The sequence below is a fragment of the Podarcis vaucheri genome, assembly GCF_965113315.1.
Source record: "Podarcis vaucheri genome assembly, chromosome: 7".
NCBI lineage: Eukaryota > Metazoa > Chordata > Lepidosauria > Squamata > Lacertidae > Podarcis > Podarcis vaucheri.
The window spans coordinates 39,367,501-39,652,812 of NC_138765.1; the positions used below are offsets into that span (position 1 = coordinate 39,367,501).

The following is a 285,312-nucleotide window of genomic DNA, read 5'->3' on the forward strand; positions in this document are numbered from 1 at the left end:
CTTGGTTGGAGAATGTGCACGGTAAACGTATTTCTTCTTTGTTTACTGATCGGGGCGGGGAGTTCACTTCTCAGCAGTTTGAAGCTTTCCTGACTGAGAAGGGAATCCAGCATGACATGTCAATGCCCAGATCACCATGGATGAATGGACTTGCGGAGAGAGCGAATCAGACATTGCTGCAAGGAATCAAAACCTTGTTGCATGATGCCAATCTCCCTGATAAGTTTTGGGGGGAGGCTCTGGGGAATTTGGTTTACTCCTTTAATCGCAGATTGTCATCACCCATTGGTTGTACCCCCTATGAGAAGATGTTTGGCAAGAAACCCAACACCAAACACCTGAAAATCTTTGGTTCTGACATGTGGGTACGCACACAACAAACCAACAAGCTTGGGAAGCGTGGGGCACATGGTTTGTTCATGGGGTACGAAAAAGGTGCATACAGGGTATGGATGACTAACTCTAAGTCCATTAAATTCACAAGGAGTGTTGAGTACAATCCCAAGTGGGGGGGGAAATGTGGGAATTTTCCAGAGTTACCCAGAGGAGGATGAAGGTGATGTCAAGCAAGCAGCTAAAGATGAGAAAGCTGCTGCTGATGAGGATGAGGATGATGATGATGATGATGATCAGAGTTCGGATTCCAGTTCAGTAGGCGGCGCTGCTGCTGGTGTCAGTGACAGTGATGACACAGCAGACTACCAGAGCGCAAAGGCCTCAGTCAGACCATCTGATGTGTCTGACAATGAACTGGAAGAACCACTGTTCACCATTGGTCATTTTTCTCCTAAGAAAGAGGAGATGAGTCCAGAAGACTTGCGTCTAGTACGTAGGTCTGAAAGGGCGACCAAAGGCAGACCTCCAAAGAGATTTGCTGATGAGTTTGCTAAGACAGCAACTGCTGTTCTTAGTAGCTCAGAGAAGGTGTGGGAACCTTCAAGCTTCAAAGAGGTTCAGGAGTTAACCTCTAAAGATGCTGAGCCTTGGCTTAATGCCATGAAGGCTGAAGTTGATTCCTTGAACAGGAACCAAACTTGGGAACTGGTACCGGTAGTCCCAGGAATGAGACTGGTTGGCAGCAAATGGGTCTTCAAGGCCAAGACAGACCAGAATGGCAAGGTAGTCAGACACAAAGCCAGATTGGTTGCCAGAGGTTTTTCACAGGTACCAGGACAGGATTACCACGAGACCTACTCACCCACAGTCAAATATGAGAGCATTCGGCTGATGCTCAAGATCGCTGCGGAGGAGAAACTGCATGTTTCCCATCATGACATTAATACAGCTTTTTTGTACGGGATTTTGAGTGAGGAGCTGTTCATGCTTCCACCTGATGGGATGGAGATACAGAAGGGAATGGTCTGTAAACTGCGGAAATCCTTATATGGTCTCAAGCAGAGTGCCAGGTGTTGGAACACAAAACTCACTGAGACATTGCTTTCTCTAGGTTTTCACCAGGGCAAAGCTGATCCATGTGTGTTTGTCAAGGAGGAGGGGCAAAACAAACTGTATTGTTTATGTTTTGTTGATGATCTTCTGATGTTTTGGAAGAATCAGGCTTTTTACCAAAGCACCCTAGCTCAGCTGAAGGAGCACTTTGACATGAAGGATCTTGGTGAGGTATCCAACTATCTTTCTCTGCAGGTGGAGAAGGACCAAGCAGGTAATTTTCTGATACACCAAACACAGAAAATTGCTGATGTATTAACCAGGTTGAATTTGGTTGATGCAAACCCAGCAGACACACCGATGGTGACAGGTTACCAGATAGACAGTACTGCTGAAGCGTTTTCTGACACAACGCTGTACAGATGCATTCTAGGCAAACTGAATTTCATTGCCAGGTGTTCAAGACCTGACATAGCTGTAAGCTGTAATCTGCTTAGCAGACATGCCAACAATCCTACGGTTCAGGATTGGAAAGCTCTGAAGCGCATAGCCCGCTATTTGAAAGGGACTATGCACTACAGGCTGAGTTTCACCAGTCAGAAGACTGGAGGTCTTGAGATCTTTGCAGATGCAAGTTTTGGAAGTGACACCACGGATGGTACAAGTACTTCTGGAGTATGCTACATGTACAACCACTGCCTGTTTGACTGGTTGTGCAAGAAGCAGACAACAGTGAGCCTGTGAAGCAGAACTCAATGCTCTGTCATTTTCACTCATGGATTGTGAATGGTTGATGCAACTGTTTAAGGACATCAGAGTGTCCATGAAATGTCCTATACAAGTGTATCAAGACAATAGATCTTGTTTGGCTTTGCTGAACTCCAAGAGTTGCAAGCAGAGAACCAAGTACTTGCAGATTAAGCTACATCGTGCAAGAGAGTGTATTCAGAAAGGACTCATTCAGGTGTCCTACATGGCAGGAAATGAAATTCCTGCTGATCTGTTGTCTAAGGTTGTTAACAAAGAGCAACTTAAGGTTTACACACAGAAGTTGCAATTGGGTTGAACCACAGGTACTACAGATTACATGGAAAGGGGGAGGATGTTAGGATATTTCCGTTCCACCTTAAAAGGGAGCAGGCTTTGGGAGTCACAGAGTCTGCGCATGTCCTGTTCACAGGATGTTTATGTTTTTGCTGTTTCCTTTCGTTTTCCCAGTTAGTCGGGTCGAAGACACTGACTCAGAACGGTCATGGTTTTCCTTTGTTCTGTTCTACGCTAAATAAAGTCTGTAAATATGCTAAATATGCTCTTCTGCGGTGCAAGCTTTTGGCTGTGTTTCTGCTGATAAACATTGTGCACAAGCCTGGAATGTGGCTAGGAATTTCCAGAGGCTTCATGTCGCTAACTGCTGGATCTGCCTGTCTACGGGAGATCGATGGACGTCCGGCAGACGGCTTGGGGGCCATGATGGACTATATCTCCCTGGCAGTTTCCCCGCTGCTGTCCCTGGTCTCTGAGCTGCCTGTCACCCTCCCACCCCAAAGAGAGGTGCCTCCCAGAGGCACTATCCGCTTGCAGAGCTTATAGCCAGGGCAGCTGCAATAAACAGCTGTGTAAGCCTTTAGGAGGCAGAGACGCAAGAGGGCACCAGAGAAGGGAGGGAAGGAAAGAGGGATGGAGGCCAGTGTAGCCCACAGCACCCCTGACCATCATTCAAGGCACTCCATGGTGCCACGGCACACTGGTTGAAAACCACTGCTATAGGACATCCGTCACCCCCATCTAGTTCATCACTAGGCTTGCAGCTGGGGAAGGAAGGCTGTCTCCAAATTTCCTCTCCCCCTTAAGTTTTGTTAAAACAAATAATTAAATGTGCAGCAAAGCCTTTGTTTAAAGGTCTTCTTGTAATGTTTCTCTCTCACAGAGGCCAAGCAAACTTCTAGGCACCCTACCGAAGCCAATCAGAAGCATGCATTCTTAATGTGCTACTTGAAGTGTGCAGACATCATGCATACCTGTCTCCCTCCCTAGGCTGCAGTGTGTGTGTGTGTGTGTGTGTGTGAGAGAGAGAGAGAGAGAGAGAGAGAGAGAGAGAGAGAGAGAAGATTCATTTTTGTTTCATTTTTTGACCACAACGACAGGAGGCACAGGGTTTTCGACGGAGAAAGAATTCTGCTGCTAGGATGGCTAGCAATCCTATGGCTTGCATCCAAAGAAAACCCACTGAAATTAATGAGCCTTACTTCATCATGTCTATTGGACTTAATGGGTCCACTAGGACTAGATGGATTTTTATTTTTATTTTTGGCAGGAGGAGATAATTCTGGGTTGTGTTGAAAGGCAAGAGGTACTTGGAGAGAGAGAGATTCATTAAGCCCTTTTTTGTTATTGGTTTTTCCAGCTCCAACAAATTCAGAGGTAGACTGGTTCTGAACCTGGAGGTTCTATACAGCAATCAATTGACAGGTGTCTTTCCTTCTCCAGGTTCAGGGGCAGTCTATCTCTGCATATGCTGAAGGAGACAAACAACAGAAAAGCACGTTTGGCATCAGACCCTGCTTGAAGGCTTCATCTGGTTGCCATTTGTATTCAGAGGGGTACCGATCCCTTAACGAAGAGAAATTGCTCATGTCTGTTCGGTTTCCTGAGCCCACTTTATTTTTATTTTTGCCAACCTGTGAACACAACTGAGTGCTTCGAGGACCTTAGCATGTTGTGAAACACGGTGATTTTGATTCTGTGAATTATACTACAGACAGAAAAAGGAAACTTTTGACTGCTCTCTTCCACCTAAAAAAAGCTTCCAGAGTTGCTTACAGTTATCAGTAATGAGACTAGAAATCACAACGGGGGTCTCCATTTGAGGAAGAAATTTAAAATCATGTATTTATTTTTTACATTTATATACCACCTTTATCTTCTAAGGATCTCTCCCCCCCTCTTTTATGAACTTATTTATTGATACTTATTTATTCATAGATATACAAAAATACATATCCATTACATCTTTTTAGGGTTGCCATATGTCTGGGAAGCCCTGGGCATGTCCTCTATTGGGGGGCCTACATGCCCATCCAGGGGGATTTTTACAATTTAAAGCAAGTGTTTGGGTTTTGGGGGGTTTAAAAAATTGTGTGTCTGTGTGCGGCTCAGGTTCAGGCTCGTGCTCAGGTGTGGGCGAGGCCACGGTGGATGGCAAGTGGGCGATGACTCAAGAAAAGCTCAACAACTTTTTTTGCCCAGATTTTTACCTCTGGAAATATGGCAATCCTAATTATATACTAAGATATAATTAAGACAGCCACTTAGTCTAAAAAAGAACCAAGTCAGACAGAAGAAAATACAAGAAAATAAGAGCCATAAATAGAGAGAGAGAAATGGAGAGAAAAAGGACTTCCGGGGTGGCGCCATCGGTAATGGCAGACTCCCTCTGATCCAGAGGGACCAGCTCTGCGGGAATCGGGTTTGTTCCGCTGTGGCGAAGCGGGGACCCTTGAAAAAATCACAGGCGGGTGAAGCCTGTGACCGTGGGACTCGGCGGGCACCTTTTGCGCCCCCCCCCCAACTTGCAAAGGAGCCCGAATATGGGTTCCGGAGTGGAGCAGGGAAGCGGCACGGTGCTGTGAGTCAACTGCTTTTTCTGTGGAGCGAAGCCGCACAGCCGTTACCGGAGAGCGCTGCCTTTTTCCTGGGACAATTTGGCTACAAAACAACTATCTGTGAGTAGGCTAATTTGGGAAACAAAGGAACAGAGAAGCAATTTGACACCAAAGCGGAGAGGCATAAACAGGAAGTCTGCTTTCCGCTCTTTGTAAATACAGCAAAGCAATGAACTTGTAAGTGAAAACCTTGAAAGACGTTTGAAAAGGACTATAATTATAACATCAAACAAGCGATTCCCCCCCTTGATTGCAGGAGAGGAGGGGGGAAAGGACTTCAGGTTCTGCTCTGCCTTAATGGAGGCAACACCCACAACAGTAGGAGATTGTTGGCTAAGGAAAAACAAGGATGATTGAGGGTAATTATCCTTGCAAATTCCCCCCAGGGATGGGGACGGACGGACTTTACTTGCAGTTTATCTCAGTACCTGGATCTCACTCCAGCATGGGTTGCACGAGGCAGGGAGGCGCTGAGTGCTAAAGCACTTTGCCTGCCAGTAACCCTTCTACGCTGCCATTAAGAAGCAGATGTTCTCCTGTTAATTAGAATTTAATTGGACGTGTGCTAGAAGAGATGAGATCACAAACTGCGGAACAAACTAACTGCAAGGACTTTACAAGCAAGGAATTGGATTATAAAGATGGAATATAACATCAAATGCAACTGTGTATGAAAAAAAGGAAAAAGGCAGAGAAGCTCTATTTTGCAAAAGATTTACGATGGAAACTTAGAGCTGATTCTTTCACATTCTTTATTATTTATGAATTGAACTGAATGACACTAAGAGGACTTGGAATTTAATTTAATTGGCAGTATAATTGCTCATATATCTTCAGTTGGAAGGGAGGATGAAAGGAGTCTGTGAACTGCCAAGGAACTGATGAGGATATTTATGTTAGAATTCATGCTCCATAATTGCAGTCATGGGATTTTTGTCTATCACATGATGGTGTATGTTTTGACTCCACAGAGTGGGACGTGACAGAGGCAGGATGTTTGTGTCACTTTGTTCCGTGAAGTAGGACTATTGTCCTTTGTTCTCTCTCTTTGCTGTCTGATGCTAGAGAGAGAGGGAGCCATGTTGCAGTGCTCCATGTGTGTTTATATGTAAATAAAGTAAATAAAGTAGATTAGCCAAAATAAAGTAGATTAGCCAAATTAATAAAGTAAGTAGAGTAGCCAAAATGCTGAGTTGCTGAGGTCTGTCACGTGAACTGCACAGACTCTGCGGATCCCTAAGTCTGCCAGTGTCTGTTGGCATCAGTTTCTGTGATGTTCGGGCAGAAGAAAGCTTTTGAAGCTCCCAGACGAATGACCAGGAGGGAGAGAAAGTGCCAGTCGGGCATGTGTCTCTGCCAGGGTCCTACTCAAGTGTAGGATGAGCTCCTGACAATTTATTGAGTTATCGGCAGTTCGACAGACTGCTCTTCTTCCTAGGTTGAGAGGAAAAATGGTGACAACAGGTAATATTTATTGGGACAGAGTGACTTTTGCAGCTGTTAAAGTTACAAAACAATGAAGGATGGGACAGAGCAATGGAGAAATTTCTCGAACAACAATGGGCTATCAGCTCTGCCCAAGGCATGACGGATAACTGTAACAACCAAGGAAAAGAAAGACATAACATTTTACAAGGACAGGAAGAAACACCATGGACAGAATAACTGCCATACAGAGTAAGAACAAGGATATAGTTTGAGTTCCTCACTTGTAGTTTTATAAATCATTTAATGTATCAACATGAATAGAAGTTATTATGATTGGAATGTAATTGAAATTAATAAGATTTTGGAACACAGATACAAAGAAAATCATCAAACCATCAAACCTAGCATGTGGGGGGCTACTTTATCGAAGTTATATAATTCGGTATTTGAACAATTTGTATTAATAGTTGTATTATAAATTGGTATTGTTATAATGATGCTATTATTGGACTGTAATTGAAAACTAATAAAGCTATTATTTAAAAAATATTTTAAAAAGGACTTCCTGCTCTCTGTCCTCCAGCTACATATGATATTCATTCCTTAAAATCCAAGCATGCTATCTTCCATAAACCAGTATTTTTGCAGTCTTCACATCATGATAGTACAAGTTCATTTTCTCTTTCATAAGAAATTTCCAATCCTTAACGAATGTCAGTAATGATGTTTTTCTAATTAAACATGTTAACTTTGCCCTCTCAGCCAGATCCAATAACTTTACCAGCCATTCTTCTATAGTGGGTAGGGCTTTATCTTTCCATCTCTGTGCATATAGCAATCTCACCACTGTACTGATATATTGTAGTAAAAATAAAAATAAAAATCTTCCAAGGATCTCAAGGTGGTGTACATGGTTCTGCTCCTGCCCATTTCATCTTCACAACAACCTTGTGAGGCAGGGTAGGCTTAAGCAATGGTGACTGGCTGAAGGTCAGTCGGAGTGGGGATTTGAACCCTGGTCTCCCAGGTCATAGTCTAGCACACTCACCATTACGCCACACTTATCATTGCTCCTCCTTCTCAGGGAGGTGGGAGAGGAGAGGAAGCACCCTTGTAGTAGGGTTGGTTGGAGGAGATGGGAAAGTGTGAACCCAGAGGAGAGGGAAGTGAACTAGAAAGAAGTGGGAAAAGTGAAAGAAAGAAGAGAAAGGGGGGAGTAGGGAGGATGGAGAGGAATAAAAGTGCAGTGAAAAGAGCCAATCATGACCAGGAGAGAAGTACTTGACGCTTAGCTTACCCTGCCCACAATGAAAATCACTGCCACTCTCCAACATTTGGGGCTGGGGAAAGAGGGACTGCCATAGGCGCCGACTCCATGGGGCCTGAGGGGGCCTGAGCCCCCTCAAAAATTCGTTTGGGGGGGGCTCTGCCCCCCCAATAATCTCGGACGCCCCTCCAGCAGAGCGCCACTGCCGCCCCTCCCCCAGCCCAAAATGCACAGGGTCGGGCTGCATGCCTCCTGCCCTCCCTCCCGAGCAAAAGCTCCACCCAATTTCCTTCGGAGCTGATTGATAGGCGCAGCACGCTCTCCCCTATTGGCTCACGAGGAGGCGGCGCCACTTTATCTGCATATTCATGAGCTTATTTATTATTCATGAGCTTTCGCGGGCTCCCCCAATATTTTTTATAAGTCGGCACCCCTGGGGACTGCCCACTTGGAAGTCTACAAACAGCTGCTTCTCCACTTCCAGCTCAAAAGTGGAACAGCAGCAACCCAGAGTTGAATGATGGATCTACAAGGAAAAGACAGTGAAGAAGGGACAACCACAATTTTTAGCACCGGAGGCTGCTACAGAGACTGAGTTACAAATTTCTGTGAGGGAAAAGACACCGAAATTGGGAGGATCACCAGAAGCAGAGCAGATAAACATACAACAAGTGCTGGCAAGAATTCAAGATATGCCTTCTCAGATCCTGTTGCTCTTTTTTGATAAAGTTACAAGCTTGGTGGATCAGAGAAATGCGTTTAATTACTGGATCAATAGTGTAAGTCCACACTTGACCTTTGAAGGTACATCTAGTCCACATCATTTACTTTTTCTTGATGTAGAATTTTTTGTGGATGAGTCCAGAATTAAAGTGCGTCCTTATAAGAAAAGCACAGATAGAAATTCCTTGTTGCATTATAGATCTAATCATCCCAAACATCTCCGTGATAACCTTCCTTTAGGTCAGTTTCTAAGATTAAAACGCAATTCATCTGACCCACAAGACTTTAAAGCACATTCAAATCTGCTTTCTGCCTCCTTATTACAACGAGGTTATCCAAACTGTGTAATAACAACTGCCATTCAAAACACACAATTGAGAGAGAGGTCGACCCTTCTGACATCTGGTTCTCATGTTAACACTAGATCTTCGTGTATTTACACTTCCCTAGAATATAACCATATGACTTTCCAAATTGAGAAAATTATCAGATGTCATTGGCATATTCTTAAGGACATCCCTGGGTGTGATAATACCCCCCTTTTTGCCAAATGACGCACCAAGTCACTAAAAGATATATTGGTGCATACAGATTTAAGATTAACACTCATACAACGTACGTTGTCTGGTCCTCCACAAGGTTTCTTTAAATGTGGGCATTGTACCTCCTGCAAATATGCTCTGCCGGTAAAAGAGCTTAACAACAAAGAAGGTTTTAAGTTCATTTTACAGGCATTTGCCACATGTGCTACTCCATATGTAATTTACGTGATTAGATGTCCCTGTGGATTGTTGTATGTAGGTCATACTCTCAGACCTATCAAAGTAAGAATATCAGAACACCGATCTAGGATCAGGAACAATGTAATAGATGCTCCTTTAGTACAACATTTTATTGAAGCATCTCATTCCGATGAGGACTTGAATTTTTTTTTTGTAATTTGGACATATTCAGGTCCTGTAGAATGAGCTAAAAAAATCCTTATGCAGAAAGAAACTAGGTTTATTTTCTTATTCAATTCCTTACATCCCTCAGGTCTGAATACTGAAATTGATTATAGTTGTTTTTTGTGAATTTGTACTAATGTTTACATGTAGAACACCTGAGCATGGACTAAGTTTGTTTCACCTCTGTGGGCCAAGTGGATTATTTTGAGTACTTAATTGTGCATCTATGGATTGCTATTACAGAGGTACCTCGGGTTAAGTACTTAATTCATTCCGGAGGTCCGTACTTAACCTGAAACTGTTCTTTACCTGAAGCACCACTTTAGCTAATGGGGCCTCCCGCTGCTGCTGCACCACCGTCATGCGATTTCTGTTCTGATCCTGAAGCAAGGTTCTTAACCTGAAGCACTATTTCTGGGTTAGCGGTGGCTGTAACCTGAAGCGTATGTAACCTGAAGCGTATGTAACCCGAGGTACCACTGTACTTTAGATCCAAAAAGTGTTTACATTAATGTATGAGTTTCTATTAATGTGTTCATGTATATTATCTGAACATGGATTAAGTTTGTTTTATTTATTTTTGCTGTGCCATATGGGTCACTTTAAGAAAGATATTCTGTATCTGTGGACTGCCAACACCTGTATCCCAATCAATATTGTGCTTGTCCATATAGCCCTACTTTGTAACAGTTGCTGCTTACCACAGCTACTACTATGCCATAAGATCTACTGTCTTGTAATATCACATATGGTATGTACAGTTATTTATTGTTTGATATTATTTTTGCTGTAAAATGTGTGAGATCATGATATTGTATTATTTGCATTTGTTGTTGTTTAGTCGTTTAGTCGTGTCCGACTCTTCATGACCCCATGGACCAGAGCACGCCAGGCACTCCTGTCTTCCACTGCCTCCCACAGTTTGGTCAGACTCATGTTTGTAGCTTCGAGAACACTGCCTAACCATCTCGTCCTCTGTCGTCCCCTTCTTCTTGTGCCCTCCATCTTTCCCAACATCAGGGTCTTTTCCAGGGAGTCTTCTCTTCTCATGAGGTGGCCAAAGTATTGGAGCCTCAGCTTCACTATCTGTCCTTCCAGTGAGCACTCAGGGCTGATTTCCTGGATACGTTTGATCTTCTTGCAGTCCATGGGACTCTCAAGAGTCTCCTCCAGCACCATAATTCAAAAGCATCAATTCTTTGGCGATCAGCCTTCTTTATGGTCCAGCTCTCACTTCCATACATCACTACCATGGCTTTAACTATACGGATCTTTGTTGGCAAGGTGATGTCTCTGCTTTTTAAAGATGCTGTCTAGATTATTTGCATTACTTAGTGCTTTAACTACTGATGAAGCCCAGGACGGCGAAACAAGGCTAATATTCTGGAAATCCTTGTCTAGACTTTGTGAAAGGATTTTGTGGAACTGTAACAACCTTTCATGTGGATTGTTTGGCGTTTATGAACAGACAGGTGGAATAGACACCATAACACGAATGGACCTTATGCATGAACTGACTAGAGAATGATCTGATCCACTGGGTCTTCTGCTTTGTTCGTTTGTTGAACTTTATGAGTTACTTCTGTTGAAATTTACAATTTGATACAATGAATAGTATACCTTATTTATCTAATAACAGAGCCGGTTACATCTCGTGTGCTTATTGAGGATGCTTTATGTGACCATAGGTTCTACACTTATGCAGGAAGAACCAGCTGCACAAATATAAGATGGGAACACGTGGCTTGCCAGTAGTACATGTGAAAAGGATCAAGAGGTCTTAGTAGACCACAAGATTAACATGATGCAGCAGTAAGGAAAAGGCTATTGCTATTGCATGCTCCCTCAGCATCCTGTAGTCTACAATTAAGGTCAACGATTGACAGGGATTGCAATATAAAATTGATTTGCAACGCTGCATAGCTGTGGCTTTAAAATATATAGCAATAATGTTGGCAGGGGGGTGCTCATGATAATCCTAATTTTTACCAGGGGAACATCATGAATCTTTCTTATGGATGAGCTGTACTGTCAGGACAATGCACATTCATAGACTCTCTCAGCACATGGGCAGTTCACTGCAAAAGGGAAAAGGAATAAAAGCTTTCCAGAATATGGGAAATGTGTGGGTTGGGCTCTGTGCAATGGCTATTGCAGGCTTTTATTGTAGAGGCAGCTGATGGGGGAGTGGCTCCATTTATGGGGCTTCAGCCTGAGAACCACAGATAAATGAAGGTGAGGAACGCCATTGCTCAATCCACCACCAGAAAGAGCCCTGTTGGGTCAGACCAAAGGCCCTGCCACCTTCTCCCTCTCTAGTCCACAGGGAACAAGTATTCAGAGATGTGATGCCTCTGAGAGTGGAGGTAATACAGCCATTGGTGGTTTTGTCCATATAAGGCCTTCAACCTTTGCAGGACCGTCTGTCTCCAGGAACTGCATTCCAAGGAAACCAGAACCTGAATATGCATTGCACCACTGGGTTTCTCACTGCTTGGAGGAGCGTGCAGAACAATGCAGCACGTTTTAATGGCATGTTTTGAGGCTGTCTGATACATTCCATGCACAATCATGGTGCTAATCCTTACAGCAGCTGGCAGAGTCTGAGATGGTGGCTTGCTTCCTGTAAGCCGCCTAGTGATCTCAGAACTGAGGGGAAGGCTTAAACCTAGGACTTCCTAGTTCCCCCATTTAGCCGCAATGTCCCACCAGCAGTCTTTAAGGGAGGAGTCTGACCAAGGGGTAGTCAAGGAGTTGTGGACTGTGGGGTGGTGGGCAACCAATGGTCTTTCAGGCAAGGTTCCTCAGGAAGTTGTCAGACTTGATTAGTCCTGCATTTCCTTGATCATCATTCTCCAGTTAATGAGTGGACAATGCATTCAGAAATTATCAAAAGGAAGAGAAAATTCTAGAGAAATTCTCATAGGTGGCATGAGTGCAGGCAGGAATGTATGAATGTGCTTCAACCTGTTCCAACATTCATTTGAACTTTGACCCGGTATTTTTCATTCTGCTGCATTGGATTTATTTTGCACTAGTCTTCCTTCAATTTCGCCGAGGAGCTATATATGTTTTTTGAGGTACAGCATATCCCAGTGTACAATATGCCTGCAGATCTCAGCCATCAGCAGACATTTACAAATCAGTTACCTGCCTGCGTGTTCCCTTTCAAAGCTAATGGACTTCCAGAGGGGTAGCCCAATTAGTCTTTTGCAGCAAAATCAACAAAAAAGCCTTGTGCTAATGAAGGAGCTAATGGTCCCTCATAAAGCCATCTATGTAGCCTTGCTATCTTGACTTTACCATTTGGTATACCATATTTTTCGCCCTATAGGACACACTTTTTCCCCTCCAAAAATGAAGGGGAAATGTGTGTGCGTCCTATGGGGCGAATGCAGGCTTCACACACCTCTCCACAAGCAGTGGGAGCCCAGCGCTGGGCTCCCGCTGCTTACGGAGAGTTGCCTGCATGTTGAAGCCTGCGCGCGCTGAGCTCAGCGCGTTCAGTCTTCGCGGACCTCTCCGCAAGCAGCGGGAGCCAGCGCTGGGCTCCCACGGCTTGCAGAGAGCTGCCTGTTTGGGGGCTGGGGTCGGGGGAAGCTTGGGCTTCCCCCGCCCCAGCCCCGCGCCTGGGGAAAAAATAATTTCCCCCCTTTATTTCCCTCCCCAAAAAACTAGGTGCGCCTTATGGGACGGTGCGTCCTATAGGGCGAAAAATATGGTAAACCTATCCTTCTCAGACATCAAAGAAAAGACAGTTTCACATCCTGTTGATAGATTGTTCTTAGTGTCTCAACCGAATGAACTCCAGCATGCCCACAGGAATTCATTAAAACATTTCTCGTTTGTTCACTCTCCTATGATGTACATGTATCATTTTTGTATTACAACACTTCATTTCATAAGTGTGTTTCATACAGAAAATGGACATGTGGGTGCTTCAACAGAAACGTAACACAGAAGCTTTTATCTGCAGAACTGGTCCTGTTACAGGTGCCAAATAATACCTGCTCCTCTTCTGTAATAAATCAATCTTTTAGTGTGCCAGCACTCACACTGGAACTCCTTGCCTCTTGATATCAGGCAGGCACCTTCACTGTACTATTTTCACTCTACTATTTTGCTTAGACAAGCCTACCTGGATATTTAAAACATTGATGTGTGTTTTTATCTGCTTTGTTTATTGCTGATTTTAATATTTTGAATGGTTTAAATTGTTGTTATTCATTGTTTCATTTTTTGGGGGTAAACCTGGACTGGGAAAGGCTTGCCACAGTAGTTCATGCATTGCTTGCTTCAAGACTAAAATGTGCTCTGTGTGGGGCTTCACTTGCACTTGATCTGGAAGCTGCAGTTAGTGCAGAATGCTGCAGCATGGTTGCTTACAGGAGTGAGGTCTTGTCAGCATAGAACACCTGAGAGATCTGCACTGGCTGTCAATCTGATACTGGTCCAGGTTCAAGGTGTTACTATTTGCATGTAAATCCTGTCTGTAAGACCTCTTTTAGTGTGACAGCGCCTAGACTTTGGAAATCTCTGCTGATTAAGACCAATCAGGTGTCTTCAGGCGTGCCTTTTTCAGCACCTGCTAAAAACTTGGCACCTACCCAGATGCTTAGAAAGTTGAGGCAATTTTAATCTGCTTTTGTATGTTTTATAGTGTGGTTGTTAATCTTTCTCAATCCCCCCCCTTTTGTAAACTGCTTTGAGGTGGTGGTGGTTTTTACAACCCAGCAGTGCATTTATGAAATAAATGAATAAACTAAGTAAATAAATTGGTGAACGGAGGAACTGATTGGGCTGCTTAGATGTGACACAGACCCACCAGGGTGAGATTCTCAAGGAATAAAACGGGGGCATCTGACATAGACTCACAGTGGAAAATCGATATGTCTGCCCAAAGTACAATAATGCCAAAAAGTTCGTTTTAATGGTGACCGACATTTTGTGTAAGCATGCATGGGCTGTCAGCCTGAAGGATAAGATAGGGAAAATGTGGGGCATTATTCATACCCTCCAACATACTTCTGCATGTTAAGATTTTTTATAAAAGTTTTTCATGATACAGGCAACCCTCCCCGGCTAACTCCAGTACCCACACTCAACCCCCATAATCTGCCCACCAGGCCTGCCTGCACCCTTCCCTACTACTCAACCATCCTAAGGGCCTGCCCAGGACCTCCTCCAGCTGCTGCCTTCTCTTCAGGCCTGACTCATTCTCCTTGTTTTTATTTGGCATGGCTGGCAGGATGGCTGGCGGGGGAAAAGTGCCAGCCTCCCACTGCAGGGATGGTTGCTGTGGCATTCCTATTGCCTCACTCCCCCCTCCTCCTCTTCTTCCCACTACTTCTGCTGCCACTCCACTGGCCAGCCGACCGGCCTTCCTATCTCCTTCCCTCAGATCCAGTGCAAGACTCTTCCCCCCACACCCTGCCTGCCTTCTCGAACTCCCAGGAGTGGTGACAAAGGAGGTGGTGGTGGAGGAGGAGGAGTCCTCAGTCAGCAGCACTCTCTTCCTCCCTGCTTCCCCCAATGTGGAGCCATTTCTGGTTAGCGTATCCTCAACAATGATGGGTATTTTTGACTCTGCATGAAAAAGTGAGAAGCCATGGCAGCTTAAGGTCGGCAAACTTTTTCAGCAGGGGGCTGGTTCATCTTCCCTCAGACCTTGTGGGGGGTCTGGACTATATGTGGGGGGGGTGTTAATGAATTCCTATGCCCCACAAATAACCCAGAGATGCATTTTAAATAAAAGCACACATTCTACTCATGTAAAAATACCAGGCAGGCCCCACAAATAACCCAGAGATGCATTTTAAATAAAAGGACACATTCTACTCATGTAAAAACATGCTGATTCCTGGACCGTCCGCTGGCCGGATTTAGAAGTCGATTGGGCCGCATCCGGTCCCCAGGCCTTAGTTTGCCTACACATGGCTTAAGGGTTTCCATGACGATCCCAGCATTTCCAGGGCACTTGGAGACTATGCTAATAGAATCAGCTAGCCATAGGACTGTGAGGAGGGCAGGCAGGAAGCTTCATGAGCTCAGGGGCACTGTCTTCTCTTCTGCTCACTCAGGGACCCTGTACAGTAAGGAAGCAGGCCTCTCAGGGCACACAAGTGGGATGGGTGCCACTATCAGGGCAGATGAGGCAGCAAGGTGGAGGCTGCCATATTTTCAGAGGTAAAAAACTGGACAAAAAAAATTGGGATGTCGGCGAGCCCACACCAGAGACACCTGAAACAGAGCCCGAAACAAAGCCCAAGATCTCCATGTCAGAGCCCAATACAGAGACAGAGCCCAGGTCGCCTGAGAACAATCCTGAACCTGAGCTGTCTGCATGCATACAATTGTTTAATGCCCCCCTACCCAGACATTTACTTAAAATTGTAAAATAAAACCCAGGTGGGCATGCAGGCCCCCCCCCAAAGAGGACATGTCCCGGATTTCCTGGACATATGGCAACCCTACAGTAAGGGGGAGGAGGATAAGGAGGAGGATGGGGAATGAGTCCTCCTGGGATGCCACTGGACAGGACCAGCCTATCAGACAAAACAGCAGTGGATAGTGGATTGGTCATACAGATTGTTAGGTGGATGCAAAGTGTTGTGTTAGTCCAGCCTTCCGCAACCAGGCACCTCCAGATGTTTTGGACTATAACTTCCAGCAGCATGCTCAATGGTTAAGGGTAATGGAGTTGCAGTCCATAACATACAAAGTGTACCGGGTTGCAGAAGGAAGGCTGGGTTAGCCCATGCACGGGCCAGTCTATTGCTCCATGTGGCATTCATCTTTATTTTATTTGTGCGTGGATGTCTCCTTACCTTATTAAAGGATTAGATTTGAACTTTGGACCTTGTGCATGTAAAATGCAACCTCATCCAACAAGCTATGTCTCCTCTTTCAGGCCCTCCGGTTCCGCTCTGCCTTAATGGAGGCAGCCCCCACAACAGTAGAAATTGTTGGGGAAGGAAAAACAAGGATGATTGAGGGTAATTATCCTTACAAATTCCCCCCAGGGATGGGGGGGGGAATGGGCTTCACTCACAGTTTGTCTCTGTACCTGGCTCTTGCTCTGGCATGGATTGTGAGAGGCAGGGAGGCACTGAGTGCAAAAGCACTTTGCCTGCCAATAACCCTCCTTAAGAAGCAGATGTTCTCCTGCTAATTAGAGTTTAATTTGGACTAATGTACAGGCACGTGCTAGAAGAGATAATAAATTGTGGAACTGAATCAGCTGCAAGGTCATTAAGGTTTGAACTTGAAAGTGCAAAAGACAGATAGGGGTGAGGGGAGCTATGGTTTCTTTATTTAAAGTTTTCTTCTCTACATTTATTATTTGGCAGCCCTCCTCTGAAACTTAGTTCAAATTATATGATAATAGTTTTTACCGGCAATAAGTTATATGTAATTGAATTAAGGAGTAAACAGGAGGTCAGGTCTGCATTCAAAAGACCTATTTTCTTTTTGTTACAATGCTTTGTGTTTGTTGTTGTTGTTGTTTTTTACTTCACTTATTATTATTTCTACTTGTTTTTTTTGTTTAGTTTTGATGTATGATTTTTCCCATTGTGCATTAATCATAAATAAATAAATTTTAAAAGTAAAGAAAAAAAGAAAGAAGACTCCATTCGGTGTAAAAGACGGTGTTGGGGGAGGGGAGCCTACGGCTTCTTTATATAAAGTTTTCTTCTCTACAGTTATGATTCAGCAACTCTCCCTTGAAATGCTAGTTCAAGTTATGTATGTACAGGTTAAGAGAGATGTAACTGGATTGCAGTTATGGAATATAATGTTAAATGGAACTCTGTGTGTGTAAAAAAAAAAAAAGGAAAAAGGGAGGGAAGCTCTATTTTGCAAAAGGTTTACAAAGGAAACTTAGAGCTGATTCTTCCCCATCCTCTATTATCTACGGACTGAACTGAATAATGCTGAAAGGACTTGGAATTTAATTTAATTGGAAGTATATTTGCTGATCTTTGGCTGAATGGAGGGATGAAAGGAATCTGCGAGCTTGATTGTGGATGGAGGACTTGACCAGGCATGCGTAACAGAGACTTGGCTGGATGAAGCAGATGGACCTGTCTTAGCTGCTGCTTGTCCACCAGGTTTCTCTTACGCACAGCAATCCAGATCATGTGGGTCGGGAGGGAGGGTTGCAGTGATTTTAGAAAGTCACTAGCTTGCATCAGGCATCCTACTGGGAAGACCCAGTTCTCTGAGTGCATGTTCTGGAAGTTGGGCAATAGGGGCAGTACAGGATTCCTTTTGGTGTACCGACCTCCCCTCTGCACCAAGGATTCCCTGCCTGAGCTGCTTCAGGTCGTGGTAGATGTTCTCCTGGAGACACCTAGTTTGGTTGTCCTAGGGGATTTTAACATCCATGCCAACACGACATTACAAGGGGCCGCTCGGGACTTCGTGGAAAGCATGGCCTCCATGAGGCTGTCCCTGAATAAGTTTGGCCCAACTCATAGTTACAGACATGCCTTAGACCTGATGTTCACCTCTAGTGACATGAGTGATCTGACACCAAGTAAAAGTGAAAAGCGGGATATCAAATCCAAACTCCCCTTCTTCTTCTTCTTCTTCTTCTTCTTCTTCTTCTTCTTCTTCTATCAACTGTCTGCCTCCAAAGCGCCCTCTCCGATTGCATGGAGCCCGGACAGCCCTGTGGTTTTCTTTGGAGCTGAGAGTGAGGAAACAATCGCTGAGACAGCTAGAGCGTCAGTGGCAAGAAAGCTCATTCTGAATCTGACTAGACACAGGTTAGAGCTCAACATCATCTTTAGACCCGTCCAATTTGGCCAACTATCGCCCAGTCTCAAATCTCCCATTCTTTGGCAAGGTGATTTAGCGAGTGGTTGCTGAACAACTCCAAGTGCACCTGGAGGATGCAGACCATTTGAATCCCCTCCAATCAGGATTCAGGCCTCATCATGGGACTGAAACTGCCTTGGTCGTTCTGGTTGATGATCTCTGGCGGGCTAGGGACAAAGGTGAGAGCTATTTCCTAGTTCTGCTCGATCTCTCAGCGGCCTTTGATACAATCAACCATAACATCTCTCCCAGCTCTAGAGGAGCTGGGGGCACTGTCATACAGTGGTTTCGCTCCTTCCTTCTGGGCTGTGTTCAGAAAGTGGTGTGGGGGATGAGTGTTCAGACCCTTGGGCCCTCACTTGTGGGGTGCCTCAGGGTTCCGTACTCTCCCCCTTGCTTTTTAACATCTATATGAAGCCACTGGGAGAGATCATCAACGGGTTTGGACTGGGTGTCCATCAATATGCAGATGATACCCAGCTCTACCTCTCTTTCAAATCAGAACCAGTGAATGCAGTGAAGGTCCTGTGCGAGTGCCTGGAGGTGGTTGGAGGATGGATGGCGGCTAATGGATTGAGGTTGAATCCTGACAAGACAGAAGTACTGTTTCTGGGGGACAGGGGGTGGGCTGGTGTGGAGGACTCCCTGGTCCTGAATGGAGTAACTGTGCCCCTGAAGGACCAGGTGCGCAGCCAGGGAGTCGTTTTGGACTCACAGACGTCCATGGAGGCGCAGGTCAATTCTGTATCCGGGGCAACTGTCTACCAGCTCCATCTGGTACACAGGCTGAGACCCTACCTGCCTGCAGACTGTCTCGCCAGAGTAGTGCATGCTCTAGTTATCTCTTGCTTGGACTATTGCAATGTGCTCTACTCAGGGCTACCGTTGAAGGTGACCTGGAAACTACAACTAATCCAGAATGTGGCAACTAGATTGTTCACTGGGGGCGGCCACCAAGACCTACATTGCCTCCCAGTATGTTTCCGAGCACAATTCAAAGTGTTGGTGTTGACCTTTAAAGCCCTAAATGGCCTCGGCCCAGTATACCTGAAGGAACGTCTCCGCACCCATTGTTCTGCCCGGAGGCTGAGGTCCAGCGCCGAGGGCCTTCTGGCGGTTCCCCCACTGCAACAAGCAAAGCTACAGGGAAGCAAAGCTACAGGCAGAGGACCTTCTCAGTAGTGGCGCCCACCCTGTGAAATGCCCTCCCATCAGATGTTAAAGAAATAAACAACTACCTGACATTTAGAAGACATCTGAAGGCAGTCCTGATCAGGGAAGTTTTTAATATGTGACATTTTAATGTATTTTTAATCTTTGTTGGAAGCTGCCCAGAGTGGCTGGGAAAACCCAGCCAGAAGGGCGTGGTACAAATAATATATCATCATCATCATCATCATCATTATCATCATCATCATCATCATCATCATCATCATTATTTTGGCTGTGAGTCCTGGAAGACCTGCAGGCATTTTTCCACCTGTGCTGGGGGGGGGGGCGCAACCAGATGCCTTTGGGAAAAGCCCAAATAGGACCCAAGAGCACTTTCCCCACCGATGGTTCCAGCAGCTGGCATTCAAAAGCTTCTCTGCCTCCAACCATTTAGGAAGAGCACAATCATCTTGGTTAGTAGCCACTGGGAGTCCTCTCCTCCAGGAATTTGTCTCCTCCTCTTTTAAAGCCCTCCAGCTTGGTGTCTCTCACCGCCTCCCACAGGTGTGAATGCCATAGTTTATGTTCCGAAAAAAACCCTTTTCTCCCCACCCCCCGACTTCCCCCAGCTTCGTTGGCTGGTGTTGTGGGGGAGAAAAACTTCTCCGCTCCCGCACAAATTGTTTCAACTTCTTTTAGAACGTCGCCAAGTTCCACCGCCCACCCCGCTGCCCATCATGGGTGCTCCGTCTCGCCCCGAAACGAAAAGGTCCCCAATGTTGTAACCTTGTGGCTTATGGTCGCCATCCTCGGTTAGTGGGAAGGTGGATGGGCGTGGGGAGGGAGCGAGGCGGCAAGCGCGGCGCTGCGTGGCGCCCGGAGACCAACGGGACGGGGCGTGTCCGCGCCTCTGGCTTAAGTACTCTTTGGGAAGCCTGGGCAGCAGCAGCAGCAGCAGCAGCAGGTGCCTGGCTCAGTGCTGTGGAAGCCGTCGGAAGAACTGCTGCGCCGCCGCCCTCGAGGATTTCGCTGCCCAGCCATGGCTCCTTCCCCGCAGCAGCCCCGCGGGCACACACGCGCCGAGATCCAGCAGCGCTGCGCGGCGGGCGAGTGCCTAGTGCTGGTGGGCCCCCGCCGCGTCTACGACCTGTCAGCCTTCGTGCGGCTCCACCCGGGCGGACCCGAGCTGCTCCTCCAGCGGGCCGGCACCGACGTGAGCGCCCAGCTGGACGGACCGCCGCACCGGCACTCGGAGAACGCGCGCCGCTGGCTCGAGCAGTATTACGTGGGCGACCTTGAAGACGACGACGCGCGGCAGCCGCAGCAGCAGCAAGAGGTAACGCGGGCGCCTCCTCGAAAGCTTTCTCCACTCTTGGCTATGGGGCAGGCAGGAATCCAACCGGGAAAGCCGCCGCCGCCGGGCAGCTGGTTCTTTCGGAGGGATTAATCAGTGGGGCGGGGACGGGCGCGCGGATTACAAACCCCAGACATAATTAAATATACTCTTTCTTTGTGGATGTTGAGTGGGGGAGTGCCTGAAGAAAAACAAGGGGTGTGTGTGTGTCTGTCTGTGGGTAGCCTGGAAAGCCAAGTGGTGGCTGCCAGGCACGTCTACAGGTGTTCAGCGAGCTGGGGGCATCATCATCATACCCACCATCACTGCAGTGGGGTGTCTGTGTAGCAGCACCTGTTGCCCCAGGTACACCAAGGTGGAACTATCAGCTGAGGGAACATGAGCAGTTCAGTTTTGCTCTTAGCTGTAGCCAGGATTTGTAGGGGGAGGGTATCATCCCTCATCATCCTCTGTCCGGCTCTGTCTACTAGCAGATTCGATACGAAATGTCTCAGCAACAGTTGTTACATTCTTTTGACCCCAAGTGTTCAGAAAAATATCTCAAAATCTTCTTACGATTTCTACTTTTAGTTAAGTATTTTTATTTATTTACTTGATTTAGTGGGGGGGGTAGCTGCTATCCCCACCCACTGACTACACCCACAGTTGTGCTGTCATTGAATGGTGGAGGGGGAGGCTGAGGGGGCAAAATGAACCCTCCCCCCTTCCCCATCCTTTGATATTTCCCCTCCAATCTAGCCATTATTTTCCCTCCAGTTCAGCCAAATTGTGGTCCCCCACTCCTAGAAGCAAGAGCTAAGGGGGCGGCTATCCCAAAAGGCAACTGGGGGCTCGACTGGCTTGGTCTGGTCTGGCCTGGCCTGACCCACATCTGGCCTTCCTGTAATTTGAGTGGGGCTGGAAGTGCATCTTTCACAACCCTGGAAGAGCCTGTGTTGAAGCAGGCAGGTTTACTGGCAATGGGCAGTGCCTGTGCTGGGGCTGTCTTGCCCCCTTCCCCAATGGGGTGTGTGTGTGTGTGTGCTGGTTGAGCAATGCTGCAGGTGAGGAGCAGGAATGTGCTTTTACAAGGCTGTTCGTTCCACTTTTGAAACATTTCACTAACTGTTTATTTCCACATTTTATTTGAGCTTTCTCATGTGCCTCTTCCGGAACTATAGTGGAACGTAGTGCAAGTTTGGTGCTTATTTCCATATTGCTTGCAAATGGATTGTTTCTGGAAGCAATACCAAACTTGCACTATGTTGCAGTTCCAGAAGAGGCGTTTGTGTCATATGAAAGCTCGGATATAATGTAACGCAGGTGGGTGCTGTGTGAGGTGAGGTGCCATGGAAAACCCCCAAACTGCTACATGAATTGTAGAGTTGGAAGGGATCCCAGGGGTCATCCAGCCCACCCCTCCCTCCAGAATGCAGCCCTAGAGCTCCAGTTGGGGCTTGAAAACCCAGTTGGGCTTGGCTGTGTCTCAATAGCACACGGTGACAGTAGCTCTAAGCAGGGCATTCCTTGATCAGGAGAGGCGTTGGCAAGTGCAGAGATTGTGATGCCATCAGCAAGGGTGGGTGGAGGGCACCTCCTGTGCCCTTGGGAAACTTTATGGTAGGTGCTAAACTAACTTGAGGAATTCACCTGGGCGGCTTGTGATGCGCCGAAGGGTTAGGAAACTCAAAAGGCCTTCCCTGCTCCCGCCGCTGTCACCCACCCCACCCCAGATCCCTCAGCATGGCTGATGGTTGGGGATAGTGGTCAAGCAATATTCGGAGGTCCTCCCCCATGCACCAGAGAGACTTTTTGCCTGATTCTGTTGGGCCACGTGCTTGCGCTCGCACAGTGAGTGAGGTCCCCCCCCGTTCTGCACCTCTGATTTGCCAACGTCTATGGGGTGTGTGCAAGGAAGGCACTCTTGAAGACAATGACTGTCTGCTGTCATGAAGGAGTGGCGCTTATGAAACGATATGTAATGCATGATGCTGCTTATCTCCTCGTCTCTCCTCCCTATTGCAGATCATGCCCCTAGTCCCTTAGTAAGTATTCAGCCTCTTAGGGCCATGATTGAAATGATGAGATAAACTTTGCCACAGTGTATGTGTTTCACAGTAAAGAGAGGTGGCTCCCCAGCGAGGCTGCCCTTTTGAGTAGAAGACCAGCATTCTTCTGCTTGGTGCTTTCCGCTCTTGTCATTTTCCTGCTGAAGATCACCCTCCCTAGACTGCTTTGCTCAGTGAGAGAGTCCCCTTGCCACGATAAAAGCAACTTTGGGAGGGTACATGAAAACATCCACACAAAGAAAACATACCACCACAAGTTTTTATTTTACACAAAAGCAGCAAAACGAAGGAGTTGATCATTTTGGTGTGTGATTTTGATCTGAGAAAATGGCTCTTTCTCCACCCACCCACCCACTGATTTTTCTGCTCAAGTCTGCAGCCTCCTGGGGCAGATTTATCTTTGTATACATTTGCGAAAAAATGGGGACAGAGTAACCTGCTGCTATGCAGCTCGTCCTCTTGGTTAATTTAGTGTTGGTTGCCTTTAGGGCACAGGTGAAAGGTGGGGCTCAGTGGAGGGATCCACCTGCAAGCTGGATGCCAGAGCAAATAGGAAGCACCTTTGTATGAGCCAGCATGGCCAGGCCTGGGCTGCTAATGATTATCTGGGATATTTTGCCTCCCATGCTTGAGCTGAGCTCCCCTGCAAAGCTACACACTCTCCTCCACCTGCTCCCCCCCCCCACGACTTAATCAGGTTTCTGAGAAAGGACAGCATGGTGGGGCTGTCTGTGGAAGACCCAGCCGGGTGATTTTAAAACTGAGCTTGCTGACTTGAAACGACAGGTGTGCACAGATGCAAAACCAACTATTGGGAATCTTAGGTGCTTTTGTTTTAAATGCATTTGTTCAGTTTCCCAGGATGCTACATTGCAACATCAAAATGCATGACAAATGGACATTGATTGCAATCTTGCAGCAGGGAGCAGTCATGTTCTTGAGAGTTACTTTCCATATTAATTCATTAGCAGAAGGCGTGAGCCTCTGAAAAACTTTGATTAAAACATCGTAAAAGCCCTGTTGGATCAGAACTCTGGCCTACTTAGTCCTGCACCCTGTTCCTCATAAAGGCAATCAGATGCCCATTAGAGGAAAACTGCTAGGATCACCATGTGTCTGGAATTTCCCAGACGTAGCTGGGATATGTCCATCGAAAACGGTGTCTGGGTGGAATTTTCAAAAAGCGGCTGAAACGTCCAGGAAAACCCAGGCACATGGCAGTCCATATTGGAAGTGTTAATTATTTGGTGATTTCCCTAAAAAAATAGGTAAAAAACTCAACAACCTTTGTGTCCGGATTTTCACTTTTTCAAATATGGCAACCCTAAAACCTGCAAGCCTCACCTGAGCATAAGAGGGCTCTCCCTCCCTACCCCTGTTGTTCCTAGAAAATGAAAAGAAATGAGCCTGAAAGGGCAAGGCGTGGGACAACCTTGTTGGTGTTGTCCCCTGCCCAAGACAATATGGCCAAGTGGGTGGGTGAGGCTTGGAGGGCAGTTTCTTTGAGTCTGCTCCTCCTGTATGACCAGTCTTTTAAGGGGTTGCCCATCGGTGGGTATTATGTCCTCTCTCCTACTCTTGACAAAATGTTGAGGTTTAGGAAAAGGCAGCAGAAGTGTTGTGTTCCTCCTGCAGGGAATTTTCAAGGTTCGTTAATATGCCCTTGCATTGAATGGATAGCGCTGCATTTGGGGCCTCGGTGTGAAGACCTGACTTCTGAAAAGACCTGTGGCCGAGCACCAAGGGGCCTTGCGGTCTGGAAAGCTCAGTTGCAAATAAAAATAGTAATGATGATGATAACAACAACAATTGTACCCCGCTCATCTGATTGGGTTGCCCCAGCCACTCTATGCGGCTTCCAGCGTATATAAAAACAGAATAAAACATTAAACATTAAAAACGTCCCCATACAGGGCTGCCTTCAGATGTCTTCTAAAGGTTGTATAGTTACTTATCTCCTTGACATCTGATGGGAGGGTGTTCCACAGGGTGGGTGCCACCACCAAGAAGCACCTGGGTTTGGGGTTAGTCCCTTGCTGGTGTGGGAATGCTTACCTTTGGCTTGTGCGACTGGAATAAAAGCAGCCAGGGAGGGACTGGCATGCCTGATGGCGTGGGGTGCCAGATCCACAGGTGGGCTAAAGCTGAGGTGGTGGTGAGCCAGATCATGGAACTGTGGGACCAGGGGTTGTGGTGGAACTCTGGACTTAATAGACTTTTTTGCTGGGGGACAGTGGTCTTTAGATTGTCGTGTGTCTTCATTTGCTTTCTCAAAATGTGCAAGCCAGGCCTGCTGCATTTGGGGGCCCTCATTCTGCTGAGCGGTGCCCTTGATCTCCACCTCTAAAGTCCTGCCCTCAAAGTTCCAGAGAGGACAGGAGTTGAGGTCAAGGGTAGCTGAGAAGAGTACTGAGTTGGGGGAGATAAGTGGTCTGTCCCAAGGAGCAAGGAGTACAGCTGGGACGGGACTTTCGCTCCAGGCAAAGCAAAGTTCTGGTCAAGCAAAAATCCAAGCCTGACCTGGAAGTACTTGCAGCCATGCTAGGAAGAGCTGCTGGCTGCTCTGGGGCTTAGGGTCATGCTCAAAATTAGGAGGTCACCTCAGGCTCCTCTTCCCCTGAATCCTTGAGTGGCTAGAGTACACCAGTTGTTGGAAGGCAGAGTGCTGCCCTTGTGCTTGGGCCCTGCTTGCTAACTCCCCACAGGTATCTGGTTGGCCACTGTGAGAACAGGTTGCTTGGGGCTGATCCAGAAAGCTCTTCTAATGTTCTTATGGCTAACGCTCAAAGAAGATTTCCTGTGCTCCTTCTAGGAGACTTGGGCATATACACCCTTGATTTGACTCAAGCTCAAGAAGCATGCCAATATAATGTGGAGACGGTAGCAGTTGTTGATACCCAATTCTGGGAGAAATGTGTGTTTTAGTCTTCTGAACTGTTTGTGTGTGGACAGAATAGGTGCTTTATTCCTCCTGTGTAATGATTTATCTATCATACAGGTGTGGCCTTCCCTGTTTCGCCATCTGAGGCCTTGCTTACCAGCTGCTGCGGCTGCTGCTGGGGATGGGGCGCTTATAGATGTTTCTGTTCGCCTCATGGGTGGGCCGGCCCTACTGCCATGTTTAGGAGCAAGTTTCAGAAGCAACTTGACCCATGGCCAAGGTCTTTATGAAGGCTTGTACTCCGTGAGGCAAGAGCACATGGCAAAGCGCCTTTCTCTAAAATCCATGTGTGGTAATACAGGGCCTTTGTTCCCCTCCAGGGCCTTTTGGGAGCCTCAGTCAGTCACTCTGGGACAGAATTAGCTCCCTGCTTGTCTCTGCGCACCAAGGGAGCTTTGCAGTGGGGCCCGAGGCACAAGGATGAGGCAACCACACTTCTGTGAGACAGTGAAAAGGAAGCCCTCCTTCATGCAAGCACGTAGCTAAACTATGGAACTCGCTCTCACAGGATGCAGTGAGGGCCACCAACTTGGATGGCTTTCAAAGAGGGCCAGGCAATTTCCTGGAGGAGAGGGGCTGCTGATGGCTGCCTCTTGTTCTGAGCCTGCAAAGTGTGTAACTCTGCCATACAGATTAAATAAGAAACTTAGCAGCGGAGAGGGAGCAAATCTAGATGATGTCAGCCCCATTGGGAAAACCGAGGGATTTAATCCAGAAGTGGAAGGAGGGCAGCAAGAATTGGGCCAGTACCATTTTCTGATTCTGATTAAAATTGTTATTAGGATTGGAATAGCACTTGCAGTTTACTGCTGGATTTTGGATATAATGGAGATGTAAAAGATTTGAATTATTATAAAAGAGGCAGGGGGAAATGATTAACAATAGGACCCATAAATTTAAAAAAGTGTGTGTGTGTGTAAAAAAGTTTGGGCCAGTACCTCTTGGCTAATGATGGACAAAATGCAATCTTTCTCAATGTTTGTAGAAGCAAAGCTTGCTTCATTTTATGAGGCTCAGTGTAGCCATATAAAGCCTCCCCCCACTTTTAAACACACCCACACATTTCTTTGCTTGTAGGGCAAATAAAGAGCCCAGCATCTTAATTTCCTAGAGGTGTTGCCCAAGCATCCTCCTCCAAGGTCTCAGCCACCTCCCGGGGAGTGCGCAGGTGCTGGGCTCCGACCCCCTTCCTCCTGGCTGCCTGCTCGTGTCTTCTGCGCCTCTCTCTTCGCCATCTCCTTCCGTGCCCCTCGGCTCTCCTTGCCCCTCCACAGGCAGAACGAGTCCAGCGAGGTTTCGGGAATGCGCCAAGCCAGACAAACGAGTTCTTATTCTCTCCCCTTTGAAATGCCATTGATGATGTGTAAAGGCAGGCGATATGGGGAAGCAGCCACGGAGGCAGACCGAGCACAGCCTGGCACCAAGGGAGCGGCTCGCCAGCGGCGCTGGGGGCCACTGGCCTCGGTGACAATCGCCTTATCTTGCCCTTGTCAGAACCCGACCCAAGAGAAACACTCCGCGGTGACATGGGGAGGAAAGAAAGCAAACAGGGACCTCCTGCTGCTGCACAGTTAGCCTCAGGCGGTGCCTTGCAACGGAGCTTCTCGGTTATTCTCTGGGGAAAGAGCCAAGACGAATCAGAAATCAGGATGCTTGCGTGTGCCTGCGAGTGCGTGCTCTCACGCTGCTGTCGGCACAGGGGGGCGCTTTCAGTGAAAAACGACTGAATGAAACAAAGACACATTTTTAAAACACACATCAGAAGTCAGGTGCGGAAGGAAGCAGGTGTGCTGACGGGCGAGGGGAGGGTTGGTTTGGATTGCATTTGAGCCAAGCCAAGCTGCTCTTTCCGAAATGATACAGGCGTCCTTTGAAATTTGCAATGCAGAAAGATGCATTTGTGCTACAGTGCAACATGGCAATAATGTGCTAACGTCAGGGAAACATTGCAGAAGAAGTAATACAGCACAATGATGTGTGGATGGTCCAGTATAATTCCACCATTGATGTACTATAATTGCATCAGTGACATACTGCAGAATATACCCCTTCCCCTCGAAAAAGCCTATAATATGAAAAGTAACAGGATTTCTGCATAAAATTGTAGGATATTGCAGTGACGGAGTGAAGCTGTATTTGTGCCCAGAAACAGGTGCAAAGAGTATTGAAAGGGGAATTGTGTCTAACCACCTTGACTACCATCATAAATACCAGTAATCACGAATGCACGATGAAAAGAACCTCTGGAGGGATTGCTTACTGCAACATTTCCAGAAAACTCACATTGTTGGCTAAATGAATTGACCCCCACATTGTTTGCATTAAGGGGCAATTCAGGTGTGAAGGGGCTGTGGCCGTCCCACTGCTGTCCTTGATGCAATAGCCTGGATGTTTGAGGTAGGGGAGCTTATGCAGGTAGCAGTCTCTATGTGAGTCAGGTGCCTATACACAAAAGCTTCCTGTCCATTTGATATGATGCAGCCTTTCACCCGAATAATGTGTTTGGAGAGAGAGAGAGGTGGTGTTGGCAAAGGAGGATCCCTGCTGATCAACTGCAAATCATTTGCAGGTCTCCCCAGTGCCGGATTTATGTATAACCTATAACTTAGGGCCCCAGTCTCTTGGGGCCCAAAAAAAATTTAAAGGAAAAAACCCCTGGATGTACATTTCCAAAATATAAGATAAAAAACAAACAAAACTTACATACAGGTAGAGCTTAATAATTATTTCACTATTAATATACTTCTTACTTGTATTTCAGTTCAACAATTACTTTGATAAAATACATATTATGTTATGTGCAAATGGCTTTAGATGCCTATTAGGTCCATAAATTACCATACAGCATATATCCAACACAAAAAACAGTGACAATTTGTGGTTGACAAAGGACAGCTGGACATATAAAGGGCTCCATTACCTTCAGTAGCTTAGGGCCTCATCAAACCTAAATCCGGCCCTGATTCTCCCAGTCAATCCTTCACACAAAACACCTAAACCTAAATACAATAACAATACATAACAGGACACATAATATACTTGCATCGTAACACTGAAAAGTTAATTATCAACAACAGCTCATTTGATTTATATTAACATTTAAGTAAGTGTGCAGTTTATTAAAAGGACACGTCAAAGAATCCCTTAAGCAGCTGGAAGGTTGGGTAAAGCAGGTGAAAAAACGCCAACACTGAGCCTCTCCTTCCTTTGGAAACAGCTCCCTTCCATCTTCCATGGTCAGCTTGCGAGATGCCAGTTGGCACCTCCTAGCCCAGGGCTTTCTAGACGACATGTGCAACCTCACCTAACTCCAGGTTAGTTACAGTACTTCCTGGGAACATAGAGCAGGGGTTTTGCAACCCATAGCCTCCTAAGTTCTCCATCACCGGCTGGCTCATCCGGTTGCCCATTGTGGGACTTTGTCAACCCTAGCTAGATTTGCTTGGCTGCATTCTGACCATGCATTTAATTTTGATAATAATAATAATAATTTATTATTTATACCCCGCCCATCTGGCTGGGTTTCCCCAGCCACTCTGGGCGGCTTCCAACAGAATATTAAAAAAAGTACAGCTTCAAACATTAAAATAAGAATATAAGAAACCGTGCAGTAAAGAGGCAGCAGCCACACACCCTCTCACACCCTTTGAGAGAAGTGAGCGCTGCTGAGTAATCCACTTTTGCAACAGGGTTGATGAATTGTTGGTCATGCTTGCAACCTGCTCTTTCAGCTCAAACACTCACAGATTTGTGTGTTAGTGTGGGCTGAGGTTGTACCTTACACCCTCTCAGTCAACTCAACAGGACCCAGGATCAATATTTACGGTGTTTGACTCCACTCCTTGGTCGCGTTTTGTCATTCTGGATAGTTTTCAGTAGCAAGCATGTGAACGGTGCCTGGTTCTCTTCCTTGAAAAGAGAAGTGTACATGTGTCTGTAGGGGTCCCTTATATTGCTTTTTATATTGCTTTAGTTTTATTAGTGCTCAATTACTACTTAATGATGGTATTTCCTCCCCCCCCCCTTTGCTTGTGATTTGTATTCTTTTTGTAAACCAGCTTGAGTCCCAGTCTGGGTGAAAGGTATGAAACAAAGAAAGAGAGAATGAATGAATGAATGAAGAGCCTGTTGGATCAGGCTAATGGACCATCTAGTCCAGCCTCCTGTTCTCACAGTGGCCAGCCAGATCCCCCTGGGAAACCAGGATCTCAGCACAAGAGGACTCATCCCTCCTGTGGTTTCCAGAAAGTGCTATTCAGAAGCATTGCAGCCTCCAAGCATGGAGGCAGAGCACAGCCATCATGGCTAATAGCAGTGCTTTTTTCTGGCGGCATGCAACATTATGCAGTACCGCCACCTTTTGCCCAGCTTAGGGAAGGAGGCATGATGCTTTGACAGGATCTTGGACCCTGCTGCCTCCTTCCCAGAACTGGGCGGGGGAGGCCTCTTCACCTGGGTGGCAGCACCCCAAGTAGGTAGGTGGGTGAGGGAACATCAAGCAGCTAACCTGCCCTCACTGCCCAGCCTTGCCATCAGGCCATGTCCCTCCGCAATGTGCTTTCCCCTCCTGCTGCTTGCTGGTGGCTGCTGGCACTAGCTGGTAGCCATTGGTAGCCTTCTCCCCCATGAATTTTTCCATGCCTTTTTAAAAACCCATCCAAGATGGCGGCCATCACTGCCTCCTGTGGGAGGGAGTTTCATATCTTAACTCTGTGCTGTGTGAAGAAGGACTTTATCTTGTCTTTCCTGAATCTTCTAACGTTCCACTACTAGTATTATGGGGGGGGGGTATTTTTCTAGCCACTTTACATATGCTATACATAATTTTATAATATTTTTGAGCTGTGTCTGAGACCTGCGGTGGGATTCTTGTTAGAATAAAGTTATAAACTCAAACAGAAAACAGTCAATCCCTGGTGCCCCCTCCCTCGGCCAGCTTACGCTCCGTGGCCCAGAGCACGTGTACCTGGCTGCACCCCCCCACACACTTGCTTGTTCCCCCCTGTGGCTGACTTAGCTCTTTTCTAGGTCACCTCTAGATGACAAGTTCATTGAGTACTCATCATGATTTGTTTTTGGGAGGGGTTAGATGAGGCAGCATTAAGCAAAAATGTCCAAGTTTTTGGGGAAGTGGGTTTGCTGCACAGGGAGCACAAAATCCACTCCAATGGCACCACCTGAATTTGCTCTGGTGCGCAATTGAATCCCACCCACTAAATAGGGATGGTCAGGAATCACCCTAAATTGAGTAGCAAGTGCCCACTCCATCGATGTTACCTCCTGGTTTTAAGTGGTAGCTATGAAAGTTACGAAATTGAGAAAATAAAAGTTACGAACATAATAAGCAATACATAAACAAAAGGACAAATGAAAATGGCACAGAACAACATACCACCTTTTGAGTTCTCAGGACCTGGCTCTTTAGGATGTTAAGCAAAACCAAGGAGTGGGTGAGAAAGTGAAGGCCCAGAATTATGCTGGAGCAGAAAAGTCTGCAGTTGCATCAATATGATGATGAAATGCAGGAGCAGTTCGACCAACTTAATTGGATTAGTCTCTGGTAGGTGCACAACGATTTCAGAATCCCCTGAAAGTTGCTGTGGTGAAACGAAACAAACCTTTATTGTTACAATGGCCAAGACGGAGAAAACAAAATGAGAAGCACAATGCTATCCTAATGTGTCTAATAGCATAAAGGAGAATCAATTAAAATGAGTTAGATTAAAAAATAATAACACCAAGGAAAATAAAATGGACATTGATGTCTTGGCTCACCCCAGCTAAGGAAGACACCTGTCTGATAGTTAAGTCTTTATTGACAAAAGAAGCACTTTCAGCAGCTTCCACAGTACTCTGGCTGCACATGCACACACACACGTGCTTCTAGTCACTAGGCAGCTGTGCCTTAGACCGTGCCTCTCTTCCGGCTTATATACCCTCCCCGAAGGATTACACACCTGTAACCTGAGACTTCTCCTGCACAGAAGTCTCCATTGCTCTTCCCACTTCAAGCCCCTCCTGGTTCTAGGAGACAGTGGGGTGAGGGAAGTTGAGGCGTCTACTGACCTGCCTGCTGTCAGAACAGCATCTTCTTGAGCCATATCTGGCTCATCTTCCCTCTCCTCGGACTGCCCTGACTCTTCCTCTTCCCCCTGCCCTCACTTCTGCTTTGCAGGCTGTGCCACACCCCCTACATCACTAGTCCCCTCTCCTGGGTCACTCCCCTGGTCCCCGGCCTCCGCCACCCACTCTTCAGAGCCCTTACAGTCCCCGACAGTTGAGATGAAATCCTCTCACCAACTCCAAGCAGGGAAGCTGCAGAAAATCTGCAATCAGTTCTGGCGGGTTTTGCTCACTGAAGAGCCCAGTCCTTGGCCACACTGAACGTGACAGATGCATCCTGAGCCAAAAGGCATAAATTAGGAGGTTATAAAATGCACCTGGTCATCCTGGCAGATTTGATCAGAAGGGTTTGATAAAGTCACAATAAAAGGAGAAATATAGGATGACCAAATGCTCACCAACTGGTCCTCTCCAGAGTCTCAGGGACACTTGTATCCATGGTGGTGGTGGAATTATTTGTGTAGCTGAGGTAGAGAAAGAACAAAGCTCCCCCCCCCCCATATCTTGAGGATATAAAATTGTCCCTTGCTCAAATGGGAAAACTGACTCCTTTGTGAGGCAGAGAGCAACACCCAAGGGAAACATGGTGGTTTTTGTATATATTTGCAAATTGGAGGTTTTAGGTAGAGCCACCAGGTAAAAGGGCAATGAAAGCTGACGTGGGTAGCACGGTCTGTTGGTTGGGACCTTGTAACTCCCACCCCCACAAAGTAAAGATCTGTGTTCAAGTGGTAGAAGGCATATTCTGTCAGCGTTACAATCCCATCTGTAGCCAGCTGAACTCAGCAATTTCATAAGCTGTAAAAATAGGGAAGATGCTATGTTTATTCATTAGAACATAATTTTCAAAATCACTATAGCGCAGTAAGTGTTGTGATGCCCCACCCCACCCCCTGGACCAGCACATCTGCCTGGGTTTATGGTATAGAAAACAGCAAGTTTTGCCTAGGATAATCTTGAAATCTCTCTTCAACCTCCTGCATCTCTTGACCAAGACAGGGCAACTTGCCACCCTTCATATCTTACTGGACTCACAATTCTCAGCAGCCAATGATGGGAGTTGGGAGGGATGATGAGAGTTGTAGTCCAACAACACTGCAAGGGTCATGAGTTTCCCACCTTGAGGTATACATTAGATTCCCCACTCTTCCCTTATATGTGAATAGGGCAGATCAGTGTGAACCAATAGGTGTGGCTGCTGATTGTCCCAGTTGGTGTGACCCTTAGATAAGGTATGCAAACCTCTTTTTTGAAGGAGCAGAATCTGGGCAGAGGGGAGAGGGTTGGGCACATGGCTGGGGAGAGCTTTGAATGGGAGGACAAGGAAGCAGAAGCGGTGGAGCCTGAGTCATTTTGTGGCCTGATACAATTTAGCAAATGGCTCCCCTTGCCCCCAAGGCAAGGTGCAGCGTTCCCAAAGCTCTGTGAGAATCTCACGAGTGCCTCTCTTTGGGAGTTAAAATTCAGTACTAATTAGATTACTGTTGGAGAAAATATACAGAAAAGGTTTTCTCCCTTTCTCTGAACACTAGAAGTTGTGGACATCCATTGAATTCTGGATGGTCCAGGACAGATAAATAGGAGGGACTTCTTCATACAGAGCATAGTTAAACTATGGCACTCCCTCCCACAGGAGGCAGTGATGGTCATAAACCTAGATGGCTTTAAATGAGGATTAGACAAATTCATGGCTACTAGCCATGGCGCCTATGTTCTCCCTCCACTGGAGGTCCATGAGTTCTAGTGCTATGAGGCAGGTAGAAAAACCATTCTTTAGCCATTTTATCCATGCAGTGCTTAACTTTATAAACTTCTATCATGTTACTTTTTACTCACCTTTTCTCTAAACTAAAAAGTTATAGATACGGCAACCATTCCTCACACAGGGGTTGCTCCATCACCCTCATCATTTTTTGTTTCCTTTTCCAATTCTGACGTGAACTTTTTGAGAACAGAACAGGACTGTATAAAGTGTTCCAAGTCCGGTCACATCATATAGGTTTGTCTAACAGTGTTGTAATATTGGCAGTTTTATTTTCAAGTGCTCTTATTTTCAACAGCCAAGTCCAAAACAGGCTGGATTATTAGAAACCTCAGAGAAAAGGGAGGTATCAATGGCCATTGTTGGTTGCATCCCAAAAAACAAAAATAAACTATTTGGCTGTTCCTGGTGATTAGCTAAACCAAGATTGCAAAGCTTTAAGGCTTGGGAAACGCTGCTTGTTGGATGAAGCACCTGCTGGCTAAGGGTATGAGAAACCCTGCTTCCTCCTTGGCTGCCTAGCATTTGCCAGCTTCAGCCCTAAGGGCAGGACAAATGTTGTAACAGTTGGAACATGTACATAATTTTAATTGCTTGGACTACTGCAATGCGCTCTATGTGAGGCTACCTTAGAAGGTGACCCGGAAACTACAGTTAATCCGGAATGTGGCAGCTAGACTGGTGACTGGGAGTGGCTGCTGAGATCATATAACTGAAAGACCAATATTGGCTCCCAGTACGTTTCTGAGCACAATTCAAAGTGTTGGTGCTGACCTTTAAAGCCCTAAACAGCTTTGGCCCATCTCCACTCCCATCATTCAGCCTGGACACAGAGGTCCAGCTCTGAGGGCCTTCTGGTGGCTCCCTCCCTGTGAGAAGCAAAGTATGGGGTAATAATAATAATAATAATGATAATAATAATAATAATAATGATAATGATGATGATAATAATAATAATAATAATAATAATAATAATAATAATAATAATTTCTTTTCCACTTTTTCTCTGAGGGAACTCAAGGTAGCAGATACACTTCTCCCTCTCTGCACATTTTATCCTAGCAGCAACTCACAGCAACTGTAGGTTAAACTGAAAGGCAGGGACTGGCCCAAAATCACGCAGTGGGCTTCATGGCTGAGTGTGGAATGGAACCCTGGTCTCTCAGCTCCTAGTCAAGAATTCTAGCCACCACTCCACACTGGCTCTGGTAAGTGTTGTTTGGTCAGCTTCGGAGGTTTCTGCTGTTGTCTTCAGTTGTGCCACTTCTGTACACATTAGCAAATTTTTCATGTAAAAGAAAAAAACCACCCAAAACGTTCTGAAAGAGTTGCCGAGTCAAGATTTCTGAGCAGGTGATCTGGTACGTGAAGGAAGGGACTCATTTCCCCCAAAAAAGATGTGAAGGGGGCAGAAAGGTCAGGATGGAAGCTGTTTTTTGAATTATGTTATTGTTCAGTACCATGAAAGGATGAGAGAGAAACATCACTTGGGATGAGAGGCGTGGGGGAAATTCTATTCAGTTGGCATTTAGAGGCAAACCCACTTAATTCGCACTTTCGGAACAATGAGTGAATCGAAACACAGCCATCCTTTTAAATTTGCCCTTTCCCAAAATTTGCAATGCGGAATTTCCAGCCAAGAAATGAGTGTATATACTAGGGCAAGGCATGCAGAGATCAGGGAACATCATACAGGAATAGATTATATTATGGAAAATTGCTTTGCAGAAATGTGTATATACCAGGCAAAAGTATGTACAGTACACAAAATGTGTCAATTTTTCCAACAACTTTCTTGGTTGTTTTTTTTTAAATTGTGATCACAAACTGATGTGGAAATGTGAAGAACTGGACTTAAGATGGAGGGAATGAGAAACGGACAGAAACTGAAATTGTCAGGTTCTGCCATCTCTGCTGGGGAGTGAAAGGGAGGGTAGCAGTTTATGGCTAATCAGCCTGAGGGCTTTCCCTCCCTGCTTCCTTTTGGAGAACTGGGCTTTGCTGCTAATGAAAGGAGTGCTGTTCCAATCCACACCCCTTCTCTGCCTGTCCTACAACTTCAAGGGGATCAGTTGCCTAATTCTATGGTCTCTTGGAAATGATGCTGTGACTCTTATGAAGGCAATTGTGGAACTGCCTTTCTATGAGTCATGTTGGTACCACCCCAGAAGTCAGAAAGTTGCCATGGGATAAATTTATCTGGTTTCCATTTTGAAATCTTTGCCTGTGGGGATAGGAAAAGTTCTTGTGCCAGTAGTTTGAGCTCGCTTGTGTAATACAAATGATGAACCAAATCCTGTGTCTTGAAATGCTGCGCTCTCAGAATAGGGATGGGTTAAGAACTGGGGTAAAAGCACATGATGCTTCCTCCAACCTGTATCACCTCCTGATTGCCAGTATTTTGCGGGAGAGATTCAGCCACATACCAGAAATTTACATTTGTGCAATTAAAGTAGCCTTGTGCAGCAAATCCAATTTTCTTTTTCTTTTTTAAAAAATGGACTTTTCCCACTTAGGAAAGTGTCAGGGATAATAAACAACTTACGAATGGGAAGACATGTGTGAAAATCACCTGTGTGATAATCAGGAGGAAAACTCCTACCCACAAACCAACTGGAACAAATGCTCACTAAAGACCAGACATTGTCTTGCCTCCACCTAAGCTTTGCGCAGGTGAATCAGGGTGAATGCTCAATAAACAGGCTGTCTGGAGGAACCCTGGAAGTGCCCCATGGATGGTTTGAACTCCAGCTATGATCCTCCACAGCCAGCATGGCCAGTTATGGGGTGGGGTATAGTTCCACAACATCTGGAGGGCCATAGTGTCCCCATTCTGGCTCTAGTGACTCACTGGACACATCTGCACTACAAACATAATGTTATGAGTTGGGGGGGGGTTGGGGGGGGAATAGGCTGTATGAGAGCTCCTTCTAACCCCTGGATCCAGAAAGTGTTAAAATATAATCCAGGCTTGCTTCCTCTGTTGAGGTGATTGCTTGGGTGATGGGCCATTAAGGGAAACAAAGGAAAGAGGCTCTGTGTGAGATGGCAAATGGGTGCTCTCCCCATCAACTGGCTAGCAGTTAGAAAAAGACAAAGGTGAGAGTTGGGAGAGGGCAGTGAGGTGAGCTAGGTGTAAAGCAGCAAGCTGGGAGAAAACGGAGACAGAACAATTTTTGAATCTGAGGCTGCGGCTATGGGAGAAACAAGACCCCTTTGAGCTGTTGATTCTATGAGCCCCTGCATTGTAGGATCAGGTTGTATATATGCGCTGATTTTCCGCCCCCAGAAAAAGAGGTATCAGAGCTCACCATGAACACCTCCCTCGTTCTCTTAGAATGGCAATGGTGCCCACTGGAGAGGTGCTGGAGCTGAGTTCCAGCTTAAAAAGCCCTGTATATATGTGTAAATAAACCATATATTATAAAGACACCACAGTCGCCGCTGTGCCTCATTTCCAAAAGGAAGCATGAACCCTGGGTAAGTTCCAGGAGCTCCTGGCATCTCGTACCACTCAGAGATTGGGGTGGCAACAATACTATCTATCAGTTTTGGAACAGGTGCACTGTTGTGGATTTCCCTTACAGTTCCTTAGGTCTCCATTTCACAACCTCTGCTTCTAGAGCTTCCTAGCAAGAAGGTAAATGATGATTGATCCAATTTGTGCAGATAACCTCTCTGCATTAGGGCAACGATGTTGCCTCCCCCCTCTAGGCATACAGGTGACTAAACGGCTACTGCAGGGGTGCTCTCCAGATGTTACTGGACTACAACTCTCAACAGCCGCAGTAGCCAGCCAGCATGATCAAAGGGTCAGAGATAATGGGAGTTGTAGTCTCAACATCTGGACAGTATGTTGGCTATCCCTGAGCTACTGGAACCATTGCAGATTGTTTCTGCAGGGCTGTTGTAATTCCAGTTCAGAGAGAAGCATTTTGAGAGTCCAAGAATGCCTGGAAAGTACCTAGAACTTGCCCAGGCAAGAGCAGTTTTATCATATAAAAATAATAAATTTTATTTATATCCCGCCCTCCCCAGCTGAAGCCGGGCTCAGAGTGGCTAACAACAGTAAAACGATAAAACATTCTAAAATCATTTCATTACCAAATTAATTGCAATCAAATTAATGGGAACCATTGGGCTAGAAGTTCTGTGAGGATTGCCAAAGGAGGGAGTCAGGCTGTGCCCTGGCCAAAGGCCTGTTGGAACAGCTCTGTCTTGCAAGGCCCTGCGGAAAGATGTCAAGTCCCGCAGGGCCCTAGTCTCTTGTGACAGAGCGTTCCACCAGATTGGAGCTACAGCCGAAAAAGCCCTGGCTCTGGTTTGAGGCCAGCCTAACCTCTCTGTGGCCTGGGACCTTCAAGGTGTTTTTGTTTGAAGACCGTATATTTGAAGTGGATGAAGGCAGCGATGGATGTACTTTAAAAGAGTAAAGTGTGAGAACAAATGATACCAGGGAAACCAATAATCCCTAATAACTTCGGTGATTGCATATATTCAACACACAGATGAGAGGTGCAATTAATTTATATGAGTTTTCCTGAAGGAACCACTCACATGCTTTCCTTAGAGGTTTAAAGGAAGCTCAATTAATTACTAGCTTCATTTAATTTATTCAGTGTTGGCTAGGGTTTCAATATTTCCAGAGGTAAAAATCTGGACAAAAAATGTTCTTAAGCTTTTTTTGGGTGATCACCCTGCTCAGCTCCTGGCTGTCCACTCCTGCCAAACCCAAAACAGAGCCCAAGACAGAGAAAGAACCCAGGTCACCCAACCACAAGCCTACGCGCACACAAACACTTTTAAAAAACCCCTACATACCTGGGTATTTGCTTAAAATTGTAAAAATCCCCCCGGATGGGAATGTAGGCCCCCCAAAAGAGGACATGTCCAGGATTTCCCAGACATATGGCAACCCTAATATTGGCTCCCCAGCTGTTGTAGCACTACAACTCACTATTCCCAGGCAGCTTAGCCAATGGGCAGAGATGATGAGAGCTGTAGTCCAACAACATCTGGGGCCCAGGTCTGAGGAACACTCCCCCAACCTTCTGCCCTCCAGGTGTTTGGGGAACCAATTGCCATCAGCGCCAGCCAGCATGGTCAATGGTCAGGGATGAGGCAAGCTGCAGCAGAGGCATAGGAAGGGGGGTGCGGTGGGTGCAGACCACCCCGGGTGTCCTCAATGGGGGGGGGGGGTTTGACATTCAGCACGCCACCTGCCCGCAACTCCTGAATACAAACATGAAACAATATCTTCAAGGGCAGCCCCCTAAAGAGTGCATTAGAAGAGCAGGTTGTGACGGGTGGTTTCTGAAAGCGCATCCTTTTCTGAGAAGGAATGTGGCTGGAATACTGGATGCAATTGGTCAGTGCTGTTCAGGGCTACTCTTGGGCTCTCTTTCTAGTCTATAGAAATCTAGAAACATGGAATGGTAGAGTTGAAAGGTACCCCAAGGGTCATCTAGTCCAACCCCCCTGAAATGCAGGAATCTCAGCTAAAGCATCCATGGCAGATGGCCACCCAACCTCTGCTTCTCTCCTGGAGAGACTTGAAGTGGACCAATTCTTTGTTCTTCACCTTCTCCTGATGCATTGTGAAAATAAGGGTCATGACACCAAAGGAACTATTGTGCACCAGACAAACCAGACCTAATATGACTTCTGTGTACTGCAATGACATGTTGTTATACGTGAAAAATGGAAGAAAAGCACTCACATGCAGCTGTTCCTCAGCATTCTCTCCAGTGGTGCAGCTTCATTAGTTTCTGTAGAATAGAACAGAAATCACCACCCAAACCTTCAGCTGTGGTGGTCTCATCAGGACATCCCAGCCATGTGTTTTGCCAGCTTTGCCTTTCCTGGGACTTGCGAGGCAATGCAGAAGGGAGCAAGGCCAGCTCTTGCCTTGCTCTGCCTTGTTGTTAGTAGCTGGGAGAGATCAAACACTGCTGGTTTCCATTCCCATAGGCAAGTCTGAAAGAGGAATCTGATCTGTCCTCTTGTGGCTTCTGCGTTGCCCTGGAGGATGCCACTGAGGGGCATTCAATGGGATTTCTGGCCTGGCAGGCAAGGCCTTCTAACTCCTGAACAAAAGTCCGCTTGACAGCTGCTGCCACAACCTCCATTTTTATCACTCCTGCCCAGCGAAGGCGTGGGTTTCTGCAAAAGCGAGATAATTAGCCTTGGCCAAGTTAAAACTGGGACTGCCTTTGTGCTCTTATGGACCGAGGGTGTGTGTGTCTGCCTACAAGCAAGCCCTAATAAAAGGCATGCAAGTTTGATCTAGGGTTGCGTAGGTGAAGAATCTGAGTAATGCAGGAAGACCAAGGCGCAGAAGAGAATTTCATTTGCTGCTACCAGCTGGACCCGAATGCCTGGTGTTCTTCCTGGTTCTGTCCCCGTATCATATCAGCAGCTGTGGCACAGCTCACGTCTACAATCTTTCATGATAGACACCCACACCCACAGTGCTCCTTCATATCCTGTCCCTCTGAGTATTGCTAGCTGCGCCCTGAGGCTTATTGTCAGGGTTGGAGTGAGGCGTAGGTCACCGACAAAACAACAAATAATCTGAGACCAGTGAAGTTAATTCTTTATTCAAGGAAACAAACCAGAGCCAGAAACTCTCTTTAGGAGGCCTAGTTCTGACCCTTCTTTCCCTGGGGGTTCCCTGTCTGGTGTCTCCCATCAACTCCTCTGAACCAACCAGTCCATGACACAAAGGGCTGTACAACTGGGACATTTACAATTTGCATCCCAACATTTTTAATTTTTAAGACAACAACTCTGGCACCTTAAGGTGAGTTCATGCTGAGTGTAGAATCATATGTGTTCCACCCTCCTTAAGGGGGATGAAAAGCTTTGTTCTCTCTCTCTCTCTCCCCCCCCCTCGCCCGCCAAGAAGGACCAAACACCAAAGTCTGGCTTTCTAAATGTGAGGCATCTCAGCCCCCTTTGCAATCAGGAGCCAGTAATGTGTGCAGGGAATGGCTCTGAGTATGGACAGAGTGTTTCTTTCTCTATGTTTTATGTATTGTTACAAGGGGGTGGGTAGTCCACTGAGCCACTTGGTCAGTGGTTCAAATCCCCACAATGGGGTGAGCTCCCTTTGCTCTGTCCCAGTTCCTGCCAACCTAGCAGTTCGAAAGCACACCAGTGCAAATAGATAAATAGGTACCACTCTAGCAGGAAGGTAAACGGCGTTTCCGTGCACTCTGGCTTCCGTCACAGTGTTCCATTGTGTCAGAAGCGGTTTAGTCATGCTGACCACATGACCTGGAAAGCTGTCTGTGGACAAACGCCAGCTCCCTTGGCCTGAAAAGAGAGATGAGCACCACAACCCCATAGTCACCTTTGACTGGACTTAACCATTCAGGGGCCCTTTACCTTTTTACATAGAATAGAATCATAGAATCATAGAGTTGGAATAAACCACAAGGGCCATCGAGTCCAACCCCCTGCCAAGCAGGAAACACCATCAGAGCACTCCTGACATATGGTTGTCAAGCCTCTGCTTAAAGACCTCCAAAGTAGGAGACTCCTTGGCAGCAAATTCCACTGTCGAACAGCTCTTACTGTCAGGAAGTTCTTCCTAATGTTTAGGTGGAATCTTCTTTCTTGTAGTTTGGATCCATTGCTCCGTGTCCGCTTCTCTGGAGCAGCAGAAAACAACCTTTCTCCCTCCTCTATATGACATCCTTTTATATATTTGAACATGGCTATCATATCACCCCTTAACCTCCTCTTCTCCAGGCTAAACATGCCCAGCTCCCTTAGCCGTTCCTCATAAGGCATCGTTTCCAGGCCTTTGACCATTTTGGTTGCCCTCCTCTGGACACGTTCCAGTTTGTCAGTGTCCTTCTTGAACTGTGGTGCCCAGAACTGGACACAGTACTCCAGGTGTGGTCTGACCAAAGCAGAATACAGTGGCACTATTACTTCCCTTGATCTAGATGCTATACTCCTATTGATGAGGCCCAGAATTGCATTGGCTTTTTTAGCTGCCGCGTCACACTGTTGGCTCATGTCAAGTTTGTGGTCAACCAAGACTCCTAGATCCTTTTCACATGTACTGCTCTCAAGCCAGGTGTCACCCATCTTGTATTTGTGCCTCTCATTTTTTTTGCCCAAGTGCAATGCTTTACATTTCTCCCTGTTAAAGTTCATCTTGTTTGTTTTGGCCCAGTTCTCTAATCTGTCAAGGTCGTTTTGAAGTGTAATCCTGTCCTCTGGGGTGTTAGCCACCCCTCCCAGTTTGGTGTCATCTGCAAATTTGATCAGGACGCCCTTGAGTCCGTCATCCAAGTCGTTGATAAAGATGTTGAATAAGACCGGGCCCAAGACAGAACCCTGTGGCACCCCACTAGTCACTCTTCTCCAGGATGAAGAGAAACCATTGATGAGCACCCTTTAGGTTCGGTCAGTCAGCCAGTTACAAATCCACTGAGTGGTAGCAGAGTGAAGACCACATTTTACCAGCTTCTTTACAAGAATATCATGGGGCACCTTGTCGAATGCCTTGCTGAAATCTAGGTAGGCTACATTCACTGCGTTTCCTTCATCTACCAGGCTTGTAATTCTGTCAAAAAACGAGATCAGGTTAGTCTGACATGACTTATTTTTCAGAAATCCATGCTGACTATTGGTGATCACAGCATTCCTTTCTAGGTGCTCACAGACTGTTTGCTTAATGATCTGCTCCAGAATCTTCCCTGCTATTGATGTCAGACTGACTGGGCGATAATTATTTGGGTCCTCTCTTTTCCCCTTTTTGAAAATAGGGACAACATTTGCCCTCCTCCAGTCTGCCGGGACTTCGCCTGTTCTCCAGGAATTCTCAAAGATGACTGCCAGTGGTTCTGAGATCACATCTGCCAGTTCTTTTAATACTCTTGGATGCAGTTCATCTGGCCCTGGAGACTTGAATACATCTAAACTAGCCAAATATTCTTGTACTATCTCCTTAGTTATTCTGGGCTGTGTTTCCTCTGCTGAATCATTTGCTCCAAATTCTTCAGGTCGGGCATTGTTTTCTTTATCGGAGAAGACTGAGGCAAAGAAGGCATTGAGGAGTTCAGCCCTTTCTGTGTCCCCTGTTTGCATTTCACCATCTTCTCCTCTGAGTGACCCCACTGTTTCTTTGTTCTTCCTTTTGCTACGAACATACCCATAAAAGCCTTTTTTGTTGCTTTTAACCTCTCTAGCAAGCCTGAGTTCATTCTGTGCTTTAGCTTTTCTGACTTTGTGTCTACACGTGCTGGCTATTTGTTTGAATTCCTCTTTGGTGGTTTCCCCCCTTTTCCATTTTTTGTACACATCCTTTTTAAATCTTAACTCAGTTAAAGGTTCTTTAGATAGCCACCCTGGCTTCTTCAGGCACCTTCCATGTTTCCGTCTCATTGGTATTGCCTGAAGTTGTGCTTTTACTATCTCCCTCTTAACAAACTCCCAGCCATCATGAACTCCCTTTCCTTTTAGTATTACTGTCCATGGGATCTCACCCAGCACTTCCCTAAGTTTTATGAAGTCGGCTTTCTTAAAGTCAAGAAATTGAGTCCTAGTATGCTTGGCTGCTCCTTTCCGCTGTATAGTAAACTTCAGAAGAGCATGATCACTCGCGCCTAATGATCCTTCCACTTCTATCCCATTAACCAGGTCATCAACATTGGTTAGGACCAGATCTAAAATGGCTGTTCCTCTTGTTGCTTCTCCCACTTTCTGGACAATGAAGTTGTCTGCAAGGCCAGTGAGGAATCTGTTTGACCTTATGCTCTTGGCTGAGTTTGACATCCAACAAATATCCGGGTAATTGAAGTCCCCCATTACTACTATCTCCCTTCCTTTTGCATGCTTGGCCTTCTGTTCCAGGAAGGCATCATCTATGTCCTCCGTTTGGCTTGGGGATCTATAGTAAACTCCCACAATGAGGTCACTGTTATTCTTCTCTCCCTTAATTTTGACCCAGAAAATTATGATTGATAGCAAGTGAGATGGGAAAATAAACTGTGTGGAAACAAAATTATTAACCAAAGGCTTTGTTTTGCGGAAGATCTGGAAAGGAAACGAAAGGCTTTTGGTGTGACGCAGTTCTAATTGGGAGCCGCCATTATGAGACAGACTTGGTTGCAAGATTTACAGTCAAAGGGGGAGAGGTGCTACGGTTTTATTATTATATCTGAATTCCACGGCTGAATTGGCAACAACTCCCCTGGAAAGGCTGGAGCAACTGGTCTGGGAAAGTTAATGAGCAGACGCTTAGACTGTATTTTATGGGAACTGTCAAAATGACGCCTGCCGTTTGAACAGGACTTTTGGATCAGCGTGAAAACCCACACAGGACTATAATAATGTTTGCTTCAATTTGCTTGTGGAGATAATTCAGAGGTTATTAAGAAGAAAAATGATAACAACAAGAAGATTGGAAGATGGGATTTGTAAAGGATAACAACAAAGAGATGGAAAGATGGGACTTGTGAACATCAAAGCAGCAGAAATATGAGATGATTGGACCCTTTCTGAACTCGAAGCATGGGTACCCCCAACAAAAAATTAAAATTCAGCTAAATATTTGGAGTTTATTATGTATTGGTATAATTTGGAATTAATGTGATATGATTGATTTGTTAATTGGAAATTTAATAAAAAATATTTATAAAAAAGGACTGTGTGAACACATCTAGAGCTCCCATCCTCCCCAAAAAGCTTTCCAAAAAGGAGCAAGCTTTGCCTATATGTGAAGCAACTGAGTGAGCCTCCCTAGCAGGGAGGGTGTTCCATACCCAGCATCTGAAAGGCCCTGCTTCTGGTGATCAGCTTCTGATAATAGTCTCTGAACACGGAGCATGATGCACGGTCTCTGGTGGAGGACCTGAGTGTGCCATCAGACAGAGGGCCTTCTCAGTACTGGCACCCTCCCTGTGGAATGCCCTCCCATCAGATGTCAAGGAAATAAATAACTATCTGACTTTTAGAAGACATCTGAAGGCAGCCCTGTTTAGGGAAGTTTTTAATGTTTGATGTTTTATCGTGTTTTTAATATTCTGTTGGGAGCCGCCCAGAGTGGTTGGGGAAACCCAGCCAGATGGGCAGGGCATAAATAATAAATTGCTATTATATTATACAGTGGTACCTCAGGTTAAGTACTTAATTCGTTCCAGAGGTCCGTACTTAACCTGAAACTGTTCTTAACCTGAAGCACCACTTTAGCTAATGGGGCCTCCTGCTGCTGCTGTGCCGCCCGAGCACAATTTCTGTTCTCATCCTAAAGCAAAGCACTATTTCTGGGTTAGTGGAGTCTGTAACCTGAAGTGTATATAACCTGAGGTACCACTGTATTATTATATTATATTATATTATATTATATTATATTATATTATATTATATTATAATCAGGCTCATCCACTCCCCTTATCTTCTCCAGTCCCAGTGGTCACCTGGATTACCATGAGGGAGTTCAGGCCGACAAAACAAAGGGTGGAGCAGTTCTAAATCATTACACAGGATATAAAATAAATGCATGCTCTCATTTTTATTAGTAATAAATATGATAATATTTCTTGAGACTATTCATATCCTTATGACTAATTTCAATAGTATCATCGTCCGCACAGCCGTTGCTGAACTAACTGAATAATTCTAACGTTAAACTTGTGTGCGTAGCAAAACACAACGTGTATCGCCCAGCAACAGTGTTGCATTCACACGATGTTTGCATGCGAAAACCATACAAACACACTGCACATAATATGGTGAGGCTGCGCTGCTGTACCGTCAAAGTGCACCAGCGAAGTTCATAGAGAGTCGGAGATGCTTGGTTAACGGCAGAACTTTGCAAGTCTTTGTTCAGAATTGTGTGGCGTTGAACAGCAAATGCATATATTGTTAAGAATTACATTAAAATTATGCAAGGTAGCCGAGCCCCCTTTCAGACCCCCATGCCCCGGCAATTTGTATCAGCTCCCTGAGGCTCACCCTGCTGTCAGGTTAATGAAGCAAAGCCCGCTTGACGAAGCTATTGAGGTGGTTGGTTAACAGGTGACTCTCAATGGGTCAGGGCACTTGGCTGTTGACCAAAAGGTTGGTGATTTGAGCCCACCCAGGGACGGCTGTGGGCAGGATTCCTGCATTACAAGGGAGTTGGACAAGATGACGCTTGGGGTCTCTTCCAGCTCTACAATTTTTTGATTCAATGACTTTGGTATGCGGTAGTTGCAGACAGAGCTTGTCCATAGATTGCTGCCCTCCATGAGAACTTTTGGCAGTAGCTTCCTTGGACTTTGCCTGGGGTCCGGATGATGTCTCAATGGCATGAGTTGAGCATGCTCACTCCCCAAGGCCTGGGGGAGAGGCTCTTGTTGGTGCAGACTCCAGCAGCATGGGCCTTATGCACAACAGCATCACAATGAGGGATGGAAGAGGAATCCAGCTGGCTTCACATTTTAATATCTGCATGCCCCAAATACTGGAGAGAGCGCCTCATTCCCTACAAACTCTCTTGTGTTAAGACTGGCAAAGGGGGTCCTCTTGGTTGCCATCAGAAGTTTGGGGTGGCTGGCCCAGGAGAGGGCCTTTTTGGTGGCAGCCCCTAGATTATGGAATTCCCTCCCCAAAGAGTTGTGTCTGGCAGCTTCACTGTATAGCACTTTGCAATTGCTGGAGACACACCTCTTTGACATAAGAACACAAGAAGAGCCCTGCTTGACTTGGTCCAGTGGCCCGTCTAGTCCAGCATCCTGTTCTCACAGTGGCCACCCAGATCCTGAGTGCAAGAACAGTCACCTCTGCCCTTGTGGTTTCCAGCAGCTGGCATTCAGAACCATACAGCAGAGCAGAGCCATTGCAGTTGGTAACCATTGATAGTCTTCTCCTCCATGAATTATCTAATTCTTTTTTTAAAATAATAATAATATTTTTTGAGTTTCCAAAAATTTAAATTTAAACACTACAAAAAAGCAAAAACAACAACAACACATAAACGAAAAACAACACAACACAATACAAAAACACTACAAAACTAACACATAAGACAAATAAAACAAAACAAAGACCATTTAAAACATATTAAACAATTTCAATGTCATATCTTTCGTTCGCTTATTTCCACGACTTCCTCACACCTCCTTTTTTTGTATTCCACATCAATTAATTATTTCAGCAATTCCTTTCCATCTTCCCCTGTTTTCTATCCTATAATTATCTTAACACATTCTAACCTTATTTTGTTCCCTTTAATACTCTATTGATCTATTTATACTTAATTCCTTATAACATTTCTGCTAAAGCCATATAACTTCATTCCAACTGTGTTCTAACATTCATTAATTTTGCAATATTTCTATAAATAGTCTTTAAACTTCCAGTCATCTTCCACTAGCTCTTCTCCCTGGTCTCGGATTCTGCCGATTCTCTCAGCCAGCAAAAAGCAGATGATTCACAACAAAACTTAGGGGTCTGGCAGGGCAAGTCCACCTCCTTCTTTAGCATCCGTTAATATCTTAAGTTTTACGCGGGGCTTCCTGCCCTGCCAAGCAAATTTAAAGATGTCCCTCTGCCACCTCCTGAAACAATCCCTCCCATCCAAAGCTTGCAATGTTTGAAACAAAAGCAGCATCCCCAACATCACAGCAACCCTCATCCCCACCACAACAACTCGGCCCAACAATAACCACTTCCAATTTAACCCTGTTTCCAAATCCCCCTTCTCTTCAAGCCAACGTCCTTCACAATTGCCCTTGAATAAATTCACATTTTCCTCGGGTAGGGCTCTGATCCTCAATTTCATCTGATTCGCTTTAAGTTCAGTCATAACCAGTGTCAGCTTGAATTCATAAAGTTGTCCTTGAATCCAGTTGAATTACTTTAACTTCAGCAGCAAGGGTTTTCTCCTTAACTTCATCCGCAGTTTGCCATATCAGGATAGATTCCTGTATCAATTTCTGGGTGGTTTCTATATTAGTATTCACCTTTTGTCCCAGGTTATTTAAACTTTCTACCATTAAGTCAGTTTTAATATTTGCAGCATCCACTTTCATATTTATCACGTCCATTTTCTTGTGAAGTTGTTCCAGCGAGTCATTTATTTTCACTAATACAACCGCTAAGGCCTCTTCTGGCGACATTCCGTCTTTTCCATCTGCCATAACACTCAATAGATTCAAGGTCAATCTCACAGTCTCATGGGTGTTATCTTACTGCTGGAAATTTCCCAGCCCAGATCTTATGTAGCCGCCAGTTTCAAGAACTTCCACTAGAGGGAAACAGTTTCTATTTGTATTAATACATAGTATCCTCTTATAGGCACAGTTGAAACGACCCAAAACTAATTTCAAAGTTACTTTCATTGCTGGAGACAGTAGAAACAATGTATCTTCTCTTATGCTAGCTGTCAACGAACAATCCAAACGCTGTCAATAAACATCCCACCAAACGTCGGACCTACTAGCAGCCCGTTCCCAGGGTCCGAGCGGCGGTATTTTGCCTCTCTTGGTCTCTTCCGCAGGCAAACTCAATCCACAACTCCCCCCCCTTCTCCTGCCTCCAAGGGGGGGGGGTTATATTCTTTACTTATGGAAAATTAGTCTTTACAAAAGGCTTTCCAAGACTTCAGCTTGCAGCCTCAATTGCTTCAGTCTATTTACAAAAGGGGAAGGCGGACTTCCTGTATTGAACCTTCCCCGTTTCGATGCCTGTCAGGGGTACAGGGACAGAGGCACAGGGAAGGCAGGAAATGGAGAGCGATGGAGAGGAATCCCAGGAGAGCGAGGAAGAGGATAGCAATGACGCAGGGGATTCCATGAGTCTCTCCAGCGAATCAGAGGATTCCCAGAAAGGGGCGCCTGTGGTAAGGGCAAGGGGAGCCCCAGGGGGAAAGTGTCAGGAGCGGGGGGCCAGCAGGGGACCCCAAAGCGGCAGCTGGGAATCAGGGCCAGCCTCCCCACCAGAGCGCAGCGAGGGAGGGGGAGGTTCCAGTGTGTCAGAGGGAGCAGCTCCGGTTACAGAGAAAGGGGAGGGATCAGAGCAAGCCGTTCTCCCGGAAGGGGAGGAAGGCAGTGAGGGGAGTAGCATAACTGTCAAAAGGAAGGTCAGAAGTAGGGCGCGTGCACCAAGTTCAAATGAGGAGGCGCGCAGGAGAACAGGGAGCCCGGAGGAGGAGGGGCCAGGACCCAAAGCCCGCAGGAGGGGGCAGGAGCAGTCTGGAGACTCCGCTTCAGGAGAAAGCAGGAGGGGAGGAACCCCGACGGGCAGAAAGACCCTGCGGAAAAGGAGAGAGAGAAAGAGGTGGAGCAGCGTTAGCTTATTAAACTGGTGTAGGGGAGGTACCGATTCAGAGGGGACTTCTAATGTCTAGGAGAAAGAGACGCGGGGCTGCACGCCTCGGTTGTGGAACCAATAATGAACTGCAATAAACATCCTTGTATATAAGAAGAGCTTGGCGTTGGTCTTTTGTGAGCTGAGACCTGAGGCAGCCCTGACGCCAAATTAGACGTTTTTAAAAATCCAATTTTCCCGATTAAGCTCTACTCATGGGTAGTTACTTTAGAGTCAAATTGTCTCAAATTGTCTCAAATTGAAAAAGTCAGCGCTCTCCGACAACAGCTATGCGGCTTCGCTCCATGGAAGAAGCAGATAATTCGGATCCCCGAAATTGGGTTTCCCCGCGAGTGGAGGAGGCGCAAAAGGTGCCCGTCAAATCCCAGGCTCACAGGCTTCTCCCGCCTGTGAATTTTAATGGGTCTCCGCCTTCGCCGTGGCGGCCAGACACAGATTTCCACGGGGCTGATTCCTCCCGATCAGAGGAATCCAGCCATTGCCGGAGGCGCCTCCCCGGAAGTCTATCTAATTCTTTTTTAAAGCCATCCAAGTTGATGGCCATCACTGCCTCCTGTGGAGCCAGTTCCACAGTTTAACCCTGCACTATAGTTTATAGTTTAACTATGTGTGTAGCAAAACTACAGTTTAAACTGTAGTTTAACTATGACACATGAGATGTGTGTTTTCGGAACCCGCCAAATTCCTAGAACTGTAATTTGTTTTAACCGCTTTTAATTAGGGTAGGGCATTTAATCGTTATCTTCATCTATCTGGTTTTCCATTTCCAAAACAGTACAGGAACCCAAACTGTGCTCTCCTCCCAAGTTCACACGCCTCTGAAATTTGCAATGCAGCTCTTTGAGTAATGTGTAGAAAAATGTGCATATTAAAGGAAAAATTGTAAGAAAAATATATATTAACTAAATAGCATTCAAAAATGCAATGGCAGAGCACACATACGCCTGCTCCTTCTTGCTGTGCCCCCTTTTTTGGCCACTTCTGGTTCACTGTATAAAATGTGTAAAAAAGATCAGGAGTGATACCGACTGCTAGTGCGTGGGCAGAGTGAAAATGTGGTAAGTTTAAGGGATTATGTTAGATTTAACGAGAAATTGGCAGGCATTATTGACTCTAGCAAAGATGAAGGGTTAATTAAAACCTATTGAGTTTTTGCACTGTTTCGTAGTCAGGTTTGTTGAGGACAACTCAGTCTATTATGTGGTGTTATGGCTAAGAGTGTCAGACTAGGAACTGAGAGACCAGGATTAAAATACCCACTCGGGCCATGGCTCTTACTGGGTGACCTTAGAAGCCAGTCACTGCTTCCCAGTCTAATCTACCTCACAGGGCTGTTGTCGGGATTAAACAAGGTCCTTCTGATAGCCAGGCAGGGTGGAAACCGGCAACTAAAGTGAAGGAGTTTGGCCTTGGGCAGTTGCACATTTGCATTAAAACGTCTCTGCTTCTTTTGATCTCCTAGGATCACTCCAAGGAACAGAACTCCTCCAGTTTTCCAGCAGTAACAAAGGACAGCAAGATGGACCCCAGGTGTAAAGCAGTGGATGAAGACCAGGTAAGAGGCAGAGCAGAAGGTGTGCTTCAAATGGTTGGTGGTGAAGAGCCAATTGCAGAAGGATTTGGAGACACCCCAAAAAGCATCTCAAGAAGGGCATGTTCAATCAGTCGCATGTTGCAGGAGTCGGTGGTAGCTGCTCAGACTTCCTTTTCAGGTGCCTTTGCAAGGGTATTGTAAATTTCATTCAGGATTATTTGTACTCTTGACGCTATCTGTGGCGGCTTAGGCATTCCAGCGTAGAAGACTGTACATGCAGCTTGCAGGCATCAGCCTGGTATGCAAATTATTGCATAGAGACACCCTGGGCAGTGTGCAGAAGGCCTGCCTGGAGGCACAGTCTTTTCCCATGAGTCAAAACCACAATGGTTTTCTCTTGTCTTCCACACATTTAATTATGACTTGGGCATTTTTGCCTTTCATGGTGAGCTGCTTCAAGATGGCTTCCAAATGTGGACCGTTTAACCCGATGGTTGCTGTTCTGTTCTGAACCTAGAAGCAGAAGAGCAACTCTGCACTCAGACTTACATCACCCTGTGGCAGAGGGGGCAGTCTGCACATTTTGGAGGGGGGCAGTGATTATGTAGGTGAGGAAAGGGTTAAATATTCCCATCCATCCTCACTGGAGTTGCAGTCACGATTCCACCCCACACACTGCAATTTAGGAGGAGAAAGAGGTGTTATCAACCTGGCACCCACAAGTGCCATGGGGCCTGTAAAAGCCTTCCTTGAAACCCCCAGGCAAGAGGCTTCCACTTAAAAACAGGGTTAGTCTCTATCCCTCCTAGAAAGAAAGTTAGGAATCAAAATGTGCAGGTACCCATCTAAACAATTTCTGTGAAAGGATCAAGCCTGGTTGCTTCCGCATGTGTGGGGTTTTTTTTGCCAGTGAGTGAAGTAAGAGCTGTGATTAATGAGTGAGTTTTTTGGACACCATGCAATAAGAACCCACAGTGTCTGAAAGAGCTGCTGTTTTCCCCTGCCCTTTCATTCACTTTTCCTGTTCCTGTCTTATTTTCAACAGAAATTCAACAAGTTAAGCCTTTTCTCCATTATGAGAAAAGCCTCATTATGGTTGAATGCTAATTTTGTGTTATGCCATGCTCCCCATTGCAGCCATTTTCTGATTGGCACTCTCTCAAAAATCAAAATGTGTCACTGGCTCAAAAAACATTGACAATCCCTCATGTAAAATGTTTTGAAGGACAGGAGAGAAGGGACACTCTTTTTCCATCCTGATTATATTCTAGGGATGAGGAAAAATCCAATTCAATTTGCATGTAAAGATGAATCTATTTACCATATTTTTTGCTCTATAAGGCTCACTTTTTCCCTCCTAAAAAGTAAGGGGAAATGTGTGTACGTCTTATGGAGCGAATGTAGGCTGCGCAGCTATCCCAGAAGCCACAACAGCAAGAGGGATCATTGCTTTCGCTGCACAGCAATCCCTCTTGCTGTTCTGGCTTCTGGGATTCAGAATATTTTTTTCCTTGTTTTCCTCCTCCAAAAACTAGGTGCGTCTTATGGTCTGGTGCTTCTTATAGAGCGAAAAATACGGTAATTCACATTTGCTGAAGCAAGTTGTGAACCAAAACACAGCCATCCATTGATATTTGCACTCCCCCATAATTTTGCAATGCAGTCCTTGAGCCAAATAACGTGTACAGGCAACTCTCAACTCTCAACTGACTCAAGAGTTATGTTCTGGGGATCGTGTGTTAAAGTCAAATTTGTGTATTAGTCAAAGCAAATTGTGTTCAATGGTGGATGGGATTCCCAAAGTCATTTTCCCTGCAACCCCGCCCCTTTTACATTCCCTTTAATTTTTTCCCTTTATTCTCCCCCCCCCCCAATGCGTAAAGCCAAATATGCACAATTTAAATGCACGTAAGTTGTGCGTTACCTGTACAAATATCCATACATTCTATGATTCTTTGATTAGGGTGTAAAATGCTCATAAAATGTATAGAAAATAAGATACAAAAATGTGTTTCATTAGGGGAAATTCCACACAAAAGGTGTATATTAGGAGAAATTCACATTAAAACACTGAAGTGCATGAGGACACGCTTTCTCTCTCTCTCCCTCTCTCTCTCTCTCTCAGCAATGTGGAAATGTCAAGAACTTAACTTGCCACATGCCCACTATGGGGAGAGAGAGAGAGAGAGAGAGAGAGAGAGAGAGAGAGAGAAGGGATTGTGGAGACTGCCACAGCTGGTGCCATCACCTCATAAGGATGAAGATGCCTATTTCCATTTCTCTGTTTATCATTTTCTCCATAAAAATGGAAATAGCAACAAAGCATTATAGAATTTTAGAGTTGGAAGGAACCCAGAGGGTCATCCAGCCCCTTGCAATGCTAAGATCTTACTTTCCTACTGGATGGAGTTTTGTTCTGCTGCCAAGCACCCACTCTTTTTAATAGTTGGGGAGAGGGTAAGAGGGCAGGCGTTGTGGTGAATGCTGCCACCGAATTGCAGTTGTTTTTGTGGGCTGAGGTCAGTACTATAATGCAGTGTGTTGTTTTGTTTTGTTTTCTTCAAAAAAGAAGCAGCTTTAAACAGGCAAGAGTAGGATTTAATAAATTCTAGGCTGTTGGGTTTTTTGTTGTTTTGTTTTACATTCATTATTGTGTGAAACACTCCTCAATCCATTGCTTACTTACTTCCTCCCTTGCTAATATTCTTCTGTACTCCAAGTCCCTTTCATGGTTTTGTGACAGAGCACCTGCCGTGCCTGCAGAAGGTCCCACATTCAGTCCTCGACAACATCTCCCTCCCTGCCTGAAACCCCAGAGAGCCACTATTGCATTTGTATCTCCCCCTTCCTCCAAGGATCTCAAAATGGTGTGCTTAGTCCCCCCCCCATTTTATCTTCACAACAACCTTGTGAGGTAGCTTAGGCTGAGACCCAACTAGGGATTTGAATCTGGGTCTCCCAAGTCCTAGTCTGACACTCTAATTCACGCCGCTATAAAAATGTATGGTGCAACTTAATTTGGAATATGGTGTATAGTTTTGGTTGCCTCACTTCAAAAAGGCTGTCAGTGTTTTGCTACTTCTGCAAAGTCAAGGCAGTGCCAACCCAGAGGCTAGATTATTTTCCCCCAGTGTCTGTCTTGAAATCCAGCCAGCTCCACAAAATGAAAACCAGAAAAACCCGCCTGATAGATTTTGAGTAGCAACTCCAAGCAAGACCTCCAGTCTTTGGAGGATCCCTGGAAACAACCCAGGGCTTGTTTTTGGGTGTCTAGCAATTCAAAACAACTTTCAAACACAGAAACAAGGTGGCTCCAGAAAGATATATAGCTATGAGTTATAAATATGACTCATAAATAGATACGACGTCTCGGGTATCAAAAGACCGGATAAAGAGGAATTGGAAAAAGGGAAAGCAAAATGAGCAATTCCCCTATAAGGAAAGCATAAAACATTTGGGGCTTTTTAGTTTTAGAGAAAAGGTAAGAGGTGACATGACAGAAGTTTATAAAATCAGGCATGGCATGGAGAAAGAAAGCAGATATTTATTTATTTATTGAGCTAGATGGACCAATGGTGAGACTCTATGTATGTAGGCAGCTTCCTAAATACAGTTTAAAGACGAGGAACCCTAATAAGAGAGATCTGAAGGGGTCATGGAGTTGCCCGTCAATTTGGAGTACCTGGACACCAGGTAGATTGAGTAGACACAGATGTCTGTCACCTGGTCACAGTCCTCTTCACTATGGTGGCATGTGCTCTATTTCAGTGGATATTACAGACCTTATTCCTAAATGTTCATCTACGTGTATGCCCATTTTATGCAAACCTGTGTCATCTTTCGCCCCTCTCATTTGGCAATGCGTAAGTGGCCATCCTAACTTGGAAAGAGGGAGAAAAGGGGAATGTGATGATTTGACAGCATCTGGATTTGTGAGAACAAGCCAGTGAGTGGGTGGTATGAGGCCTGGGAAGACTGTCTCCCTGTGAAAGCAACTCAGGTGAGTGACATAAATGCAGTCCATAATCATCGTGGGAGAAAACCATCGGTCTCAGCATATGATATAGAATATAATAGGCCTGCTTGCTTTTCTATTCCCCCGGGTGGCATTAGATTAAATTGTCACTCATTTGGCAACCATCCAGAAGAAACTGAGGTGCTTATTAGTACCTCTAACTTGAATTTGTTTAACACATATCAAGCCAACCTATCGTCTTCTTTAGAGAACGTAACCATTTTAGGGTTGCCATATGTCCGGGGGAAATCCAGACATGTCCTCTTTTGAGGGCCAACATGCCCATCTGGGCATATTTTTACATTTTAAAGGAAATGTCCAGGGGTGGGGGTGGGGGGCTCAGGCTGTCCTCTTTTTTGCTCTTCAAGATCTGGCAACCCTACCATTGCTGACAAGTAAGAGGGAATCCTTTGAACACAACTTGCCTTTTGCAAGGTTTTGATGTGGTTCTGTACAATATTCTCGGGCAGTGCCAGATTTACATATAAGCTAAACAAGCTCCCTCTTAACAAACTCCCAGCCATCATGAACTCCCTTTCCTTTTAGTATTACTGTCCATGGGATCTCACCCAGCACTTCCCTAAGTTTTATGAAGTCAAGAATTTGAGTCCTAGTATGCTTGGCTGCTCCTTTCCGCTGTATAGTAAACTTCAGAAGAGCATGATCACTCGCGCCTAATGATCCTTCCACTTATGTTAATGTTCTTTGACGTCAACTATATTCCTAAATATTTTACCTTTCTGTGGGTTTCTGTGTCTATAGATTCTGATAACTCCTTTTCTCTTTCGTTAAGGTTTTTAACTAACAGTTTAGTTTTGCTTTTGTTGTTTGAATCCTGCCACCTGTCCAAACTTTTGAATTTTTTCTAGTACTCTAGGGAGAGAGTTCTTTGGGTCTTCTACTATAATAACCAAGTCATCAGTGAAAGCTTTCAATTTATGCTCATTTTTCTTTATTCTTATTCCTGCCACCTCTTTGTCAAATCTAATGTTTCTTGCTAATACCTCCAGGACCAGAATGAACAAAAGTGGTGATAACGGACATCCTTGTCTAGTTCCTTTTTGTATTTTACATTGGTTTGTTATCACCTGATCAATGATTAATTTTGCATTCTGTTCTGAGTATATAGCTTGGATTCCCTTATTGAATTTTTCTCCAAATTCCATTTCTTCAAGAACTCTTTTCATAAAGTCCCAAGAAACATAATCAAATGCTTTTTCTGCATCTATAAACACCAATGCCACTTACTTTTCATTTTGGACTTCCAGGTATTCAATTATATTTAAAACATTCCTAATATTATCTTTCATTTGTCTACCTGGAAGAAATCCTGCTTGATCTTGATGTATATATTCTTCCAAAACTATTTTTATTCTATTGGCTAAGATATATGCAAACAGTTTGTAATCATTATTTAATAATGAAATGGGCCTATAATTTTTAACTAAAGTTATATCTGAATCTTGTTTTGGAATTAATGTTATAAACGGCTCTTTCCATGTTTCTGGTAATTTCCCTGTTTTTAAAATCTCATTCATCATATCCTTTAAGGGATGCCTTCATTATACACCTTTAGGCGCCGGGCGAAAATGTTCCTTTGGCTGATTGACATCTGATGCCCTTTTAAATGTGTTGTGGGAAAGGGGATTATTGTGTTGATTTTGTTCATATTTTTATTATGTATTTTATACTGTAATTTTATGTTGTGAACCACCCTGAGATCTGTGAATAAAGTGTATTATGCAAATGTTAATAATAATAATAATAATAATAATAATAATAATAATAATAATAATAATAAATAGGTAGACCAATTCTTCCTCTGCCCTTTCCTCCTGGGGATCTTTGTCAGCCTCCTGCTGATCCTGATACCAGTTGCCACCTAACAGCTATCAGGACCCTTAACAAACTACAGCTCCCAGAATTCTTTGGGGGAAGGCGTGACTGTTTCAAGTAGCACCATAATGCTTTTAAATGCATGGAGTGAATGTGGCTTTGAAATGTGTGACTTATCTGAGTCCCAGGAGGAGGTGGATAATTAGCAAGACAGACTGATGCTTTTTGTAGCAACCTCTCAGCTTTTGTAAGCATCTAGTTCTTCCTCCAAAATGCCAGACTTCTCAAGGTGCGACTGTCAAGATAACCAACCCAGGTTCATAGCATTATTCTCCTCCACAGGTTTTCTGCTTGATTCTTGTCTGCACCAGTTGTCATAGTATCTGTCCCTGCAGCCTGGGTGGAACCTGGCTGAAACTGATCCTTATCTCCCCAGATTGAGAAAGGCACTTTGAGGGAAACACTGTTATGAAGCAGGTGGAGGGGGTGTTAGCAAGTGTTAGGTGATGTGGCTGCTTTCTAGGCAGAAATGTTACCACCCCGAATTCCATTGCAGCTTCAGAAGGCAGCCTTCTTCAAACTAGAATGACAGCTACGTTTAAAATGACTTATTCCAGGGTGGTACAGTAGTTGGTGTGTTGAGGTACCAACACAGCAACAAAGCTCACTGAGTGTCAAGGCTTGAGTCAGGCGTAGGTAGGGCAGCAAGAAAAAACAACAAATCACCTAAGGCCGGTGAAGATAAATCTTTATTCAAGGAAACAAACCACAGTTCAGGCCTAGTGGTCTCGGCAACTCTTCCTAGGAGGTCCTGCCCCAATGAAGCAGTTGTGAGGACTGAAGGTCCCTGCTTTCCAATCCCTCTCTAAGTCTCCTCTTTTCCCAGGTTTTCCCCATGCAGACTCAAACTGCACCCAGCTAATCTCTGTTCCGCTCTTTCATTTCTCTGTGTGTTCCTTGATAAGAGGGGGAAGGGGAGCTGGTTTCAACAGGAGGGGGAGACCCCTGGATTCTTCAGCAACCTCTTGGCCGCCCTCCTCTCCAGCCTCTGTTCCAGCCTCAGAGTCTGAACTGCACTCTGCCACAGACCCTTTCTGCTCACAGAAACCTGTTGCCCCTCTAGCTTCTAACACCTCCTTCCCCAGCCTTCTCCCCCTGGCCACTCATCATTGTCCCACCACCAATCCCCTCACTCATAGCCTTCTTCCCCGGGGCTTCCCTAGGGGGGTGTCCCCGGCTGGTGCCTCCCACCACTTCTCACTGAGTGACCTTGGGCCAATCACTCACTCAGCCTAACGTACCTCACGTTATTAAATGAGAGGGAATTAAATTAAATGAGGATGGGGGAACCATGTACACCACTTTGAGCTGTGTATCTGGCTGTGTTGCACGTATGGGCGGGGGTAGGGGGGCAGTTGCCTCTCGATTATGCGGCAGATCAATTACAAACTAATTGAGGTTCTACATCCTGGCTACACCCATGGTTACACATCTGCAGCATCTCTCCAAGGCCTGAGGTATGGCTTGGTCCCTGCTGCAAGAGCATTATCGCAGGACTACAAGAACATTTCTCAGTAGGTGTTGTTTTAGGTCATGCTGCTTGGCATGGAAGTCTCCACCTCACCTCAGGCACCTTACTCCCTCTTTATCAACCAAATGAAGTGTGCTAATCCTTGCTAGATTTCCATGTGAAATTTCCATGTTCATTCTTCTTGGGAAGTTCCTGCTGACTAAACATTGGACGCCCTAATATCAATAGGATAGCACTCAAAACTCTTGTTCTGTCATTGCATCATGGGTAGCATAGCATTGGGCATTTTGGGTGTGCAAGTTCATAGTCCTGGCTTTACTTGTTGCTTTTTCTTTAAACCGCATCGAGTGCCTAGTACTCAATGACTGGCCTGAAAATGTGTAGGCCAGCGGTGGCCAAACTTGGTCCTCCAGCTGTTCTGGGACTACAATTCCCATCATCCCCGGCCACTGGTCCTGTTAGCTAGGGATGATGGGAGTCCAAAAAGAGCTGGAGGACAGAGTTTGGCCACCACTGGTGTAGGCAATGCCTGCAGTCCAGTCTGTGCTGCTACAGCAGAGACAGCTGGTAGGTTGAGGTTGGTCAGGGCAATACGGAGAGTTGGGGGGGGGAGGAGTGTGAAACGTGGTTGGGGGACGCTAGTTGTGGGGGAGCTAAAAGTAGGCGGTGAGGGAACAACTAGGGACTAAGTGGGAGTTGAGCGAGAGGGGATGGAAAGTTCCCCCGAAGAAGGGGCAGTAGGTTAAAGTGGTGGGGAAGGGGGCTTTGGTGTCTGGGAAGGATACTGGAGGGTAGGTGTGGGGCTCTAGGTGGCCTTTCTCTCTCCCCCCCCCCTCGCATTGGGTGATCTTAGTACATTTAAATTTCTTGTTGTGTTTTTTGAAATACAGTCACAACTCGGGATAAATACGCTTTGGGTTGAGCACTTTCGGGTTGCCCTCCGCAGCGACCCAGAAGTAATGGAGTGCGTTACTTCCGGGTTCCGTCACTCGCACATGCACAGACGGTCAAAATGACATCACGCGCATGCACAGAAGCAGTGAAATGCGACCCTCGACACGCGCAGATGCGCTGTTGCATCTTACGTTCCGTTCGGGATGTGAACGGGACTCTGGAACAGATCCCGTTTGCATCCTGCGGTACCACTGTATGTAACTCAGTTGTCAGCTGTCTTGGAAGGTTTGGTATGGCAAGGAGGGTGTCAGAGCAACTTATAGAGTGTGGTAAGTGGGCATTAGTGGGGTTGAGGTGGTAAGGGAGCAATCTCTGTGCATTGAAAGGAGAGTTTGAAAATACAAGAGAAGCATTGCTGGGTTTCAAATATTTCTGTTCTCAAGCCTCTAGTACAGAGATTGGCAAAGAGAACTGAAGGTGAACAGATTGCTAGGCACTATGAGGGGAAAGATAGGAGGCGTGATAAAGGATTGGGAGATGGTAAGCCAGCTATGCAGGGCAGCTGGAGTTGAAACATGAGGGCCAGCTTGGCCCCATGACAGTGCCCAGCCCCTTCATGGGGAATTTTGTGGGTGCTCAGGCACCCAGGGCCCCAGTGAGCCGGCACCTATGAGTTGAAGCAAGGGGGATTGGCTTGGAAATGAGCAGGGAGAAGCTTGCATTACAGGAAGGAGCGCATTAGAAGGAATCCTATGGTGCACTTCTCTTTTTATGTGCGGGATTAATCTATCTGTACTAATAAAAATGAGTTATGCAAGTTATGCAAAACTCAAATAGCTTCTTATGTGGCAATGTTATTAAATGTACTAATGATGTTGATTGCACTTTGATGTTTAATTAAGTTTGATTTGCTTAAATACACATTACTCCATTAAAGTAGTAATGGATTGGCCTGGAAGCGGACACTGGCCTTTGCCATCAAGGCAGACAAGGTGGCTCCTGCAGGGCTGGTGGCAGACAGGGGTCAAACCAATTAGCATTATTAATAATAATAATAATATTAAGCCCAGCTGTACACATGATATCCAGTATTTCCCTTAAACTTATCAATCGTAGTGATTTTGTTATTTCCTTTATTGAACAAGGCACTGCCAACCATGTGTGCCATTGTAATGGATTGCTGTGAAGTAATTTCTGAACCAGGTAAATTAATTTTTAGCCCACCAAGCCCCTCCCAGCCTGTCCTGTATTTTGCCCGACCAAAGGTGGCAACCCTATATGCAGAGGTTCTGTAGGTGGTTCTCCACCCCGCTCCTGCCAGCCTGGTAGAAAGTTGATCCTCTACAATGTACAGAATAGGCCTGTGATCTGCTTAGTTGGTGCAATAGAGCAGCTGAAGAATGGGGCTGTGTTTGTGCAACCACTCAGCAATCCACTCAGGACGGAAGGCCCCATCTACACAATAAATTTACAGCAGTATCGTGCCACTTTACAGCTGTGGAAAACAAACCTGCTGGGTGTGGAGAGTGCAGCTGAATGGGACCCCACTGTGGGAAGCCTGAGGAAGGAAAATCCCTTGCCCCAAATAGCAAGTCTAGACTGAGAGATGAGGATGATGCTCCACCTGCTCTGCTGTCGCCTTTGCTCTTCAGATCCAAGGTGCAAAGGGGAATCATTGGTGGATCAAGGCAGGGCTGAGGGTGTGCTAGGAGGGGATTATCTATTCATTTAATACATTTATATCTCACCTTTCCTTCAAGGAGCTCAAGGTGGCAAACATGGTTCTCCCTTTCCCCATTTTAACCCCACAACTACTCTGTCAGGCTGAAAGGGGGAGTGACTGGCCCAAGGTCACCCAGTGAGCTTCATGGTCAAGCAGCGATTTGAACCCTGGTCTCCCAGATCCTAGTCCGACACTCTTAACCTGTATACCACCACTGGCTCTCTGGTTACGGGGAGGGAGAGGGAGACATCCATGGACTTGGTGCCTGTCAGGCTGCCTTGGGACTACAGTGCGTTTCTGCTGGTCCTCAGCTGTATTGAGGTTCTCCCCACAGAATTGTAGAGTTGGAAGGGACTATGAGGGTCATCTAGTCCAACGGCCTGCAATTCAGGAATGGAGCTCATGTTCTGTCCTGGCTTGGTATTTTTTTGCAGGGCATCAGTTGAAGAAGGAGCAAAAAGGGTTTTCTTGTGTGTGTGTGTTTCTTTCTGGCTGATTAGCTGTTTTCCCTGTGTAAAGGCAGAGGGGGCAGGGTTTCTGTTGAGGCAGGGGATTAGCTGTGGGAGGAGCTTATCAGAGTTTGCAGGGCATCAGTTGAAGAAGGAGCAAAAAGGGTTTTCTTGTGTGTGTGTGTTTCTTTCTGGCTGATTAGCTGTTTTCCCTGTGTAAAGGTCAGAGGGGGCAGGGTTTCTGTTGAGGCAGGGGATTAGCTGTGGGAGGAGCTTATCAGAGTTTGCAGGGCATCAGTTGAAGGAGCAAAAAGGGTTTTCTTGTGTGTGTGTGTGTTTCTTTCTGGCTGATTAGCTGTTTTCCCTGTGTAAAGGTCAGAGGGGGCAGGGTTTCTGTTGAGGCAGGGGATTAGCTGTGGGAGGAGCTTATCAGAGTTTGCAGGGCATCAGTTGAAGAAGGAGCAAAAAGGGTTTTCTTGTGTGTGTGTGTTTCTTTCTGGCTGATTAGCTGTTTTCCCTGTGTAAAGGCAGAGGGGGCAGGGTTTCTGTTGAGGCAGGGGATTAGCTGTGGGAGGAGCTTATCAGAGTTTGCAGGGCATCAGTTGAAGAAGGAGCAAAAAGGGTTTTCTTGTGTGTGTGTGTTTCTTTCTGGCTGATTAGCTGTTTTCCCTGTGTAAAGGTCAGAGGGGGCAGGGTTTCTGTTGAGGCAGGGGATTAGCTGTGGGAGGAGCTTATCAGAGTTTGCAGGGCAGCGGCGTGCGCCTAGCGGCGCGCGCAGTTAGATCCATCTTTTAGATTTAGGGGAGCTAGTCTCAAACGTTTGTTGGGGGGAGATCTAGGTTTTTTTTTGTGTGGGGGAAGTTATTTGTCCTGTCTTCAAGCTTTTTATGATGCAGGACCTCTGTAGCCAACCCCAACGACACGATCTCAAGATGGAAGGGGAGGGAACAGCTGCAGTCGCCTGCGATTCCTGCGCAATGTTTGCCATCTTGCCAAAGGTTGCAGGCAGCTTTACCTGCAGCAATTGCATGTTGATTGCCCTCTTAAAAGACAAAGTCCTGCAACTGGAGGAACGTGTAGCTACGCTCCAAAGAATTAGAGAGCTGGAGCTCTTCTTGGAAGCAGCAGAGCACACCGTCTCCACCAAGGAGGAGACAGGGGACTCCCCTGAGAAGGAGTCTAGTTCACCAACACAGCAGCCAGATATATGGAGAAACGTCACTCAAAGAAGTAGGAGGCCCAGGGTTCACTCTGATTGCTTAGAAATACACAATCGCTTTGAGGTCCTCTCCCCTAGCATGGAAGACGAAGAGCAGACTCCATTTGAGGATCTCTCCCTCATTACAGTCGATCAGGTATATGAAGACGAGCAGCAAAGTCAGTCCTCAGGGAATGTGCAGGCGACCTTGGAACGGACAGCTCACGGAAGAACCCCGACCAAACCCAAGAGGAGGCGTGTAGTGGTGATAGGGGATTCCCTACTGAGGGGAACAGAAGCAGTGATCTGTGGGCCTGACAAGATGTCTCGGGAAGTGTGCTGTCTCCCCGGGGCTAAGATCCAAGATGTAACTGAACGACTGCAAGGAATCATAAAACCCACTGACAAATACCCCTTCCTCTTGGTTCATGTGGGAACCAATGACACTGCAAGCAATAGCCTCCAGAAGATCAAAAGAGACTACGAGGCTCTCGGCAGGAAATTGAAGCAACTAAATGCACAAATTGTCATCTCATCTGTCCTCCCAGTTGAACGACGTGGCCCAGGGAGAGAGGGGAAAATAGTGGAAGTGAACAGCTGGCTTCGCAAATGGTGTAAACAGGAACGGTTTGGATTCTTAGATCACGGACTGCAGTTTCTTGAAGATGGACTTCTGGCAAGTGATGGGCTGCACCTCACAATGGTTGGGAGAAATGTTTTTGCCAAAAATCTCAGAAACCTCATCAGGAGGGCTTTAAACTGACTAATGTGGGGGAGGGAGACAGTGCTCCTGAAGGTAGGAGTCTATCAATTAATGAAGATGATCATCCAAATGTCATAGACCAAATGGAGCAAACAGCACGCGGACCTAGTGGTGGGAGGAAAAAATCCTTAAATAAGAGACACGGGGGAATGATTAATGGACTTCAATGTCTGTACACTAATGCGCAAAGCATGGGAAATAAACAAGATGAGCTTGAGCTCTTGGTACAGCAAACTAAATATGACATAATAGGCATCACTGAAACCTGGTGGGATAAGTCCCACGATTGGAATGTAATAATGGGGGGATACAATCTATTTCAGAGAAACAGACCAGACAAGAAAGGAGGAGGAGTGGCGTTATATGTCAGGGATGTGTATACCTGTGAAGAGATCCAAGATTTAGATCCTCAAAGCCAAAGTGAGAGCATTTGGGTCAAAATTAAGAGAGAGAAGAATAACAGAGACCTCATTGTGGGAGTTTACTATAGATCCCCAAGCCAAACGGAGGACATAGATGATGCCTTCCTGGAACAGATGGCCAAGCATGCAAAAGGAAGGGAGATAGTAGTAATGGGGGACTTCAATTACCCGGATATTTGTTGGACGTCAAACTCAGCCAAGAGCATAAGGTCAAACAGATTCCTCACTGGCCTTGCAGACAACTTCATTGTCCAGAAAGTGGGAGAAGCAACAAGAGGAACAGCCATTTTAGATCTGGTCCTAACCAATGTTGATGACCTGGTTAGTGGGGTAGAAGTGGAAGGATCATTAGGCGCGAGTGATCATGCTCTTCTGAAGTTTACTATACAGCGGAAAGGAGCAGCCAAGCATACTAGGACTCAATTTCTTGACTTTAAGAAAGCCGACTTCATAAAACTTAGGGAAGTGCTGGGTGAGATCCCATGGACAACAATACTAAAAGGAAAGGGAGTTCATGATGGCTGGGAGTTTGTTAAGAGGGAGATACTAAAAGCACAACGTCAGGCAATACCAATGAGACGGAAACATGGAAGGTGCCTAAAGAAGCCAGGGTGGCTATCTAAAGAACTTTTAACTGAATTAAGATTAAAAAAGGATGTGTACAAAAAATGGAAAAGGGGGGAAACCACCAAAGAGGAATTCAAACAAATAGCCAGCACGTGTAGACACAAAGTCAGAAAAGCTAAAGCACAGAATGAACTCAGGCTTGCTAGAGAGGTTAAAAGCAACAAAAAAGGCTTTTATGGGTATGTTCGTAGCAAAAGGAAGAACAAAGAAACAATGGGGTCACTCAGAGGAGAAGATGGTGAAATGCAAACAGGGGACACAGAAAGGGCTGAACTCCTCAATGCCTTCTTTGCCTCAGTCTTCTCCGATAAAGAAAACAATGCCCGACCTGAAGAATTTGGAGCAAATGATTCAGCAAAGGAAACACAGCCCAGAATAACTAAGGAGATAGTACAAGAATATTTGGCTAGTTTAGATGTATTCAAGTCTCCAGGGCCAGATGAACTGCATCCAAGAGTATTAAAAGAACTGGCAGATGTGATCTCAGAACCACTGGCAGTCATCTTTGAGAATTCCCGGAGAACAGGCGAAGTCCCGGCAGACTGGAGGAGGGCAAATGTTGTCCCTATTTTCAAAAAGGGGGAAAGAGAGGACCCAAATAATTACCGCCCAGTCAGTCTGACATCAATAGCAGGGAAGATTCTGGAGCAGATCATTAAGCAAACAGTCTGTGAGCACCTAGAAAGGAATGCTGTGATCACCAATAGTCAGCATGGATTTCTGAAAAATAAGTCATGTCAGACTAACCTGATCTCGTTTTTTGACAGAATTACAAGCCTGGTAGATGAAGGGAACGCAGTGGATGTAGCCTACCTTGATTTCAGCAAGGCATTTGACAAGGTGCCCCATGATATTCTTGTAAAGAAGCTGGTAAAATGCGGTCTTGACTATGCTACCACTCAGTGGATTTGTAACTGGCTGACTGACCGAACCCAAAGGGTGCTCATCAATGGTTCCTCTTCATCCTGGAGAAGAGTGACTAGTGGGGTGCCACAGGGTTCTGTCTTGGGCCCGGTCTTATTCAACATCTTTATCAACGACTTGGATGATGGACTCAAGGGCATCCTGATCAAATTTGCAGATGACACCAAACTGGGAGGGGTGGCTAACACCCCAGAGGACAGGATCACACTTCAAAACGACCTTGACAGATTAGAGAACTGGGCAAAAATAAACAAGATGAATTTTAACAGGGAGAAATGTAAAGTATTGCACTTGGGCAAAAAAAATGAGAGGCACAAATACAAGATGGGTGACACCTGGCTTGAGAGCAGTACATGTGAAAAGGATCTAGGAGTCTTGGTTGACCACAAACTTGACATGAGCCAACAGTGTGACGCGGCAGCTAAAAAAGCCAATGCAATTCTGGCCTGCATCAATAGGAGTATAGCATCTAGATCAAGGGAAGTAATAGTGCCACTGTATTCTGCTCTGGTCAGACCACACCTGGAGTACTGTGTCCAGTTCTGGGCACCACAATTCAAGAAGGACACTGACAAACTGGAACGTGTCCAGAGGAGGGCAACCAAAATGGTCAAAGGCCTGGAAACGATGCCTTATGAGGAACGGCTAAGGGAGCTGGGCATGTTTAGCCTGGAGAAGAGGAGGTTAAGGGGTGATATGATAGCCATGTTCAAATATATAAAAGGATGTCACATAGAGGAGGGAGAAAGGTTGTTTTCTGCTGCTCCGGAGAAGCGAACACGGAGCAATGGATCCAAACTACAAGAAAGAAGATTCCACCTAAACATTAGGAAGAACTTCCTGACAGTAAGAGCTGTTCGACAGTGGAATTTGCTGCCAAGGAGTGTGGTGGAGTCTCCTACTTTGGAGGTCTTTAAGCAGAGGCTTGACAACCATATGTCAGGAGTGCTCTGATGATGTTTCCTGCTTGGCAGGGGGTTGGACTCGATGGCCCTTGTGGTCTCTTCCAACTCTATGATTCTATGATTCTATGATTCTATTCAGACTCATGGCTCAGCTGTTGTGATAATAATCTGTATTCCAAAATTCACTACAGCTCCCAAATATAAGTAGGGTTACAGCTCTCAAAGTCAGAAAGCACGGCAGAACTTGAGAGGACTTGGGTGGACAGAAGCAAAGACCCAAGTACGCTCTCTCTCACACACACACACTCTCTCTCACACACACACATACCAGGCTCCTCATTTGAAGAGCAGGACAGTCACCTTCGTCAAAGGTGTGGTCAAAGTCCTGAGGGTCAGAGCAAACACTGTGCCAAGTACTGGCACAGTCCCTCCAGGCCTTGCCAACAGAGGTGGAGACCATGAGGCAGGATCATTGTCAGGTTTCTCCTTCCGTCCCACTCACAGAATCCCAGAAGTGTAAGTTGGAAGGGACCCCAAGGGTCATCTAGCCCAAACCCGCCTCAATGCAGGAATCCTGCCCACAGCTGTCCCTGGGTGGGCTTGAACCACCAACCTTCTGGTTAACAGCCAAATACGCAACCCATTGCACCACCTGAGGGGTTGGCCCCCATGCTGGCAGAGGTTGGCTCTGGAGCAGCCTGGAGCAGCTTGGGATGTTGTGCCTGGGGTATCAGATGACACTGAGTTGGGCTGTCCCTCTGACAACCCTTCCCCCACTCAGCCCTTCCCCCAGGTCAGAGGCTCCCCACAGGTGCTTTGTCCTGCCTCCCGATCCCATAGGCCCCTCCCTGGGCCAGATGCCTCTCTTTCCACCATTCCTCCTCCTCATCGAAAACTCCTGCCCAGACATCCCCACAGGGTTAAGTCCCAAGCATCTTTCTCATCAGAGGTATCCCTGTGATCTGGGACACCTTCCCATCTGCACCCGCCCCAGAACTCTGTGCATGCCTCAGCAAAATGAAGAAATGAGTGAGAATTAAATCCTGCTGCACTGATTGCAAGCCCCTGGCCCTCCTGGTGACAGGCGTTAGCAGCCAATGCAGAACAGAGCCCCACCTTCTTGGCGATCAGTTGATGAAACTTACAACATCAGTACATTAGCAGGCGGACATGGTTTGATAAATGGCATCATGAGCCAAGATTGGCTCCAAGGCTGAAGGATGCTGAAAGGACATAAAAGGGTACTGAATTCTCTTAAGTCAGCTTATTTCCTTTTACATAAATACAGCATACTCTGCAACTGAGGCCGGTTGTGCATTCCAGATGCTCATGTAGTGAAATTTTCTGCCTTAATTAAACCCGACACACCTTGTTACTTGTTACTTGTGTTTAAAGAATGGAATTAATTTTTAAAAATTAAGAGGTTATGTCACTGAAATCAGTTTCAGAATGAGCTTATGACAGTCAGGTTCAAGGTATGGTTGATTCTTCAGGAACGCATCATGCCCTGCATTTTGAGCCTGAGATCCTGCAGCTGGGACGTTAGTTAGAACTTATTAAGCAACAGATTCATTTGTGATTGGGATCATAATTTCTTATATCACACTGCCAGTGTGAGAGTATGCAATACCATTATGCAATACCATTGTTAGTATTATGTTTTATTGATTTTTTTAAAAAGTTTGATACTTTTGCATCTTAAGATTTTGTAAGGTGCTTTATGAGGTTTTGTAAAAAGTGTTGAACAAATAATCCTTAAGGGTGGAAGTATTTAATGTTGGTTCTTTCATTTTCTTTTTTCTTAACTTAAATTTTGTTCATTACATTTTGCAGCAATTTGTTGGGGTTTTTTTTGTTTAAGTCCTCATGAAAATTCCCTGGCATTTCAGTCTGAATTTCTCCCAATAAACACTTTTTCGATGCATTTTCGATGCACAGTACACATTTTTGCAAGCGATTTCCCCAAATATAATACATTTTGCTAAACTCTTTTCAGTAATATGTGCATGTTTATGAGTACCCTCCACTGATATGTGCATCTTTAAAAAACATTGATTGGGGAAAATTTGGATAAGCGTGAATTTCAAGGAATAGCTGTGTTATGATTTGCATATTGTTCTAGAAAGAGTGAATTTTACAGATTTTCTTTTGAATGTGTACTGAATTGAATGTTTTCTCTATCTCTAATAATGATAATATTATGACCACTACCCCCCAAGGAAGAGCCAGATATTAGCTGGTTCTTCTGAGTCATTTCATAGACTCATAGAATTGTAGAATTGGAAGAGATCCCAAGGATCATCTAGTAACCCAACCATTGACAACACAGAGTTGCAGTTGTTGCAAGGTATGCGTCTGAACCCACATGTGTATCCACCACTCACGTGTATTTATACACATGCTACCAAGAGGTTTCGCTAGAGTTATGAATATGTGCATACCCTGGAGCTTAATTACAATTTAAGCAGGCAACACCTACACACCTTGATCTAAAGAGTGAAAGGATTCCTAACCATTCCCCAGTAGCCTACAGAAAGTGAGTGTGACCATTTTGCCATAGAACCCACACCAATAGCAAGTTAATAAATGGAGGGGGAAGGGGGTAGCTGCCCTTGAAGCAATGCATGTGTTGGTTCCATGAGAGTGTTGATTTAGGATCATTAACTATGAACTAATGGGATGGAGATGTTCCTTGTTGCAGCTTGGAGAGCAAATTAACCACTGAATTGTTATTATTTTTTTTGGGGGGGGGCGTGTTGTACTAATTTAGCCAATGCATTCTAATGGACAAGGGAGAGGGGCTTTGAGACAAGCACTTCCTATAATCCCAATATTTCCATTGTTCTATTGTCTCTTTCGTGCCCTTTTCTGATTTTGCTTATTCTGCTTAATTAATTCTGGAATTACAGAATGTGTCCACAGCCCTGACTGTTGCTTAATCCCCAGAAATAGCTAAAACCTGAGAGTGCTTCATGAGAAATCCCATGGCTCTGACCAGCCAGCTGGGGAGGTGCAAAAGCTGCTTGATCTTACTGAAACCTCTGACTCTTTGCACTCTTTCTGTTCTCTAGGAGCCCGTGGACTGGCGTAAACCTTTGCTGTGGCAAGTGGGCCACTTGGGGGAGAAGTACGATGAATGGGTGCATCAACCAGTGGATCGTCCCATTCGCTTATTCCACTCGGATTTCATTGAATCTCTCTCCAAAACAGCATGGTGAGGCTCTGGGGTGCATCAGATAGCTGGGAGAATATTGGGTGAAGTTGTGTGGGTCATGTTGTGTTTTGGCTGTCGCTGGGCAATCCTCAATAGGTGGGGCGCCAAATTCACTGGTTTGGAAGGGGGCAGAACTGCTACCAGTCAAGAATTAGCCAAAATGGTGCCCTCCAAACATTGCTGGACGATGGCACCCATCATACTTGGTTGTTTGCCACAGTGGCTGGGTCCCCAGTAACATGTTTAGGGGACCACATTGGCTTCCCTCTGCTCTAATCCAACCTAAATAATCCACCCCAGCTAAGGAAGCACCATTCATTCATCACTACAATTGGTTATATGGAATTAGGAGTGGTACTAGAGAAGACATTATTCATCCAACTAGAAATGGTGTGCAGAGTTTTCGCCAGGTGGGAGGGGGGCTGCAGCCATTTGTGGGTGAGTAAGTGATCTGGATTGAGACCATGTTATGGAGAAGATTTAGTCCTTTGCCCTCACCATAGTCCTGATATGGATCAGGAGGGCATCATCATCATTTAAACCATGGGTAGGCAAACTAAGGCCTGGGGGTTGGATCTGGCCCAGTCACCTTCTAAATCCGGCCCAAGGATGGTCCAGGAATCAGCATGTTTTTACATGAGTAGAATGTGTCCTTTTATTTAAAATGCATCTCTGGGTTATTTGTGGGGCATAGGAATTCATTCATCCTCCCTGAAAAAAATATAGTCTGGCCCCCCACAAGGTCTGAGGGACAGTGGACTGGCCCCCTGCTGAAAAAGTTTGCTGACCCCTGACTTATTACTTGCTTTTTTTGTTTGTTTACAAAAGCAACTCAAAGCAACTTACAATAAATAAAAATAATGCATGCATTAAAACCAGAATAAAACAACAAAAACCTAATAACAGGGGGTGGGCAGGTGTGGGGGACTCCCTGGTCCTGAATGGGGTAACTGTGCCCCTGAAGGACCAGGTGCACAGCCTGGGAATCATTTTGGACTCACAGCTGTCCATGGAGGTGCAGGTTAATTCTGTGTCCAGGGCGGCTGTCTACCAGCTCCACCTGGTACGCAGGCTGAGACCCTACCTGCCTGCAGACTGTCTTGCCAGAGTGGTGCATGCTCTAGTTATCTCCCGCTTGGACTACTGCAATGCACTCTATGTGGGGCTACCTTTGAAGGTGACCCAGAAACTGCAATTAATCCAGAATGTGGCAGCTAGACTGGTGACTGGGAGTGGCCGCCAGGACCACATAACACCAGTCCTGAGAGATCTGCATTGGCTCCCAGTACGTTTCCAAGCACAATTCAAAGTGTTGGTGCTGATGTTTAAAGCCCTAAACGGCCTTGGCCCAGTATACCTGAAGGAGCAACTCCACCCCCATCATTCAGCCCGGACACTGAGATCCAGCGCCGAGGGCCTTCTGGCGGCTCCCTCATTACGAGAAGTGAGGTTACAGGGAACCAGACAGAGGGCCTTCTCGGTAGTGGCGCCTGCCCTGTGGAACACCCTCCCTTCAGATATGAAGGAAAGAAGCAGCTATCTTCTCTTTAAAAGACATCTGAAGGCAGCCCTGTTTAGGGAAGTTTTTAATATTTAATGCTGTATTGTTTTTAACACTCAGTTGGAAGCCGCCCAGAGTGGCTGGGGAAACTCAGCCAGATGGGCGGGATATAAATAAATTATTATTATTATTATTATTATTATTATTATTATTATTATTATTACCCACCGATGGCTACTGCTTTCTCTCTCTCTTTTTTTTTTTGGGGGGGGGCAATTGGTTGTGGGGCCTGCAGCTGGGAGAGAGACACCTGCCTCCTCCCTCTCCCCAGCTTAGATTTTCCCAGAATTTGCAGGGCTTCCCAAAGGCTCTTCTTCGCCCGCCAGGAGACAGCTAATGTTATGTACCTAAACCAGTTTTCCCCCTCTTCCTTCCAGGTACACAGTCTGTGCCGTCTGGCTTCCGCTGGTGCTTTATCTCAGCTGGCATAGCTACACGTCGCTTGCGAAGGGAGAAACCTGGCTGTTTTCTACCTTCACAACAGGTGCCTATGCTCAATCCATCAGCCTCTTTAAACAAGCTTCTCAGGACACTACAAAGCTCTGAGTGGGGAGAGGCAGGTCTGCACCTGGGCAATGGGGCATTAGGAAAAGGGGCATCTTTCAACTGGTGGGGCCAGTTTGCGTCTGTGTCAGCTGAGGAGCAATCCTGCCTGGGAGCCCTGTGCCCTGAGCCCGACCCCTCTGTTTTCCATGGAGAGAAAAGGCAGGATGAAGCCTTATTCTTGGCGGGCCAGCAAGACAGTGCATCTGGGCAACTGTGTAACGGGAAATGGAGGAAAGGGCTTTTGGTCATTGGGAATGGAGAGAAGATAAGCGTATACCCCTTTCATGGGCTGCACACATGCTTCAGCCTTTGAAGCACTTTGTTTCGGGGTTTTTTGAAAGCCCTTTTGTGGGTATCACTGCAGGGGCCCATATTTGCACTCAGTGCAGGCACCATGAGCAGCTGCTAAATCTTTGCCATATGTACGCATGGAGGGGGTGCCCTCCGTGCCTGGTGCACATTAGTTTCTATCTGTTGGATCAATCCAGGATTGATCCAACACTTTCCCCTTTCTGTGCTCCCAGCACACACGTCCTGAAAGTTTATTGCCGTACCAATAGCACAGGCTGCACAGGCTGAGCTAGTTAAAGTGTACTCAGGCTTTGCTCCAAGGAGGCAACTTTGACTACATTCCTCCTTGTGGCTGGGTGGTGAGTCGCAAGGAGCCACTCTGGGTTCTGTCTAAACTAGTGCCTACTTAACGGTCCTGAGTCAACCATGTCTATTAATTTCAGCTGATCTGCTCCTGAGTATGAGTTACATTGCGTGCAACCCAATGTATGTGTCCCGAGGCTTCCTTTCCTTGCACCGTGCAGGGAACTTCGGGACTACATGTACCTTTTCTTTTCCTAAGGCACTCTTGAGTATGCTCAGGCACTGGCACGTGGCTAATTACTGACTATTTAAGACACCCAGAACATAGTGTGCTCGGAGTCTCCCTGCTATGACACCAGGCAAGCGGGGAACATCACACAAAATGATTTATTCCATGAGGATTGCAACACAGTGGTACCTCTGGTTACGTACTTAATTCGTTCCGGAGGTCCGTTCTTAACCTGAAGCTGTTCTTAAGCTGAAGCACCACTTTAGCTAATGGGGCCTGCTGCTGCTGCCGCCGCCGCATGATTTCTGTTCACATCCTGAAGCAAAATTCTTAACCTGAGGTACTATTCCTGGGTTAGCAGAGTCTGTAACCTGAGGCGTATGTAACCTGAAGCGTCCGTAACCCGAGGTACCACTGTACAGTGATTGTATCAGAAGCCATACCTCATGCCACCACCTCAAAATATCGGTGGTTTAAGGAGCGCAGCCTCCAGGCAGGTTTCAGCAACAATAATCAGGAGTCAGGAATGGAGAAAGCAGCTATTGTCCCGAGTAGCTCCCTCCGCCTCCACGCCCCCCACAGTGGGCCCTGCACAGAGAAGGGCTTGTGCTGAGCCAGAAGCCTGAATCTCACTCAGTCAGACTCTGGCTTGCGGCACCTGCAGTCTGAGGCGCATGGCCTGCCCCCTTGTTCTCCACTGGCTGGCTGTCTTTTCCCCTCAGGGGTGCCATTCTGTGCCAGCCTAGGCTACTCCTTGGGGAGCGGGGGAGCTTTCTGTTTTCTGCTCCTATCACACCCAGCCAATAATAATGCCAGCAGGCTGGCACAGTGTTAAAACAACATCCGGGACAGATAAAAGAAAGTACCTCTCCGCGCGGCGCATAGGTAAATTATCGAACTCGCTCCCACATGAGGACAGTGGTGGCCACAAAAGAAGACTGGACAAATTCACAGGGGAGGAGAGGGCTGTCAATGGCTACTAGTCATGATGACTCTGCTCTGCCCCCACGGTCGGTCGGAGGCAGTGATGCTTCTGAATACCAATCACAGGAGGGGAGAGGGCTCTTGGGCTTGAATCCTGCTTGCTGGTTTCCCACTGGGGCATCTGCTTAGCCCCTGGGAGAACAGGATGCTGGACTAAATGGGCCATTGGTCTGATCCAGCAGGCTCTTCTTAAATTCTTACATTCTTATTCCCGCCTGGATCCTCTGGGGTCTGGTGAGTGGGGTGTTCCCACCCTCAGATTTTTCTCAGAGAGAAAGGTTGGGTGAAAGGATGAGGTCTGTATCTCCCAAAGCTCTTGGAACATGCTGAGGATGTTACCAATTTGTATAACTGGGTTTCTTTTTTGGGGGGGGGCGATCTTTGCCCTCTTTCTGATTTGACTTGGATCACCATGCAATGTGGCCAATGAGATTCAGCTACCTGATGACATTCGAAGCCAGCTCAGAATGAGGGGTTGCTCTCTATCTTCACTCTAGCAACTTTGGATGGGTAGGGGGAACAGTGCACCCACTAGAGAGGGTGGCATCCCCAGCACACAGAAAAATCGAAATGACAACCCCTGGGCTGGCCAGTGTTGGAAACTAGCTGCTGGGTTGAATGGGGCTGTGTTGGGTGCTGTGTTGATGTCCTTAGATCAAGTCCTCCTCAAGGAATGAGGAGGTCCAGACTGTAGGGCTTGCTGACCTCTCGTCTTCCTGCTGTGTAGCATATTCCATCCATGTTCAGAAGACCTGGTTCCCGTTGCTCTTCATTGTGGGGATGTGCATGTGGTCCTTAGTCGAATATATCATCCATCGCTTCATCTTCCACATGAGTCCGCCGACCAACAACTACTACCTGATCACACTGCATTTCCTACTCCATGGTCAGCATCATAAGGTAAATGGGCCACCACACGATCTAGTAGCCTCTTGGGGAGAACTTTCCCAAAACTGATTTGGACTGCAACTCCCATCAGCCTTGGCCAGGATAACCGTGTTCCCTTGGCCAGCATGACCATTGTGGAGCCTTTCAGACAGGGGCTGATGGGAGCTGTAGTCTGAAACAGCCAGAGGGCACCAGGTTGGGTGAAAGCTACCCTAGATGGTTGAGGGTCCCTTTACAAGGTCATATTTTTGGAATGCAAATGCCATGAGGCAGCAGCTGGAAAAAAAGAAGGCTGTCACTCGGAGCAACAGCCTTCCTGAGCACTGAAACTACCTTGTGTGGGAAGGAACTCCAGACTGAATTCAGCTACCCCATGCAAATGGATGTGGTCTATTTCACAAGGCGAGCCCTTGTCTCTTTCCACGGTATGCGTGGGGAAACCTCTGGGCCAAGGGCTGGAGGAGGCCTGCTAGCATTGTGAATTTGGCACACAAGAGATTTAGCTTTTTTTGAGAACAATCAGAAGTCTATTTTAGGTCTCTTTTTGTTTTAATTTTCTTGTATTTTTACTTTTCTTTTGTATGGGATGGGGTATAAATTGTAATATAGTACACTGATGTATAAATTTGTGAAATGTTTAATGAAGACTTTAAAATAATAATTATTTTTTTAAAAAAAAAAAGAAAGAAATTTGGCACACAAAGGGGTTTCTCTGCTCCCCCTGGCATGCCCACCTGAAGTGACATCGCATGTGGGGGCAGGTAACTCTTGTGTCTGTAAAGGAACTATTAGAGCAGAACTTGCCTCTGGTGCCCTGGTGCCAATTGGGAAGTTCCAACAGGTGGAGCAGATCCCCAACGGAAGCGGGACTAACCTTCTGCATCAGATTCAGAGCCAAATGCAAGATCCGCTTTGGGCAAGAATCTTCTGTTGCGACCCTGGCTTAAATTAAAGCCATGGCTGCAAAGAAGAAATCGGGAGCACACTCAGAGCAATCTCCTGGTCCTTCTTTTGAAGTCAATCCACTTCTAGAACTGGCCCGCTGGCCAGATGCAGTTCCTAAGCGGGCCATAGCTTAGTGGCAGAGGATGTGCTTTACATGCAAAAGGTCCCATCCTCAATTCTCAGCATCACCAGGTAGGGCTGGGGGGAAAGCTCTGTCTGAACCCCTGGAGAGCTTCTGCCAGTCAGTGTAGAGACAAAACCAATGGTCCAACTCTGTATAAGGAAGTTTCTTAGTTGAGGCTAAGGTAAAACTGAGTGGTGTGCGCAAAAGCTCCCAGGTTCAATTCTTGGGATCTTCAGGTCAGGCAAAGAAAGATTACCACTGTACAGAAGGTTGGTGATTTTAGCCCACCCCGGGATGGCTGTGGACAGGATTCCTGCATTGCAGGGGGTTGGACTAGATGGCCCTTGGTGTCCTTGGTGTCCCTTCCAATGCTACGATTCTGTGGTCCTGTGATCTTTTTTAATGTATTTATGTCCCCCGTTCCTCCCCAGCTGGGATTTTAGGAGGCTTACAACATTTATAAACAAGGTTATAAAATAAAAAGCGAGGAAAACAAACTTAAGCAAAAAAGAATAATTGAAGTACATTTAGAACAAACAGTTAAAATCCAGTTTGCCCTGACAACTGCATCACCTGCACCTTAGTTTCCAAAGGTGTGTCTGAACAGGAAGGTTGCTTGCTGGGAGAGTAACAAAGAGGGAGCCGCTCCAACTTCTCTTGGAAGGGAATTCTGTAACAGGGGAGCAGCAACAGAAAAGTCTCTCTCTCCCTCTTTACACCACCAATTGTGCCTCCAGTGTGGATGGGACTGAGAGAAGGGGCTCACATGGGGATCTTAGCACCCAGGCAGGATCATAGCAGCAGATACGATATTACAGGTGGCCTGGGCCCAAGCCAGAATGATCCCCATTTGAAACCTTGGGGAGCCGCTCCCAGCCTCTTATGCAGAGTCAACTCATAAGGCAGCTTTCTTATGTTTCTCTCTGGGAGTCAGCAGAAGAAAAATGATGGGAGCAGCATTTGAGGAATGTGCACAGGCTAGCACTTGAGCATGCATCGTGTGGGTTGGCGCACTTTAAGCCCCCAGGAAATAAGTATGTTTTCCTGCATTAAAGCAGGGAGTGTTTTCAGTAAGACCTCCCCCCTCCACCCACAAATACCCAGAGTGGCTGCATTTGGATGTCATGATAAACTTTAGTTTATCATGGGAACCATCTGCACCACCTGTTCTCTCCTTGACTGGCATACCTGTGCAGAGGTGTCCAGAAGCTTCTGTTCTGATTAAGCACCGCTTGCCATTTTGCCTGAACCCGACAAACTTAAGGTTTGTCTGAAACTGTTGTTCGTTTGAAACAAGCTAACTCCAACACATTAGCTATGAAGCTGGCTTCTTTGAACAAACCATAGTTAAGATTCACCACAGTTTAGGGTTCAGGTGTAATGCTAAACTGCCATGGACTGGCTGGATGCAGACGACTGCTGGGAGGCACCAGCGGGGGAATCCCCAAAGGAACTCCCAAGGGAAGAAGGTTCAGAGCCAGGGGACTGGTGGTGGGATGACAATGAGTGGTCAGAGGGAGAAGAGGAAGCAGACTAAGAACAGGAGGTGTCGGAAGCTGAAGAGGCAACAGGGTTTTGTGAGCAGGTTGAGGCTGGGGTAGAAAGCAGTCCAGAATCCAAGGCAGGAGAGGAGGGGGCCCAGCAGATAGAGTTGAGGCAAGCTGCTGAAGAATCCAGAGAGTCTCCCATCCTGTTGAGACCATCTCCCCTCCTCCTGAGCAGACAGAAAAATGTAGAGGACAGAGCAAGGAGAAGCAAGACAACAGAGCCTTAGGCTGCTGGGGAAGGAAGCAGGGGAGAAGCCTTAGAGAGCGGTGGGAAGGCAGGGACCTTCAGTCCTCACAACTTCTTCACTGGGCCAAGTCCTACTGGGAAGACTTTCTGTGAATGCTAGGCCTGCACTGTTTTGGGTTTTTTGAATAAAGAGTAAATTTCATGGACACTGGTGTCTTTTATTGCTGACCTACTCCTGACTCCAGCTTCTGACATAAACTTCAGGTAATCAAAGACATAAGCAAAAGCTTCAGAAGGTGTGGCTTGTTTCCATTAAACCTAGGAATGAGGGACATGAGGCCCTCCAGATGTTGCTGGACTGCAGCTCCCATCAGCCGCAAACTGACATGGCCAGTGGTTGTGATAAATTGCGGTTTACAGTGTCAGCCAAGTCCAGCCATTGGAACTCATTTCTGCTCTTCTGCATCATGAGTATTTTGACTCCAAACCATGGGATGTCCCTCAGCATCAACGGTGTCAGTTAAACTACTAGTAACTAATTCTGCTCCTTGCGATTCTCTTTCAGTCTCCATTTGATGGATCTCGCCTGGTCTTTCCACCTGCACCATCATCCCTGGTCATTGCCTTTTTCTACGTTCTTGCCAGAGTTGTATTTCCTGAAGCATTTGGGACCTCCCTCTTTGCCGGGGGGCTCTTTGGCTACGTTGTCTATGACATGATGCACTATTACTTGCATTATGGGTCACCAAAGAAAGGCAGCTACTTGTATGAGATGAAAGCGTACCATGTGAAGCACCATTTTGAACACCAGAACACAGGTAATGGAGGGGGGATTTTGCCTCCTGAACAGCTGCTATCACAGGAATAGGAGCCTATGCCCCCTCCCCCAGTGTTGTTGGACTACAGCTCCCATCATCCCTAACCACTGGCCTTGCCTGCTACTAGCCACAATAGTTCTACCTCCACTGTTGGAGACAGTAAATACTTCCGAATACCAACTGCTGGAAACTGCAAGAGGGGAGAGGGCTCTTGGGCTCAGGTACCACTTGCTGGTTTCCCTTTGGGGAATCTGGTTGGCCACTGTGAAAACAAGATGGTGGACTAGATGGGGCACTGGCCTGATCTGGCAGATCACTTCTTGTGAATCCAACAATATCTGGGGGGCCACAAGTTCCCCATCCTGGTCTGAATAGTTTTGGGGTAGTGTTAAGAAAAAGCAGGTACTGTTTTTTTAAAAAATGAATCCATAAAATAAAAACAAAATGGAGGGGACTTTTGCTCCCTTCCTGCTGATCTTTCAGGGTTGCTAAATGCCAAAACTAGCTGATGGAGCCTCCAGGTGGCCACTATTTTGTGGGAAGGATTCAAGTGCATTCTGGAACTTTAGGTTTCCACAATTAAAGTGGTCTGTCACCTGAGCACAACAAATTCACTTTAGAAAAGAAGCAGACATGGTGTGGTTTGGAATGTGTTGGGGTGAACATTGAAAAAATCTAGGATGCACAGATGATCGATAGGAAGGCTTATAAGCACCACAAAATTAAATCTGGACAAATGCTCGTTTTGTCTAACAGCCCTACAATGAAACCTGAATGAATGGTTAATAAAGACCAGCATTAGTCTAACCCAGTGTTTCCCAACCGGTGTTCCGCGGCACACTAGTGTGCCGTGAGACACCGGCTGGTGTGCCGTGGGAGGGAGGCGGGCGAGTCGGGCGGCGAGAGGCGGCGGCGGCGAGGATCCGCGTTGAGCCGGGGGCGGCTCCGCGGTGGTGGTGCCGAGCGGCGGGGCAGCGCGCGCAAAAGGGAGGAGCGCGAGACAGCGGAGGAGGAGGAGGCCGGCATGTCCGGGCAGCAGCAGCAACAGCAGCAGCAGCAACTCCCGACGACGGCTCCTCCTCCGCCCGCTATCGCCGCCACCACCACAACAGCCGCCGCCGCCTCAGCTGCCGCCGTCCCTCAGTCCCTCGCTCTGCTGCCTCCTCCCACCCCGGCAAGGGGAAGGGAAAAAACGTTCACTTTTGTGCGTCCCTCCCGGCGTGACGCTGCGCGCTGACGTCACGGGGCGGGGCTTTAATGGTGGTGTGCCGCGAGATTTTTTCCCGGTAAACAGGTGTGCCGTTGCCCAAAAACGTTTGGGAAACACTGGTCTAACCACTGCATAAGCTTTGTGCAAGCAAATCAGGAAGACTGCTGCATAAACAGGGCAACTGGAAACTGGAAGAGCCCTGAGGGAAGCCTCCAATGCCTTGACTTAACTCTACACCTCTCTGTCTTCCCTGTTTCAGGCTTTGGCATCACCAGCAAATTCTGGGACCATCCGTTTCAGACGCTGATCCCAGAGGAAACCCCTGAGAAGGAAGACTAGCACCTGTTACTCTCCTGCATGGTCTTTGGCTCCTGTTTTGCTTTCCTCTTGCAAGCCTCGGATGCCGCCCCCTGGGACTCTGCAGAGCTTGGAAGCCTGGGACCTGAGGAGAGAGGGGACTGTCCTTCTGCTGTGCTGCTTCTTTGTAACATGGTTCTGCTGTGCAGGTGACCTTCTGGGAGGAGCCCTGCAAAGACTAATGGAGAGGGAAGACCAAGGTGGTGTTGCTGAGTGTCTTAGGCAGGATGCAATGGCAAGGGGCAAACTCTGCCCAGCTCAGCACCTTGAGATCAAAGTAGAACTCTGGTTTTAGACACGTGTAAGAATTTCATTGTTGAGCACATGCCACAGCTGACTTGGAGGACTGGTATCCTGTGATGTGTTGAGCGGTAGGCAAACTGCTCTGGCTCTTAGTATTCCTGATATCTAGCATGGTGTTTGGGTGGTGGGTGCAGGATTGCGTAATGGTGCAAACCTGTTGGCATCCTTTCTGTGTAGACAATGGGCAGTGGTCTAAGTCCAGCTTGTTGCATGCCACCTACTTGGCTGACCTCTCCAGGGGAATCACTAGGGGAAAAGACTGCTGATTTCTCACAAGCTGGCACCAGGTGTGGGGAATGGCCACCCCTTTTATGCTCAGTGTGATTCTGATCTCTTTAGAGTAGAGCCCTGTGGGTTCTGGATTTGCTATGCAAGTGGCTGGATACAAGCCACCGGAGCTAGAAGTTATTTAAGAGGTCATCAAGTGTATCTCCCTGTCCAAAGACGAAGGATCTGGCACCAAAGAGTTCCTGACTGGTCCCTATTCCATTACTAATGCAACTTCTCAACCCAGAATTTGGGGGTGAAGTGAGATTGTAGTACATAGCCTGATTTGGAACTACTTGAGTTTGGGGACTGACTTGGATGCAGACTGAAGTTGGTAGGCAGAGGTGGGATTTTAAAGCAAAACCAGGCAAGCAAGAAAACAGAAAGAAGGGCGAGCCCCTTTCAGATAAATGACAGATAAATTGCCACAGATTGCACATTGCAGAAAATCATTTATGCAAAAAACAGTCCTGCTTGAGTCAAATCCAAAAAGCCAACATCTGTCCAAAAAGACGCTGCCTAGGAATCCTCAGAAAATCATACTGGGTCAACTGACTTCAGCTTTGCTTTGTATACACTACAGTATTCACAATCTGATTAATCTGCAAAGCCACATTGGGCTGTCAATGAACTGTATTCTGAACCCACTGATGTGCCTTACTTCTCCTCCTTTGATGGGATGGCAGCCTTCACTTGATGTGCCATGTACCTTAACCGTGACATTTGAGAAACTGTCAGTGATCCATAACTGTTATACACGAAGTGCAATAAAATAAAATACTTAGTCCAGTGTAGGGATAATTGCAGGCAATAATTACAGAAACGAACAGCAATATTGTTTTTTGTATAACTCTACAGTATGTCATTTTTGCAACATTAACTGGCCTGCTGTTTAATGTAAAAGGGGAGGTGGTTTTTCCCAGAGGCAGTGATGAAGCATTTGTTCATTGGCCACCCTTTGAGAAGAAGACTTGCCGTAGTTGGACTCTCTCCGCATCAGGCACACAATTTGTATTCCCAGATCCACTTGTCCTTGCCAACAGCATTCTTATCCCACCTTCTCAGACCTGTAAGGGCACTTTAGGAAGATGCTGGTTTGTGGTTGGGATCGAACCACAATTGAAGTGGATTTCACACTTTTGCACAACAAACCTCCAAATTTTGTGCAACAAACCTCCCCCAAAATGGGTGATTTTTTGTGGGGATTTTTTGCAATAAGGAAATTAACAGAATACAACACTGAATGTCGATAAACATTCCTTGATGAAAAGTTGTACAACCTCCCTGCAAACAAATCAGGATGAATGCATAGTAAGCAGGTGGTCTGGAAGGTGGCCTAAGATTTGATGACCCTCCAGGAGTGTTTCCCGAAGGTCCAACTTGCCATGCAGCAGGCTAGCCCTGGTCTAATCCTGCTCCTTATGTTTTTCTATGCAAGGGGAACTGCTGTAAGCATCTTGGACTATGCTTTGGTGTTGTGGCCTCCTGTTCCCTTGTCGTTTTTGCCAGTGACTCCAGGAGCCAGAAGGTGGTGACCTCCAGTCACAGGATTGGGGTGGGATGGTTATGTCAAGAGAGCAGAGTTGGCAGGGTTCTTCTGGGAGACACCCTCCAGGACTAGGATGCTCTCCTGCACCTGATTCCAAGACCCTTCTTCTGCTGGAAGGTGAGCGGGCAGAGTGCTGTCCCTCTACAAATAGTCTAACTGCACAGTAGTTCAGGGAGGTCACTGTTGGTATCTTCTGGCTCCTCTGGAAGAGGCAATGTCTGCTGGTCTCTCCCCCTTTGGCCTTTGAGGGCTTATCCACACTTCCTGTTCCTGCATGCTTTCCAGGCATAGTCTGCACTTTATGGCTCTGTGTGCGATTGCTCTTTTTGTTGGTTTGTTGCTCTGGAGCTTTCTCCATGAAAACCTGCTCTTTAGCACTGAATCGGAGCAAACAACAGTCTGTGGAAAAAACAAATTCTTGTTTGTTGCACTTCAGCTTTGAAGAGCAGTTTTTGCTGGGGAAGCTCGGGGGTGGGGGGAGAGAGAAAGGAGTGCTCAGACATGGAGCTTTAAAGTGCGGACCTCTGCCTGAAAAAAGTGGGGCAAAAGGTAAGCATGGATGAACCTTGAGTCATCGTTTTGCTCTCCCTCTCTTCCCTGCCAGAGCACAACAAAATTGTGTCAAATGTGGTCCTTCATGCTGATAAAGAGGGAGGGCGATGGCAGCCACTTGCTAGATGATGTGCCAAATTGTGGTCCCTTCTTCTCTTCCTCTTTTTACCTCTGGTGCTGCTTTCATGTGTTCAATGGCCTTGTGAGGTTCTGTAGTGTCTACACACACACGAGGCAGGAGAGGCTCCTTCCCCTTGTTCCACTGGGAAGCTTATGGGACTATAATCAGAGGGAGAACATTGCACAGATGGGGCTACTGCAGGACAAAGTTTTGCTCTCTCTCTGACTGCCACTGTCCGGAGCGTCCTTGGAAAGGAGGACACAGAGAAGGACTTTAGACTTATGATGTCAAGTTCTGGACAAGTTCATATGGGGGAAGGTGGTCCTTTAGGTATCCTGAGCCATATTAGGCCTCTAGATCCCCAACTCTCCGGTGAGATTCCACCATCCCCATAAGAGGGCAAACTCCAAACCCAGCAGCATCTGTTAGGCCATGATGGTTTTTCCAAGGCAACGCGCAGCTGTCCTTACAAGGCCTCTGCAGATTACACCCCTTCCTCCTTCCAGGCAATGTTCACATTCCAAGTGCTTACTGTGCACTTGTTGGGTTTCAAGGGCGAGGTGTTTTTAAACTGTGTTTGCCCTAAATTATCCAAAGCACATTACGCATCCAGATATAAGATACTTCTGTTCAATGTGTTGTTTGTCAAACCGGCTTCATACCAGTTGGAGTCCACAAACAGTTGTTAATTTGCCTCTAGCCAAGGTGCAAACACTTTTGTATAGGGTAAAGACATCAAAGGAATCAAAGCTGTGCTGATGTGAACATCTGGAGGGTGGTAAAGCTGCCTAATGCACTGGGAATGGGGGAAAGAACCTCACTACATTACAAGCCGGTAATATGAACACACCCTGGGTCTGTGGTGATCTCTCTCTCTCTTTCTCTCTCTCTTACTGGGTCCCAGTCTTGAGTAATTAGATTGTGGAAGACGGAAGACTTCAGGTTCTGGCGTCACCACCTGCTTCCCCTCTCCAGCCCACAATCACAAATACAAGTGAGCTTCTCCACCACTGTTTCATCTCCTCCGAAACCTGTGTTTGGTCAGGTCAATTTTAACGGTGCGTCAGCTTTTCTATGCTACCCTGCCCTTTTGCCTGAAAGAATTTATGCAAACCTCGACTAACCTGGAGTTTTGGCCTTCCAGTAAAGGCAATTGCAAAGAGATGCCCATTGGGTTGTGGATTTTGTCGCTGTTTTTGGTTATACCCAACCTTCTGATTTCTCTTTGCCCTCCCTCCATGTTTGCCGCAGGGTTTTTTTTTTTTTGAAAAAAGGATGAAGTTATATAAAATTGTAGACGTTAAGATAATTGTACATAGATATGATGTATATGTTGAAAAAATTAAACCATTTGAAGTGTTGATGTGTGTGGCGGCAACATGCTTCTGGAAGAGGGGAGGTGGGGGAAGGCGCAGCAGAGCAACTGTGGCTGCCGTGTTGTGGGTCTGTTGTAGCTTTTGGAAGCAGAATCACCTAGAAGAGAGCCTTGCAGCAGCTTGCCATGAGGCTGTCGCAGTGGCCAGCTGCTGTAGTCGCCCCAAGCAAAGAGGTAGGAGGGAGACTGTTGGCTACCTCTCATCTCCCTTTTCTCAGAGACCCCAGTGCAGAGGTGGTAGCTGTGACTTCTGACATTGCACCCCTGCTCGGGGTTGCAGGCTGGGTTCAGGTGGTTATGGGCAGGCCATAGCCCAGAGGTCAGCAAACTTTTTCAGCAGGGGGCCGGTCCCCTGTCCCTCAGACCTCGTGGGGGGTTGGACTATTTTTTTTGGGGGGGGGTGAATAAATTCCTATGCTCCACAAATAACCCAGAGATGCATTTTAAATAAAAAGACACATTCTACTCATGTAAAAACATGCTGATTCCAGACTGTCCGCGGGCTGGATTTAGAAGACGATTGGGCCAGATCCGGCCCCGGGGCCTTAGTTTGCCTACCCATGCCATGGCCCACGGTAGGACACCTGCTCTGCATGCAGAAGATCCCAGGTTCAGCCCCCAACACCTCTTCCATGAACGTCCCTGGCCTGAAACCCTTTTCATACATTCTCAAGTTGCCTCCCTCTGGCATTGGCCTGTCACTGGGCAACCTGCTGCCAGAAGCATGTTTGGCCTTTCTCTCTCCATCCTGAAATGCCTCTTGCTTGCCTAGAAGGAGAGAGTGTGTGTGTGTAAACCTCTTGTTCCTGGACGCCTGGAATGTAATCACCTGAACAAAGGTAAGAGTTGCATCCATTGCTTTGCCCATCTTGTCTATGGCACCTAGAATGTTGGCCAAGAGTGAATGCTGCCTTCAGGCTCAAGAATGTTTCCGACTCCAAGTTCAGACGATACTGAACTAGCCGTTCTATAGGGCAGCTTCCTATGTTCCTATTGAGTGTGCATCACTTAGAGGCCTTTTGCTCCAACAAGTGGAGTACACAAGTGGTGCCAGGCGTGCAGAGACAAATGCACCCCCCCTCCCGCCAACAAGTGGTAGTTGGTTCTGGGAAGCAACATGCGCTTTTAATAACAGGTAGGCCAGTGATACAGTCCTAGAACTGTAGTGTTGGAAGACAGCCAAGGGGTCATCCTGTCCAACCCACTACATGACTGAAGCAGCCTTCGCCAACCTGGTGCCCTCCAGATGTTTTGGGCAGCAGCTGCCATCAGCCACAGCCTACACTTCTATTTTGTAGCCCAAAATGTTTGGAAGACCCTAGGTTGACAAAGCTTGGGTTAAAGCAGCCTTTCTCAACCTGTGGGTCCCCAGATGTTGTTGAACTACAACTCCCATCACCCCTAGCTAGCAAGGCCAGAGCTCAGGGATGATGGGAGTTATAGTCCAACAACATCTGGGGACCCACAGGTTGAGAACTGCTGGGTTAAAGCATCAAGAAAATTGCGTCCTGGGATTTCCCTGTCCTCAGAGGCAGCCCACCTCTTTGCTTGCTCTGGATAGAACCTCAGGTGCCTCCAAGCACTCCACACACCCTTCCCAGCTGAAATGGGCCAAACATCTGTATTACCTGTAGAACAACTTTGCTTTAGCCGTGACAGAAAGACCCGACTTCCACACCCCTGAGTCTTTATGGAAGGCAAAGCATCAGCTGCTGTTTGAGAAGTGGCTCCCCTGCTCAGTTTCCCATCCCATCAGAGTTCCTGTATGTTTTCTCATTTAACCCAGCCCCCCCCCCCCGCCGCCGCCACTATGGACGTAGTGGAAGAAGTTTCTTCAGACAAAAAACCAGTTTCTTTTCTTTCTTTTTTTAAAAAAGCACCTAGTTGTATGATTTGAGGGGAGAGGAGTCCTTCCCCCCCGACTCCCAAGCAACCGGAGAACAAATTGGTAAGCTTTTGCCATGTTGGTGCAGAGTGAAGGACTAGGACCTGCAAGATCAGGCTTCAAATCCCTCCTCAGCTCACTGGGACAGTCCCTGTCTCTTTGCCTAGCCCACCTCACAGGGCTGTTTGGAGGATTCAAAGGGGGAGAGGAAAACCAATGGGTGCTGCCTCCTCGAGTTCCTTGGAGGAAAGAAGGTGGGATAGAAATCGTATCTATAAAGAAACAGCACATACACAAAAACCCCACTTGCTTTCTACAATGGTAGCTAGTTTAAAAACCTTGAGAGTAATACCATCCGACACAGTGGAGTTGCATAGGACTGGGAATTCCAATCTGTGGTAGCCATGGTGAAAATTGAAGCGGGATGGGCTTTATTCCAGGTCCATGAATCCAGAGCACTTTGGTCTTTGGTGCTGTCCGTGGCTGGCATGCAGGATATGATTCCTGATAAATCGGCTTGCCCCAAGAGAATGGAGCCCTCAAGGAGGTGGGCAGCCCATCCCCCTTCTGCCCCATATGAAATATCTCCTCCTGGACATCTTTGGTCTGTGTTATTTTAAGCACCTTTCTGGAAATAAGCCTGTCCTTATACATGCAGAGGGCAGGTTGTTTCCCAACACCAGTGGCTGTCTTTTGACACAGTCCATAACAATTTATATACGTACATGCATAAAATTTTGTATACATGCAAAACCAGTTTGTTGGCTCTTTAATTTTGCTCAGGCAGCTTATTTTACACAGAATTTCCTGAGATTCAGCATCTCGGCCTACACCGAGGCGCAAGATTGAGCAGTGACTGGGCAAAGTTGTAGAATGAGGCATAGAAGGAAAAAGGTCCTCAAATTAAAACAAGAACCCAAAAATTAATAGTAGGGAAGAAGTGGGGGGACTTTTGCAGCCCAAGGGCCACATTCCATTACATGCAACCTTCTGGGGGCCACATGCCAGTGATGGGAGGGGCCAAAAGCAAAAGTGGGTGGGGCAAATGGTACCTTTGTGCAGTAGGATGCTTTCTACACACACACACACACACACACACACACACACACACTGCAATGTGTGGGAGGAGGAAGATGTAGGAGATTACCATGGGGTGATTTCTGCGCAAGGGGGGGATACTACAAGAGAAGAGGAGAGGAGGCATGGACATGGGGGTGAGATGGGGTGCAAAGTGGGGCTGTGGAATAGAATGAGATTGGGAAATTGAGGAGGTAGACTGGAATAATCTATGGGCAAAAAACACTTAAGATAGATGTCTGTTATTACCAAAACTCTTAAGATGGAGTGGAAGAGTGAATGAAAAGAAGAGGAAATACAGAGCATGCGTAGAATGATTTAGTGCTTTCTATGCCAACCTGATACCCTTCTGCTGGGATGCCTGGGACTGATGGGAACTGTAGAGCGAAGGATCCACAGGAACACAGGTTGCTGATTTAGTGTTTTCAAGTGTTTGTGTAGAGCAGGCGTCAGTTCTTCCTGGAAGTGTCACATGGCAAGAAGGGAGTTTTTCATCTCAAGGCTGTGCCTAATCAATAGCTCTGAAATATTTTCTTCCGTTCCTTTGCACAACTTCACCTTTGACCCTAGGACTCGATGTGGGATCTAGGGCTGAGCTCCAGCTCAAATTAAGCCTGGGGTGACCCAACCTGTGTGTGTCCCCGAAGCATGTCCAAAGCCTGTCATTTGGAGGATGCAGTTTGCCCAGCCACCCACCTCTCACACAAGGAGGGGTGCTAGGGAAGGACAAACCAATCCTAAGCAGGCAGCTGCACTAGGGGAAGATACTCCAAAGTGAATTCCCCTGTGTCAAAGTTCACCCTAACTGCTTCTGGACAAGGCATTTGTTTGGGGAGTAGTGTAAACATTTGTTTTCTGCCTTTCCACTGACTCCTGTTGAGTGAACTTTATTTATACCTGTGTTTTTAGTGGTGTCTGCCACTATGTTTCACCAGCTAGGAGAGGTTAGGATGTGATGGTATCTCTAGGTGTCCCGGTTGCATTGTAAAGCCATGTACATAGAATACCACCACCATCTTGTGGTGACTCCTTGTAAGTACTGTTATTAGGTCAATTGGTTGTGGCAAAGGGGGTTGAAATTACAGTACAACACCCTGACTACAGAATCAAGAACTGAAACCAGTCCATGGGGGGCTCCTGCTAAAACACGGAGGCCAAAGGCAGCTTCCCTAAAAACATTTGTCAGTTTGAGAGAGTTCGACAAAGGACTGTTAGGAGCACAGACAGCTAACCCTATATGAAGTGTCACACCCCGTTATTACTGTTGGTGGATTGTAGCATCTGACAGGTCCCCACACCATGGGGACAGGCACCCCCATGAAACACAGAGCCATCCTTCAAAATTCACACATCTCTGAATTTTGCAATGCAGCTGTTCCACTGAGTAAGGTGTACGGAAGTGCACCTCCTAAGGTAAAGTGTACATAAAATGTCAGAAGTCTGAGCATCTCTGACTTAAAGGACCTCCTGTGCCCATATATAGTCTTGTGGGTTTCCGTAAGATGTAGCTCAGAGGGGTTGCCTGCTTCAGAGCCTGCAGGTAAAGGTGAATAGACTGGTGAGTAGGCATAATGGGGCCTTCTCTCTGGTGGCCCCACTAGTATGCCATGCCATTCTTGTGGGCATTGGGCAGGCTTCATTTCCCATGGTAGTTAATGGTCGTTGGGTAGGGCAGAAGGCAGGGAAACCAATGACAGGCAGAGCCAACTAATTCTTTCTTTTGTTTCTACTTGTAGGCTTCCAGGCTTTTGCTAATTTGGGATGGGAATTAACCACAGCCTGGAAAATCCCAGTTGCACAATTAAAGTTGCTTTGGAGCGCTTGCATAACAAACCACCTTCTGCAAATATCACACCTGAATATCACACCAGGGCAGAAGCTTAATAAACGAGCTGTCTGGGAAGGACACATTTTTGCTTCAGAAGATTTTAGGAAACAAGTTTGCATTTGAAAACATTGTAGCCACTTTGTGACAGATTTCCTGAAAAAGCACGAGTACTGTACAGTGGTACCTCAGGTTACATACACTTCAGGTTACATACACTTCAGGTTACAGACTCCGCTAACCCAGAAATAGTGCTTCAGGTTAAGAACTTTGCTTCAGGATGAGAACAGAAATCGTGCTCTGGCGGCGCGGCGGCAGCAGGAGGCCCCATTAGCTAAAGTGGTGCTTCAGGTTAAGAACAGTTTCAGGTTAAGAACAGACCTCCAGAATGAATTAAGTACTTAACCCGAGGTACCACTGTATACACACCTCTCCAATAAAATAAAGTCAGTTGAATTTCTGTGTCCAAAGCACGTGGCCTTCCCCTTTTGAGAACTGAAAGTAAAACAGCAGCTCAACCAACGGGAAGGTGTCCCACCCGCCTTCCTAAAGTGCTCGATCCTCCTTCGACAGGAAGTGAGGCCAACTTCTGGGAAACGGGAAGCTGAGAGTTCAGCAGTTGGAGCAAACTCTGGATCGCACGGCAAGAAAGAAGGGGGGATCCGGAGACCACCGATAAACAGGTAAGCAGGAGCTGGGCCGAGGAGGGCAAGGAATCCTGCTCCCCTGCAAGGGCTGAAATGGGCACTCGGGGCTATATTTAGGGGAGTGGGAAACCTCACACAATACACAAAGTGAAAGAAAGTTTTAGCACCAGCCCTCTCCCCCCGCCCCTCTTCTTCCCCAACTTTATGCTGTATATAACATTAATGTCTCACACTGTGTGTAACTGATCAGTAGAAAAGACTCTACGAACTGAAAATAGAGACAATGCACGTACCTTTGTAAGCCAAGAAAATCTTTAATAAAAATTACTTAAATAAAATGGGGGGTGGGAAGGAGCGATTAGTGGACCAGGTGCTGGTCTTTCTGAATTCATACGAAGTGCATTTGTTTTATTTTATTTGTTCCTTGCATTTATATACCACCTTTTCTTCCAGTGTGGTGCACATGGTTCTCCTCCTCCCCATTTTATCCTTACAACAACCCTGTGAGCTAGCTTAGGCTGGGGGGCAGTGATAGGCCCAAAGTCAACTAGTGAGCTTCGTGGCTGAGTGTGTGTCTGTGTGCAATTAAAGGGGAGAACAGCTGAGTGTGTGCAAATCTTTAACTGCTTTCTGCTTTTCGCTTCTCCCCAATGCTCTAGCCGCAGCTGAATTTCACTCTGACCATGGATGGCATCTGGCCTCAGGCTGCAAAAGGGAATTTAAAGTAAAGCCAGTCCACGGATGAGGCCAGCTGAAGCCAGCTGAAGCGTCTGCCTCGTAAGAGGCAGCGTCCTGCCCACCACATTGCTTCACTTCTCTCTCTCACAGAGTTTGGCAAGAGAGGGAGGGAATGCTCCAGCTTGTGGTATAAATGGGGAGGGGCAGGGGGTGACACATTCCCATTGTCAGGTGGTGAAAGGGGATGGGCCTCCCCATCCCCTCTGGGCATGCTGGATCTCTGCTTTGTACAAATGCAGGGGCACATGTTGGGGACTGCAGTTAATCCCCATGAGATTCCATCAGGTGGAAATCAAAGAGGGATACAGTAGTATCTTGGGTTAAGAACTTAATTCATTCTGGAGGTCTGTTCTTAACCTGAAACTGTTCCTAACCTGAGGTACCACTTTAGCTAATGGGGCCTCCTCCTGCTGCTGCCACCACCGCGCGATTTCTGTTCTCATCCTGAAGCAAAGTTCTTAACCCGAGGTACTATTTCTGGGTTAGTGGAGTCTATAACCTGAAGCGTATGTAAGCTGAAGTGTCTGTAACCCGAGGTACCACTGTAGTCTGTTGTGAGCTTCCAGGCATGTGAGGGCCAACTTAGGAGGGTAATGGCGATGCTCAGTGCAGCTCTGTGCCACTTTTCCATGCCGCTGACTGAAAGATTTTGCAAACGAGGCCTTGGCACCAAGCTTACGTTTAACTTTAAAAAACAAAACAAAAAAAAACCTTACTGAATTTCTTCCTGGAAAGGGTAGGTCTGGATCAAATTGCGGGGAAGATGCCATTGTGGTTGCATCTATTCCCATAAACCACCAAGTGTACATTTTTTGTCTCTTTTTATTAATTGTTATGGTAATGTACATGGGTACCCTAGAACAGTGCTCAGCTTCAAAATGTATGCAGAAGAGAATTCCCCAGAGCATGTCCCCCACCTTTTAAAAAATATTTGGATGACGATGATGATAATAATAACAATATATTTATTTATACCCTGCCTTTTCCCCTGATGGGAGTCAAGGTGGCTTACAGATAAAAACATAGTAATATCAATCATTTAAAAACAATTAAATATTGATAGAGTTAAAACTATATACACATATAAAATCTGTTTAAAATATCACCAAAGAAACAGCAAGGCACCAGCCCTCTATCTAAAATCAGTCAATTCCTAAAGGAATTGGAACAAGAAAATCTTCCCTTGCTGGTGGATGGACAGCAAGGAGGGAGCCAATCCAGCTTTTCTGGAGTCTGGGAATAGCCACTGATAAGGCCCTATCCCATGTCCCCACTAAGCATCCCTGTGAGGGTGGCAGGACTGAGAGAATAGCCCTCCCTGAAGATCTCAGGGCCCGGGCAGGTTTGTATGAGGAAATGCCCGTGCAGATAGCATGTACAGAGCCTGTGTTGAGTACAATTGTCTAACAACGAAGTAAACTGGAAATAGGGCAGGAGCAGAGAAAGCTCCACAAGGCACATCTACATTTAAATTTGGAACCAGTTCAACTTCTTGCTAAAGAATTCTGGTAACTTGCTGTTTTGTGAAGATGCAAGGGATTTTCTGACAAGGCTTGGACAGCAACTGTTTTCACAGTTTGCTGTTTGGAAGCCATCATGTGGCTGGCCCTAACCATCAGGCAGGGTAAGATGCCTGCTTCAGGCAGCAGAACTTGGGTGTCATGAATGGGCAGCAAGTTGTCGAGCCATGTAATTTAATTTATCAGAGTTGTATTTTTAGGTCCAGGAAAAGAGAGAGGTGTGGTTGCCACTTCAGCCAGCAAAATACCTTGGGCTGGCCCCAGGTCTCAAGCTGGTTTAAGGCCACATTCACTCTGTACATTTAAAGTTCTATTTTGTTGGCATCCATCCATCTCAGGAGACAATGGAGTTCACTTCCGGGAGTGAAGTCAAACCACTGTGTTAGCAGCTCTGAAGTGACCTCCTCAGCTTTCAAGCCTGGGCAATGTGTATGGGAGTCCTGGGCTGCCCAGACAACAAGACCCCCCCCCAGCCTCACTGATGAGGTCTAAAGGAAAGGAAAGGAACACATCTGGCATCTGCTTGGCTACAGGAATTGCCAGGAGGTGTACAAGGCAACATCCAACTGTCTTAGGCACTCCACTCCGAATTTGTGTAGGGTTTACACTTAAACTAATCTGGGAAGTACATGATTGATTGAACAGTCAATCCCTCTTCCCAGGGAACTCTGGGAACTGTAGCTCTGGGGCAGGGAATAGAGGCCTCCTAACAACACTCAGGAGCACCCTTAACAAACTACAGTACCCAGAATTCTTTGGGGGAAGCCAAGTCTGTTTAAAGTGGTATCATTGCACTTTATATAATACAGACACTTTCAACAGGCAAGTCTCCACTGGATGGTGGTGATCACGAGCTGTCTTGTGTTGCCCAGCAAATCCCGAGGGAAGCATGCACGGCATTTTCTACTTGTGTTCTGCTTTGCTCACCATGTCCTTCCTTTCCCACAGTTATGGATACCATCCAGGCCATTCTGAGAGTTTCAGTCACCATTTTTAACCAATGTGAGAAAATAACGGAGTGCAATAAGCACAGAGAGCGCCTTGTTGAGCGCATTAAGACCCTCCAGCGGCAGGTTGAGCGCTTGCACCAGGTCTGCACCAGCTTCTCCAATGACCTGGTAAAGATGCTGGAACAGACGCTGAAAGTCCTGAAAGAGGCCCAGACAAAGCTTTGCAAGTACTGTGACATGTCCCAGTTAAAGCGGTTCAGGAAGGCTGGCAGAATGCTGAAGGACTTTGAAAGAATGAACATGGACATAAGCAATGTCGGTTTTGCCTTGATGATGGAACTAGTGACCGAGAAGCTATTAGACGACCGTCAAGACCTCTTGAAATTTGAGAAGCATCTTGTGCGTCAGGAAGCCAGCCAGGATCTTGCCGAGGACTGTGTATCTTTGAAGGAGATGAACAAAGGTGCTCCCGATCCTCTGCCTTTGAGAACAGTGGAGTGGGGAAGGGAACAAACAGACCAGCATTGGCGGGGGGGGAGGGGACAGCGATGGTGGCAGCCACCAGCCAGGGGCTTGTCCTTAGGGAGGGATATTTGAGAGGCGGCATGATTTAAGTCACTAGTCTTCAACCTTTTTAGACTCAGGACCTGCTTCTCCCCTAAGAATTATGGGAAGTGTTGTTTGTTAAAGATGCAGAGAGTTCTTGGGAGCCCCCCTCCCCCCAGTTCCCTCACAGTTACAGTTCAGAGTGGTTTAACAATCAATCCTTCTTCCCACTGAACTTGGGAAATTGTAGTTTGTAGTTTTGTGAGGGGAACAAAGGCCTCCTAACATCTCTTAGCACCCTTAACAAACCACAGCTCCTGGGATTCTTTGGGGGAAGCCGCAACTAAAATGCATGGTGTTAATGTGGACTAATTCAGGCATCAAAAGTCGCCTAGGTGCCCCACTGGCTTCTGGGTGTTTCAGTGTATACAGTAGCTCCCCCCCCCCTTGGGATAACCACAACCTTACGCTGTGCTCTGTGGCCACCCTGTACCCCAAGAACAAGGAAATTTGGCTCGTTATCACTTCATTGCTGTGCTCTGAAGGAGTGTTGCCTTGTTGGGGCCTTGCTAGGAACTCAAAAGACTCAGAGCACAAATTAAGATGGCAGGTAGCTGGATTCTCACCAACACTGGACCTTGTTAACACACTCAACCACCTTGTAACCGTTTTTTTTTTTTTTAATGATTAAAAAGGCCGGAAAGTAGCAGAAGATCTAAGGCTCACTGCAAAAGATTCTGGGTTTGAGCCCCTTCTAGTGCTGCAGTTTCTGAGCTTTTCCATTGAAACCTTTTGGACCCAGAAGTACCTGACAAGATATAGAGATAACTCACATACCTTGTTTTCCCTGACACCTTCCAAGCTCCCAAGAAGCAGCTTTTGAAGTGAGTGTCTTAAAATCATTCCCAGGCTAATCTCTCAGTTATGGGGGCCAAATGTACTTGCCTTCATTAGAGAGCAGGAGGCCCAGACACATGTCCGAGCCAATTTCAGAGCAAAGCGTGCAACCAGATCAGGCAAGCTTCTCAAAGCCACAACTGTCCTTTATTCCTACACCACTTCAGCTCCAAAGCTTATTATTCTGGCTCGTTAACCAACATTAGAAATGAACAAGCATTCGAAGGCCCACCGCATGATCCTTTATAGATGGGAGGGCATGCCACAGGGTGGGTGCGACTGCTGAGAAGGCCCTCTGCCTGTTTCCCTGTGCCCTCACTTCTTGCAATGGGGGAACCACCAGAAGGCCCCTCAGAACTGGATCTCAGTGTCCGGGTTGAACGATGGGGGTGGAGGTACACAATGAAGGTTCTGGTACTGGTCTTGCTGCACTCCAAGGAGCCTGGCTTAAATACAGTTCAAAGGGTAGATGACACACAGCTGGCTCAAACATCTCTCCTCCAGAGGAGGCTGACAGCAGCAAAAGGCGAATGTTGGGGAAAACAATGACGGCAAGTCTTTCCTCCCCAGCCCTCCTGGAAGTACCAGCTGTCGGTGCAGTTTCTTTTCTTCTGAAATACTGCACTGAAACTTGAATATTGCCAGCTCACCATTTGGGAATCTCCAAGTGACTGCGGGCCTCCCTCCCTATTCTGATTTGTTTCCATGGGCTTCTTTCTAACCCCCTTCCTTTCTCTCCAGGCCAGGATGCTGCTGCTTCCATGGAAATCACTGAAATACCCAAAAGCCAGATCACCAATGTGACCACCCTGGCGGAGTCTGAGAGCTACACCCTGTGCAGTGGAAAGTACAATTATTGCTCTGTGGCCATCAAAGTCTTCAAGAACCCTTTGAATGAGAACAAACCACAGTGAGTGCCTCTCTTTGGTCCTCTTCTTGAGTGATGGGTATAAGTGGCCATTACAAAGCTAACCTACATTGCAAAGCGAACCTAACCACCCTCACAGAGGGAACTGACGGAGAGACTTTTGGCTCCATCACAGAGACTGATCTCTCTGTTGCTTCCCCCAGGGATGTGAGGAGCATCTTTCAGACTGAAATCAAGACTATGAAGAAGTTTGAGTCTCCCCACATTGTCCGTCTGTATGGGATTTGCATAGATGAGAGTGGTAAGACCTTTGCTCTTGTGTGTGTATATGTGTGTTTGAGGGGGGAGAGAGATAAGAATTCATCCTTCCACTGTGGTTAATGCATGTCTGTCTTTAACTTTCTTTATGTGGTTTTTACTGTATGGTTTTATGTATTTTTGTTGTAAACTGCTTTGATATTTTTCACGAAATAGCAGTTTCTAAAATATATTTTATAAATAAATGAAACAGAAGAAATACACAGCCATATATTGAACCAAGAAACGTTATAGTTCTGTCCATTATATTCATACATGCTTTTGGTACAGTGCTGTGCCTTACCCTCAACTTCACAGGAGCGAAGTTTTATTTCAAATAGCACCAGGTCTTCCACTTATCCTCTCCTGACCAGGAATATGTGCTCTCCACTCTGTTTTCATGAATGTGTCAAGGAGCTGAAAACTGTTTGGTAGCAGAGCACAAAAGACAAGGACAGCCACCGACTGAAATGGAGCAGCAATTCATCAGTTGTCTTCTTTGCCATAGGCTTCCCTCCTGAATACTCCATCATCACGGAATATTGTGAAAAGGGTACCCTGAGGCAAGTGCTGAAAAAGGAGCCTCACTTAGACTGGAAGATCCGCTTGGAAATGGCAACGGATGCTGCCATCGGCCTGTACAGGTACACTGAGCCTGGCTAGAAGGGAGAAAGGGCTCTGCCGTTGTGTTTGCACAGCACCCTCCCACTCTCCCTCCAATAAGTGGCAGTGACTCTGCTGCCTGGAGGTCAGGTACACAGAGTGTTGGCTTTCTCCTCCCCTTCTTGGCTCTTTTTGACTGCAGGTTGCATCAGACGGGGGACAAGCCTCAGGTGCATTACTGCATCAACAGCACCAGGTTCCTGGTTGACAAAAGCTACTGTGTAAAGGTGAGAGCTGTGTAAAGGTGTCGTGGCTTCAAAGAAGGCTTAGAAAGGCATATCTGCCTTGCACACTTTCAGTTGGCTTAAGGATCATTTTCACCCTCTAAGGAAGTCTGGAAACTGGAGACCTGCAGGGAGGGGCTGATTATTGGACAGGTCTGCACAATATATTCCATACCCACCTTCAAATTTCTGTATCTCTAGGTGTGTGTGTGTTGCATTCCTGACCCTTGGCTACAGAGCTAGAGTCATAGAATTTGGAGGGTCCCCCAAAGGTCATCTATTCCAACCCACTACTTCTGTGGGTACCAGCCTCCCTGGTAAGCAGCTATCCAGCCACCCCCTTCTGAGGCACACTCTTCCACCCACAAAACAGCTCGTCCTGTCAGGATGCTCTCTTCAACGTTTAGCCTTAACCCCATTTTCCTGATCACACAACATTCTCTCTGCTCTTCTCAGCTCTCTGGGTTTGAACTGAGTCAGACGGTCTCTTCCATCAGACGGAAGCCCAAGGAGAAACCCAAAAAAGAGGTCAGTGCTTCAGCCTACATCTGCCCCGAGGGCCTGCGGTCAGTGGAGCATCAATACAACCTGGCCAGCGAAATATACAGGTATTTTATCACAAAGTACTGCCACACCCTATTTTTATTTATCAGGGGCATCTTCATTCCATTATTTAGCCAAAGAAGCTGCTTTACAAAATCCCATAGTAAGGCAACCCCTGCCTGCAGGCTTATACTCTAAAATACATAACACAAAAGGAAAAAGGGGTGGGGTGGGATGAGGAAAGAAAGCAAGCTCAGGCACCTGTTAGGGTGGAAACAGTTTGAAGGATGGACTGACTGCTGCTAAGTGAGGGAAGGTCAAAGGCAGCTGGCCAGTCTGTGGAGGTACTTAGCATCCTCAGAGGACCACAACTTATGGACAACTCATGGGCTGGGTGGGCAGAACCAGCCCATGTCTCCTGCATGTGTTAATTAAATGAGATGCATGTCATGGCATCATAAAGTTTTTAATTCTGCACAAGGCTGGCATCAAGGGCTGGTGTTGTTGGGCACCTGCCAAGGTCTGAGTTCCTGCAGGGGCACCACTGCTACCTCCTGGAGCTTCCTGGCCCTGCTTCTCTTCCCCTTGCTGTCGCTGCCAGTTCACCTGCCCTCTCTGAGCAGCTGGAAAGAGGGTGGAGGTGGGACAGAATCCTAGAGAGCCCAAAATATTATTTCATTTAGGTGGGGACAAGTAATTAAAAGAGAGAAGAAGAATGGGGGAAGTGTATGGAGTGGAGTGTAAGAAAGGATATCGAAGTTCTGATTTTCCCTATGAAGCTTCTTCTCAAATGTGAAATTCCTTTTAAAAAACCCAACTCATATTTTTGGCACCCCCTAAGCATGTGCTTAGTTTGCCTGTTGGGTAATCCAGCACTGGAAGTGGGGCTACCTCTAATGGCTTCTTGCCTGCTCTCCGCCCCCAGCAAAACAGCAACCACCACCCTGCAGCTGGCCTGCCTCCTACTCTTATTTGCTGGCTGCCTCTTGCGGAGGGGAGGGGACGTGCCATGCACAGCGATGCCATGTGATGCATGTGCTGTTTCACAGAACCATCACTGGGGAGCTGGGAAAGTCAAGCTGGGGAGCTACCAACCAGTCTGGCAGATGCTGCTTTCTACCAAATTCCAGAACAGCCAGCGGGGTTGACATTTTGTCCACTGTTTCCTCTGGAAAGAGGCCTTCACCATGTCCCTTGCTTGTGCCTATCCTCATCATCATCATCATTTTTAATTTGTATACCGTCTTTCTATTTTACAATACTCAAGGCGGTTTACAAGCTGAAGAAACAAAAAATGTACATCTTATAACAATCTAATGCAGGCTTCCTCAACCTCGGCCCTCCAGATGTTTTCGGACTACAACTCCCATGATCCCTAGCTAGCAGGACCAGTGGTCAGGGATGATGGGAACTGTAGTCTCAAAACATCTGGAGGGCCGAGGTTGAGGAAGCCTGATCTAATGTAATACAAAAATATGATAATAAAACAAAACTTTAAAATAAGCAACCTTCATCACAAAAGTAATATTCAACAATCATTAGAATAGTATAAAATAAGAATATCAACATATAAAAGTTAAACAGAAATCTACTCAACAGTTACAATAAATAACTTTAATCAATAAAACATCAGCAAGCCACAGTACATAAAATAATACAACACAAATTGAGAACAGAGACTAGAGGGTGGAGCAAGGCAGGTGGAAGGAGGCCTTGCCTGACGAAGTCTCTCCCCTCACAGTTCTTCCTCCAGGACTGGCTCCCTTATGAGGACTCCTAGGGCCGGAGGGGGGGGGGTCAAGGCAGGTGGAAGGATCTTCCTGTCCACCTGGAAATGGATAAGCCTCCATGCAGGACTGGCCTCCTCATGAGGCGAGGTAAGGCGGTGGCCTCAAGGCAGCCGGCTCTGGACAGCTGGGAGGGGCAGCAGAATCTTCTCCACTGCCCACCCATAGGGGTGAGCAGTGCTGGGTGTGCATTGGAGGAGGAGCAGATGGCGTGGTGCACGTTGCATTTTCTGTTTCCCCTTTCGCAGCAAAGCGTCCTGGGCCAGCCCTGCCTCCATGAAGAGCGGCTGACCTGGTGAACTTTGCTACCTTCCAGCTGTGGAGGTTCTGTGACATAGCATTCCCTAGGCTTGGCTGAAAGCAGGCAGAGAGCCCAGCTGCCATCTGCCGGCCATAGCCTTGGGGGTACAGGTCAAGCATATCATTCCATTCACACCACAGACGTGTTTGCTTCGTTTCAGCTTTGGGATTGTCTTGTGGGAGATCGCAACTTGCAAGATCCCATTTGAAGGTGAGGCATAGATGGGGGCAGGGTAGGGCTCGGTTCTTTTGGGAAGGGATCAGCAGGCAGGCTCTGCAGATTTAGGAGTGCAACTGAGACTACAATCCGCTGCTGCTAGGGGAGGGGGGCTGTTTTTCAGAAGCCGTCCTGAGATTCCTTGCACTTCCCTTTATATGCAAATATTACAGACTGGCAAAGTGTCATTCCCGGTGAAATAGATGTAACTGCTCAGCTTCAATCTGGTAAAGCCCCAGGCTCCTCCTCTATCCTACCTGGTCAGTTAAAATCTATCCTAAAGTGCTGAGCACCTATTACCGTACTTTCAGTTCTTGGATTATACTTGGATTAAAGCTATAATAACCCTTGTTTAAAAAGCTCAAAGAAAAAGTAGATAGACTTAGCAGGATTAATTTTAGCAGCCTCCTTTCAGTTATAGAGAAGTAATGTGCCGGGTTTTTAATCCAAGCTTCTGACTTGGGTTGAAGACAACCATCTCCCAGGGGAGAAACAGATTCGTCTCAGAGCAGGTCAGTGTATTATTTGTTGCAGTGTATTAGCCCACATTGCAGAGAGAGATACATACCTCATTTCCTGGCAGTAGGTTTTTCTCTTACTTCCATTGATTTTAAGTCAGCTTTGGACTTGGTTCCAAAGGAACTGTTATGATCCAAATTAAGTGAAACCCTCTGTGGTGAGCTGAGCCTAGAGATAGATGAATATGTGAGTTCCTGCTTCTCTCACTATCTATTTCCACCCCCAGAGTTCAGTTCACATTTCTGCATCACTGTGCTTTTGTCTTTCTTTTAAAAGTCGTCATGAAAACCCATCAGCATTTCAGTTCGCAGTATACACATTTTGTATGCATTTTTGCCCAGTATACACATTTTTGCAAGCATTCCCCCCCAATACATTTTCACTAATAAATGAATTTTATACACTTTCCTCACACATTTCCTTCACTTTCCTCTCCTTCCTTGGAGGTTTTAAAGCAGAGGTTAGATGGTCATTTGTACCATGGATGCTTTAGCTGAGATTCCTGCATTGCTAGGGTTTGGACTAGATGACCCTTGAGGTACCGTCCAACTCTACAATTCCGTGATTTTTTTGTACACAGCATTCGGTTGTAGAACTGCATCAAAAAATTCAGAAAGCTGTTAATTTCAAAGGATGACTATGTCAGTTTTAGTCTGCGTAGACTCTTTGAGATGAATGGACGTAACTAACAGGTTTATTAATGTCAATAGGTCTACTTTGAGTAGAACTCAGTTGGCTCCAGCCCTAAAATCCTAAGCAAACTTACTCCCACATCCCTTACTGAGCCATGTGTCCATCCTGCTACTATCTTGAGGAAGCAGGACTCCAAACCTTTGCATGTACATTAGTCAGAATGCCCCTTTTATGTTGGTGGAGGAGACAGGAGGCAGGCGGTGGCGCTGTGCTTGTTGGGATGGGTGGGACGATGTGGCTCCAAGAGAGCTGGGAAGCCACTGGCGCCAACCTGGAGTCACCTTGCTTTGCCCCATCCTCATGAAGATTAACACAGTGCTGTTGCTGCTGGGAGGACACGGCTGCTTCCAGCCACACATTCAAAGAGTCACCACTAGAGCACAGGTCTCTGTGTGGTTCTGTATCATTTCCTGACCTGCTTTTCCACTGCAACTCTCTTGCTCAGCTGCTTGTCTTCTTATGAAATCCCAGACAAGGGAAGATACACATCTAGATCCCAGTGGATGTGTGGAAAGGATTGGAGCAGAACGGGGGCTGGCAGGGGACTGCTTATGTACTTACCCCATCACTTCTTTGAAACTTGAATGCCCTCCCACAGCAGCCTTTCTTAACAGTTTTGGTCCCTGCCTTTGCAGTCAGTGTTCATTGGGGCCTAGGAGCAAGGAGTAGGGTTGTATATATCTCTGTGTGTCCACATGGAGCCACCCAGGCCCAGATTCCTGTCCCTGGCTGGATCTACACAGATATAAAAAATGCTATGGGAGAAAAACACACTCTCTCTATATAGAGAGAGCTCCCAATGCAATTTGCCATTGACTTCGGATTGCAGCTCTACAGCCCCATCTGGTGTCACATTTTTATAGCGCACTTGTAACATTATAATTGTAGCTGTGTAGCTTGAGTCTCCTGTGATTATTAACTCAGGTTGCACTGCAAAGGAGATCCGTGATAAGGTTTGCAATCAGGAGCAAGAACCTCTGGGAGACGACTGCCCCTCACATCTGCGGGATGTCATCAACAAATGCCGGGATTTCGACCCTTCCCAGCGGCCAACTGCTGAAGGTACCAGTGAGCTGGCCTGTAGCAGGCCTTGGGGACCAGAGCTGTGGGCATGGTGGCTAAAGGGATCCAAATCATCATACCCTCTCCTTCCACAAGCAAAATTGGCATAGGTAGCCTCTCCCTGCCCTCCCCCTGCTTGGCTTCACTATTTGGAATGTTCCATTTTTTTCTTTTCTTAAAAAAAAAGGTAACTCACAACTTATGCACATTTAACTTGCCTGTATTTAGCTTTAAGCACATGGCAAACAAACAAACAGGGAGGGGGGGGGAGTTCAGGAAAAAAGACTTTGGCGATCCCACTTGCCATTGAATGCAGTGTGTTTTGACTATACACAATTTTTGCTTTATGTGCTATCCCCGAAATGTAACCCCCATGCAAGATGAGAGTTGTCTATACTATCAAATAAGCACCAGACAACAATAGCATACCGAAAAGGGAAACAAAAAGCAAGCAACATGTCCCCACTCAGTAAAAAAGCAAACAAGCAGGCAAAACAACAGGACATACCTGTGTGCCCTGCAATGGTCTAAGACAAATGCAATATACATCTGAAAACTAACTGTGTTAACAAAAAAATACTAGAGGCAATACACCTAGAATTAAGGCACCAGTCCCCTCCAAAACAACACAACAATAAGCAACAAGAATTAGTAAAGGAAATAAAAGGGTGACCAATCCTCAAGTTTCACCCCTCACGACTTTACAGTGCTGCTTTAACTTGCAGTTCTGCAAAAGTAATTGATAAGTAAATCATCCACAAAAATGCAATCTCCATTTGAGCAGCCACCCAAAGGTGAAGTGTTAACGATTAAAATATTACACTTTTATTAACTCCATTCTGAAAACCAGCTTCCCTTTTTTTTGCAGCGATTGTGAACCAACTCATTGCTTGTGACCTTTTGGAGGAGTCAGAGCCTGACCACATGAAGGGGGACCGGAATACAAGAACTTGTTCTCAGCACAATCTTGCAGGGTCACCCTGAGCATCAGCATAAAGCCAAGCACCTCCCCCCCCCCCAACCTGGAGTGCCTGTGCACATGGCCAATGGGCATGTGCCTACAGCCCTTGGTCAAATTGACGCACTGTTATAACTTGTTAACTTGGGCCCGGTTCACACGCAATGCTGTTTAACTGTGGTTTGTTTACCGCCAACAAACCACAGTCTCGATCCATGGTCTGCTATTATCTTATAAACCTTGGTTTGTCTTCACTATGGCTTAGTGTTACAGGTGAACCCAGAATCCTTCCTTAGCTATGATTTTTTTAACCACCCCACCCCAGATGCTCATCAGATTCAGCAGCAGTAAGTTTTATTATATGGTCACAGACCTGGAAAACTAATCCTTACAAACGCATGAGGCAAGAGCTGCTGGAAAACAAAACAAACTATGGGAAAAGGACAGCTGGTGGTTCACTCAGGGCTTCTTGTGTACATGACTTTGCATTATACTATTTGCACATTATACAAATTGTGGCTTAGTGTTATATGTGAGCATAGCCTTAGTAAGCTTCAATGCACTGTTGCTTCTTACAAGCCAGTTCAAATATTTCTTCTGGCGGAAATGGTTGCCCCATCCCAATGGAAATCAATGCATGTTTTTAGATCTATTAATTAGCACAATAAGAATTCCAGACCCAATGCTTCATTCTTCAAACTTAACTAGGAGTATTGTGAGGTGTTCTGTAATTCAATAAAATTATACTGAACCCATAGTAGGAATTATTGTGTGTTCTTCTGACCACAATTTAAAGAAGGATGATATGGAGTGTTGTAAATAAAAATATGCCCCTTTCCCTTATGGGATATCCAAGAGCCCATATAGAGTCCTTACATAGGTTCCCTATTGGTAGGGGAGAATAACAGAGGCCAACCAGAGAACCTTGAGAAGCAAAGCTAGTAAGCTTGATCTTTATTGATCTGTTGCAACAGGGTGCTCCCCTCACACGCAGGAAAAGAGGACCCACAAAAATGCTGTGCAAGGGCTTATAAAGAGTTTTGAAATTCCCATCCTCTAGATCAAGACCACCCCCAGAAACATTATGCATTCATCACAGAAGGGGTGTAACCTAAGACCACCCCTCAGATACATCCCAGAAAAGGCGGTCTGAAACAGAACATTTGCATGTTGTTTTTCTCCTGTCCCAGTTTATCTCCTGTCTGGCAAGTTACTTGACTGGATTGCCTGGGGAGCCTGGCCATTCTTTTGTAGTGGTAAAATACTTATTTCCTGGGCCAGGGCACAGGCTCACACCTTAATCATATCTTAAATGTGTCCGTAAGACAGGATTTGTGAGGAAAGAGACAATGGGGAGACTTTTCCAGTTTGACCTTGCAGAGAAAACATTTGGTCAGTTTAGGAATCAAAATGGTTCCAGGTTGGCCTTCCTGTGTTGATCTATGTATGTGCGGTTATGAACATTGCCATATATCTAAGACCATAAAATTCCTATCTCAGGAGCCAGAAAGAGCATGTAAGAGGGCAATCAAAATACTGTCCTGTGAGAAAAGACTAAAATGAGTTGGGGGTGGTTGACCTTGAGCTGGCCTACCGTGCAAATTTTTCTGCCACTCCCCCCCTCCCAACCTATTTTTGGCATCAGCGACAACAATAAACATAAAATAGATTCAGTAGCACTGGAGTGGATAGAGCCCAGTGCTCTGATGGAGATGCTGCAATGATGGGTGCCAATCTGAACTTTTTCTTTGGTTTATTTATGGCATCAGTGCAGTGGGCATAACTTGATATAAAACCCCCCATTATGAACTGTAGTGATTCTGTTACTATTCCTTACCTTAAACATGTCCTGGAATGTATGAGTAAGTACCCTGAAATCTTAACACTTAATCTAAAGATCAGCACACTAATCTATGCTGCCAGCAAAGTTTGATTATCATCTTCTGTAGGTAAAAACTGAGTTCTGCAGACATTGGAATCTTCTTCCAGAGAGAAAGTCATGATTCAAGAAGCATGCAAGATAATTGGTTAGCTATTTATCACTAAAGTCATGTCCTGTCAGCTTCAAACTTAGCAAGGTAAACAGAATAGCAAACAGAAATAAACAAAGGTACAAAATGGAATAAAGATGTTATAGCACACGCTCATCTGGGAAGACCCCTCCCTTCTCCATATGGTAATATTGACCCAATATTTTGCAGGTTTTCAATCGTTGGGTTGCTCACATGCTTCAGCTGGACCCTGTTTTTGCTTTAAAATCTCAAGGACCGGTTTCAAGTCTCGCTGGACCATGGACAAAGTAATTGGGGCGGCGGGGGGAGACCGTAGCCTTGCTGGTACAGGCTATAATTGATCGGGAACTTGACAAGTTCCACTTGGTTCTGAACAGATAATAATACCCTTCCGCTCCCTTTTCTCATGTTACTTCTAGTGTGGGTTTGTGGCATTAATATCTGAGCCAGAAGAAGGGCCGACATTTATCTTTGCTTGTACAGTACAATGCACTGCGGTGAACTATGGTAAAATTCTGCATTTTTCCCATTGTATGCTGTGAAGAGCTGTCACTTGACGCTTCGGGTCAAAAACCGGAAGTCCCGCCCCGCCTATGGCTATTGCAGTTGTCAGTCTTTGAACCCTTTCTGCGCATGCACCTTGCCAATTACGACCTCAATTTTCCCTTCTGCTCGCAGAGGGCGGTGCCCTTCAGAAGCGTTTCCCTCCCTCTCCAAAATTGACAGACGTATAGCCCAATGGAAATGCGACGTACGCTCCGCTCTGTCCCAATAGGAGCCGAAGCCTGCTTTCGCGCTCGGCCTTTCGCGGCTGAACGAGCGACCAATAGGGGCCGCGGGAGCTGGAGGCGGAGCAGCAGCAGCGGCGGGGCGCTCGAGCGACTGCAGTTGAGGGAGAGTCAGGCCCGGACGCTTGGGTCCCTTCCCTCCCCTCTGAGGGGAGGACATGTCCCACCAGGAAGCGATGGACGTGGACTTCGCGCCGGCGGCCGAGGAGCCCGAGTCGCCAGCCGCCGCCGCCAGCCGCCTTCAGGAACCGGCCGCGGCAGACGGGGACGCCTCGACGTCCGGGGCGCCTCGGCCGGCGGCTTCTCGCTCTTCATGGGGCGCCTTCGTTGGGGAGCGCGAGTCGCGGAGGCCGCCGCCGCCTCGAGCCAGGAGGAACCCGCCTCGGCAGCAGCAGCAGGGACCGCGCGCCGCCTCAGCCGCCGCCTCCTCCTCCTCCTCCTCCCAACGGGCCTCCCGAGCCAGGTGAGGAAGGGCGGGGGAAGGGCTCGGATCCTGTGGGGAGCTTCTCAGAGTGACCGTGGGGCCTGAGAGAGTACGAAGGGCTGGGGGAGGGGAGCCCCTCGGAAACGGGGCTGGGCGTGGTGGGCCCCGCGGAGGTCGGAGCGAGGCAGCGAGGGAAAGTGCTGGAGGCAGCTGCGGTTTGTAAACAAGAGGCCTTTCGCGTTCCCTACCCTGGGGAAGGAAGGCTGTTAGGCTTCTCGGGCGCAGGTGGCTGTCAGAACAGAGCAGGAGGCGGGTCCTCGGGAGCCAGGGAGTGGATTCTGGGTTTGGGAAAGGGGGGCCTTTCGTAGGGGTTGTGGATTTTGTGAATCTTGCGGGGTGGGGTGGTGGAGGTACCTGTGGGTCATGGGTGTGGGTATGTGAGTGAGTGGAGGGGGTATCTGTCAGAGCAAGGAGGGATGCTAAGCGAGGGAAGGAAGTGTGTGAGTGTGTGATGGTCATGGAAGGAGCTTCTCGGAGCCAGGGGATGGATCATAGGGTGTGTACGTGAAGGAGTGTCTGTCACAGTGGGGGAGGAGAGATCCTGGGGGAACACATGTCAGAATGGGGGTGGCGACATGGAGCCTGCAGGGTTGGTTCTTGGAGCAGCAGACAGGTTCTGCGAGGATATGTGAAGGTGGTGTCTGTTGGAGCACATGCTGAAGGCAGCTGTCATTTGTAAACAAGAGGCTCCTCACATTTTTCTCCCTGTGTTCCTGAAAGGGAATGGGCTACACCACTGTCATAGTGTAGTGGTAGAGCACATAGGCATAGGCAGGATTTTTTTGAGCGGGGGTGTCTTTTTGTTGGGCAGAACAGAGTTATCTGCAATGCAAATGGTCAGTTAAGTATTTCTATTTATTTACTTGATGTAGTGGGGGACAGCTGCCCCCTGCACTCTCCCTGGCTATGCCCATGGTAGAGCATGTGCTTTGTTGTGATAGAAATTGTGATAGCCAGGTGCATTTTTCTACTGGGGTGGGTTCAATTGCAACCATGTGGATGCCAGGTTGGCAACTAATATCTTCATCTGGCTGGCTTCAACAGCTTTCTTAAGTAGTAGGTCAGCAGAAGAGCTTGCTTATTACATTTATATCCCATCCTTTTCTCCAAGGAGTACATGGTTCACCCCTCTCCTACAGTGACCCTGTGAGGTAGGTGAAGAGGCTGTGACTGGCCCAAGGTCACCCAGTGAGCTTCATGACTGAGTGGGGATTTGAACCTTCATCTCCCAGGTCTTAGTCCAACACTCTAACCACACTGGCTTCCTTGAGTCCTCCTGCTATGGGGCAGCTATATAAAATAAGTAGACTTCTGAAAGGTTTAGAAAGGAGGTACCAGGTGGGGTTGAATCCTTGGTACGCACTGTTGGCTCCTATTGGAGGTCAATGTTGCAGTGGGGGAAGGGGGCTTCTCAGACCCAGAGAAGGGGATACTGAGTGTTTGTGAAGGGAAGCTGCTGTCTGTGAGGAATGGATATTGCAGATGGGGGCCTGTTGGAGTGGGGGTCAGATCCTGCAAAGTTGGTCCCTGACAGAGTGTATGTGAGGGGTGGATCCTGGGTGTGTAAGGTGAGCATCTGTCAGTGTGAGGGTTGATCTTCCAGGGAGGTTCCTGTTGGGGGGATCATGTGGGTAGCAGATCCTGGAGGCAGCTGATATTTGTAAGCTGGCTTCTAGATAAACTCATGTGATAAGCGTGGGGCTTTAGCTTGGTGGTGGAGCTTGTGCTTTGCCTGCAGAGTAGTTTTCTTGTTTCATGTGTTCTCTACCCAGCTCTCAGAGTAGCTTTCAGTTAAAAAAACAAAACTCTCAGAATTTACCATCTAAAGATTTAGCACCAAAAAGAAAGGGATGGGGAAGCAAACCCAAATACCCATTTTGTACAAGGACCTGCTGGGATGGGAGATAGTTGAGGGAGAGAAGATGCACTTCACAGGATTGGGTGGAAGGATGAGCAGTGTTTGTTGAGCCACACTTGGCTACAGAGTTGCTAGCTCAACTTACAGAGCAATGTTCATGTTGATGGAAGGTAGCGCATTATGAAAAGTTGGTTTAGAATCTAATGAAAAGTTGTGGCTTCTGAGGCGGAGGGGGAGAGACAGATGTGTAAATTATTGAAGTTTGTGGCTTGGAAATGGATGGGTCATGTTCTTCTTTCCATCTTACATTTTCTAATGAAAATTTATGCTTTGGATGTTCAGGTCCACAGCACCATTAGACAGTTATTTCCAGATCAACAGGACACAAGCGACGGCAGCATCACACATCCTAGCAGGTCACAGTGGGAACAGCTCAGATGAAACTGTGGTTCTAAGTGATTCTGAGAGTAACAGCAGCAGCAGCTCCACTGAGGAGGAAGAGGAGACAGTGGGTGCCCTTGAGGAGGCACCTGGGCCAGCCAACTTGGGAGGTTTGTATTGGTTCTTTAAAGGGGCCTAAAACTTCAGAAATGGCTCATGATGCATTGCCTACCTTTGACCACAACCATCTATTTGTTTACAGTCATACCTCCGATTGTGAACGCTACGGGTTGTGCGTTTTCGGCTTGCAGACCGCACCAAACCCGGAAGTACCAGAACGGGTTACTTCCGGGTTTCGGCACTTGCGCATGCACAGAAGCACAAAATGATGTCATGCGCAGAAGTGCCGAATCACGTCATGCGTGTGTGCACATACGGCGCTGCAGGTTGCGAATGTACCTCCCGCATGGATCACGTTTGCAACCCAAGCTATGACTGTATTCATTACCTTCTGCTTAGGGCAGCTTACTTAAAGTGTATGACCTTTGTATTTTCATAACAACTCTGAGAGGTAGGCTAGGTTGGGAGAGGATGACTTGGGCCTGACCATACCGTTTATTTCATGACTGCAGAGACTTGAACCAAGGCCAGATTTCGCCAGTGTATCCTGCTGTCTTTGAATAATTGAAAGCTGTTTTCTGATCTTTGTGCAAACCTTGTTAAATGTCAAACTGAGGTTGTGTTATGCAAATAGGCATGCTTATTATTATTTAATTTATTTCACACATACACAAAATGGGTTTCACAGAGGAATTTTGAGAAGGGGTTTATAGGGGAGATTCAGGTACCATATACATTTTATTTGTGCATGGTACTCCCTTTTCTGAACAGCAAGAGAAGGTTGGACGTTTTTTTAAAAAGAGCAGATGAGGATAGTAAAATTGCAGGAACAAAGGTGGGGCACCTTGGGAAATGAGGGAAGAAAGGAAGGTTGGAGCAAGCCAGTTGTGAACATAGGTGGAAGGGGTTTGTGCTGGGAAGCCACCATTGGAATTTGCAGAGGGTGTCTTGCTGGATGAGTTATTTTACTATTTTCTGCCAAGTTGTTTTTTAAAAAAATGCCTCCTGTTAACATAGTTTGAAGGATTATCTTGGTGAAAAAGCTGCTCTATTTTATCTTTTTTTCTTAGGCAGCAGTGGCTTTGTGTTCAGTCACTTTGAACTTCCCTTTTAAATGCTAACAATTTGTTACTGAGTTTTTGTTTATGTGGCACTAATTACAACCTGTCCCCATCTCTTCCTATATTAATTATTCCTTTGTTTCTCCCCTGCAGTTTCTGATGCAACCCAAATGGAGCCTCCTGCAGGGGATTCTGTTGGGCCAGAGCATCCTGATGCTAGAGGTGCCACTGCCCTCCAGAAGAAGGTATGAATAATTGGGTGTGTGCTGTGGAGGATGTGCAGCCAATTAAGATAAACCAAGATTGCATTTGCTTGACCTTTTCCATGTTCTCTTGTTTCAGACAACTCCATTAAAGAGAACTCACCTAGCTGCTCCTCTGGCTCCTCTGGGTGAGGAAGAGGAGAGTGGTGATACCTGTGCCATCTGCTTTGAAGAGTGGACAAATGCTGGGGAGCACCGTCTTTCTGCACTGCGGTGTGGGCATCTCTTTGGCTATAGCTGCATTGAGAGGTGGCTGAAGGGACAAGTGGGCAAATGCCCACAGGTAAAAGCTTGGAAGGGTATTTTGTTTCTTCTGTCTGATGCATAACCTAAATCTTCCTCTCTGAAACCCATTTATTCTTTTCCTGTCTTTGGTAAAATTTGTGGGCAACAGTTCTCTCCACATTATTTTCCTTTTTTCAATTCTCCCTTTCTGCATTACTTTCCATGTCATCTTCCTGTAAGCTCTTCCTCTTTTGGCTTGCCTTCTGTAGACCTTCTTGTGTTTTTCTTTGCACTCCCTGAGTTGTGTTCCATTTTTTGGATGCCCTCTTCCTTGTTTTGGCACTCAAACTGATTGCAGGATTTCAAACAGCACTTTAGCCAGCGTTGAACACAGCAGGACTCCTCAAATCTGGGCTCTAGGAGTTGCAGCAAGTTGTCCTTCCCTTTGGTCAAACTCTTCCTGTGAGGAGAGTATTTTTATCAGCATTTGCCAACTTGGTGCCCTCCAAATCCCCTATCAAATCCCCTATCAGTGCCAGCTAGCACAGATGTGCTGGTTAAGTCTGAATGAAGTCATGTAATCCAAAATTTCTGGAGGACACCAAGTTGGCAGCAGCTGCTGTACATCATATTTGGTGACAGAGCAGTGGTAGAACTTCCACCTGAGACAATGGGATTTTTGAGGGGTGGTAGTAAGGTGCTGTTTACCTTTTTAAGTTGTTGTCTTTGCTTTGTTGGCTACGTTCAGGGATTTTGCCTGGGATCAGTCAGGTCAACAAGACTACCTGTTGGCACAAGGAAACTTTGAGAGGAGATGCTTGGGCATGATGTTGAGCAGGTCACTTTTGCATGTTTGGGGGAGTCCCACTGATTGTTCTGGAGAATTATTTCAGATAAGGGGAGTCTCTCAGCAATCCAACACTGTGTACATTCACCTCTGCTTTTGCAAAGAGATCTATTTGAAAAGCAGTATCACCACTTGGTTTGTGTAGCAGTCATGAGAAATTAATAGCAGCACAGTAAATGTCCTTCATAACCAATAAATTGGCTTATGTTCACATTTATTCATTTTTTAGTGTAATAAGAAAGCCAAGCGCTCGGATATAGTAGTCCTTTATGCTCGTACCCTGAAAGCGCTCGACACCAGTGAACAGGAACACATGAAAAGGTATATACTCACAACTTTCCTCCTATAAGTTTGAGGGTAGCAGTACCTGGCATAAACACCTGTCTTGGCAAACTATCACTATGCCTCAGCTGAGTCAGATGAGCTTCTGTGTGATTGCAGAAGATACTTGTGTCCTAACACCAGGCTTAAGTTAAAGGGCTTGCTTTGTTAGACTTTTATTAGGTAGGTATGATAGGTAGTGTTTGGATGTCCCTGTGAAGATATATGCCTGCTTCTGTAACTTTTTTTTTTACTAGTATATATATTTAAGATAAAATGAGATGCATTTTCTATTGAATCTCTCATGGTTATTCTGAAATTGAAGTATTACTATTTAAATGTCTCTGTCTAAATTCAAGAGATTGTTATTATGTCTCTAAAAGTTTTTGGGCAGGCAGGAAAATGGAAAAGAAAATTAATTCTACTCATCGGTGAGAGAGAGATGGGTTGGCTCATGAGCTTCCTTAATTGCATTTGTTGTACTTTTCTCCTGCAGCTCTTTAGAGAAGGAGCAAATGCTACGAAGGAAGGCAGAGCTGGAATCCGCACAGAGCCGCCTCCAGCTGCAGGTCTTGACAGATGAATGCAGTAAACTTCGGCAGCAAGTTCAGGTAGGTTTAGCTGTATCCTGTTCATGCAGAACCTTCTAAATCCCCTTCCCATGTACAAGAAAATGAAATGCGCTATCTTCATGGCCTTTTCTCTCACTCTCTGCTAATGATGGACAGGATAATAGGACACCCCAATTCACTGACGCCAACTCTAGGGGGCCCTGGGTGGCATGGCACCCACACTGTGGGGCTCCAATGCAACCTCTGAGGCGACGTCTGAGGCCCTGCCAGGCTTCCAAACGTGATTTCTGGTAGAAACGTTCCGCTGATGTAACATGACGTCATGGTGTAACGTTATGTCGTTGGTGCCATTGGGCACCCAAAATCTGGGGCCTAGGTCGTCACCCTAGCCCAGTTTCATTCCTTGATTTGAGTTGGTATGTCAAAGCTTGTGATTTGGGGAAAGGAGTCACAAAAACATTCCAAATCAAAACTCTAATTTGGTAAATTTTATATACCCTCAGTGAATTTGTATAACTCAGAAAACTTCCAGAGCAGTATTCCAGAGCACAAAAAAATCTGAATGGGGACCCACACAAGACATCCCCTGACATACCCCCAGAGACAACCTCTCAGAACAGTTCTGAGACAGCGCTCTTCTTTGTCCCAGCCTGCATCCTCCAGACAGAAATAGACACAGGAAGGAATAGAAATTGGATCTTGCAGGAAATAGTGAAAAAACTAAGGCAAGCTCAGCTAAGGAACCACCTTGCAGAATGAAAAGTGGCAAGTTGAAGGGTAGGATGTCCCAGCTATATTTTAGCTGGAGGATGAGATGGTTGGGCATTAGAAGGGCTCTACAAGCAAAAAATAGCCAAGTTGTATAGAAAAGCAGTAAAGAAACAACAACCCAGAACAAGTTGTTCCTGACTTTTACTACTGTTCTGCCTGTGGAAACATCCAGTGCTCTCAGCTCCACACATGCTTTCTTTGCCTCATTTTTCCTGCTTTCCATTCTACAGGAATTAAAGGCCCTGATGGCTCGCCACAACACCCTTTCCTCTCAGCAGCCCAGCAACTCTCGCTCGTGCTTTCCAGGCTGCCTCTCCTCCAGCCAGGGCCAGCACAAGTACCACTTTGAGAGGGCCACCCTAGTGTCTCAGGTGGGCAACTGCCGGGTTATGGCATACTGCGACCCACTGAGCTGCCTTGTAGTGTCACAGCCATCTCCACAAAGCACCCTCATTCCTGGTGAGTTGCCTGCTGAAGCAAGTCCCTAAGTTTTATGATGGAAATGGTTTTTTCACTGCCTTGGCCAATCAAGAGGACAGACATTGCAGCATTTGGACTCTAGCAGGGTGGGCTTTCTGCTGATCAGTTTGCTTTGTGTCTCAGGCTGTGGAATTAAGATGATGAGTGCTGTCAACTCAAAGAGCAGCCAATATGTCCCCATCCACAGCAAGCAGATCCGGGGCTTGGCTTTCAGCAACCGTGCAGATGGCTTGCTCTTATCTGCTGCTTTAGACCATACCCTCAAGCTTACCAGGTGAGTAGTGATGATTATGATGCCTGCTTCCTTTCTCTGTGGTCCAGGAGATTGTGTAAGGATCTTATTCTGGAAGTATTTCCAGGCACCTGCAGAGCAGCTTTGTCTGAACTGTGCTGTTCTGCCCACAACTGGGTATCTGCTGGATAACGTGGGCCATGTGCAGAAGTGCTAAGGTTCTCAATGGGAGACCGCTTTGATATGTAAAGCTCTGCTAACTTTCCCTCAGCTTGACTACAAACACCGTTGTGCAGACATACAATACTGGTCGACCTGTCTGGAGTTGCAGCTGGTGCCTGGATGACACCAACTATGTCTATGCTGGCTTGGTCAATGGCTCTGTCTTGGTGTATGACCTGCGGGACACAAGCTCTCATGTCCAGGAGCTTGCTCCACAGAAGTCCAGGTATTGCTTTCCTGCTTTATACAGTTAGGTTGTCCTTTGAGCATATGAATTAAGACTGTAGAGGACTTTGAAGCAGATGAAGGATGATCAGCGCATGTAGAACTTTAAAATTTGCACGCCATGTGTTATTGGTATATCTTTCCTGGCACAGAATTTGCAGAACACTAACTTTTACTCTGGTTACTGGTTACCTCCCAACTGTAACCCAGAATGAAGACCTTTGAGCTTGGGAGAGTGGCCTAATGGCAGAGGTTTAGCCTGATAAAACTTGTCTGGGATCAATTTCTAGTCCTTAATGCATTGCACTACGACTTCTCAGAATGTGTATTTTTCAATCAGTTCTGTGGATGAGGAATAGGAATGAACATTGGGCGAGGTAAGCCCTGGAGAGATTGTCATACTTGCAATGTTGCCTGCAGTGATTGACTTCTACCTTGTTCTTTGCTGGGGTTGTGAACAGTCATGGTGATATGGAGCTCAATTTGTTTCTTACTCAGAAGTCAATTGTGCAGTGTTCAGTGGTGCTTGCTCAGAGGTAAATATTAATAGGATTTCAATCATAGCACCAATTCTTTTGGCCAATGGTATGTAGAAGTGAGAGTGATTCTCCAGTTCTCTTTGAAATCCTTCCTTACTCATGCTCGTTCAGACTCACAACAGCAAATGAGTAGGGAAAGTGGAATGGTTTGACATTGTTGGTTATTGCTCTTTCCTCTGTCCCTCACAGGTGCCCTGTGGTGTCCTTATCGTATCTTCCTCGAATGGCCTCTGCCTCACTGCCCTATGGTGGACTGGTATCTGGGACACTGGAGGGAGCCTGCTTTTGGGAACAGAAGGCCAGTGGCTCTTATCGGCCTCACCACCTCCTCCTGGAGCCTGGAGGTTGCATTGACCTTCAGACAGAGGCCAGCACACGGCACTGCCTTGCAACATTCAGACCCAGTAAGTTGTGATGTGTAGACATCAGGGCAGGGCTATTTTTATGCAGTGTTGGGATTCCTTTCACCCTAAATGTGGACACAGTTACAACTGTGTGGACAGAAACCACTTACCATGTTTGTTGTTGGCGTCTCTTGCACACACATTAAAAGAGAAGAGGATACCTCTGGCCTGCATCTAAAATGCTGCACCAGTTATTCTGTACCCCAGTCTCCCCAAATCATTTCAAGATGATGGGGCACAGAGGGTGCAGTCTCCCATCCCCAAATACAATATGGATCTTTTACCGGGGCATTGTTTCCACCCCGGTGAAGGGTAAGTGCCAACTACTTCAGGAGTCTATCCCTCCCTAGAACTTTGCAGCTCCCAAGAGGGCTGCTGTGCAGTATGAGCACTCCTGCTTCCATAAGATGACATGCAAGGAAGGGATTGCAAGTGAGTAGTATCCTAAGGAAATGGGGTAGTTGCCATGAGCGGTGAGTGAAGCGCTCAGGCAATGGCCTCTGGGCTGCACTTAAACCAGAGTACAGTGTTTTGTCTTGATACCTTCCTATGATACCTTGATACCTACCTGTCCCCTGGAAAGCTCTTCACTTTCATCCCACAGATAGAAACAACAACTGTTTACGCTGTGTGGTGATGGAGCTGACCTCTACTCAGCTGACCGATGGGACTGAGGATGTGATCTGTTCATGCCGTCCAGTTCAAACTCTTACTGCGGGTCCATCATGCAAACTCCTGACCAAAAATGCCATCTTCCAGAGTCCTGAAGATGATGGCAGTATTCTTGTGTGTGCTGGGGATGAAGCATCAAACTCTGCCATGGTACCATTTTTAGTTCTTTGTTGTAGGAGCAGGACGTTGTGTCCGGCTCTGTGTTAATAGTCTAAAATGCTGGAAGCTTAGGTGGTGGTTAGGGTACTTGAGTAATTGTTTTCCTATGTTTTTAAGGCTATGTGGCTCCAAAGAGCTTAATGCCGGGTTGGTCATTGAGAAAAGACTTGAGCCCTTGTTCTAGTGAAAATTCTGTTTTGAGACACTGGTATAGCCTGTATCTGCCTCTTTGGAGCATTTCCTCATGGCAATCACGGTGCCATTTCCATCATATGGACATGGGGCTCTCTTGTCCTCCGTCTTCTCACTTTCCTTGAGGCTTGACTCCCGGTATGGACATGCATGTTTTCTGTGCCAGGGCTGCAACCACTCCTCCTTGTACACAGGGAGCGCCAAAGAGGGATGTCCTCAGCATTACACCACTAATCACTTGCTCACTCTGAATCCACCCAAAATGTGTGGTGATGTTAGGCTGCTTGCCAATGTACTGGAAAGTAATGGCTCAATACTTTTGTAACTTGTCTCCTTGCTACATCCCAACTAGTAACAGCTATTTTTATGCAACAGGATTCCTGATAAGCTGTGACTCTGTTTGTTTATCCTGCAGCTCTGGGATGCAGGGACTGGCTCCCTGCTGCAGAAACTCCCTGCTGACCTTCCTGTGTTAGATGTCTGCCCTTATGAGGTGAACCGCAACAGCTTCTTGGCTACTTTGACAGAAAAGATGGTGAAGATCTACAAGTGGCAATGACTGTCTGCTGCATGCTGCCCCAATGAGCTACTCTCTGAACTGAGCCAATTTCCCACAAGCCAGCTCTGCTGCTAACTGGATTCTAGCTGCCTTGAGTGCACCCTGCCAACATTGCTGCACAAGCAAAATCTTGCTCCTTAGAACAGCTCTCTCCCATGCCCAGCCCACACATTTGTTCCTTTTTAAATTTATGGATTTTTGTTTCCACCTCATCTTAAAGGAAACCACTTTTACCTTATTGTGGACCCTGTGCTTTTCTGGCTTTACTGCCTAGGCAGATTATGGGGCCCTTCTGAGAAAAAAATTGGCTGCCAGTTTATATTTCCTGGAAATTTACCATTGACCTTGGATGAAGATCATGATCTCTGCTCTTCTAGTGATTTTGGAGGCTTGTGGCATGGGCAATACTCCTTTGGCAGAAGACTGCTTAAATTTCTGTTTCAGCCCATCTCATAAAGAAGATGGGACCTTGACTGAAGTGAGCTGTTCAAGTTATATCTCTGGACCATGACTGGGCTTGGTAAAAGGTGGTGGTGAAGCCTGGTGGGAATTGGCTGCTAAAAGACATTGTGAATAAGAAAATATAATTGTGGCCTGATGATGAATGGGCAACTTCAGGTATATATATGTTCCTGTAGGACTTCCTATAGACCTCCATTGAGAACTGGGCAGAGTGCTGTGCCTGACAGATCATTGGGAGTTGAAACATGAAGCAATTTCAGAACTCTACCAACTCTATTGACAGGAAAAAACCATTTGCTGGGACTGTTGGCGATTCATCTTCTGCTATAAATTAAAATAGGATCAAATATTTCATGTATGTGTTCTTGCCCAAGGCTAGCAATCAGGAGAGTGATGCAAATTGCAAGACCAATATTAGGGTTGTTGTTTTTTACTTTACCTGAAGCCAGTAGAAATCACACCATTGTGTGCTGCCTGAACTGATGGGTTACTATACAGAATTACAGAACAACATTTCTAAAGTTTAACTGTATGACCCATCTGTCTAAAAATGTACATGTTTCCATTGAACTGTGCTTTGTGTGTGTGAGATACTACTTTTATATGCAACAGGAAGAATAAAGAATGTTTAATATATACAAGAGGAAGAATATAGAATGTTTAATATCTCTGGCTTTCTCCAAATGGCAAAACCCTCCATTGCAATGCTAAGTTGCTGCTTGCACTGCCTGACAAGCAACCTGCAATGTTTGAGATATAAATATAGGATCCTCTAAAGGCCAAATAAGTCCTGAAGTTTGGGTTAGTGGATCCAATATCTTGTGATAATTATGATATATGATTGGGATATTTCCATGTAGCAAGGTAGTCCTGTAGTAAGCTAATCTACCAGAGTTTGGAACAACTGTGAAACTTACCTAGTTTGCTGAAAGGTGACTGCATAGTCTCCACTCTAAATGACAGAGTGAATTCAATGTTTATCTTGGGTGAAAGGCAGGCGTGGTGGTGTTTCAGGGTCTCCCTCCCAACAGTTCTGTTATTGTATATCTGGGTGAGGAAGGGCAGCAGTGAAGTTGGAACTATGCTGGTGCAATGGTAAAGCCAACTGAGTGTCTGAAACCACTCGCCATTTGGAATTCGAGGTACACTGAACATATCTTTTAATTACAGTGGTACCTTGGGCTACAAACGCTTTGGGTTACAGACTCCGCTAACCCGGAAGTAGTACCTTGGGTTGAGAACTTTGCCCCAGGATGAGAACGGAAATTGTATGGTGGCAGCGGGAAGCCCCATTAGTGAAAGCACGCCTCAGGTTAAGAATGGTTTTGGGTTAAGAATGGACCTCTGGAACGAATTAAGTTCGTAACCCAAGGTACCACTGTACTATGTAGTAGTCATACTCTTGACTATTAAAGTGTTGATACAGGAATTCAGCTCCGTATTTGTGTTGCTGAGTTTCTAAAGCATAACTGCTGGCCTAAGCCTCAAAGAGGCTTACTTACAAATAAAGATAGTTTAATCTCTAATAATATAATTTACCAACAACAAGGGTAGGACCTGCAGTAACACCATGTTCTTTCCGTTCTCTGGAATGTGTGGGTGGCTTCAGTATCATTACCTATGTAGAGAAGTCATAACATTTATTATTACTATGACTACTATTGTGTTCCTGTTATTTAATATTATTATGTGTGTTTATATCCCACATTTTTCTACAAGCTCATGGTGGTCTACATAGTTCTTCCCCTCTACATTTTATCCTCACAACATCTCCCTGAAGTAGGTTAGGCTGAGAGTGAGTGTTCAAGATTGCCATCTGAGCTTCCTCGGTGGCTAGGGATTTCAACCCTGGTCTCTGAGACTAAATACACTAGCTCTATATAGCAAGGTAGCATACAAAATAGAGTAAAAACAACTAAAAACTGTTAAAACCAACACAAAAACTAATAGAATATGAATTTTTAGAAACTGTACAGAATGGCCAACCTTTGCAGAATCATATTCATCCTGGCTGGGAAGGTGTTTGCTGCATTAGCCACAGGTTATGGCATTTGCATGACTTGTGAGCAAAGAATGTGTGCAAAAACTACTCCCACGGCACTTAAAGTACAGATAAGAAGGAAGTTCCATTGAGCCTTAGGCAATTTGCTGGGCACACAGTTCTGCTTGCACAGAAAATAAGATTACTGTGTACGTATACGTATACACACACACACACACACACACTCACTCTCTGTATATACAGTAATCTTAACTTGATAAAAATAAGTGGTCTTGCTGTTATGGGCAAGAAAGAATTTCCGAAAAATTAGAATAACTTTAGGGGAAAGTTAGAGGGTCGGAGTGTATGACGAGAGAGAGGCGACAGGAAAGAGCGCCATTCCGGTTCCTTTCCCTGAAAGACCTGCCAGTAGGTGTCGCGCCGCGCCGCTCTCCGACAAACAACCCTTTTCCCTGGCTAGGTGGTGACGTCACCTGCCTCGCTCTGCTCGCCGCGGCGACGTCGCCGCCGTCCTTACGCACTCCGAGAGGCGGTGGGCGTGACCGCCAGTGCCGTTGGCGTTGCGCGCGCAGGCTGCGGCGGGCGGGGCCTAAGGCAGCGAGGCCGGGCCGGGCCGAGCGGAGCTGAGGAGAGGAGTCGCATCCAAGATGGCGCCGTGCGGACGTGTCCCGGCCCGGAGACGCGGGCCGGGCCCTCTCCTCGCCGCCCCTTTCCTCTGGCTGCTCGTGGCTCTCGGGTCAGCCCGGGCACAGCAGCAAGGCGGGGCAGCGGCGGTCGGGGCCGCCCAGGGGTTCCCGGGCCAGCAGCCGGCGGCCGTAGGGGGATTGGGGGGCCAGCCGCTGCCTCAGTTGGGGCTGGGAGCACTCCCGGGAGGCGGCGGAGGCGGAGCTGGGGGCGGCCGTCTGCCCCGCGGGGGCTCCTCGGCGGGAGGCGGCTGGAAGCTGGCGGACGAGCCCGTGTGCCGCGAAGACGTGACCCGCGTCTGCCCCAAGCACAGCTGGGCCAACAACCTGGCCGTCCTCGAGTGCCTGCAGGACGTGCGGGAGGTGAGCGGGTCGGGGAGCCACTCCTAGCTGGTGGGGAAACTGAGGTCGGGGGAGGGGGGAGGGCTTCGGGGCAGTGGACCCCCATGGAGCAACTTTTTTTGCGGCGGGCGGCTGCAGGGAGAGGCCAGCCCAGTGCGGAGCAATGCACATATCCTCTCCTGGCAATTTTAGGAAACCTGCATCTGACCCAGGTTTACCTCTGTCCTCCGTCACTCTCCGGTGTAACCAAGAAGTGGCGTCCAGGATGGAGGTCTGCGGCCAGGACCATGCGCGCATGCATAGCTCCTCCTGGCCTCGGTTGCCAAGAGTTAGGGAGCAAGTGCAGCCCCTTCGCCGGTAGCTCCCTTTCCCTTCTGGCGCAGGAGCAAATCCTTGTTTTCAAGGGAAAAGGCCGAAGGGCTGTACGGGAAAGCGAGGACACTTCTGTGGGCAGAGCCCGTTTTCTGGCTCAAGCAGGCCTGCCGACAGCGGTGTTGCCAATTCCTGGCATTCATAGTTTAAAAGAAAACGGGGAAAGGAGCAGAGAGAGAGAAAACGTTGCTTTTTCAGGGAATTGGCCCAGGTGAATATACTTATCATGATAGGCCCCCCCCATTGTGATGTTCTTGAAGATAAAGCTTATGCTGGGTACTTTTTGAGTAGGGATTGTCTTTCGGTCACACCCTCGTGGCTGGTTGAGTTGTGTTAAACGGAATCAATCCTGCTATTTCTATTCCAACAGAGGTAGACAGCTTGATCCTATAATTCAGGATTGGCAAAACTCCTTACCTGGCTGCTTGCGACAAGAATCTCCTCTGTTTGTCCATGTAGGGAGGCTTTTGCGAATACAAGAGCTTTCTTTTTCTTTCATGCACTATGCCACAAATGACTAATATAGGTAGGTGTGTGTGCGGTCAGGCTAGTAACACTTGTGGCTTTTAATCATAAGTCAACTACAGGTTCACTTTAGCAGCTGTAGAGCAAATAATAGTTTGCAATTTGAGACGCGTATGGGAAAAGTAATTGATCTCTTGCCATAGTGAGTATGGCATTTTGTGTTGGGTCAATACATGTTTTCAATATCAACATGTAATATGCCTATTCTTGAAGCAACCTTAGGTTGACAATCTGTTTCCAGCTTCAGACTAGCTAGCTTGGCAGGAATGTATGAATTCAGAGTTACTGCTGATAGAAATTGTTGTAAGTTTAGCTGGAGTTACTAGATTGTTACACAAGTTATTACTTGTAAACAGAAAAATTGGAACTGAGGAAGCTGCCTTATACTGAGTCAGATCATTGCTCTGTCTAGCTCAGTAGTGTCTACATTGACTGGCAGTGGGGTCTTGCAGGTTTTCATATAGAGGACATTTCCAGACCTACCTGGAGTTGCTGAGGACTGGCCTTGCAAACTGTAGCACACAAAACAGATGCTTTACCATTGCCTTATGGCCTGTCCTGAAGGCTGTTCAACTTGAAATTCTTATCTGTGTTTCTATGGTTCAATATAGGATGTACAAGTCTCAGAAATGACTTAATAACTGCTCATTGTCATTCTTTGAGATACATTCTCTGAATAGAAATTAACCAAATTTATTTTGGGTCTCTGTCTGGCTATTTCTGTGTGTTTTCATAAGAAGTGGGGAAATTTTTAGGAAGCTCTAAGTTGGACATCCTGAGAACCCTAGATCCCAGTGCAACCTAAGTCAGTACAGGAGTGTTTCCCACAATCTTGTAAAGACTGTACAGTGGTACCTCAGGTTACAAACACTTCGGGTTACAGACTCCGCTAACCCGGAAGTAGTACCTCTGGTTAAGAACTTTACCTCAGGATGAGAACAGAAATCACGTGGCGGTGGTGCAGCTACAGCGAGAGGCCCCGTTAGATAAGTGGTACCTCAGGTTAAGAACGGACCTCCAGAACGAATTAAGTTCTTAACCAGAGGTACCAGTGGACTCAGATACACTGTCCCATCACATTAGAGCTACATTGGGCACTTCTGGCAATGCAACTGATTCTGGGAGAAGTCCAAGAAAGAGCATATCAGTTGAACCTTCCAACCCTGGTGAGAAAATGTGCATAGAAATTTGCTGCAAGCAGAAAAGGTTGCTGGTTGTGAGGTTTTGGGGGGGATATATTTTAAAAGTGAACCCTCCGCCAATATTTTAATGAAAGTATGTAAAACACTTATTTTGTGATTAAACTGTTTATAAACTTTTCTAAATAAATGACTGAAACATAGTTTGTTCTTTAAAGTGAGATTGTTTACTTATTTAAATTAAAAGATAAAGAGCCCTAGCAGTCATCTGATGCTGTGACATTAACATTGGATTTGAATTTTTGAATTCATTGTTTAGTATTGCTTTTATAGATGGGTAAGTTCCTGGATTCAGAAAGTGTTTCACTTTCTGGCTGAGCCAAACTAAGTGAAGGCCATGTGAACGAATCACCATTTCCACTCATTCCCTCTTTGCTAGGTTTGTGATATGCAGTATTGCAGGGGTCAGGAGTTCTGTGTCACATTTGTATATCCCTCCAACATCGTTCCTGGCTTGAACTTAAGCAACTAGACTGCATTGCAGGGTTGGATTGAGACACAGGAAGCATGCACAACCACTGATCTAATGGCCCAGCATACTGTTTTGATGCTGAGGAGTGGAAACAGGGTCCCATATACGTCCCTCTGTGTGCAGGTGCTGTGCCTGAACAAGTATGAATTATGTCTGGATGGTTTCCTATCTCTTGGTGTCATTGCTTGGAGTGCAGTTCAGAAACTGAACTTTGTGAGTTGACATTCATTGTCAATATATCTTCAGCATGAACAAGCATAATGCAGAATGTGGTATGTATGCCTCTCTGGATTGTGGCCTGTTTCTTACAATGTTTGTAGAGCTTTCAGGTATTTAAAGCACTTCACATTTATTAACTTGTAATCCTTACAACAACCTTGTAATATTACAGTATTATTATCCTCTTTAAAGCAGATAGAGTGTGGTGGTGGGGGTGAAGTAGGTGACTAAGGCTGAGAGACTGGCTTGTTTAAGGCCACCTAGTGAGGTTATTCCAGAGGAGAGAATTGAACTAGAGATATTTAATTACTGATAGCTCAGTCTCTTAGTCATTATGCCTAACTAATTGTAGCTGACACTTGCCGAGTATTTATTGTACAAGTGTGCCCTTTAGTTCTCTGTATGAATGTGCATTAAGATGTAGCAGTATCAGAGAAGTAAAGTTTCGTAAGCCACAGACATAACACTAGTTCTCCACAGTCAAAACTCCTAGAGGGTGCTGCAGCCTTCATTGGAGGGGTGTGCAGAGTCAAAGTGCTTGCTCGTGTATGTCACAATATGTTATGTACTGATAATGGGTACATAATTTAGCTAAATAGACAATTTTGTTGCTAAATTAATACTGTGATTTGTTGATTATATTATAGGGATGTCCACACACTCACCAGCAGCCACCTGCAATATAGAGATATACTCACCTTCCTTAAAGAATGATTGCATGGGTTACTAAAATGTACTTGAAAAGTTTTGTTAGACACATGGAGTTACTACATCCACATGATCACACTGGGGATTTCAGATTCCTACATCTGAGTAATTGCCTTCCTTTTAAATTTACAATTTTCTGATTTACCTGTATATTCTACTGAATTCAGTAATGCTTACTCCAGATTGGTGTGCATAGTTTGTAAAACATTGTAGCTTCAATTCAGTAACATATTTTTGCAATTTATATTGTTCCCACTCTGTGCTACATTGTACAAATTTGTTTTATCATTTGTACACTAATCCTATACTGTATACACATGACTATGTCTAAGGCCCATTGAAATAACTGGGACTTCCAAGTGGGTTGTGCTGTAATCATTTTAATTTCATACCCTTAATTTAAGGGGTGGGAACTAGGAACCCTTTTTCTATGGCATAAAAACATTTAAAATGTTACATTCCTTTCTCACTTTCTTGTCTTGTATCATCAGTTAAAAATCCAATAGGTAGTGTAGCAGTGAGAAATTAATGTAAGCAAACTTGAGTTGGCGATGTAGTGGTATGGCAGAACAGAATGTCTAGGCATACTTTTTTAATAACAGTACAAAGCTGAAAATGAATGAACTGCAGCTAAAATCTTATATTCATTTTTCACATGGTCTCCTCCTCATTTGAAGACTGCAAAAAACAAAGCCATGTTTCCCTTGCCTGCCCCCCTAATATTCTTAAGAGGGTCTCTTCTCCAGTCTTTAGAGAGTGGCTGGAAGTGGGGAGGCAGAAAAAAGGTCCTCTTTTCCTTCCACTCTGCAGTTTTAATCTGAAATTTTAGGAGCAGTACTGCACCCAGAGCTCAAAAACTGCTCATGCTAATGAAATTCCATTTTGCAAAACATGCCTAGAACAATGGGAGGTTCGAACGCTGTTCACATCATCAAATTCTGTTGAATTGGAATGTCACCCAGAGGGTTCAGTTTTTTAGCCTAAGTGTTTCTTGTGCTGCTATCTGATTTGTGTGTGTTAAGAGCTGTCAAGTTGCTTTAAATTCAGTAGATAACCTAATATGTGTAATATTTGTGATGGGTGTAGACTGTTTTTGACATCTGTTATCTTCATAGAGCTGCCGCCGTTCTGTGGTGTGCAGGATCCTGCTTTGTCTGGAATTTGAAGTATTTGTCACATACTGACCTAGTTTATTTAGAAAATGGATAAGCCACTTAATCAAAGAGTGTTCTCTGGGTTTGGGTGTAATGTTCCTGGTCCAACAAAGTATAGCTTGCTGGAGTGGAAAAGAGCAACAAACTTAAATAAGTGCTTCCTTATCACAACCTCCAGTGGAGACTGTTCTGTTAAATCACAGTTTCTCCATTACATTGCAACAGGAAGACTGGTTTTAACAAACCAGAAAAACTCTGTTTTGCAGCTGGGAATGAGAGAGGAGGATATGGGGGAAGGAATGCTCTTGCTCATTGCTTGTTCCAAGAACATGGACCAAAAAGTGTTAAGTGTGAGCTGGGTCAGTGTGCCTTTTGCTTGGATGCTGTCTTGTACCTTCTTGTGGAACAGAGTGCTTTTTTTGCCCACTTCTGCCAATAAGTAACAGAACCTTTCAGAAAGGTGCCCAGAAAATTTATTAGTCCATTAGAAACATTACCCGTGCTATTGGCATGTACCTCTGGACTGCAAAGCATCTTGAACAGTGAGTCTGATATGTTTTGTCTTAAAGGAGTTGTATATATTTATTTATACTGATAAACAATTGTCCAAAGAGAAAGATAAAACAACAAGCTCAAATCATTTTTTTATTTTTTATTGATTACACTTTATAGCCCACCTTTCCCCCCAAGAAGTTCGTGGTGCACATAGTTTTCCCTCCCCAACTTATCCACACAATAAATTTGTGAGGTAGGTTAGACTGAGATACAATGACTGGCCCAAGGTCACCCAATGAAATTCATGGCTGAGTAGGGATTTGAACTCTGGTCTCCCACGTAGTTCAACACTCTAACCATTACAATACACTTGCCCTTCTTTTAGGTCCCACTGCATTCAGGTAAGTGTGAGGACTGCTGCCTCAGAGTAAGTCCTCAATGAGACTTTCTTCTGAATAGACATATTATATATGTGTAAGTCTTGTTACCAGATGGACAATGAACTGATGAAAGGTGAATGTGAAAATAGAACGTTAGTAAAATTTGCAAGTGTCACGTAACTTCAAGAAAAAAGGTGAATATTTTGCAGCGATTCTCAGATAGTTTAGCTTAAAGTAATTTGCAGTAACAAAGTTGTTGATGACAACAATTTGTAGGTCACTATTTGATCTTAGTTTAATAAACCTGCTGAGCCTGAAACCCTTGACTTCATTTGTGTCCATGAAGTTATGGGTAGAGTGGATGACTTGTAAATACCACCTTTATCCCAGAAGGGGATGCAGTAACAAAACATCAGTGCTCAACAGGATTGCTGTCCTTGGGTAGATTAGGAGCAGAGCATTGCATTAATGATAAATTAGCAGAGTTTTGTCTTCTGTCCCCTGCAACTCTTCTCTGTGCTAAAATGTGCTATTATGCCTCTTGCATATTGCAATAACTTTTCTGGGTTTAAAAGTAAACCTACATGTGTTATTACAAATTGGAATGTGGCTGCTTCAGTGAACTAACCAATTAAGTGTTGATCAAGACTTTTAAAGCATTAACATTGTAAGAATAACAAAGAAAATCACCAATGAGTTGGATACTTATGCTAATTACAAAAAAAGACTGTTGTTACTGCCTTCCTACATAACACTAAGCAACAGTTTGTTTAAGAGTTGTCTCATAGATGAGCAAACAAGTCATGACTTACTTTTCCAGAGCTTGGTTTATTTTCCTGCCACTGTTGCTTTTGTAGCTTGGTGAGTGTTTGGGGTTGGATGGCTAAACCAACCACTCAAAGTAGTTGACAGTTTTAAAAAATGGCTTATGAACCAATATGATACAAAAAGAAAAATAATGAGGAAGAAAGAAGAAAATAAGCAAATTCAAGCACCAGAGCTTTCATAATGGTACATAATGAAGTTTCCTGCAGAGAGGTGTTATGTAGGAGACAGTTCAGGAGTGTGGGAGGTAGAGCCAAATGGCTGCTGATCCCAGCCTGGCTGTTGTGCCAAGATGGTATGTCTAAAAAAAGCTACATGGAAAACTTTATGTATGTATATGTTTAATAGGGAATTCCAGCAAGTGTTTGCACGTGTGCCTGGTGTTCTTGAATTGATATCGTGTTTAACTGTTCTTGAATTGATATCATGTTTAACTGTTGTGTCATTGTAAAATGTTTTGAATGCCTATATTCTTTTGCCTGTGCCTTTTGCAATAAGACAGGCATGATAACTTCCTGTCAGTATGAAAATTTAAGTGAGCAGATGGTGCCTGGAGATTTGCAGCAGTGTCACTAGAAGAGTTTCAGTCATTAAGCAGTTAGTATAGCTGTTTAACTCATTAGTTAAGGCTCATTAATGGGTAGTTGCCAATAAAAATGTAGTAAGCAGGTAGTTTACCTATTTCCAGCAGAGTCTGGACAAGATTCTCATGTTCACACTTGTATAGCTTGAGTAAGAAGCATGAACTGAAGCAAATAGGGATTGATGTACTCTGAGGATGTGTCTTAAGCCTTTGGAGGAAGGGAAGCTGATTAGAGTGGTCTTCTTCCCTAGGCCCCTGCACTGCAGTTTGATTAGTTAAGGTAGATAATCCCCACTCCTGCATCTCTCTAACCACAGGGTAATAGATTGCTGTGGTGATGAGTCATGCTTGTGTTTTAACTGCTGTTACTTGAATGCTCTGGCAGTTCTATTCCTTTTCACTTATCTAGTTTGAACTGTGTTAAAACTGTGTTTGCTTTCATGCTCTGAATGAATCTTCTAGAAAACTCATTGTACTTGTTTTTCCCCTCAGTATGTTGCAGGTTCCACGGAATCTGAGCTGAACAGATACTTCAGGGAAACGCAGTAAAAGTAACGGATTTGGATTCCACCTTTGTGCAGGAATTGTACAGAGAAATAGTGTTCTTCCTTAACCAAACTTTTACTAGGTGCACATGATTTCTTAGAACAGTTGTGCCTGTTAGAAATTATTCATATGCAGGCTGAGAACAAGTGGGATAAGAAAGGTTGTTTCTCAACATTCTGTGTCCTTGGTCTTCATGGCCTTCAGTGTGTTGGTGGTGAAGCTGATTCACTTTCTTGGGATAGGTGGTTGGAAGTGATCTCTATGTTCTTCCCAATCGTAACTCTGGCAAAGTGGGATTTGTCATGGCAGGGGTCCCCAGAGTGTCTTTATTAATTTCTTTAGAAATTTTTATAGATTTCCTTAGAAGAATTTACATGGCTTAATAAGAAAACTCTTAAGCTGCCAACATTGCCACTATTTTTGTATGTGCAAATGCTATGGGATATCTGTTTAAAAAATGGTAGCTGTCACCTGCCTGACATTGTGGCTTGGAGTTGGTGAGTAGGATATTTGCGGTTTTAGCAACAGCACAGGAGAACTAGAATGAGAATGTTGAAGGTATAAGCAGCGTTCAAAATTAGCTAGGTGCTAGTTGCATTTTAAGACAGGCTGCTGGCCTTTTGCGAGGCAATGAAGATGTCCGGGTGCCTAACATCTCCATCTGGCTGGCTGGCATGAGCAATCAGTTGGTCTGCAGAGCAGCAGGCCTGCTGCACAAATCAGCTAATCTGTGGGGTAGCAGTGTCCCATAGATCACCTGGCTTACACAGCACAAAAGAGGCATACCTTTTGGTGCTGTGAGCCAGGTGAATCTCCTCACCTGGCCAGCTGCTCCAGCTCCTCAGCCTCCAGTGGCTCCACTTCATCCAGGAGGCTTGTATTCTCCTTGACTCCCTCTACTGCTGAATTGTCTGCTGGCACTAGGCTGCTTCCTGTTGTGCTGTTTTCGCTCAACAGAGGCTGCTTGGGCCTGGCCTTGTTTGGGCAAGCCCTGCGGCAGACAGTTGCTCCTGGTGGTGGCAGGGGATGGCAGCAAAGTCAGCCAAGAAACCTTTAAGGGCTGCCGCCTGGAGCTCCACTGGCACTGTGGATGTGGAGCTGCTTGTTCTGCTTCTCCAGCTGCCTCTCCAGCTCCTGCACTTGGGCATCGGGTTCACATTGGAGTTTATTTCCTCCATGGTGCCCCATGACTCTACCCAACCCCGTGACCCTCTCTGCTGCTTCCTTCTCACCCCCCTATTCTTCCTCCCTCCCTTTCTCACCATTGCCTTCTGTACTCTTCTACTCCAACAGTTTCAGAGTTAAGGCTAGGGGGGGACTTAGTTTCAAATTGTTTGTTTTGCCTATTAGTTCTGTTTTGTGACATTGCAGGTGGAACAAGGCCTTCCTTGAGGGATTTCTTGTAGATCTCTGTTTTCTCTTTGGCCCAATGCTTTATTCTCTTTCTTAGGTTAGATCTGGTACGAAAACATTTACAGTGGTACCTCGGGTTAAGAACTTAATTTGTTCTGGAGGTCTGTTCTTAACCTGAGATACCACTTTATCTAATGGGGCCTCCTGCTGCTGCTACGCCGCCGCCGCACGATTTCTGTTCTTATCCTGAAGCAAAGTTCTTAACCTGAGGTGCTATTTCTGGGTTCTGTAACCTGAAGTGTCTGTAACCCAAGGTGCCACTGTATTTGAACCAGAACAAAGAAGCAAGCAATTTTGGGCACATGGTGATCTTAAGTGCGTAGGCTTTTGCTGGCAGATGCTTAGCCTGTCTTGTGTCAAGTAAATATATATCTCCTATTTCAGATCTGGTGTTGAGCATACTTTGCAAGTTTCCATTTTAGTTTAAAGAAAAATCTCCCTGTTATTTGATGTCCCTAAAGTCTATGGATCAACTTTTGTGAAACCCAAAGTTTCTGATCTTTTCAGAATTAAATACATACTGTTTTATAGAAAACATTTTAATGGAAACAAGCAATGCTGAAAAGTGCCCAGATGATACGGAAATAACTCATTTTGTAGTGATTATGTAAAGAGGGAGGAAAAGGCTATCTGAGATGAATAGGGAGGAGATTCTCACCTAATTTACATGTAGGATAACTGCTGGGTGTTCTGATTCTGCCCTGTGCTGTGTTAATGTCCTTTGTGAAGAAATCCTCATATGTGTGAGAGCAAAGGTCCTGCTGCTTTTGTTCTGTGAGTCAGTTCATAGTTCTATGTTAGCACTGAAGCAGGAGGCAGAAAATTGTATCAGCTATTTCTGGAAGGTAGGATGAGGGGAGCAAGGAGTCCAGCTTAAAGATGGCATGAAATGTTGCATTTGTGTACTGTATGTGTGTTAAGCTTTAGTTCCACCAAAGAGAGTAAGAGAGATTCTCTCATAAAGTTAAGAGACATAATACATTTATTTGGGTATGTGTGTGACTCTGCAGGGTGGCATTGCATATTGGCGCCCTTATGCCTTAAGGAGAATAAATGGAACCAGGCTGTAAACTGTTCTACCCTTTTGCATTAGCTTCTCATGATCAGAGCTATAATTTATTGTTCACTGATCTGTGTCTTCAATTAACCAATATTGACTCAGCTGAACCTTCCATTAAGGAATGAATATTCACTGAGAAGCTTGAATGTGGCAACTACTGGGCTAGTTTGGATTATCTCCATATCTGTAAGCCTGCACTGGCCCTGTTTAGCAGCTGTGTAACCAAACCAGTGATCTGAACCATACTGTGATGCTCAGTCAAATGACAGATTTCTAATAGTACAGGTATAAGCCCATGCATTTACAGACAAATGTGTGTTTTGGGGGCTCATCTGCTGTAAACATTGGTTGGAAGAAAAATATCAAAATATAGGCCTTATTATAGGGAAGGTGTCTGAGAGTGAGCTGTCATATTGGATGGTGCTGCTCATGTTCTTGTGGAAGGACACAATCTTCTTCTGAAGCTCAGGTGGGCATCCTATCTTGTTGAGCAGTGTGAAGAGCCCTTTTTGGCTGATGAGGTCAAAGACCTTTGTCAGGCCTATGAAGACTATATACAAGGGCATCTCTACTTTCAGCATTTTTCCTGCAGCTGGCGCAGTAAGAAAATCATGTCAAAGCCCCATTGTGACTTTGGATAGACCCTAGTATGATGATGTGTGGAATAAAGCTGTTTGCCCATATACGTGAAGCACGAATTCAAAGTGTAGGTGCAAAGAGCAGCTAGAATTAGGGTGTGGAATGCAGGACCTGGAAAACGGGTACAAACTAGGTGGGCTTTTTTTGGGGGGGGGCGATTCCTTGTGTGCCTGTGCACAGTCAAAAACGTTTGAGTGTTGGCTTGCAATTCTTGAACTGTTTGATCTATTAATATGTCTAACCCAATATGCTGTCGTGTGTTGTGCTGTTGCCTCCAGATGCAAAATGGACATTGTGGCCTTTTCACTATTATTTTGCTCTTAAAGTCTTTCAAAAGATATCTTTTTTTAAAAAAGGCAAATGAGAATAAATTAAATGCCAGCATCTGTATTGTATTTGTAGAAGCACTTTGGTGTCCATCTAAGTAAGTTTCCAAATGAGAGTACCTTTGGGAAATGTGCAGGTTAAGTCACATAGGAAGCTCCTTGATCTCAGTCTTGTCCATACTGACTGGCAGCAGCAATATTTCAGACCAGGAGTTTTCCCAGACCTACCATATAATAATGGGGAAAAAATGTTTTCACCTTTGATGCACAGTGGAGAGCATACTTGACTGTAGACAGATTGCTCTCATGTATAAACATGCAGCCACCAACAGTAAGGAGGAGAGCACAATTGTTTGATGGCTAAGATGTGAGGTATACAAGATGATCCTCAAACTTTGATTATATAAATGACAACCGGGGGGGGGGGAGTGCATCATGGATTACTGCAAACTGATGCAAAAGTAATACATGTTGCAAACTGAACAAGTGCATAGATGCTTTCAACATTACTGCCATAACTTTCAACATTACTGCCATTGTGGTCAGAACAACAAACCTGTCAAATGCTTATGTTACCGTTGCCTTTGGCTTACTAATGACATTGATATTCTGACCACAGTAATTTCACATGCTCTTGAAGAAGGAATGCAAAATGCAGTCAATTAGGAAACCTGCAAAGGTTGAGCAGGCAGAACAGTGCAATACTGAGTTGGTCTATGTACAGGGATTTTATAACTCACAGCAAATCTTAATGATATATGTGGTTGTTTGGATTTGAGAGTTTTTGTTTGAGGAATATAAGTGATATGATCATGTATCCTCACAATTCCAGCTAATGAATGAGTTGAGAATCCAAGTATCTTCCAAAGTGAAAGTATTGACTACTAATGTCTCTCCTTTTTTGCTGAAGGATGCACTTGGACAGACCTTTTGTTGAGTGTGCGGTGCAGGTTGTCATGACTATTTTGGCACTTTTCAGTGATTAATGGATCCACTGACTTCTGTACAAAGTGTGCTGTGCAGAGGTGTTGAACAGGACAAGATCGGTCATTTCTGAGTTAGTTAGATATATTGACAGTTTCTCCAGTAAGATGGCAGCTGACAGGCATGATATGCAAGCACTTGTTAAGACATAGCTGCTACTTACTTGACAAATTTGTGGTTACTGTGCTCAGCAGAACTCAGCAAGAGGCTTCCCCCTTGTGTTGGCTTAAATTTATTAAACATTTATACACAGTTATATAATATTTGTATTTTGAAAAGCAGTTCACAAACTAGGATAACAGTGAAACTCATAACATGCAATCTATGAGCAAGATGAAGGCAGCACAGGAGCAAAGTCATATAATGATCAAAGGCCAGTAGAAGCAAAAGTGTTAGTTAGCAGGGAAGATATTGTGTGGTGTTTTCTTGGCAGAGGATCCACAAAATTGGGTCTGCAACAGGGGAGGTCCTACTTCTAGTGGATGTTAGCCTCGTGCAGTGGAATTCATTAGAATATCTTAGGTACTGGTGGATTTGTATGGGAGAAGATGTTCTCTGACAAAATCAGATTAAATCCAATTGACAGCTAGTGCTAATATTTCAAAACAGGTTATATATGTGCACCTGGATGTAGATATGTAGACATGTAGACATGTAGATGTGAATATCTGTCTATACCTGCTAACATGCAGGCTGCCACTAGCTAATATTTCTAAATAATTTTGAAAAAGCAGCTCTGGTACTGGCCAGCTCTTCTATCTTTTTAGCAGAATTACGGTAGATGCTAATGGCTTTGGGTTTTCTCTCTTTCCCTGTAACACTGTGGCTGGTTTAGCTTGATGGACCATCTAGAGCAGTTTGCTTTGTATGTCTCTTTCTGCACAATTCATGCTCTCCAATTATGCTGTGGGTTGCCAATAGAGTTTAATAGACTTCAGCTGCCTGTTGGTTCCTGCATGATTATTTTTTGTAGTTCAGCGTGCTGGGGTTGTCTTGGATCTGCACTATGATGTTGATCAGGACTGCTGCTCATTGGCCAAAGTCTCTGGGTTGATTGAAGGAAGGAGTCCAGATAGTATACTTGCATGCTTTCAGTTCCACTGACTGACAACTGCTGTGTGCTGAACCCATGGGGTTCACATTTAAACCACAGTAAGAGTAAATGTATGTAACTAATGTCAAGCCAAGAAGTATATCTTACTGGTGAGGGGGTAGTATTAGGGGACAGGAGGGAGGGAGCTGCTTGGCATCCATGTTGTTGTATCTCCTGATATTCTAACCAGAATAGAATATAGAATTGTAGATTTGGAAGGGCTCATGGGGCTCATGTAATTCAGCTGCTTGCAATGCAGGAATCTTTTGCCCAACATGGTGCTTTAACCCTGTCTCATGCTCTACCAACTGAACTATCATAGCATAGTCCGTTGGGATTCCTGCTAACTGAGCTCTTTTTAAAAGTTCTGTTCACTTTTTTAAAAAATGAAGCAAATGGCTTCACTCAAAGCAGTTACAGATGTTGCAGTTCTTAGTAGGAGGGAGCCAATCCAGGTGGGCTTGTACAATGAAAATGCTGACCGAGGGAAAAAAATTCCTCCCTCTAGCTCAAATGTATGAAAAATCTTGTTTCATAGCAAGACTTTGCAAAGGAAAGCCAGAACAAGACATTACTAAAAGCAAAAGCATAATTAGTTATGCTCAGTGTAACAGCCGTGAAAACTGTGCTGGGGACACTTTTCAACTTCAGTCTTCTTGCTTGCATGAGTCTACTCTGTTCCTCCTACTAAAGGAGTGTCAGTGCTAATGCTTGGGCTGATGGGAGTTGTAGTCCAAACATCTGAGGGTACCAAGCAGGCAAAGACCGGTCTATGCTTAAATGAAATGATCTGGTAGGGCTTTGAGACCAGTAAAAGGTGAACAGGAACTTCAGTTGGAATTTCCAGTATTTGCGGATATTTGAAGAGTAGCTAGTTCTAAGGTCTCTAAAACAGTAGTTATTGCTGTAAATCAGTGTTTCCCAACCGGTGTTCCGCGGCACACTAGTGTGCCGTGAGACACCGGCTGGTGTGCCGTGGGAGGGAGGCGGGCGAGTCGGGCGGCGAGAGGCGGCGGCAGCGAGGATCCGCGTCGAGCCGGGGGCGGCTCCGCGGTGGTGGTGCCGAGCGGCGGGGCAGCGCGCGCAAAAGGGAGGAGCGCGAGACAGCGGAGGAGGAGGAGGCCGGCATGTCCGGGCAGCAGCAGCAACAGCAGCAGCAGCAACTCCCGGCGACGGCTCCTCCTCCGCCCGCTATCGCCGCCACCACCACAACAGCCGCTGCCGCCTCAGCTGCCGCCGTCCCTCAGTCCCTCGCTCTGCTGCCTCCTCCCACCCCGGCAAGGGGAAGGGAAAAAACGTTCACTTTTGTGCGTCCCTCCCGGCGTAACGCTGCGCGCTGACGTCACGGGGCGGGGCTTAAATGGTGGTGTGCCGCGAGATTTTTTTCCGGTAAACAGGTGTGCCGTTGCCCAAAAACGTTTGGGAAACACTGCTGTAAATAGATGGTAGGGAGCAATCAGTGGAATATAAGTATATGTTATAGTCTGTCTTTCCTTGTGAAGTCTAAGGCAGTTAACACAGTAATAAAATGCCACAAACAAAAAACACCATTAATAACGAACCACTTAGAATAGCTCAATTGGGAGTGTGGCGCTAATTATGCTGCGGTTGCAGGTTTGATCCCTGAAAGGGCAGCTGCATATTCCTGCATTGCAGGGAGTTGGGCTAGATGATCTTCGGGGTCCCCTCCAACTCTATGATTCTAAAAAACGGCAGCAATAACAATGGAATAGATTTGTATGAGTATAATAAGGCTGAGCTGTACGACCCATCCTTGGGAAAAGGTATTGACACAGCAGCGGAAGGCTGATGAGAGCTCCCTAGGCAGGGAATTCTGAGTCTAGGCACAACAACAAAGAAATGTGGACTTGGAGCAGACAAGAGGGTCCCTCTGTCAATGATCTTAATGAGCCAGGCAGGCTCACATATGGAGAGGAGGTCCTTCAGATATCTTGCTCATAAATCAGAAGACTTTAAAGGTCACACATAACCAGCCTTTTCAGTTAGCCTGGAAACAAATAAGAGAGCTGGTGCAGCAGTTTCAACGGTGAGGTTAATCAGCTACCTGGCTGCCACGTTTTGAACAAGCTACAGCTGCTGGACTCTTTCAAAAGCAGTCCCACATACAATGCATTTTCTCTGCATGCAGACCACCAATACAACGGTCCATTAATTTCAACGTGTTTACCTTGAATATTATTTTCTAAGGTTTAAAAACCAAATTCTAGTTATTTTTTAAATAGCCCATTCAAGTCTGAAATCGGCCTTATTTGTAGTTAATGGGTGTTGAGAAGGTACTGAGATGAGAGTAAGCATCAAAATTTTAAAAGTATGGGCAATCTACTCCCACCATCTGCTTTTACAAGGGATGATTATTGTTGTGCCATCTTAAGGGACTACCATGCCTTTACCCACTACTTCATTAGTGTCCCAGTAGTGTAAGGTGCTCACAAACAAATTAGTTGGGTTGTTCTTGGCACTTAAATGAAATGTGAACCCTTTTAGACATAGGCAAGGCAAGTGTTGCTTCATCATTGTGAGATTTTCTAGAATCCTGTGGCTTCTGGCCACATGAAGTCTCAGCTGAGGGTCCCTCTGGGACTTCCACCAGAAGGTTGCCAAGCTGTTATTGCATTACCTTGTGCTCTGCTCCCTTTGTGGCCTTGGCTGAATTTTTTTGGGCAATTTGGACAATGACTTTTTGTTGGAAGTGCCTTGCCAGTCACTTGGACGTGGGTAGCTTGCGTCAAAGTCTCTTTTCTAATTAAACTTTCCTTTTTAAAATATTTGATTTAGGCTGGCTTTTAAACTAATTAATTTTAAAAATAAAGTCTGGAAGCATCTTAAAGGCTAATGGAATAATAAAAGCTTTCATGAACAATCTACCAACTGAGGATAACATTTCACACATCTGCTGGAGTGGGCCATGGCCCGCAAAAGCTTCTGCCACATAGATTCTGTTGGTCTTTGCAATGCTACAATAGACAAACACACCTGTCTTTTGATAATTTGTCACTATGATTAATTTAACATAGGCTTAATGAACTGCAACAGCTCAATGACTGCATCTTTTGGGTGATCTTGAAGGAAGCGGACCACAGCCTTCCGCTGTGGAGAACTTAGTAGCAAGCAAGCATGCTGCTACTTGTTGCTGGAAGGGATAAGTATTCTTCCTTTTCAACAAATTTACCAAAATGTTATCTATTTGTAATAGAGCATAAAGGTTGCCAGCCTGTCCCCAGAAGTGCCCTAACTCATAAAAGTATGCCAAAATACAGTCATACCTCCGTTTACGTAACCCCCTGGTTATGTAAACTTCGGGATGCATGCGCGGCAAACCCGGAAGTATTTTACCGGCTTTCGCCACATGCGCAGAAGCAGTCCTCAGGTTGCGGAAACATCAGGATTCGACTGGACCTCCGGAATGGATTCTGTCCGCAATTGGAGGTACCACTGTATCTTGTGTAAATTAATATGCCTGTTTATTCTAGTTGGGGGTTTATTTGCACAGGGACGCGGGTGGCGCTGTGGGTTAAACCACAGAGCCTAGGACTTGCCGATCAGAAGGTTGGCGGTTCGAATCCCCACGACGGGGTGAGCTCCCATTGCTCGGTCTGCTCCTGCCAACCTAGCAGTTCGAAAGCACGTCCAACTGCAAGTAGATAAATAAGTACTGCTCCGGCGGGAAGGTAAACAGTGTTTCCGTGCGCTGCTCTGGTTCGCCAGAAGCGGCTTAGTCATGCTGGCCACATGACCCAGAAGCTGTATGCCGGCTCCCTTGGCCAGTAAAGCGAGATGAGCGCCACAACCCCAGAGTTGGCCACGACTGGACCTAATGGTCAGGGGTCCCTTTACCTTTACCTAATGCATGAGACATTCTAAATTTCAAAGAAAATGATTCAGCCATCTGTATTGCGGAAGATGAACTATGATTCGAGTTGAACGCTGCCAACTTCTGTTATTTTTATTTATCAGAAGGAAAGAAGACAGTTTCTAATTTTGAATGTGTAGGTCATAGAATCATAGGGTTGGAAGGGACCACAAGGGTTTTCTAATCCAACCACCTGCAATGCAGGAATCTTTTGCCCAATGTGGAGCTTGAACCCATTATCCTGAGATATCCATGCTCTACCAACTGAGCTATCCTGGGTTATGTGAAATATTTTTATCCTGCTCTTCACCCAAAAAGGTTTCTAGAGCTGCTTATAGATCTGTAAAAAAGACCCTGCGTTCACATTTACAGTCTAAAAGGTCTGGTGCTAGAAAAAATATATCCGTGGAGGAATGTTAGGAAGAGTGAAGCTTTAGTTGAGGGGTGAGGAACCTTTTTCATCCAGAGAGACACATTCCCTAGGGGATGTATGCCAGTGGTGGGTAGAATTAGAGGCAAAAGTGGGCATATCAATGGGTTTTTGTATCATAGGGAACAGCACAAAAGCCACCCACTCTCGCATTTCTCTGCAAAACTCATTGGTGAGCCACAATGCTTTAGAACAGGCATGTCCCAACTAGTAGATCCTCAGGAGGTTTTGGTCAATCGTGAATCCCGGCCCCTCGCCCTGCCCTCCATTGTTGCACAGTCTGCAGAACGGAAGACGTCCTCCCTAAGTTCAGCTTTGACCTGAACCCCCCAAAAAGGGGTTTGATCACTGCCAGTTTTTAATTCTGTGAGTAGATCGCAGTCTCTGGGGACTTGGCCACCCTGCTTTAGAGGAACAATGTGAGTTCATGATTCCTTCTTGAGACCATTGCTATGTGACTTCAGTAAAGCTACTAGGATCAGTAAGCATGCATTGCTTAGGGGCTTGAAGAGTCGTAAAATCAGTAGAGGACATTTGGCTTCATTCTTCCTTGCTCTTGATTTTCTTGAGGGAAATCCCACCATTTTTTAACAAAATTGGGGAGGGGGCACTAAAATTTGTTTATGGCCTCTCTGCTTTGTCTTCTTGTCCCACTTTTCCTTGAGTGTTACAGTTCGAATAACCTAAATCCCCAGCTGTGCATACCATGATGGTGATGGACATTTTAGGAAGCAAATTTGACGGCATCTTTTATTGGGATCCAGGAAAAATCCATTGTGGCTTGCTCTCATTATGAATATAGGGCAATCTTTATTGCAGTTCGAGGCTACAGGAGCAGGTCCCACTCACTAGATCAGCATTGCTCAAACTTTGCATACCTGGAGCATAAATCTTTTATTAGAATTAAAACTGGAAGCACATTTACATTCCCCAAAAATTATAAGAACTGACTAAATCAGTTAGAATAAAGGCAGTTCATAATCTTAAAGTATGCTAATGTTTAATGCTTTGCTAGAAGAAGTTTTTATTTGACCAAGAAAATGATATTGTCACTGGAAGTCAAAGTTGAAGAAAAGATATTGGAAGATAAAAGGGGAAAAAATATTTACTTTCATTATTATCATTGTGGATGTGGGTGTGTGGGTGTCTGCACATATGTGTGTTTTTGTATGGAATGTTTGGGAGGAAATAAGATGGTCAATAACAAATAACAAACTAAATATTGATATATGTGGTTTTTATATCTTGATTGTATTTGGTGGTAGTGTGATTGTATTGTTTTTTGTGGCATGGAATCATTATTATTTTAAAAAAGGGGGGGGGGAAAGAAAATGGCATTGTCTTCAACGCAATCCAAATTTCAATGCCAGAAATGTTTGCCAGCTTAATTGTAATGTTCAATCAGAAACAGAAACTAAGCGGGCATTTTAGCAGCTTCATTTACATGTCCCTTGTGAAGAAAACATGAGCTGGTGTTTAGACTAACTCACCTTAACTTGGCAGGGCTAGAAACATTCTGGGTGCTTGGTTGCTCATGCCCTTCCACTGCTGATGCGGATGACTATAAATTTTAAATTTGCACCTAGACCACTGAACAAGATCTTAGGGCTATATATAGGTATCTGTTCCATTGTTAAAATTTATTGCTGGTTTGGGGTATATGGCCAGTCAAGATGTATGAACAAAATTATGCTGATATTTTAAAAAAGAAAAAGTTTAGCTTGGCCGTGTATCCTAGTAGACAGTGTTAGATACGGAGATAGGAATGCTAGGAATCATGTGGCTACTGGGACTAGGCTGTGGGCGCCAAAAAAAAATGTCTAGGTGCCATTTTTTGTTGTTGTTGCCCTCCTACCAAACCAGGCAACCCTGCAAAAAACCAAAAAAAAACAAAAACCCAAAACAAACAAACAAACAACAACTGCAGGGAGAATCTGGGCTGCAGGGTAGCATGGTAGCAAAAGATGCATCTTTTGCTACTGCTCTACCCCACCAAACATTTGATTCACCTGGCTGCGCGACAGCAAAATAAAGACACAGCAAAGACACTTTGCTGTTGCACTGCTGGGCAAATCTGGTGTTTGGTGGGGGTAGCTCTGTGCAGAAAAAGACATGCATCTTTTGCTGCCACTGTGCCCAGCAGACCAGCTGACTGCAGCTAGGCAGGTGGCGATGTTAGGCGCCAAGGGTGGCTTCTGGACATCTTCATTCAGCTGCAAAAGGCCAGCTAATTTTGAACACTGCTAGTAGCAGTTCGAAAGCACCCCCGGGGGCAAGTAGATAAATAGGTACCGCTTACCAGCGGGAAGGTAAACGGCGTTCCGTGTGCGGCTCTGGCTCGCCAGAGCAGCGTTGTCACGCTGGCCACGTGACCCGGAAGTGTCTGCGGACAGCGCTGGCCCCCGGCCTATAGATGTGAGATGGGCGCACAAACCCCAGAGTCTGGCAAGACTGGCCCGTTCGGGCAGGGGTACCTTTACCTTTAGTAGATGAGAAAGCACATGGCTAAAATGCTTTGTTGCTGCCTTGCTTGGAAGAAGCAAAAAACAATTCAGTAGGACCACTGTGGAATAGAGCAGCCCTCTTTTTGTACACTCTCTGTGCTAAATAGGCTTATGGCAAACTGTTTTCAGAGAAGTGGACTCCTTTGTCGTTTAAAAATACCACATCCTGTTTGCTGGGATATGGATCTCATTGAAAGGCTATATAAAGCTTGTCTCTTTCCACCCACTGTGTAGACTGTAGAAAATGAAATGGTCTTCTCCTTTTTTCTCCCCCCCCCCCCGAGCCTTAGCCGGTGTAATAAAATAGTGTATTGCTTTTAGCTATAGTGATATTGCTCAATAGTGATACTGAGTGATACTGATATTTATACTTAAGCTTTTACTGTTTGTAAGTTGTTATGGATGACCTCTGCCTGAAAATGTGTCATATATATCTTCATTTGTTTTTTGTTGATGCAGAAAGGGATTGGAGCATGTTTCCTGGTGAGGGTACTGGGAGGATAAGCAATGAGACAAAAATATTGTGCATTGAGGCACTAAACATAAAACATCACTCTACTTGTGTGATTGTTTGCTTAATTTATTTAAAAATCATGTTATTACTGTATTTTGGTCTCACTTTTCAGACCCACAATTACTGTCGGCCAAAGATAACATTTTTTAAAAAAATCTGGCTTAGAAACTAAAAAGACAAAAGACACACAAGGAAGGTAGTGGAGAGAAAAGGTAGAGAAAGGAGATCAAATTACTGTATTTTTTGTCCCATAGGGCACACCGGCCCATAGGGCGCACATAGTTGTTGTTTTTTTGGGGGGGAGAATAAAGAAATTCCCCTCCCCCAGGCGCGGGGCTGGGGCGGGGGAAGCCCAAACTTCCTCCTCCCCCAGCCCCCAGAACAGGCTGCTATCCGCAAGCCTTGGGAGCCCGGCGGGAGCTCCCCAGGCTTGTGGATATCTACCTGAAGCCCGGGGCGCGCTGCTCAGCATGCCCCAGGTTTCGGGATGCAGGCTGCTATCCACAAGCCTGGGGAGCTCCCGCCGGGCTGCTATCCACAAGCAGACCAGTGGGAACTCCCGCGGGCTCCCCAGGCTTGCGGATATCTGCCCGAAGCCCGGGGCGCGCTGCTTCAATGTGCCCCGGGCTTCGGGCAGCAGGCTGCTATCTGCAAGCCTAGGGAGCCCTGCGGGAACTCCTGCGGGCTCCCCAGGCTTGCGGATATCTGCCCGAAGCCCGGGGCGCGCTGCTTCAATGTGCCCCGGGCTTCGGGCAGCAGGCTGCTATCTGCAAGCCTAGGGAGCCCTGCGGGAACTCCTGCGGGCTCCCCAGGATTGCGGATAGCTTCCTGAAGCCTGCATTCGCCCCATAGGACGCACACACATTTCCCCTTCATTTTTGGAGGGGAAAAAGTGCGTCCTATAGGGCGAAAAATACGGTAATAACAAAGCAGGCACTTTTATCCAGCTTGAGTGGGGCAGGTCTTCCCTGGCTTGAAAGCAGCCGGTGGCTCCTGACCCTTTGGCTGTTGGATGGGGCCATGAGAGTGTCCTTTGCCTTTGCTAACCTCTCCTGTCCCAGGGCAAGAAGCTGTTGAAGCTGCTCTTTCTCTGGCTGACATCTAGGGCCAGGTTCCTCTTCCCCTTGTCAAGATCCTTTCTGGGAACTGGGGGTACAGCCTCTGAGTGGCCCTTGGTCCTCTGGCTGATAGCAGAGGCATGAGTGTGCTTCCATTCACCTCTGCAGCCACAGTGCATAAATATCCTGGAGGGCTATATAAGAATTCTTACAATGCAGGATGTGACCTGAGTCTCTTGCTGAAAATTACACAAGGGTCAGGGTGTTCCAAGATATTGCTGCTGGGTCTCGCCCACTGAGGCAAATACTGATATCACATGGCTGCTTTGCAAGAAGTAACAAGCAGTTGTGAAGGCACAGTGGTTGAACTCAACCTGAAGGACCTTTGCCAAGGAAGCTCAGAGAACAAGCAACCCAGTTCAGATTGAGGGGAAATGCAGAGAGAGGCTCACTGAAGCCTGTGCTGCTCCCATTGTGAAGCTGACGCCTGTGCATCTACAGTTTTGCAGAATCAAGGCTGTTGTGGAATAGCAGTCAGCTTTCCGACTAGGAGCCAGAATGAGTTGCAGTGGAGCTAGCAGCAAGGTGGCTTGGGGCGGGGGGAGCTATGAGGCCGGAGGGACTGAGTGGTTTTTCTGGCCTTTTGATTAGGGATGGGTACAACTATCAGTATTTCATAAATATATGGAGTCATTTGTGCACATGATGCTTTATAGTGTTATAAACAAAGAAGTCCCTACCTACCAAAAGCTAGTGAATGTGAGCAGATGAGCTTACGTGTACTTGAGCATAGTTAATCTAAACACATTACAGTGGTACCTCTGGTTGTGAATGGGATCCGTTCCGGAGCCCCATTTGCAACCTGAAAGGAACGCAACCCTCCTCTGTGCATACGTGTGACATCATTTTGCGCGTCTGCGCATGTGCGAGTGGCGAAACCCGGAAGTAATCCTTTTCCGGTACTTCTGGGTTGCCGCAGGACGCAACCTGAAAAAACATATCATGAAGCAAATGTAACAAGAGGTATGACTGTACAAAAAAAAGATTCGTTTTGCAGAAGGATTTGAAGGGGTAATGGTGTAAATATGGCACTTTGTGATGTGCAAGCAGGCAGTTAAGTGGAAAAGTAGCAGCCGGAGGAGTTCTGATGGAACTTCTGGCTGAGCAGAGACTTCTATGGCTGTGAGTGGTAGTTTTCAGACAGGCCTGGGTGGAGGGAAATTAATACAGCCTCTTTTTATTCCGTTCCACTCTGTCTGGGCGGAGACTTCATAACTTCTGGACTTTTGCTCCAAAGGGAGCAAAATAAAATTCATGAGGGTTTTGTTAGCACTTTTCTTCAAAATTGTAATTCCTAATTGTGAACTGTGACCCATGGACAGGATAAAAAAATTCTGGATGGCCTATGATCTGAAGAGGTCATGAGAAATATTTCATGAATTAAATTCTACTTGGTTTAGTTTGATGGAACCTCTAGTGTACCTTATAAATCTCTGGCTTGTCTACACTTCATTGCTTTATGAAATAACACTATTGCAAAAGCAATACAAGACCACTGTTCCAAAAAAGCAAAACATCCCATGACTGCTGCCTTTCAGTCGAGGCCATTTCCCTGGGCAGCAGAGATTGATTAGATTAGATAAATTTGCCTTTAATCTGTGAATTGACAATCTCTTGTGGTCTGATTTCATCATTTATTTAATAATGCACATTATTCTGAAACAATAGTTTGTGCCTGTTCGTGTGGAAGGAATACAGTGCAACATGACCTGCTCAGAATTAATGTCCCTTTCTTTCTTTTTCCAGCCGGACAATGAAATCTCATCAGACTGCAACCACGTAAGTGTGCTTTTTTCTGTAGGGCTGGCACTTGCTTCTTTATTGATTCAGTGATTTATATTCTGACTTTTTCAAGGTGGCTTAGAATAAATATAACATTTAAAACCAATATCTTAAAAAAAAACACCTTAAAAGAGCAGCACCTCACAACTTATAATTAGACCAGTAGAAAGCCATATGCCAAAGAGAAAATACAGTTTAAAATCCTAATAAAACCAGATATTTAAAGACCTTTTAAAGAAAACAGGGAGGGAGCTGTAAGTGGCATTTATTATTACTTTGCAACATTTGCTTCTGGCAAATTGGCTTCTTTCAGGGATACTAGGCCAACTCCTTTTAAATAGTAAAGGTTCCTGTTTGTTTATTTCTCTGTGATCTATATAGACAATTTAGATTTTTTTGTGACCATCTTGGTAGGAGCATAAGTACTAAATTCAGTCAAGTAGGATAGTATGATGTTTGGGCTTATGTCTGCACAGAAGAATGCCTTGATTAAAATTATACTATTCAGTGGCACCCCAGCTTGTTAAACTGGTGCTGATATTACAATCTTTTTGGTGCAAAGTTAAGATTTCCTTTTTTGCCCAGGCATTTTAAAGTGACTTCATCTTTCTTAGGTCTCATTTTTGCATTTAAGCTGCTGCCCTTTTAGTTTTTACTTTAGAGTGGATTATATTTCCCTGTTGTTGTATTTTAATATTGTTATACATCACCCTTTAGATGAAGGATGGTTAACTTAAAAAATAAATAAAGTAAAGTAAAAAGTGGACTGGAGGACATTCTGTTAATAGGATGACTCTTTCAATGAATTGGGTAGACAGGGCATTTTAAGTCTCTTCCTTCCTGTTCCACTCATCTACCTGAAATAGCTATTCATCGACATATAACTCTACCTATATCTATATCCCTGGGGTACCAGGCATGCTTACCAGGGTCTGTTTTTCGTTTTGGACAATGAGGCACATCAGAGATGGTGGCAGCTTTATGATACATGGTTTATTTACACATATATACAATCTTAGCCTAGATGGAGGGAGTTCAGAGCATTCACATCCGAAGACAGTCCTGTTCCTTCCATTACTGTAGCCTTGAATTCAAAGAGCTCCCAAACATTGTGTCGTGACACTTTCCTCATCATAAAACAGACTGTCATCCATTATATATTTTTTTAGTGCTCCCCCTCCCCCAAGCTTGTAAAACAGACACCTTTTTCCTGTTCACTTCTAACAGGCAAACTGTAATCCTAAACCAAAACTATTGGTCTTTTTTCTTGCTAATGATCCCCTCCTGTTTGTGGCTGGCACAGCTTTTGCTTTGCCAATCTTGATGAGTCACGACTGTCTTTGTTTCTTAAAGATGATTCCTTGATCAGAATAAAATCAAGTTTAGCATGTATTTTTACACTGCTAAATCCAGTCAGTGTCAGGCACCTTCTGTTAATTCTTCAAATATTGGTTGAATTCTAACATTCTAGCCTATAACAATCAAAACACACACACACAAACTGAGGGGTACAGATAGGTTATTTAACTTTCTCTGCAGTGGAATGCTCTCATGGCATGGCATGGAGAAGACTGATTGGCCATGGGTGCTGTCATAAGCACAGAAGCCCAAGCTCCACTAATTCTGGCTCTGTTTGTTTTGAGATTCTTCATGATTATGAGCCATAGAAGTAAGCTCTCGTTTGATTTTTTTAAAAAATGAGATTTACACACCACATGCTTCCCACATTCTCCATATGTCAGAGCATCAGTATATTAATGTGTTTCTGAAAATCACATGAAAACTGCTGTGCAGGAAATGAGTTGGTTGGCTTGTGTTCACATAGATTTAAATTTTAACCTGCACAAAGCAGCCTCAAAACCACAATAAAGATATCATTAGTTTGTTTTAAGTCTGGCTCATGAAAGATTCCTGCAGTTGAAAAATAACAGTATTGTGTTTCTTCCCTCCCAGCTGTTGTGGAACTACAAGTTGAACCTGACTACAGATCCAAAATTTGAATCAGTGGCTAGAGAGGTTTGCAAGTCTACCATATCAGAGGTAAGGCTGAGGAAGATTAGGTGGTGGGCAGTAATCTTAATTTTATTTCTAAATAAGAAAGAATTGAAGTCTTGTTGAAATGAATATATCAAAAGGGTTTTTAATAGAGAATTATTAATATGTTTTAAATAGCGCATAACAGAACAGCAGCAAGCCGTGAGATTTTTCGTTCTGTACTTTTCTAAAGCTATTTTAATTGATGGAATGGGTGGACCACCAACTTTTACTGAAGATCTAGACCATCCTGTACTTGCTAGCAAGAAAGGTACACTAGAGAAATATATTCTGGAAGAGTAACAGGTGATGTCTGTGGATCAAAGTACCAACTGGTATGCCAACTGCATCCTCTCCTGGGAGTTTCAGGATTCAGGAAAATGTCTAGAATTGTTCATTCTCCCTCTGAAAACTCTTTCTATAAAATGTAGTCTCTAAGGTGGCGTAACACTGTTCTGTGCACATAAATTTTAAAGTTAAAAAAAGTAATTCTATGTTTACTTGAAGAGCTTCAGTCATTCACAGTTTCATAATTGTTTGTATAATTGCTGGAAGTGTTTGCCTTCAGGTCATTAGCACACTGATGCATTTTCCAGTAAAACACTTTTCTGAATATTGCTCCATTGAGGCAGTTTTCCGAGCACTATTTTTCTGAGGGCTACTCATAGCTTTCCTTCTCTCCTGATTCAAGGGAGTGATGGCAAGACTTGGAAATCTTCATACATAGCCATATTTGAAGGAAAAAATAAATCTGGAGGGATATTGCTTACCAGTGAGGCTTTGTCACTTGTACCTAGTGTGGGTGGGACCTTTTGGCTAGGTTGAGAGGAGTGGAATTTGGAATGTAGCATAAATCTGTGAAGGGTTCATTTCCAAAGTCAAGGGTTGAAACAAATTGACTAGATATAATTGGGATATTCCAGTTGTGTAGTGGTTGGGACCCTGCATCAATGACAAATAAAAGAAGTGTTTCTGCAGGTATTTGTGATTTGCTCTAGATAGTTATTTCAAGGTTAAGTTGAGAAGGTTGTTCTATTTGACAAGCAGTTCATCCTAGTACTGTCTCCCCTTATACTCTTTCCTTTTGTGTGCCATACCATAAATTCAGCTTCAGGTCGACAGTACTTTAAAAACAAAAAACAACAACAGGCAGCATTGTGTTGACGGCAAATGCAATTAGATTTCTTCAATATTAGGCAAGCACTAAAAAGTGGCTATGTTCCGTTTTGGCTTTGCTGCCCCCTTTTTAGCTATCTTGAGAGAGATGTCTCCATGGTTGTAAAGTACAGAAGCAGCCCTTTCTCTTTCCCAAAATCATACCCCTTGAACTTACGCACCTTGGATAGGACCAAATACACATGAGTTCTGTTGCTATTAAATAATGAAGTGGTAAATAAAATTAAATGGCTCAAACAAAAAACTTCAGAATCAGCAAATAAACCAGGCAAAATGCTAGCATGGTTACTTAAAAAGAAACAAAAAGACAAAACAATAAGCAGTATAATAGATAAAGGAGAAATTACAAATTACTCTCAGCACCGCGCCACTCACCCCGTCCCCCGTTCCGAAGCCTTTAAAAAGGCTCCTTCGCGGGTCGGGGGGCGCAAATGGTGCCCGCCGAGTCACCAGGTTCACAGGCTTCACCGCCTGTGATTTTTAAGGGTCCCCGCGTTGCCGCAGCGGCTAGACCCAACTCCTGCAGAGCCGATTCCCTCCGGAGCTTGGAGGGAATCCGCCATTATTCGATCGCACTAACCCGGAACTCCGAAGAAGTTAAAGAGGTTATGGTTAAGTGGGCCCAAGATTTCGGTTATTCAGTTGAATTAGAAAAATGGGAAAATTTATGGAAAAGAACATAAAGTTTACAGCATGTTACACAATAAAATATTTTTTTAAAAAAATGATGTACAGATGATATCTCACACCCTTGAAATTGACTAAAATATATAAAAATACTAGTGGAATGTGTTGGATGTGCAATCACAAAGAAGGGAACTTTCTCCATATGTGGTGGATGTGCCCTAAAATAAAATAAAAATTGGCACAGTATTTACGATGAACTAAAGAAAATGCTAAGATTTACTTTCCCAAAGAAACCAGGAATGTTTTTATTGAGCCTAATAACAACAGACATCCCAAAAGATAATAAAGAAATATATTTGTATGCAGTTACTGAGCCAGAATAGTAATTGCTAAACATCGGAAAAGTACTATAATACCAACGAAAGAAGAATGGATTTTGAAATTATCAGAATACCTTGAACTGGCTAAACTTACAGGTCTAATAAGAAACTATTCAAATAAGAGAATAAGGAGAGAGTGGGAAGTCTTTATAAATTTTATGAAGAGAACTGATGGCTTAGCTTAGAATAAAAATCTCATAGGTAATAAAAATGTTTCTCCAAAATTTAATCATTACACATAACCAGTGATATGAAAAGAATGAACCACATGGAGTTAGCTGGAAGTCATCTTTTTTCCTAACCCTATTTCTTTTTAGCTTCTTTCTTGAAGTGAATATTTTCTTTTTCTTAGGATAATATAGTATCTATATTCTTGTCTGTAGTTTTTGTTATCATCACTGTATTTATGTGGGGTTTTTTTTGCTTTGTATGTTTCTGGTTTGGTATTACATGTTTGTTTTATTTAATGTTTATTTGTATGACGCATAAGTGTACATAAAGTATTTTAAAAAGAGAGAGGGGGGGAGGGAGCAATGAGTGTACATAAAGTACATAAAGTATTTTAAAAAGAGAGAGGGGGGGAGGGAGCTCAGATTCCAAGCATAGTGACCTTTCTTTTTTCAGACCTAGTTGTATTCTGTAAACAGGTGACCAGTGGGGATGGTCTTGAAATTTATTTGCTTTAAAAAAAAAATCCTATGTTGCCTATTTCTCCAAAGAAACTCAAACATAATCTCATCCGCTCAAATTAATGTTAACAATATTCAACCTGTTTAACTAGTTCCAGCAGCATAAGAGTAACATTGAGCTGAGCCAGCAACAAATGAATATTACCCAAAGTTCTTCTTGTCGTGTGTGGCTTTTTCTACTCACATGTGCAATGAAAGGAAGTCAGTGCTTTTAAGGATTTTCTCCAAAATTTTGGGATGGGTGGGAACTGTCAGTAGATTGTCACAGTAGGATGGGAAAATCCCAACCCAGATTGTCATTCAGCCAGAAGCTTACTGAATTACCTTGGCCAGTCACATGGTCTAGTTCTGAGCTACCTCATAAAGTTGCTGTGAAGATCAAAAGAGGGAACTGTCTTAAGCTTCCTGGAGGAAAGAAAGGACATAAATGTAATAAATTTGATGGATTGTGTAAACTTGACTTAAAGGTTGATCCTCTGAAAAAGCACACAGTACCTCAGTCCCTGCTCTATTTAAGACCATGCTCAGAATATTGGTTTCCAATACCAGCCCTGAGCAGCTTTTCTTCATTTCATTCCTAGTTGTCTTTATCATGCTGATATTTCAAAGGAGAATACTGCAGACTGCACTTTATTCTCTGATTTAAAAAGCCTTGCGTAATTACCCCTCATACATGTGAGATTGCAGGAATGCTGCTATGTCACTTGCAGCTATTTCTGAATGTGGAAGATCAACTTTTATTATTGGATTAAGCTACTACAGCCATGTGGTTACAGTGGCTACCAGAAGATTAAATTCAAAACAGCTTTCAAGTAACTGAATGATACAGTCCCTGGCTACATTTGAGACTGACTCCTGACTGCCCTTGAGCACCATATTTTTAATGTAGAGTCTAACAATGACATCTTAAGTTATTGAGTGATTACAGCTTGCTTTCATGGTCTTTTTAGTGTGGAGCTTGCAAAATTTATGTTCATTTTTGCTTTTAGGGTGAGGTGTGAGGGCTGACACCCCACATTTTCCCTTCTGGAACCTTTAGGGAATAAGCAGTTGGTTCTCCTTTTCCATCCCCTTTCCTGAAAATTGGTGTCATTGTTTTTATATAATCTCTCTATATTGAGAAACACCCTGAGTAGGCAGTAAATAAAATGATCTGCAAATGCCAGATGAAATACAGGCTTCTTTTTATCATGGGTCTTTCTGGACAGATCAAAGAGTGTGCTGATGAGCCTGTTGGGAAAGGTTACTTGGTGTCCTGCTTGGTAGATCACAGAGGAAACATCACTGAATACCAGTGTCACCAGTACATCACCAAAATGACAGCCATAATTTTCAGTGATTACCGCCTGATCTGTGGCTTCATGGATGACTGCAGAAGTGATATTAACATCCTGAAGTGTGGCAGCATTCGTCTTGGAGAAAAGGTAATTCTGTTACAAAGTGATTCCATGTCCATTAAATTGGAGGTGGGAGGGAAGAGGATATTGTCTCATTAGAATCAATGCTGCTCCAAAGAAGCCAGTTGAAGTGTGACCACGTTCTATGGTCAGCATTTTAAATTACTATCCTATCTCCCTGTGATTTTATACCAGTGCTAGGCAGAAGGAATGTTTCTTGTGTGAGTGAATCTGGGCTGTCCTCTGGAATGGGCACACCCTGGGAAAGTGCTATTAGCCTTTGGTAGATTGAGGGTACCTTCAAATTTAGGTCAACTGCATGCTCTTTCAGGCTCAGGTATTTCATTGAGATACAGTGGTGTTTTCAGCAGCAGACTTTCTTGGGACGGGTGGAGGACAGAGATTCAGGACCACAGATGTACTGAACTGAACCATGTTCTTTCAACGTAAGACATGCTTCTGTAGGCTCCTAATGCAACATGCAGAAAAGAGCTAGATGGAAATGTGTCTTGCTGCTGCTTAGCTTCTTTCTCTTCTTTCAGGATGTCCATTCTCAAGGAGAGGTGGTGGCCTGCCTGGAGAAAGGACTGGTAAAAGAGGCAGAAGAGATTGAGCCACGAATAAAGGTCTCAGACTTGTGCAAAAAGGCTATTCTCCGTGTAGCTGAGCTCTCCTCTGATGATTTCCACTTGGATCGGCACTTATATTTTGCCTGCCGGGATGACCGGGAACGCTTCTGTGAGAACGTAAGTTGTTGCTTGACATCGTCCTTCCCGTTGGACTAGCATCCATCTCCCCACCCTTTCCCCTCTCGCCTTGTCATTCAGTAAATGTTCCTACATGTAACAAATTAAAGAATCCAAGAACAGATCTCTCAAAGGTGCACTACAGATAATATAGGCAATATATTGAACTCATTTCAGAAATATGCATGGAAGTGTTAGTCATGAGCATGCACAACATAGATAAATGACAGAGGACTTGTAAATCACAAAATGTTGGCCTATGATAAAATGTAGCCAGTGTGATGTAGAGAATGGAATGCTGGAGTTGGGCTGAAGAGACGTGCATATGTAGAGAAGACCCATGGAAATTAATGGGTCCATTACTTTCAGCTGGTCTGCTCTGAATAAAACTTGGTGGGATACAAAACCTGGGTTTTAATAGCCACTTAGCTATCACTCTCATTGAGTGGCCTTAAACAGATAATTTTGCCTAACCTATTTCATGGTTTTGTTAGGGTAACATGGGGATAATTGCATGTACCTTTGCTTTGAGGTCCTTGAAGAAAAAGGAGTCTATGAATGTGTTACCTTTTTTTAAATTATGGATACCAGGACACTCCTAATATGTTTCCATATGGCATTCATGACCAATATTGTTGCTCTGTTTCACAGACTCAGGCTGGGGAAGGCAGGGTGTACAAGTGTCTCTTTAACCACAAGTTTGAAGACTCTATGAGTGAAAAGGTATGTGCCTCTTTCACCTGGCCATTCCACTATCTTTCTTGACCCCAAAGCTCTTGCTTCTTGGTCGCCTCATTTATTTTCAGCATGCAATGGATAAGAAACAAATTAATATACAATATGGTGTGTTATCTGAGGGTTGGTCTGCTCCTGCCCCATCAGGGTGTGGTTGGTGGAAGAGTGCATGGAATCCTGTGCATCGGCTCAGAGCTGTGTTTTTAAAGGCAGCCGTAACTCTGTCTGTGACCTGTTGATGAACTTCCCATCTCTCAGTTACAGAGTTGCCTTGTGTGGTAGCAGTTAAATTGCATCAATAAGAATTAACATCTCCGAGGAGGGAGAGCTGCTTTGTTACCTTCTCTAAAGGCATGCGTGTTTTTTTTTTTGTTTTTTTTTTGATATGTTACATTCCTGAGAGATAGCGTTTTGAGTAAAGTGCAGACAAAGCATTTTATTGATCATTATTCCAGGTGTAATGCCCCATTGCTTCCTCCACGCTTTGAGCAGTATATGAGCAATAAATAGCAAATTGAAATGACAAGCTATGCTTGTGGTTGAAATGCTTTAAGAACACTGCACTTTTGCTCCCCACGATTATTTCCCTTCCTCCTGCTGTAGGTTGCCTTGGATTTTCTAGAAATAGTGATGCATTTGAAACTAGCAGCAATGTATTCTATTTCTAGCGGTGGCTTGTTCTGAAAATTCAAGGCCAGCGGATTTTCTGTTCTACTCCTTTTGTCCAGCGTGAGCCAAATTATCTCTGGTTGACAAAAGAATGCTGCCTTGATGTTCCCTTGATCAGTAGCACAAGATATCTGATTGTTTTCCTCAGTGTCGTGATGCATTGACAACCAGGCAAAAGCTGATTGCACAAGATTACAAAGTCAGTTACTCATTGGCAAAGTCCTGCAAAAGTGATTTAAAGAAGTACCACTGTAATGTAGAGAACCTTCCTCGTTCCCGAGAGGCCCGACTATCCTACCTGCTAATGTGTTTGGAATCTGCTGTGCATAGAGGTAAGATATATTTTTCCCTTATTCCTCCAATTGCTTATATCTGATAAATAATTTGTGAAATGAAAAGTTGTGTAATGTGAGATTTTCAGGGCTTTGTTGAAAGAAAATGGACATGGCAAAAGAATGTTTTTGGAGAATGTCTTTGGGCATTAGGATTCTGCTAGTTATCCATTACTCCATAGTTCTGCATCCCTGTCTCCCTTGTGCAACACCTTCTCTGTCTGTCCTTGCTTCCTCTCCACACTGCAACCCTCCTCCCCCTGAGCCTTGACACTTGATGTTTCAGCTTGCTACCTTTGCTTCTTTGCATGAGGCTGGTTCTAGGTCAGACAGTTAATAATAATAATAATAATAATAATAATAATAATAATAATAAAAATAAAAATAAATAATTTATTATTTATTATTTATACCCCACCCATCTGGCTGGGTTTCCCCAGCCACTCTGGGTAGCTTCCAACTGAATATTAAAAACAGTACAGCATCAGACATTAAAAACTTCCCTAAAGAGAGCTGCCTTCAGTTGTCTTTTAAGAGTAAAATAGTTGTTTATTGCTTTGACATCTGCTGGGAGGGCGTTCCACAGGGCAGGTGCCACTACCGAGAAGGCCCTCTGTCTGGTTCCCTGTAACCTTACTTCTCGCAATGAAGCATGTTAAGGGGCTAGCCTGTCTTATGTGAGCAGACCATTCACAGTTGCCCAGGAGAAAGAAGTTCTAGCTGTTCTGTTGTATTCTCTTTCTTGCCTTTCCATAATACAACATGGGCTTAGTTCTCATGGAGAGCGATGACAGCTGTGACTGCTGTTGTAGGTGGCGGCTCACTTGATGGCATGCTCCCCTGTGAAAATAAATTCCCATACCTAGAAAATGAGCATGCCACGGTTAGAATTCTTCTTTCAGAAGTGTCAGTTTTCCTTTCTGCAGAGAACGTTTCATATGGAGGATCATTCATCATGTGAGCCCCATCTGCAGTCTGAAGTGGTACAGCCCAAGCACAGATTTACCACAGCCATCAGAACTACTAGGCCTTGCCCAGATTCTAATCAGAATGCCACACTTGCATGATTAATCCCATCTCTCCCGAGAGCAACAGAGCAAGTCAGCTTTCTTTGATGTGTTCCTAGCATGCATTTCTTCTAGGTTAGAAGAAAACAACAGTAGCCACTGAGGGCATGTTTAGCCCTTTTCATGCAGCCTAGTGGGGGATGTATTGGTTCACTTAGAGGAGTATTGGGAGTCAGTTGTTAAGCATTTACCTTAGAGGGTCCCTCCAGGCATCCTTTTTATTGCTAATTCATGATGATTTGTGCTTACACTATCAGGCCAGTCTTAAATGATTCCACTTCAATACTTTTGGCACCTGCAAAAGTTTGGGGTATTCAAATGCTTACTTTCCAGTCAGTGCATGTCCTGGAACTTCTGCTGAATCCCAGAACTTTTCATACCAAAAATGTTGTTGGTGGGGTTTGTTTTTGTACTGGGTTTGTTGTGCTATAGCTCCTCCAGACAGCAATAATGTGGCATTGCAGAACAACTGATAAAGCAGAATAAATCCACCACTAAAGCATCTTTATGGTGCCAAGAACATGCTGCAGAATTCACTGACAATAAAACACGTGTCCATAATACCAGACCATTGATCCAGCTAGTTCACTATTATCTGCACAACAGCTGGTTCCCCAGGGTTCTCAGTGACATCAGTCTATTAAATGTAACTTGTTAGTATTTGCAGAAGGACAGACCTCTAAACTATAAAAGCTATAGCTATTATATAACACCAACTTCATATTTTCAAAGTTACATTTGAATCTAATTGATTTACACCTGAGCCAACATATACATTATTTAGGCTGTAACAGACTGACTCCCTTTGGTGCAGAGGTGGATATCTTTTTTATTGTTCAGGTTCAAGTGTAGTGGCAGGTGCTCCATTCCAGTAGGTGTGGCTGGAGCCAATGATGGTTGGACCCATTCACACAAACATAGATAGACACACTCCATGGGAAAGACAAACACAGGAAGAGTTTACCCCCTTTCCATGTGCCATCATCTTCATCACAGCCATGCTCTTCCCAGCTTGCCAAGCAACTGTGTTGCTAATAAGGGGCAGAGGGAATGTGATTTACATGGAGAAGACATTGTATGGGCTTGTGGGAGCATGAATTTGGGGAGGCAGCAGTTTGAGGAAGGGAGTGAAATGGAATGTGGCTGTATGGAAAACTCTGAGGGCTCTGGGTTTGCTGACGTGCTTTGAAGACTGTTTCTGTCTGTAGTGTCAAGTGTAGCTTAGTGCATTCCACTGTTGTCCTCTAGAAGGTCAGGCAGATCTGAGTGTGAGAATGGCAGACTAGGCTTCTTTTCCAAAGCACAAGGCCATGTCTGCAAGCTGTTCTGAGCTGAATAGCCCTTAGCCAAGAGAGAAGCCATCTCATGCCTTTGGGAATTCTCTGAATGGGTAATATTGTGGACAACCTATTTGCTTAGTTACTTCTCTGCTGTGACAGACCACACTCAAGTCTTTACACCAGGGAGCTTTTGAGCAATTCACTAAAGATGTTAAAGTTAATGTTTGTAGTCTTTATTCTTTCCAAGGAAAAGTAAATGTTAGTATCTTTCTGCTTGACATAGCTGAGGAGAAGTGTGGGACTCCCCTTGAGTCCCCCCCTGGCTTGATGGTTTGGCATTGAGATTCCATTCAAACCGGTCAGGTGGCCTTGGGGGAATATCTAGTAAAGCTGGGTGTTTTTCTCTAGCTGGCCTTGGGGGAATATCTAGTAAAGCTGGGTGTTTTTCTCTAGCTGTGGTTCACTTTCTGCAAATTCAGCATGTTGCATTTGGCAGTGTGTGATCTTGATAGTCTCTGTTTTCAGGTTATGGTGTTCTTTCCCCCCACCTGCAGAGCTCTAAAAGCATTATTAAACACAGGGGTAGGCAACCTTTTTTTAAAAAATCATCAAGTCCTGCATTTCCTCATAAATAATACGTTGGAAGCCACATGCAGGTGGTTGGTGGAGTTGATGATCAGCAGAAGCAAAGACAACATGTTCTGGACTGCTAATCCAGAGTAAAGACTGCCCTTGCTTCAATTTTATCATAGCTACTGCAGATTAGAATCCTAATCAGGTCTTTTCAGAAATAAACCCCACTAAGTTTGGTGGAGATACTCATTTATACATCTTTCCTCCTTAAACCATGCAACCAGGAAAAAAGTGTGTGCACGCACGCACGCGCGCACACACACACAATATCAGTTTATCAAATAGAATCCTGCACCTTTCATTTGTATTGAAACTACATAAAAAGAAAAGGAAACACCTTTTTAAGAGCCAGGGAAAGGAAGGAGGAAATGAACCAGAAGGAAGGCAACAACTCTGATAAAATGAAAGGGTAGGACAACTTCAGGAGACATTGGGGGCTGCATAAAATGGCCCTCAGACAGATGGTTGCTCACCAATGAATAGATGGATAGGCAACTAGTGGTCCAGAAGGACCTGTTTTTTCTACCTGCTGTGGTTTGTAAAACCTACTGCTAAGGCATCTTTGTCTGAATCAGAACAGTTATTTTTTTTTTTTTTAAAAAAATTTTTTATTGGGTTTTCACATTTTATATAGACAAAAACAAAAACACAAAAAACAAGTAAACACATAAACAAAGAAAAAAAAAGAAAACAACAACAAACATATATACTTTCCCGAAAATGTTATTTCCTAACCCTGGTCATTGACTTCCCCCTACCCCCTCTCTTGCATCCCCATTTCCAAATTTATGTCAGCAAATTGGCATTTCCCTGTCTTAATATTAGTCCTTTTATAAAAGCAAACAAAATTAATTTTTTCTAAGTTGGACCTCAATTCCCTTCCATCGATTTCCCATTTTGTCTTGAATAATGATCTTTTTAACCAAATCCCATAATCATGAGTGTTGTTAGAACTTAATTTTTCCCTCCCTCCCATCCCCGGTTTGCGTCCCTTCCCAAAGCATGTCCAAAATAACAGTTATTAGCCCGGGTTCCTCACGTCCGAGGCCCTCCAGTCTCTTTCAGTCCCTCTCCGCCGGTCTTGTTGGTAATCCTTTATGCCAGTCGTCACATCTCGAAAGAGTTCTTTCACCATCAATCCAAAGTCTCTTCCCATATTTGCAAACAGCTGCTGAAGAGTTTCCACAAGGCATGAATCTTGAAGGTAATCAAAGTCAGAGTCTATGTGGAGGCCCCGATTATATTTCTTTATTTTAAATTCCTTAATTTCATAGACTCCCAGGGCCTCCACTTTCGTCTTCTGCATCTTTCGTGGATTTATAGTAGATTTACTCCAATAATCTCCTTGTTTGTATTCCACAGGCGTCAGCTTCTGCTCAGTATTTTCCCACATCACTTCTTCTCTTTCTTGTTTTGTCTTCTCCTCTTCTTTTATTATCATTTCTGGTTCAGCTGTGGATTCTTTCTCATTGAGGTCCTCGTTACATTCAGCAGGACTACTTGTTTCAGAAGTCAAGGTCATCAATTGTTCACTCATAGCCGTAGTCTGCTCTTGTAAGATTCCAACCAAATAAAACATCCTTTCGATTTCTCCCAGTATCTTTCCATCCACAGCCATTGTAGTTCCACAGAATTCCCTCTAGAGGGAATCTGGTTACTTAGTATTCTTTTCCCCAACAGTCCTCTGTCTTGTTATTGTTTCTTTATTTCCAACAATTTTAGATCAATTGTAACTCTTTTTAATCCAGAGGTAACTTAGGTAGCAATTTTCCACTATTAACAGTCCGTTTGACAGCTTTGACAGCTGTCAAACTCTGCACTTCTTAAACCAGCTCCAAAGCAGGACGCTCCCGGGCCCGGGAGGGGGGGTTGTTTACAACAGAGCATAAAACATCCAACACTCCTCTCTCCTGCTCAAAATTTCCAAATCTTGGAAGTCACTGTCTTTTTTAAAACTCACCCTTTACAGGGTAGGCACTCCAGCTTAGTTCTTTTTTCGTTGCTCTAGATCGTCTGCAAGGTAGGGGGTGCGGACTTCCTTTTAGCACATCCCCCGATCGTCTCAAATTCAGTGGATAAATTTCTTAAAAGCCAAGTCCAAATTACTCACGGGTTGTTTTTTCAGCCGAATTTCAAGGAAGGAAGTCAGCGCTCTCCGGTCATGGCTCGCGGCTTCGCTCAGCAGAGGTAGCGATGGACTCTCAGTGCCGCGCCACCCCCCGTATCCCCTCCGCAGCCTTTAAAAAGGCTCTTCGCGAATCAGGGGGGGCGCTTAAGGCACCTGCCGAGTCTTCAGTCCGCAGGCACCGCGCCTGCGGTTTTAAGGGTCCCCGTGTCGCCGGCACGGCAAGACCCGTCCCCTGCTGAGCCGATTCCCTCCGGAGCTCGGAGGGAATCCGCCATTCCCAGATCGCGTCAACCCCGGAAGTCCTGAATCAGAACAGTTATTATCCCTTTATGAAGTAGTCTAGAAATGTGTGGCAGCGTTCTTTTATATATGCAGGGCAGGCTTAAAAGGCAGTGTGTGCCACCACCAGCACCCTGCTAGTCCTGAGATAGAAAATATTTGTGTTGAGTGTCAATTTTTTCTGACTCCTCTGCTGAAGAAAGTCAGAATCAATATAATCAAGTTACGGTACTCAGAAATGAGAATATTTTCTCTTTGTATCTTTTGCTACTGACTAAAGGAAATATGACAAGCTGCACACATCACTGAAGACCTATCATTGATCCCTGGAAGCCTTGTTCAGCTCCTTTTCTCTCCCTGGCCTTCCCCTTCACTGCTTTGGCAATTTATTCCATTGCTGCTCCCATGCTTCAAGCACAGTGTATCCAATAGATTAAAACTGGTGTTCTTGTAAAGGATATTGTGCACATGTGCACAGAGGAGGCACAGTCCTGATTGCTATGCACACTCCAGTGCAACCTGGTGTTTTCTCTGATTGCCTGTGAAGAAATAGAATACAACCCTGTGATAAGGAGAGGCTGCAAAATAGGTCTGAAATGGTAGAGCTAATGGCAGTAGTGCTTGTGGCTCTTTAGGGATTCCAGCTGCCTGGCACTATCTTCCTTCCCAGTTAGCTCTGGATTTCTGCATAGAATTTGTTTTCTTGGTGTGTCATTTGATGTAATCTTTAAAAGCAGAATGGCACTGGTCACACTGATGGGGCTGCATTGCACATGTGGCATGTACCTTGGCTATGTTCAGTGTCCCTTGGGCTGATGTCGTATAACCTGTATCTACTACGGTGTGCCTTAGGTCGGCAAGTGAGCAGCGAATGCCAGGGAGAAATGTTGGATTACCGGCGCATGTTGATGGAAGATTTTTCACTGAGCCCAGAGATCATCCTCGGTTGCCGCAGTGAGATTGAGCACCACTGCTCAGGACTGCATCGGAAGGGCCGCACCCTGCATTGCCTGATGAAAGTTGTGCGAGGAGAGAAGGGGAACTTGGGAGTCAGCTGCCAGCAGTCGGTAAGGTTGTCATGGGGAGCCTTTTCATGACAGTCTCAACCCCCACATCTGAAATCTTGTTCATTTTTGCCCCAGCTGGTTTTAATGTTTTGAACCAGAGCCAATAAGTCAGGCTCTGGTTCAAAACATTAAATCTCAGGCATCACTCAGAGAATCCAAAGTTTCAGCTTGGGTCTCCTAATTAAATGCTTCTCAGAGCACTTGGCTGCCATATATGTGTTCCCCATCCAAAGCGATGCTTCTCAAGGTTTCATGGAGGAGTTTTTCAGTGGCCAGTGGCCATAACAGCCACAGGGAACTTTGGTGTTAAAAGTAGCCCTACCTCTTGAGTACCAGATGCTAGGAATAAACATGTGCAGGCCATAGTCAACAGCTTTTAGAAGCCTATGGGTTGTGACTGTTGGAAACAGAGTGCATGACTACATCAGCAGCCACCTTGTGGCTTCTGGGTATTCTGGGCTAAAATTCACACCAGCCTCAGCCATTATGGCCATGTAGATGGCACCTGTAGTCCAAAATATCTAGAATGCACCAGGTTGGAGAGGTCTCTTATAGATGGTCCTTGGTCTGACCCAGCAAAGTAATACTTCTGTTTTGAATACCTGAATCATTTCCCTGGGAGAACAGAATGTGTGGCAATGGACTCTACGTTACTGGGAGCAGAAGAATTTGCTTGTGTGTCCTGCCCACTATTTTAGCTTTTGTGGGCTGATGCTGAAGTAAGACCTGAGTTGGGATGCAGGTGGGAGCTGCAGGGAGGCTTTGCCCTCAAAGCTCCAACATCCATTTAGGGGAATCCCAATGAAACAGTTGGCTAGAGCTGATTAAAAAGCTCTATCAACTACTTGTAAAAAGGCTTTTCGGGTAGCTTCAAGCTATTAAACTCAGAAGCTGTTATGTTATTCCAGGCTAACCCACCTTCTTTGTAAAGTAGCCAAGAGGAATGTAATGGGCATAACATATTAATTCAAGCAAAGCTTTTGACCTAATCCCATGTGACTTCTTAAGTTCTTCAGGGGGAAACGTGAACTGGAACAACTTAGTGTAAGGAGTTGGATACGCATGGTGATAGAAGAAAATTGGATTGAACTAGGAGACCAGTGACTATTTCTCTCCAGCTCTTAGGCTTCTCATAATATATGCACAATTCATTTTGCATGCATTGGAAGTGTTGTATGCATTTGGGAGGAATTTGGAGTAGCTTCATATTAATTACTTTCCCTAAAACAAATCTAAGTGTAAAAAAAGAAAAGCCTTTATCTTGTAACATGTGATGGTCAGAACATATTTGCATTCTTCTGAAAATATACTGCTGAGGCAGACAAGAATGTACAGTGGCTGCTCAGTCCCTATCCCATTGCATAAAAACAGATTCACTCCTTCCCTTCCATGGGCACCAGTCACTGCATAGAGGCAAAACCTGTGTGTTGAATAGTAAGATTCTAGCCCTTATTGTTGTAGATGAAAAACTGAAGATGCAGAGTCAATGTGTACTTAAAACTAAGAAACCAGAAGGAGATTGGGACAAAGTGGCTGATTCCACTAGTTTAGCCTGGGCTCCCCAATGCAGCACCTGTGGATACCAACTTTTAATTTTTTTAATGATGTTTCTGGCTGGTATGTGTAGAGGACCTACTTTTTGTCTTATTTGGTGGGGTATAGGTGATTTGCTTGTTGGGTTTTTTGGGTGGGGATGTTTCTGAGTATTGCTAGCTTTTCTTTGATGGAATGGGTACTTTTGTTGCCTATGACAATACTTTAAAAGGTGCCTCTGGGCCCATAAACATTGGGACCTTTGAATAGACATAGGACTTTTTTACTTGGCCCTGTTCTCTGCTTCACTTCATGGCTCCTGATAATCCACCCCATGCCTTACTTGCCAATGCTGCTGATCTTTCTCCTCAAAATCTCATTCTTCCTCTGAATGATTTATTCAGGTTTCACTGTTGGGTAGCATTTTTGGAGTAGTATTGTGCAGGAGCTATGTTCACCCTCCTACCACATCCTTGTTTTTATGTAATAGGTGTCCTAATCTTGACTGCTGCCAATAGCAAATGCTGGACAGCCTTATAGTTTGAAGGTTGGGGGCGCCCAAGCACATGATTAATGACATTGACACTCTCACCCCCCCCAAAAAAAAACCCTTCCCTTTTTCTCAATGCTGATCCCAACATAGCTCACTGATGATTGCCTGAGACAAAATCAGAAAGCCCATCAGGCCATGTGCTTGCTTGTTCTTTTATACTGGAGATGGCTTGGTGTGATTGTCAGGCTAGATTCCAGGGATCTTCCACCTCAAATGATGAGAGCAGGATAATTGTTTCCCAGGCAGGAACAGATTGTTAGAACATGGCTATTTCCCCCAGGCAGCTTAGCCTCAATTCAGCATTATGACTGCTTTGATGTGTATACTTACACAGTGAAGTTGGGGCTTTGATGCTACTAAACACTCCTCTAGACTTGACACCACTTTACTTGATAGGCTTTGAGGGGGGCATTGCAACACGTGCTGGTGGGGAAAGGCTAAAGTACGGTTGTACTGTTGTGTGATGCAACCTGGCAGTTTGGCTTCTTGGAAAGAGCTTTGCTTGCAAAGAAATGGGAAGTGCCCCGATATTTGCAAATGCTGCCCTGTGGTTCTGTCAAGGGGAGCAAAAAGAAGCAAAAAGGCTCTGTGGTCTGTGATGGCTCCATGGCCACATGAATAAATGGCTTTGCCCCATGCCCCCCACCCCCAGCATTTCACTAGATTCATCTCAGTTGAGGTTAAGATCTGTGATATAAACGGATTCCTAAATTTGAAATTGGCTTAATTCCCAGGCTACGGGCTCCACTAGGAAACAATCAGTGCAGAAATCTGCCCATTCTCTGCTCCTCCAACTTTGTAGAGCTTAATTTCCAAGAGTGAGTGTTACATGTTGAAGGAATTCTTAAGCTCCATTGGCTTTTTCTCAGGCCTTTGTGGTGAGATGCCATTTAGTTCTGCTGCTTTATGCTGCTGCTGCTTTAGCAAAAAAACAAAACAACCTGTGTTGCATAAGTCTACCTGCGCTGCTCAAGTCATGCTTCAGTGGAGTCTGAATCCTTGAAAGACCACTTCTTCTAGTATACCTTTATGAGCATGCTGCTCAACTCAGTCTCAACAGTTGCCTCTTCACCGCCCACCCACCACAAATAAAAGCACTAGGCACATGTTGCTAGCCCCAGGCTGTCTTTTGTTACATCAGGCCCCTGTGCCATTTCTCAGGAAGGCCCCTGTTGCTCATGTACATGACAGAGGTTCTGGGTTTGGGAGATTAGATTCTCCTGCTCCTGCTGCTCTCTTGGCTCTCCTCCCCTTCAGTTTCAGTGGCAAGAAGGCCTGGTGATGTGGCTGGCTGCACAATTCAGCTCTGTGTACTGTCATTTGGATACTGAAAATAGAACAGGGAAGTCCCCAGAGTTGCAAAATGTGTGGATTGCCCCATGCTGCAGGGATGACCTGACACCTTGGCTTTCTCAGTCATGCCTGCAGTTTCTGGATGCAGATGAGGTGACAGCAACATAAAAACTCTGGTTCTGGCTGAGTCATACACAAGGGAGAATGCTCTTCCATTTGGCACATCTTAGCTGTTTGCCATTAACTGGTCTTGGTCTTGGAAGATAAATCATTTGTTCAAAGGCTGCTTTTCCTTGGCAAACGGTTAGCCCTTTTTGTGTGGGAGGGAGCAGTTCACATCCATGGGAATGTTTGAAAGATGTTCTCCACTTCAGGAGCTGGTACTGAAATGAGATGGGAAGGGGGCAGAATCCCTTGAGGTTAGCTTTGCAGTTCTGCCAGCGACAGAAGCCAGGAAACTAACTTCCAGAACTACTGTGCCATTGTTGTTAAACTCTCTCTCCCCCCCCCCTCTCTTTCCTCCTCCAGCTTCAAACTCTAATCCAGGAGGCAGACCCTGGTGCTGATTACCGCATTGACAGAGCATTGAACGAAGCCTGCGAATCAGTGATACAAACGGCCTGCAAGCACATCCGTGCTGGAGACCCCATGTAAGTGATGGAGATCCCCTGCTTTTGCTACAGTTTACTGCTGTTTTAGCTTGGGCTGAAAGAAGCCTGTTAAACCTGGGGGAAGAGATGGACTCAGATTGTCTCTTCCATAAAAAGAGATGTTGACTTGGGGTGAAAGGGTTTCTTGTGGGCATACAGGCAGACTTTATTATGCAACAGCTTCTCATCACCCTTACAAATGCAAGCTGTGGGAAAGTACAGGCCAAAGGTAGACCACTATGGAGAAGCACATGTGCTTTAAAGCATGCAGTTACTCAGCTCCCCCTTTCTACAAATACCTCCTTCCCCTCCCACCAGTGAGATGCTCCTTGTTGCAATGTCTGGTATGAAGGCTCCTGAAGATTGCATATATCAATATAACATGACTTTCTTTCCATAGGATTCTCTCTTGCCTTATGGAGCATTTGTATACAGAGAAGATGGTGGAAGATTGTGAGCACAGGCTCCTGGAGCTCCAGTACTTCATCTCACGGGACTGGAAGTGAGTGCTGGGCATGGGGACCCTCAGGGGCCCTGCAGTTCTGTTGCAGGACTTTCTAGCAGCGGCAGTTGGGTCAAAAAGGTCTTGTACTGTGGGGTCATGGGTGGCTTTAATTCTCTAGTCACTAGCTAGAGGTTCAGAAAGAGTTCTTTTCATTCACACCTTGGAGTACTTGATGTTTATACATAACCGTTATTCCCCAAATTTCTGTCAATGCCTGCTACAAATTAAAGTAGAGGTTCTGGCCTGGGCATTACCTTCAAGAGCTGCCTCATAATGAATGTGCACCACAGGATAGTTCCCTCTCATCCCAAATTTCAGCCTCTGTCTAACTATGGAGGGTGTCTCAGTGTAAGCATTGTGTCAAAAGTAAAGTTTCCTGTACTTATGTATTATTAATAGTGTTTTATGAACTGTCAGCTCATTAAGAAAAAATTGTGGTGATGTACACCATCAAGTTATAATTATGTTTTAACATCATACGATTATAAAAACATGAAATACAGAACAAATGGCTTAATGCTAACTGGCATTCTCTAAACACACTTAAGGCCTTTCTGATTGCAGTAGGAACAGTGTTCTAAAGTACTGGTGCCACCATGCTTTTTAAAAACTTTAGTTTGCATAGAAACCAAATGAAAGTATGATAACTGTTGGATAGTTAGGAGGGCTTCTCCAGCTGATCACAGTTAGCTGGCTGGTATAAGAGCATAGGGCCTGTTTCTCATGAGGACATATTTCTTTCTAGTGTAGGGTTTAAATTGTTTTTGCTCCTTAAGAGCAAAATTCTTATGTATGTTCACATTCTTATGTGTACCAATGCACTTTAACATTTGCATCAAATTTTATAGCCCCAAGTGGCTTACAGAAAATCTTCATAATCATATTAAAATCTCAGACTGCAAAACTGTTACACAGTTGGAATTGGTTGCAGTAAAAAAACACAGATATTTTATCGGCAAGACTTTAAATATGTCTCAGTTTTATTAGGTGACTCGCAACTTGTGTGCATTTAACTTGTGCAGTTGATGGCTGACCAGTTGAAATTGCACAAATTAAATGCATGGACGTCTGAGAACTTAAACGCTCTTTTTGCACATTGTTTTCCCAGCACAAAAAGAGCTTTTAAGCTCTCAGACTTGCTTACTGGGCTCTGGGAGGATCTTGAATGATCTCAGACAGTCCCATGAGATCTTGTGGAAAACTCTTTGCGTTGCCTGGGGGCGGGGGTGCTATAAGACCCATTCAGCACAACAGCTCCAGAAGGTAAGGATAGTCATGTGGGAGAGATTTGACTATATGTGTTTTTGAGTATATGCACTGTCCCTGGAACATAACCCCTGTGCAAGTTACGAGTGACCTGTATGGCTAAATGGAAATTGTACCTATTAACGTTTACATTTCTGATTTGCTACGTTCTAGAGGTGAAATGTTGTGTTGAAGTGAAATGAAATGCTGTTAATCTTAGGTGTGTGAAGAAAGGGCATTTTAGAACCTCATGGTGGCTTCACTGATTCTTCTACTTTGACAGACTGGATCTTGTGCTCTACCGCAAGTGCCAGGGAGATGCATCCCGACTTTGCCATACACGCGGCTGGAATGAGACGAGTGAGATGATTCCTCCTGGGGCCATCTTCTCCTGCCTGTACAGACATGCCTATCGTACAGAGGAACAGGGGAGGAGGGTAGGCACCAGTCAGTTGCTTTAGCAGTCCTTTATTGGAAAATGAATGTGATTTGGGGGCATTTGCTAGTTTATCTGTGGCTTCAAATGTAAGCTTTGAATATCTCTAAGGCAGCAGAGAAACTGAGCAGGTGATACTGGGGAAAAGCACGGAGGCAAGCCAACTATAGTCCACTCTACAGGTCACCTGGATGCTTTGCAACAACTAAGTAGGTAAACAAATGGAGATCCCTGTGCTTCTGTTTTAACCCTCTGAGATTGGGGTTTAATGTTTGAGCCTCTGGAGACTCAAACAGGAGTGCAAGAATTCCCCTAAAAGCCTTTTGGAAGAAGCCTGAGGAAACATTTTTGTAGCTGAGGTATGTGGTCTTGCCTCTGCTTTTTGTAGCTGAGGTCAGGGCTGAATATAGTAGGAAATCTCTTCATATGAAGGGTGGGGAAACAAAATAGGTGGCTTGTTGCATGAATGGCTGGTGAAGTTGTGATCACTAAACAGGTAATCAGTATCCTGTAGGTGGCAATCAGAGTGTGGTTGGTGATGAGCTGAGTTGCATAATCAGGAATTCATGTGAGTGCAGTTTTTGCTGGGTTGAGTCATTTCAGACTCGGGGGCTATGGGAAGAAAAAGGGAGTCCATGTGTGAATGCTTCCCCCATGTAAACTTTCCCCACAGGCAGAACTAGCATGTTTGGGAGAAGTGGAGAGTTCTCAAACATCATCTCCCACCCACCTGAAATAGTGAAGCCTTGCAAAAGGTGCACTGCACTGCAAGACAGAGCTGTTCCACCAGGCCTTTGGTTAGGGCACAGCCTGACTCCCTCCTTTGGCAATCCTTACAATACTTTAGTTTATGGTTGCCATCAATTCTGATTTTAATTAATTCTTATGATGTTTTTATAATGTTGCACTATTTTAGTGTTGTTAGCCGCCCTGAGCCCGGCTTCAGCTGGGGAGGGCGGGATATAAATAAAATTTATTATTATTATTATTATGACTTCCTGGGCTTGTATTCCAGCTTATAAACTTAAGCTGGGGAGGAGAAGACAGTCTGCTGCCTCTTCTTCTGCAGCCTAAGTGATACCCATATACCTTTTGGTTGCTGCTATGTGCCTGCTCAGGAAAGAACTGTTGAACAGACTTGGCAACTGCTCAGTTGCTCTGCAAGTCATTCTCCCTGTGGGGGAGAAAAATGGAGTAGTGCCTTGTTCCTTTTTTCTGCCTTCTTTTTCTGCCAACATGAATTGTGGTGGGTCTCCACTTGCTATGTCTAATTAGTTTTTAGGTTTCAGTTGTAAAATCTGTGCAGGATGCCATGCACAGCTGCCTGTCCCTGGCACCGTTTTCAGAGTACCAAGAATTTTAAATCCCCAAAGAGTCCTTGCCATGCTCTAGCAGATCCTTCTGAGTTCTGCTAGCCTGGAGATTTGAGGTTATCCCTACCAATCTAGCACTAGGCTTGTTTGTCTGTATTTTATTGGCTTCTTCTCTTAAACAGCAAGCCAGCCCCTCCACACACGTGATGCCACGGTATCTCGTTCACTTTTTGACAACTTGTTTAGACTTGTCCTTCAATTAAACACCTGTCTGGATGTGGGGACTTGTCCATCTAAGCTGCAGGGAAGGTTAAAAAAATTGAGGGGAGGGGCCTGCATGGGAGGCCTGCTGTGGGCCTGTGTGGGAGGTGACCAAGCATAGCATAAAGAGAACTTTACTTTTACTAATGCTGGAAAGAGCACCTTCCTTCCCAGATCTGAGCAGTTGGGGTTGTTCATATGGAACACATTTGTACACTTGTTCTTGGCAGCTATCCCGGGAATGCAGGGCAGAAGTACAACGAATTCTACACCAGCGTGCCTTGGATGTAAAACTGGATCCAGCTCTCCAGGACAAGTGCATGATAGATCTGGGGAAGTGGTGCAGTGAGAAAACAGAGACTGGACAGGTATCTCAAAAATTTAAACCAATAATCTCATGTTGAAATTGTTATATAAGTTAGAAAGCAAAACACATTCACTTTAAATGCCCTGGTCCTGCTATTTCTTCATAAACATTTCTGAATTTTACTAAATTTTAATGTTCAAAAGTTTCTGTGTTGCGTTTAGTGCTTCGATTTAGCTTAATTAGTGAAGGGAAGGCACTAAACCCATGTGTGCATCAGGAGAAAGCAAAGCATTGTTTGTCCCAATTTATCCAACCTAGAGCAACCTGGAGTGGTGACTTGCTGATCCCAGGGGTTATGTTGCATTGCAGAAGTGTGGTGTTGGTTGGGGTGAAACGAAAGATGTCCCAGAGACATCACAAGGTGCATTTGGGTGGCTTTCAAGGGATTAATGAGATGAACCCATTTGTTCTGTGTTAAAATTCTTTGTGTCCCCTTTAGGAACTTGAATGTCTCCAGGACCATCTGGATGACTTGGCGGCTGAATGCAGAGACATTGTTGGAAACCTTACAGAGCTGGAGTCTGAAGTAAGTAAGCTTTGGCTGGAAGGGAAAGCTCCAGTATTGTAGTTGTTAGACTTGCACCATGTGAATGGCTTGCTGATTTTTGGGTTGACCTCCCAAGTATCTTCAAAAGGGTGCCATTTTCATGTATTTGAGTCATCTAAGAAAGAAGGTAAAGTATCAGATCTTAATTGGTTGTCCAGATAAAGTAACTCAAGCCTGATGTCATTAGAAAGAAGGAGTATTCATGTAAATGAGTCTTTCTTTCTTTCTTTCTTTCTTTCTTTCTTTCTTTCTTTCTTTCTTTCTGTCTCTCTGTCTCTCTGTCTCTCTGTCTCTCTGTCTCTCTGTCTCTCTGTCTCTCTGTCAGCTGTATGTGTAAAAGTTGTGCCTTTCTATGGCAGGTATCATTTCCTTAAAACGGCTGTGTTTTGGTCAACTCTAGTTAGCTTTTATTTGGGGCAGCAAACTTTAAGGCAGCCTTCCCCACCCTGGCCCCTTCTAGATGCTTTGGGCTTCACCTCTCATCACCCTCAGCCAGCACAGCTGGAAAAGCTGCTTTAAGCGATATTTTTTGCAACCTGTTCCTGCTCCCAATGACTTCTTACAGTAGCTGTTCTTGTCAACAGAAGTCTTTCTAGCTTGTCTCTAGGGATGCTCACATCCCAGGAGACTTTCCCACTCTGATGTACAAACATAACATGAGCAATAGTGTGAACTGTCAGAAAAACTGGGTGTGGCCTTGGGTGGACTTATTGCTTTCTCTCTCCCTCTTGTAGGATATTCAGATAGAAGCCTTGATGATGCGAGCATGTGAGCCAATTATCCAGACCTTCTGCCATGTAAGTAACTCTTACTCATACTTGTTCTAATTTGGATAAGGATTGTGGAGTTCCTCCATCAGTATCAGTTGAGGGGATGAAGACCATAGCCATGTGCATGCCTTGTAGTTCCCCCTTCATGTTAAGCATACCTTGCTGGAATGTCCATAATTCTCAAGGGCACAACCAGCCTTCTTGCATCCCCAGTTCCCTGCTCAGAACTTAGCCTTAATTACAGTGCTGGTTTGGATACCCAAAAGTCATAGCAAGCAGGTGCAAGACTGCATCTGTGCTGTGATTCCATGGGTGCACAGAATGGGACAGTGGTAATTCAGTTTTCTGGCCTTTTTCTTCTTCCATTTTCTAAAAGAAAATATCTGGTTTCACTTGAAACTCTTTAGCTGGTGCCTGCTGAAATATCTGAATATAAAGGGTGGGTGAAACAATTTCCAGTAGTCATGCGCAGGACTTTTCATTGTTAGTTTATTGATGCTCATCGTGGACAAAACCAGAATAAATTATACAGAGTAGGAACAAGTATGTAGAATTCAGCTATTGTTGCATAGTCTTTGTATATATCTGGCATACCAGACCTAGTTAAATTGCAAAATGTGTTTATGGCATTTAATAGATTGTGTTGCATTTTTGGGTCCAGTGGGGGCATGTGCAGCTGTAAAGCAACTTGAGAGCTCTGGGGCTAACCAGCCCTGACAAGTCATTTTAACAATCAGGTTTCAAATGTAAGCCAGAGAGGTGCAATTACCTTCTCCAGCTCTAAATCATGGGTCTTGTTGCTTCCTCAACTGAGGTACAGAGACTTCCAGGAAGGGAGTTAGTTCCTGACAGGTTGTCATTAGTCTGTCTGTCTGTCCCATCCCCCCCAATATCCCATTCAGGAAGTGGCAGACAACCAGATTGACTCAGGAGACCTCATGGAGTGCCTCATTCAGAACAAACACCAGAAGGAGATGAATGAAAAGTGTGCAATTGGAGTCACACACTTCCAGCTGGTGAGTGTGGCTGGTTCTCCAGCATCCCCTAGTTTGACTGAGTCTGGGAGCCAGACAGCCATTATCCGTTTTCGCCCTGGAAGGCCAAAGGCATTTTCCTGTCTGCTGGAATTTGAACTGTTATGGCATAGTCCCCTTTTCAGTGCTGCCTTGGCTTATTTGCCACAAATAAGCTTCCGGATGTTGGCTGCTTTGTGCCTTTAACCACATTCCTTCCAAATCTGCCATTCTCATTCTGCAGCTGGAGGCAGGCAGTGCATGTGGTGGGCCCATAGTGATTTGGATGGGCATTGCATTCACCCTTAGCCTCACTAGAAGGGATAACTTGAACTGAAGCTCAAAGGTGGCAAGGCAAGAAGCAGGGCAGAGAGATGCCATTGACTGGGGCTGCAGTAGCAGATATTCTGTGAAAGGCTTCCTGACTGTGCCTGACCTTGAGAGGAGTCTGTTTGCTTTTCTTTCTTTAGGTTCAGATGAAAGATTTCAGATTCTCCTACAAATTTAAAATGGCCTGCAAAGAGGATGTCCTGAAGCTGTGCCCCAACATCAAGAAAAAGTATGTGTGTGTGTGTCAGAAATTTGGCCTCATGGCTTTTGAATGCTAGAGAAACTTTTGTCTCTTAATCAGAAAGTGGGTGATACCCAAGAGTTTTACACCAAGATAGCCTGGTGTTATAACACTTCTGTCCTCTTCAGGGTGGATGTGGTGATCTGCCTGAGCACCATTGTACGCAACGACACACTGAGAGATGCAAAGGAGCACCAGGTCTCCATGAAGTGCCGCAAGCAGCTACGTGTTGAGGAGCTGGAAATGGTAAAAGTTGCTCTCTTGTTACTCTGAGGCTTTGCAATGGCTTCTGTGGAGGGTTGCATCAGCTTGCGCTACCCTGAAAATATTTGGCTGCCCCTCAGTGCTAGTTTCCTTCTCTCTAATTACCATTTCTTATATTCTAAATCGGGCTTATAGCAGGCTTCTTTGCAAACATTGGTTTTTCCTGGCACCTTGCCACAAGAAGGCAGTTTTTGCTGAGCCAAAGCCATCCCCAGCTGTTGGGGTTTTAGAGTCTTGTTCAACCAGCTCCCTTGGACCAATAGAACTGCAAGCACCTTCTCTCTCTCTCTCTCTCTCTCTCTCTCTCTCTCTCTCTCTCACTGTGTGTGTGTGTGTGTGTGTGTGTTTTAAGGGATTTTTTCCAGAGCTCTCCTGGGCAGCCAAACTGAAGACTGCATTGCACAAGTGTGTTATATTTTGATTCATAGCTTTGGCCTCAAATAGCTGAAAGACTGCCTCTTCCCAACTGACCTTCTAGGGCAGCTTTTCTCAACCCTGGATCTTCAGATGTTCTTGAACTACAATTCTCATCATCCCTGACCACTGGCCATGCTGGCTGGGAGTGATGGGAGTTGTAGTCCAACAAAATCTAGGGACCCAAGGTTGAGAAAAGCTGTTCAAGGGTGTTCAGACATGTAGAGGGTAGTTCCGCCACCCTCAGAAGTTGAGGGAATGGCAGCCTGGGAGAGGGTTTTCTCTGTGACAGCCCCTACATTGCGGAAGTCCCTCCCTACAGAAGTATCTCTAGCATCTTCATCGCATAGCTGAAGACATCTCTTTCATCCTGGCCTTTGACTGTTAAAGTGTTGTTTTGTGGGGCCTCTTTTGCTGAATTTAAAGCGTTCTGTTCCACTTGGAAAGGTTTTGCTTGCTTTATAATTATAACAGCTTTATAAATTTATATTATTGTTGTAATCCACTGTGCAGCATGAGGGTGAAGAATGAGTAAAGAGATCCTATTAAATAAATATATAACCTCTAGAGTGCTGATGGTTGCCTGCAGAGAGCTTCCTAGTTAGAAGATAAACACTTGGTTCTCTCATGGGCTTTTTACTTCTTTTAATTGGTTTTGTTTGCTTTGGATGTTCAAGCTTTCCACCTTCCCTTTGAGTCTGAATCCTTTTTCAATGTGATTCATCTTGCAGACTGAGGATATCCGCCTGGAACCAGACCTTCATGAGGCCTGCAAATCGGACATCAGGGACTACTGCCAGAACGTCCCCTATGGCAATGCTCAGGTGATCTGCCTTTTCAGTGTGCGCTCTCTCTCTCTCTCGATGTTTCTGCCTAGCAAGAAAGGCTTTGACCAGAATACATTCTGCATCAAAGCCCATTTCAGTCTGCTTTGATTTACAGACCTTTTGCTTGTACTCTGACTCACAGCCAAGTCCACTGGATGGGCTGATCAACTGCCTAAGCACCACTGGCAAGTGTTTCTCCAGCACGACAGAGCACTTCTCCATGGGCTCAATTTTCCTCTAGCTCTTCCTTAGTCAGTGGCTACAAAATATCTCACCCTTCCAAAGGAGGCCGGTTTACACTGAAACTACCATGTTGACTGTTGAAGAAAGAGCTTTTACTCGCTCAGTTGAACTTTCAGCCACTAAACCTCCCCCCCCCCCCCTAGGCTAAGTGAACACAGTGACTTCCATCTTATGAGTTGGCTTTTAATATAATTTATTTTGGTACTTCTAAACCCTCCTCAATTTAGCATCCTCCTTAGAATACTTCACCCAAAATGTGCTGTGGGCGAGACCTCCTCAGTGCCAGTATTGCTCCTGTTTTAGATGAGGTGCTGCTTAAAATAATGCAGGGGTTTGGCTATTTTGTTCCATAGCCTTTGCTTTGTTATTTTAAAGCCATTGAGTCATTTACTTACTCCCAGATTAGCAATGCTGCCATCTAGCGTCCAGTTACCCTTGAGATGTTCTATTTATTTAACTGCAGATTATTGAGTGTCTTAAGGAAAACAAGAAGCAACTCAGCACTCGCTGCCATCAGAAAGTCTTCAAACTCCAGGAGACTGAGATGATGGATCCAGAACTGGATTATACTCTCATGCGTGTTTGCAAGCAAATGATCAAGGTAAGGGTGGCTGGTTGATGAGGAGAGGTTTAGAATCAGGCCACATCATGTTGCTTTCCGTGTAACATTTTCTATCCATGCAAGAGTACATGTAGCTGACATTGCCTTGAAATAGGAATCCACATGGATTTTTGTAGGAATATTTTTGGACGTTTAAACTGGGTTTCTGCCTGCTGCTGCTCATGAAGACTTCTCAGTTTTGTTGATTTCCATATTTATTTGTCTGCAAAGGCAAAATCTTTCATTGGGAATTGGCCCATCTTGTACACAAACCCAGAGGCCATTTCTGCATGGCATGGGATGATTTGTTAATATTCACAATATTCTATGGTGCAAACCAAATCTGACCATTTTTAGTGTACAAGCTTGACTCTTCATTCTGGAAAGAGTCAAACGATTCTAATCTTAAAACATCTCCTGACCTCAAGTATGTATTTTTAAATATCTAGCTATGAATATGAGGTTGATACTCAACCATATTCTAATCTTCTACCAGATACTCAAACATATCTGGTGAAAGATCAGAGAAGTAAAACTGAAATGGCAAAGTGTCAAACCCTGGTTGAGGGGCAAGCTTTTTCTCTCTCCTCTGCTGTAACTTCTGTAGAACTTCAGGCTTTCTCAGAACTTTAGGCAGGTGCATGCCCTAAAGGCCTGATACTAAAGGAGATACAGCAAAAAGGCTCTTGGAAGTGCAGCGGCTCTTTGATTTCTCTTCAAACTACTCAGACCAGCAAGAGGATCATATAGAATTATAGCTGAGCGAAGCCCCACTTTTCCCATCTTCCTGTTCTGTTCTTGGTTCAGTGTGTTTCTAAACTTTCTCTACAAAAGTACATTGATTCAGAGGTGCCGTTCCCACCACCTCTCCTGACAGTAATGGGCACGGGTATTAACACAACACCTTTTAAGAATTCATTCCATGCCAAGCAACCTCTGGGTTGGCCTGGAAGTGCAGTGAGGCCTGACTTGTACCTCTTCAGCACTTTGCATTCAGGCAACAAGAGTCCTGGCTTAAGATGGGAAGTGCTGTTGCTCTCCCCGTGCTCACTTGTTGGTGCTTTCTCTCCCTGTCAGAGATTCTGTCCAGAAGCAGATGCAAAGAACATGCTGCAATGTTTGAAACAGAACAAGAACAGCGAAATGATGGATCCCAAATGCAAGCAAATGATTACCAAGCGCCAGATTACACAGAACACAGGTAATGGTGGGGTTTTTCTTGGAATTGGGCCTGGGGTCTGCACTTAAGGGCTGTAATCTTCATTACCTGCAATGTCTGATATATCCCATCTGGACTACTGTAATGTGCTCTACGTGGAGCTGCCTTTAAAATGTGCTCAGAAATTTCAGCTGGCCCAAAGAGCTGCAGCCAGACTGTTGATCAGGGCTAGATATAGGGAGCAAATGATTTCCTTTTAAAACATTTCCAATGGCTACTGGTCTGTTTCCAGGAACAATTCAAAGTGCTGGTTATGACCTTATAAAGCCCTATACAGCTTAGATCCAGGCTATCTGAAAGACCATATTCCCTCATACAAACCTACCTGGGCCCTGAGATCTTCGGGGGAGGCCCTTCACTCAGTCACACCACCCTCACGGCATGTTTGCCGGGCACGCAAGTTAGGACCTTCTTGGTAACTGCTCCCAAACATTGGAACTCTCTTCCCAGAGACGTTAGACTGGCTCCTTCCTGGTTGCCCTTCTGCTGGCAGGAGAATACTTTTGTATTCCAACAGGCTTTTAGGAACTGACCTTTTTTAAGGAAAGGGCTGGTGCTATGATATTTTATAGTTGTTATTTATACAGGTAACTCACATCTTATGCTTATTTTACTTACACGATTGTAGCTTTGTGGGCTGGTGGTAAATAAATAAATGGAGAGCCAAGGAAACCCACTCTCCATTTATTTATTTCCTCCCCACACGTGTGCATAGTTGTGATCACATGCTTATCCTGCTTTGGGAAGGCTGTGGGAGGGCTCTGGCAGCGTCCCAGGTTCAGCCTGCCAGACTAGACTGTCTTGTTTGCTTTGTTTGTGTGGCATAAATGTTTTGTCTATTCAGGTCTGCTGTAGGTATAATCCCCTCCAAGGCAAACTTTTCTTGAGTGTTAAAATAATTTGTCCTCTCCTTGCACAACCCCGTGCCTTCACCATTCAGCATTGCCTATTTGAAAACTGGTAGGATTTTTTTTATTATTTGTCTTTTAAAAACATCTGATTTTAAGTTATTACCTATACTTGAAACGTAAGAGAAGATTCCCTAGCCCAATACTAAAGTTTATACTGTGCATACAAAAAGTGTCAGGTTCAGTTCATCTCCAGTTAAAAGGATCTCTGAAAGAGCTTGATATAAACCTGAATTTTTTAAAATTGCTACCTAATGCAGAGATTTAGCTATGCTATAACTAAGTATGTTTTCAGGTGTGATTGTATGTTCCTCAGCTTTTGCTGAATAAAGGAAAAAGTTTTAAGAACACCCCTTTTCCCCCTCCCCTGGGTTATTTTCCCATGGCATCGGGTTAACCATATCAGTCACCCACCCTTTGATAATTTCTACAGACATTATGAGAACAGCCTGGAAGCAGCATCTGTACTGCTCTATTTATATGCAGTACTGGGCAGAACAAAAAAAAGTTAGAAACCAGCGTGGTTTGGATAGTTGTCTTTAAATTTTGATATCCCTAACCCTGTGTGCATCATCAGTTGATAGCCACCACGGAAGGCTTTCATATCACCTCATCCATGACACTTGGCAATGATTTAGCATTGGCATGCCCTCCCTATCACAAGCAGGACCTACAAACCACACCTAAATGTTACGTATGAATCAGAGATAGTAATTTGTTGTGACCTTAACAAACCACAGTGTAAAGCTAAAGCTTGTTCTTGGCTTCCTTGTTCTTTTGCATCCTTTGAGCAGAACAAACGAACATTGCTGATGTGGATATGATGCTAAACCAGGGTTTGTTGCTTGCACTAGGGGAGGAGGGAAGCAGGAGGAATCTCCATATTAATGGTCAACCATGACCATGAGAGCTGGGAACCAAGTAAGCTGAATTCCACAGCTTGTTCCTTTTTTCTATGCTCCCACAGGATTGTGGGCATCTGCCGAGCCTTGTGTGTATGTAGCTGGTTTCCCAAGAGCCAAGGCCTTGCAACTTGGCTACATTATGGGCAACTCAGTCAGAAAGAACTCCAGTGCTAGGCTGCTTAGTAAAAGTGACTCAGTTCTGCAGCTGGCGCCTCATTCCAGCAGCCAGTCTTCATCACTAATTTTGCTCCTTTCTTCCTTCGTAGATTACCGCCTGAATCCAGTGCTCAGGAAGGCCTGCAAAGCTGACATCCCCAAATTCTGCCAGAGCATTCTGACCAAGGCCAAGGATGATTCTGAGCTTGAAGGGCAGGTCATATCCTGCTTGAAGCTGAAATACGCAGACCAGGTGACTAAGGGGCATGTGTTTCACAAGGACCTAGGGCCAGAAGGTCCCCAAAGGGACTTGTTCTGCTATGTGGCGTGTGCCAGTCAACAAGCATGTTTAAAATACAGGCAGGTCTCAGAAGCTTAGGCCCAGTTATACAGGTTCTCTGGGAATTTGTTCCAGTGATCTGATTTAGTCAACCTAAACTTAAAAGTTACGTTTATTTAACTTAAAATTTAAAAAGTGTGCTGTGTAAATTTTACATGCTGAATAACTATCTAAAGAATTTTTCCAGCAACCAAGCATTTGAAATGAATGTTGATTAGGAGAGAAAAATGAATAAAACCCACTTAATAAAACATTTTAAGTTGGGACAATTGAAAACATACAGTTCCATACATGGTTTAATGTTTGTAAGTAATAGAGTGTTTAACATTAATTTTGTCAAGTCCTAAAAGTTAACCACTTATATTTGGAAAAAGCTGTAACTATATTGAAATCACACAATTCATTATATTATTAGCTAATTTTATGGAACAGTGGATTTTTGGTAATCCATCTGGTGTCACTGATCAGCCTAAGTGGTGCGATCATTATGTTAAAAGGAGTGATGTGTAAAGCAGCCCCTGAGAGTTGAGAAGGCTTCTTCTTGGACCTGCAGACAGAAAGCAAAGGTGATCATTGAGCTGCTGGTAGCCTTCCTCTGCTTATCTTATCTCTTTATCAGCTAAATGGCCCTGCTCTTTTCCCTCATGAATATATCGAGGGATATTAGGAGACAGAATATGAGCATAGGTAAACAATGAAGGAGGACTCATCTCTGCCTTATCTCCCTGGAAGCATTCAGAATTCCCAGCTGTCAGAGGCTCACTTGCATGGGGCTTCTTCTGGTGTGGTGAATGTAACACATAATTACCCTCTTTGATCAGATTGCTTTGGCTTGCTGTATTCTTGCATCTTGAATTGAATTGCAGATTTTGTCTAAGTGCTGCCTCATTCTAATGTTTTCCCATATGAAGAATTCTCCCTATAGAAAAAAGCCATATACGAAGCTGCCTTTTGCTGTCAAAGATTGACTTTAAGAGATTTTTAGTGCTAAAAAATGCACCAAAAATACATGATTGCTCAAGATTTGTGCTGAATGTGCATTAATGATTCTGTGGCATGACTGTTCTTGTTCTCACCCTTAAACAGCGTCTCTCTCCCGACTGTGAAGATCAGATTCGAGTGATTATCGAGGAATCCGCTCTTGATTACCGGTTAGATCCTCAGTTGCAGATGCACTGCTCAGAAGAGGTAGGAGCTTTCAAATTCAATCCTCCTTCACAACTATATATGTTGGCAAGTTCTCATGAGCTCCTGGTAGTACAGTTTGAACTATGTGTATCTGAAGAAGTGTGCATGCACACGAAAGCTCATACCAAGAACTAACTTAGTTGGTCTTTAAGGTGCTACTGGAAGGAATTTTTTTAGTTTGAACTATGGCGATCATGATTGAATCCCCCAGTAGTTTAAAATCACCTTGTGGTTGTCACCTTTTGTGGCATTTGCAATTTGCAGAGAATGGATTTGCTCTAAGAGCTGCTTGTAGAGCAAAGCGTTACGGGAATCCAACTTGGCATTTTACACATAAATTGTTCATATTTCATATGGAATCATCCTGTCCAGAGTTAAAGTGATATGTAAAGTTCATCCCCTTGGTCCTTTTCATGCTATGAGGAATAGTTTGTGGGAGACTCCTTGTTTCATCGTAACTGATATTTAAGGACCTCTTTGTGAACAAGCCTCCCATGAATTTGGAAAGGAACAGGAAGCTTAAAAGCAGGAGTAGATGGCCCCTAATAGTATTGCCTTGCCGAGCAAAAACTCTATGATAGAAGCATAGAATCCTGCTCTTGCAGGGTGGAGAGTAGGTGCTGCTTGTCACCTCTGCTTATTTCCAGAAATTGTTCCAGGCTCTGCCAGCTGGAATTTAGCTTAAGTCAGGGAATAGCTTCCAGCCTTGGCCTTAGGCAACATCCACAATAGAGGACCTCTGGATAATGTTGCTAATCCTCTGGGCTATGTTACACTGTAAGCCTTTCCTCAGTAATAAAGGGATAACATGTACTGAACCAGAAAGTAAGGTTGCATTTGTTTCCCTTGCTAGATTCCATGTTTTGGACCTTTTTTCACATAAATTTGTTCTATCTCCCTCCAAAAGGAGGCTAATTTTGTTGGCCTGTGGTACTATAACCTAATGTATTTTATGTTTTGAAAGATTTCTAGCTTGTGCGCCGAGGAAGCAGCAGCCCAGGAGCAGACAGGACAAGTGGAAGAATGCCTGAAAGTGAATCTGCTAAAGATCAAAGCAGACATGTGCAAGAAGGTAAAGAACTAGGTGTGCTTCTGTGCTAATGGCAAGGGGGAGAATGCTAGATTGTGTACAGCTCAATCTGTTGGCATTCTCCTCACTTCGGAACTTCTTCGGCACTACAGCTTTGTTCCCTAGCTTGGATGTTCCAAGGATTCCTAGGGCTAATTGTGATTTGCTTTCCCCTCTGTCACTGCTCCTCAGTACAATTCAGTCAGCCAAAGGAAGGCATCCATTCCTTCCCCTTTGCATTTTTCTGTTGCCACACTTCAGCACATCCCTTTCAAATTCCGACCCGGCAACAGTCATAAATGCCTTCATAACTTTGAGTAGACTACTATAAATGTGATCCATTTGAAAGCAACTGGAGTCTTCCACACTGCAAAAAAAATCTTACTTTATTTGAGAACTGCTCAGGGCTATAAACCAGGGTTTAAGTATTCCAGGTATAATGAAGCAGCAGGAGGATGAGCAAGTTAAGATGAAATATGCAAATCATTATATTGAGGGTGCATTGCAATTTTCTGCCCTTCTAGGAGGTGCTCAACATGTTGAAGGAGAGTAAAGCTGATATCTTTGTGGACCCCGTCCTTCATACGGCCTGTGCCCTTGACATCAAGCACCACTGTGCTGCCATCCCACCAGGAAGAGGGCGACGTAAGTCTTACAGCTTGCTAAGAAGCCCAGGAAGCATCTCTGCCACCAGTGGTGCTACTTCCACAGAGTCAATCGTTTTTAGTCTTCTGCTCCTGCTCTTGGTATTGAACAAGTCTAGGCACAATTGCACTCTACACAACTTTGCTTAGGATAGATTTGTACACTTCCTAGAGGTGTGAAGGACTAGTGGATAGAATCCCCCCACCAGTGGTAAAAATCATTATACTTGGGGGGGGGGGAAACAGAGGAACTTTCATACAACTTTCATCATCATTGCTTAGATTAATGAGTAAAATCTTTTCTAAGCAATACGTATTTTCTTAAAATATATATAAAATATGTTAAACACAGGGGTCACCAACGTGGTGCCCGTATGCACCCCTGATTATTTTGCCTGGTGCCCATGAAATCTCTGAGCCCCCCAGTGCTCCCCCCCCCAATGAAGTGGTTCAATGGTCGTTACCTGTTTTGTCACCTTGAGAAACGCATAATAGCAAGAAGGTGGGAAGATCAAGATCATGATGATCTGAGAAAAACTGTGCCTTCAATCATTTGTAACACTCTTTCCTCTGTTCTGCAGAGATGTCTTGTCTGATGGAGGCCCTGGAAGACAAGCGTGTGAGGTTGCAGCCTGAGTGTAAGAAGCGCCTTAACGACCGAATTGAAATGTGGAGCTACGCTGCCAAGGTGAGCAAAGCTGCTCACTTTATTCCTCCAGGAAGACCTCTTCTGGGTGCCTAGGGATTGTTGGGTATATGAGGGAATTGGAACAGATGGAAGGTTCCAGCATGATGCATGTGTTGGTGCTGAAGGCCGTGAACACATGATGGAATGCCGCTACTGTAATGACAATCCTTGACACAATATGCTAGATTGGTCTTGGAAGCGAGTCTGAGTTACCGGCATGGACAGCCTTAATATGCATGTCGAGCATGGCTCCTCACCACTTCTGTGCAATTCTAAATTCCATCTGTAGAAAGCTATCCTTGCCAGGGCAAGTGCAGCACAAAATGTAACAGTTGCTGTTACAGAGCAGGGCCCCATCTCTTGATATCTGAGCTCCTGGCCCCTGAAATTGGGGGGGGGGGGCGGGGAGAGAGAGAGAGAGAAATTTGGAAGGCCCAGCACAGGGCAGCTGTGGGAGGGCAATACCATCCTGCTGTTGGACAAGCATGTAGCACCCTAGTGGGGAATCCCCACTCCTCCTCTCCAGACACCTTGCTGCACATACCATGGTTTGTGTTTGCACACTCTGCTGAGGAGAGATTGGTTACAGAAAGAACATCCTGACTCTCAAGGGAAAAGCTTGCAGTTGAAAGGATATAAGGAGCGTAGGACTCCTCTTGCTGCTTTTAGATAGATAGATAGATAGATAGATAGATAGATAGATAGATAGATCTTTATTGTCATTGTCCCATGCAGGACAATGAAATTGCAAAACTACATAAAACTACATAAAAACTACATAACACTACCACAAAACTACATAAAACATTCAAAAACCCCTAAAAACTCTAAAACCCTATTTTAAAATGCACTATGCTGTAGAAACCCTTTATGCTGCGTTTAGAACCAGAATTGCATTTGCATAGAAACTGTTTCTCAGGCAGCTAGTCCTGGCCTTTATAACCCTGTACCTTCTTCCAGAAGGCAGAAGCTGAAAGAGATCATTTCTGGGGTGTGTGCTATCCTGTGCTATCTCTGCCACTTTCTTATGGCACCTGGCAGCTGAGATTTGATCTAAGGTGGGAAGAGTGCACCCAGTTATTCTCTCTGCAGTCTTTACAACCCTGGATAGCATTGTTTTTTCCCTGGCCGTGCAGCTCCCAAACCATACACACAGACCATAAGTTAGTACGCTCTCCACAGTGCAATGGTAAAATGCCATCAACAGGTCCTTTGAGAGATTGTTTTTCCGGAGGATTCTCAAAAAATATAACCTCTGCTGTGCTCTCTTCACCAGGTCTTTGCTGTTCTCTCCCCAGGTTAGGTCGTTTCTCAACTCCATTCCCAGAAATCGAAACACTGAGACCTGTTCCACGCACTTCCCCTCAATAATAAGTGTCTGAATATTCAATTTACATTTCGTAAAGTCCACAATGATCTCTTTTGTTTTCTTTAAGTTAAGGAGTAAGTTGTTTTTCCTGCACCACTCCCCCAACTGCTCAACTTCCTTCCTACTTCACAGCTGTAGATCTTTTTGTGTTCAATACCATGCGAGGGAGGGATAGGATCAGATACTTTTAAAAAATCATTTATTAATGGAAATTGTAAAGCTACCCCATTACACAAAATCTTTGATTGATGCCCAAAACAAGCACAATTAAGGTACAATATAAAGCGATAAACTAAACTAAACACAAAACAGTTTTTACAGCTAAGAAGACTAGTCCATAAAACAATTATTTCAAAGGCCCTTAGGTGAATAGAAAGGTCTTCACCTGACTCTAAAAAAAATCACAAAGCTGGTGCCAGGTGATCATCTTTAGGAGGTGTGTTTCTTCACCCAGGTGCCACTGCTGAAAATACCGTCTCCCTGCCCTACTTTGTTCCTTTATTTTTATTTGAAAGAATTTACAAGCTGTTTAATATATATTTTAAATTTCTTAAGCCTGTGAAGAAGAAAAGAAGGTTCAGGTAAGCACCTATGAGAGAAGGAGCTGGCAGAACACCAGGATAACATGGACAAACGGCCTAGCCCAGTTTATGGTCCTGCAACCCTATTCTGGTCTATACAGGGTTGTAACAAATCGGGTGGTTTTAGAGAAGATTTGTTTGAAGCACTGACCCCTAAATTTCATCTGTACATTGTAGACATCTGTTACGATTGATTTGGGAGCTGACTCTTTTTCCTCCTTGCCTGCCAGGTTGCCCCAGCGGAAGGCTTTTCTGATCTTGCCATGCAAGTGATGACCTCTCCATCCAAGAACTACATCCTCTCAGTGATCAGTGTGGGCATCTGCATCCTGTTCCTGATTGGCCTGATGTGTGGGCGTATCACGAAGCGAGTGACACGAGAGCTGAAGGACAGGTAGAGCCTGCCTTGGTAGTCAAAGGGAAGAAGGAAGGAAAGAAGGCCTGCCTGCCTGCCCGTTGCCCAGTTTGTACAGCCCTCCTCTGTATAGTCTCCCCTCCCACCTCTCTGGAGAGTACAAACAGATTAGAACAGCAGCCCGTGCCAGCTGAGTGTCCCATCTCGTCCATGGCTTCTCCACCCTCGGAACGAGTTGGCACGTGCAGCCTTGGCGGTCCAGCCAGCAGCTTCGTTACCCTGTCGTTAGCGACTGTTGTTTGCCTGCCTGTAGACAAGTTTTTTCTCTTTCTCTTTCTCTCTTTCTCATACTGTCGGAACTGCCTTCACTCCCCAGACAGACTGACAACCTGCAGCTCAAGAGGTTTTTAAAGCAAATTTTTAAAGATCTGTTCCAGACATAGTGTTGGACAGTAGGTCTTGGTGTGGAAGTGTTTGTGCTCCTTGGCTTAGGCAGGAGAACCGAGGGGAAGGGACATCACCCACCATTCACAGCTGGCCTTGCTTTGGACATCTGGCTCACCCTGGAACAAGCATCTCCAGCACATAATCAGTCAGCAAGAGTTGCCTCCAGAGACCCGTCATCATCTCTACTGTTTTTGTGTTTTTGTTACTGTATTCTGTTGTACTTCTTTTTTTCTTTTTGTGGCTTGTTCCTCCGTTTTTGCCAAAAGGCAATGCCTTCCATACTTCTCCACCCCCACTCCAATCTTTGGGGTTAATAAAATATTGACCAGATTAAAGAAACTTCAGTGGTCTTACAGGCACCCCCTGCAAAACCATACTGTATCTCAAGGGAAGCCTTTGGAGAAGCTACGGTGGAGCTGTGGTCTTGGGTAGTAAGGCGGTGGTTTTGGAAGAAAACGAGGATTTGGGCCCTCCCCAAAGGGGTTGGACCCATAGGGTCCTTATTTACAAGTTACTGAAGTTTCCTCCCTGAACTGTCAGGGACGGTGTAAGACTTTTCTTGCTGTCAAGAATCCATCTAAAGAGATCATCAGTCATTTGGGAAGTAGGGAAGCTGGCAGGGCTCCCTACACTCAGCAAGGACGGGGGAGGGGAGGGGGGATAGCTTTCTGAGAGTTGGATGGGAGAGGTATCTTTGCTGAAGTGATGCTTTTAGTAACAGTACTACAGTACCTGTTTGCAATAAGCAGGAGTGTGCTCCTTGTCTGTTGATTGGAGAGCACAGGGAGGAACTCGAAGAAGAAGAAATACGCACGTGCAGGCTCCATGTATATAGTAGGATATCTATCAGCCTGTTAGACATGGTTGCCTGTATGCTTTAGAGGGCTAAATCATGAGTCAGCCCGACACAAGGCTTGAGTGCCACATCTTCTTCCCCTCCCTGCCCCTTTTCCTGCTTTGCTGCAACTGCTCAGTCAGATGTCAACTTCTCAGCGTTCTGCATTAATGTCACAAAAGCGAGGGGCTTTTGGCAATGGGACCAGCTGATCTTAATCATGATGTGGACACTCAGCCATACCACTACTGTGAATATTTTCTGCTGCTCTTGAAGTGTTGGTAAAAGGCACAACAGATTTTAGCTTTAGGGAACCTTTATTTTTCATCCTACTGGAAAGCAAGTCGTTCAGAGTGTGGCTTTGTATTCCTGAGGATGGCAAACTGGAAAAGCTTGTGCAAGAATCTCACCCCACCTCACCCCTGAGGCCCACTGACTGTTTCAGGCCTCCAAAATTAAGGAGAGATGATTAGGGAAATCAAAGATCAGTGGGCGAGCCTGTGTGTACTGAAGGGTTTTTTTGGACTGTGGCCACTAGATTGGATTTCCTTCCCCTACTTCTGATATTACTGAATTTATGAATGGTGACATTGGAAAGGGGTGTGTGCCATAGTTCCCCAACTAGTGCGTGCTCAGTGCATTCCAAAGCCTCTATTCCCTCCCCCCTCCCTTTCACCCACACGTGGATGCCCTTCAGTATTGTGTTTATTCTGTGTTTTAACTCTGAAGCAAGGCATAGACTTCTTTATCCTAAGGAATCCACCTTGACTCTGAAATGGGGTGGCGATGGTGAGGATGCTCCCAGGGCAACTCAAGTCACTTGCAAGAGAGGCAGCCAGCAGAATAATTGCAGGGTGCTTAGAGCTGCCATTCATACTGTAGGAGGCCATATCATCGTCCAAATCCTACACAACGTTGGGAAGAAACTGGCACTTGCATATGGCGACCCTGCAGCAAATGCTGTGAAAGGAGAGGATGCCCCCACCATCCTGGCTAGCACATGCATTCAGATAAGATGCACAACGTATTATTCTTACATTGCTTCCCTTCAGCCAACTACAATTGCCTTCCCTCGATCCTAGTGGGAGTGCCCCATTGGTTAATGAAAGAAAAATGCTCTCCTGAGTAAATTCCCATAATCGGCAGCAGTGGTTTTTGCAGGCATATAGTGATGCTACCGAAGAGGAGCTTGTACGAGATGCACGTAAGGGGACTAGTTGCCTGGGAAGAGACTGGGAAGAGAATGCTGAAGCCATTACAGCCAGCCAGTCACTCCATTCTCTCAGTGACCTTGAACAAGCCATTGTTTTAAAGAGACGAGAAGCAGCCTCTTGAGTTCCAAGCACTGCAGGTCTCTTTCTCAGCATCACCTAAACCTCCATGGAGTCTCCTCAGAACCTGTCAGTTTCAGTCTGACAGCTAAGTATTCCTGCTTTGGGGCTTATTTGAGGGACGCCTGTTTACAAAAATGATCCTTCATCTAAAGTGGCATTGTATTGCAAGTGTTGTGCTTGTCACTTCCTCCTCAGAATACGCGCAACTGCTTGAGGAAGATGGAAGGGGCTGTGCTGCAGTTTGAATGTTTGAAAAGTACTTAGGAATTGGGAGCTTGTTTTTCTGCTTCTTCCCTATAAGGTTCCCTGTTTGAACTTGTAGTACTTGCTGTCTTCACCACTGTGGCCTCGACTGTCTTGTAACACGAGCTCCTCCAGCTTCTGGACCCTGTGCTGCTGCTTCTCCTTCCTTGTGTCTCATCTAAAGCTGTGCTGATGCTGCTCTCTTGGCTCTCATCTCAAGGAAGGTCCCCTGGTTTGATGCATTGGAGATGAAAGTACGCGGGTTGGGCACTGCATAACAGGATTAAAGTTCCCGCAGAAAAGCCCTGGTGGAGCCTAAGGAGAGGGATTTCTTGGCTCTTAGTGGTGGCTCTTAGATGTAGCCTAGGGTATTCTCTTGTCCCAAAGTAAGTTAAGGAACTTGTTGAATTGGAAAACTGTTCCGCTTCATAGTTTGTACAACTGGATTGATAGGTTACACTCTTCCTACATATACACTACATGTGCATCCAGAGCATTAATACTAACAAACTGGAAGAGGGCTGGGTGGAGGGAACTGTCTTTAGGAAGTGGTGCCATCCAGCATGTGGTATCAGCACTGTCCTGGCCCCCGGCTTGTGCTGACACCTGTTCTCATATTGCTAGTCCTTCTGGACAGCTGTGACCAGCATGATAATTGGTTCAATTTCTGTATAGACTCTGAGCATCAGGTGCGCTGCTTCTCCGACACTTGCAGATTCCTCCATCCAGAGGCTCCCTAGCTGGCGCAAAGAGAATTAAATGACTTATCTCAAGGTTCTTGGAAATGCATCAGAGGCAGGCTGCAATTTCCCTTCAGGTACGCTTTGGAACTCAATATAAGTGGTGTTTGATTGAAGAATAGGCATGTTTTGTGTTTGAGAGAAGCAAAATGCAGGTGCACAGAACAACTCAGGGTGGCATAAAAGGGTTCGTATTCAGTGCCCCTCCTGCAGCTTGCAAAACCAGCCCTTTGGAGAGACAGTAAATTGGTAGATGATACAGCTAATGTTGGCTGACCCTTAGTCCTTTTAAAAAATGTAACATTAACAAAGGTTTTTTTTTTTGTAAATTGTTTTTCCTTTCTATGTACAAAATCTTGGCTGTTCTTTCTTTTTACATGTTCATGCTGTGTAATTTTGAATTGTTAACGGAGATTCTGAACATAATGTGCATTTTTTTCTGTACAGATGAAATGGGAGAATTTAATAAAAAAGAGTCTGCAGGTTTTTACTTGTTTTCCTTGTGTCTCCATCAACTGTGAATAAAAAGGGAATCTCCCTCCCCAAGTCATGCCAGACAAATTGTATCTCCTTTTCTTTTTAATCCAGAAAAACTTTTGACAAAAACTCATGTGGTACCTTTGTTGACAAGATGGTAAAATGTGGGCTGGATTATAATTGTTGTTGAATGGATCCACAGCTGGTTGAGTGACCATATCCAATGGGTGTTCATTGATGGCTCTATCTACCAAGAAAGAGGTCTCAATTGTCAGGGCTGTGTTCCTGGGCTGTTAAACACCTTTATAAATTACTTTGATTCAGGGGGTGTTTATCAAGATTTGCAGATGGCATGAGACTGAGACTAATTATAGCTCTATCTGATTATAGCTCTATAAAAGATAGAATCAAAATTCAAAATGATCTTGAGAGGCTGGAACACTAGGCTACAAACAACTGAAATTCAACTGAGATAAACATCAAATCCTGCATTTAGGTACCAAAAAAGAGCCAGATTTAGGTTGGGGCGGGAACCTAGCTTGGCAGTTGGGCATGTGAGAATTTAGGTTTCTTAGTCAACCACAAGCTAAACATGGACCTACAATGCATTTTTGCTGATAAATAAGCAAACACAATCTTCAGCTGAAATTAACACAAGCATGGTGTCCACAACACGGGGAGTAAAAGTTCTACTCTGATTGCTGGTCAAGCCACATCTGGAGTACTGTTTCAGTTCTGGGTGTCACATTTAAACTACATTTACCATCTTGCATTTTTAGCCTCCCTTTCCACCAAGGAGCTCAAGGCAGCAGACATGGTTGCTCCTTCCCCTATTTCATCTTCATAATAACTATATGAGGTAGGTGAGACTGGGATATAGTGGCTGACCCAGGGTGGGGATCTGTCACTACCCACCACTGACATGTGGCCCTCAAAAGGGTGCCCAGAAGAGGGTGTAGTTCAGGCTGAAAAAGGTTCCCCACTCCTCCTGTAGGTGCAAACAAATCTTGCTTTGGAGCAAAGTGCATGATGCCTGTCAGCCACAACACTTCTTGGTATGCCTTATGTCAGTTTTCATGAACCATCCCTGTCCCAGATGGGAATTCCCTGTTGCCCAAAGTGATAATTTCTCTAAGAGTGATGCCACGAGCCACTGTGTCTCACTGATGCAGTGTGGGGTAGGCATACTTGGCTTTGTTAAAATATTACAGGATGAGGGGAAGAGGCTCATTTGGATTGTATCTGCATCAACAGTAGGCTCAAGTGATGGGGAAGGGGGAGGGGACACTGGAACAGTGGTAACCCAATAAAAGCAGAGCGCTTCAAAACTGGGATGCCTGTCTGTGGCAAAGAGCTAGCCCAGGATGGAGAAGATGTGGTATTTTTCTTCTGGGCCAACCTTTGTTTTTTGTGCAATTGGGAGAATGTAGAGCTTAGCTGTTCAATGGTGAGTTCCTAAACTGGAGGAAGAGGATCTTGTTCTATGTGAATTTAGGGCTTTATGAGAATACATTCCCTCCAACTTAATCATGCAAAGCTACCCAATTTGGCTTTTTGGTTGTTGGTTTTTAACCTAGTGCACTACTAAAAATTAATCTTCAACTTTCTTCATATGAAAACTGCTGAGCTTCTCTTGGTCTTGCACCTAAGGACCCTGTGTTTCATCTAAAAAGATACAATGGCGTACAGATGGATGTATTTTTTTAAATGGGGATGGAGCAGTGGTCAACCGTTGCATGCTTCTTTGTCCCACCAGTAGGAGGTGCAGCCTAAAACTTGCTTCATCGCACAATAGACTGGAGTCTCCTTTGCTGGCTAACCCCACACCCCAATATTTCATCTGAACACTGTCCCAAGATGCAGGCAACTTTAGGGGCGAGGGAGGGGGCCCTTTCTCTGCTCTGGAGGAACCAGGAGCCTCTTATCCAGCTGAGGATGGCGACCCTGCTGTGCTTTACAGATTGCCCGCAACTTTACGCCATTTTTGGAGCCTACGAGTTGACAAAAACGGATGGCAACATTAGACCGAAGAACAGTCACATTACTTCCTTTTTTAAAAAATGTGAACAGTCAGTGACAATCGTAGTCGAGCTTTCGTTCATTTATTACATCAACATGTTTCCATTCCTGCAAGTTGCTAGGGTGGGTGCACGGTGCAGGCACTCCTCCCCGTTTTCTTCTCCGTAACAACCCTGCGAGGTAGACTGGGGTGAGAGACCCACCACGGAGCAGCTTCATAGGTCAGCGGGGTTCACCATGTGCAACGGTTCCACCACTCCGGCAGAAGCCTTACGAACGATCCCGCCAACAGCGACTCGATCGGCCCCTCGTTGCTTCCCAAAACGTTTTTAACATATATTTATTTATTGCGCTTGCAGGTATGCAAAAATTAATGCAAGCTTAAAGCAAAGTATTTTTTTTTAATAAAGTAGCGGGAAGCTACCTCGAAAATATGCGGCCCCCCCCCCCCCGTAGCACTGGCAGGTCCTTGGCGAGCAGCGCGCACAAAACTCCCACTATCCAAAAAACTGTGTCCAGGATAAGCGGAGCAGCATTAACGCCGCCACAACCGAGGAACTGTATACTGCGCCTGCGCGTCGCAGAAGCCTCTTTCTTTTCCATCCCCGCCTCTCTGTCTCGGACTGTCACTCAAAGATAGCGGAGTGCGCTTGCGCGGACTCCGTAACCCCACCCCCCGATTCTGATTGGCCGCCGCGCGGCTGATGTACGGCACCGGGTGCGCTGCTGTCGCGCGGTCCGGCCGTAAAGCGCAGGCGGGAAATCAAGGAACGGAAGGGAGAAGGTCGCGCTCCGGAGGGGAAGCCGGCGTAGGTGAGGCGGCCCTTGAGTCGGCCCAGGCCTCGCCTGCCTCCCTTTCCCCTGAGCCATGTTGGGCGGGGCATGCAAATAAGCCTTGCGTGGGCGGGGCCGGCGCATGCAAACGAAGGCTGTGGAGGCGGGGCCGTTGCATGCAAATGTGGCCCCAGGGTGGGCTGGCGGGTTGCGCCAGGTGTGCCCTTTGCTGCTGGGGCAGAGCAGTCTTGCCCTCTCCCCACCTACAGAAATCTAGGCCTACCTTGCAAAGTGGTTGTTGCTGGGCATAACTCTGGAGTTCTTGAATGACTGATAAATTCCTCTTTGAATGTTAAGTTGTTGTTGTTTTGATAGATACTTCAGGGTGAGGAGAGTGTTGGGCTGAGACTGATGAAGAAGACCCTGGTTCGAATCCCTCCTGCCACGAAGCTCCCTGGGTGACCTTGGAGCACTCACAAACTCCCAGCCTCAGCTACCGCGCAGGAGGAGAGCCACACATTGCCGCCTTGGGCTCTTTTGAGGAAAGGTGGAACGTGAGTGTATGTGTCAATAGCTGGCCTGGAGCGTTTGCCCTCTAGTTTAAGAATCCTGGAGCTGGAAGGATCCAAACTCCTGCTGTTGCAGGGAACCTGTTATTTCAGCTTCCCCGTTTGGTGGCCACCCAGCCTCTGTTAAAAAAATCTCTCGTGAAAAAGGCCACCACTTTCCGAGACAATCTGTTCCATTGTTGGACAGCTTGTACGGCCAGGAAATTCTTCCTCTTGTTTAGGTGAAGTTGCCATTCCTGCAATTTGAACTTGTGAGTCAGATCTTTCCCTCTAGAACAAATTAGAATAAATTTGCTCCTTCACCTCTGTAGCAGCTGTTCAAACTTTTGAAGATTGCTATCATATTGCCCCTTAGTAGTCTTAGTGCTAAAAAAATACACAACTCTTGCAGCCTTCTTCCTAGGGCTCTGAACATTTTTGTTCCATGCCCCTCCCCAATGTTCTAGCTCGTTGATAGTCTTTTATTATTTCTGGTTGCTCTGTATCTTTTCCAGGTGGTCAGCAATCTGCTTCGTGCTCCAGATGTGGTCGTATCAGTGCTGAAAAGTGGGGTATGTTTATTTATTTCACCCAAGCCCTGGAATATTCTTTTCTCAGTGGCATAACTTGACATGAAATTGTGTCGGAGCACAATGGTTCTCCTTTGCCTGTGCCTTTGGTGTGGCATGTGAAGTGTATGATATCTCAAGTGGGGCGGAAAGGGTTGGGTTGAGAAAGATAGTACTGGGTTTTCTAGATGTTGCTTGTGGGGCTGCATTTAACAGTCTGCAGTCTCCTGTCTTTGTGTTCTTGACTTTGGCAGAAACAGCTTTTCTGTAACTAGTTCTTCTCCATTGCCTTTTTTAAAACAGCATTTTTGCCTTTCAAATCTCAGTGTATGATTTCCCGATAGCCTGCTTAAATTTTAACTGAACAAAAGCAAGAATATAAAAATTAAAAACATATTTTTATTTTTTATCATTTCCTTGTTATGCTCTACTATTCAAGTACTAGGTAACAGTGGTTCAGTATGTTCAGTATTAAAAAGCATTTGTTCTGTATGTGCTGTAACCAATTTAATTAATGGACCATGGCAACACAGTTCCCCACCCAGCCAAAAAAAGACCTTTTGTTTGCACTCTGTTGATGCTAAATACAAATTCAGTATTTTATATCAAGCAGTTCAGCATTTGAACAGAGTTGGACTTCCTGCCTGGTTTTTATTAATTAATTAATTAGGGAATTGCTATAATTCTGCAAGTGTTGTTATGCAAAATAAAATAAAAAATCCATGCATCATTGGCTTTCTCTCACATATTTTTCAGAGATGCTCAGTTTGTGACAGTGTGTCCTTTGCAATGATCATCTTTTGCAGCAGGATCTGAAATCACCTTTGCCTAAGGCTATGGGTGGCTATTGTCTGTCTGAGTTTACAGAACCTTGCTGGGGGAACTTTTGCTCCATGTCAGTTACCTCTGTATAAGTCAAGAAGATTGTGATGTTGGCTGATGTCGTTTTAAGCCATGATACAGTTTTGCAGGTTGATTTTGCATAATAATATTATGTTTTCCAGAAATAGCAACTGTCGGGATTTATCTGTGGGGCCTTGTAAAGGGCTAAAGGACCCTCATCAAGATGTTCCTCCGGCTCTTGTCTGATGTCCGGTGGCAAAGAGCTAGCCCAGGATGGAGAAGCATGACCAGTTCCCGGCACAGTAGCACAACTGGAGCAGAACCTCACCTGACCCCTCTGCCATCACATGCACAGGTGGTTATCTGTGGGGGTGGAATCATGGGCACATCAGTGGCATATCACCTCTCCAAACTCGGGTGGAAGGACATCGTCTTACTGGAGCAGGGCAGGTAAATAGTTTTTTTTCCCCTTTGCAAAAAAAAATAGGTGTTTGATGCAGCAAGTAATGCTGTGGGGAGGTCTTGCAGCTAAGGTAAAGTGTACACACACCTGTTAGCTAACCGTAAGATTCAAGCTGAGAATTTATCTACATCTTCAGAAAAGGCATTTGTATTTTCTGGAACTGTACTGCTTCAGGTTAGGACCAAAATTCAGATGTTCTCCTCACTTCCAAACAAAACAGGAATAGGAACAGAACCTCCCCTTGCATGTAGAAGCTCAGCATGGTGGACTAGACTCAGCTAGAACCCTTCTCTGACATGCTGGTTTTCCACAGGCAGCGGTCCTTGTTCAGTAATATCTTCCCTACATCCGACAGCTTTCTTATGCAGCATCTTATCTTTGGAATTCGTTTCAAGTTGCTTTGTCTCTGTCTTTCATGGGGATGAGGAATTTGTGTTCCTCCAGTTGTTTTGGGACTCCAGCTTGCATCAGTCCTAGGAAGCATGGCCAATAGTTAGGGTGATGGGAGCTACAGTCCCAGCAACATCTGGAAGGTTAAAACCTACCTTTTCTGTTTTCCTTGCTTCTGTTTGACTCAACATCTCATACCTTGTTTCATTTCCTTTACTTGTGCTTCTTCCTGCAATGGGGGTATCGTTAAAGACTGTCTGGCTGGTTGAAAATGCAGCTGCTGGGCTACTAATTGGGACCAAAAGTTGGGAAAGTTTTCAGCTGGTGGCTTGGTGCTTTCTTTAAAAGACTGTCGTGGCTTGGGACTTGTGTACCTGAGACAGCACCAGTTCTCACATAAACCATACCCATGTGTTGGGATCATGGGGGGAGGCTACAAGAATGCTGATGGTCTGGGGGTTTTGTTCCTGAGCAGCTGGAATGCTTATAAAATTAAATACAATTGCACCTGCTAATACTGGCTTAACAGGCTTCATTGCTACCAGCACAGAGTCAAAGTTTCTGTAGAATTTCTGTATGCTTATTAAAATCATAGGGTGTAGACTCATGGTTATTAAGCTCTGTCTTCTTACACTTGTAATCAGGGTAGTAAAAATGTTCTAAAGCAGTGAATTCCCCCTATTATTTCAGTGCATACTTAAGATTGCCTTTGAAGCTCTGATCTCTGCTGATTTGGTGTATGGATTCCTGGCATGGTTGTTATTCCAGATTAATAAACTTTTAGTACATTGGTGTGATCTCACTTGTGTGACAACAGGGTACGCAAGGGTGATTGGAATGAAATGCTTGTCATAAGAACTTAAAAAGAAACTGCTGGATCAGGCCTGTGACCCATCTAGTCCAGCATCCTGTTTTCACAGTGGCAATACAGATGCCAGTGAGATGCCTGCAAGCAGGGCTGGAGCATAACAGTACTCTCCTCTCTGGTGGTTTCCAGCAACTGGTATTCAGGAGCATTACTGTCCCCGACCATAGAGGCAGAGCATAGCCATCATGACTAGTAGCCTTCAATAACCCTTTCCTCTTTGAATGTCCCATGTCTTTAAAGTATCATCAGTAGTGTTAGCTGCTAGTTTGGCATTAGAGGACAGCATTGTATATGTTGTCTGAGTTAGTCTTTAAGACTGAAAGAAGCCCTGCCAGAAACCATCCGGTTCCTTTACGTTTCTTTTGCCAAGGAATGCTGTCCTGACCCTGTGTGCTGGCATTGCCCTGTCAGTGGCATGCAAGAGCAAATGTTTGCCCTTCCTTTGCCTCTGGTGGCAGAGATTGCCTCCTTGCACTTGGGCTCTCCTTGTGAAATCTGGAATGGAAGGCAAAGCGTGCCTCTTGTCAACACACAGCTAAAAATATCCCCTGCCATATCTTAGTGGCACACTTGGGCTTTGCATTCTCAGCACCCAAATTGGGTTTCACAAACTCCATCCTTTGTAAAACCAACACACAATTGCTGACTGTGCCTCACTTCTTCAGAGGAGCGCATTTTGATTTTGTTGTGTGCTGGGAAGAGCATGGAGGAAATCAAGGAAAAGGAGATTGGGATCTACTTAATGACACTTTATTTCACTTCATACAAACTTAGCACTTCATATGGAATTTTAAAAGACACTCTGACTGACCATCTAAGTAAAGATGAGGTGTTCCTGGCAATCTTGAAACCGTGTGCTGTGAGAGTATGTGATTGCTTTTCGATACTTCTAATTGTTTTTTAAATGTCTTAAATACATTTTTTAAATTGTATTGTATTGTTTTATCACTGATGCATTTGCCACACTAGGCTCCTTTGGGAGGAAGGGTGTGATGTAAAAATAATAACTAAATAAAGAGGATGGGGCTTGAGGATCTATCTAAATGCAGAGCTTGTAAAGGTTAAATTATGTAAATTATGACAGGTTTTCCAATAGAAACCAGCCCAAAGAAACAGAGCCTTTCAGTTGCCTTTCTTCTAGCCCCTGGCAGTGATTTCATCCAGTCCAGGTCCCCAAAAGAAGAGGAGTAGAAATATCAGGCTCACAGGTATGGTTATGTAATCTATCTGGTTCCAGACAGGAAGTAGCTTCTCCTGGCCTCGGTGGTCTGTGATCCCAGTGTACAGGTCATGCCACCTTTGTAACACTTGCTGGTGGCAATGTGGGGAGGTCTCCTGGGGGAAAATATTTTTCCTTTCTCCAGGAGCTGCCCATAATCCCCACTAAGTGCTACAAGTTTCCTGACTGTGGGCTCAAGAAACAGCCTTCTGGGTGTACCCACAGAGTCTTAGGAAGTACAGGTAATGATATAAGGTGCAAAAGGCCCCACTCTTTAATTGGTGGAAAGCCTTGCCTGCTCCTCCTCTTCCCTGCCTGATTCCATAGGAAATGACTCCCTGGGCCGTTTGCATCTAAATGTCCTAGGTTCAGTCTTTAGATAGGGTTGGGAAAAGCTCCATCTGGAAACCTGGAGTGCCAACCACACTTAGCTGGCCTGACTCTGGGCCGACTGGCCTGACTCTGGGTATGGCAGCTCCATACTTTCTTAGGGAGCCCTCTGCCACTGACTCATGACCTCTCCTCTTGGGCCAAACAAGCTTCCAGAGTCCCCACAGACCCTCCTGGGTTTCCCTCTTTCAGGCTAGCTGCTGGTTCCACGAGATTTTGTGCGGGCATTGTAAGCACAGCGCGACACCTGTCCATTGAGCTGAAGATGGCTGAATACTCCAACAAGCTGTATCAGCAACTCGAGCAAGAGACTGGGGTAAAAACGGGTAAGGAGGGGTTACCACACTGAGCTTTGTGACAGAGCAGGGGGTGGGGGAGTCAAACACAAAGTAATTTGCCATCCTGGCATTCCCAAGAAGGGTTGCAGATATTAGCCACCATTTGCACCCATCTGAAACGAACCCTTTCTGGGGCTTTCCTGTACCCTGACAGAGGGTGCCTGTACTTGTTCCAGGTTACGTGAGGACTGGCTCTATCTCTCTAGCTCAGACGCAAGACCGGCTGATTTCCCTGAAGCGCATAGCCTCACGGCTCAAGTAAGTGTAAGAGGAACGAGGAGGAGGAGCACCAGGCATGTGCCAGCCTTTCTGGAATAACTTATAATCAGGGCCTGGCCAGTTGGTGCTGGTCTGTGTGACAGGGCCTTTTCAGTGGTGGTTCCCCAGTTGTGGAATGCCTTCCCTAGCAAAGGTGCTACTCTGTCATTATTAACTTTAAGGAGGAATTTGAAAACATTCCTGTTTCCCAAGGCCTCTGGTGGCAGAAGAACACTGTTCAGGCTCCTCATTGGACGGAGGAATGTTTTTAACTGCTTTTAGAATGTTTTTTTTTAAAACTGTAACTGATTTTCAGTGTTTTTAATGGTAATTGTCTTTAAAATATTTGCTTTCTTTGCCACCCTGGGCTCCTTGGGGGAGAAAGAGTGGGATGTAAATTCAATAAATATAAATAATAGTGACTGGCCTTAGCTGTGTGTGTTCTCCAACAGGGTCATGGGGATCCCATGTGAGCTCATCCCGCCCAAGAGAGTGACGCAGCTCCACCCGCTTCTCAACATCCACGACTTGGTGGGGGCCATGTACCTCCCAGAGGATGCTGTCGTTTCATCAGCCGATGTGAGCCTCGCCTTGGCCAGCGCTGCCTCTTTGAATGGTACGGCCTGGCCATGTCTTTTTGTCGGCAATACCGCTTGAGTACAAACCTCATCGGGAGAGACATTGCTGATTTGTCTGCTGCTTACATTTCTAATTTGCAAAGTAGATTACAGCCTTTAGTGCAGCCTTCCCCAACTCCAGATATTTTGGACTAGAGCTGATGGGAGTTGTAGTCCAAAATATCTGGAGGGCAATTGGTTGGTGACGGGTGCTTTAATGTGTATTCCCTCGCAGGCATCCTGTATGGAAGCCTTCCCCGACCATGTTTTGGATCACAGCCATGCTGGCTATAGCGGATATGAGTTGTAGTCCAAAACCACTGAAGGGCAGCAGGTTTGGGGGAAAGTGCTGTGTGAAGTAGGTCTCTGCTCCCATTTTTCTGAAGGGAGAATTGAGACTGAGGGCTGAACTACATGTAACCAAGAACTTGGGCTGCTGCAGAAACTTGACAGCTTCACGTCAAGGTCCTCCCTTTCACATCTCAAGAGGAGGGGCTGCAGTTCAGAAGCAGAGCCCATGTTTTGCATGCAGAAGGGCCCAGGTTCAATCCCTGACATCTTCAGGAGGACTGGGAAATCCTAGAAAGCCGCTGCCTGCCAGTGTAGACAAGAACGACCTGCTAGGTGTATCAAAGGGCTGACTCTGTATAAGGCAGCTTCTTGTGTTCCTGGAAAACAGGCCTTCATAACGACATCAGCTCAAGATGAGCTACACAGTGCAGAGGCCAAGGGGAGAGCTCAACATGGGACTGCTCCTTTGGGTCGTATCACTCTGCTCTTTGTAGCACATATCTCAGTTTTAAGGCTGCCATCCGACACAACCCTTGCCTGGTGTGCAAGTCTCACTGAATTCAACAGGGATGCTGTGTAAACACATAGGAACTGTTTGCAAGAAAGAGTGACTTGCCACTAGCCACACAGCGAGAGTGTGGCAGAGTCCTCTTTCCCACCCACTGTGCCACACTTACTTTCAGCTTGTGTGAATGCTCTTGCATGGTCTACTCTTCCGTCCTGCTAGTTGTATCCTTTGGAGCTCTTCCACAGTGGAGGCATGATTAACCTGCTTGGAACATACCCATGAAGCTGCCTTATGTCAGTTTGGGCCATTGCTCCGTGCCGCATAGGATCATTTCTTGCCATAGGAAGGCACAACCTTGTGCCCTCTTAAAGTGTTGGACTACAATTTATACAGTGCGTTTTCCACAAATGCTTGTGGTTCACATTTAAAAAAAAAAAATCCAAGTACAGTAGTACAATAATGATACCTTATAGAAAGTATAGTACCACTACAAATTTAGCACAACCCTCCCATCAATTACCAGTTCATTTAATATATTTCAACATTTAAGTGAACATAAATCTCACCAGTAGGTCAAGTAAAAATAACCAATAATTTCACTTCCAAATGTTGCCCCAAAGTTGCTGGTTAGTACTTAGCAACCCCCATCTCCCAGTCCTTTGTACCACAAGTCCAAAAGGCCAGAAACTTCCCCTGGCCTTCCCCTTGAAGTAGTTGGCCATGCTGTCTGGGACTGGTGGGAGCTGTACTCCCAGCAATTCTGCATTGCAGCAGGTTGCCTGTCCCATGTCTGCTCTGACCTATGGCAGCTCCCCAGCCAACTGGGATCCTTTTGAACATGCCAGAGATTGAATGTGCAAACAAAGCAAGTGCTTGAGCTAGGGTCAAGTTTAAAAAAACCCTCCTCTAAGGACATATGAAGTTGGCTGTTTTTGAGTCACAGCAACGTCAAACAAATCCAGTGTTTTTACAAGAATCCTCCCAGAAATTGACCAGTGGTCCAGTGTCAGCACCCTGCTCTGCCTTTTGCTCACCCCCTGCTTTAGTGCCATCTATGTTACGCTGATTGTTTCTGGGGTACAGCAGTCTGCTGCTTAATTTCTCAGCTCATCTGTGAGCATGCTGGCCTAATTGAGACTCTTGATTTGTGCTTCCTGTAGCGATGCCACTTTGGCCAGGGCCAGGCAGGGGGCAAGAGAGGTGACAGGTTCAATGGACCTACTCTGCAAGCAGCTTTTCTTTGGAGTGGGGAGCAATTGGAGGGGGTTGGACCGGGTGACCCTTTAAGTCTCTTCCAACTCTACAGTTCTATGATTCTAATTTCTGGCTCCCTTTTCCGCTTTCTCCACCCAGGTGCCCAGATCCATGAGCGGACGAGTGTTATCCACGTCTTGTGCCAAAAGGGTTGTGTGGCTGGAGTGGAGACTGACAGAGGAATGATCGAGTGCCAGTATTTTGTTAACTGTGCTGGGCAGGTCAGGTGCCAATTGTTTTGTGTGGCTGCTGTTATCGACGTGTGTGTGCATTGACTCACAAACAACTGCTGTGAATGAACTCGGATTTCTCCTGATGCTTCTTTTTGGGGAATACTTTCCAAATTAGCAAAAGGTTGTTCTCTCAAAAAGGCAAGCCTTTTGTGCTGGTACAACACCCCCCCCCCCGCCCTCAGGGCTTGCAGGGCTTTGTGTTCAACCTAGAAAATGGTTCTTGTTGGGTTTTTCCTTCCATGCTGCACCACATGTCTGGTGTGAACTGAGTCAGGGCAAACCTGGCTTCCTATGCTGACTGCGTGGCTGTGGGATTGGTGGGAGGGAAGGATCCTGCACTCCCAAGTTGGGTACTTTAGTCTGGGCTATATGTAGTCAGTGCTTTCCATTGGAATTGTGAGCTGCAGAATCAGCTAGTTTAGTTAATGGTGAATAATTTATTTTGCCTCTAGTTGTAGAGAAGGGCAAGAAGCTATAAGGCACTAGTGCCAGCCTTTGCCAAGCAGGTGCCCTCTAGATGTTTGCGCAGGATCTCCTTGCCCCCTCTCATCCAGCACCTTTTCTGTCTCGCTTCCCTACCCCCTTCCCTGCAGTGTTACCTGGCATGTGATCCCATTAAGCTACATGGTAGTGCAACCTGCCTTCTGCTTGAGCGCTAACTTCCCTGCCTTGGTTTCAGTGGGCTTACGAGCTGGGCCTTTCCAACGAGGAACCTGTCAGCATCCCTCTGCACGCCTGTGAGCACTTCTACCTCCTGACCCGGCCCTTGAAGACACCACTGGAGAGCAGCACGCCAAGTAAGAACCCTCCCTCTGCACCCTTTGCCTCCCACGTAGGCACTCATTGTTCAGTTGCAGTGCACAAATTCTAGGCGCAGGACAGGGAGGGGGTCTGGGAAAGGCCTTTGGCTGAGACAGAAGACAGCCCACGTCAGCCAGCCAGTGGGCTGTATTGGGTCAGGAAGACTCATGGGTGTATGGCTGCTTTTAAGGAATTGGGGAGGAAATGAACAAGGAGGCATTGGGTGAAAAAGTTGTGCTTTGTAGTCCTCTCTGAGCAGCTGTGGCATGTGGGGCTGCCTTTGCTTGCCCAGTGGCTCTTAAGCAGTTTTTGTAAATCAGGGGTGGGGAACATTTTCAGCCTGAGAGCCACTTTCCTTCTGGGCAACCTTCCGGGAGCTGCATACAGAGTGGTGGGTGTGGCAAGAGTGGGCGTGACCAGACACACATCATCTAGGCAATTCAGAGGTGCCATGGCAGTTAAAGGATGCATTCTAGCCAGGCAACATCATGAGAGGAGAACACACCAGGGCCAGATGCAGGGGACTAGAAGGCTGCATTTGGGCCCTTGGCCTGAGCTTCCCTACCCCTATCGTAAGCAGAGGATAGCACACAGCTCGGCAGCTACAGAAGAAAGGGGAGGAAGTTTTCAGGGCTGGTTGGCTTACCACGATCAGCTAAAGCATTGGTTTTGATAGCCCCTTGCAAACAGCCTGCCTTGTTCTAGCTGCTACATCAGAGGAAAGACTTTTGGTCATACAGTGGTACCTCGGGTTCAGTACTTGATTCGTTCTGGAGGTCCGTTCTTAACCTGAAACTGTTCTTAACCTGAAGCACCACTTTAGCTAATGGGGCCTCCTGCTGCCGCCGCGCTGCCAGAGCATGATTTCTGTTCTCATCCTGAAGCAAAGTTCTTAACCCTAGGTACTATTTCTGGGTTAGCGGAGTCTCTAAGCTGAAGCGTATGTAACCTGAAGCGTATGTAACCCGAGGTACCACTGTATTTATAACAGCCCAAGAATCAGTGCAAGGTCGACTTAGCCTCCCCAAAGCAGGCAGGGGCTCTAGCTTTCTTCCCTGACTGAATTTCCGGGAGCCTTCTGCCCACATGCAAACAATCACTTCTTTCCCTTCCTGTTACCCCCCCTCCCCCAATAGCTATTGTGGACCCTGATGGGAGGATCTACATCCGCAGTTGGCAGGGAGGCATCCTTTCAGGCGGCTTTGAGAAGAACCCCAAGCCGATCTTCACGGAGGGCCGGAACCAGCTGGAGATACAGAACCTGCAAGAGGACTGGGATCACTTTGGTACGTTGGGTGGATCAGGAAAGGGTGTGTGTGTCCCCAAGTCCTCCAGATGCACCTTTCCTAATATGAGACATGTTGGCTTGAGCAAAGCATTGTGCAAGTGAGTGAGTGCCTGGCTTGGTGAGTGACACCTGCACTTTGCACTTCCTCTTTGCTTTTACAGTTAGTTTATAAAGTTCTCCTCCCTTTCCCTGCCTTGGCTGGCCCACTCTGGGCACATTGTTGATTGGTGCTGTGAGCAAAAAGCTGTATTCTGGGCTCTCAACAAGTGCTACAAGCAACAGAGTCAACATCTGTGGGCTGCTGTGCTTGTAAACTTGGAACTTGACGGTGATGGGGTGGGGGCAATGAGGGTTTGGGTATGCTGGCCATCCCTCCAAATAGTGATTGTTTGTTCTGTCTCATCTTGGGGAGTAGAGCCACTTCTGAGTGCCCTTCTGCGGAGGATGCCGGATCTGGAGGCTCTGGAGATCGTGCAGCTGGTGAATTGCCCAGAATCCTTCACTCCAGACATGCGGTGCATCATGGGAGAGTCGCCCAATGTGCAGGGCTACTTTGTCCTGGCAGGGATGAACTCGGCTGGCACGTCTTTTGGTGGAGGAGCAGGCAAGTAAGTGGCTCACCTCTCTCTGAACGGGAGAGGCAGAGGGCCAGGGATGAGGGCACCGCTTGTAGAACTCTATATGCACCAGCTTCCTGTAGGTGCATTTAAAGTCTGTGTGCTGCTTCTCTAAGGCAAAGCTATGCCAGGGCCCTGCAGTTTCCAGCAGAAGGAGCTGCTCAGCTGCTCCTTGTCTGCTGTTAGTTTCAGCGCATGCTGGCACATCCCTCTCTGTCCTCCATCTGGGCAACCACGAGGCATTATCAGAGTTCAAGGGCACATCTCAAACCAGGCAAAAAGATTCAAGGATGTGCAAAGCAGATGCAGTACGGGCTGTAGCTAGTAATGGGATATGGTCAGGGAGGAGACTTGGGGGCCAGATAGGGAGATTTTGAGGCCTGCATTTGGCTCCCAGGCTTGAGGTTCCCAATCCTTGGGCTAATGGATGTTCCTTGCAACATCCAGAGTTGCTTTGACCTTTCTGGTTTGGGCAAAGGGATTTTATGTTTTGATCTTGCTTGAGCATGGAGGGATTGCAGGCAATAATGTGCCCCCACTGTAGCTCTAAATCCTACAATGTTATCTCTGGGTGTAATTACCGCCTCCCACCACCCTGCCACAAGCACAGTCTGTTAACTGTCTGCTCTCCTGCACTATTTAACCTTCTGGGCCTGCTTGTCTCCCTCCTTGGCCAGATACATGGCTGAATGGATGGTGAACGGCTACCCCTCTGACAACGTGTGGCCCTTGGACCTGAAGCGCTTTGGGGCTCTGCAGAGCAGCCGCACCTTCCTCCGCCACCGCGTCATGGAAGTGATGCGTAAGTAGCCTGCGGCTGGACTCGCTCGCGCCCCACGTTAAATCAGGGCTGTGTAGGGTGTCCTGTCTGGACTAGGAAGGTGATGGATTTGTGTCCCTTCCAGCGCTTTGATTCTGTGATTCTGTGGCCCCTCCAGCCCTGATTTATGACCTGAAAGTTCCCCGCTGGGATTTCCAGACCGGCAGGCAGCTGCGCACGTCACCCCTCTATGACCGGCTGGATGCACAAGGAGCCAGGTGGATGGAGAAGCACGGCTTTGAGAGGGCCAAGTACTTTGTGCCGCCTGGGAAAGGTGAGAGCGCTGTCCTTCCGTACGCAGCCCTTGGAGCACGGGGTGCCAGCATCTAGTTGTTTTGACCCAAGTCTTGTGCTTCCTCATCTTCAGACTTGCTGGCCCTGGATCAGAGCAAGACCTTCTACAAGCCAGACTGGTTTGACATTGTGGGGGCAGAGGTCAAGTGCTGCAAGGAAGCCGTCTGCGTCATTGACATGTCCTCGTTCACCAAGTTTGAAATAAGCGTAAGTGTGGTTGTGAGAGGGATGCGGACCAGCACTGTGGGCCTGACATCTGCTTCTGTAGCTTGCTTGGGTGTCTAGAAACCCCCAAAGTTTCTTCAATTGATACAGAGCTGTCATTATTTTATAAAAAGCGACTTTTAGCTGAACCATACAGATGAAAATTGCAACAGCAATTAAACACTCTTGGGCAGACCAAAGCCTCTATGGCAAGAATGGGGCAGCTGCGGCCCTCCAGATATTTTTGGGCTACAACTCCCATCATCTTCTTTCTGACCACTGGCAATGCAGATGGGAGTTGAAGTCCAGCCACATCTGGAGGACCACAGTTAACCCACCCTGCATTAAAAGGCTTGCAGGAATAAATCAAAGTATTGTGGAGAGGCACTAAGAGAGACCCCTGATAGGACCATTCCAGAGGGTGGGTGCTGCCATGGAGAAAGGTCTTCCTCCATGTATCAGCCAAAACTTGCAAGATGGACATTTTGTGAACTTTGACACTGAGCTTTTCCTCAATGCTTCTGAGCTTCTAAGCCTTTATGATTCAAGCTCTATCTCTCCAGGCAGCTGGAATGAATCTTATGGAGAGAAATGCACCTTGGTTTGGAGAGCGCTCAGGCTGTAAGCAAGCAAAGGGTTGCCCGTGTAATGTTCATAGCTATTAAGGCCTGGAAACTTGCCTTTTTGTGTGTTTTTAGGAAGGTGAGTTTTGCGGCAAGGCATTAACTAAAGTAGCAAAGTGGTTAAGGAAATGTGTAATTTAGGGTAAATACAGCTAGAAATGCATACACTGAGGAATGTGGGCATCTCAAAGTGCTTACTTGTGTCAGGAGCTGAGAGCCATTTCAAAAAGGGATGGACAAATCCTGCTTCTGCTGCTGTCTCTGATTTCTTTCTCTTCTCCCACCTCCCCATGCTGCAGTCCACAGGGGACCAGGCCCTGGACGTCTTGCAGTATCTCTTCTCCAATGACCTGGATGTGCCAGTGGGGCACATAGTGCACACAGGGATGCTCAATCACAACGGAGGATACGAGAACGACTGCAGCATCGTCCGCTTAAACAAGCGCAGGTAGGCTTATTCGGACTCATCCTTTTGCCTGCTCTTGCTTCTGCCTTCCTGCTTTGAAGACTCACCTTCCACATTACGCAATGCCTCTGTTAGTGCTGTGCCTAGAAGAAGAGGATACGAGAAGAGCAGATCTTCCCAGATTTGATTTGGAGGGGGGATACATTATGTTTTGTGAAGGAGGGCTTCCTTTATTCTGTCCTGAATATACAGCGAATCAGTTTCATGACAGACACAAGAAATTGCTACTTTATATGCCCCCCTTCTTAAAGTGTTACGTTTGCCACCTAGATCCTTTGTTTATTTGCAATATCTATTTCTGTGGAAGTCCCATCGGCCCCCAGCCAGACTGGCCATTGGTTAGCGATAATTGAAATTGTAGTCCAATAACAGGTGGAAGCCCAAAGCCTGCCTGTCCCTACTCTAGAGTCTGTCTTCCACAGATTATTATTTTTAATGTATTTATACCCCACCTTCAAGGGGACGCGGGTGGCGCTGTGGGTAAAAGCCTCAGCGCCTAGGGCTTGCCGATCGAAAGGTTGGCGGTTCGAATCCCCGCGGCGGGGTGCGCTCCCGCTGCTCGGTCCCAGCGCCTGCCAACCTAGCAGTTCGAAAGCACCCCCGGGTGCAAGTAGATAAATAGGTACCGCTTACCAGCGGGAAGGTAAACGGCGTTCCGTGTGCTGCGCTGGCTCGCCAGATGCAGCTTTGTCACGCTGCCCACGTGACCCGGAAGTGTCTCCAGACAGCGCTGGCCCCCAGCCTATAGATGTGAGATGGGCGCACAAACCCCAGAGTCTGTCAAGACTGGCCCGTTCGGGCAGGGGTACCTTTACCTTTACCTTTACCTTTACCCCACCTTCAAGAAGCTCAAGGTGGTGTACTTCGTTCTAGTCTTTAATTTGCATCTCAAATGAAGGGCTGAAGTGAGCAAAGTGCTGCAGGCTTGCCTTTGAGTTTGGTAAATATTTGGCCTGCATTCAGGGAAGCTTCTGATGCCAAATTTCACTCCCTAGGAGGCCGGTGGTCTCATTCTTCAAGCCAAGAGAGTGCAAGACAGGGCCCTCAAAGTTGCAGGAAAACCATTTGGATTATAGGATGTGAATTGTTGTTTCACATTAATTATGGGAATACTTTGTGCTCCAGTGCCTCTGCAGCTCAGGTACAGCTTTGTATGCTTCAAGGGGCACCTTTCAGGGCCATGTTGGAGGATGGAATGCCTCCCAAGTTGAATGCAGTTGCAAGAACCTGAGAGCCTGGACTCAGTGATTATCCACCCCAGGAGAGTCGCAAATCCCAACAGGCTTTGCTTCAAGCCCTCTGTGGGTGTGGACAGGTCCACCATGCCACAATACCTCCCAATACCTCCCCAGTGCCTGGCCCCTGCCTTGTGCTTAACCTTCTCCATTGTACTTTGCATTCCAGCTTCTTCATGATTTCCCCCACAGACCAGCAAGTCCATTGCTGGTCCTGGTTGAAGAAGCACATGCCTGTTGACAGCAACCTGTTCTTGGAAGACGTAACCTGGAAGTACACAGGTGAGGCAGGAGGGAATATTGTGCCTGCAGATGCTGGCACACTGGAGCGGCTGAAGATGCTCCTTCAACAAGAAGTCGTGTTTTCAGTTGCTCTGGAGCCCCATGCTGGCTGCAGTCCAACACAAAGGGAGGGCAGCCGTTTGGGAAAATTGCTGTAAAAATATGAATGTGGCAAATAGGTTTTTGCAAATGCATTATCCAGGTATTCTCACAGGCGATGCTGGTTTGGTTGTGGCTCCCTACTGGCATCTCATCAGTGACAGATCCAAGCTTGGTGCTATGTAGTATGGGAAACGCTCCCTGGGCTTAAATGCGAAGTTCATTTTGAAATATAGGCTCCCATTTCACATCTTCTCTTAGAATCCTCTACCTCTTAGAAGATGATTTACCCCTTGCTTTCACTACCGAGGGTGGAACTATGCTCTCACCTGGTGCCACCATCAAAAAAAGGCAGCCCTGTGTTGCTCCACATTCCCCTATCATTGGCTGTCAGGGTACGAAGACTTGCACACCACAGTTATGTCATGGCAAGGGTGCCTGAAGAGAGGGGAGGGTGGCTGTGGTTGAACTTGGTATGGGGTTTCCATCTTCGGTTGCAGTGCCATGTCAAGATTAGCGTGCAATTCCTCTGGTAGCAAAGCTAGGTTTGTGGTCACCAAATGGGGGCGCTTTAGTGCTAGTGTTAATGAGCCTCCCTGCTTTAAATGAGTCGTAAATCCTTGGTGGTTCCTCGGATCCACAGATGATTTTTTCCCCATACACAATGTTGGGCAGGGGTGGGAAACTTGTTCCTCTCCAGATGTTGTTGGAGCCCAGCTCCCATCATCCCTGACCATTGGACTTGGATGGCGGGGGTTAATGGGAGCTGGAGGGCCACTGTTTCTGAAGCACTCCTTTGGGGTTTCACAGTCCATCTGTACATCCCTCCCTGCATGGTGGGCTTCTCTTTCTGCAGCAGAACTTGATTTCATGCCTACTGTTATTTCCAAACCATCTGCCTCCTCTGTCAACTATGGCCCTGAGCTGTGCCAAGGGAATCTGAGGGTGGAGTTGACTTGGGTGGGACCTTCCCTTTCATTCTGCAGATTGCTCAGAGGTAGAAACCCTTGTGCTTTTCTCTACCCAGCATTGAATCTGATTGGCCCACGCGCTGTGGACGTCCTGTCAGAGCTGTCCTATGCCCCAATGACCCCAGAGCACTTTCCATCCCTCTTTTGCAAGGTATGTCACGTGTTTTTCAGTTTGTTTTAGAAATCTGCTTCCTCCTCATGCAAAGGTAACCGGTTCACACAATGGCCTGGTTCACACACTGTCCTAAGGTGTGGTTTGTTTAACATGAGTTAGCCAGGAGTTGTCCCACAATCCAACAAACCATGGCTTGTTAAAGCTTGGTCAAACTACAGTAGAGGAAAGGTGCTGGATTAGCATGTTAATACCAACATTTAGTTAAAACAAACCAAGGTTCATAAGCCAACAACAAACAATGACTCTAGCTGCTGGGCAGCATTCACACATAACACTAAGCTGTGGTTTAATAAGCCATAGTTTATTAAAATGTTGTGTAACATTATTTGTAAACTCAGAGGTCCTGTTTTGTGTATCTCTCTACCTTTACCCTCAGGTTTGTCACCTAAGACCACGCATAAGGCAGAATGGCTGGGGTCGTGTTAATGTTGTGTCTCAAAGTGGCTTTATGTGATGCTCTGGTTTTCAAACTGTCCTGGAGAAGCCTGGCTTTCTTCCAGTTTTTTATGGATTTGTGATGTGTAGCCAAGATTGTTGTTGTTGTTCATTGCCTGCCCTTCTCCCTAAGGTACCAGGTTGGGTTACAACATTAAAATACAGTATTAAGATTGCTGCTGGGCATACTCTTGGTTTGCATGGGGTGGTGGTGAGTCCAAGAAGTTCTAGACAGTGCCTTGTGCAACCTGAGAGTATGTCATTGAATTCAGCATACAATCTGTGGTGCAAACATGGGGGCAGGGCTTCACTCAAAGTTGGAAGAAGGCTCCTTAAAGATAGGACACTTTGTAGACTGGTGTCTTTGTGGCAGGCCTCATACAGAGTTCAAATCTTGGCCAATTTGCAGGGCACAGGTTGTGCGTTTACCAGGCAAAGTGTCCTGCCATGTCTTCGTCTTGCTGAATATTGCAATGATTACGTTGCAGGGTGTTTCTTGCCTGTTCTGTAGCAGTTTTCAGATCAGAGGATATCTGTGGGTTGAGGACAGGGGTGGATGCATTTATGAAGGGTGCCTTAATTATTCTCTGTGCTGCTGCAATAACATCTGGAGGACACCCTGCTGGCTACCTTTGTCCTACAGCATTCAAAGTGCTTTACATTCTTGGTAATACAACAGGCCTATAGGAAACTCTTTATTATTGCAAATAAGGCAGGGAGAGGGCAGTTGAGGCTGAGAGAGAGCAGCTGGCCTAAGGCCAACAAAGTTTTTATAGCCAAGGTGAGATTTGAACTAGGCCTTCCCTGATATGTAGCTCTCTTTTCTTTTATCCGCCGTGCTTACTCGCTACAGTGGCTCATTTCATGCTTCAAAACATGACACTCCTTCCAGCACCAGAAGGAATGCTCATTCTGTAAGGCTGGTTGGAAAACCTACAGTGGGACCTCTGATGCTCTCAATGTCAATGAGCCAGTGAGGATATAGCCTCCTAATTACACCCTGGTGGTGGTGCTGATCACAAACTGGCTGCCCACAAACAAATTGTAAGAGCCGCTTTTGTACACTGCAGAAACAGGGAGTGGTTTGGAATGCCCTGAGTCGTTCTGTCCAGCGTGTAAAGCTTGGGAATTTATTTTTTCAAGTTTTTTTATGGGTGTAACTTTTTTTAAAAAATGTTCCCCTCCTCTCTCCAGCATATACATGAACCTTCTGTCCCCAGACAGAGAATCTTGTGTCCAATCCTTGTGAATGGAGAATGTTATCGTGGAAATGGGCCTGACCTCTGGACCCCACCCTCAAAAATGAATCTCCAAATGCAGGGGTGGCTAACCATTTTTTTTTAGCACGAGGGTCACATTTGCCATTTGAGGGGTTGCATGCACACATACAGCCCCCACTCCTGGACTGATCCATGCTAATCAGCTGTAGGGGGCAGTCATCACCTCCTTTCTGCTCATCAAATGATCAATCTGATTGTGGGCAGTGATGATTAAACAGGGGGGGGGGGGACGGGACGAGAACCATGTAAGCTACCTTCAGCTCCTTGCAGAAAAAGGTGGGATATAAATGCAACAAAATAAATAAATAAAAGACACCCAGGAACCAGAAGCTAGGCGCTTGAGGAGTCTTTTCTTGCAAGCTCCCAGCTGCTTGTGCTCATCGCAGAAGTGTTTTTTTAAAAAAAGATTGTATAATGTTTGTTCTACCGTGTCATCTCTGCTTGCTTCTCTGGTGCTTAAGCTTCTTGATTGTCTCCTTCCTCTCAGTGGAGAGAGCGAACGGTTGCTCCCTCTCTTCTTGTCCTGGGTTGCCCATGTGCTTTTGCCAGCTTCCATTTTCTTCCTTTGCTTCCTGTTTCCTACAGGAGATGAGCGTGGGCTACGCCAACGGCATCCGTGTCATGAGCATGACACACACTGGAGAACCGGGATTCATGCTCTACATCCCCATTGAGGTGAGAGGTGCTTTGTTGTCTTAAGACCAAAACTTTAATTTTCAGGACTGAGGAGAACCTCTTCTCCCTTTTTCCACGGGATGGTATAGAAAGATCCAGAGTAAAAGACTTGGCTTAGAAGTACAAGATAATAATATCCATGCTGTCTTCTCAAGCTCACCCATTTGTCCTACTGCTTGTCTCAAAAGGGAGATCTACCTGTTGGGGCCTGACTTTCCTCGCTTTCAGACCACATTGTGAGCAGGAAAGCATCCAGTCAGAATAGGCCCATATGAATTGCACTTTGCTAGAACGGGCAAAAGGCCTATCTAAACCAAGCTACCTAAATATACTCAGCTTATAGGCAGGACATGTTGTTTGCCTTCAGCATCAAACAGTGTCAGAGGTACTCTGCCTCTTAATTAGAAAGGCTCCATTCAGTTTGTCAAATTGTTTTTATCCATTGATAGACAAATTTACAGAGAGTGGCTAATAGCTAATAATCTGTGAACTCTGCCTTGCAATATCAGACCAAGGCAACTGTGAGCTGGCTGGGTCTGCTGGAAGATCTAAATCAAAGCATCTGGAAGGCACCAGGTTGGGGGAGGCATTGCTACCACTTATTTTGTAAGGAAGAAACCCTTTTTTTTAATCCCCAAAAGGGACATAACTTGGCATTAAATTCTGCCTGCAAAAGCCACTACAGGCAGCTTTTGGAACTGGCCACAGGGAAAATGCAATCAGATTCTTACACTAAACAACTACCTAGAGCAGGCATAGGCAAACTGGCCCTCCAGATGATTTGAGACTACAATTCCCATCATCCCTGACCACTGGTCTTGTTTGCTAGGAATGATGGGAATTGTAGTTCCAAAACATCTGGAGGGCCAGAGTTTGCCTATGCCTGACCTAGAGTACTGAGCAATCTCTTTCTCCTAGGACATAGTTACAACAAGCCGCGTTTTGTAAGGCAACATAGCTTCAGTTTGTAGTTTGGTGACAGCAAAATGTGGAAGCTGAAGCTGCTGGGCAAAGTCTGGATGAGCAAACAAATCATGGTTTGATAAGCCATAGTTTAATAAATCACGGTCAAGCGTTACATGCAAACCAGGCTATTCAATGCTGTTTGCTGGGTTTGGGTGGTGGGACGTTGCCATCCGTGGCTTTCTGCAGCTGTCCAAGGGCTGCTGCCATTTTTCACTCTATAGAGTTGCAGATGCCAAATGTTGCATTCAAATGCCACTGTACTGTTTTTCTAAACCCTCCCCTTGCAGTATGCTCTGCACGTGTACAACGAGGTGATGAGTGTGGGGCAGAAGTACGGGATCCGGAATTCTGGCTACTACGCCCTCCGCAGCTTGCGCATTGAGAAGTTCTTTGCCTTCTGGGGCCAAGATCTGGATGCTTTCACCACACCGCTGGAATGTGGGCGCGAGTTCCGGGTTAAACTGGAGAAGGTGTGAAAGAGAACTGGGCCGTGGGGTGTGTGTGTTTCTGTGTGGCACAGAAAAGGCAGGCTGCCTTGAAACGAGCGCAGCACAACCTCCCTGCAGTGTGGGCATCATGTTTGCCTTGGGGCTGGGGGAAGTGGATTCAAACCCCATCCTAGCCATCAGTTTCCTGGGTGGCACAGGGCAAGTCACTAATTTGTGGGCTTCAGCTTCTCTTCCGTTAAGCTGCAACAGCAACGTAGGAGGTGGAAGGTACCCCAAGGGTCAAGTAGTCCCAAGCCCGTGCAATGCAGGAATCTCTTGGTTCCTTGTAGATAAGTTCCCCATAGAATATAAAGCAGGAGCTGTCCCTTTGTCCAGCCCTGACTGATGCTTCCCCCCTGCTCTCTCTCTGCAGGGCACTGACTTCATAGGGCGGGAGGCGCTGATGCAGCAGAAGCAGGAAGGGGTCTACAAGCGCTTCATCATGTTCGTCCTTGAAGACCACGACACAGACTTGGACCTGTGGCCCTGGTGGGGGGAGCCCATCTACCGGAATGGCCAGTACGCCGGCAAGACCACCAGCAGTGCCTATAGCTACACACTGGAGCGGCACGTCTGCCTGGGTTTCGTCCTGAACGTGGACCCAGAGACCGGTGAGGAGCAGCCGGTGACACCCGACTTCATCAACCAGGGTGAATACGAGATTGATATCGCAGGGCAGCGCTTCCAGGCCAAGGCCAAGCTTTATCCCTTCAGCTCCCTCTTCACGACCCGCCGGCGCAAGGATGAAATGGAGTTCAGTGGCTTCCAGGGGAAATAACTCAGTGCTGCATCTTTCAGACTTTTTAACGCTGCTGCTCGTTGGGACTTTGTATAGCCCCTCTGGTCTGTTACATTTTGTATATCATAACACTTCCCCCCTTTTCCTCTCCTTCCATACATATCTCTTCTTTTCTGCTCATCCTGGTTGTTTTCCAACATTGGCTGAAGCCCTTCAGCTCCAGGCCAAAAGGGCTCTGTTGCGTCCTGAGCTCCAGCCTCCACTTGTCCAATCAGCAAGGACTCCTGTGCCCCGAGAACATTGGCTGTGGCCTGGTGGGACTTCTTGCGCTTGGAAGCAGCCTCGGGCCCTTGGGATCTCTCCTCTCTTGCAATGTGTCACATCACCCCAGGGCCCATCAGGCACCTGTGCACCAACACTCAGTGGCCAGCCCTTGTCCTTTGCAGTTTTCTTCCTTGTGCTGCCTGTTGGAGAGGCCAGCAGGCATTGTAAGGTAACAGCGAGTTTTTCTCCACGTGAGGAGTGGGTGTGAGCAATCTATGAGCTGCACCACATAGGGTCAGCACCCTACAGAAAATTTGGTGTCCCTGGAATGGAGTTGCCTGGGTCAGCATCCTACAGAAAATTTGGAGTCCCTGGAATGGACTCCTCAGTGTCTATGGATTGTGTGGCTGAGGGTGCTTGCTTTTGGGTTTGCAGAATCCTCCTTCCCTTCTACTTTGTTCTTTTTTGTGTTCAGTCTTGGGTTGGTTGGTTGTGCAATATATGGTGTTCAAAACCCTCACCTGTGCCACTTAGGGGCTGACCAACCTTTAGTCAACAGGCCTGTAGTTGCTTAGAGGTTGGGGCTGAGGGCTGTGGATGTAAGCCGCACCATCTTAACAATGGCTGAGCCATGGGTTGTGTCTTGGCTTTGTGTTGGCACCCCCCCCCCCATCCAAGTCCTGTGGGTAAGTGGTTGGTCACCTTTGCGTGGCCCCAGAATGGCTCTTGTCCTTCCCAGCACTCGCCTCCTCTGCAGCTGCTGAGAACAGAATCTTGCATGCCGTCTTTCACAAGGAGGGCTGTCCCATCTCAGGCTTTAGGGAGTGTTTGTGTTGGGTGGAGGGAAGAGTCTCAGCTTTCTCACTGTCATGGAAATGATTTGAGGCTGGGGTTTCTTTAAGCCAGGGAAATTTGCACTGAAAGGCAGACATGCCATGCCAAAGAGTGACCTCTGGCCACTTGTAGCAGTCCAGTTAGCTGTCACTGCAAACAAGAAAAGGGAAACTGATCTTGAGGAAAGAAGCAGGGCATCTGTTCCTTTCAAATTCTCCCAGCAATATAGATTGGTGGGATTTCATGCTGCCACGGCTCCCTTTGAAAAATCCTTTCGACTGGCTCCCTGAGGCTGCTTTGTGTCTTTCCCTTCCTCCCTTTTTTCTACATGCCAGGCAACTCTTCTCTCCTCCTGCCTGAGTTGCTTGACGTATCATAATGTTGCTGACCATTACCCATGCAATGTTTTTCAGTGCTGCTGCCCTTTCCGAGGGCAAATGCCTGAGGTCCCTGCTCCCATACTCCAAGGTTGCCAGTCAGCAAAAAAAAAAAAAAACCAGTCTAGATAGGGTCTTCTGTGCAGATGTCTCTTGAACAGAGTTCCTTGTAGCACTGATCCTGAGGCCTTGGGCCCGTCAGAAATGGCTCCTCACACAAGGAGAGGCAGGACTGAACATTTCCCACAGCCGGCCACCGCTGCTGGAAGAGGAGACTGAGAGACTGTATTACCAAGACTGTCAGGCAGGACCCCACAAAACAGCAGCACAGATGGAGAGGCTTCCTCAGCATCTGCCCCAGGAAGTGTGTGAGATGCAGCTGAAGCCAGCTTGACCAAAGACCAGATGGTCCCTTTGCTCTCCCCCTTCTAATTGTGTTGCTTCCCATTTATTTTTCATAAATGGACGGGGGGCTTTTACAGTGAGCTTAAAAGGACTCGCTACTTGCTGTGTGTATGACCATCCCATTTCGGCTTCTAGGAGCTTCTCAAGGCTCCCCTCCCCACGCTGTTTCCCAAACATGCATAAGTTTTAAAGTCCCTCCCACATCACTGTCAGCTCTTGTAAACAGCAGGGTTGGTTTTGTTGCTAAATTTCTGGCCAGATGCAAGTAAATGGTACAGGGGCCTCCTTACCTGCAGCTACCTTTGCACCAAAGACAAAAGTTTTGCGGGGGGAATTCATAGCAGGCAGACAAGACAGGAAGGCAGAGCAGAAGTCCTTGAGCATGAAGGCCATCCTTGTGATACCTGCAAGGCCCTACCCAGAGCAGCCTCCACAATCCTGCAGAGTTTGGGTCTTCTGCCTTTTCCAAAATAATGTTTTGAGGGATTCCTTATCTAACAGTCTCTCTCACTCACTCCTGGTTCTTCCCTCCCTGCTCCTAGAATCACTCCTTCAATACTCACTCCCTTTTCATTCTCAGATGCACTTTAAACACATTTGTTCATTTTGACATTGATTGCCAGCCCTCTGTGATCATTCCTTCATGGAATCAACTCCGAAACTAGCAGAGGTGGTTTTTGTTTTTTTAAGCATCAATATTAAATTAAGAGCACTTGCCAGCATCTCTTCTGTGGAACAGGCACCGGAGATCTGGAAGCTGAGCAAACCCTCCCCTTCACTCTGGAGTGCCTTACGCCTCATGAATGTTACCTAACGGAGGGAGCAGAGTCGTGCCTCAGCTCCATCCTGTATCAAAAACTGCTGCTTGGCTGCAGCAGGCCACCATGGCAGGATTCTTGGGATGCTCTGGAGCCTTCTGACCCTCTCTGGGTGTCGCTGGCATCGACTGCTGTTGCTGCGCCTGCACCTCTGCAGAGAGTGTATATCTGTCTGGACTGGAAAACCAGGACGTTGGGAGATGCTCTGCTCCTCTTCCAGTGGAAGTTCCCAAGGACTCCTGGTCCAAAGCGCACAAAGGCGAGGGACCAGCTTCCTTTCCTGTCCATCCGGGAAGCCTGCATCTTCATCATGCAGCATTTCTGCAGATATATTTCCTGTCCCACTTTGGTTTTCAATGCTACCTGGTTTGTATATCAATAAACAGTTGTTTTAACTACTGTTGCTGCAGAGTCTGTGACTTGTTCCCCAGGCCTGTCCAGGAGACTGGCTGAGTTCTTAACTTGAACTCCCCAGCCTTTCTCAGTTTGCTGTCTGTGTGAGAGAGATTTCTGAGCCCGGTCTAATGCAGCAACCCTAACCTAGTACCTCCAGGCTTTTTGGACTATGGCTCCCATCAACCCCAGTGATGGGAAGGCTGTTCTGATGCCCCCAACCCCAGTTAAGCAGCTTTTATTGGGGATTACTGGCTAGCTGCATGTGGGACAATGGGAAGTGGAGTTTAGGGGGCCTCCACTTTGACTCTTGCCTGGGCTATAACTTCACCAGACCTTTAAGCAAGCCAGTCCCTCTTGACCTCAGCCCAGAGGGACTTAATATCCCTTTAGTAACGTTGGTGCCCATCCTTACACCCTCACATGGGCCACCCTTTGTTTTAACTTTTGCTCCAGCCACACATGATCTAGCAAGGGGTTGCCAAACCACATGAGGAATCTGTACCTCACAGCAGCTTTCCCTGCATGTGACTCAGATTGCATGTGTGGCATCTGGAACTGATGTTTAAGGTAGCAGTAGGTGCTCCTTCAGTGAACTATCTTGATGCTTGTAACTGAAAACAAGAGCATAAGAGGAGCCTACTGGATGAGGCCAGTGGCCCATCTTGCCCAGCATCCTGTTTTCACAATGACCAACCAGATGCCTGTGGGAAAGCTGTGAGCAGGATCCAAGCACAAGAGCCCTCTCCCCTCCTGCGGTTTCCAGCAACTGGTACTCAGAAGCATTGCAGTTGTTCATGGAATACCTTCAGGTCACAGCCATTTGCAGTGGGTGGGTGAGGGCAGAGGGAGACTTCAGAGGGTTGGCACTGGGTGTGCCTTATAAACCAGTGGTGTCCCGATACACCTGCAATGCACAATGCAAGCCACTTGGAGGGCCATTTAATGGTTATTTAAGAAAGGTAATATTCTCATTCTATGAACCTCTCTTTGACAAGGTGCCCCATGATATTCTTGTAAAGAAGCTGGTAAAATGTGGTCTTGACTATGCTACCACTCAGTGGATTTGTAACTGGCTGACTGACCGAACCCAAAGGGTGCTCATCAATGGTTCCTCTTCATCCTGGAGAAGAGTGACTAGTGGGGTGCCACAGGGTTCTGTCTTGGGCCCGGTCTTATTCAACATCTTTATCAACGACTTGGATGATGGACTCAAGGGCATCCTGATCAAATTTGCAGATGGCACCAAACTGGGAGGGGTGGCTAACACCCCAGAGGACAGGATCACACTTCAAAACGACCTTGACAGATTAGAGATCTGGGCAAAAACAAAGAAGATGAATTTTAACAGGGAGAAATGTAAAGTATTGCACTTGGGCAAAAAAAATGAGAGGCACAAATACAAGATGGGTGACACCTGGCTTGAGAGCAGTACATGTGAAAAGGATCTAGGAGTCTTGGTTGACCACAAACTTGACATGAGCCAACAGTGTGACGCGGCAGCTAAAAAAGCCAATGCAATTCTGGGCCTCATCAATAGGAGTATAGCATCTAGATCAAGGGAAGTAATAGTGCCACTGTATTCTGCTTTGGTCAGACCTCACCTGGAGTACTGTGTCCAGTTCTGGGCACCACAGTTCAAGAAGGACACTGACAAACTGGAACGTGTCCAGAGGAGGGCAACCAAAATGGTCAAAGGCCTGGAAACGATGCCTTATGAGGAACGGCTAAGGGAGCTGGGCATGTTTAGCCTGGAGAAGAGGAGGTTAAGGGGTGATATGATAGCCATGTTCAAATATATAAAAGGATGTCACATAGAGGAGGGAGAAAGGTTGTTTTCTGCTGCTCCAGAGAAGCGGACACGGAGCAATGGATCCAAACTACAAGGAAGAAGATTCCACCTAAACATTAGGAAGAACTTCCTGACAGTAAGAGCTGTTCGACAGTGGAATTTGCTGCCAAGGAGTGTGGTGGAGTCTCCTACTTTGGAGGTCTTTAAGCAGAGGCTTGACAACCATATGTCAGGAGTGCTCTGATGGTGTTTCCTGCTTGGCAGGGGGTTGGACTCGATGGCCCTTGTGGTCTCTTCCAACTCTATGATTCTATTATTCTTTCCAACTCTCCAACTCTATGATTCTTTCCCCTACAGGGACTGGAGAAGAGTGGGATTTGGTCTTTGTTTAGAAATTGGGTGGCAGGGGCTCTAGGCATCCTGCCCCTTCCCCCAACTGTCCTGCAGTTAATGCTGACCTTTGCTTTTGTGTAATTTTTAGATTTCCAACCTGATTTCTTTAAAACCAGGTGACTACTGCTAGTCAAACAAACAAAAAGAACAAACTCCAAAAGCTTCCATCATCAGGTAACTCCCAACATGGGACCATGCCTTTTTATCTGTCCCTTGGAAACGCCCCCCCCCCAATTGGTCCTCCTTGGTATACCCTCCTTGAATGTTTTTGCCTGGTCACTGTCCACCTCCCAACTCTTCTGGGCTTAGTCTGACTTGTATTTGTGTTTTAAAACATGTAAGAAAGAGAGAAACAACCTCAAACAACTAGAAATGCTTTGTAATGCTGGAAGGCACAGGCTAAGAACTACATCTTGCAAAGCACCCAGGTCCGTCTCTTGAGTCCAGGCATCTCTTGCCTACAGTTCTCCCCTAGCATTGCAAAGGATGCTTCTGTGCTGGTGCCATTCTTCAGACTTTGGTTATTTGCCTTTTGATTTCTGGGGGCAGAGCCTCTTCTGCGACTCTTTTTGGTAAAACTGGAGGAACCCCCCTCTATTTTTTCCGTAACTGGCTCCTGCAATGGTGGGGAGACGTTCTTGCTGCGGCCACGGAGCACCCCTGTTAATACTGGTGGGTTTGATCCCTTTGCCCAGTCGGGACTGAAAAATGGGGCTGCACTTTCAAGCACAGATGCCCAGCTTCTGCCAGCTGTATCTGGGAACTGTGTTGTGCCTTCCTTGCTCTGTCCCCCCAAGATGGGGGCACTGCCCATATAGTGACAGAGATGGGAGAGGGGACCAGTCCAGCATGGAGTCTTTCTCCAAAGAGCACAGAGGGGTGGATACATCCAGCAGGGTGGCTTTTCGGCCCCTTTTGCAGCAGACTAGTGTATTTCAGAGGAGGCCAGACTTGCATCCTCCACAGCTGCTGATGCTCTTCTATGGGGCTGGTGAGGATGCGGCTCAGAATTCGTACTGGGAAACGAAGACTGTGATCTTGAAAATGTGTTTCCCCAGGAGGGTCTTCCGGGCAAACTCGCTCATCTCCAGCTCCACCTCCAGTGTTGTCGGCCCCACGGCTGGCCGGGTGAGCACCAGTTCCCCTGTGTGCTGGTCCAAGCGCTGCACAACCAGCTTCCCCTGGCTGTTGCCCCCTAAGATGCTGAAGCGCAGGCTGTCTCCCACAAAGCGGCTGGTGGACATCTTGAAGAGGACCCTGGGCACAGTGCGGTTGGATGGGAGAGGCAAGTAATGGAACGAGATGGAGTTGGCCGCCCTCCGACAGGCGTTGTTCTCCATGGGACAAGGGCTGCGCTCGCACTGCCTAGGAGAGGACATAGAAGAGGCACTCAGGCAGGGCCAGTTGGAGACATTTTGCCCCATCAAAGCAGGCCTGGATGGGACCCCCAACATTCCCTATACCCAGAAACAGCTTTATTGCACAGAGCCAGACCTTTGATTCATCTAGCCTGGTACTGTGTCCTGAGCCTGGTGGCAGCCCATCCTGACCTGCTCCACTACAGGAGATGCTGAGGAGTAAACCTGGGACTTTCTGCGTGCAAAGTCATGGCCTGACGCACTGAGCTACTGGGATGAGTGGACCAAACATTAGGAATATCTTTGATGCAAGAGCTGTTGACAGTGGAATGGACTACTGTGGGAAATGGTGGACTCTCTTTCATAGGAGGTTTATAAGCAGAGGTTGGATGGCCATCTGTCAGGGATTCTTCAGCTGCATTGCAGGGGGTTGGACTAGATGGCCCCTAGGTGCTCCCAACTCTACAATCCTATCTTTAATGGATGCCAGTCTAAATAACAAATTGGGGGGCTTGCACCTAGTGAGATAGAAATAGCCAAGTCCTGCTGGCTTTGTGGAGCCTCTGATTGGCTTAATAAGTGGTTCTGTAAATAGAAAATAGGAGGGGGCGTCTTTAGACTCCAGCCCCCATCTGCTACACTGTGCCTCTGGAATATATTCTTCAGGCTTTCAAATGTGGCAATGAGGCTTGCTGGGGAGGAGGGAACTTCCAGCGGTGCCAGTGCAAGTCCCTCCCTCCTCCATAAGGCTCAATGCTGTGCAGGGGCTCGTAGAACTATAGAGTTGGAAGGGACCACGAGGGTCATCTAGTCCAACCCTGGGCAATTCAAGAATCCTTTGACCAGCATGGGGCTCAACCCCACAATTCTGCAATTACGCGTCTCATGCTCTGCCAACTGAGCTATTCCAGACTCTTGGTTTTTGTTTGGCCAGGAGAGAGAGAGAGAGAGAGAGAGAGAGAGAGAGAGAGAAAGAAGGGAAGAAAGCATTGGGAGATTGTTGGGAGACTGCATAAGAGCATAAGGCAAGCCTGCTGGACCAGCCCAATGGCCCCTGCTCTCAGGGGCCAACCACAGGGGCCCCAGCACAAAAACGCTCCTCCACCCCACATCAGGGCTTCCAGCAACTGGTATTCAGAAGCTTTATAGCCACCCTGGCTGATAGACGTATTCCCCCATTAATTTGTCTAACCTTCTCTTAAAGATGTCTAGGTTGGTGGCCATCGCTGTGGGAGTGAGTTCCACAGTTTAACTATGTGCGATACAACAATGTGTTCACATCAGCTGAAAACAGTCCCTGGTCAGTCGATTCCCACAGCATCTCAATCCATATGGCATGAAAAGTGGGATGACCACCATCTCTGTTCTGACTCAAGGGGGAGAAGAGCGAAGGGAAGCTCTAGGGGGCAATGGGGTGAAGGCTCTGGGAGGCTACGAGGTGCTTCTGCCCAGGGAGTGGAGCCGTTGCTGGCAAAGGCTGCTGCTTCCATCTTGAGTGAACTCTAGCGCTTGTACTTACATGGCTGAAGTCTTGACGTAGCTGATATTGAGTTGGGCCTTGGGGCATTCAGGCCGCACACAGTGGAAGCCCCCAAAGACGTTGATGCAGGTCTGTCCCTGGCTGCAGTTGTGCTGGTTCTCTGCGCACTCGTCCACATCTTGCAAACACAACAGGGAGAGTTTGTTTGACGCCATGCCCTCCTTCAGCCTCCTAGAACACACAGCTCAGGGCGGTTCCTCTCCCGGCTGACCCCCAATTATTGTCTCTCACCCCACCCCACCCCCCCGCAAAGGCACTCACCGTTGCATGAATTGGTGTCACCCTGGAGCTGGTAGCCATGGGGACAAGTACACCGATAGGCTCCGGGCAGGTTCACACATTTGTGGAGGCAGATGCGGGTGTGGCGGCTGGTCTGGAAGAGCTTGCACTCATCAATATCTGGAGGGGGGAAGCAAGAAGTCTGCTGAGTGACCCTCCAAGGGCAGAGCAAAAAGGGACTTCCAGCCCCTGCTCAGAACTTCTGGAGATCAATGCCCAGGCGAAGACAAACTCACCAAGCAAGGAAGGGCTACAACCAATGATGACTTGGGGGGGGGAGTTTGGCTGAGAGGCAGCCTGTAGACAGGCACCTGGAGTTCTTTGCTTCAAGGATCAGACCCCATGAGCACAAATTGCCCCTCTGCATACCAGCACAAGCTGCAATGAACTGCAATGAACTGAACTGGAGAAAAGACACTCTATTGGGGCAGAGCTAAACTGAGGCATGATCTTGTGGCTGTTGCTTCCTGGGAATCTGATACAGTGCTTGGAACCTAAGCAGAGCCCTGAAGCTGGATCAGACCAAAGGCCTGCTAGGCCAGCAACCTGCATCCACAGTGGCCAGCTAGATGCTTTCAGGAAGCCCATCAGCAAGGCTTGGAGGCTCCTCCTTTTCTGCTCTCCTGCTACTAACATTATTTGCTTCCCATCAGGGGAGGCTAATAAGGGTCTGATTGCATTACCGGGAGATGACAGCCCCCTCCACCCCATTTTAAAGCCAAGTCTTTGGCCTATGCTCTATAGATATAGTAAGGGAAAGTGTTCAGGCACTAAAAAGCTACAAAATAACTTGGCCACAGCTGCCCTTGCCTAGAGTACTGCCTGCTGGTCATAACAATGGGCATTTTGGTAGTGTAGAGTAATTGGGCTAGTGCCTGAATCATGAGGATGGTGCAATCCAGGCAGAAAACTCCCAAGGTGGGAATGCAAAAGGTAAAAAAGGAGCCCCCACTGGATCAGACTGAGGGGCTCCATCTTGTTCTGCCTTCCCCCCAAGCTGCTGCCCTCCAGAAGCTTTGGACTTCAGTTCCCATCAACCCAGCCCACCAAACATCTGGAGGGCATCAGGCTGGGGAAGGGATGCTCTAGTTCAGGGGTCTGCAACCTTTAAGACAAAAAGAGCCACTTGGACCCGTTTCCGAAGAAGAAAAAAAACCTCGGAGCTGCAAAACCATTGTGACATTTAAAGCATGCGCGCCGCTGCCCTCTGATCTGACAGCGGGCAGGAAGGTGACGTTGGGACGGTGCGTGACTAACGCACGCACCGCCCTCATGCGATGTCACAGCCAGTACAGCGCCCGCCACAGTGGGGAGTGTCGGGGCGCACAATGCGCCTCCTCCCCTCACTAGTATCCGCCCTGGAGCCACGGCAAAGGTGTAAAAGAGCCACATGCGGCTCCGGAGCCGCGGGTTGCAGACCCCTGCTCTAGTTCAAACTGAGATCCATTTAGAGCAGCACCCTGATCTAGACCAGCCTATAGCTCACTGGCAGAGCATCTGCCTTCCCAGGTTCAATTTCCAGCAGCGTCTCCAGGCATCGTTGGACAGACTCCTTGCCTGAAATCTTGGAGAGAAGCGGCTAGTAACTGAGCTAGATGGACCAAGGGTCTAACTCGGTATAAGGTATAAGGCTTCCTATGTTCCCTGGGATAGTCTCCAGGAAGACCACAAGGAGCCAGGCATACAGGCAACAGGTGGGTTTGTCCCCAGTGCTATGTGGCATTCAGCCCAGGACAGATATATGTACAAAAGATTCCCTGCAGGAAGAAAGACTGAAGATCCCTGGCTTGCGTGTGGGAAGATGGTGAGGGGAGGAAATCCCTTTGTTTCTGGGAAGCATGAGACACCAGCTCTGTTGACCTGCCAAGCCCACTTCTCCCTTACCTTGGCAGAGGCCTCCTGCCTGCATCTGGAAGCCAGGGTCACAACTGCACTGGCGTGAGCCCAGGTAATTCTCAGCGCAACGGGGCTGTCGGCTAAAGGACGAGTTGCTGAGCGTCGCCCAATCTGTGGTTGAGAGGCAGCTGTCAGTTCTTTGCACCAATGCCCAATAGAGTAAAGGAGCAGGGGACGGAGACCCCCAGCCGAGTCACACGGCGCAGGCCTCTTATGAACCCCACGTGCTCAGCCTAACCAAGCCGATGTGGAAACATCTCCAGGCACCCACCTCTCCTTTTCACACTCCCCAGGGTCTTTGCTTCCCTTTTCCGCCATGAGGACAGGGGTACTGCAGCTCCCTGCTACTTACAGGAGTACAGTGGGGCTTGGCAGGTGCTGCCTGACCAACCACTGGGGCACAAGCAGCTGTAGCGGTGGATGCCATCCACGCAGGTCCCGCCATTGGCACAGGGGTTGCTGGCGCACTCGTTGATGCCTGAGTTGAGGGAAGGGGGAAACTGAATTACACTCAAACAGCCATCATTTTGGACCAGCAGAGGGGAAATGGAGAACCTCTGAGCCCATGCTGCTCATCAGAATTGGTTTTCAGTACAGTGGTACCTCGGGTTAAGTACTTAATTCGTTCCGGAGGTCCATTCTTAACCTGAACTGTTCTTAACCTGAAGCACCACTTTAGCTAATGGTGCCGTGCCGCTGGAGCACGATTTCTGTTCTCATCCTGAAGCAAAGTTCTTAACCTGAGGTACTATTTCTGGGTTAGCAGAGTCTGTAACCTTAAGCGTCTGTAACCTGAAGCGTCTGTAACCAGAGGTACCACTGTACAAGAATTGAGCAGAGCTCACAGTCTTTCCATGTAAACGTCAATTCCTTGTTAGTTCCTTCACTTGGGAAGCCATGTTATGGTTACAACAAAATTGCAGGCCCAATTGGGAAAATTGGCCAGAGATCGACCTGTAGGTCTATCAGCAGGAGTGGGGGCTGTTAGGAGGTGCCCCCCCATTTTTATGATACCTGGCAATCTCAAGCTATTCCTTCTACCAGCCAGACACACTCACCTTTGCAGACAGGCTGCTGTCCGCTCCACTTGTGGTTCTCCTGGCACACCCGTGTCTCAGCACCCACCAGGAGGAAACCAGCATCACAGACAAAATGTACCTCGTGACCCACGGACGTCCTCTTTCCCAGCCTCCGGCCATTCAAGGGTGATGGCAGGGGGGTGCAGCTCTCTGTTGGGGGATCAGAAAAGATGGGAGAGTGAGTGTCCCCATGGCTCCTTTCCCCAGGCTCTTTTCCTACCCTAGCCTATGGTTGTTGCTTTCTTGTATACATTAAGTAGCAAAATGTCGCTTAAATGAAATAGAGTTATAGCCAAGGCTGGGGCTCTCATAGGCAAACTAGGCAGCTGCCCAGGGCACAGACCTCAGAGGAGCTCAGTACTGACCTTTGAAGGGCACAGTTTTATACAGATCTGTTTTTATTATATCTTATACATTTCTGATACTATTTTGCTTTTACTTTATATTGTGAAGAGTTTTATTGTTTCTGAAGTAAGTCATACATTAGAATTGTTTTTCATGTAGATATGAAATAGACCACAGTTGACTGGAGGTCACACATAAAGTGAAAAGTGAGATTTTGATGTGCCTGAAATTCAAACTTTTAAGAGACTTAACATCACAATTCACAATAAATTCCAACTTTAGTATTTGAAAAAGATAATCAAAGATCGTTGCATTACTTATTCTTTCAATTAAAAATAAATTCAGCAGTTTTAAGCTTTGTGCTTCTCTTTTCTTTTTCTACAAGACATCTGTTTTTGAAAACTGAAATTGGCATGGTGTGTGTGTGTTGTGTGCAAGTAGTTAGCTTTGCCCAGGGTGCAAAATAGTTTGGCATCAGCACTGGGTGTAGCATTACAACATTATCTTCATATGTTTTTAGCTTTTTGCTTTTTATCTGGGTTGCTTTACTTTGTGTAAGCTGAGTCCCAGTCTGGTTCAGGATGGGATATAAATAAATATAAAAATAATTGTAATAGATGAGTTTTTAAAAACCCTGAGTTGTACACAATTTTATAATAATCATAATTTTGAAATTTATATCCTGCCCATCCTACTGGGTTTCCCCAGCCACTGTGGGCCGCTTACAACATATATAAAAACACAACAAAGCATCAACTTGATTCTACTTACAGTGCACCCACTGAAATTAATGAACCCAAATTAATCATGTCTATTAAATTCAATGGGTCTACTATGAGTAGAGCTACCACTGGAAACAATTCCCCCTTTCCAGTCCCCATTTTTAAAGAGTTGATTGGATGCAGCAAAAAGCCATCCCCTAGACATTTACAAAACAAAACAGCCTCAGGGTTTCCCTGGGTCCTGCACACATCATGTGCACACACAGACACCCTTCTGCTTCTGCACTCTGCGCTTCTCTCTCCTTTTACCATTGTGCTTGGCTGCCTGCTGGTGGAGACTGCCTTGCAAAACGGCCAGCTGCTTCTTGAAGTTGCGCAGGCTTTGCAGCTGGGCAGCCTCATGCGAAGACAGCAGCTTCTGCATCTGCCGGATGGCGCTGGAAACTTGCTGGTCACTTAGGCAGCCCTGCAGGGGGTGGGGGGGGGGAGAGGAGGAACAAAGCAGCTTTGGCAGGGAAGTGGAAGGAACAGCCCACAGGTATCACCCACAAAGGCTCATGGCAAATTGTAACTGATGCTGCTTGCACACCCACAAACACCCACTCCCCACCGCTGCAGAGGCTCCATCCCTTGTTCATTTTGGCTGCCCTTTTCTGAACCTTTTTTTACCTCTGCAATATCCTTTGGGTGGCAAGTACAGAATGTTCAGATCAGTAGTGGCCATACTTGCCCCTCCAGCTGTTTTGGGACTACAATTCCCATCACCCCTGACCACTGGTCCTGTTAGCTAGGGATGATGGGAGTTGTAACCCAAAAACAGCTGGAGGGTCAATTTTGGCCACCACAGGTCTAGATGGTGCCTCCAGGCCCACAACCCACACTATAGGCAAGATCAGGCCTCTGCATCCAAGGCATGCAATCTGGCCCAGAAAAAACACTTCTATGACATTCTTGTTCTAAGTCCCCACACTGCCCATTGCTGAAGTTTCATACACCAGCCTGTCTAAGTTGAGGGTGGTGAGAAAATGTTCTGCTTACAACCTTTAGCCATGCTGGATGGGGGCGATGGGAATTAGAGCCCCAAACATCTGGTGGGCTGGGAAATCAGGGAGGGATTCCTTCCTTCCATCCATCCCATCCCATCCCATCCCATCCCATCCCATCCCATCCCATCCCATCCCATCTCATCCCATCCATCCATCCATCCATCCATCCATCCATCCATCCATCCCATCCATCCCTTTCCTCCAGGAAGCTTGAGGTGGTCTACATACTTCCCTTTCCCATTTTGTCATCACAACTACAAGTGGTTGCTTGGCTTGACAAGAGCTTTAGCTCTGAACTCCACTCTTTCGTCTATCAGGGTCCACTCCTATGGACCAAGCACATCTGGGCTCTGCACCCAAACCTACAGGCAACATCGCCTGCCTCCTACTGGTTCCACACCACCAGCCCTCCCAGGTTCAGGATTCAGCATCATTTATCTTACCTGGGAGTTGCTATGAGGCAACTGTAGGATACCCAGGGCCACCACAGCCATTATCTGGGGCAGCATCTTCTTTCCAGCGTTGGAGCAGGTTCAGCAGTTAGGAAAAGGACAGTGGATTCTCTGAAAAGCTTCCTCAGCTATCCTTGGTCAGCGAAAAGAAGGAAGGGGAGTCTGTGAGAGGGCAGCTCGTGTTCCACCCGCATAAGGCAGGCCTTCCAGGTGTCTTTCCAAGGAAGGAGGTGAGAGGTATTCTCAGAGCACCGCAAACCTCAATATTCCCGTTCCCAAACTGTGAGCCACCCTGTTCCACTCCACAAAGACATTCTGGCTGCAGTGCAAACAGAGATTGCCAACTGACCAAGATTTAAGAGCCTGGCCTGCTCCTGTACCTTAATTAGCACAGAAAAAAAAGCACAGTCACCTGCTGCTATCTAAAAACTATCACCAACAGCAGTCATTTCATCAGGCTGCAGAGCGAAGGGAGAAGAGTAAAGCACAGCTACTTTGTCAGCTCTGCTGAGAGACTTTCCTTGACTCAGTGGCGTAGCGTGGGTTGTCAGCACCCGGGGCAAGGCAAGTAAGTTGCGCCCCCTAACCCTAACCCCCAGATGTTGCGCCCGGTGCGGCCGGCCCCCCCTGCACCCCCCACGCTACGCCACTGCCTTGACTGTCAACAGATAGCAGCCATCCCATCAGGCGAGAAAGCCAAGGGAGAGAAGGGATGCAGGGCAACAGACATTTAAAAGACACGGCTTTCCCTGGAGAAACCTGGGAAGTGTAGTCTGTCAAAGGTGCTTTAAATGCAAGGTGTGTATGCTCTTGGCTCTTTCCTTCATCTGTCTCCCCGCAGGAGCCGTTCCATCCGGCTTCAGCAGAGGGAGAGGCAGGAAGCTCCATCGGCTCTAACATGAGACCAACTCTTTTGTCTCCTCTTCTGGTTGAACTGTTCCCATCTCAGCTGGTCCTTATCTGAATTCTCTAGCTTTAAGAATGGGTGCTTTGGTTTGCTCCCCGACCCCCGACCCCCCACCCCAATCCATTTTGTTTCTTGTGTCTCTGAGACGGTAAGCCGAAGGACAGGGGCTCTTTTGTTTGGTTTGCCTTGATCTTACATAAGCTGTGCTGGGAGCCCTTTTCTTGTCCCCCTTCTCGCTGAAGAGAGGGTCAAGAAAACACTTTGAACGAAACAAGGAAGATCAAACATCCTTAAAGGTAGCAACCCTAGAGCGGAAAGCCACTGACTCGGCCCCACCAGCACCCCGAGGAAGTGGATGGTGAGAAGGTGCTTTGTCCACAGGCTTAGCCATCCTGGTGCCCTGCAGACGTTTCAGACTGTAACTCCCTTCAGCCCCAGCATCATAGGGCCATGCCAGTCGACACCTCTGGAGGGCACCCGGTTGGGGAAGGCTGCTCTGCTAGAATCCTTGCGATTTAACCCCTTCAGGGTTACAGTTTCCAGACTTCCTTGAGGGGACAGAGTAACTTCTGAATCTCTTTTCAAGCCTGCAACGTGCACAAGAGCCTGGTTAGGCACTAGGAAACTGCTTTGCACTGAGGCAGACCAACGGTCCGCCTAACTCAGTATTGCCAACACTGACCGGCAGCAGCTCTTCAGACAGAGGACATTCCCAGCCCACGGATAGAACCCGGGACCTTCTGCTCCACCCCTTGGCTACAATCCTAACGCCAAAGCGCATCCGGGACGCCCATGCCTTCTACCAAGTGAGGCAACTGGTCCACCTAGCAGCTCAGCATTGCCTACACTGACCGGCAGCGGTATCCGTAGCCTTCCCTGGAGACGATGCCGCTGGACCCGGGACGTTCTGCGTGCAAAGCAGATGTCCCGCCACTGCGCCCCGGCCTTTCTCCAAGCTGAAGGGCAGGGAGGAAGGCGCTTCTCCCCACCCCCACTTCAGGGAGTCTGGGAGTTTCGCGCCGAGCCGCTTTGCTGGCACAGACGCGCGCCCCTCGCCAGACCCTCTGGGCGCCCGGAGTCCCGCGAAAAGCAGCAGCCGAGCCAGCCCGCTTCGGGGGGGGGGGAGGCGGGGAGGCCGCTGCCGCCTTTGCTTTGCAGCGCGTTGGACCAGGCAGACCCTCCCCAGGCACCGAGACCCCCCTCCCCTCCCCTTCCAAGCCTGCCTCCCCACGAGTCTCTCTCCCTAAAGGCACCTCGAGGAAAAGTTGCGCCGACCTGCGGGGCGGCTTCCCTGGAAGGCGCGGCCGTCGGAGCAGCAGCAGCAGCAGATGGAGCCTCACCGGGTGCGCGCAGGAGAGCAAGCCCCTCGGCAGCCTTGCAGACTGGGAGCGGGTCGCTCTTGCCCGCCCTGGCCGAGGCGGGGCGAGAGGTTGGCCTCGTTGGCACCAGCTCAACGGGCACGCCGGAGGCCCCGCGCGGCCCGGATTGGGCGGCGGCGGCGGCAGAGGGCTGGTGAGGGGAGCCCGGGCGGGTCAGCCGCGTGCCCAGAAGATGCCCGCGGCCGCCTCCCCTTCCCCCTCGGCGGGAGAAAGCGGCAGGAGTGCCAACTTGGCCCCGCGACTGTGGGTGCTCGGGGCCGTGGGTGCCATGCAGCGTGCATGGTCCTCGCACCGAAATTCTTGGGGGATTTTGTGGTGCTCGGGCACCCAGGGCCCCAGGGAGTTGGCACCTATGGGAAATGGATTGAGTGGGTGACCTCAGCTGGGGCGCTCCTTTTCCCCCCAGAGCATCTAGGTCAGGGGTCAGCAAACTTTTCCAGCAGGGGGCCTGTCCACTGTCCCTCAGACCAGGGGGCCAGACTATATTTTGAAAAATAAAATAAAAATGAACGAATTCCTATGCCCCGCAAATAACCCAGAGATACATTTTAAATAAAAGCACACATTCTACTCATGTAAAAACACGCTGAACTGGGACACACCGGTGCAAGCTGGGGATGGGGAAGGAGATGTTGGTGTAGGAAGTACTCACGGGGTGACAGAAGAGGACGAGGGGCTGGGGGTCAGTGCATAGGAGCCAGAGCAGAAGGACGCAACCCCAGAGCCAGAGGGGCCCCTGTCTCCAAGAACACACCAGGCATTGAGGAGTAGGGAATACTCCAGGAGGCTGAGTCAGGCAAGGGCCCACAGCCCTGCTCACTGGGCCAGGTGGGGCTTACTAGCTCTGGAAGCAGGTGTGTGATTCCTTAGTTGGAGTAGGCGCAGGACAGGTGAGGATCACCTGCCTCATCAAGCCCAGATGCTGCAATCAGCATGGAAAGTATTAAAGGGCAGCAGAGCTGAGGGGATGTGTCTGCTCAACTGCCCATGTCAATGGACCTCAGCTTGGATGCAGCAGGATCTCTGCAGGACTGTGCTTCAATTTTGGACCTGGGACAGTGGAGTGACCCTGGACTGGGAACTTGGCATACTGACTTGCTGCCAGGTGGTCCAGGGGTCCAGAACAGCATTCCACAAATGGGGAGCCACCACTGAAAAGGCCTGGTCTTGTGCTGCCACTCTCCACACCTCCTTTGGAGAAGGGCTTCAGACAATAAACACAGGGCCTGGTTTGGTTCACGTGGGGAGAGGTGGCACCGGGGTCCTGAGCCACATAAGGCTTTTAGGGCAAAGATGGCACTTTGAATTGGGCACAGAAACTAAGTTGAGGCTCTTGTGTAGAAATAAAAAGTGGTACCCAGGGCTGTTTCTCCAGGAACATCATCTGATAAAGGCTCTCTGACAACTAGGTGAAAAGTCTGTGCACGAGGCAATTTTGAAGCAAACTCAGATGCTCTCGATCTGCTGGGGCTTTGGACAGGGATCAAGCGTGAAACCTCAAGGAGCCCCTGTGCTTATGTACCTTCCCCTGGGAAGTGCAGACAGCCAAGGCTTCCTGACAACCAGGATTTGCAGGAAAGCCTTTGAATGTGTTGGAGCTTGATAAATATGCTGCAGTGGTGAGCAGGAAGAAATAGTCTGGTAAAACTGTTGAAGGGATAAGAATGTCCCAGATTCAGTCCCAGTGTCTTCATGCAGGGCTGAGAGAGACACCTGGACAGAGTCGTACCTAGGCTTCCTTGTTCCCTTGGCTGCATCTTATGATAAATATAATAATAATAATCCCCAGCAGCACCCTCAGGTAGGGCTAGGAGAGACCCCTGATACCCTGGAGAGCAGCTGCCAATTACTGTAGACAATTGCTACCTGCTTTCCTATGTTTTTTAGTTCTAAATGAACCTTTGCAGCTTTGGAGCATGGGTTGAGAAGCAAAAAAAAGATCAGCTTGGCTCAGATTTGCAACTGATTGAATCAGTGGAATATCCTGGAAAGCAAGGAAAGGGCCAGTAGGGGCCGGAGCAAGCCAGCTGCAAAAGCAAAGGAGCCCCATGGAATGCAGGCTGGTGCGAGGAAAGCGGAGCCTCTTTGCCCGCCCTTTCCGCCAGGCTGGGTCAGGAGAAACCACAGCTAGAAAGCGGCACTGTGTCCTCGGGAACAAGTTCCCAGAAATATACTCGGAAATTACAGGGGGCTGCAGTGCAAGTAGGGAGCTTCCAAGACCAGCAGGAAAGATCTATATCTGCTTGAGAGGTGGTTATGCCAGAAATGCATGCATACACACAGGCAGGTCTATATGCCGAAAGAGCAGAACCCAGCCTCTAAGATCTGTGATCAGATTGCCCCATCTAATCAAGCCATCGCTCTATCACTGTCAGTGGCCAGTACTGAATAAAAGAAACTTTGCACAAATATGTCAAATACCAAACGAAACAACAAAGAGAACCCTAGCAATCAAATTACTAGTGGCTGCATTGTGCTATAAAACGCCGGGCACAGAGAACAAAATTATAAGCTTGCTAAAATTAGTCCCAGAGTGCTGAGCTATCCTGGAAGTCAGAGTATACCTTTTGGGCATGGCATTCTTTGAGAGTTTCTCTCCTCTGCCACTTACACACCTAGAATCAGGCCCATGCAGAGCGGAGGACAGCCGGGTACACTTGTCCCTGGCTCTAGAGGGCCAAACTATGGGGGTGCGGGACACCAGCAGCCTGTTGGACTTGCGCTGTCATGCCAAGAACAAGACTCCCTCCCTGGGCCCCAGACAAGCTCTGCAGGGGCTTGCTTAGAACTCAAGATGCAACAAAACCAAGGTGGGAACCGCAAGAAATGTGGGGTGCAGTTGGATTGTTTGCTGACACTCTGCATTAATGTGCATAAAGCGGGGAGGCAGGGGGCCTTCAGGGGTGTGACAGGCAAGCAGTTGTTCTGTTGGGGCAGCCCATTTCTGCAAAGATACAAGTATAAGAGTATATACAGTGGTACCTCGGGTTACAGACGCTTCAGGTTACAGACTCCGCTAACCCAGAAATAGTGCTTCAGGTTAGGGACTTTGCTTTAGAATGAGAACAGAAATCGTGCTCTGGCGACGCAGCAGCAGCACCAGGAGGCCTCATTAGCTAAAGTGGTGCTTCAGGTTAAGAACAGTTTCAGGTTAAGAACGGACCTCCGGAATGAATTAAGTACTTAACCCGAGGTACCACTGTACTTGTAGGTCCTATGTGGATTTGCTGTCTGGTCTTCACACTTTTTTGGGACACACCCACACACCCACACACCTCTGCCCAAACCACATCACCCAACTATTGATATGGACAATGGAACTATGAATCCCAGGCGTGAAAGGAATTGTCCTTCCTCTGCAACCGGCTACATTGGTGCCTTGATTCCTGAGGAAAAGACCGCGAGGAAGTCATGCCAGGTTTATTCTGGGTCAGCTGTCATGGCCTGACCCAGACATTCCCACAATTTAGAATTTGGTAGGGGCCCCTAAGAGCTCCCCAGCTCCCCACCATCACCACAAAATACCAATTTGCAAAGTTCCCTGAGGAGACAAAACAGGATGCTAAACAAGTTTTGCACCAATAATGCAGATAAACCCAGAGAGTTGTATCTGGTGTTGGTCATACTCGGAGTAAGCCCACCTTCAAATATATAAGGAGCTGTCACATGGAAGATGGAGCAGGCTTGTTTTCTCTTCCTCCAGAGGGGAGGACAAATTACAAGAAAGCATTCAAATTACACAAAAGGAGATTCTGACTAAACATTAGGATGAACCTTCTGAGGGTAGCAGCCATTGGACAGTGGAATGGACTCCCTTGGTGGACTGTCCTTCATTGGAGGTTTTAAAGTAGAAGTTGGATTGCCATCTGTCCGGGATTCTCTAGTCATGATTCCTGCATTCCAGGGGGTTGGGCTAGATGACCCTTGGCTCCCTTCCAACCCTACGATTCTTTGATTCTATGAAATTGTTAATTGTTAGAATTTATGTGCAGTGATATCATTACGATTATATGAACTGTTATTGTAGACAATGTATTTTCCGTGAAGTGCTTTGAGCAGAAATGTATATGTGGAAAACCAGGCATATAAACAAATTGTCTGTGATTAACTCACAACCACCACGAAAGGTCTTTAAAAAACTGATGTATGCACACAAACTAAAGTATCTTAGTTTCTTGAAAACTTTCTAATGGAATGCAATTTTGAGGGTGGTATTCTTTCTCCGCATTTGCCCTGTCTCAGTTTGAGGCAATAAGGAATTTAATCTTGGTGCATTCTGAAGGGAACTAATCTTCAAATATCTGAAGGAAGAGGGGTTCCTGTGAGTGGGCCAGCTGAATGGGGAAAGAACCAAAGGAACAGCACCCGTAGAGATGGCTTAATTTCCACCACCGCTACTCCCAGTATGGAGAGGTTTCTGAAACATTTAACAAACACCTTCAAATGAGGTACAGGCGTTCTGGGGGAGAGAGCGAGAGAGCAGAGCATTCTATGTAGACGGAGCCTGCATAATCCCTTGTTTACCAGTTTGAATTCCGTCTATCTCTCACGGCTTCCAAGGCAAGGTTACATAATATAGGGGGAAAGGAGGGCATCCCTGTGGGGTAACAAGCAGTATGTAAGCCTTGTTAAATAAATAGATATACAGTGGTACCTCGGGTTAAGAACTTAATTCGTTCTGGAGGTCTGTTCTTAACCTGAAACTGTTCTTAACCTGAGGTACCACTTTAGCTAATGGGGCCTCCTGCTGCTGCTGTACCACCACTGCACGATTTCTGTTCTCATCCTGAAGCAAAGTTCTTAACTTGAGGTACTATTTCTGGGTTAGCGGAGTCTGTAACCTGAAGCGTCTGTAACCTGAAGCATCTGTATCCTGAGGTACCATTAATATCTGTGGAGATGGAAGGGAATGAACCACAATGGTTATTGAAAACAAAGCTGGTTCTTTGTGCATGGTCTTGATCCAGCCTAAATTACTCTTGGGAGACGCATCCTTTTTAATATTATATGTCCAAAGTGGGGACTTGGATGGCTCTGCAAAATCACACACAAGCGTCCCAGAGCTGCCGCACTGAGCAAGACTTGCCCCCTCAAGCAAGGCAGAGAACTTAAATCTCTTCACATGCCAGGTCCACTTGGGCCATGTGCTGGAGGAGGATGCCCCATACTTTGGGTCTATGGATATGTTACATCTTCTGAATAAGGCCGAGGTTTGCTGAAAGTGACGTTTAGCATGACAAGTGCTGCAATGGGGAAAAGAAACTCTGCATCATGCATAATTTTATGAACAAGGGTTTGACCTGGAGGTCAGATCTTGCAGGTGTCCTCCTGATTCTTCCCTTGTACCAAATTCTGCACACTTTGGTGTGTTACACAGCACAGGGCGTGTGTTTGCTGTGGGGAAAAAAGAGAGAAATTGGGTTCACATTACATCCGAATCAGTGGCTGTGGTCACACTGTTTCCCCTTTGGCTTCCTCACAGTCCTTTGCTGCCCATTACTAGTTTGCTTCATCTGTGGATGACCACTGTGGGAGAGGCACCTGCACTTGATGTTTCTTCCAAGTCAGAGGTGAGGTTTGTGCCTTGACTTCACTTGTAACATGAGCAGTCTGTTTACAGAAGATCCTCTTCATGTCATTAAGAAAAATCTCTCTTTCTGTGCTAAGAGTGCCCATTTCTTTTCCTCTTTGTGTAAATGAAATGGAGAAAAAACTGCAGAAGGCTGTGGTTGAAGACATGTAAGTGTGAAGGAATCAGGTTAAAAGTACTTTCTTTCCCTGTTCTAGAAAACACCTATATGTACATTTCAGCAAAGCCTCAAACAAGCAAAAATGTGAGCCTGCAAGAATCCAGAATACTGGGGCAGAGCCAGATGTGGTAGAATGATAGAACAGTAAAGTTGGAAGGGACCCTAAGAGTCATCCAGTCCACCCCCTGCAGTGCAGGAATCCTGCTCACAGTCATCCCTGGGTGGGCTTGAACCACCAACCTTCTGGTTAACAGCCAGACCCAATGACCCATTGTGCCACAGCAGATGAGCACCTTTTTGACTATGGTCTGTGGGATCACCAACCAAACCCCATTTCTCACAACCCCAGAGTAGCTGTGCAACTGTTTAAAAAAATAAGTGTAGCTAGGGTAAGGAGAGGGATAAATGTATGTGCATGTATATTTATATATGCCATTTAAGAACAACATATCAGTCAACCAGCCTGAACGGATAGGAGAAGGGGAACCCTGATTCTTGATCCAGTATTGAGCTTGCTGGCCTGTACATGTGCAAGGCAAGTTGGGAAGCCAGGTTCATGCTGAGGTTGAGGAATCCGCTGTGACCACAGTGAAGAATGCAATATTTATCTTCATCCTGTATTTGTTTTCAGAGTTTCAGCCTCCAGCAGGGTTATGTAAAAGCAAAGCTCTACATTCTCCAATGCAAGCATGACCCAAATTCAAGTTTCAAGATCCTGGGACACAGCACAGACATTTTCAGCAGCTTGGGGGGGAAATGCTATAAACGAACGTTTTGAAGGGAGCCCTCAATACAGTAAGGTCAGTGTTTGTTCACAGGCTAAAGCATCCAGGGCCCTTTTCACAGCTCTCGTATTCAGCTTCCCAGCAAGTGTAAATATCATTTCTATGAAAAAGGGCAGTCATTACACTGCAGGATTTGTCCAAGGCAAGGAGAAGATTTAGGAAGGGGATATTTGGGGTGTGTCGAAACAGATTGAATCTCACCCACAAATTAGTGACAGTCTCATAGAAGCAAGACTCAAGTTGTGCAATTAAAGTGGATTTGGCGCTCTTGGGCAACAAAACCACTTCTAAAAACAAGCAGACTTTATTGGGGGGGATAAGGAAAATGATGGGGAAATGCACAGGAAAATGTGGGATAATAGTTGCTTGATGCAACGTTGTAGAAATGGGTTGTCCTGAAGTGACGCGAATCTGGATTATACCAGTGTTCCGAAGCATTAAATATTAGAAACTTATCCAGTGCTTCTGAATGAGCAGCCCTGCTCTGAATTTTACATCTGCTTTCACCCTGAAGTATCTCTTGCAGGGAATGCCTTACTCCTGCTCTGGCCTCTGCAGCCTCCATGGAAATCAGGCCAATCTGGGCATTGCCCCCCTGCTGTGCCTCTGGAGAGCCAGGCCGGAATGCAATCCCTGGACTTTTTGTACTGAAACACAGAAATTCCTTCTCTCCATGGAAAAACCCAAGGAGGATGAGTGCTCCTGCCAAGTGCAGGGTGGGCTATGGCAGAGCAGAATGCAGAAGTCAGCCACTGTCTCAGTGGCCCTCGGAGCTCAATGATTTTGGGGAACCTGACTGTTTTGTGGCGTCTCCCTTGAGGGCAATGTTGACTCAGGAGTTCAGGGACCTTCTCAAAAGCATCCCAGGGAATCCTGGAACTTGCCTACTGAGTTCTGGAACCTCAACACTGTTCCTGGGCTGCAAGTTCACCAGATGACTCTTGCTGTGCCCTCTGATGCTCACCTGGGGGAATTCATGATACAGGGTACTTAAGAGGATGACTTGTGAGATCTTGCCCCAGCCCCTAGAAACCATTAGCCAAGGCCCTGACATGGATGCCGGAGTCTAAGGAGCTGAAGGAAAAAGATAACTTCTGGGTGACAGGACTCTCCTTGTGCAATTTCCTGCCCTTGGAGACCACCAAGGCATCTCATTCTTTTTTAGAGAGCAGGTTAAAAAGTCAGTCCAGATCCTTGCAGGAATCTATTTCTTGGATAATTCAGCATTTGACATATGAAGGTGCTGGTGAATCTTCCCACAACCACCTTGCTCTGAAAGTTCCAGCCAAGGTCCAGTTTCCCTTCCACACCTGTGACCTCCAGAGAGATGGTGACTGTTTTGTCATTTCCTTGGAGATTGACACATACCACAGAGCCAAAATGAATTGGTGGGTATGCCTGCGTGTGCAGCAGGGTCAGGCCCTGAGAGCCTGATAGGGCATAGTCAAGATTGATTGTATGTGGAATCACAGCAGGCCAAGCAAAGCACAGTCAGTCAGGACCCTGGACAGGTCCCAGTGGGAGGGGCTGGCTGGAACTTATGAAGGAGCAGTGATGTCTCAGCAGCATTCAGAGGCCTTTCGAAGGCTGGCTGGCTGGTCGGGAACTGCTGCTAACCTCTGATTAGCTGTTTACATTGCCCAGTTCTACAGTTGCTGGCTCCAATCGCAGAATCATAGAATTGTAAGGTTGGAAGTGATGACCCCAAAGGCACATCTAGTTCAACTCTCTGCAATGATAACTCTTCTTTATCACAGCTAAAGAATACATGACAGATGGTCACCCATCCTAAGGGTCTGTCCCACTGTTGAAAGTTCTTTCTAATGTATAGTTGAGATCTCCTTTCTTGTAATTTGAATCCATTGTTTCGGGTCTTACCCTCTGGAGGAGCAGAAAGCAATTCTGCTCCATCCTTATCTCCATTTTTTTTAAAAAAGTTTTTATTGAGTTTTTTGTGTGCTACAAAGCAAACAGATAAAGGGAAAGGTACATCTATTGTCTCCACTTTCAATTCATAGTCTTTTTCACAGTTAGTTTACATTTGGTGAGAGACACTTTTGTCATAGACATCTTGCAGTTGCGGGAAGGGAGAGAGATGGGGATATTGTTCTTTCGTTCTATTGCCTATAGGTAAAAGATAAATGACCCCTGGACTATGGGAAGCGGTGCTCATCTCACTGGGACACAGGTGGCACTGTGGTCTAAACCACTGAGTCTCTTGGGCCTGCTGATCAGAAGGTCGACTGTTCGAATCAGCATGATGGGGTGAGCTCCCGTTGCTCTGTTCCAGCTTCTGCCAACCTAGCAGTTCGAAACCACACCAGCGCAAGTTGATAAATAGGTACTGCTGTGCTGGGAATGTAAACAGCACTTCCATGTGCTTTGGTTTCCATCACAGTATTCCGTTGCACCAGAAGCGGTTTAGTCATGCTGGCCACAAAACCTGGAAAGCTGTCTGTGGACAAACACTGGCTCCATCGGCCTGAAAGCGAGATGATCTATTGCCTATTATAAGCGATGGGGTGTGTGTGTGTCAGCATTACATTTCCATTCTGAGTGCATCCTGGTAGGTTCATGTGCAGTGCCTGTCTAATGCTGAAGTCCAGTGCCATTCTCTGCTAGTTCAGCAGATGGCACTCTAACGCTGTAGTTTGGAAACTCCTCAGCATTTTATGCTAGGCCTTGTTTCAGAGGCTTGCTCAGATTCTAGTGGCCTGAACATCACCTTATTCTGTATACAATAATAATGTCTCAGTTTAAAAGTAAAAAAAGACCCTACAACTTGAAGAAAGAGACAATGCACGCTCTTTTGTAAATCAAGAAAATCAGATAGATGATAGAAGATAGATAGATAGATAGATAGATAGATGATAGAAGATAGAAGATACAGTAGATAGACAAACAGACTATCCAAAATGTTTTGCTTTTGCAAGCATGCACAGCACTTCATAAAATTTAAAAGGGGTTCTGGGGTTCTGACATCCTGAATTCTTTCCAACTGTATACATTTGTCTTCAGTCAGCGAGGCATTCACCCAAGAATCTTGAAGGACAAATACCATAAGTTTGCTTTCACCACCTGGTCCTGCCGGCCAGGGCTGATGGGTGGGGAAAGTGGATCAAGTCAATGACCTCTCACCTGGAAGCTTATTTTCTTTTAAGCTGAACTTCTCCCTGTAGCAGAGGAGGAACTGGGAAGGACCCAAGCCCTTTGATCAATCCCACACCATATGGTAGACTTTATAGAAGAGGAATTCAATTTAAGAGGAAAAATCAAAGCAATTGTGTATTAAACAGCAGGAAGTGGAGCTCAGTTCGCTCTTTTGTCTAAAATGTCTGAATTAGGAACAAGATCATTTAAGTTTAGCAGATGTTCGGTAGTTTCTCAGTCAGCAATTCCATACATTTGGCTTCCCTCATAGAGCTGCTCTATATAGATATGATCTTTATGACCCTATTTATTTATTTTTTAACATGCAGTCACAAAAGCAGAAATAATTCTCAGGGCTATCTAAGATCTTGCTAAATCTTTGGAGAGATACTCAGTTCAAAGATTAAATCATAACAGAAACCCTAGCACTTAAAACTCTTTGCCATTATAAATGCCCCAAAGCAGATAATTTAAGAAAAGAGGTGCTACTAATTTTTAAAAAAGAAAATAGGATGGAGAGCCAGGCCAAGTCTATCATCATCATCATCATCAAACCTTTTATTGGCATCACATACAAACATCCATAGTAAATCAATACAGAATTACCACCTCCCCAATGTCACAGAACATTTGTCAAATGAAAGCAGGCAAAAAAACTAACAACTCTACAACTACAACTCTAGGTCTCCAGGGAGATCAGACGTCTGCAATGTGTTTCTGCGACAAAAAACCAAATAAAGATATTTAGCCAGTAACTTGGTGAGCTCCTGATCATTCCCCAATAATAGAAAATGTATGACCCCCAACTCTGGTTTCCATTTAGGGATGCAGAGTTGATCTAGAAACTGCTGGCGGAGATCAGCATATAGTTTACATTTAAGAACCATGTGAGTAAGAGTTTCCAGCAGGTGGTCTTCACATGGGCAAATTCTTTCTCCTTCCACCATTCCTGAGAACCTACCCCAAAGGAGGTTTGATGGGTTTGAATTTAATCTGGCCAGCTAAAATGCCCTTCTTTCTTGGGGGATAAGCAGAAATTCAAGATAATTATAATTAGTTTCATGTGCCCAAGAAAGCTGAAAGTAAAGAGGGGAACACATTTTCTCTGCTGCTGCTGTTAGTTCCTGGGCCAGGTCTATGTTTGAGATTCTAGGAAAACTGTGGCCAACCCAACATTCATTGTATCCATGGTGTATCAGACAGGGGAAATGTAAGATTGAAGAGATGTGTAAAGTATATGAAGAGCTACAGAAATTTGAAAAGGGGCATAAGATGTTGAATCCAAGGCCCCTTGCCAACATTAATTAAATGCTTCCCATTAAGCAGCTCTGCTTTTTTATTGCTTCATGTTGAGCATGACAGGATTGCAGGGGATGAATAGCTTGCCATGTTCTCCCTCAGTAGCCTCCCTTAATTGCCCCTTATTGTCAGTTCCTCTTCCCACACAGTGGGAGCCTTTAATTACTGGGGTGTTTTTATTCATTCTTTCCCCTTTTCCCCTTTTTATAACGAAAACTAAATGTTTGCTATACAAGAAAAACAGAAAACCCAATGAAAGGAAATAAGATGATTCACATACGTATGTTTTTTGTTGTTCGCCACCCTGGACTGCTTTGGGAAGGTGGGAGGGATATTAATGTAATAATAAAGAGAAAGAAAAGAGAGAGCACAAACCAGGAACAGAAAGTGATAAGAAGGGGCAGTTAACAGGCTTTCCTCCAGTAATTTCTCTGCTACATTTGACCAGAAGCAATAAATGGGGCAGAATTAGCAAACAGTAGACTTTTAATTAAAGGCACAAGAGCTCTGGAAAGCCTCAATAGTGCATGGCCCATGAACACAGTGGTTGACACTGTCAGTTTGCATTTCTTAGTACAGAAAGTATTGATCTGTTGTGTAGGGATCTTTCCTAGTCTACTTAAATCCAGAGGGTTCTGGAAACTTCTCTGTGTGAAAGAAACAAGCAGAAGGTTTATGATATTTGGGTTATACCTTCAGAAAAGCTGAGTACAACTCGTTTAAACTGGTTCTGCTATCTCTTCTGTCAAGTTCATGCTGGCTATAAAAGTAAGACCAGAAGGAGCCTGTCTTTCTCTTTCTCTTTCTATCTCTCTTCCTTCTGGTGTGGTGTTCTGTATATAGGGTTAAAGTTTAGTCTTATTATAAGTTATTGTAAGTTTAAATTATGTCTGCTACAACTGGATTTCTTATGGACAATACCAATCCAGAATGTATTGGACTTGTGACCATTATGCTCATTTGCCTTCAGTAGCAGTAAAGCTCTGCTGCATGAAATGTAATTGCCTCTGGTCTATTTTTTTTTTAAATCCTGCAACATGTTTAAGTTTTTACTACGCTAACTATACGTTGGAGTTCTGCTCTGGATCAATATTGAGTAGAATTCCATGACAGACACAATTACCTTTTAAATGTTAGAAAACACCACAAATCAGATCTCAGGGGGAAAGTACACATGAGAACAATGCTGAAAACATTAGGATGCAACACAGATTGCTGACAACTTTGCCTGGATTCTCCATAAAAAGTGAGTGAAAAAGTGATGGCAATTTGAAATTAAACTACTAGTGGGGAAGAAACCACAAAGCAGATAACCTCATTGGCTTAGCCTAAGGGAATCAAGAATAAGAGCTGAACATTCATAACCAGATGGGTATTTTTTTTTTAAAGCTTCTTGAGAATTTATGTCTGCAATTATGGTTTTATGAACTGGGAACTGGATTTGGACTGAATGTTCTCCTTATCATGACTATATTTTGGAGTTAATCCTGTGGTCTGTGTATGAAATATAGTTGCTTTTTATTTCTTTTTAGAATTATTCTATGGCGTCAATAGAGATAGGCGTGACATATGACCTACCCCTTTGAGAATTTTGATCCACAAAGTGCCATATTTTAGGATGAAATGCATACCTTTAGATAAACATGTTTATGAATACAAATCTTGTTACAAAATAGATACTCGTTTATATATGGATAGAATTACCTCCCTCACCCCAAAACTGATTGAAAGGAGTAGGAAAAGATGCAGAGATATTGTGGGCAGCTTCCTCATTTTGGGCTGATCATTTATATTTAATGATTTGATTTTCCACAACATATATTCCTTCCTGTCATATCACAAAGCTTGGGCATTACTGTTGTAGATGGATTGGGACCAGTAAGCATGTGTGGCAATCCAGACGTCAGTTGTGATGTGGCAGTCAAGATGTCAATCTGGAGTAGGGGGAGTTGACCTGAGATTATTGATGATGACCCAAAGTGGCAGCAGCTCATAGCGAAGGAGCCTACAGCCCCAGCTAGCATGACTGTGCTGGCTAGGAAGGATGGGAGTTGTCCAGAGGGCCCTACGTTGGGGAAGGCTGACCTACACAGAACCACCCCTCATCTCTTCGCGAGGCTTTTGGTGTGCATCTCTTATATCTCACGGAGTACCACTGGGCCCCTAAAATTGCTCCCCCCTCCCCTCGGGCTGCTTTCGCTGTTCTACGCTTTCGAATCACAACATTCTGCAGTCTGAGCGCTGCAAAAACATGGTTGCCCTGCAAGAGAAGCACAATGTCAAGAAGAGACCATCCTGACCAGCTGCAACAAATGCCTTGTGAACAGCTGCTGTCTGGATGTTTGGTGAGGCCGCTGGATCTTCTGTATGGAGAACAGTAGGGATGGTTACTGATATGGATGGCTTTAGAAGAGGCTGAGACAAATTCAGAGAGGAGAAGGTTATTGAGCGCTACTAGCCAGGAGGTCTGTGCTCTGCCTCCACAGCTGGAAACATTAGGTAAAGGTAAAAGGCTCCTGGACAGTTAAATCCAGTCAAAGCGACTATGGGGGGGGGTTGTGTTGACCTCGCTTCAGCTTTCCAGGTCATGTAGCCAGCATGATGAAACCACTTCTGGTGCAACAAAACACCATGATGGAAGCCGGAGTGAACAGAAACACTGTTTATCTTTCCACTGCTGCGGTACCTATTTATCTACTTGCACTGGCATGCTTTTGAACTGCTAGGGTGGCAGGAGCCGAGTCAGAGCAACGGGAACTCACACCATCATGGGGATTCGAACTTCCAACCTTCTGATCGGCAAGCCCAAGAGGCTCAGTGGTTTAGACCACAGCGCCAACCGCTTCCCTCAAGGTTGGAAGCATTAATGCTTCTGAATACCAGTTGCTGGAGGGAAGAGGGTTCTTGAACTTGGATCCTGCTTGTAGGTTTCTTTAGGGCATCTGGAATCCACTGTGGGAACAGAGTGCTGGACTAGGCAGCACATTGGCCTGATCCAGCAGGTTCTCCTTATGTGAACAGGATGATCCCAAACAACACAGGCTGTGGTCATCTGAGGTTTGTTAGGACTCACTGTGCCAGTTGCTCTAAACAAACATAGACGGCCACAGTGGCACAGACCCAGTCTTCTTGCGTCCAATTTACGTCTGTGATGCTTTCCCTGTGGGAAACTATTGCATGATGACTCCAACAACTGGTAGACACAGTTCTTGTACACCTGGAGGGTTGTGCAATTTGCCTTGAGCTGTTGCTCCCCACTGGTGGCTGTAACTGGACTGCTAGCGTTGACTGTGCAACACAGCTCAGCCGATTGCTCAAGTGAAACCCTCCTTAGCGAGAGCCAATTAATCAGCTGTGGAAGAACAGCCTGGTGGAATCATGCCAGTACATTGTCATGAATACCCAGCCTTAATAACACTGAGCAGCAAACACAGATTATATCAGCTTTAATTACATAGTCCACCTAGAACAAGCCGCTAAACCACAAATAGAAACAGGGTAGAGCTGACAATCAATATTGTTGGCAGCATTAACAGAACAAGAATTTCTCATAAAGATTCCTTTACAGCAGGGTCTGGTGCTTGAAGATCTCAGGAGAGATGAGTCATAACTTACACGCACTTGTTTTCTGAACTAATGTGCTGTGGTCCGCGTCTCACAGATGTGAGAAATCTGTGGATACTTGCACAGGACTGTTTCAGGTGTCAGGGCCACACTTCTGAATCCTCCTCCTTCTTCGCTTTGCTTCCAGACCAGCTTTCTTCCCCCTGACATGTTAAGTCTCTAGTTTTTAGTTATTTCAGTGGGGGAAATCCTACGGGGGTCCCCACCTACAGTCTGAGCAGGTTCAGCACAGAGATTGCTTGGCCCCTTCAGTGAGAACAAGGCTTGAGGAAAGGGGCAGAGCAGCCCAGGGGTCAGGCACTCTATTTCAGCGCTGCCTCTACAGCATCCTATGCACTTCAAGGATCTGTGCATTTCAGTTTTCCCAGTTTCTCATTTTTCAAAACTTTAATCCAGTGCTCCATATTTCTGGATCAATTTGGAGGGGTTTTCTCCCTCATGAAATTTCAACAGCATTTTCATGTGAATTTCTCCTAATCAGCACATTTCTGTATGCAGTGTTGACCAACGTACAGGTTGTTTTTTTTCTCTCCAAGCTGTGTCCTCTGATACAATGCATTTCTCTGTGTTATTTTTACAAATATATTCATTTTTTATGCACACTTTCCTGTAAGGTGTGCATTTCTGCAAATATAGTTTGGGGAACTGCAGTGGAAAATTCAGATAAGTGTGCATTTCGAAGGAGGGCTGTGTTTCAGTCAGCATATTGTTTCAGAAAGAGCAAAACTGATGGCTTTGGCTTTAAGTACCTACAGCAGGAGTCTGCAAACTTTTTCAGCAGGGGGCTGGTCCACTGTCCCTCAGATCTTGTGGGGGGCTGGACTATATTTTTTGGGGGGGAAATGAAAAAATTCCTATGTCCCACAAATAACCCAGAGATGCATTTTAAAAGGACACCTTCTACTCATGTAAAAATCGGACCATCCATGGGCCGAATTTAGAAGGCGATTTGGCCGGCTCTGGCCCCCGGGCCTTAGTTTGCCTACCCACGACCTACAGAATCAAACACCTCCCTCATCCCTGGTCACCTCCATTTGTAACTGACCAATCAGAGGGAATGAAAGCTGGCTGCAAAGGAGTTAGCAGACTCTTCTTTGGGTACCTCCTCTCCCCATTTTGCTTAGTTTCTTTTATTCAGCCATGGCTAAACCGGCACCCTCCAGACTCCAGCATGACAGTATGGTGCTGGGGCTGATAGGAATTGTAGTCCAAAATATTTGGAGCGTACCAGGTTGGCCAAGGTGGCCTTTGTTCTTTCCCTCATGTTCTGTTGAGACAAATTAATGAGACAAATTATTACAATTGTTTGCACGTGATTTGCACGTGATTTGTATGTGATGTGCATGTGAATTGCCATGGGGTTTGGCTTCCCACCAAAGCCAGAGGCAGGATTTAGTGAGAGCAGGGCTGACAAGTTCCAGCATGCAGGGAGATTCTCTTTCTTCATTCCTGCCCTTGCATGGTGCTAGAGCCCTTGCCTTTGGCAGATGGATGCACCTTAGTGCTTCAACTGATCAGCACTATGCCCAGAGCAGGCTCCCTTTGAACACTGATATCTCTCTCTCTCTCTCTCTCTCTCTCTCTCTCTCTCTCTCTCTCTCTCTCATGCTTTATTAATTTTAAAAACATAGCAAAACAAATACAAAACAAAACAATATGCATCAATCAACAAAAGGCAATCCAGTAATTAACACTCCATATACCATACATGCACACCGAAAAAGAAAATATTAAGTTCATCCATCACTAATTCTAGCATAATAAAAAAATTCCTTCCTGTAGCACCTTAAAGACCAACTAAGTTAGTTCTTGGTATAAGCTTTCGTGTGCATGCACACTTCTTCAGATACACAGCATGACATTGAACACTGATCTTGATGGGCTCTGAAGGAAGGAGATGGACCACGTGTCCTTTTTTATAATCTTATTTTTCATTTTCAACTTTTACAATAATTTTAGCCAACCCCCCCAAGTCTTTACAAATCCAATTTACCTTCCCCTCGACTTCCCTTCCCTCCTTTCTGTGGTTATTTATTCCATATCTTTTTATTACTGCATATCCAATTCAAATACATTTATGATTTTTCCCTTTCCCAACCTCTCTTACTGCACGTGTTTATATCAATCCTGCTAATGTTTTAATTTGTTTACAATATGTCCTCAAATAATCAATGAATTTTCAATAAAAAGTCTTACTTCATGATTTCTTATACTTCTGGTGAGTTTTGCCATTTCAGCACATTCCATTAATTATAATTTCCAGTCTTCCGTAGTTGGAACTGTTTCTTCCTTCCATCTTTGGGCATAAATCATTCAAGTAGCCCTGGTAGCATACATAAACAATTATTATTTTTTGTGGTCAGTAGGTACTTCCCCACCAATTATACATAAAAGAAAAGCTTCTGGTTTTTTCACAAAAGTAATTTTTTCCCAACTCATTGTAAATAATTTCCCAGAAAGCTTTTGCTGTCTTACATGACCACAATATATGGGGGGAAAGTACCTTCTTTTTCTATATATTTCCAGCAGCTATCTGATTCCGACTCATATATTCTTGCAAGTTTACTAGGAGCCAGAAACATCATTTAAAAATCTTTTTCTTTTATCATATAACATGCTGTAAGTTTCGAATCTACATTCCACAATCTTTCCCGTGCTGCCATTTCAATGTTATATCCTATATCCATTGCCCAGGGCCCAAGTGCCCTTCTTGACAGAGAACAGTCCTCCATCTCAAAGGCAGTGAGAGAACAGCCCTCTGAGTGAAGGGCTGTTAGGCCCAAGATCCATTTGAAAGATAAAGAGCCATCACAAGGGAGAAATGCAGGGACCTTGACTCATCCTTCAGTGTCACCTGCACAATGCACTGAGCAGGCAGCACACAAGCAGAAGGGCCCATAAACCAGTTTAGACCCTGCATACAAGTCACTTGGTTATTTAAGCAGAGATTGGACAGTCATCTGTCATAGATGCTTCAGCTGAGATTCCTGCATTGCAGGGGGTTGGACTAGATGACCCTTAGTATCCCTTCCAACTCTATGATTTTATGATTCTATGGTTGCAGTCCTCCCAATTATGGGGAGATGTATTGTATTTATGTTTCTTAATATATGATACTTATTCGATGATCACTGCAGATGGTGACAGCAGTCACGAAATTAAAGATGCCTGCTTCTTGGGATAAAAGCAATGACAAAGCTAGACAGCATCTTAAAAAGCAGAGACACCACCTTGCCAACAAAGGTCCGTATAGTTAAAGCTATGGTTTTCCCAGTAGGAAAGTGAGAGCTGGACCATAAAGAAGGCTGATCGCTGAAGAATTGATGCTTTTGAATTATGGTGCTGGAGGAGACTCTTGAGAGTCCCATGGACAGCGAGAAGATCAAACCTATCCATTCTGAAGGAAATCAACCCTGAGTGCTCACTGGAAGGACAGATCCTGAAGCTGACGCTCCAATACTTTGGCTACCTCATGAGAAGAGAAGACTCCTTGGAAAAGACCCTGATATGTTGGGAAAGATGGAGGGCACAAGGAGAAGAGGATGACAGAGGACGAGATGGTTGGACAGTGTTCTCGAAGCTACAAACATGAGTCTGACCAAACTGTGGGAGGCAGTGGAAGACAGGAGTGCTTGGCGTGTTCTGGTCCATGGGGTCACGAAGAGTCGGACACGACTAAACGACTAAATAACAACTCATTTGTTAATTGGCACCTACAGTATACCCAAATTTTATGCAAACTGGTATTCTCTTTTGACAATTTTTTTTTTTGGGGGGTGGAGAGAAGTTGCTGTGTAATTGGCCACCCTAGTAAAGGTAAAGGGACCCCTGACCGTTAGGTCCAGTCGTGGACAACTCTGGGGTTGCGGTGCTCATCTTGCTTTACTGGCCAAGGGAGCCGGTGTACAGCTTCCGGGTCATGTGGCCAGCATGACAAAGCCGCTTCTGGTGAACCAGAGCAGCGCACGGAAACACTGTTTCCACCCTAGAGGCAAGTTAATAATGGTCTTAGGCTTCCCCACCTAATGTCTTCTCAAGGGGCTCTAATGTGAATCCAGATCTGACTTTCTGTCCATTTTATCATTCAAAGTAAGGGTTGGCTATCCTGAGGGTATCTCAGGACACGGCTGATATTTAGGCAACTGGGAGCTGTTTTCATTAGAGCTGATTCCAGATTACAAGAATCCTAATCATCTGCCTTCTCCACCCTAGACCACATTGCTGGAAGCCCTGTTGTGCCTTGCCTGAGACTGATATCATCTATCAATTAGACGGCATGTCTTAGAACACAGCCTCCGAAACAGAGCTCAGCAGCCACTCCTTTTCTTGTTACATTACCATGTAAATCCAAATTCTTAGCAACATCTTCTTGTATGCAGATTGAGTGTTGCAAATGTTCTCCTTGATACCAGAGCAAGAAGTCTTCAGAAGTGGGGCCCTGCTGGAATCTGCAATGGCACTGGGGCCAAGGGGCATTGCTGAAGAGCTAGGAAAAAGCTCAAAGGCCTGGCAGGGTGTGTGTGTCTTGTGCAGAGGGAGGATGCAGGGATCCGATACACACAACACATGGTTCCTGCAAGTAACCCTGCCGTGTGCTTTTCTGTGTGTGAGGCTTCTGCGATCCCATGGAAGGTTTCCTGACCCCAACACCAACAAAAAGAACTGTGTGTATATCAGAGCCCTGTAATTCATTATGTGCAGGGGTGGGTAGCCTAGAATTTTAAAAAATCATAGACTCATAGAACTGTAGAGTTGGAAGGGATCCTGAGGGTCATCTAGTCCAACCCCCTGCAATGCAGGAATCACAGCTAAAAAACAGGTGACCATTCAACCGCTGTTAAAAAACCTCCAAGGAAGGACAGTCCCCCATCTATTGAGATAATCCAGTCTACTGAGAGCCAGTGTGGTGTAGTGGTTAAGAGCAGTGGACTCGTAATCTGGTGAACTGGGTTTGCGTCTCCGCTCCTCCACATGCAGCTGCTGGGTGACCTTGGGCCAGTCACACTTCTTGAAGTCTCTCAGCCCCACTCACCTCACAGAGTGTTTGTTGTGGGGGAGGAAGGGAAAGGAGAATGTTAGCCGCTTTGAGACTCCTTCGGGTAGTGACAAAGCGGCATATCAAATCCAAACTACTACTCTTCTTCTTCTTCTGTCGAACAACTCTTTCCATCAGAAAGTTATTCCTAATTATGGTCAGACTGTCCTTTCTTGTCATTGGCTTGGGTTCTATCCTCCAGAGCAGCAGAAAACAAGCTGCCTTCATCTTCCATGTCACAGGCCTTTAGATGTTTGAAGATGGGTTTCATATCACCTCTCAGTTTCTGCTTCTACAGGCTAAACATACACAAATCCCTCAGCCATTTCTCATAAGGCTTGGTTTCCAGACCCTTTATCATCTTGGTCGCCCTCCTTTGTACATGTTCCAGCTTGTCAATATCCTTCTTAAACTGTGGTGCCCAGAACTGGACACAGGACTCCAGGTGGGGTCTGACCAAGGCAAAAGAGAGCAGAACTATTACTTCCATGGATCTGGACACTTTACCTGAGCTCCATTCCTCCAGGGGTTATATGCTGGCAATGAGTGGTCCACTGTTGCTTATGGACAGAGGCAATCATTTCTTTTTTGAATTAACCAACCTGGGATAAAGACTGCTCTGCTTCCATTTCCAGCATAAAGGTAAAGGGCCCCCTGACTGTTAAGTCCAGTTGCGGACAACTCTGGGATTGCTGTGCTCATCTCGCTTTATTGGCCGAGGGAGCCGGCGTACAGCTTCCAGGTCATGTGGCCAGCATGACTAAGCCACTTCTGGCGAACCAGAGCAGTGCACGGAAATGCCATTTACCTTCCCACTGGAGCAGTACCTATTTATCTACTTGCACTTGATGTGCTTTCGAACTGCTAAGTTGGCAGCAGCAGCAGGGACCGAGCAATGGGAGCTCACCCCGTCGTGAGGATTCAAACCGCTGACCTTCCGATCGGCAAACCCTAGGCTCTGTGGTTTAGACCACAGTGCCACCCACATCCAGCATAGCTACCACTTATTAGCATTCTCATATACACTTCTCTACTTTGTAAGCTGGGACGCGGGTGGCGCTGTGGGCTAAAGCCTCAACGCCTAGGGCTTGCCGATCGAAAGGTCGGCGGTTCGAATCCCCGCGGCGGGGTGCGCTCCCGCTGTTCGGTCCCAGCGCCTGCCCACCTAGCAGTTCGAAAGCACCTCCGGGTGCAAGTAGATAAATAGGTACCGCTTACCAGCGGGAAGGTAAACGGCGTTCCGTGTGCGGCTCTGGCTCGCCAGAGCAGCGTTGTCACGCTGGCCACGTGACCCGGAAGTGTCCCCGGACAGCGCTGGCCCCCGGCCAATAAATGTGAGATGGGCGCACAAACCCCACAGTCTGGCAAGACTGGCCCGTTCGGGCAGGGGTACCTTTACCTTTACCTTACTTTGTAAGCCAGCCCTACGCAGGTTTGGATGGGAATGTTCTCAACTACATACATAGTAATGTTTTTAGGACAGAAGACCAACACAGCTCCTGTTTTGGAAAACAAGCAAAATCAATTATATTCTGACTTCTATGTGCTATGCACATACAGAAGACAGAAACCCTGCAATTTGTTTTCAGACAGCTGGCAGGGTGCGGTTGGGAGGGGGGACTTACTTGCCCCCAGGAAAAGAAGTAAAAAACAAACAGACTTCAATTTATTTTAAATATTGCCCCTTCCAAATGTTTTTAAAGCTGCATCAAAAGAGGAAGAAACATATTTAAAAGACAGGAAAACTAAGGATGAAACGAATCGGAAGCAAAGAACTCGGATGGGATGGAGGAACAGGGGAAACTTCAGGGCCCCAATAAGAGGTGGTCAGAGCTGTGTGAGGGCTTCAGGCTGTGCATCGTGCAGCAACTGCAAGGGCCACATTCTCCTCTGAGCATTCTTCTGGGGACTACCTGCCTGGGGTGGTGAGCAAAGTCAGAGGCCACAGTGGGCAGAGCAATGGCTGTCAATGTTATCTTCCCACAGTGGAATGGCTTCTACACCCTCTCTGTCCGCTATCCATGCAAGCAAGAGGCATGATCAGATTTCAATTATGCATTTCATGCAGGTGGAAATGCTCAGATGTGGAGCAAGTCCAGTGAGGGTGAACTAGCAGTGGTATAGGTAAGGCTGCAGGAGTAGGGTACCAAAGATGCTACAGCCTTTTCTACTCCCTTGACCTGGGGAGAATGCAGATCATTTTGTCAAAGAGCACAAGCCCCTCTCCCAGAACCTGTGTCCTCAAGTTTCACTGGGCCAAAGAAATGTACACTTTAAAGCAGCCGGTATCTGAATATGCATCTGTGTTCCAAGGGAAAGTGAAGGTGCCACTGCTTAGTAGTAGACCACATGCTTTATGTGCAAAAAAAATGTCACAGGCTCAGTCTCTGGTGTCTCCAGGTAAGCAGTGGTGGCAAGGGGGCATCTAGGACCACCTACAGGAAGATTATTTATTAGGAAGTGAACTGCGCCTAGGGATGTGCCTATCTGTCCATTATTATTTTCCCAATCTTTAATTCAGTTCTCCACATTTCCACACCAGTTTGTGAATTTTCCCTTCAAAGGTCCTCGTGGAAACTCACCAGCATTCAAATGCAAATTTCTCAACATGCACACATGTTTGTAGGCAGTCTTCCCCCTATAAGAACACATTTTGGTGCTATTTCCACCAATCTGTGCATTTTTATGTACACTGTACCCTAGGACATGCATTTCTGGGAACATTACTTGCCTGGAGAGCTGCATTGCAAAATTCAGAGAAGTGCTGCTTTCCAGGGATGGTTGTGGTTTGGTTTGTGTGTTGCTTTGGAAACGGCAAATTAGGTAAGTTTGTCCTGAAATGTGACCTGGATTGCGTTTCTCCTCCTTCCCAAACTGTGCTGTAATTGTACACAGGAGGTTTAGCAATGCATTGGCCAAGCAGATATTTGTGTCTTATGTTACAGGTGCCCTAGAGAGCAACACCATCTTCCTCAGACCCTGGAAAGCTGCTGCCAGTTTGCCAAATAAAACTCTATGCTTGACTTGATGGATCAGGCTTTTTGACTCTGCATGATAGCTTCATCCAAAACATCACAAAGGAACCTAGGGGCTGCCATGTTTTCAGCCAGCTTTGGAGGCAATAGCTTCATAAAACCACCTGTAGAAACTTTTTATGATGTGGTCCAATCTTCTGAGCAAACACACTCCATTTCCACTAGCGCTGCTCTCCAGATACTTATCTGAAGCCTGAGAAAAAGGCCTCAGAGGCTTCTCTGGGTGCTCAAAGCTGTTTCTTCTCCTCCTCCTCCTCATTAACCAGATGACTCACTGCTCTGAATTCAAACCTGAGCTATGTACTCAAGTAAAAGCTATGGGACATCATAAAATCCACACCCTTAAAAATAAAATTATCCATTTGAGATTACCATTCCAGGATGGCTTTACTAACCACTAAAATTACTAACCACTAAAAATGTGTCACAGTAGGATTTTATAAAGCTGAGTGCACAACAGGCACTATGTGTGTGAGTGTGGTGCAATGGACACAAGAGATGTGGGTTCAAATGCTCACCCAGCCATAAAACTCACCCAGTGAGCTTGGGCCAACTTCTCCCTCCCTAACTCCCTAACACAGCTCACAGGGTCACTGAGAGTATAAGGTTACACCAGGTTAGGGATTGGCAGAGCTGTCCATTTTGTGCTTCTCTGAGTGTCTAACTTTCCTACACTTAGGTTCAGTTGTCCTCATTTCCATGAGAGTTTGCCATTTTTTTCTTTAAAAGTCCTCAGGATTATGATTCATCAGCATTTTAGCGTAAATTGCTCCTAAAAAACGTATGTTTGTAGGCACTGGCGGAGGAAGAGGAGTGCGGGGGGAGTCCACCACCCCTGGCAGAGCGATACCCAGGGTGCCAACGTGGCTGCCCCCCTGCCCACGCTGGGCGCCCCGCCCTCAGGCGGTGTGCCCCACCCCCAGGACGCATGCCAGTCCCGCCCCCGTCTTCTCTCCATCCCCCAGTGCTGGAGCATGAAGCTCCGCCACAGTTTGTAGGGCATTTTGCCTAATAGGCGCATTTATGCGCAAAGCAAATAATGCATTTTTGTATGTTATTTTCAATATATGCATTTTATGGACACAAAAGATATGAATGGGAACCATGCTTTGTCAAAACAATCTTGTTTAGCCGAACCTCAGACAACTCTGTGGTAGTGAGGCAAATGTTCCAGTAATGTGATTTCTGATATCTTCTATAACTATACACTATGCCTTAAAACAAACAATTGAGCATGACATTTCCATAGATTTGCTGAGAACTGCCTTTTTATGTTGTGAACCACCCTGAGATCTACAGATGAAGGGTGGTTTACAAATGTAGTAGTAGTAGTATATAGTAGTAGTAGTAGTAGTAGTAGTAGTAATAAAAATAAAAATAAAAATAAAATAAAATAAAATAACCATAGAATTAATTTGAAATTAAGAAATTGGTAATTGGAGTCTTGGGTAAAAAAAAAAAAAGGCTTCCCATTTACTAACCAGACTATGAACATCCACCCCAGCTTTAGATTTACGTATGTGCTACTAAACCCCACCCCCACCTCTTGGGACATGGATGGCACTGTGGGTTAAACCACAGAGCCTAGGACTTGCCGATCAGAAGGTTGGCGGTTCGAATCCCCGCAATGGGGTGAGCTCCCGTTGCTCGGTCCCTGCTCCTGCCCACCTAGCAGTTCGAAAGCACATCAAAGTGCAAGTCGATAAATAGGTACTGCTCCGGCGGGAAGATAAATGGTGTTTCCGTGTGCTGCTCTGGTTCGCCAGAAGCGGCTTAGTCATGCTGGCCACACGACCCGGAAGCAGTACACCAGCTCCCTCGGCCAATAAAGCTAGATGAGTGCCATAACCCCAGAGTCGGTCACGACTGGACCTAATGGTCAGAGGTCCCTTTACCTTTACCTTTAAACCCCACTTCAAAACACAGCAGAATCATTCCTGACTGCAACCTGTTCTAATTCATCCCAAAGTTGTTCACAGTGAAGCATTTTCTTTAACTTTAGCAATTCGTTATATTTTATATATTGTTGCAGCATTTCAGCCACCAGCAAATCATTACTCATTTGTCTTATATGCTTTCCTAATATACACAAGTCATAACTTGGAAGTCGAACGCCTTGGCTCCCGAACAAATTGGCTCCTGAATGATCAAAACCCAGAAGTGAGTGTTCCGGTTTTCGAACATTCTTTTGGAAGCGGAATGTCCGACGGGGCTTCCGCAACTTCCGATTGGCTGCAGGAGCTTCCTGCAGCCAATCAGAAGCTGTGCTTTGGTTTCCAAACATTTTGGAAGTTGAATGGACTTCCAGAACGGATTCCGTTCAACTTCCAAGGTACGACTGTACTTAGATTTTGCTTCCTTTCCCTACATTCCCTATCAAACCATGGTTTACTGGGTTTACATTTACATCCAACACTCCTGGATTCACTTAGTACTGGCTTCAGTTTCTGAGCCCAACCAATCTTAAATTCAGTACTCCACATTTCTGCACCAATCTTCATTTTAAAAAACACCTCATAAAATTTCATCGGCATTCTAGTGTGAATTTATCCTAATTTTTGATATAATTTTTTTTAGTACTTATGTCATTTTCACTAATATATTAATTTTAGTATGCAACACCCCCTGATATAAGCATTTTTTGTAAACATTGGTTGGAGAGGCAGTGTAGTGTGGTGGTCAAAGTGTTGGACTAGGACCTGGGAGACCAGGGTTCGAATCCCAACCCAGCCATGAAGCTTATGGGGTAACCTGGGACCCAACCACGGTCTTCTGCCAGACTGCTCTACCTCACAGGGTTGTTGTGGAGACTAAATGAGGAGGGAAAGAACCATGTATGCCACATGGAGCTCCTTGGCAAACAAAGAAACAAATAAAAAACCAGGGGATTTTAAATGCAACAAATAAGTTAATAATAAACTGCATTGCAAAATCCAGATAAATGCAAATTTTGAAAGAGTGGCTGTATTGCAGTTCTCATTTTGCTTAATAAACTTTGAATTTGATAGCTTTGCCGTTAAATGCAAACTGTGATGAATTTATCCCCTAACTTCACCCACCACCCCCAGCCTGTGGACCCCGCAGCAGATTATCCATATGGGTTTGTGGTAGAAAAAAGGTTCTGCTACCCTGCTTTGAAGTAAAATCTCATGGAAAAGGCCTGAAATGTCTTTTTTAAATAACACACATGAAGAAACCACCCATAATTGTGCAGGCTGTCAAAGTAGCACTTTGAAACAGAACCAGTTCTGTATTTGGTCCTGAGCACTGACAGGATCGGTCCTCTGAGTCAAAATCTTTGGCTTCAGCAAGAGAGGAGGTGTTTGCAGCAGGGCTGTGCAATAATTATTCAATAATTTTAAATAATGGGGCAATTATGATGACAAAACCGTTTGTGCACTTCACACACCCTCTTTTGTTGACTTTTCAGACTGTCTGCACCAGACAATAAAGGTTGTGCTTTAAATGCTCCTCCTCCTCCTCTCTCTCTTTGCCTCTTCTGAGCAGTCAATAGGTAAAGGTCAAAATGTTATCTGAATCTGGGAGGAACATGATGTACTTTTTGCCTGGCAAAAAACAAAATGGTAGAAATGAATTTTGCTTACTCAGAACCTCAGGCCTGAGGTAAAATACAATATGGCACCCCTCTCATTTCATGCTGATTGGGCAAATCAGGATGCTGGAGACAGGGATCATGCTGAGACCCTGCTGTAAAAATAGTAATGGGTCTTTGACCCTCCACCACAACCCTGGATTCCTACACCGTTGTCAGTGACCCTCTAATATGCACTTCTCCTCCCCTCACCCACCCAAAACTCAAATTCTCCATGTTGTGTCCAAATTCAGAGCTTGCAAGATGGGGAAGCAACAAGAAGAAATGTTCAGCCCACAAAAATGGTAAGTGTTATGTACTGAAGTTCTCACCCTGGGCCAGGGTGTAGATAGTTTTCACTCAGGTCCACATATGCAAATAAGGGATTGAAAGTGACGTTCAGTGATTGGATAGTTACAGAAAGTGGTTACTGTTGTGTTGTAGTGGAGCTCCATATAAGCAGGCTGGCTGAACCCTTCAGTTCAGTTCAGTTCTGTTCTGGCCTGTGAATAAACAAGAGCTGTTTGAAGAATCGCTGTGTTGTCTGATATGTTCACCCACAACTTAACAGTAAGAGTTGAGGGGACAATTTACGGGGCATCTGAGTGGCCATGACAAGACCCTTCACTGAGGGCCACTCATTTTGGTGCACAAATCAGCATAGTCATACATCTAATAAGGATACTAGGCACTTTCCAATTAACCTAAGCTCTTGAAAAGACATTTGGAAGGGTAAGACATCGGCAAAGCCAAAAAACTGCCCATGTGGCGGCGGCATCTGTGTTTACTGTGTATTAATTAAATTAAAATAAAAGCAGTGTTCCTGGATAATCCAAATTCAGCGCCAAGAAAAGCTGGATTCCACAGCCTATATTCATCATGCAAATTGAACACATCTGCATTGTTTACTTCATGTGTCTTACCATTTTCACTCCTTTGCATAATTTTTGTTATTTCTAGAGAGGCAGAAGGCACTGGAGCCTGCCAACAGTTGCTAGAAACCTCCGGGAATCTCTTCCACCCACTTTCCTGGCTTCTGAGATTTCAGCACCTGCCACCCACACAACCAAAAGCTAGTAACTTACTTTAAGAAACGAAAGAAAAGAAAAGGAAAGGAAAGAAACAGTGGATATTTCCAAGAAGTTTAATTCTGTGCTGCTTCTGTGCTTTCAAAGAATGACAGCATGCCATGCTATGGATGCTGGGAGTGCTATTTATTTAGCTAGATTTATGTACCACTTGAAAAATATAGCCAAGCGGTTTACACAAAATGGTGTAAAATATTCATTAGAAATAGCAATAAAAACAGACATTATAGACGTAATAAAATGATCAAAATATAGATGAAATAAACCGCTTTGGGTGTGTATGTGTGTCTCTGTGTGGGTATGTATACACACACAAAATTATATGACTGGGTTGGCTTACCTGAAGTTTTTAGCAGGTGTCAAAAACCACACAATGAAAGTGCCTGCCTGCTATTCGCTGCAGACAATCAGTGCTGCTACACTAAAAAGATGTGTTCCCCTCCGCCAAGCCGTGGGGACTCAAAATTAACAAGATCCATAATGGAAACGATCCATTTGGGGCCACCAAATTTGGGCTTCACTCAGTGCGCCATATTACCAAAGATTACCAAAGTCTTCCCCTGAGTGTTCCCATCGCCTACAAGCAACAATAGCTCATGAAATGGATTCAGGCAGGAAGACAACGTTTGCCTTGCTCTTGTGGCATCATCTATCATCAACTGCTGCGTACAATCTGTTAACTCAGCACCAAGTCAGTCCCTTCTAAAAGCCCGGGGGAGTAAAAATGTTTTTAATCGGTGTTCAAAGCTGGCCAGTGATGACATCATTGTATCTTAGGAGGGAGGGGATTTCATAGCTAAGGTGCCACCATGGAAAAGGCCCTGTTCCAGCTCACTGAAAGAGAAGCCTTGCCTATGAAAAGGATTTTTCCTGCAGAATTTGCTATGCAGACAGCCTGATAAAGCTTTAGTCTAGATCAGGGGTAGTCAACCTTTTTATACCTACCGCCCACTAATGCATCTTTCTTGATGGTAAAATTTCCTTAGCGCCCCTTCCAGTGCTCAATGGAAGGAGGATTCAGCTTGCGCTGTAGAACCCCCTACCGCTCACCTAGAATCCTGAAACACCCACTGGTGGGCGGTAGGGACCAGGTTGACAACCCCTGGTCTAGATGCAACCTGTTGCCTCAGATGGATAAAACTCAAACAAGTGGTAATATACAATTATCTATACATTACAGGATTCCATTCATGTGATATTGCTACATGCCCTATAACTGGCTCAGGTGTGGCTTATTTTACTCTCACTTGAGGACTTCAATACATGTTATCATATTGTTCTGATCTGCATGCTGTCCTAGATGCTTCCCCGTCATACCCTGCGTGTGAACCACAGGGGCATTGCTTGAGGCAAAAAGGGAAATGTTGCTATGCTATGCTGCACCACCTGCCCCCACAGTTGGCCAAGCCACCATGCCACTCACCTGTGACAGCTCCGCCTGTGCCGCCTCTCTGCTGGCACAGAACCAGCGCTGGCATAAGGACTGATTTCCAGTAAGATCACACACTGTGAGATTCCTCCCAAAATTGATGCCAGTGATGGTGCAGCTTGCCCCCACTTTGTGAGTTGGCCAGACCCTGGTGAATCCACCCATTTATGCTCTTCCATTCTCCTCTCCCTTCTCTTTTATTAATAGAGCAATTTCCTTTCGATGCTAATCTGGAATGAGGGAGAGTACTCTTTCTCAACGCTCTTGATTGCACTGCACAGATGAGCAAAGGCAGGTACCCAGAAATTGCTACAGCAGTAAAACCAGTTTCCAACTGAGCCTCTGTTGCATGATCACCCACATTACAGTTTAGACTGCAATGGAGCTCAAAGGGCACCCTGAGCATTGCTTACAGAAAGAGGCTGAATTGGAAGATGCTAGGGCTGTTCCCCAGACTCCAAAGAACCTCCAGCTCTAAATACTTGGGCATTTGGGTTTGAAATGCTGATCAGGTTGTGATGTGTTTTGTGAAAGCACCAACTTATTCACCGATAGCGGGAAAGGCAGCAGGAGCGACAAAAACCTGACTGAGTCTGAATGGCAACCCGCTCACCTGAGAGAACCATATTTGGCATTTCGCTGTATTGTCAGCAAAACGAACGCTGCCATCGCGACACATTTGGGAACACCGTTGATGATATATGGCAGTGGATGACACGAGAGTGCTGCAACTCTTTTGCAATTGACTTGCAAAAGGCCTTCAAAATGGCTGCATGTAATGCTGAGCTTTGGAAAACAGCCACTCTCTAGCCAGAGTGCCCTCACTTCCCCCATGGCATGTGCTGTGCATGCATGCTGTCGCCTGCCTTTCAACACGGCTTGTTTGAGACACGCTTTATGGTAGATGGTGGCCAATGGATTTTGGGTTCTATTTATTTGTGATGCATAAGCAGCCAGGCCCAGGCGCTAATGGTTGATGTGTGGCTTCAAGGCCCTTGCTCTCCCTTCTTAGGGTTCCTTAAGCAGGACTTGGATTTTGGGCGTCACAAGCAAAGGTGTGCTCTACCAAGCCCACATTCCCAGTATGTTTGCACTCCTGTCTCAGTGACATTGTATGCTGGCTTGGTCATGTACACAGAATGGAAGATGGCAGGATCCACAAGGATGTGCTCTATGGGGAGCTGGCTTCAGCCACCAGGCCAGTTGGCAGACCAACTCTACATTACAAAGATGTTTGTAAAGGAGACATGGAGGATGGCAACATCAACCCCACCCTGTGGCTATCCCTTGCAGTGCCTGGAGACAGTCAAGTTGTGCATCCACAGCAGTGACCAGAGGAGGAATGACGACTGGGAGGAGTGCAGAGGGTAGAAGCGCCATGGTGCATCTGCAGCAGCACAACAGGACACCTTCATCTGCCCCAGCTGCAACAAAACATCGGTCTCTACAGCCACAGCAAGTGCTGTAACTCTCCAACGGTTTGACTTCACTCCCAAAAGCATGTTCCTCCATTGTCTCCAACCAAGACAGATGGTTGTCAAAAATAGCAAAAACGTTTTCTGTTGTATTGTAATTCTATTTAAATCATAGCAATGCCTTTATCATATAAATCACATATACAAAGTTTCTGCAGTTTGGTGTCTTCTTTTTTGGTCACCCCAGCTGGAACCCTTTCTTGCTCCCAAGAGCTTGCAAAGATGCTTCCAGTTTGCTGGCCTGTGGCCTTAGTCCTGGGCAGGCCTGCTAGCCTGTTCCTTGCAATGGCCAGCTGGGAGGCTTCCTCACATGCAACTTGCCTTACTTGTCATCTGTATGTGCTTTCTGGGTCAAAGAAGGGGGGATTTTGCACGTTCTAAAGCTGGTGTGGAGCCTGGAGCCAACCAACCAATCAGCCAATAGACCAAAAATCAGCAGTATGCAAGAATCTCAGAGCAAAACAGAATGTGAAGTGGAATGTCAGAGCCAATATATTAACACTACAATAATATTAGGCTAGTCTGTGATGATGCTCATCCCATTTTCAGGTGGTGAGCTGTTCTCTTGTGCTGTCAGCCACTCTCAGTGAGATTCTTGGGTTTTTATCTTCCATCAGTGATATTTAACATAAAACTGAACTGACCTTCCTGGTAGTTTGGTCAATAAGGGGCCAAGTGTCAGCCGCTGAACTCCAGCATAGAAACTGGAGAACAGGAGGACATATGCTATAGACCACTGGGATCACTGGATCAAGTTAATCAATTTTGCTGAATGAATGAATTAAACCAAATAGATTTAATTGGATTTTGGATAAATGTGCAACTGATTGTTACTGTTGTGCAAGGTATTGTGTCATTATCTTCCTTAGTGGCTTGTGCAAACCGCTGTTCTGAAGACTGCTTTTTATATGGTTGGGTAGGGGCACTGAGAATGAGACCTTTGGGTATAGGGCAGTATAGAAATAAAACAACAACAACAACAACCACTGGGGAAATTGCCCTATAAAAGTTTGGGAACCACCACTATAGATTCTACCTCCTGGTTGCTACAGGGGCACAATACTCTTAAGCAAAGACGGGTGCCAGTTTATACTGATATCACTGTTATTCTGGGGGTCTGTCTGGCAATCTCTTTGCACGCGAAGCTGCCAAGAGGATGCCCCCATGTGACTCTGTTTCCCCTTTGTCCCCATGTCCTCCTACACTCTGCTGCTTCTTGTCCTCCACCCAGGCTCATCCCTTGTCTTGACTTCGCCCATTGTCACTTCCACCCCCAGATGCTGGGGATTAACAGCTGCTAAAGTCAGATGTCACAAACACAAGATTCCTGAAGTCCCACCCTTTCCGCATATGATCCCAGCAATAATTGGACCAGCACACGCTATTCTGCTTCTGTATATCACAGACCAGGATTGCTGCAGGGCAGAAATGTATCCATGGTGGTGACATAGTTTGAAGGCGATGTCAGGTACAATTGCGTCACTGTGTGCTCAGCTCGGTCGCACTAAAGACCATGGAGCCTTGCTAAATTATATCCCTCTTCAAGTTCAGCTGATAATAATCCAACATACAACATGAACATGAAGACAAGATTCCATAGAATTTCTTGGACTTCCACCCTCCCTTTTGTGGGTCCTATTGTTAGTACAGTGGAACCTCGGGTTGCGACCGTGATCCGTGCATGAGGCACGTTCGCAACCCACAGTGTTAACAACCCGCAGCTCTGCGTCTGCGCACGCACGTGATGCGATTTGGTGTTTCTGCGCATGCGCGAGCGCCGAAACCCAGAAGTAACCCGTTCCGGTACTTCCGGGTTCGGCGTGGTCCGTAACCTGAAAAGCACAACCTGCACTGTTTGCAACCTGAGGTATGACTGTAATTTCTTCCTGCATCTTTTATAATAATCCAGATCTTTTACATCTCCATTATATCCAAAATTCACCATAAACTACAAACGTTGTTGCTGTGGGCACAGTAACTGAGAGTAAGTAAAATACAGCAATGTTAATTATCAGGGAAACATTTCTGCAAGCACCAGAAAATGCCAGGGAAGGCATTTTTGACTCTGCTGAAAATATACGCTGCCCCTGTTCCAAAACACACACACCCTTGTGTACTGAATGAAGGAGGAACGTCTGCATGTTATGTGCTTGTCCAATACTTATTTATTACATTTCTACAGTATATCACCCATTCCCCCAAGAAGCTCAAGGGGTGCACTTGGTTGCCCGCCTCCCCATTTCATCCTCACAACAGCCCTGTGAGGTAGGTCAGGCTGAGAGACGATAACTGGCCCAAGGCCACCTAGTGAGCTTCAGGGCTGAGGGGGGTTTGAACCCTGGTTTCTCAGGTCCTAGTCCTACAGTCTAACCACTACACCACATTGAGCTCTCTTTATCCAGGGTAGAGCCCCAGAGGGATTTCTAGCACCAGGAATGTGTTCTGGAACATGTCAAATAAGAAAAAAAGTCTCAGTAAAGACCCAACATTTGATGACTGTGGGCATTCATACGTTGATGCTGAATAACTGGAATAATTATTGTGACTGACAGAAGCCCTCCCCCTTTTTAGGTAGTTGTCAAATTCCTGATGCATCTTTGGAGTTTTTGGATAGTCCACAGGGGTGGACATTTACTATAATCTATAAAATAATCCTAACCTTCACCAATGCTACTTTAATAATAAAAATAATAATTTATACCCCGCCCATCTGGCTGGTTTCCCCGGCTCCCAACAGAATACTAAAAACACGATAAAAGTTCAGACATTAAAAACTTTCCTGAACAGGGCTGCTTTCAGATAAACTTCATCATTTATAGGTAGGTGAAGGGTGCATAAAGAAAGACATATGCAATTTGAGCAGCGCACATTTTGTTCAGACATGTAATAATTCCTCCTTAAAACTGAGATCAGGAGAAACCAGTTCAGGTTCATTTGCAGCAGAAGCTAGCTGTCCACAGAACTGATGGGCTTATCCCTGCAATGTTACAAACGTCTCTGGAGCACTTTTTCAACTGTAAACAAACAAACAAACAAGACTTATAAAATTATATGATAAAATAAAGTGTCAAACAAACTTTTAAATGCATATATGTAGAAATAGTGGCTTAGACGCCTAAGGGCAGAAACACTTAGAGCAAATACAAAATCAGGGTTTGAGTCATTCAGCAGATAGCTCAGTTGGTTAGAGCGTGGTGCTGATAACGGCAAGGTTGCAAGTTTGATCCCTGTATGGGACAGCTGCCTATTCCTTCATTGCAGGGGGTTGGACTAGATGATCCTCAGGGTCCCTTCCAACTCTATGATTCAGAATCAAGTATTTGCCACTGGTAGCCAAAAATGGAAGGAACCTGTGTCTCCCTCTTTGCTGTCCTTCTGCCAGAAGTTTTCATTTCAACAGGCCTTTGGGAACTGACTGGAAAGGGCTTTTAATCATGCTGTTCTGTCTGCATATTAATATATTATTATTATTATTATTATTATTATTATTATTTTATGAGTTTAATTACTTTTTAATGATGATTTTTATATGTTTTAGCTTTTTGTATTTTATTTGTATGGGTTTCATTTTGGAAGCTGCCTTCTGGAGTCTCATTTTGGGGAAAATACAAGATTTAAACAACAACAACAACAATAACAACAACAATAAATAACTAATAATAATGAAAAATGGCAAGATCTCCTTTCAGATAAGAGTGGCAAAGAAACAACCCTTCAAAGCGCTGCGGCTAAAGCTTTAATTCACCAGTGAAGATTGACTTTTCCCAATTAATTCCAGCGTCAAGTGATTCATTATATGAATAAACTGATTAAATCTGGGATTGCTTTTGATGTAAGAGTCCAGAGTCCATTGCAGTGTTTGCTTGGGAGCAAATTGGCATGTCTCAGAAGTGGCTTCACACCTCTGGCAAGGGCTTATCCAAGAAAGCTTGATTCAAATCATTTCCTTCCAGGAAAGGCAGAGATATGCCTCATGTTAATCTAGGAACCACCTTTATAGATGAAAGCTGTTCTGTACTCTGAAAATGATAGCCGCACCTCAGTGTATTGCAGCCAGTTGTCCTGATTGCGCATCCTCACAGTGGCCACTGAGATGCCTCCAGGAAGCCCATAAGGAGGAAGTGAGCGCAATAGCCCTCAATAGCTGGTGTTCAGCCTCTGATCTGACAACCATCATGTTTAGTCACCATTGAACCTTCAGAACATCAGAAGCACCATTCTGGATCAGGTCAAAGAGGGCCCATCTAGCCCGGAATTCTGTTCTCATGGTGGCCAAGCAGATGTCCCAATGGGAACCCACCTGAGATCAACAGCACCCTCCCCACTTGTGATTCTCAGCTGCTGCTATTCAGAGGCACACTCTCAGTGGAGGCAGAACTAGTCGTTGTGGCTAGTAGCCATTGCTAGTTGTATCCTCCACGAATCTGCATGATCCTCTTTTAAATACATCCATGTAGGTGGCCATAACTGCCTCCTGTGGGAGAGAGTTCCATAGTTTAACTATGCACTGTGTGAAGAAGTTTGTTGCTTGTTTTTAAATCTGTCCCGATTCTTCCATTGAAAGTGTGTGGCCTCTGATCCTGGAGGTAGCATACAAGCGATCATAATTAGTAGCCATTGATAACTTTATCCTCCATTAATTTATCTCATGTTCTTTTGAAGCCATCCTTGGTATGGTCAATTGCTTCAATTGTCTGGCCTCACAATGGACTTTTGTTGATCCAGTTAGAGACTCGTATACAATTAATGACAAACATAGACAGCATCTTAAAAAGCAGAGACATCACCTTGCCAACAAAGGTCCGTATAGTTAAAGCTATGGTTTTCCTAGTAGTGATGTATGGAACTGAGAGCTGGACCATAAAGAAGGCTGATCGCCAAAGAATTGATGCTTTTGAATTATGGTGCTGGAAGAGACTCTTGAGAGTCCCATGGACTGCAAGAATATCAAACCTATCCATTCTGAAGGAAATCAGCCCTGAGTGCTCACTGGAAGGACAGATCATGAAGCTGAGGCTCCAATACTTTGGCCACCTCATGAGAAGAGAAAACTCCCTGGAAAAGACCCTGGTGTTGGGAAAGATGGAGGGCACAAGGAGAAGGGGACGACAGAGGACGAGATGGTTGGACAGTGTTTTTGAAGCTACCAGCATGAGTTTGACCAAACTGCGGGAGGCAGTGGAAGACAGGAGTGCCTGGCGTGCTCTGGTCCATGGGGTCACGAAGAGTCGGACACGACTAAACGACTAAACAACAACAACAACAATACAATTAAGTCAGGCTCAAAATAGACCCACTGAGATAAATAGAGTTAAGTTAGCATTCAGCTACTTAAAGCTGGGTTGAGTACAACCCCAGGGTGAACATTTAAGAATACACATTGCCTATCTTCTCTGTTAACAATGGAAAACAAGCCTTATCATAGAATCACAGAATTGTGGAGTTGGAAGGGACCCCATGGGCCCATCTAGTCCAACCCCCTGCAAAGCAGTAATCGACTGGTTCTCTGTGCACAATGGAAACACCTATCAATACCGCCAATGTTATTCAAGGATGGAGCTGAGTGAGAGCAGGAATTTTATGAATGGGAGGCCATTGAAAACGATCAAGTATAAAAATGGACGCATCCTTGAGTAGAACATCATTCTCACCAACTCTAAGAAACCATGCCAGAACATAAGAAGAGCCTGCTGGATCAGGCCAAAGGGAGCCAGCATCCTGTTCTCACAGGGGCCACACAAACTCCCCAATGGGAAACCCTCAGTCAGGACCTGCGCACAAGAGTCGTCTTCCCTCCTGGGGTCTCCAACAACAGGCATTCAGAAGCAGAGCAGAACCATCACGGCTAATAGCTCTCTCCTCCATAGATCTATCTGATCCTCTTTTAAAGCCATCCAAGTTGCAGCCCATCACTGTCTCCATAGATCCATAGTTTACCTCTGTGTGGAAAAGTCCTTCTGTCTTTCCTGAATTTCTAACCTTCAGCTTCATAGAATCATAGAGTTGGAAGAGACCACAAGGGCCATCGAGTCCAACCCCCTGCCAAGCAGGAAACACCATCAGAGCACTCCTGACATATGGTTGTCAAGCCTCTGCTTAAAGACCTCCAAAGAAGGAGACTCTACCACACTCCTTGGCAGCAAATTCCACTGTCAAACAGCTCTTACTGTCAGGAAGTTCTTCCTAATGTTTAGGTGGAATCTTCTTTCTTGTAGTTTGGATCCATTGCTCTGTGTCCGCTTCTCTGGAGCAGCAGAAAACAACCTTTCTCCCTCCTCTATGTGACATCCTTTTATATATTTGAACATGGCTATCATATCACCCCTTAACCTCCTCTTCTCCAGGCTAAACATGCCCAGCTCCCTTAGCCGTTCCTCATAAGGCATCATTTGACAAGCTTCATTTGACAAGAAAAACTTGTCTCTACCTACTTTCCTCAGGCCATGTTAAGTAGTTGCATTACTAAGTGAATGCTCCAAACACTGGCAGGCAAGAATGGTTCAGACAGATAGATAGATTTTTTTCTGAAACCTGTTGCTGTTAAAATTCAACATCAATGAAAACAACAGACAGATAAACAAAGATGCATTAATTGGAGGAAAAACTATGCTAATCTCTGTTTTTGACAAATTTCTAAAAACAGCCTGACTAACTTCATTCAATCAGATTAGACATTTCTCCAAATTCTGCAGTATTGGTTCATGTAAAATGCATATTGTAGGGGACATGCATTGGAAAGCAAACTGAAATGCTTATTTTAGAGAAAGAATATATACAAGATATATACAGTGATTTGCATCACCTCACCCTGGCCTTCTGCCCAAGCTGGTTGCAGCCGCAGGGCTGTGTGTGTGAATGTGGGCCTGCTACGCTTTTAAGTCAGATGTCCCCTGGCTGTAATTTGGATGATACAGACAGCCTATGCTTCTGACCTGCCAACATCCAGCCCTAGAGCCTTGACATGATCATAACATTGAGAGCAGGAATGGACAACCCTTTTCCCATAAAGAACTGAATTCTCTTGCGTTTGGGACATGAGAAGAGAGATCAGTGGTGACTTATTTAAGCTCGGGAGCTCAAAGCTTGACAACAGAGACAAGATCACGAAAGGCATTTTTGTGACAAGCCAAGCGAGTGCTGTTTTGGAGTGATCTAAGCCAGCATGACAAAACCTGTGAGCACCAAAAGAGCACAGGCAAACAGCGAGCCCCTTCTGTAGTTGGGAATTTTGCATAAGGACCAGAGAATGTGCAGAATTCCATTGAGATATGAACATTCCCCAAAACCTGTTGGAGATTATGTAAAGTGACCGGGAAATGTGCACATTCTCCACGAGGCCTGCGGAACGGGTACAATGGCCCGTTGTTATGCACATTAACCACTCAACTTGCATTCCTTTTTTTGTGTATAAATACGTGGTGACCGTCTCCAGCCTTAAGGAAGGCATTGCCTTTTGGCACCACTAGATGGCAATTCATACCCGTCAGAACACACTGCGATATTTGGGAAGTGCAAACCCCAGACTCTTTGCAGTTTACACAGCCTGTCTCAAAACACTTCATTTCTTTTTTCTTTAGGAGCAACCCTGGGTTAACTGTAGTTTTTGTTAGAGGAAAATGCAAATAATTTCCACATGACAAGAAGAAATATTATTAAAGCTAAACAGTGTTTTGGACTCTTGACACATCCTTGACAATTTGAATCTGGGAGCGTGACTTCTCCATCCCTTCCACCAGGGAGCCTCCACTGCATTATGGAGTTCCAACAGTGGCGTAGCATGGGGGGTGCCAGGGGTGCCGGCCGCACCGGGCGCAACATCTGGGGGGGGGGGCGCGCTCGCTGCCTCCGGAGTCGCCGAAGAGCCTCGGGCGCAGGCTGTAGCGGAGCCACATGTCTCGCGGAACCGACGAGCTGTGCGTGCGCCCGGGCTGAAGGCGCCCGGCAGGCAGCGGCTCTCAGCGCTCGCCGCGGAGGACGCGCCAGGCAGCCCCTCCTCACAGCCCCGCCTCTGCCGGTGCTGCTGCAGCTGCTGGGCCGTTGCATTTTCCTCGCCTCTCTGCCCCCTCCTCCTCCGGGCAAGCGGCGTTGTTTGGGCGGCAGCGCCAGCGGCAACTCGCAGTTAGGGGTTAGGGGGGGGCGCAAATTACTTGCCTTGCCCCGGGTTAGGGGGCGCAAATTACTTGCGTTGCCCCGGGTGCTAACAACTCACGCTACGCCGCTGAGTTCCAACACCCTCCCCCGCCCCCGGGATGGGGCTGTAATCTACATGCTAGAGGCCTTGGCCAATTTGCTGTTTTGAGCTTGCGTTGCTAGGAAACCAGAAAGGGGTCTGAAACATGTGGGCTTACTTTAGTGTTTGTCTCCTTTCCACGTAAAAGGGGTTGGTTTGTTCCTCCTGCTCCAAAATCAGAGGAGAAAGCTGGAAGACATTCAAAAGGCCAATTAGTAGGACTGTCCGCTGATTAGAGAAATCTTGCAGCCTGGCGCGACCCCTGCTTTCTCCGAAGGCTCATTTGGAAGGCCTCCCGGGATAGCGTGCACTGGAACACAACCAAGCCACTCTTTTGCAAGTTTACTCAGAGTAAGCCCCCTGCGTTCCATGGAGCTGTCTCCCAAATAATTCTGCAGTAGATTGCAATCTTAATTAATTGCAGGATTTTAATGTGAATAATCAGCTGATGAAGCCTGCATACAAATAAAAAGAGTTGCACCATTCTTTATTGAAAACCTGTATTGAATCCAGACTGATTCCTACTCTGAAATAAACTGGGACTTAAGTAAATTCAGTGAGGTGCAAAATTCAAAGGGCAAATACGTTCCAATGTGTGCATTAGTCTGGGAGATGCACATTAAGTTTGTTCGCTTGAAAATCTGGATCCAACTGGGATTCTGCTTCAATCTCTAGCAATCTCCTTGCAGAAGCTAAGCAGGACCAGGTCTGGTTAGTGCCTGGATAGCAGATCAGGCCTGATAACCACAGTACGCCTCTCTGTGTTCCATGTCGGAAGAAAGGCAGGATTAAAATGTGCATACCTTAAAGAGCAAGGCTCTGTGCCTGCTGTGGTGTGCACCCACCCCCAGTGGTGATTGTGGTGTGTTTGGAGGGGGCGGGTTGAGCAGATGGGAAACCCTGTTAACTTTTAGCAGGTCCTGCTCCGACCCTTGGGCCTCTCACAGAACTAAGGCGCTTGCAACCATTTCCTGACCGCAAGGCCATCAGAAGCCTTTGGATCATGATGTCTGCTCAAGGTTTACAGCTTTAAAAACAGTTAAACCATGGAATGCACTCCCCCAACAGGCAGTGATGGCCTCTATCTGGATGGCTTTAAAGGAGAAATATAGACAAGTTCATGGAGCAGACGGTAATTGATGGCAACTAGCCACAAAGGCTAATGCCTCTGAATAGCAGTTGCTGGGAATCGGCAGCAAGGAGAGTTCAGTTGGGCTCAAATCCTGCTTTTTTAAGGCTTCCCATAATAGGCATCTGGTTGGCCACCCTGAAAACAGTCCTGGGCTAGATTGACCTTTGGCCTGTTCCAGCTGCAGGCCTCTTCTTATGCTCCTGTGATTGTGCCCACTTTTGCTCTATGTGCCAAAGAGCTGGCATGAAGAGAGGGAGAGCGGCCATATTAGCTAAGGGCAGGTACTACAGAAACAACAGTTGTGCTCGCTCATGTCTTGCTTGTGGGTTTCCCATTGGTGCACCTAGTTAGCTACTGTGAGAACAGGATGCTTGACTTTTGTAGGGCTTTGGGCTGATCCAGCTACAAGACTCTTCTCCTTTTCTCATGTTCTGGCCAGGCTGTTTTGTTTTTGGTCAGTTGGCAACTCCAGTTCTTTCCTCCTGCCCTCCTGGTACCCTCCTGATGTGCTGGCCTACAACATCCATCATTATTGATGGGAGTTGCAATCCAAAACATCTGGGGACCACTGGGTTGAGGGAGGCTGGGCTAGAGTCACAGAACTCTTAAGCACAGTTCTGACCCTTAAGCACAGTGACTGCTAATATCCTGCAGCTCCTGGTTTCAGCTCTTAAGTTTCCCATAAATGCTTTATTTCTGTTGTAGAAAGGAGATATGCTTTATGGAAGTCCCCACTGATTTGTCCTTTTCACATGCTACAACTTTTTCCCACACCCAGTAAGCTGAAGGCGGAGGTTTCAGTGAATTACGAAGACTCAGGGGGGAAGTATTTGGAATGGTGCCATGGCCAGGTCAGGCTTAAGAGAGAATTTGGGCTGCTTTCCACCTGGCGCTGGGCAACAATGTCAAATTGTCTTGGTCATCACTGGATTAAAACAAATAGGCTTCTCGTCACATTTAACTTTTTTTTTGGAAAATAGCACTTCTCCTAAAAGATATGTAAGTCACATGGTAATTTTATTCCCATTAATTAGCAGAAAGTACACTTTATGGGTCAGAGCCTTGCAAAGCCTCGGAAGGCTCCAGGTGCCTGCAGCAGCTGTCAGCTTTTACAGAAGTTACTGGACCCTTCTAGCGAGATCCATCACTCAACAACTCACTCTTTTGTGCAGTGTGTGCCACTTCTTTGATGACCATCCGCTATGCATACAGAAGGTTCCAGGTTCAATCCCCAGTGGCATCTCCTGAAAGGGCTAGGAAGGTCCCCAGCCTGGAACTCTGGAAAGCCACTGCTGGTCCACACAGACAACACTGAAGAATGCATCCAGCTAGCTGCAAGGCAGCATCCTGTGCTCCTGTGTTGTACCTCTGTGTTGGCCACAGAAGCCAGGCACAACCATGGAGAGCAACAAGAATATTGGTGGTGGTGGGGTGGCTGTTTTAAAAAACATGGGAGACCCACTTCACTTCTACATCTACTGCTTTCATGGATGTCCAAGTCAGAATTATCTATCATCAAGAGAAGTTGCACCCTGGTATTTCTGTATGGGTTACTGTTCTGAGCAGGAGGAAACCTGCTGAAATAGGCCACCTCCATGAGAGGACAATGGTGTCCACTCTGCTCGCCACTGATGCTCACTCTGTATCAAGAATGAGTGAGGATCCAGCCATGCTTGTTACAGTAGCACAGCAGAGACACCTGTGCCAGAGGAAGAGACTGGAAGGACAGAGCAGTACATCCTGCAGAGACACAGTGGTCAGCCTCTTTGAGGGCGGGAGGTGCTTCCCTCTCCCCTTTTCCTATAAACCATTTCTCATAGCAGTGAGGGAGTGACTGACCTAGATCTGTGCTATCTGGCAGCTTCAGTCTAGCAATGTTTGATTCACCAAACAATAGGTGGTTGAAACTTGTCTCCAGGAGACTGATGGAGAGTGGTTTGGCTTTGATTGGTCTCCTCCTCCTTTCCTATGTTACTTCACCACCCTAATCCCTTTACGCCTTTGTGTCTCCCATGTTCCCTATTTGTTCTGCCACCAGCTCCCCCTCGCTGGATGCAGCACTCTTCGTTCCAGAAGCAGTCCAGCCCTGTTTGTGAGTTAGGATTGTGCATTTCTGACATGAGCAGAATTGTTTTAGGAAAAACCGCAGGTTTTGCTTAGGGCAGGGCTGTGGGATTCTGGCCCACATAGATCCATTGCACAATGACCTGGAACCATTCCCATCTATTTAGTTGCCTCATGATGCTTATCTGACTTTCATAGAGCTGTGCTTTGGCACTGTGCACTAGTGACAACTCTGGCTTCCTGTGCGCATCCTCTTGCAAGAGCTTTTCTGTCTGTTCCATTTTGGCCTCAGCCCAAAGCACCAAGAGGAGCTGTGCAGGCAGAACCTGAGTTTGTTATAATCTGGCACTGAGGCTGCCCTTCAGCTGCTGTATTTGGCTGGGTGCTGGTGGTGATGCTGCACAGAGGACACAAATTTGCATGAAATTTGTATATGCTAACTGATAAGCAGAGCCATAAATTTAGAGATTATGCTCAGTAAAAAAACAACCCATACACAGTTAAAACAAATATTTTAAACGTTATAAAACAATTAGAACAACACTAAGCTAAAACCCAGATCAAAACACATGACAACATTCGCCATATCTAGGAGGTCTTGTCCAAGCAAAGATATCATCAGCAGGCACTGAAGAATACAGTGAAAGTGCTTGCCTTCAGTCAATAGGCAGAGAGTTCCAAAGTGTAGGTGTTGCCAGTAAAAGATAAGTGACTTACAAATGTGGAATGGGTAGTATGTGGCACAGAACAAAGCAGCTGAGTGGGTGTAGGTCTCCGAGCAGAAGTGTTACATGCTGACAAGGCCTCACTCCCGTCAGCATTCTCCAACTGCAGCTTCCAGATCTGGTGCAAGGAAAGCTCCACATAGAGTGCACTGTAGTGATCCAATTTTGAAGTACCGATGCATGAAATATGGCGGCCAACTTACCTGGCCCAGGTAACCTGAGGTACCACTTTAGCTAATGGGGCCTCCTGCTGCCACCGGCGCACAATTTCTGTTCTCATCCTGAGGTAAAGCTCTTAACCCAAGGTACTATTTCTGGGTTAGCAGAGTCTGTAACCTGAAGTGTCTGCAACCTGAAGCGTCTGTAACCCGAAGTAGCACTGTAAAATAATATATTTATTATATTCTTGGGGATATCTTCTATTATTAAACACAGAAGATATGCTTCTGGTTTTTTCTTAACTGTTGTTTTAAATATCTTTTTTAATTCTTCATGTATCTTATTCCAAAACTGTTTTATGTTTTTACACCCCACCAAATTTGGTACATTGCTCCTACTTCCCTTCCACATCTCCAGCATACATTGGATTTTTGTTTTAAAAATTCTGGCTAATTTGTCTGGTGTTAAATATCATCAGTATATCATTTTCATTAGGTTCTCTCTTATCGTATAACATGCTGTCAATTTTATATCTTGTTTCCATAGCCTCTCCCATTGCTCCATTTGTATTGAATGTCCAAAATCTTAGCCCCATTTTATCATAACCTCTTTGATTTCTGCGTCCGATCAGGGCAAAGTTTCATGGGGCAGCTGTAAAAAAATACTTGAGATGACAATCAGGTAGAAGGAAACGTGGAGTGAAATGTACAGAGGCCAGGACACATGTGAGCCAAATACCTATTTAAAGTAGTCTGTGCCACAAGCATCATGAAGAAATTCGGGTCATCCACAGAGAAGAAATCCAGAGGGGAAACGTCTTCATGCTGTTGGGTGCAGAGACCCTCACCCCCTCCACCCTGAACCCTGAGTTTGAATTGAGTAAACTAACATTTAGCTGAAAGCGCGCCAGATGTTCGCACTAAAATGCCAGTTATCCAATTTTCCTTGGAAAAGTAAATCTCCTCTTGCATTTCCACCCATGCTGTGTTATGTGAGGTTACACCGGAGAACGACTCAGAGGGATGCAGTGTGCCATATTGTCAGCAGTGCAATGGAGCAGCTGACATATTTTGAAAGGAAACAACAGAAGCAAGAAAAATACATTTCTTAATCAGGCTGTCAGGCACCTATAAATGCTTTCTATTGTAATGAGTTTGGGCTAAGTAGGTTTCTGGGGTCCCCTCCAAGTCTGTGGTTTTATAACTGTAAAATGGGATTTCTGCATAGGTAGGGACTGCCGAAATCATCAAACCAGTTTCTTTGTTCGGTAAATAGCCTAGCTGGGTCTGCTGAGTATCTGCTTTGTTATGTAAGCTGGGGCCAAAGTGTTGCCTCAGAAACTAACTACTGTAGTTGAAGATCCTTCTAAGGTGAGCAGAAGGGGGCATGTCTTGTACCCCTCCTTTATAGGAGCTCTGAGTGTGTGTGGTAGAGAATAAAGACCAGGCAATACTGGGATTAGAGCTTGAAAGAGGGAGAGACCTCCCTTGCTCTCTGTGAGAATTCAAGGCTCTTGAAGAGTTCTTGCGAGTTCTTGCGAGTTTGTTTCCTTTTTCTTAAAGCCGCTAAGCCGCTAATAGCCGCTAAGCCGCTAATAGCCGCTAAGCCGCTAATAGCCGTGCTTCGCAAGACGAAAAAACCGCAAGACAAAGAGACTCGCGGAATGGATTAATTTCGTCTTGCGAGGCACCACTGTACAGTGGTACCTCGGGTTAAGTACTAAATTCATTCCGGAGGTCTGTTCTTAACCTGAAACTGTTCTTAACCTGAGGCACCACTTTAGCTAATGGGGCCTCCTGCTGCTGCCGGAGCATGATTTCTGTTCTCATCCTGAAGCAAAGTTCTTAACCTGAGGTACTATTTCTAGGTTAGCAGAGTCTGTAACCTGAAGCGTATGTAACCTGAAGCGTATGTAACCCGAGGTACCACTGTACTGCTTAATACAATAAAAAAATTCTAACTGGCTTACAATAAAAAGACAATAAAAAATGCAACAACATTCAGTAAAATTCCCTGAAAACCAAATTAAATAATAATTTTTTAAAAATCACTTGTAAATCACAAGTAGAACTGAGCAGGGTACAAAACCAAAATAACAATAAAATTTAAGAGTCAGAGTCCAGGAAAGCTTACGTAAACATACACATTTTAAAGAGATGTTTAAGGGCCATTACTGTCTCCGCGTCACCTATTATCCAAGTGGGCATACAGATCCTTGTTTTCTTAAAAAACCCCAAACACTTTTTATTGGGTTTTATAAACAGGGATCATAGGAATAATGAATGATACAAATAAATAGACCAAATATTCTCATGTCATTGGTACATCACTAATTCAATGCACCAGTTCCTGGTTCATGGGGTGGCTTAAATAAAATAAAAACAGGATAAAAAGGGGAAACAGGATAGAACAGAGTTAACAGGTAGCATTCAACATCACATAGCTAAAACACGTAATCAGAAGCCCTTGTGGTTGTCTTTAGAATACGGTAAGTATCAGTACTAATCATTTTTCCTCTTAGGTGATCAGTGAAGTAGTATAAAGAGTATATTGATGTTTGTAGGAGACGGGTTCAAAGTGAAGATATTAATTTATGTTTAAATTTAAATTTAGATCAACCAGACTGAGCCAAATGTTGATGGCGGGGATTGTTCATTTTCTGGAATACTGGCATATGTTATGAAATAAAACCACACTGGAGTAAAGCCATCTTTCTTGATCTGTCCACATGTCAACTGTAGTTTATTTGTTAATCTCTCAGGGAAAGCCTTTTCCCAAACTGTTTTGTACCAATTGTCTAACATTGTGCCAGAAAGGCTGGATTTTTGTACATTCCCACCACAGTGGAATGGTCTCCCTTGGGAGGTTGTGGACTCTCCTTCCTTGGAGGTATTTTGGGCATCTGCCATGGATGCTTTAGCTGAGATAAAATATAGTTCCAGGTTTGGGATGCCCCAGCTGCCTTCTACTGTGGGGAAGTACAGGAGTTTGGCTTTTATTCTGGGTCTTTTGCAGGAAAAAATAAATGATTTTTCTCTCTCTGCCACCTTTGCATCTGGTTGAGTGGGATCCAAATTGGGAGTGACTGGAATAGAAACAGTAGTTTTAGTAGGATCATACCATTGCTAATCTGGGAGGGTAAAATGGGTTTTGTTCCATTTTCCTCCAAATTTTGAATGATTTTCTGCCATACAAGGGGATAGTTTTGTGAACAGAGTATGCTCATATTGTTATCATTACTCCTAAATATCTAAGTTTTGTGTGACAGAGTCTAATGCCTGTGAGTTCTGTCAATACTTTTTGGATCTTAAAGCTTCAGATTTTGAGAGGTCAACCTGCAGCCTTATAGTGGCTGCCGATTTACTACCAGGCCAAGTTCAAATTTCATATAAAACCCTTAACAACTTGGGACCAGTTTGCCTGCGAGATCACCTTAAATCATATTTGCCCTCTCAACTGCAGAGCTGGCACTGGTACAGGTTCATTTGTAGGAAATCAATCTCTTCGTATGTCAGCCCTCACAATCTGACACCTTCACTGTACTCTTTCCAACAGCTGCTAAAAAACATTTTTGTTTTGACAAGCCTACCCAGACATTTAAAAATCCTGCTATGTGTTTTTATCTGCTTTCAGCTTATCGTTGACTTTAATTATTTTTCCTGAATGTTTCAAATAGCTGCTTTTACAGGTACTTTTATTGTGTTATTCTTTTTTTATAAACTGCTTTCTTTGTTTGTTTTTGGAATCAAATGACATAAATTTTATGAAATAGATAAATGAAATTACCCTCATCCCCTCACTGCTCCTTCAGCACCACATCCCTACCTGCTACCTGTTGCCAGTCTCTTTCCCCCCACAGTTCACCCTGGATTTCCCCTCCCCCACATTTCACCCCAAACCCTGTCCCTCCCCATCCTGCTACAACATACCCTCCAACATTTCTCCAATGAAAATAGGGACATCCCATTCCAGAATGATAATTTTACTATCTATACCCCACACATCTTACTGGGTTGCCCCAACCACTCTGGGCAGCTTCCAAACATATCCAAAAACATAATAAAACATTTTTTAAAAAACACTTCCCTGTACAGGATTCCCTTCAGACGGCTCGGTGGCTGGATAACTCCATACCCTCCAACATTTCTCCAATGAAAATAGGGACATCCTAAGGAAAAGTGGGACATTGTGGGATCAAATCAGAAACCAGCTTCTCTAAATCAGGGACGTCCCTGGAAAATAGGGACACTTGGAGGGTCTGCTACAGCTGGCGCCTATCCCAAGATCCCATTGATGTTGCCACTCATGGAGGAGAGGGGAATGTAGAGAAGAAAGTCTTTCTCCCCTTTGCTCTGTGCCACTGATAGATGCAGGGAGAATGGGAGAAGGACCTCCTGGTCTTTGTTGCCCTCTCCTCTGTGAGTGGCAGCAACAGTAGGATACAGTGGTACCTCGGGTTACATACGCTTCAGGTTACAGATTCTACTAACCCATAAATATTACCTCGGGTTAAGAACTTTGCTTCAGGATGAGAACAGAAATTGTGCTCTGGCGGCGCGGCGGCAGCGGGAGGCCCCATTAGCTAAAGTGGTGCTTCAGGTTAAGAACAGTTTCAGGTTAAGAATGGACCTCTGGAACGAATTAAGTACTTAACCCGAGGTACCACTGTATTGGGTTTGGAGTTAGGGTGAACTGTGGGCGATAGTGATGACAGGGAACATGTAGAGGCTTGCCTGGGCCACCCACCTGGCTGCCTGCTCACTCTCTTGTTTGGGCCCACCTGTTTGGACATGCATGCATGCAAGCAAGCAAGCAAACAGGTGGGCGGTAGCAGTGGCAACATGGGGAACCTGAGAAGGCCTGCCTGGGCCAGCCACCCACCAACCTGCTTGCTTCCTCGCTCTGCTTGCTTTGCTGGCTCGCTGGCTCTGCCTGCTGTTGCCTCACTGACGTTTGCTTAGCCGCCTGCACCTTTGACCAGTGCAATGTAGCAGTGCATGCACATCACATTGTTTATAATAGCAAAGCAGATTTCTGTCCTGAGTTTCTGTTGATGCAGCTTGCAACATTTATCGGACAGGCTCAGATTCAGGGAAAGCTTCATGCTTCAAGCAGGCTTTTTACAGCAACAGGTATCAGGAAGCGCTTATAGATCCCCATGCAGAAATAGAGCGCTTTTGCTTGACAAGGTTGGGAATCTCCTGCTTGGCCCCAAATGTCAAATAATGCATTTTTATATTGCCTCAGCAAAGCAGTGGCAGTATAAAAATGCGTATGCATTTTGTACCCTTTTTTATTTGGAGAATTGCATTGCCAAATTTGAGGACGTGCAGATTTTGAACGATAGGTTCGTCTTGGTTCAGGACATAGTGAATTCAGTAGGTTCGCATTAAAATGGAAGCTGAACCAGTTTCTCCTAGACATCGGCTTCTGCCCTGTGTGGCTTGAGGGAATTAGATACACAGAGGAGAATTTTTTAATGGAAAAATTGTTTAAATTGGCACTTTTATTTAAGGAGGAAAAAGGAGGTAAGAAGAACCCTGATATGGAACTGCCTGCCCCCTATTAAGCATACCTTCAGGTGGGTCCTAATTTCCTGTTGGATAGCTCCGTTGGTTAGTGTGTGGTGCTGATAAGAGCAAGGTTGCAGGTTTGATCCCCATAAGACCAGGTGCATATTCCTGCATTGCAGGGGGTTGGACTAGATGACCCACAGGGTCTCTTCCAACTCTATGATTCTATGGTTGCTAATTCCATTTCAGCTGAACAGCAGCTCACTTTCACTGTCTGGGGCATGCACCTAGCATGTGTATCCGATGGGGTAATGCTACTTCAAATGTTTCAACAGCCTGGCCCACATTATGCCTTCTGGCTTTGCTATTCATGAGAAAACATGTCCGCTCCAAACCCATGTGGATAAAATCTCTCCCACACCCTGTAATCTCTCTGTCCCTTTATTGTATTTTAGGTGTACTTGCATTTGAAGGACCCAATATAATAATACACTGACATGGATTAAGATGCCATCGGTAATCTGGCATCTGATGCCGTAGATTACGCCTTTGATTCCCAGAATTTTATTGATTGAAAAGCACCCATGGACACCCACAACACCTCAAATGTTGGGAAGTTCTTGAGTGGCTTTATCTTTCAAGTGCATCTTTGGAAGATGTTGTTAATCTCACGTAGGCCTCAAGTGTACAAATAGAGACAAGCTGTGTGCTTTGAGCCAAGGACAAAGTCTAATATCTGGTAGCTTTGATATTTCTGTCAATGGACATAAGTTCATGTGTTTAGAGAAAATTGGAAAACGTTTATTGAATTTATGGGAAATAACCATGTACAGCTGAAAACGCTGGAAGCATTAAGATAAATTCAACAGTGTAAATAAGTTTTGATTGATGTAATAATGGAATACCGAATCGTATAGTTTTTGTTAAATATGCAGGGTTTTATGATACGTAAAGTGAAACATGGAAAGAGAAGAAGGGAAGTCATTGATATCTTAAGGATGTAAAAAAGGAGGACTTTAAACTGCAAAACAGAAAATTCAATAAAAGGTATATGAAAAAAGACATTTCCATGTATGAATGAATAGTCCCAAGTCCAGAATGTCCTGGGTAACAGACTCCTTCCAACGTGGTAGGCAGTAGACAGTACAGACAGCTGTGCAGGGCAGACTTACCTAAACTGACTTCCAGCAACACTGGCTGGGACTGATGGGAGTTGTAGTCCAAAACATCTGGAGGGGAAGGCTGTTGGAGGGTGTCAGCACAGCAGGGGCTCCTGGCTAATTAAGAAAGTGCTTTGTGTGGAACACAATCCTCCCTTATGCCAGGCTTCATTGTAATCCAAATTAAAAGTCAGTGTGGTGTAGAAGTTGGATAAGGACCTGGGAGGCCAGGGTGCAAAAAACCCCTTAGCCATGAGTATTGGGGGGGGGGGGCTGGGAGACTGGGCCAGTCACTGCTTTGTAGGGGTTGCTTGGCTCCTTGGTATACATCAGAGCTCACAGTAATGACACAAACTGGGGAGATGGCTTGAATGCAAATGGAGGAAAACTCCAGATGAATGCAATCCAACACTGGGGAGTGCTCATTATCGAGCTTATTCAATGGCAGTGAAGGAGACATGGAAGGCATACTTTGCTTCCTCCATTACACCTAGCGGTGCCACCTTTGATAGGGACAAAATACAGGACAGGTCAGGGGGTGGGGATTAGAGGGGCTCTCGCGCACACACACACATGCACACACACACTCATGACACCAAATCCCCTCTCCCCTTTGTGGAAGGGAGTTCACCACATTCAGTCTCCCTCCTCCCTCACAATCCTGGCCTGGCCCTGCACTTCCCCTCAACTCATGTACTGAAGATGGGCAGGGGCCAGGGGTACATGGCTGGCTGCCATGGAGGACTTGAGCTGCACCTCTAGCCTCTCATCCATGCTGGCATCAGAAGAGACTTGAGCTTGGAGGAAGGAGAAGGAAGGGGAGAGGTCAGGAGAGGTTGGGGTGGCAGAGAGGGCCTAGCAGTGGTGGGCCCTCACCATGCTAGACTGCTGGGCAGCATCTGAGGAAGAGCACAAGAGAAAGGGAAGGAAGGGGGGATGGGGGGAGAGAGGAGGTTGCTCCCTCCCCCTTCTCTCTAATCTCACTTTCTCCTATTGTCCGGGCTCCTCATCAGCCACACCAACAGTGACACATCTGCCATTTTGGGCCAGCTCAAATATGAGAAAAATGCATGCTGTTTGAAGCCCAAATGAGACAGGAGCTCATTAGGGCTTCAAAAATGGAGATATTCTGTAATTCCAGGGACTGGTGACAACCCTAATTGCATCCTCAGTGTGTACTATGGGGCCTTTTACAGTCTGGCCTGAAAGAGATGGTTCACTTTGACTCGTTTGCAAAGCATTTTGAGGATAAAATTGCTTGCATCTGTGGGGACCTTGACAGAGGTCAGCAGATGAATCTCAAGAGATATCCAGAGCTTTGGCTGGTCCTGTTATGTTGGATGAGATTCTGTTAATAAGGCTCAAGGATGCGAACAAGTTGTTTGGTATGGTCTGGGCAGCCACCTGTGCTCTTGGCCCTCGTGGTTGATAAAAACTAACAGGGAGGGGGCAGCTGGCTGGGCCAGGCAGGTGACTAATGCTTCCTTGCAAGAGGGGGTGGTCCCTGCTTGCTTGAAGGAGGCAGTGGCAAAACCACTCCTCAGGAAACTCTCTGGATTTGGAAAATCAAAGTAATTCCTGCCAGTTGCTAAGCTCCCTTTCCTGGACAAGTGGTTGTGGGCCAGATCCAGGCTTTCTTGGATGAAACCAATTTTGCAGATTTACTGGTGAGGAGTACCCAGCACTGCCCAGGAATTTATAGAAACCTTGAAGTATTGTGATTTTTTAAAATGGACAGTGTAATGATTGAGTTTGGACCCGTCATGTCAGAAGATGGGTCACATCAAACCCAAGTCATGTCTTGGTCCGCTATGTTGATTCCGAATAGTGGCTTGCACCCAGATGTGGATGGCGACCCCCCCCAATCCCCACCTCTGGAACACTTGTGGTAAGTTTGATGACAGCACCTCAAGAGGTGGCCACACCTATGAAGGACAGACAGACAGAAAGAAAGACAGCCAAACCACTTCCCCAAATATATACAGTGGTACCTCGGGTTAAGTACTTAATTCATTCTGGAGGTCCGTTCTTAACCTGAAACTGAAGCACCACTTTAGCTAATGGGGCCTCCTGCTTCTGCTGCACCGCCGACACACAATTTCTGTTCTTATCCTGAAGCAAAGTGCTTAACCCGAGGTACTATTTCTGGGTTAGCAGAGTCTGTAACCTGAAGCGTATGTAACCTGAGGTACCACTGTAGTAGATTTCATTTGGTGTCTAGGCCTGGTTTTGGCACAGAAACTGCTTGGCTCACCCTGCATGATGACCTCTTCTGGCAGAGAGACAGGGCGAGTGCTAATTCTCCTGGGTCTCTCAATGGCTTTCAAGACCACCAACGATTGTGTCCTTCTGGAGCAGCAGTGTGAATTGGTGGTAGGCAGTACTTCTTTGTGATAGTTGCAATCCTACCAGGATGGTCATATTCAGAGGGTGATGTTTGGGAAATATCATTTGGCCCCATGGAGATTTCAGGGCATGGTGTGCCCGTGGTTTAGGAGGCACTGGTGTGGTGTATTGCGAAGGAGTCAGTGGTGGTGTGGCATGTCCATGCCCATGGAGGTGGGGAGCAGTGAGGGGTGGGTAGTTTACCTCAAGCAGCAAGGTGGCCTGGCCTGGTGCTCAACATACTTCCCAAACCATTTTGGCAAATGTTCTATGAAGAAAAAGTATTGCCCATGAAAGCTCTGATACTGACAACATGGGGAGAGGAGCTAGATAAACATGCATACCCCTCCCTTGCAATGGAAAAGTGTTCTCAGTGCTATTAAGCTAATAAGCAGCAGGAGGGCAGAGTGCTGGATTTAAGCCCTGCTTCCCTCAGCCATCTCTCCCCTTCTGACAAAAGAGCAGGTTTTTAGCTTCTGAAAAGAGGGCTTCCCAGGTGGCTCCCTTGGCTCTTAGCCCATGGCTTCCAGTGCGGTAGCCAGAAAAATCGCTTTGGAGCAGAACACGGTGTCCTCCTGCACCAACGCCTAGCACTTGTCTTGCAGCGAGCGCACAGATCAGCCCTCGCAAGGGCTTTAAAGTCCAGCCAATTGCCTTGTGAAAACAAAATTGACCAGGTTAACGTAATGTTTTTTGGAATGACTTCTGAAAAGTGCCACCGCAGCGTGAGAAACCCAGGGGGTTGGTTTGTGCTGCTCACGAATTCAAGCTCGAGCCTGGCACCTGGCTGTCATGCCATCGTCACGCACACCAACAGAAAAATCCGCCGGTGAGTGCCAATGGGAATGTAGCTAAGATGGTGCAAGTTATGGCACAGGCAACAGCACCAGGTTCAGGGAAAATGCAAATAAATATTTATGATGTTGCCCTCCAAGAACCAATCCGATGTGGCCAGAGGATGCTCAGAGACTACTAGAGATGGGGGGAGATATTCAATTCAGTATGCGTTTAAAAATAGATCTCTCAGATATGGACTTTCTTAAATAATATGAGTAACCAAACATAGCCGTCCTTTGGAAGTCATGCTTATTCAAATTTTGCACGTAGTTAAAACTATGGAACTCACTCACATGGGAAGTAGGGATGGCCACCAACATGGATAGCTTTAAAAGATGATTAGACAAATTCATGGAGGAGAAGGCTATCAATGTTACTAGCCACAAAGGCTATGTTCTGTCTCCACTGTCAGAGCTACCTTCTTCCGAATACCAGTTGCACAGAATACTGTTGAGCTCAGGTCCGGCTGGTGGGTTTCCATGAGATGGGCCTTTTTAGTGTTGGTGCTGATGTTTCAGAACTCCAGGATACACCTTCAGTCCCCCCTCTGTGAGCCTATAGAGAGATGGTTAAAACCCTTCTTGTTTAAATGTGCTTTTTAATGCAGTTTCACAGGGTTTTATTTTATGGCGGTGCTATATTTAGTAAGTTAGTTTTTGTTTTCTTAAAACTGATTTTCTTGCTTTTGGTTTTGCAATGGTGCCTTCTGTATGTGGCTGAAAAGCGGCATGTAAATATTTGAATAGAATGAAACCACATGGAAGAAAAAAGGGTGTGTGAGTAATTTTTCCGATGCTTTGCTGTCTATGATTTCTATTTGAGATACCGGTATTTTCCCCCTGGTCTGACATGCCTTTTGAATTCCTTCTTGCAAAATGAGTGGCTCTCATAAATTAAAAACTCCTGTGGGCCAAAATTAGTTAAGGATTTCATTCTTCCATTATACATATTTTTGGGCGTGTTCTCTACATATCTGTTGGTGAGAACATGTCATGGGTTTCAAATTTATTTGGGACTGGGGGGCTGAGACACCGAGCTACATCTTGGAAACTTAACCCACAAGCAGAGGGAGGAGGGTGATCTCTTTGTAGGCAGTCCTTTAAACATCTGCACTCTTCTCTGTGTTATTACCTAAAAGGGGTCACTCCAGTCTCTGGCCAAAGGAGATTCCACTGTAGAAATGCCTTCATGTGATCACAAGTGTCAACAGAAGAGCTTCCAGATGCCTGCAAGTGTTGGGACTAGTAGTAGACATTAGCTCCAGGAAGGAGGGGACCATTTCACACTGACTGCCAGCAGACCCCATCCTTGATTTCAGCAGAAAATTCCCCATAGAGCTCTGTTCTCCTGGGACTCAGCTAGACTGGTAAAGAAAAAGTGATTTATATGTGTTGCATTGTGCCACCGGATGACGCTGTAGACTCCCGTTTTCCCCTACCTGTTTTCCCTGTTTAAAATTACAACGTTTTAAACTGAAACACTTTTTTGATGTGTCTTGATCCGGCCCTGGACCTGGTATTCTTCAGCATTGTATCAATGTCTTAGATGATGGGATGTAGGGATCTTTATCAGACAACATTAAACTGGCAGGGGGAGTTTATCCTTAAAAAGTTGGTGAACGCTCCATCACTGGAGGTTTTTAAACAGGTTGGATGGCCATCTCTCAGGGATTCTTTAGCTGCAATTCCTGGACTAGGGGTCCCCTCCCGCTCTACAATTCTATTATGCTACGAGAAGATGGGAATAAAATTCTGAATGAGACTGGGAAATGGACAAAAAGTAACAAGATGAAAGGCAGACAAAGACAAAGGCCCTGAGGCAAAGACATGCATGCATGTACACATGTGCACACACACAGAGAGAGTATCATGTTCCCACTCCTGTTGGAGAAGTGCCATACCCCCAAAATTTAGGCTAGATGATCTACACTAGGCCATTTTTATTATTCCAACCACAGTTGAAGTCCATGGTGCCTTGAGCCTTCATGGTGGTTGCATCCCAGGTGCAGAATGTCACCACCGAGAAGGCCCTATATTGAGTCTTCCCTTGGAGTAACAAGAACAGCCTCCCTGGCTAATGTTAAACCCCAAGGAGGACAGAACAGGAAGAGGCGGTTCTTCAGGTAGTTTTTGGAAGTGGGGTGAAATTCTGAAATGTTTTGTGCCAACAAGTGAGAAGATGCTCAGCACAGTGTCAAGGGCTGGTGGCACTGCTTCTCCTCTTCTGATCTGTCTGTAGTGTGTTACCCATCAAGCAAGGCAGGCAAGCAGTTTCAGCACCACAGAAAACTCAAAGTCAGCAAGTTGCCCATTGCCTCTCCATTCACTCCAGTCCTCCTAAGCTTGAATCCATCCCCATCACCTGAGTAGTGTGAACCTGAAGGGGTTAACCCCATGGTTTGAAGCTGATCACTTCTTTGTGTGACCTCTTGCCTGGCCCCGGGCAACTCACATTCAGGGCAACTCACATTCAGAGGAAGATGTTTGTGAGCATCGTTGCTCAGCTTCTGCAGGCTCCTGACCAGGTTCAGTGTTAGGAACCCATCCTGGTTCCTTAGCTTGGTGGTACAGCAGCCCCAAACTTGGCCAGCTCGTCTCCCTCTGCCTCTGAGCTCCATCCCCTTAATCATTTTGGTAGCCCTTTTCTTTTAAAAAGTTTTATTAAGACTTTTCACAATACAATAAAAAGCAAACTAAATAAAAATAAGAAAAAGAAAGAATAAGAAAAAAGAAAAGAGATAGAAGAATAAAAATATCACAACTTTTATCGCATACAGAGAACGGTGCACCCTCCCAGCTCTCACCTGGAAGCATCCCTTTCTTTCTCCAGCCTCCCACCCTGGGAGATCTCCCTTTCCCTGCCTCTCACACAGCATTCCTCACCAAGTATCCATCTGCTGCATCTGCTTGCAATTCTTACATTTTGGTCGCCCTTTTCTGAGCCTTTTCCAACTCAATCATATCCTCACATATTCCCCCCCCCCCCATGACTGATTCCCTAAACTCCTCTCACTGGCTTTCAGTCCACTCGCAGATCCTGCTTGAGCTTCTTGCCTTCACTTTAAAACTCTGATATAGTCTTGCACAACTTATATCTCTGCACTTATTTCCCAACACAATCCCTCCTGTGAACATCACTCCTCCAACTCCAACACCCTCAGCCTTCCCAAGACCTCTTGTTCCCCGGGGGTGCTGGGGGGGAAAAATGCTACCCATTTCTCCTTGATGCCCCTTAAGCCTAGAAGTGCTCCCCTGAATAAGGCAGGGGACCCTCCCTTATTCTGAGTAAGTCCTTCCTCAAAACTCACCTTTTGTGGCAAACTTTTGGCTCACCTGTATGTCTTACTGCAGTGCCCTCCAGATGCTGTCAGACTTGAGTTCCCATCAGCCCCAGCTGGCATGGCTGATGGCCAGGGATGACGATGGGAATTGTAGGTCCAGCAATATCTGGAAGGCGCCATGTTGCCTACCTATGCTCTATAGATCATTTGAAGTAAACTAGAGTACATGCATTTGAAATGATCACATATTCTTCCCCCTGCCTCCATTTCCCTCTTTCTCTTTCTTTCCCTATGGCTGTTTTAGACTGTAAGGTCCTTGGGGGCAGGGACCTCTCATACATATAGGACCATCCACAAAGATGGCTAGACATATTCAAAGGCAGGTTAGAATTTCAAGATTCACGTGTCTAATTTGCAGGTCATCTTTTAACAACAAAATCCAGGTTGGGAATGTGAACATGAAAGATACAGCTATCAGTGACTACTAGCCATGGTGTCTATGCTCTGCCTCCATGGTTAGAGGCAGTGATACTTCTGAAAACCAGTTGCTGGAAACTGCAGGGTGTGTGCATGCACACATAGTCTTGCACTCTAGTCCAACAGGTATCTGGTTGGCTACTGTGAGAACAGGATGCTGGACTAGGTGGGCCACTGGCCTGATCCAGCAGGCTCCTTTGATGTTCTTAACATTCACCTTTTCTGTTGTTGTTGCAAAAACTGTGTTCCATTTCTGACGCGTGCTTCACATGCCCAGCACTGGTCTTCTGTGGGCAAACATGAGAACAGCATCAACCAACGCAGAGGAAGTGGTTAGCTGAGGCTAAGCAATATGTGACTCCTCCTTTTTGGTCCAGATATGACAGCCCTGGTGTTATGCAAGGTCACAATGGCCTGACTGTGCACTGGGCCATCTTATGATGCTGCGGCCAATCAAAACTGGGGACGAGGGTGGGACTAAAAATAACTTTTAAGGAAATCAACCCACAGTCCTGACCACTCACTAGACATGCCGAATATTGTTTCCCTTGAGTTATTCTGCCCTGAGGTTACTCCGTGTCAAATGGCAGTATTTGGGAGCATGGACAGTCGAGCGCGATCAAAGTCGAGTGCAGGAAGGGGTCAGGAAAGTTTTGCCTATAAAAGAGTTCCCAATAGCATCAGAAAACTAAACAAAAATGAGCTTTGCAATTTGAAAGAGCAGCGTCAAAGCATGTCAATGTTCATTGATTATCTCTTCAAAGGTTACCCTAAAGCAATCTGATCCTTGTATTAATCTCAGAAGTATGAAGTAGGTTGGTTTGGTTAAAAAGGTGAACTGAATGAAATCCTTAAGCACCCCTAAAATACTCACACACACACTGCAGAATAGGATCCTTGAGGTCATTGCTCCAAGTGCAGCTGGCAGAAAGCTGTGTCCTGTTGACTGGGCAAAGGCAGGATTTATACAAGGTCAGGTCAGTCCAGGGGCTTCTCGTTTATTGCCAATCACAGGCCCAATGATGCAAGTGACCATTCCCCTCTGGGTCTGAATTGGGCTCTGAGGCCTACACTCAACTGGTCTGTGTTGGAGGCATTCCTTTTTTAAATATTAATGACCTGGTGATGCTCAAAATATGCTACCTGAGGATTTTTCCTTTGTATTCTGACATTAATTCAAGCTGTTGATGCAAAATAACACCACATGGGAAAGAAGTGTGAATGGTTAACTTAGCAAAGTGAAACTTACAGAATTCTTCACCTACCTTACATTTTAAAAATGCAGCAAAACATTTTGAACAGAGATAGATTGTCTGATGGAAATGTCTCTCTCTCCCCCCTCCCCACCCCCGGCAAGCAATCTCACTGCCAATGTTTTGTCCATAGCTATCTTTATTGGGTAGTATTAATCCTACTCTCTGCTGGATGGATTATGTAATAAAATTAGTGCTTCAAGGAAGCCAAAGCACAAAACGCCAACATTTTGACACATAAAATAAGGACAATGGTGGATGAAAACCAGACTTTGGCAGCGACCATCTCCTGGCCAACTGATACGAACCCCCTGACATTTTTGATGCATAGTCACATAAATCAAGAGCCCTGCTTAAGTAATTCAGTCAAAAGGAAAGTGAAATGTAGAACGCAAGTGTGTTCACAGAAAGCAAATGGCTTCTAATGCAGGCTGTTTCCCCTTGTATGTGTGTGGTAAATTTAATTTGATGACAAAAGGCGCTATTCTGGTCTGAGTGATTAGCGCAAGGAGGGTTGTTTGCTTGCCGCCTTCAATGGGTTTTGCAAATGCTACATACGCAGCACAATCCCCATTTGCAAAGCCAAGAGGCCCCCATGAAATGTGTTCAGTGTTGTAAACAAACATTTCCCTGGTAATCTGCAGTATGCTATTACTGAGCTGGCAGCCCGCCAGATAGCAGAGATTCATGTCAAGAATTTTTTATGAAGAAAAAAAGGAGCGCGAGAAAGAACAGAAAACTAAACAACTGCATGACCGTGTTTATGATCAGCTAAAAAGCCTTTTCCGTGTTTTTAAAAACACATATGCATCCATCATAGAACTCCTGTGGCCAAATAGGATTATTCAATTGCTTTCTCTTCCTTAGGGAATATTAAACAGTTGAAACAGGATTTCCCAGTTTTTTTCTTTTTTCTTTTAAATGGATGAATTCTCCACATTTGCAGTTTGGATTTTGAGGTCGATATTTGGCTTTCAGAACCTATATCCCCAGAATTTGAACTCAGCCATATTCTGAGAGTGCGTCTTGGTTTGTTTATCCAAAAAGAAGTCACAAGACAAAGTTTCTAAAAGTGACAAGACATGAAAGGGGAAGCTTTAAACCACTTCTCATTTGCCACAATTGACTTGTGCTGATTCAATTTGTCCAGATAGAAAGAAAATGCTCCCTAAATTCATGGGTAGGACTCTTTTTCAGGTTTCAAGTTTTCAAGCATGCAAGAACCTTTTCTGAGTTTCACGCTGAGCTTCAGCAATTTTAATTCCCATCAAGGGTTCTACTGGGGTTATTGGGAGAGCCTCTATATTACCCTGTGCAAATCTGGCAGGGAATCAACACAGCTGCCCCTTAATGAGTGGATGCGAACAAGGCACAAGCTTGTGGCTTTTGCCACATTTGTTCACACCTGATATTTTCAAGGCTGCTCTGGCTGGGGTTGATGGAAGCTGTTTCCCAAGACACCAGAGGGCACCAGGTTGGGAAAGGGTGCAACATCTTGAGTGCGCCCTCCTGGACCATTGGCCTGACCAGCAGGCTCTTCTTAAGGTCTTATGTTCGCATCCCAAAATATGAGGAATAATAATAATAAATAATAGTCATTGCAGCCATGATGAACTGGACCAAGCTTACTGAGGTTTTGGTAGCAAGCACATTAGATCTACTGCAATAGCATGACTGTGTTTTAAATGCAAGTGACTTATCATCCAAGTGCCAGTCATGAAACCCACCTAGATCTTCTGTTCTTCTGGGAGGAATATTATAAGGAAAGGTAAGAAAGAGGTCTCAGGGTTTCTGCTGGTGTTGCTCCCTCCAGCTAAGAGGTGAAAGTGTTTAAAAAGACTTGCTCCGTGAACCTATAACTGAGCAAGGAAGCAAGTAGATGGTGCTGCAACTTCACCACAAACAGTTTGAGTTGACAGTGGGATACGGGAGTGGGTGTCAATTTTGGTTTGTCTTTCCCCAACCTTAAATTCATTTCTTTAAAATTCCACAGCACTTTGCTCCCACCCCCTCCTAAAAGTCCTCAGGAAAATTCACCAGCATTTTTATATGCAATTTCCCCCAATATGCACATTTCCCCAAATCAATTCCTCCTAATTTTTGGGGGTGTTACTGGCACAAATATGTGCATTTTTAAAATGCCCACTTCACCCTCATATGTGCATTTTTGTGCACATGACTTGGCTGGAGAATTGCATTGCAATAGACAGAGAAGTGAGAATGTCCAAGAACGTCTGTATTTTGGTTTTCATATTGTTCCAGAAAGTGCAAATTAAGTGGGTTCACCATTAAATGTGAACTAAATCAATTTTATCTCCATCTGCAATAACTTTGAGAATCAAACTTGATTCAGAATCCAAGCATGCAGAATGGTGGCTCCCCAACATTTTGGGGCCAGTAAATATTTAAGAGTCCAGTGTTCAAAAAATTTACTCCACTCACCAGGTGGGAAGGGGAATCAGTTGGAGCATAATAAAATCTCAATGTATCTCAGGCCACTAACTTCACTCCATTCAGGCTGTGAAAGAATCCTGTGGACAGAACCTATTTGGAGGAAACCCATCCATACACCCACACATCCCATGTGGAGATTAGCAACAAAAATATTGGCCGACAATGGATTTTTTAAAAAGTGCTTAGCTTGATGCTGAAGACTTCCTTGATTCTTTCTGTGCTCAAAGAGGACACATTTTTAGACAAGCTGCAGTGACACCAAATTCCTTAATAATCAGTTTTCATGCTCCATAATCAATTTTCATTCTGCCTTCCATAGACATTTCTGCAACTCAGGTTGACTAAGGGAGAGATGAGGGTTTGGAGTTGTCATGTGACTATGTTTTTACTGGCTAGATCAGGCCAGTAGCTCATCCAGTCCAGAATCCTGTTTTCACAGTGGCCAACCAGCTTCCCCAAAGAGAGTCCTGCAAGCAGGACTTGAGAACAAGGGGACTCTCCCCTCCTGTGGTTTCCAGCGACTATTATTCAGGAGATTTTCTGTTTCTAACTGTAGAGGCAGAACATACGTGGCCATTGTGGCTAGTAGCCATCATTAGCCCTCTCCATGAATCTGTGTGATCCTGTTTTAAAGCCATCCAAGTTGTTGGTCATCACTGCTTCCTGTGGACTCCATAGTTTAACTCTGTGCTGTGTGAAGGACTTTCTTTCATCCATCCTGAATCTTCCAACATTCAGTTTCATTGAATGTCCATGAGTTCTAGTGTTATGAGAGAGTCCTCTCAGACAGAAGACAGTCCTCTATCTGAAGAGCTGTCAGGAGAAGTCCTCTATCTGAAGGTGCACCCTCTCTGAAGACTCTGTCTGGTCCAAGTCCTGATTAAAGGTAAAGAACCACCACTGCTATGGTTGATAGGTGACTTCAGGGGCCCTTCTTTCTTTTCAAACAAGGCTTCACTTGGACAGCCCTTCAAATGGAATACTGTGCTCTATACAATAGACTATGCAGCCCCCCAACCTGCTGATTCTATGTGCCAATGATACACACCCCTTTTCCCTTCTCACCTGAAGAATGCCTGACCACATTTGGTCCAGTTGCACATTAGAAGCCAAAGCAGATGTGGATCATCCAGGATAATAATTGCACCATCTCCTGTGCTGTGGGTTTTTGCTTTTGCTTTAAATACATAAACACTGTAGTTTCAGGAGAGCACAAATCAGCACAGGATTGTGGTGTTTGGGGGTGTTTGGTGGTGGTGGTGGAGAGCCATAATCCTCGCCCCCCCCCCCACTGCATCATTTCTCCCAATTACAAGGGTTCCTCAAACTGCGAGTTGCCATGTGGGGAAAATATGTAGGCACCATTTGGAAACTGATATGTTTTACCCTACTGGGTAAATAGCCACAGTTGGAGGAAATGAGAGGAATGGTATGTGCATGTGAGGTCTAAATCTTGGGATCAGTTTACCTGTGA

The 285,312-nt window shown here is 45.8% G+C and overlaps 6 protein-coding genes and 2 long non-coding RNA genes across 18 annotated transcripts; 5 read left to right on the forward strand and 3 right to left on the reverse strand.

Annotated features, from left to right (window-relative positions):
* The first annotated feature begins 20,369 nt into the window (after positions 1-20,369).
* FA2H (fatty acid 2-hydroxylase) lies at positions 20,370-83,026 on the forward strand. The gene is made up of 7 exons (XM_082233508.1): positions 20,370-20,727; positions 50,412-50,504; positions 68,842-68,984; positions 70,923-71,029; positions 73,626-73,798; positions 77,155-77,407; positions 78,877-83,026. Exons 1-7 carry the CDS (start codon positions 20,431-20,433, stop codon positions 78,954-78,956), a joined length of 1,146 nt encoding a protein of 381 aa, XP_082089634.1. The 5' UTR covers positions 20,370-20,430; the 3' UTR covers positions 78,957-83,026.
* A 5,146-nt stretch (positions 83,027-88,172) lies between these two features.
* On the forward strand, positions 88,173-102,114 carry MLKL (mixed lineage kinase domain like pseudokinase). The gene is made up of 10 exons (XM_082233497.1): positions 88,173-88,611; positions 91,782-92,246; positions 93,968-94,136; positions 94,298-94,395; positions 94,900-95,035; positions 95,197-95,281; positions 95,735-95,886; positions 98,070-98,119; positions 100,262-100,399; positions 101,268-102,114. Exons 2-10 carry the CDS (start codon positions 91,784-91,786, stop codon positions 101,381-101,383), a joined length of 1,407 nt encoding a protein of 468 aa, XP_082089623.1. The 5' UTR covers positions 88,173-88,611; positions 91,782-91,783; the 3' UTR covers positions 101,384-102,114.
* Positions 102,032-115,847, forward strand: RFWD3 (ring finger and WD repeat domain 3). Its single transcript, XM_082233473.1, has 13 exons — positions 102,032-102,172; positions 102,865-104,620; positions 106,842-107,050; positions 108,215-108,306; positions 108,404-108,607; positions 109,626-109,717; positions 110,214-110,328; positions 111,291-111,519; positions 111,664-111,814; positions 112,044-112,220; positions 112,948-113,162; positions 113,767-113,984; positions 114,601-115,847. The coding sequence occupies exons 2-13, from the start codon at positions 104,316-104,318 to the stop codon at positions 114,742-114,744; spliced, it is 2,151 nt and encodes a 716-aa protein (XP_082089599.1). The 5' UTR covers positions 102,032-102,172; positions 102,865-104,315; the 3' UTR covers positions 114,745-115,847.
* A 1,953-nt stretch (positions 115,848-117,800) lies between these two features.
* On the forward strand, positions 117,801-183,597 carry GLG1 (golgi glycoprotein 1). 3 transcript variants are annotated; one of them, XM_082233449.1, is made up of 27 exons: positions 117,804-118,254; positions 141,410-141,442; positions 143,399-143,485; positions 147,560-147,775; positions 148,291-148,494; positions 149,146-149,217; positions 150,047-150,230; positions 156,470-156,684; positions 160,592-160,713; positions 161,114-161,215; positions 162,747-162,900; positions 164,704-164,841; positions 165,280-165,366; positions 166,122-166,184; positions 167,060-167,173; positions 167,641-167,729; positions 167,870-167,987; positions 169,151-169,243; positions 169,953-170,090; positions 171,168-171,291; positions 173,389-173,531; positions 174,705-174,806; positions 175,771-175,878; positions 176,400-176,520; positions 177,101-177,207; positions 179,388-179,551; positions 183,047-183,597. In XM_082233449.1, exons 1-27 carry the CDS (start codon positions 117,856-117,858, stop codon positions 183,051-183,053), a joined length of 3,504 nt encoding a protein of 1,167 aa, XP_082089575.1. In that variant the 5' UTR covers positions 117,804-117,855; the 3' UTR covers positions 183,054-183,597. The 3 variants fall into 3 exon arrangements, with proteins under 3 accessions (XP_082089577.1, XP_082089575.1, XP_082089576.1); XM_082233450.1 differs by having other exon boundaries at positions 117,805-118,254; positions 179,388-183,597; XM_082233451.1 differs by lacking the exons at positions 175,771-175,878; positions 176,400-176,520; positions 177,101-177,207; positions 179,388-179,551; positions 183,047-183,597 and adding an exon at positions 174,982-175,714 and having other exon boundaries at positions 117,801-118,254; positions 174,705-174,879.
* On the reverse strand, positions 183,451-186,192 carry LOC309538215. Its single transcript, XR_014222135.1, has 2 exons — positions 185,634-186,192; positions 183,451-183,831 (listed from the first exon to the last, which is right to left on the reverse strand). It is a non-coding gene; the product is annotated as an uncharacterized lncRNA (long non-coding RNA).
* Positions 186,193-186,879: 687 nt separating this feature from the next.
* On the forward strand, positions 186,880-210,726 carry PDPR (pyruvate dehydrogenase phosphatase regulatory subunit). 4 transcript variants are annotated; one of them, XM_082233301.1, is made up of 19 exons: positions 186,880-186,941; positions 187,445-187,501; positions 188,503-188,791; positions 191,864-191,997; positions 192,186-192,267; positions 192,720-192,883; positions 195,037-195,158; positions 195,850-195,967; positions 197,108-197,257; positions 197,675-197,867; positions 198,554-198,678; positions 198,815-198,970; positions 199,064-199,197; positions 200,117-200,265; positions 201,688-201,800; positions 202,927-203,021; positions 205,346-205,435; positions 206,689-206,871; positions 207,263-210,726. In XM_082233301.1, the coding sequence occupies exons 3-19, from the start codon at positions 188,565-188,567 to the stop codon at positions 207,665-207,667; spliced, it is 2,640 nt and encodes an 879-aa protein (XP_082089427.1). In that variant the 5' UTR covers positions 186,880-186,941; positions 187,445-187,501; positions 188,503-188,564; the 3' UTR covers positions 207,668-210,726. The 4 variants fall into 4 exon arrangements, with proteins under 4 accessions (XP_082089427.1, XP_082089428.1, XP_082089429.1 ...); XM_082233302.1 differs by having other exon boundaries at positions 188,509-188,791; XM_082233303.1 differs by having other exon boundaries at positions 186,884-186,935.
* Positions 210,727-213,268: 2,542 nt separating this feature from the next.
* On the reverse strand, positions 213,269-223,940 carry LOC309537914 (fibulin-7-like). Of its 6 annotated transcripts, none has more exons than XM_082233055.1 (9): positions 223,804-223,940; positions 221,613-221,754; positions 220,433-220,589; positions 219,036-219,206; positions 218,330-218,455; positions 217,966-218,088; positions 216,064-216,201; positions 215,782-215,920; positions 213,269-214,269 (listed from the first exon to the last, which is right to left on the reverse strand). In XM_082233055.1, the coding sequence occupies exons 2-9, from the start codon at positions 221,676-221,678 to the stop codon at positions 213,909-213,911; spliced, it is 1,281 nt and encodes a 426-aa protein (XP_082089181.1). In that variant the 5' UTR covers positions 221,679-221,754; positions 223,804-223,940; the 3' UTR covers positions 213,269-213,908. The 6 variants fall into 6 exon arrangements, with proteins under 6 accessions (XP_082089181.1, XP_082089186.1, XP_082089185.1 ...); XM_082233060.1 differs by having other exon boundaries at positions 221,613-221,749; positions 223,869-223,907; XM_082233059.1 differs by having other exon boundaries at positions 223,782-223,903.
* A 12,651-nt stretch (positions 223,941-236,591) lies between these two features.
* Positions 236,592-241,202, reverse strand: LOC309538205. The gene is made up of 3 exons (XR_014222125.1): positions 240,712-241,202; positions 239,561-239,782; positions 236,592-237,306 (listed from the first exon to the last, which is right to left on the reverse strand). It is a non-coding gene; the product is annotated as an uncharacterized lncRNA (long non-coding RNA).
* Positions 241,203-285,312: the final 44,110 nt, after the last annotated feature.

Excerpts from the sequence above, each read along its gene's own strand:
- PDPR (XM_082233301.1), top strand. The coding sequence starts at position 188,565 with ATGTTCCTCCGGCTCTTGTCTGATGTCCGGTGGCAAAGAGCTAGCCCA. Across the intron at positions 197,258-197,674 it reads AGAGGACTGGGATCACTTTG|AGCCACTTCTGAGTGCCCTT; the intron begins GTACGTTGGGTG and ends CTTGGGGAGTAG. Across the intron at positions 200,266-201,687 it reads GTCCGCTTAAACAAGCGCAG|CTTCTTCATGATTTCCCCCA; the intron begins GTAGGCTTATTC and ends TTTGCATTCCAG.
- LOC309537914 (XM_082233055.1), bottom strand. The coding sequence starts at position 221,678 with ATGCTGCCCCAGATAATGGCTGTGGTGGCCCTGGGTATCCTACAGTTG. Across the intron at positions 219,207-220,432 it reads GCAGGCAGCCAAGCACAATG|AGAGCTGCACCCCCCTGCCA; the intron begins GTAAAAGGAGAG and ends ATCCCCCAACAG. Across the intron at positions 216,202-217,965 it reads GGCAGGAGGCCTCTGCCAAG|ATATTGATGAGTGCAAGCTC; the intron begins GTAAGGGAGAAG and ends TCCCCCCTCCAG.
- GLG1 (XM_082233449.1), top strand. The coding sequence starts at position 117,856 with ATGGCGCCGTGCGGACGTGTCCCGGCCCGGAGACGCGGGCCGGGCCCT. Across the intron at positions 143,486-147,559 it reads GCAAGTCTACCATATCAGAG|ATCAAAGAGTGTGCTGATGA; the intron begins GTAAGGCTGAGG and ends CTTTCTGGACAG. Across the intron at positions 164,842-165,279 it reads AGAAAACAGAGACTGGACAG|GAACTTGAATGTCTCCAGGA; the intron begins GTATCTCAAAAA and ends TGTCCCCTTTAG.
- MLKL (XM_082233497.1), top strand. The coding sequence starts at position 91,784 with ATGGATACCATCCAGGCCATTCTGAGAGTTTCAGTCACCATTTTTAAC. Across the intron at positions 94,396-94,899 it reads GATTTGCATAGATGAGAGTG|GCTTCCCTCCTGAATACTCC; the intron begins GTAAGACCTTTG and ends TCTTTGCCATAG. Across the intron at positions 95,036-95,196 it reads GCTGCCATCGGCCTGTACAG|GTTGCATCAGACGGGGGACA; the intron begins GTACACTGAGCC and ends TTTTGACTGCAG.
- FA2H (XM_082233508.1), top strand. The coding sequence starts at position 20,431 with ATGGCTCCTTCCCCGCAGCAGCCCCGCGGGCACACACGCGCCGAGATC. Across the intron at positions 73,799-77,154 it reads TCCATGGTCAGCATCATAAG|TCTCCATTTGATGGATCTCG; the intron begins GTAAATGGGCCA and ends ATTCTCTTTCAG. Across the intron at positions 77,408-78,876 it reads TTTTGAACACCAGAACACAG|GCTTTGGCATCACCAGCAAA; the intron begins GTAATGGAGGGG and ends TCCCTGTTTCAG.
- RFWD3 (XM_082233473.1), top strand. The coding sequence starts at position 104,316 with ATGTCCCACCAGGAAGCGATGGACGTGGACTTCGCGCCGGCGGCCGAG. Across the intron at positions 108,608-109,625 it reads AAGTGGGCAAATGCCCACAG|TGTAATAAGAAAGCCAAGCG; the intron begins GTAAAAGCTTGG and ends TTCATTTTTTAG. Across the intron at positions 111,520-111,663 it reads ACAAAGCACCCTCATTCCTG|GCTGTGGAATTAAGATGATG; the intron begins GTGAGTTGCCTG and ends TTTGTGTCTCAG.